Below are 288358 nucleotides of genomic sequence, written 5' to 3'. Positions count from 1 at the left end.
ACCTATTCCAGGGGGGTTGCTATCCTTATAAATAAACGGTTGATGTTCCAAAAGATGGGAGTTCGGATAGACGGTGAGGGGAGATATGTGATTCTGTGGGGACGGCTGGGTACCGATGTGATAATGCTGGTGAACTGTTACGCGCCTAACGTCAACACACCGGGATTTTTCTTAACACTCTGGGGTCACATGCTAGAGGTCGAGGCCACACACATAGTCTGGGGGGGGGATTTCAATCTCTCACTGCACCCGGGGATGGACAGGTCGGACGGGAGTGGACAATATAACACGAAGGCCAGAGACGCTTTGCAGGGAATACTCACGGAGGCGGGTCTACTAGACAGCTGGAGGCACTTACACCCGGGTACTAGAGAGGGTACACACTTTACCGCATACGCGCGCTCCTGGGCAAGGATTGACTACTGTCTTATCTCTCATGGCCTAGCTGGAGGTCTCGTCCAGGTGAAACACCTGCCTCGTACATACTCGGACCATTGCCCTGTGCTGGCCGTCATGGGGATGCCTGGATATGCGAGGATGCGACCTCCATGGAGGCTCTTCCCGTCGGCCCTACTTGATCCTGTCTTTAAGCAGGAACTCGGCGAGGAGATTGAGGCCTTCTTCCCTAGGAACAAGGGGTCTGTAGACAAGGTTGAGACGATATGGGAGGCCTTTAATGTCACAGTGAGAGGTGTCACGATATCCAAGAGCTGTGGCATTCTGCGGGGGATTGTGCGTACCTTGACTACCCTTGAAGCGGAACCTAAGGCTCTAGAGGCGGAGATGGTCCGCGATCCCTGCCCTGACCTGGAGAAGGCATTTAGAACCAAACTGTCGGCCTATGAGGACGAAGCAGCCAGAGAAGTGAAGTTCCGGGGCAAATACTGGACAGCCAGACGGTACTGCGAGGGGGATAGGCCGGGGAAAGTCCTGGCAGCCCTTACCAGACATCAACGATTTGCCACGCATATTTTGGAAATCTCTGATGGGAAGGGCGGGTGTCACAAGGACACTAAAGGGATACAGGATACCTTCCTTCAGCATTATCGACGTTTATACACTACCCAACAGACTGGGGAGGTGGACTTTGGCACATTCCTGGATGATATAGCACTCTGTTGGCTAAGCGACAGTGACCGAGCATTCTTAGGGTGTCCCTTCGAGCTGGATGAAGTTCGTGAGGCGATCATGTCGCTCAGTAATGGTAAAGCTGCTGGGCTTGACGGCCTACCGGCTGAATTTTATAAGTGCTATATAGACATCATGGCACCAGTACTAAAGGAGGTTTTCGAAGAGTCCCTAGAGGACGGAATACTACCAGGCTCCATGAGGGAGGTTGCGATCACCTCGTCACTGAAACCAGGGAAGGATCCAGTGGATACTGATGCTTATAGGCCCCTATCACTCTTAAATTGCGATGCGAAGATCTTGGCGAAAGTGCTTGCGACCAGGCTGTCCCTCCTCATGAACACTTTGGTGCTGCCTGATCAGTCGGGATTTATCTCGGGGAGGGCCACTTCCCATAACCTCCGTACGCTATTCTCCCTCGTGCCCACCATATCGCCCGAGCTCCCGGTCGCGGCAGTGTTTCTGGACGCCACCAAGGCTTTCGATTCAGTGGAATGGGGGTATCTTTTGGCCATATTGGGCAGGATGGGATTCCCCCGGATATTCATAGCCTGGGTGACGCTACTATACACCTCTCCAGTTGCCAGAGTCATCGTTAACGGTGTGCTGTCGGCACAGATGCCGATCACGAGGGGGACTAGGCAGGGATGCCCCCTGTCGCCTCTGCTTTTCGCCCTGTCCATCGAACCATTTCATTTCATTTCATTAATCTTTATTTCGATCACAGATCATAAAAGATAAAAAAACAGTACATACATTTAAAAACTTATTAAACATAGTGTGATCCAGATTTCTAAAAGTAGTAAAAATATAAATAAGACATGGGTGGCTGGCGCTGGTAATGTCCGATTATGGTAGGCATTTCATCATTCGGCTACGGGTAAACCACAGGGAGGTTAAAAATTTTGACAGTGCAAAGACAATAGGGGGGGAGAGATCAGATTTTAGCACTCTATAGGCAATTTGATGGGATCTAAAACCCAAGTTCCTAAGCATCGGGACAAGCCAATATTTTCTGCTCCGCTCGTAGCCTTTGCAGAAAAGGACCGCGTGCATGTCGTCCTCTTTGGGGTGTGCACACATTGGGCAAATTGATGTAGTGGAGCAGACTGACCAAGATGCTGTAAACGAAGCTAGAGGAAGGCATCCATAACGCCATTGTAAAAACAGTTTCCTGGTTAGTGCAGGGGAAATCTCATCTAGTGTTTTTTCAAGGGAATAAGTATCTTTTATTTTCAAAAATGAATTTGTCAGAGACCCCTCGCGAATGTCATTAGAGGCTCTGGTGAGCATCATGGCGTAGTAGGTGTCCGCAAGTGTCTTTTTTGGGATCTTGGTGCAGGAATTTAAAGGATCAATCCATAGTTCCGGGAATCCCATTTCCTCGCACATTCCCTTGACGTAAATCAACCAAGGAATCCGTTTTATACTTCGTAGTTCCAGGAATTCTTGTAGTTCATCTCTATAGTTTACAAGATCTGGGCTGGACCACAAACGCCTCCAGAATTTTAGGGGTTTTAGTCCTAGCTCCTCTGTAATGGGTCTAATTCCCAGGTCCAACCTGAGTGGTAGTAGGGGAGTGCTCTGGGGGAGGGCAGCTACCTGTCTCAGGAACTTGTTCTCCGTGATCTGTAACTTAGGGTACTGGGTGTGTCCCCACATCTCTCCCCCGTAGGTGACCCCTGCCCTGGCTTGTGTTTTGTATATGTGAATGACTGGGGTTAGAGGTCGGAAACTAGATTTGTTAGCCAGGCGCAAAGTGCCACCCGCCAACTGTGCCAGTTTGATGGTCACTTTGGCCTGGTGAGCCGACCAAGTTAGGTGTTCATTTATAGTAATCCCCAGGTATTCAATGCTGTGCACTCGTTCTAATGTAACCATGCCTAGCTTGGGGGGGGTTCTATTCCGGGTGTTGGGATTTAAAATCATGAATTTTGTTTTTTGGGGATTGACTTCCAGTCCCCGATCGGAGCAGAAGTTAAGGAAGCCGTCCAGAATGCGCTGAATCCCCATAGGGGATTTAGACAGCAACAGGGTGTCGTCTGCAAACATAATTGCAGGCACCCTGTTGCCGGTCAACTTGGGGGCGTCTATGTTGGCGATCCTGTTAAGGTGGGCAATTACCCCGTTCACGAAGATGCAAAACAGGGTAGGTGCAAGTACACAACCCTGTCTTACACCTCCGCGAACGGGGAACCGCTCAGATAGTTTCCCACCTTGGCCACACCTAACGCGGGCATAATTGTTAGTATGGAGTCTTATCAGGATCGCCAAAATATCGGCGGGGACATCGAGTTCTTTCATGACATTCCACAGCCTGGCTCTGGGCACCAAATCGAAGGCGGCACGTAGGTCTACAAAGATGGTATAGAGACTACCGCCTTCGATTATCGCTGTTCTCCAGTAGAGCAGGTGTAACCTAAATATTTGGTCTATGGTGGATACTCCCTCCCGGAATCCTGCCTGGTATGGGGACAGAATCTCCCTTTCTTGAATCCATGCTTGCAGACGATTTAGGATCAATCTGCCAAAAAGTTTTTGGGAGATGTCTATCAGACTGATTGGCCGATAGTTGGACGGGAGCAGGGGGGATCCCTTTTTAAAGATTGGGACTACCTCTGCTCCCGTCCAAGTATCGGGCACTGTCATACCCTCCTGGATGGCGTTAAATATTAGTGTGAGGTAGGGTGCCCAAATCCCTGGTTCTTGTTTGAACAGGTCCCCCGGGACCCCATCCAATCCCGGGGCTTTACCGGCAGCTAGACCATTGATGGCCTCCCTCACCTCCTTCTCAGTGAACGCAGCCCCCGAGGGGGTGGGTGCGGGCAAGAGACTCGTAATACTAGAATCCTGACTTCTCTCTGCATAAAGTGCTTCAAAGTGGGCCTGCCACACTGAGGCGGCTATATTGGGTTCTATTGCCGATGGTAACTCACCCGTGCCATTAGCTACTACCCGCCAAAATTTACGTGAGTCTCTGGTTGATAGAGCCTTCACGAGATTCTCCCAATAGTCGTGGTCCCATTCCGCCTTGGCATTCACTAGGAGGGATTTGTATTTGTTTCTTCTCTCGCGAATTTCTTTGCTGCTAAGGCGTCCCTTTATTGCAGAAAGCAAGTGAGCCTTTGCCCTCCTACATGTAGCGTTATACCACGAGGTCTTTGGCTTAAAGCCCTTCCTTTTCATAGAAGTTGTGAACAGATCTTGTTCCAGGGAATCAGTGATAGTTTTGTGAATTTTTGCCAGCTCCCCTTTGGTGTCTTCGTCTGGGTATTTAGTGCCCAGATCAAAGGCACTCTCTAGTAAGGGGACTAGCCTTTCATAGAGGCGGGGAAGTTTGTCCGTGCTAGTGACTAGCTTCTCCCACTTCACTTTCCTACGGTTGGTTTCGAGTAGGAGACCAGATTTTTCCCTCCCAGATCCCTGTGATATATCCTTACAGCCGGGAAGGCAGTAAGTTAGTTCCAAGGAGTTATGGTCACTATCGTTTCTTGGGCACACTTTAAAATCAACTATTGCTGGCCACATAGAAGTTTTGACCATAATGTAGTCAAGTCTAGATTCACTGCCAGGTTTGTTGTAGGTCGGGTTGCAGGGTATGTCCGAGGTACAACGGCCATTGCATGCCCTAAAACCGAAATTAAGGGTAAGGGCATTTATTTGTAGGGCAAGGGGAGTCCAAGCCCTAGGTGGTGGCGCCGCCGTCTCGGGTATGAGCCAGCAGGAATCCTCATCTAGGGAGGGACCGTCGCGTAGTCCGGGCAGGGGTTCATAATGGGAGTTAAAATCGCCCCCGACCAGACAGGCGAGATCACACGGCACGCCCTCTAGGAATCTAGCTAGCTCTTCTATGGTAGGCGACTCTTTTTGCATTTGGGTCGGCCTAGAGTAGATGTTAATGATTAGTAATTTTGTTGTGTCCGGCCACTCTAGTAGAACAGCCAACAGATCATCGGAAGCAGTCTCTATATCAGAGGCTTGGCAACCTAGGTCCGTTGCTACCCCTATCATTAGTCCCCCAGATGGTCTCCCCTTTCCCCCCCACCTGGCTATTTTGGAAAAGGAAGCAAAGCCAGTTAAATCTATTGCTTCTCGCGCCCAGGTTTCTTGCAGGAGTATTAAGTTCTTAGATCTGATGTAGGAAGCCCATTCTAGACAATCTAATTTACTAGCGAGCCCTGCTACATTCCACGAAAGTGCTGTTATGTGTGATGCTTGGGTTCGCAACGGACTCACAACAATATCAATTGGGTCAGAGTGAGCCCTTTGGCTCGAAGATGAATGTGTGAAGTCCAGTGAACAAATGGCAATGGGTGAGGGAGGGTTCACCATAGTTTGCGTCTGGGTCAATTCACCCAGACTTGTTGTTAATGAGCCCGTCCAAGTATGTGAATTTGTATCACATAAGGAAACTACGGGTGTATTGGTGGTAATAGGGGAGGTTGGAGAAGCAGCATTCCCCTCTCCCGCCCTCTGTCAATCTACCATATCTAAGTGGCTGTATCGATTCTTGGTTGGTAGATAGGCAGGGTAGTGCGTTCTATATGGTCCAGGTATTCCCCTCCTATGACCTCTTCCCCCCCTCCTCCTCCTGGTGACAGTTTCCCACCCCTCCTCATCCCCGTAGCCAGAGATATACTCAGTAGGTCTCCCCCTATATGGAGGATAGGTGTTAATATCTCTGTGACAAGTTTCCCAACCCTCCAGTAACTCTTGGTGGTGCCCCCACCTATGATCCTCAGAGTCATAAAGATTGGAGGGGTAGAAAAATGAAAGGGGAAGTGTTTGGATGGTATTACCGAAGTCCTCATCAGTAACACAGGAGCAAATATATGCAGCTGTGTTAGGGTCTCTAAAAGAGACCAAGATACAATCTCCTCTGATAGACTTCCTGGTATGCCCCACCCATGCCACTCTCTTTGTCGTGGATATGTCACTCACAGTGCCTCTCGGTAGTGGTCTGTTAACCGAGAGCCAGTTTATTACTTTATTCTTGAGTGAAGTATAAGATTCAAATGTGGGTGGGTCAAGTTCAGGTACCCCAGCCAAAACTACAGTGTAGGGGGCGGCTTCTGGTGGGAGGTTTACAAACTGTAGTTTTCTTTTAATGTGTGGCTTCTCTCCCTCAAGTGGGGGGTTGTCCTTGGTCTTGTTCAGGGGAGTTGGGACCGATTTTGATGTAGAGGTCGGTTTGGGAGTAGTAGAATTAGACTGCTGTGAGGGTGTCGGGACAGTAAGTGTGACAGTAGGTTTTAATACACTGTTTTTTGCGGGTTGTGTGGGTCTAATTTTTGGGTCTAATGGTTTGGGGTTTGATGCAACCTGCAAGTTATTGTTTTTAGCCGAATTAGAGCCTGTGCCCTCCGTTAATGACTTAGTGGTATTGCTGTCGGTTTTCCTGGCATCAGCGAGTTGCACCGTTGCCTTTTCAATGCTCACTAGTCTTGCTTCGATCTTTATCAGTCTTGCCTCTAGTGGGCTTAGTAAGGACCTGAGCAATGAGCCTATATCCTCCAGAGTAATGTCATCCGAGGAGGTGTCTAATGGGGGCTTATCACTAGGTTGTAGGGGTGGGATTGATGTGGGTGGTCTGGGAGTGGTTGAAATTCCGGGCCTAACCCCCGTTGCGGGTAGGGCATTTGATTTCCTCCCCTTTCCTCTAGATTGTTTAGATTTGGGGGTTTTAGACCTAGGTTCTTCTTGGTTTTGTGGCCCTTGCTTTTTCTTGGGGATTGCTCCCTCTCTGGCTCCCTTGTTGTTAACACTATTGGAATCTGCGGTTAGAGCTATCTCGGTGTTCTGTGGTGGTATAGGTTGTATATTGGGAAGCACCATTAGGCTCATGTCCTCTAAGTCACTTGGAACATCAATGGTGATTTCTGGGCTATTTATTGGTGTATCCGTAGGGTGGAATGATGTTTGATCGGAGCTTATCAAGGTGGGCCTGTCTGCACTATTTTCAGGTGTTTTAGCTAGTGCCATTGGGCCCATGGACGATCTCCTTACCCAGTCAATTTCTTGGGAAATTCTTCGCTCCAGAACTTGGATCTCCTCAATCAGGAGCGAACCAGCCTTGGCGAAGTAAGTGTCGATTGGGCCTTTGGTCACTCCAGCTGCAGCAAGGGAAGATGTTTTACTTCTTGTTTCCCGTGTGCACATTGTTCAGGGTGTCCGAGGTCTTGGTGGGACAGGCAAAGAGCGGGGGCCCGGACCGGACTCTCCCGACCTCGAACGGCCTCAAACGGCCCGCTCTTTGCCCGGTCTTCGCCCCGAGCTCCGCCCCGCGCGCGTCCCGCGTCGCGGTTAAGCTTGGGTGGATTAAATGAACCAAGGCAGGGGGCGTGGCCGCCGGGGGAAGAGGCACCAGCTGACTCAGCTAGGGCTGCTGGTCCTCGCAGTCCTCCGGTCGGCTCCAGGCACAAACCAACGCACTATGCCACACCCAGGAGCGTGTTGGCTCTTCACCGAATGTGAAGCCGCTCCCACTAGGCAGACACGGCAAGTATACAAATGAGCGGCACCCGCGAAGCGGGTGTCGCGAAAGGTAGCACTGGTCTTGGTTCCAGGAATGTCTCAGCGCCTATTTCACTCCACAAGGGCAGCAGCGCCAGAAGCACCCACTCGATGTTTCAGCACAGGTGTTCTTATGTCCGTGAGGGAGGGGGCGTGGCCGCCGGGGGAAGAGGCACCAGCTGACTCAGCTAGGGCTGCTGGTCCTCGCAGTCCTCCGGTCGGCTCCAGGCACAAACCAACGCACTATGCCACACCCAGGAGCGTGTTGGCTCTTCACCGAATGTGAAGCCGCTCCCACTAGGCAGACACGGCAAGTATACAAATGAGCGGCACCCGCGAAGCGGGTGTCGCGAAAGGTAGCACTGGTCTTGGTTCCAGGAATGTCTCAGCGCCTATTTCACTCCACAAGGGCAGCAGCGCCAGAAGCACCCACTCGATGTTTCAGCACAGGTGTTCTTATGTCCGTGAGGGAGGGGGCGTGGCCGCCGGGGGAAGAGGCACCAGCTGACTCAGCTAGGGCTGCTGGTCCTCGCAGTCCTCCGGTCGGCTCCAGGCACAAACCAACGCACTATGCCACACCCAGGAGCGTGTTGGCTCTTCACCGAATGTGAAGCCGCTCCCACTAGGCAGACACGGCAAGTATACAAATGAGCGGCACCCGCGAAGCGGGTGTCGCGAAAGGTAGCACTGGTCTTGGTTCCAGGAATGTCTCAGCGCCTATTTCACTCCACAAGGGCAGCAGCGCCAGAAGCACCCCATCGAACCACTGGCCTGCAGAATCCGGCAATTACATAAAGCTAGCGCCTTTAATTGCAACCAACGCCAGATTGGCATATCCCTCTATGCGGACGATGTCACCTTGTATGTGCGGCACCCGCAGCTCCATCTCAATGCCCTGCTGAGAGAATTTGTTTTATTTGGTGGCATCTCTGGGGTGCACATCAATTGGAAAAAGTCGCAATTCTATCCCCTCACAGCATCAGTGACCGCTTTCCGCTGGATTACCCCTTGGAATGGTGCGACTCGGACCTAAAGTACTTGGGAATTGGAGTGTCCCTCAACAAAGAAGACACGCTTCGTATGAACTATGGGGTGGCTCGCAATTGACCGACAATGTGACTCGCTGGATGGCCCTGCCACTGTCGATGGCAGGCAGAGCCTCCCTGATCAAAATGGTTGTCCTTCCGCGGTTTCTATACCTCTTCCAGAATATACCTTACTACCCAGGGGCCTACTTCTTTAAAAGACTTCGATCAGAATTGCTGCGCCTTTTTTGGGGAGGCAAGCAGTCGCGCCTTAGCTGGAAGCTCCTCACACAGCCGTACAGCAGGGGGGGTTTCGACGTGCCTGACCTGGAGGTGTACTACCTCAGCGCTCAGGCTCAGCATGCCTACTATTGGGTGAACCCCGCTCCTTTCATGCCACAGGTCGCGGCGGAGGACTGGGTTGTTCACCCTCTGCCGCTCAGGGGCATGCTGATGGGATCGACGGGAGATATCGAAACGCCAGCTACCACTGTCACCTGTACTATAGACACGTGGCGGAGGGTGACGAAACTACTGGACGCTCCTATGCTATACTCGCCGGCCATGCCCCTTGCATACCACCCAAAACTGTCGCTCTTGACGGAACGCGGATTCCGATCTATGTGCACCCACTTACACGTTAATGTCTGGGGCGATCTCTTCCAGGATGGTCAGTTTCGCACCAAGGACCAGTTATTTCAGGGCACCCAGCCAACGACAATGGAAGTGTTCTATTATATCCGGCTTCGCCAGGGTATGAGGGACATACTCCCGTGCTTCCCGGAGGAACCGGGCACAGTTCTGCCTCTGCATGTACTGCTGTTGTCAGACGGCAGACACTTGGTATCGAAATTATACGCTGCCATTCGGGAGCAGCGTCCCCTTGTTACGGTTAAGGCGCGAGCTGCCTGGGATTCTGAGCTCCCTACTGCCCTCACTGATGAGCAGTGGGCGTATAGCTGCTCGGTCACTGCCAAAATCTCCCCCAGCTGCCGACTGAAAATTGTTCATTAAAAGTTCGTGCAGAGATATTATTATACTCCAGTTCGCAAGCTGCATTTTCGACTATCGGAGGATGATAGATGTGCGAGATGCCGGGCGGAGGGTGCGGATTTCCTCCACTTGGCCTGGGAGTGTGGAGCGATCCAAGAATACTGGGAGCAGGTACACGCTGCGCTCCAGGTAATGATAGCTGGCCCTCTCCCCATGGACCCAGTGGTGATGCTGTTGGGCTACACCAGGAATGTGCCCAAGACCGACCGCCGATATGTGGATGTCGCCTTGCTACTTGCTAAGAGGAGGATTGCCTGCAGATGGGGGAGGGGAAGGGCGCCAAAATTTAAGGAGTGGTTGGATGATCTTAAGTACTGCCAGGATCAGCATGGCGTTTATGCAGAACTGATGCCGGCCCGTAGTAAACCCTGTGACTTCTGGTCCCCCTTACAAGTGTACTGGCTATCTCAGACGACTCACAGCGACCCCTCTGGAGATGACGGGTCTGAGCCGGGCCCATGAGCGGGTGCTGCAGCCCTACACCACACGCACCGCACTACTTTTCACACGTAGGAATGTGCACGACCTGCCCAGCCCGGGGAGGGATGGGGCGAACACAGTGGGGGTGACACTGGGAAATCCGGAGGGAACACGATACGCATTGCATTGCTCACATGGTTGGCCTCTCCGCACCTCCTGCAGCTTTAGCACGTGGGCCAATGGAAGTGGTTGGGCGCATTCGCCCTGCGGATGCCGGTCGATATAGACGGCTGCTGTACTAAAGAGTGTAGGTCCCTGCTCTGGGATGCGCCCTATCCTGGTTACTCTCCCACTGACTGCCATCCCCTTATGGGACGAAGTTGCCCGCACTTGCTGCACGTGCCGCACTGTTTTGTCCAGGATGGGGTTGGATGGTTGCTAATTGGTGCCTGCAAATGCACGGCTATGGGTGCCGGGGTGACAGCACACGCTATCTGCCAAGATGCCTTTATGTAATGGAATGTACCACTGTCCTGGATGCTCCCGCCCTTAACTGGGCAGAGGGGGGGCCCCTGTGGGGTGAGGCCCCTCAGTCTAAAATGTTATACGAGATGTATGCACTGTGCCAGCCCTTAAGTGGAAGAGCTATTTACATTGTTTGCACCATGAACAGTACTGAATTGTATTATTATTGCTTTGACTTTCATGCCTCTATGTTGAATGCCACTGATAAATGACAAATAAAGGTTTAAAAAAAAAATAAAAAAATTTTTAACTGTGATAGTGATAATATTACAGGGCTTTCATACAAATGACTGCCCACCCTGCAACGAAAAGCCCACATTAAACTTTACGCACATTACATTGTGTACTTACCTGCAATAATCCATATGCCAGTGTTTACGTCCCTCCACCCTGCCCCTCCCCCTCCATGCCTACCTGCCCCACCGTAACTCCCTCCACGACCGCGGCTGCTGTTTTGCAACATGTTGCATCTTGTAAATCTCTCCTGCATTATAAAAGTGACGCAACAGCAACACAAAAGAGGCACACAACCATCATAAATCTTTCCCTAAAACTTTAAGAGACAGATGTAGGTCGGTCGGTATCGGCCGAAAAACTGTATTTTCGTCCGTTACCGACCAGTTTACAAAATTTGTTATGTAGGGGGCAATATATTACAGAATCGGTAAAATTACCGAATCGGTAATTTTACCGATTCGTTAAAATAAAACATCGGTAAATATACCGATTTCCTGCCACCCATATGTAGGTGGGACTCTTCAAAGTGCCAGGAGCCTTTACGAATCGGTATTTTACCATGAAAAACAATATCACTGATTCAGTAAATGTAGATTTCCCTACATGTGGCCTTGGATTTAGGCCCCTACATGCCGATTGGCCATTTACCGGTCGGAAACGGCCGAAATCGGACGTAACCGGTCAGTAAATGGCCTGAAACGACCACCTACATCAGGCCATAAGTGTGCATGCATTTAATTTCAAAAAAAGTTTTTAAACCTTTTATGTAAAACAATTAAACACCTACATTCATGAGGAACTGACTTAAAAAGCCCTAATACACATGAAAACGTTTTTTTAAGATACTTGCACCTTTTTTACAATAACTTTTAACATGGCTATGTAACTCAAACAATCAAAATAAAAATTTTACAGGCACACAGGGAAAGTGACTTCAAATGACCAGACACACATGGGCACGTATTTACAAGGCCCTTGAACCCGGGGGAAGTGACTTGAAATTGCTAAGCACACATAGGAGGGTATTTACAATGCCCGTGCAACACTTATGCATCATTTTCTTTTAACATGGCTATGTAACTCAAACAATCAATCATTCCTATGGGCTTTGAAGCCCATAGGAATGAATAGGCATTACCGATTCGGAATTTTCCGAATCGGTAATTAAAGAATTCACAAGGGTGCAGGGGGTGTCACTTTCACACCCTCTGGCACCCTCAAAACAGACACAGGTGCCATGTGGCAGGCATACCTGCCCTAAGGGCAGGTCTGCCTTTCACATGACATAGGTGTGCATGCACACATGTGCATGCAAACCGGAATCGGTATTTTACCATGAAGTTGGATTTCATGTTAAAATACTGATTCGTTAAAGCCTTTGGGACTCAGAAGAGTCCCACCTACATAGGAAATTTACCGAATCGGTAAAATTACCGATTCGGTATTTTACCGGATCGGTAATTTTACCGATTCTGTAAATGTAGATTTACCTACATGTGGCCTTGGATTTAGGCCCCTACATACCGATTGGCCATTTACTGATCGGAAACGGCCGAAATCGGCCGTAACCGGTCGGTAAATGGCCTGGAACAACCACCTACATCGGGCCCTAAGTGTGCATGCATTTGATTTCCAAAAAAGTTTTTAAACCTTTTATGTAAAACAATTATACACCTACATTCATGGGGAACTGACTTAAAATGCCCTAATACACATGACAACGTTTTTTTAAGGTACTTGCACCTTTTTTTCAAAAACTTTTTACATGGCTATGTAACTCAAACAATCAAAAACAAAATTTTTCAAGCACACATCGGGGCGTATTTACAAGGGCCTTGCACCACGGGGAAAGTGACTACAAATGACCAGACACACATGGGGACGTATTTACAAGGCCCTTGAACCAGGGGGAGTGACTTGAAATGGCTAAGGACACATAGGAGAGTATTTACAATGCCCGTGCAACACTTATGCATCATTTTTTACATATACACTGTACAACAGCATGGGGCAATAACAACACAGATGCATCATGCATCTTTTCTGCAAAAGCGACGCATTGCAGGAATCACATCACATTCTGATCATAATTTCAAAAAACACAGCACAGCTCCTATGTACATACACACCTTATCAGTACTAATACTTTACATTATCTACAATTACAATTGGTAAAAGAATGCAAAATCGCCTTTGAAAGCATAATGCAAACACTTGACGCAAAACATCATTTTAAATACACAGCTGACTTTCTTATGTACGCAAAAAAGCATACTAGTCTTTATCTAAAATATAGAAACGATAACTCACCTTTACAAATTCTTTTTGAATTTCAAAACAGTCTCAGAAACACACCAATTATTCTTAAGCAGAATTAAAGGTATGCACTCCAGAGGCTGGAACCAACAAAGGCACTGAAACGCTGATATTCATCACACATATCTCTCATGCCAGCCAATCAAAACTCTTCCCTCACTATTTTCAAATCAACACCCTTCCCCCCTCTGCCCTTTCAACCTTTTTTCCATAGCAAATACCACCTGCCAGACCTCTCATGTTCACAAGTTCACACAACAACGTTTCAAATGAACTCTAAACTCTCAGTACACCTGCTAATCCACTGCAATGTTTCATAACAACATTTTTAAATAACCATTCAAAATACATATTTCAAAGAACACATCCATGCACCCTAACTTTCTGTTTTCAGCAATGGAAATACACCAATCACTGCTAATGAATCATTTGCACTTAAACTCCACATTTTTTTTCATTACAAACTTCACTATTTCAACTGCCATTTCATTCCCACACTTAATCTGACTGCAGCAAAAACTCCTCTAGCCATGTTTTCAGTCTGGATTCTTGGACATAGCTACATCCACTGGGCTCACAGGTATGCTGATAACAGAAATTTACACAACCTCAATTTACAAAATGTGGAAATCAAATGGATTGGTCGAAGAGGATTGGAATGTCACCAATTGATACCATTGGTGAAAACCTTTTTGCATTTGCCAAACCTTGACCTCATAATAGTGCACTGTGGAGGAAACGATTTGGGCACTTTGACTGGGGTAGGTCTGGAAATGCTCCTAAAAGACACCTTTCAGCAATTGATGACACTTTTTCCTCAAACTGCCTTCGTATATTCCAATATATGCCAAAGACAAAAATGGAGGTGGTCCAATCAATTTTGTCCACAAATTGAGAAATCGAGGAAGCATGTAAATAAGTCTGTTTCAGCTTCCATGAGAGACCATGGAGTGGGCTGCATCTACAAAAATAACTTGCGTTACTATATGCAAGATATCTACAGAGGAGATGGCGTGCATTTCTCAGATGAGGGGAACAGAGTTTTCATACTAAATTAAAGAATGTGTATTGGTTCCTACTTATAAGTTTCTAGAACTTACACAGAACCCAAAAGCTCTTTTCAGAGCTACCTTAACTTAAATTACTCATTTGAAATTTCGAATGTACCTTTTTTCACTTATTTTCACTTATATTCGCTTCCCGGTTCGCTACCCAGTTCGCGTACCGGCAGCTAACCACGCGAAAAATTCAATTTTTTTTCTCCACATATATGAGCCTCCTCAGCCACCCTCAGAAAACTTAGGGGGACAGGATACGTCTAAAGTACCCCAATCTACCCATTCTGAACATTATTTACCCTCCATCTTGTATCTCAATTCTACCGAAACACAAAATGGAGGACTCCCGTAACGCTACAGGTTCGTGTACCGGGACACGCACTGACAAGCACTCGCTCAAAAAAGGTGGGAAGTAATTTACAGAAAAACCACTGGAGACACTTTCACCAATTAAACATTAACTCATACTACATACCAATCCCTAACATTTTCACAAATTTCGTTGGAATACCATTCAGCCACTTAGCATGTAGAACTCTCTAAAATCCCTGAGGTAAATTACTTCACAAAACATATCGGAAGTGTTGGAAATGACAACCAATTAAAATATTATTTTGAATTTCTACTATTATATCATGACATTTGATTGGTTATGTACCTGAATATATATAAACAAAGAGAGAGACACACAGCCATTTTGACTACTACTTTGTGAAGTGCATATCCACTAAAAATCAACTGATAACTTCAAGTTATATTTAAAAGGTAAGATATTATTTTTAAAACTGAAGTATGTTCTGTACTGTAAGCTAATTAGAAAAACATTTTCTGACAGTTATATTCTATCACTCTGTAATACTTATAGAATAAAATAGACTTCTCTGTTTTAGTTATGGCAGGGCCGATCCTAGGATTTGCGAGGCTAAAAGGGAACGTGCGTGAGGCCCCCTCCAATTTACTTAAGTGGCCCCTTGCAAGGATAACATTCACAGACACTGTGGGGGCCCCATTGTCTAGCATTTTGACGCCCCCACAGTTTGAACTTTTACTCCACATGCATTTCTCACACCTTCATAGGTGTGAGAATTGATTGTGGTATAAAAGTTAAAACTGTGGGTGCGCCAAAATGCTGGACAATGGGCCCCCCACAGTGTCTGTGAATGGCCTCCTTGCAATTGAGGGAGCGTCTCCTTCTCCCTCCCCTATGCCTCCTGACACCATCCATGAGAGGCCCAGGGAGGGGCCCCCCTCCAATGGACCTTAATTGCAGGCGACCCCTTTTTTGTGATAGATCTCCAGGAAAACAAAAGGACACATCACCAGTGCGTGGCCCCATGCTGGTGGGCTGAGTGCGAGACCATGAGCGGAAGCCCACGCTGCCCATGCCTAGCGCCGGCCCTGAGTTATGGATGAAGATAGACTTGTCTAGTATAATTCAGAATTGACTAAGAGTTTATTTGATAATGTTCTTCATATTTCTACTTCCAATTTGATACCATACACTGCCCAAAGAAAAAAACACTGTTTAAATAACCAAACTGCCTGTCTGTACTGAAACCCAACAGTGCCCTATCTGTACTGATATATTTTTTAAAAATTCATTTTTCAGAATACAAAATGGAAGGACAACAAGAAAATAACTTGCAAATTGAAGCAGGAACACAAAACAAGACGGAAATTGACCATGATTTCTATGACGATTCAATAAACACTGAACTTCTGCAATCTGTGGATGCAGTAGATTTTCTACTGAAAAATGAGGAAAAAATGATCATGATTTTTTAGAATTTCTTTTAAATTTTGAGAAACAATCATAATAATAAATTAATATTTCTTAATTCAAAAATTGCTTGACACATTATTCATTTTTATATGTATATTGTAAACTAGTAGCAAATTGATTATAACGTGAAGTCAGACTTTAAATATACTGTGCAACTTTTTTGTGTTACATACTAACTTTGCTCATAGTTACTTCCTTTCTTCCACTATATAATCTCCAATGTGTATTTAACATCTCTTTATCATCTCCTGCCTCCATGTTGTTTCGGCTTTCCTGACAGACTATGGTATGAATTCCATATACCACAATAACTTCTCTAACAACAGGCAAGATATTTACAAAGGAGACGGCGTTTATTGATTTGTAGACTCTGCATTGGTACCTACATGTTGCTACGTAAATTAAAAGTAAACAAAAAAAACAACAAAACAAACAATCAATAAACGTACAATAAGTTAAAAGTCAATCATTCTTGTTTCCTTGTAGTACGCTCCCCAGACCGCTTTCCAGTTCGCGTACCGGGCGCACCCCACGAAAAAAAAAATTTTTTGCCCGGCGGGGCCCTTTTAAAGCCTCCACATCAAACCTAGTGGGTCAGGCAGGATCTACTACGCCCCCTTATCGTCATTTGCCCCTTCGTTTTGGCCTCCTCTTGTCTCTCGATTCTACCGAGAGACAAGATGGCAGCCGCTACGGACAGTTTAGAATGTTGACAGACACCGGAGAGCCAACCAGCTTCGCTTCGCAAAGCTCCGTTACGCGAAAAGTACGCGAACTGGTGCGATATCCGGGACGCTGTCACAGATATATCTGTTTTTTAAAACGTTAATTTCTCAAAATCCACTGGAGCACATATATTGAGACCCAGCAAAGGCACATCGGGCTAACAGTCCCTACAATTTTGCCAAGTTTCGTGCAAATCCATTCAGCGAGGCCAAACGCCCTATGGAAAAATTAATGGGAAAAACGCGTTTTGAGACCCCTCTTTTTTCTCGGCCCCCCCTTGACGAAACGCCCCCAAATTTTAAGGGGCTGCTCAGGAACTAAATGTGCCATTTTCCTGAAAATTTCAGCCGATTCCGTCCACAAACGCCAAAGTTATTAGACATAGAATTTTCAATAGTCCCATAGAGGAAAAATCCTAACTACATATACCTACTGGCGATATATATATATATATTTCAAAGGAAATCCTCAAACCTCCACACCGCACGGCGGGACGAAAGAAGGAGACAGACCCCATGGCTTCAGGCAAAATTTTTCATTTTTATTTGTAACCTTTCTGGCGTCGCTTTTCGAGTAACGTGTACTCTTGATCACACACCGGTTAATCGGTCAGCCTATTATTTTTAAATGGTATGATTCCCTGACCCCTCCTATGGGCCACACCTCTTAACGTGCAGCATATGACCTTTGACCATGTGCATAGAAAAGGTACAAATTGCAAATGGAATACAAAAACAGACGATATTTCACATTGTGTTCAGTTGAAAAAGGACTTTTTGCCTGAAAGCAATGCAAGTTATGAAACAAATCAATCTTGTTTTCAAAACTACAATCTGTCTTGTAATTTTATAATGAATGAAATTACATCAAAAAAAAATATTTCCATTTAAAAGATTGCGTAAATCTCATTGACTTCCTCAACAATTATCATAACTGCATGAATGCAGATACCCATAAGGCTAATAAAGTGACTAGTGTTTTATCTTTGCTGCATAAATGCTATATACCGTTCGGTATATAAAGTGACTAGTGCTGGTTGATATGGAGTAACAATCAGATTAAAAGTGTTCCGTTCCAGCCCTGGACCGCTCAAATCATGTGACATTTAATATATGTGTGGTGGCATTCCACCCTGATACCCACAAGCTCATGACCTAAATATTTATTGCAAATTAAAAATTCATGAATTATATACATCATAAATACTAAGACCTAATTACAATTTATATACTTAAAAACCAAAGTATATGTGCTTTTCTGTACATGTGCATACTAATGAGTGAGAAAACGAAAAAGGGAAAACACAGTGAAAAATAAAAGCTGATGCAAAGTATATGTTTTACGAACTATGTACAAAATTTACAAAAAGAGAGATCCAATGAAACATACAGTACTTAATCAGGTGTATTGGTTTCATAATACACCCTCCATATGTACCTATGTGATGCTTTATGGGTTGTTAGTAATAAGCACAGATTAACAATTTGGCTCTAAAATACAAATCAGGTATACCAGGACTTATAAAAATTGATATAAACCAACTGTGAACTACAAGTTGACAAATAAAGGGATATTTTCAGAAAGTTGTGGAGATCTTCAGTCGCATTCAGCCCATAAGGCTGTTTGCTGTCCAACACGATGATATACTGAGTTTCTAATGTTCTCAACATTTTGTCCCTATCTCCACCCCTTCTTTTTAAGGGCACTGCATCTATGGTCCCTGTCGTGCATTGAATTAAAATGCCGTGCCACAGGGTAGGATGGGTCGTGATTTACAACTGCCCGGAGATGCTGCAGTATCCTCACATGCACCTGCGACCTTGTGCTTCCCACATAGCACAAGCCGCAGGTGCACATGAGGACATACACGCAAACTCCGTACAGCAGCAGAAATTGCCCTTAATTGCAATTTTTGTGCAAGAAAAAGGACTGACAAAGTGCGTGGTGTTTTGCCGAAACTTGCATGCACAGCAAGAACTGCATTTATAAAAGCCTTTCCTGTTGAGACAGTCACTGCCATTGACCAGCTCTGGACTCGGCTTCACCAGTTTGCTATGCATGCTAAAGGCTCTTCTGAAGGTGATGATTGGTCTGTCTGGAACTCTCGAGCACAATACACTGTCTGTTTTGAGAATGGACCAGTGTCTATTAATAATGGATTTGATCTGGCGTTGTTGCTGACTGAAAGTGATGATCAGCCTAGGGGATTGGTCACCAATGTCGGCTTCAGCGGGCTTGGGCATGAAGAGAGATTCTCTTGATCTTTCCTTAGTTTTAATTATTGCTTTGGAAAGAGTTGACTCGCTGTATCCCCTGGCCCTCAAACGCTTCTACATCAAGGTTGCTCCCTCATCAAATTTTACAGTACTACTGCAGATTCTTTTCAACCGCAAAGGTTCCCCAGAAGTATACTTTTGATTACATGTCAGGGTGTCCACTGCTAGTGTGCAATATACTATTGCCGGCCGTGGGTTTACAATATAATGATGCCATGATGTTGACTCCTTCAATATCGATTTGGACATCTAGAAATTGGGCTGATTGGCTGCTTATATTGGATGTAAAAAATAAATTACTGTTATTGGTGTTGAGAGCTTTGACAAACTGATGTGCGCTGGAGATATCACCCTCCCATATACAGAAAATGTCATCGATAAATCGCATCCAATGTTTGACATTGCTGAAACCCGGTGTTGCGATGAGATCCCGCTCCTCCCACCAGCCTACGTGTAAACACGCATAGCTGGGGGAGAAGCAGGATCCCATCGCCACACCCCTGATTTGTTTCCAGACATCCTTGCCGTACATAGAAAAGTTGTTATTAAGGCACCACATCACTAGATCACACAGTGTTTGATTGTGGCCATAGTATTCACAAGATTTGTGTCCTAAGTAGTGTCTAATGGCTTCAATACCCTTACAGTGTTCGATACAGGTACACAATGATTTGATATCTAGTGTTATTATACACCAGTTAGTCTGCCATTATATTGTGGAAAGTTTGGACAGAAAATCACTGGTGAGAGTTCTTGATAAGATATGGTTATTTCCAGTTTTTGTAACACAAATGAATGCATGGCTAATTTAAAATGTGGTCAATGTGAATATTTGGCGATATGTTGGTTGGTGTTTCTATTCTGAGGCATTCAGCCTCTGATATTTCTTATGTTAATATGTATATATATTTGAGAATTTTCAAATTGGACATCACCTATTTTTACCGCTTGTACATTTGAATAGTGTTTATGCATGTTTATTTAACTGTAAAGAATTTTATAAATATTTTTATAAATATATTTATAATTGTATACACATATAATCCCTTTTATATCTATGTACCACGTTTACGCCAGATATTATGCATTTTAAGCAATTATTTATTAGTTCTTTTATAACTATTTATACATGAATTTAAATGTGATATTATTGAGCATTCAAGCCGATATTACACATGTATAGTCTGTTTTCCATTACAATCATGGCACAGCACAGCTGAATGTAATTTCAGTTGCACTAGCACTTTAAAAGTTCTTTTCACCACACGTAACGCGTCATGTGATCAAAGTCCAGGTGGGACCGAAACGCGTCATGGCGGCATTGATGCAGGGTGTTTTGAAATAAACGGCAAGAAGAACTTTGGGTCTGCGTGTTCATCCTTTTTCTAACTGCATGAGAAAAGTTTGGGTGGAGAACGACAATATATATATATATATATATATATATATATATATTCACTGAAAAAACCATAGGTTTGACACATGTTATAGTTAGCTGGAAATTTTACTGACATAAAACCAATGAAATTCCATGTTATAGTTAGTTGGACTCACTATAACTTGCGCGTGCAATGCACTGCTGATGACGTCACATATTACATCACTCATGACATGGTCAGTGACATCACTCATGACATCACTGATGACACCATCCAGTGAATATGTGTCTTTCTGAAAAATAAATATTAGTGAGTAATGTTTAAATATTTAAATATATATATTAGTGTTTCACTTTGTGTATAAGTGGCTACATGTGTTGGTAAGTAGCTACATGCGTATGTATATGGGTTATTAGATGTTTCTCTTAGTATCAGTATGAGTGTCTATATGGTTTGGTGGGGGTATTACTTAGCACATAGATGCATGAGTGACTGACTCTCTGTTTGTATGTGTTTTGAAGACAGCATATGTGCAGGACTGTATGGGTGGATGAGTGTGTATATGTGTTTGTTAGTGAATGAATGACTGTATCACTAGTGTCTTTATCAGTAACGACATATGTTTTAATCTAGTATATGTGAATATTGATGTATATAAGTGAGTATATGTGAGAGTAAGAGATTGAAAGAGTTCCTGTTTAAATAAGTATGTGTTTCTATAAGTGATTGTTTAAGAGAATAAATATGTGTAATTTTCAATAGAAGTAAGGTGGAAGTGTGTGTATAACTCTATATTCAAATAAATGGATGTTCAATAGTTTATTTGCACGTGTGAGTATGTCTGTGAGTAACTTTTCGATGATTGTCGGTGTGTAACAGGATGTATAGGTGTATCATTTCATATGATGAGTGAGTATATGTATGAGTGGATGTGTATATAGATGGTTGAATTACTGAATTACTTGTTGCAACTGATATGGGTATCTGCATTTTTTTTTAAATTTCAGTTTCTATTTTTGAATATGTGTTTCAAGGGTTACATTACAGTGAAAGGAGGTCTGTCACTATGTCACAAGGATGGTGTCATCAGTGATGTCACTGACCATGTCATGAGTGATGTAATATGTGACGTCATCAGCAGTGCATTGCACGCGCAAGTTATAGTGAGTCCAACTAACTATAACGTGGAATTTCATTGGTTTTATGTCAGTAAAATTTCCAGCTAACTATAACATGTGTCAAACCTATGGTTTTTTCAGTGAATTTCATAGGTTTTTTAAATGCTAATTCAGAAAAATGTCGTGTATGCAACCTATACTTTTGGCAATAAAGTTCTGGCAATATTTTTTTCGAAAACAAGCCGTTTTCTTCACTGTTGAAGTTGCATAGAGACTCCTTGTAAAGCAATACAGAATTCGAAAGTCTGTACCTTGCCTTTTTTTAAACACATTAAAATTTGTCTGTAAATAAAAATAGCCTTACTAAACTTTCGTGCGCGACCCGGTGTGCGCACTCTCGGCAACAGTTGTCAATAAAATGGATATCGCATTTCCAATGGATGCGCGCACAGGCCTATATATTTCGTAAAAACCTTGCAATTTGAACTTATTGAATTTCTTCATACACCCCTCAAAGAACTTATAGTACGTCAAAGAGACTGTACCTAGACTTCTTTTTTATTCTTATGAAACTTTTCAGTAAATGGAGCCGAATGTCTTTTTAAACTTTCGTGCGTTACCGGATGTACACACCTTGGTATTTTTTTTAGAAATATAAAGCGTTTCATACTTTAACAATTGTGTGCTTAAATCCAGCTCAGAAGATATACAAAATCATGATGGTAGTTGGTTCAACCCGGACCGTTTATTAGAGGTAGATCGTCCAACTCCACCGGAAGACACCCCTAATAAAAAGGACATATATATAAAATGCGGACTAGCCGCTGTATCGTGCTAGCAAACTATAACATATAAATCGTTAGAAAAAACAAAAGGAATCGAGCAAAATCAGTAGGCCACTGATGAGATCTTTTTTTGACCTCGCTAAAATAGAAAAATTAGGAACAACCCCTCATGAGAAATATGAAACTAGTGAGAGAAACCGAGCTCGACGCCATGATGGCTGCAAGACAGCTCGGCTCCGCCGCCCACCCCACCCAAAATAACGACAAATATTATAAACATACACAACACACCAGCAAAGTAACAGGGTAAAACGTTTTATTAAATAACTATTTACATGGCAGCCTACTGCAACATGAAAACAACACTTTCAATTGGTTCTTAATAGTTTCAATTCTGTAATTTACACGCAGCACTCCACCCACTTCCCTCACTATCTTTTCTACTCTCAAGAGACAACAATGTCCTACATCTTTCGGAAGACTTTGGTGAAATGGCTACCGTATCTCATTCATCTTCCGAATCTGACCAAAATGATCGACTACCTTTAATAAGAAAAAATAAATCTTTCATCTGGCAATTTTTTACTTATCCTGAAGATCAAAAGAAAGTGAATGCACCAAAAGTAACCTGCACGATATGTGACTTGGTTCTCTCAAGAAGAAATCCAGCAAAAAAATATTCCTTTTCCATACATACCATGGTGCGGCATGTCAAACAAGTGCACCCTCTGCAATTTGCAGAGGCAACGACAAGAGCCCTGAAAGAAGTCGCCGAATGGATGAAACACAGCCGTCTGAAACTGAACTCAGATAAAACAGAAGTCCTCATCTTAGGTTCATCCCCCTCTGCATGGGACGACTCTTGGTGGCCAGAGGCCCTTGGAAAAGCACCCATCCCGACAGACCACGCACGTAACCTAGGCGTTATCCTGGATTCTTCACTCTCAATGAACAGACAAGTCAACGCCGTATCCTCATCCTGCTTCAACATTCTCCGCATGCTCAAAAAAACATTTCGCTGGATCCCCGCCGAAACCAGAAAAACAGTCACCCATGCTCTGGTCACGAGCCGACTGGACTACGGAAACACCCTCTACGCAGGCACCACCGCTAAACTCCAGAAAAAACTCCAACGAATCCAAAATGCCTCAGCCAGGATCATATTAGACATCCCGCGCAACGAACACATCTCTGGTCACCTGAAAGACCTCCACTGGCTACCCGTCAATAAGAGGATCACTTTCCGACTGCTAACCCACGCACACAAATCACTCTACGACATCGGACCAGAATGCCTCAACTCACGACTGTCCTTTTACACCCCCTCCCGCCAACTACGTTCTTCCAGCCAAGCCCTCGCCACTGTACCCCGCATCAACAAGACCACCATGGGAGGCAGATCCTTTTCATACCTGGCTGCTAAAACATGGAACTCACTCCCCACTTACCTTCGCCTTACCCAGAACCACCTAGCATTCAGAAAGCAACTTAAAACGTGGATATTTAACAAGTAATCCTCCTCCCCTCCCTAAGCGCCTTGAGACCCTCTGGGTATGTAGTGCGCTATATAAATTCCTTGACTTGACTTGACTTGACTTGGCCACGCTATTACCATTAGAGGTGGCCAGCACATCTTCTGATCGACGACCTGTATCTCCATGGAGTGCAGAGATGGACTTCAGATATTTAACTATATATGGTCTATAACCTATGGTTTTTTCAGTGATTTTCTTTGGTTTTTTAATAGCAAATATCAAAAGCTTTTTTGTTGAAAATGACTAAAATTAGGTATACATAAGCGGCGTTCATTTATGTTCACCACAGCCATTTTTAAAAGTAAAGTGAAAGTCGCGAAACAGCGGCCACGCCATCTAGTCCCTTTTAGGCCCCATCATGCACGTAAGTAACAGCCATTTTCTGTGTCATGGCCTCTCTGCCCACTGCCAATAGCCTATGATTGTTCGAAATTGGTTCAGTTCAGTTCAGTTCAGTTTATAACTTTATTCGAATGTTTAAAAAACATCATAAAAGTATACAGTTTAAAAACATTACATATACATGATTCACAAAATGATAAACAGGGATAACCTTGTCACATGGTGTGGGGGTCGCTGCACATAGATTTACGGGAAAACCATACTAAGTCTAGCTCTAACAGATTTCAAAATAAAAGTGGCAGTAAAAAAACATATATCAGGGCTTGAAAGTGAAAAAAGAAGCCTCATGGCGTTACCGGTGGTATACATGGAATATTTAAGGAACATAGGCTTGAGGTAACAAATGCGTTGCGCTTTATACAAAGGACAGAGTAGTAAAAAGTGCGATGTGCTTTGTTTGGTAAAACCGTCACACGGACAAGGAGTAACTGGGTGAGATTTCATTGTTGGGAAGGCAACCAGGTTATGTACTATACCTAATCTCAGTCTTGAGAGAACAAACTGGTGAGACTGTCTGTGGATGACATTAAGGTACATAGGAATACCACGGCTATCATCTTTCAATGACAAGTGAAAAATATGTGTGGAATATTCTCTAGTAGCATAACTTCGCACATCCGATTTCGCCCTAAAATAGTCATTTTTTAGTTCCTGTTTGCTTAGAGAATTCAAACAGGTGGGGTTGTTACATAAATCCATGTCAAACAGGTCCTTGGCTGTCGAAGCTACATATTTTAACCATGGGATACTTAAAACTTTATCCAAGAGTAAGCAGTCCTTGATGATATCTTTGGTAAATGCAGTTTCCATCTTGGTGAAAATGGATTTCCATACCAGCAATGGCCTTAGTCCGGTAAGATCGGACAGGTAATCCAAATCTAGTTCCAAGTGAGTTAAAACAGTAGATGCCGTGGAGGGAAGACAAAGCAGCCGTTTGATGAACTTGTTTTCTTCAATTTGCAGGGCCCTGGCATTGCAGTGTCCCCACACCCCCGAACCATACAATGCTATTGAGGTACATCTGTGTTTGTATATAGTCAGCATATCAACAATACGGCGGCTTCCTACTTTGGAGGCAAAGCGGAAGACGCCTGAGGATGCTTTCCCCATTCTGGCTTTGACATTAGTCTCCTCTGGAGCCCACGATCCTCTGTCATTAAAGGTAACACCCAAATAACAAAAATTGGTAACAGTTGCAATATGGTTTTCCTTAAAACAGAAGGGTTTAAAAAGTTTCATCTTTTTCCCACACACCATGACAAACGTTTTGGAGTTATTGATTTTAAGTTTCCTTCTCTGTATAAAATCATAGAACCCGTCCATCAGTTTTTGAAGGCTTATAGGGGTCCTGGAAAGTAGGACCGTATCGTCGGCATAGAGTAATACCGGTATGGGGTTGCCTCCTGCTTGGGGGGCATCAGCATGGATTTGCTTTAATTCTTGCTCAACCGAGTTAATGAAGAGCGAAAAAAGCAACAGGGCTAATACACAACCCTGTCGAATGCCATATCTTACTCTAATCTTTCGTGTGCACTCCCCCTCTGGACCATAGCGGATTTGGGCAGATAGGTTTGAGTAAAGTGTGGCTAAAAAATGGATAATATCAGGGGGGGCTCCCATACCCAGTAAAGTTGTCCATAACAGGGCATGGTCGACCAGATCAAATGCGCTTGAAAGATCTGCGAAACACAAAAATAGTGATCCCGGCTTGGCCTTGGTATACTTCCCTATCAAAAGGTTCAAGTTGATACATTGTTCGATCGTACCAAGGCCCTTCCTAAAGCCATATTGGGATGGGGCAAGAATATGATTATCTAGGGCCCAATCTTCCAAACGTGCTAACAGGACCCTACTCAAGATTTTTAGTGAGGAATCCAGAAGGGAGATAGGGCGGTAGTTCTTAGCCTCTCCTCTATCCCCCTTCTTATAGATTGGGATAATAATGGATTCACCCCAGGTAGAGGGAGTCCTGTTATCCATAGCAGCGTTAAAAGCTATGGTCAATAATGGGCTCCAGAGGGCTGGATCGAATTTGTATAGGTCGATTGGTACCCCATCTGGGCCAGGTGCCTTTCCCCCTTTACTATTCATTATTGCCATATCCACCTCATGGATCGTGATTCTCGGAGTTTCAACTGGGGTAATGCAGATAGAATTAAAATTGGCGATGGACTCTCCAATAGGATCAAAGATCCCTGAGAAGTGGGACACCCAGCCATCTTCACTAACTTGGGCAGTGAGAACAGGGAATTCCTCTTTTTGCAGGAATGGGCTATTGATGGTACTCCAGAATAATTTGCTGTCCCGGAGAGCTGCAGCTTTGCTCAGATCTTCCCAGGCTATTTCTCTTAGTTCTTGTTTCCTGAGTTTGAGCTCATTTTTGTAATTGGCCCTCAGAGATGTGACCGCTTCCCTGTCTCTCGGGGTTGTGGAGAGGGCAAGTTTAAGGGCTTTTAATGCCCTTGTACATGCTTGGTTAAACCAACCCTGTATATCCCGTCTAGTTTTAGCCTTCTTTGTGGTGAGGGTTTGCTCAATTATGGTACCCAACTTCTCAAAGTTATTTACAGGTTGTTCTGGGGGGGCTTCCGTATCAAGGCAACTGAGTATCGTATTTAGGCCAGCTTTCACCACCCTACAATGTAAATTCTCTGATTTTTCCCCACACCACTTGATGCGAGTCCCATTTGGTCTACATGGGATAATGTCGTCAACAACCCTACCGGAGAATACATCCCTATGGAGCTCACAGTATATGATCATAGTAAGAGCATTGTGGTCACTCAGACCGAGGTCTAAGATCTGTGGGACCGAACAATGGGGAGCTACCCGGTTGGAGATGATCAGGAAATCAATGATGGAGGTAGTGTTTCTCCCCGTGAAGGTGGGCGCCAGGTTACCCTCATTATCAGGAGCATGTTGGTGGATGGATACATCGGATTTTAACATCAGGTTGTTAAGGGAAGTGCCATATGGAGAGTGTAAAAAGTGTAGTAGATTTTCCCCATTTTCCCCATCGTATCCACATGTAGTTGAATATGAGAGAGGGCAAGTTCTGATGTTAAAATCTCCCCCCCAAACAATATCATAGGATACAGTCGAGTTGCAGAGAATGGAATCCAAGACAGATTCGAGTTCGTCTACTACAGTGGTACTGGAAGGGTCAAAGATGTTATTGTAATGATTAATCAGCAATAGATTTCTGTCCCTGCCTACTGATATTTCCAAAATTTGCGAATGGGACCCCACTATATGGCTTTTCCTTACATGTATAGGGAGGTGTACAGACAATAAAATCAGCAATCCCCCTTTGGCCCTCCCCATTGCAGATTCTACCGCATTACAGTTGTATGAAACAAAACCATTGAAGACAATATCTTCCACTGACCACGTTTCTTGCAGACATAGAATGTCAAAGTCCACAATGAGTTCCCTCCAACCCAGGGCTGAAACTTTTTGCCGCCACCCAGCAATGTTCCAGCTCACCAATGAATATCCCTTAAGCCTTGGGTCCTGTACTGTATTAGTGTGGGTAGTTGAGATAGAAGGTGTAGTATGGGTCATATCTGGAGGGATCAGGTCCGGTTCAGTAGGAGTAGCTGGGGTAGGAGTGATGGGAATGGTTTCCGAGCATTGTGTTTTACGGATCATAACGGGTGAAATCTGGACCGGTTTGGTGGGGGTAGCTGGGATAAGGGTAGGTAAATGAACCATGGGTAAGGCATCAGAATTAGCTAGGACATGGGTCGGCTCCAAGGAGGAAGAGACGGGGTGTAGTCAGTCTACTCCCTCTAGGTCATCTAAGCAACCAAAGCGGTTATGATCCATGAAGGGGTGGAATTGAGGTGCGTATTGAGGTTGTCTAGGTGGTCTGGCATCATACGCTCATTGCCTACCCCTCCGTTCCACAACGGTCCAGTCCCCTCTTCTCGGCTGGTAGCGAGTGTTGGTTGGTGGAAAGAAATAGGAAACAGGGAGGGTCTGGATGGTTGAATCAAAGGATCTATTGAAGCCTGCACATATATGAGATACTGTGCGGGGGTCTCTGAAACTAACGGTTAGGCAGTCCCCATTGATGTTTTTAGGGGTCTTGCCTATCCAAGGAACCCTCCTGACCATAATAATTTCGTTGTGTAAGTGGCCCGGGAGTGGTCTGTTCCAGTTGAGCCATTTTATTACTTTATTTTTCAGGGAGCTAAAGGTTTCTGATTCCCCTGTTTTGAGTGGTGGTACTCCGGCTAAGATGACAGTAAACCGATTGGCCCCCGGCGGAAGATCAGGCCGTCTAGGTCTAGGGGTATTGTGTACCTCACTCGGTGCTCCCTGATTTCCCTCAACCGTATGAGCTGGTGGGTTAGATTGGCTTGGTTGTTGACTCACCACATTATCGGCTGTTGGATTATTGGGCTGAGGGGGGTATGGGTTGGTATGCAGGTATTTGGTGGGGGGATATTTAGTTGATTCGGATGCGGGTTGGGAGGAGCGGGGATCAGAGGGGTTGTGATAGTCGGAGGGGTATGTTGGCTCTGGGGGTTACCAAGGGTGGCTAAAATGGAGGCAGATGTTTTCTCAACATTGGATATTCTGGAGCATAGCCTATCCAGTTTAGCCTCTAATGGGGATATGATTGATTTAAGTAAGGCCACGGCCCATTCCATGGATATTTCTCTATTCGGGAGGTGGACAACAGGGGGATTAGTGGTGGTCTGGGGTGGTACCTCCCGCACCTTAGCAGATTTTACAGCCCTTCCCGTTTTAGTTTCTTTCTTGTTATACACTCTTTTCCGTTTCCTAACTGCACCCTCTCTTTCTCCTTGGCTCTTATTCTCTGTAGTACTCATGTCAAGGTGGGATGAGAGGGAGACATTATTGCTTACAGGGACACAGTTAGGGTCAGCCACAATGTCAGTTGTGGTAACCAGGGTAGCCAAGGGGCCCGGATCTTCTCTAGGCGGGGATATTGTCTCCGTAATAGCAGAATGATCGCTGTTTCTATTGGGCGTTTTAGCGTTAGCAAGGGGTCCAATGGATGAGCGTTTAAGGGAGATGAGTTCAGTTGACAAACGCTTTTCCAGTATGACTATCTCCTTGTCTATAATATTATTGGCCCTTATGAGGAATTTCTCCATACCTCTGGCGGTTGACAGGCTACCAGTTAAGGAGGATTTGATCCTATTGTCTCTGCCAGCCATAGTCCTTAGAAATGGAGATTCACACAGGTTAGAGGGGTGGCCCGGTCCGGTCACTCCGGGTCACGAACGGCCACAAACGGTCCCGCCCTTGTCCCGGGCTTCTCCCGGCGCCCTCCCGCGCGCTCCCGCACAGCGAGAACACGGTGCGCTAATATAGAGGAGAAGGTGGGGTAGGGGGCGTGGCGGTCAGGGAGAGCGACCCAGGTGTAGAGGGTTGACCGCGCGCAGGGACTCCTGGAAGTTAGAGTCCCTGCGGGTCCGCTCGCAGCCCTGAGCCTGCCTGTTCTTTCTCCCCAGTGCAGGAAATCCAGTTACAGGAAACGGCGCCCCTCTCTGTTCAAAGCGCCTCGCACCACACGGCGAGGAGCTGCGCTGGCAAGGAAGGAAGGGTCCAGGCGTGAAGGAAAGACCACGGCAACAACCGGTCCAGCAAGCTATCCCACGACGATCTACTCGGAGGCTGCTTTCACTGCTGGGGCAGGGGGCGTGGCGGTCAGGGAGAGCGACCCAGGTGTAGAGGGTTGACCGCGCGCAGGGACTCCTGGAAGTTAGAGTCCCTGCGGGTCCGCTCGCAGCCCTGAGCCTGCCTGTCCCTTCTCCCCAGTGCAGGAAATCCAGTTACAGGAAACGGCGCCCCTCTCTGTTCAAAGCGCCTCGCACCACACGGCGAGGAGCTGCGCTGGCAAGGAAGGAAGGGTCCAGGCGTGAAGGAAAGACCACGGCAACAACCTGTCCAGCAAGGTATCCCCGAAATTGGTTCTCTTTGGGTCATTCTCTGTTCACAAATAAGCATAAAGTCGCAATACTCTATTTAGTTTTTGCAGATAGTGAAGGATAGGTAGTGCACACTTTTGTCCCCTTTGTAACCCGTCATGCCTATCTCTGCCCCGTTTGTTGGTAGTTGGTTCAACCCGGACCGTTTATTAGAGGTAGATCGTCCGACTCCACCGGAGGACCCCCCTAATAAAAAGGACATATATATAAAATGCCTACTAAAAGCTGTATCGTGCTAGCAAACTATAACATATAAATCGTTAGAAAAAACATGAAACTAGAGAGAGGAACCGAGCTCGACGCCATGATGGCTGCAAGACAGCTCGGCTCCACCACCCACCCCGCCCAAAATAACGACAAACACTATGCAAATATTATAAATATATACAACACACCAGCAAAGTAACAGGATAAAACGTTTTATTAAATAACTATTTACATGGCAGCCTACTGCAACATGAAAACAACACTTCTAATTGCTTCTTAGTAGTTTCAATTCTGAAATTGAACACCCAGTACATCCAGAGGTCATGTCGGACAAGTTGTGTGGGGGGATGCCTTGCTAATGCCGCCACCCCCACCACCTTCTGTAGGAAGGACTCTGGATATCCTTGGTCCCTGAGAGGCTTCGATGTCCCTGCCTTGCACAAATGTCATAAGTTCTGGATGTTGAGAGCCATACTTCAGGGTCCGACAAGTTGTGTGGGGGGATGCCTTGCTAATGCCGCCACCCCCACCACCTTCTGTAGGAAGGACTCTGGATATACTTGGTCCCTGAGAGGCTTCGATGTCCCTGCCTTGCACAAATGTCATAAGTTCTGAATGTTGAGTGCCATACTTCAGGGTCCAAGAAACGCGGACTCGGAGGGGGCGCTTGGCTCCTGCCCCCTCCCCAAGTCTTGTTCCCCTGGTATGGCCTGAGATCGCCCCCGACATAGGCGGCCGGCTCCCGGGGTCAGGCGGAACTTCTTGCCTTTTGATGCCTCTTCCATTCTGGACCTTGTCCCACAATCCGTTTGACCTGAAGACACGTCCTGCGGTGCCCTGGTCCGACCATCACATTTACACCGTCTCACCCGCCATCCGGCTGAATTGCACCCACTCTTCCGATACAGCGACAGGCGGCTGCCACGGAGCTCAGGAAATGGCGGTCGGCTCCACAGACTTGGGCCTGGCCTGCAAGGATGGCTCTGGGCAACCCTGGAACTCGGACGCTTGACTGCTAGGGCATGAGCCCCATTCCCAAAAGCGTCCCCTCAGCCTTGAAGATTCTACAAGAGTCACCGAGGCCCCCGACTCCTGCAGACTTCCGGTGGGGAGCGACTGCCATGAATGCTCGCGGAATGGCCACGACGTAGCCACGGGGTGCTCTCATGCTGACGCCAGCTTCAGTCTGAAACATCCAGAAACACTGTAGACTACCAATTCGATCAGTTCCGGTGGAGCCCCAACGACGTATCGCGTTCTTGCGTAATCCGTCATATGACGCGCCGCGTTAGCGCACCCGGAAGTGCTCCGGTGCGCGAGGCGCGAAGCGCAGCTTCCCGGAAGCAATGCGGAGCGCGTAACGTAAGCATTTACATTTCAGTTAGTTCTCCCTCACAATATTTTCAATGTCACATAAAAGTCACCCATCACCCACTGCCATCTCTGGCTGTTTCCATGGTAACACCTCATTCTGCACCTGGCTGAAGGCACAGGTCAAAAGTTCATATCTCAACGTTCTACAGCAAAGTAACAACACTGTTTTCCCTCCAGAAACACCTGCCAATCCACACCTCTGTTACATGTCTTTTTTTTCACACCCAATAGTACTTTTCGTTTAACATAAACATTAACATGCAACGTACTGTTCAATCTCCACTTCTTACAATCAACCAATCATTTTTATTTTTTAAACCACACCCAGCCTCTTCCTTTTTCTTTATTTAGAATTTCAACTTCTAACTACCATTCCACTTCCAGAACCGATCGGAGGACGACTACAAATCCCTTGAAAATTAAGGTCTGGCTAATAGGACACAGTTATATTCACTGGAGTGAAAAATATGCAGTAAGCAGACGAATTTTCAACCTCAGCTTACCAAATGTACACATAACATGGATTTCCAAAAGAGGATTGAAATGTCACCAATTGATTCCATTGGTGAAAACTTTTATGCATCTCCCAGAACCAGACCTTATAATTGTGCACTGTGGTGGGAACGATCTAGGCACAATCACTGGGGTAGGTCTGGAAATGCTTCTAAAAGACACCTTTCGACAATTGATGACACTTTTTCCTCGATCTGCCTTGGTATATTCCAATATATGCCAAAGACAGAAATGGAATTGGTCCAATCACCATTGTGCACAATTTGAGAAAGCAAGGAGACATGTAAATAAATCTGTTTCTGCGTTCCTCAGAGATTATAGCATGGGTTCTATTTACCACAACAACTTGCGATACCACATGCAAGACGTCTATAGGAGAGACGGTGTTCATTTCACGAATGAGGGAAACAGAATCTTCCTCTGCAACATCAGGCTCTGCATCGGTACTTACTTATAAATGCAGAAAACACTCAATTAACACAATGGCCCTTTTCAGAGCCACCTTATATCTAAGCACTCAAACTTCTGATTTATCTCCATTTTCACACTCTTGTTAAAAGGTGTGCGCGACCGAGTGCGCGCACCACGCAACTTTAAAAAAAAAATATATATATATATTTTCGCCTTTAAGGGCCTTACTGCACACCCTGAGAAAACCTATGCAGCAAAACAATCTCTACCTTCTCCCCTTTCCATGTTCCAACGCTTTGAAATCAACAATATATTTACTCGCAATGACAAAATGGCGGTCAACACTTCCTGATTTCCTTCGAATCGAACGTTAACAGACGTCACGCAGCAAAATTCCGCTCGCGCGCGCAGCCATTTGGATGCGCGCACGTGTGCGCGCGTATAGATATATAATTGACTTTAACTTTAATTTCCTCAGCAACTACTGAACGGATTTACACCATTCCAAAAAAAGCGTAATCTGCGAGCCGGACTGTACAGTTTTGCCAAATTTCTTATAAATCCATTCACCCGTTTGACCTGTAGCCGAGTCTAAAGGTCCTATGGAAAATAACATGGAGAAAACACGTTTTGGGTCCCCCCTTTTATCTCAGCCCTCACTTGACCAATCCCCCCCAAACTTTTAGGGAAGGAGCGCAGCGGACCGAGCCATCTTCTTTGAGAAATTCGCTAAGATTCTTCAACCAGGGCCAAAGTTATTCCAAATAGAATGTTGAGGATTTCCTATGGGAAACCGTCCTAACTATAACTACCTACTGGCGACCACCAGTAGGTAATATATATTACCTACTGGCGGTCGCCAGTAGGTAGTTATAGTTAGGATTTTTTTCAATGCAAAATCTCAAAATTCTATTTGGAATAACTTTGGTGCCGGTTGACGAATCTGCTTGAAAATTTCCTCAAATTTGCCTCGCGGAGCTCCGGTCCTTCCCCGAAAGTTTGGAGGGGATTTGTCAAGCGGGGTCCGAGATAAAAGGGGGGTCCCAAAACATGTTTTCCCCATGTTAATTTCCATAGGGCGGTCAAACTCACTTTTAGCCCAAACGGCTGAATGGATTTCCACCAAACTTGGCAAAATTGTAGGGACTGGTAGCCCAATGTGTCTTTGCTATGTCTCAAGATATGTACTCCAGTGGATTTTGAGTAATTTAAGTTCAAAAAAATATATCTATAAGCGCGCCCCGGTACGCGCACCGGGGCGCGTACCGGGCGCGGTACGCGACTTGCGTGCGGAAAGCTGATTGGCTCTCGGGTGTCTGTAAACATTCGAAACATTCCGGAGTGGCCGCCATCTTGTGTCTTGGTAGGATCGAGGCACAAGAGGTGGCCAAAACAAAGGGGGAAAGGACCATAAGGGGGCAGGGATAGACCCCCCCTGACCCCTAGGTTTGATGTGGGGGCTATAAAAGGGCCCCGCGGGGCAAAAAAAATATTTTTTGTTTTTTCGTTTTGGGCGGGGGGAGCGCCCGGTACACGCACCGGGGATTGGACTGGGGAGCGTACCGGGGAGCGTACGATGGGGAAAAAAGAATGACAGACTTTTCAAAAATTGTATGTTTATTATTTGTTCTTTTTGTTGTTTTTTTATTTTTTTATTAAGTACTAGATTTGCCCCAAGAGTGAATGCTAGAGCCTCACTGAAGGAAAATAGGTCTTGCTGTTCTTGGTGGTGGTTTTAGAGGAATGATCCCCTACAGATTCAGCCAACTAATCTCTGTTGAGGGGACTGATATATCCACAGCTTCAAAGCAGCTTGACGTAACAACAGGTGTCCCCAGGGTTTACAGGGCCTCCCTTTCTGTGAAGGAGCATGGGGTAGTGTTGAAGATCTATATAAAGGGGTAGATGAATCTCTAATAGCCATAAATATCTACACTTAAACCCATCCTGCACCAGCCAATTATGGAAGCAGAAAAATAGAATATTTTTCTCCATAAGCTCAATGCACTCCCTATGCAGTTAGTAGTTTTGCTCCTTAAGACGCCAATTGTTGCTTCAAGGAACACTATTACCTGACCCATCTGGACTTCATGTCTGGGGACGCTCCATGTTATTGTTTCCCATAGTTCCATATTGACGTTGGGCATCAGTGGCCACACTCAGCTGTCTCAATGTTGGACTACTCCTTCGCACACTACGCTGTGGCCTTTGAACAGTGTTGTTATGTTATGTTATGATAGGGTAGTGGGTGATGGTCCTACAATGTAAAGGATAATAATATTTACTGTCACATCTTGCTCTCCTATGCCTAATGACATTACAAAAATCAGTTACATGTTCCTAAGTGAGAGATTAATAAGCACATTTTCCCCCTTACAGAACCACTTCGTTAGTGTGACTGAGATGAGGTCCCCCAACACAAACAGTATATAAATAACATGAAGTAAGATGCAAAGGATGGATAGATGTTAAACTAGTAATTCATGATGCAAAATGGGTCGAATAAGTCAAGATGAGTAAATTGAATTAATTGGTTTTACATATGTGTCTTCATTATTGTCCAACACAACACTCAGATTTATAGATTGAGTGACACGTTATTCTATTATTTAAACCAATACTTCTGAACCTAGGATTTGCTCATGTTTTCGGTGAACGACCTTTACAATGCCGTTGTTACACTGTGACACATTTACATTGTGATCATTACTAGGCAAGTTATAACAACAACTTGGGCTGATGGCGCTCTATACTAAGGAGAAGTATGATTTACTATTCCATCACCTTCGCTACTGTTACACTCACTGGAGTTGGAATAGTAAATCATACTATTCTTAAGTCCAGCACCTCTGGCGTTGTAATACCCATGATGTACAGTACTGCAATGTAAATGATCGCATTGCAACATCATATATTTATTGGATTCACATACAATTGTATATATTTAGCATACTCCTAAAATGGCAGAAATATGTGGACCATACTACATATATCCATTTCCATTGCAACGTGTTTCATCAGTAGTTTCACTTACTCGTACAAAGTAATGCTGATGTTAACAAATGTTCAATAAGAATGTGCATGCAAGTAGCATAACAGTAATTACATCCATCAATATTTTATTTAATTTAGTAATTTCTTAAAACTGCAAAAAAAGACTATTCAGGAAATCTTGAAAACACAATAATAAACATCATGAATCAGTTAGTTCTTTTTACACTGTATTAAAATGCTAATCAAGGACGATGATAAATTGTATTTCTGGCATACAGAAATAGCCTAGCGAATCTCAGTGATTGTAAATAAAAATAAGCTGGACAAAATTGCATAATAGGAAGCAGTCATATAACAGGTAAAATTTAATAATTTCTTAAATTACTATAATATTTACATACAAGACTACGGGCCAGATGTAGGTAATTCCGATTTACCAACTCTAAAATACCGACTCATACCGAATCGGTATTTAAGAGTCGGTAAATTGGAAGGAGGCAGATGTAGGTAAAAAATGACCGATTCTGTAAGAGTCGGTATTTACTGATTATGTAAATACCGAATCTGTATTTCCCATTGATTCCTATGGGCCTTGAAGCCCATAGGAATCAATGTGAAATACAGATTCGGTATTTACAGAATCGGTAAATGCCGAATCCTGGCAGGGGGAACGAGGTGCCACTTTGACACCCTGTAGCACCGCAAATGCAGGCTTGTGTGCCATGTGGCACACATACATGCCCTAAGGGCATGTCTGTGTGTCACACGGCATAGGTGTACATGCACAGATGTGCATGTACACTGGAATTCGGTATTTTACCACCCAATAGGATTGGGTGGTAAAATAAGAAATCCTAAGGGCCTGTGGCACTGGAATCTGTGCCACCTACATATGAATTTACAGAATCAGTATATTTACCGATTCGGTAAAATACCAAAGTGGTAAATTTACGGAATCGGTAAATATACAGATTCTGTAAATTCTGACCCACCTACATCTCAAAAGCCAAATACCGGTCGGTAACGGCTGACATCGGCCATTACCGACCGGTATTTGGCTACCTACATCTGGCCGTACATGTTTGGAATTCTGTGCTATCAGGAATCACAAGGATAGGATGTTAATATTGTAGACCAAAGGTTCATTTCAGGAAACCGACTCAGGCCATGAAAAATGTCCAGTCTTAAGCGGGTCAGAACAAATCTATGGCGGGGATTTAAAACGAATATTAGAAAAGGTCACATTTCATGCAAGGTTAGGGCTAATTTTTCAAAACACTAGACTTTAAAATGTCAGTGGTCAATCTCAGGTTATTAGGATGAAGCATACTTAATTTTTTTCAGATCCTTCCTACTGATAGATTCCAGAGATTGTGGCTTCTCAAAGTAATCTGGGCGACCTAAGTCACACAACAAAATTGAATCTATGTCAACCAAGGCATACGATAAGACAAACTCACCTTGAAGCAATCTCTGATGATGGCACAATTTAAGCGAATGCATTGTGAGGTCCAGATCTTATGCCATAATAGTATGGGCTGCAGCATTATTAAATCTGCTAGGAACAGAACCCCCAATTCCGTGTGGCAAACATATAAGGGATGGCAAGAAGGTAGCTTAAGGACTTGATTCTACCATTTGCAATGACATACATTCGGTGTGTTGCCATACTCCCATCTAGTATAGTGCCACACTCAGGATTTGTAAATCTTCATCATCTAATAACGGGGTTTGTGCCCAATCATCTGGCAAAGTTTCGTAAAGCTGTACATGCTTTTCTTAAATTTAGTTTTCTAGTGGATATAGCAGGAAACCATGAGCCTTCCTTATTAGAAAAATCTACCTAAATATGAAAAAAAACTATTTGTAAAACCAATACTAATGCACTTGAGTTTTATATCTCAACAAATAGCTGTTCTCCTCTCACATTTCATAATTAATGTTTTAAAACGGTCCTGCATATACTCAACAACGTTTTTAAGTAATCTGTGTAGGCTAAGGGAGGTCAGGCCATGAGAATGGTGTCATCGACATAGAATAGGGCCAGGACAGGACGATATCCCACCTGTAGAAGATCTTTAAATTGACTAGCTAACACAGCACCAACATTATTTATATATGGTGAGAAAAGTAGAGATGCTAGGACACAGCCCTGTCAAACCCCTCTTGAAAGGTTACGTACATTCACCCCTGATTCGATATCTAACCCTGACTCTACATCCCAAATACAGGTCTCCTCCACCCCCAAGTCTCTCATAATTATCAACAACTTATCCTAAATGACAGCATTGAAGGGCAATGACAAATCAACAGATGTTCCGCTCTTTCAGATTTGATTACTTTCTATTTAGAATACTCGGTTCAAGCCCTTCTCTTTTGTCCCAATCCAAGGGCAGATCCTGTATTGCGGGTCTGAGAGGATATCATAATATTCCGCCCAGTCTTGTAATCAATTCAGAATAAGACAGCATGCTATTTTGCTAGAGAATCGAGAAGGAAGATTGGTCTATAACAAGCAGGGATAAGATGATCTCCCGTCTTATAGATCAGGATAGTAGCTGATTTTGCCCACGTGGGTAAAGACCTCTATTACAGCATTCCCCCAGTACCAAGGTCAGAAGAGGCTCCCATAGAGCTACATTGGCCTTATAGATATCCAGGGGAAAAGCATCAGGGCCAGGAGCGTTCCAGCCCTTTCTTGAATGTATTACTTTATTATTCCTCCAAAAGAAAGAGGGTAATAGTAGAGACTTTTGAGGGAGCATTAACATAATTGTGATTATTTTCCTGATCTTGTTCTGATGTACCAAGAGGAAGATAGAAAATAAAAGTAAAATGTTTTATCCATTCTGCTTCCAAGATCGCAACCTTAAACTTAGGGCATTCATCCGCTCTCAATGGTGATGCATTAATTACCCGCCAGAAAGCGTTATTATCTATATTAGTGCCGATCTCATGTAAAGCTTACCAGACTTTCGCCCATTGAGGGGTTTCCTTTGGTTCACCACCCATGTATAATCTATTCTACGTGCCTGTACGTCGTATTTGCATCTAGGAGTTTTATATATTGTCTAGGATTTTTAAATAACACCTCCTTTATTCTTGTATGGGCCTTGGAACATTCAGAATCAAACCATACTTTTCTCACTTGACTATGGTTTTCTCTGGCAACAAAACAGCTCTCTTTTACCCCTTGTGTAATCATTAAAAAAGCCTTAAAGCACTTGGGTTGGTTGTGTCTTCTATACAGATCACAAAGGCTTCTTTTTGTCTGTTGATTAGTTGTTTTAAAAACCTCTCAGGGCACCTCTGACCAACGAGGGTATATCCATTTAGAGTTGCCAGCTCAATATCTTAAGCCTGTATGATAGTTTGATTACACTGCCAATTATAAAATAACGCATGAGAGAGTTGGATACTCTAGGGAAAATCATCACTTAGTGAAATGGAGTGTGCCAAAATTAAATCATTTAGCAGCATAGTTATTAGACATTAAAACATAATTAATAGTGCTATGCACATTCCTCCTGTTAAAAGTACACTTAAATGGAGCATATGGGGAGATTATTAGAACAGGCCAGGTCAAATTTAAATATGAATTTGTTCATCATATCACAATATTCGTTATGATTAAAATGGGATTGGCCGACATTTTCTAGATTTCAGTCTGCATATTTTTTTGCAAGGACATCTTGCACAGTTTTATCCAATTTTCATAAAATACCTGTTACTTCTCATGTGGAAGCATTATTGTAATAATTCATCACTGCTAACCGTTTGTGTCCCAGGGCTTCACAAATAAATATTTCATAGTTTGTCTTTATTGCTGAATTGCAAACTATTAAAAACGTAGGTGCATAGTCTTTACTTTGATCTGACATAGTTTGTAGGGATAACTGGAATGTGGTACTTTCTGAACCCATTTATATGTGTAGTCTCAATCCACCTGGTCTCTTGTAAGTAAATTATTTGGCAATTGTGAGATGTCAATACATTACTGAATAGATGTGTTTCATAGGATGACTGCAGGCACTAAAAAGGTGTAGGTGGCTAGGGTGGCAGTGGGTAAAAAGGTTATGCATTCAGAGAAAGAGAAGGGTGCTGGAAAGAATAAAGTAGGATGGAATGTCCTTGATTGATTTATTAAACAAATATTTAAATTTAAAATGAGGCTGCAGAACCGGATGGTGCATAATACCGAAGGACATCATTAGAATTAAGTGTTACCTTGTTCAGTGCGTTGCAGAATTATCCGTGGAGCAGTTGACTTTGACCCTTCTTTCTTGGTTAATGACTATCTTCGGTGATACTCAAACAAGCCACGCCCCTTTGATGGCATCTAAGTGCTGTACTACTAAACGCTCCACCTACTGGGCTTTGTGGGACATGGGCAGAATTTTTCATTGCTTTGTAGTGACTAAGAGCAAACTCGGGGGCAATCTTACTGTGGCAGCTTCTGCACTCTTCAGGACTATTCCAGAGATCACTGATAACATTCATGTGAGCACAACAGGGCCCATATTTCAGGAAGATGTCTTCACTTAACAATTGGAACGGTCATCTTGCAGGTACTGGAACCATTCCTTGTTTGACAATCCTTCATTGGCCTCTGGGCCAAGGCCAGCACTCTCCCCAGTATCCTGTCCCTGTGCCTCTGGTCTGCTTAAGCACCTCCAGTATTTACTCTGTGTTCCACTTTTGCTCCCTGTGATTCTCACATTTTTCTCATTACTGACTGCTTTAGTGTTGCTTTGCCCGCACTATTCTGTCCATCATTGCTTCCTTTTTCCCCGCTGTTCCTGCCACTGCTGTTCCTGCGGCCCGCCCTCTGACTCTGCTGCTACCACCTCCCTGCCTCTGCTCCCACCACCTCTCCTTCATACGGCGACCGCTGCGTGAAACCTTGACCTCTGGGCCAAGGTCAGCACTCTCCCCAGCAGCTCCGACTGACTGCCGACCACACTTGCACCGAGCCCCTCTGCTGACAGCGTTCAAGCCAGCAGCCCATCCCTGCACCTCTGGTCCACTTAGGCAGCTCCAGTATTTATTCTGCAGGATTATTCCAGAGATCACTGATAACTTACGCAAGCAACGCACATTCATGTGGTTCTTGCATTTTTCTCATTGTTGACTGTTATAGTGTTGCTTTGCCCATGCTATTCTGTCCATAATTGTTTCCTTTTTTACCCTTGTTCCTGCTGCTGCTGCTCCTGCGGCCTGCCCTTGACTGAGCCGCTTCGGCTTCCCTGACTCTGCTCCCAACCCCTCACCTTCATATGGCAACCGTGTGCAGAGGGTGTGCCAAAGGCATTCCCGTCTGCGCCTAGACTGTACCTGGACTATGCCCAGCACCAGAACCCCTAGCCCCTGTGAGCACACGATTCCGATGTGACGACAACGTCCTCCACAAACGCAATGCCAACTGATCATCCACCTGCTTCCAGGCTGCCCGAAGCTCACCCACGGAGCCTACTCCTGCTGAAGCTGCAGCTTCACCAGCCACCGAACATCAGCAAGTCCTGCCCCCCCACCAAGCCAGGTCACAACCATCTCAGATGCATACTACTCAAAACCCTCTCCACCTACAAGCACGCCATCGAACTCTGGGACCTGCGCGACTCATCATCCCCGGACATCATCTTCCTTACGGAGACCTGGATGAACCCCTCCATCAGCACGAAGACATACTCAGCAATGACTTGAGAAGAAGTGGCACCATGACCAGACACCGGACACCCATGCAGCCCTCAAGAACGCCAGCCACAAACACCACCAACTCATTCAAACTGCTAAAAAGGATCTCCTTCAAGGTACGCTTTGACAACAATGCGGACAACAGCAAAGAGCTCTTCAACATCATGAAAGAACTGTCCAACTCCAGCACCTGCTCCAATGACATCCCACCTTCGCAAGACCTCTGCAACTCCGTAGCCACCTCCTTCCACCGCAAGATCACAGAAATCCAAAACAGCTTCAACACCCAGACCCCCCCAACAGCTGCCAACACTTTAGATTCACTGACCCCCAACCACACCGGCCTCCTGCTCTCTTGGAACCACATCAACAACAACAACATCATCAAAATCATGAACAACAGCCACTCTGGCTCGCCATTCGATCCCTGCCCTTACCACATCTTCAACAAAGGGAGCTCCGTCATCACACCACAACTCTAGAAGATCATCAACAGCTCCTTCGAGACTGCTACCTTCTCAGATAGCTGGATACATTCTGAGATCAATGCACTACTCAAGAAACCCAAGGCGGAGCCAAAGGACCTCAAGAACTTCTGTCTTATCTCTCTGCTCCCGTTACCGGCAAAAGTCATTGAGAAGACTGTCAACAGGCAACTGACCTGCTTCCTTGAGGAGAACAACTTCCTGGACTCATCACAATCCGGATTCAGCAGCAACAAAAGCACCGAAACTGCCCTCATCACCACCACTAACGACATCAGGACCCTGCTGGACAATGGCGAGACCATGGCCCTTATCGTCCTGGACCTCTCGGCCCCCTTTGACTCCATCTCCCACCACACCCTACGCATACGCCTCCATGACACAGGGATCTGCATCAAAACCCTGGACTGGATTACCTCCTTCTTCACTGGCAAAACCCAGAGAGTCAGCCTACCCCTTTTTGATCCTAAGCCACCAAGATCACCTGCAGCATACCCCAAGGATTATCCCTCAGCCAAACCCTTTTTAACATATACATGGCACCGCTCACCAACATCGTCCGATTGCACAACCTCAACATCCTCTCATATGCCAACGACACCCAGCTGATCCTTTCCCTCACCAAGGAAACTTCCACCGCCAAAACAAACCTCCACAGAGAAATAAAGGCAGTCGCAGAATGGATGAAACTTAACTCTGACAATATGGAGGTCCTCATCCTCGGCTCTACCCCCCCGCCCCCCGCCTGGGATGACTCCTGGTGGGCGACCAAGCTGTGAGCTGCACTGACACCTACCAACCATGCACGCAGCCTGGGGTTCATCCTGGACTCAACACTATCAATAACCCAGCAAGTCAACACTGTCTCTTTCTCCTGCTTCAACACCCTATGCATGCTTCACAAGATCTACAGATGAATCATCACCACAACCAGAAGGACGGCCACCCAAGCCTTCGTCAGCAGCAGGCTAGACTACAGCAATTTCCTCAACTCGGAAACCATGGCCAAAGTCTGGAGACGACTTTAATGCATACAGAAGGTCTCCGCGTGCCTCATCCTAGACATACCCTGCCACAGCCACATCACTGCCCACCCGAGAGACCTGCACTGGCTCCCCATCAACCTTCAAGCTCCTCACCCATGCTCACAAAGCACTCCACAACACCGGACCAACATACCTCAACAAACAACTTACATTCTACACCCGGAACTGCCAGCTTCGCACTCCTGACCTCACCCTCGCCAACGTTTCTCGCATCCACCGAAAAACCACCAGAGGCAGATAATTTTCCCACCTCATCGCCAAGACATGGAACACCCTCCCCATCCACCTGCCAATAGTCCCAGGACATGCTGACCTTCAGGAGACTTCTCAAGACCTGGTAGCTGCACTCCCTCCCCCCAGCACCTTAAGTCCCTCACGGATGAGTAGTGTCCTCTACAAATGATTTATTGATTGATTGATTGATTGATCCAGCTTAGAGGACGATCAATCGGTTACACTAGGTGCACAGTAGACATAAAGCCCCTAAAGCAATATGATTAGAATTACAACTGGACTGGGCATCAGGTCAGGAGCACAGGGTACACTTCTATTGAGAGATGTGAAGTTAACTGAAATATGTGACATTAGGCGTGTTGCAAAGTAATTGTTTTTTACACATATGGGTAGATGCATCAATGTTGTCATTTGCGATTCCTTATTTGCGAAAAATAAGGAATCGCAAATAAAGAATTGCAAATGGCAATGCATCATTTATTTCGCAATTTTATTGAGATTCGGTAAAAATCGAAATTTTTACCGAATCGCAATAAAATTGCGAGTTTCAAATAGCGAATTCGCAATTCCCATTCATTCCTATGGGCTGAAATGCCCATAGGAATGAATGGGAATTGCGAATTCGCAATTTGAAAATCGGAATTCATCAAAGCATTTCAAGGGTGGAGAGGGGAATCCAAAGGACCCCCCCCTGCACCCATGAAATGCACTTTTACATGTAAGTTACATACACACATGTCCTAAGGACATGTGTGTCTGTAACTTAACAGTTTAAAAAATGCATTTTTGTGCTTTTTTAAACAATTTTGCAAATTACCACGAGGTTCAAACTCGTGGTAATTTGCACTTGCAATTTAAAAATTCGCTAATTTTTTAACAATGATGCATTCCATTTAAGGAATCGCACAAGTGCGATTCCTTAAATGCAATCGCATTTAAGACATTCGCAAAATTAGCGAATTTGAACAAAAACTAATGATGCATATCAAAAAGCATTTTTGGAGTCGCAAACAGACGATTTTAAGGAATCGCACCATTTGCGACTCCAAAAATGCTTGATGCATCTGGGCAATAGTGCTTTACCTAACCAGTAAGATAGGCCCAAAGATTCATTTTTCATGGGAGGTAACATCTAGTTAATTGGCAAAATTGTCAATAATTTCGAATAATTGACATAACATATTGGTAATATTGTTTTTGCATTTTTGCACACTCCTGATCTACACACACATCACCACCCAGAGACGAACTGTATATTACAATCTGAAGCAGAACATCATTGTGAGGTTGAGTTGAGCACTGAAGTGGCCCTTGTTAGTTTTGGCCTAGAGTGCATGTGAAGCACAGGGAATGTTAGAAGCCTGCAGCTAATTAAATAGACAGGTGACTGAAAATGTCGCATTAATCAGGCACATGAGCTGGAATAACTCAGGGACAGATTTGTACATCTCTGACAACACTCAATAGACTTCATTGCCTCACAAATAAAAACACAATTAGAGGAATATCTCAATTAATCTCAGAGCTTTGCGATCAATCCTGCATTTTTGACCCATCTTGTCCCTATACATATACATCAACCATAAGCAAATTTGTCTTTTCCTCCTCTAGTAGGAAAAGAAAGGGATTTAATCAATCAAAGATGTCCTGCTGAAGTCGGAATAAACAGGAATTTAAGAAATCCAAGATGTCCTCTTCTAATAGGATAAATCAGTATTATAAACAATCAAAGGTATCCTCATCGAACAGCAGCAGCCAGAATTATAAGCAACCCAAGATGTATTGATTGAACAGGAACAAACAGGAATATATACAAATCAAGATGTCCCGATCGACCAAGAACTATCAGGAATATCAGCAACCTAATATGTTTTGCTGTAAGAGGAACAGACAGGAATACACGCAATCCAAAATTCTCCCTTCAATACTGGTGGACAACTCAAGGCAGTCTTTTTTTAATTAATTTATGTTGGACCAGCTTGAAAGTATCTCTTTGGACTTGTTCCTGATGTTCCCTGTCCTTTTCCTGCTTTTTCTGAAATAATGTAATATGTGGGCCTGTATTTCCCACCAAGGTTTAGTGTCTAATCCTACTACGCTATCTAGACCACTCTGTACTTCTGTGGGCAGTCACCTTTTTGAGGATATTGAAGACAAATGCAACCTAGGGGCCCATATCGGACGATGGCTGTTTGTCTCCTGCTGGGACCTGACTGTGCCTGTCATTGCTTCAAATCGCTCTTCTTGTGCTATTGTGTATGGTTTCCCACAAGTGGGGGTTCCTTCTGTAAAAACGCAGTCCTTACGTTGGGTAGAAAGCAAGCTACAGGGGAATCAGTAATAGACACAACAGAAACACAGCAAACCTGGAAAAATGTGACTGTCATGAAATATGGGGTAAATGATGTAGTTGAAGAATTAACTAGAGGGGAATGTTAATATTGGAAAGTACGGAACCAATGTGTTAATATCGGTGAAAGCGCTGTCAGTGTATACCATGATATCTGCATGTACAACAGCATCAATACCAATAAATGCCATGTCGATGTACTCCATAAACTGTGCATGCATAACAATGCCAATATCAGTGAAAGCAATGTTGAGATATGCTATGACAACTGTAAGCATAATAATGAGAATGTTGGTAACTATGATTTCAATGACCGCCATGTTCTATGTATACACAATAACCAACATGATCAGACAGATCGAAATCCAGGCCTACTGATTGATAGATCACAGGTGGGGTTATACTCAGCTCGAAGATGAATGCTTAACCAGGGAAAACTCTGATCAATCTTATAGATAGGCAGTTACACAACAAACAGGTCCTAGGAAATCGGCCCAAAAACACATTTGGCCAAAGGAACATGTTCCCTAATACCGCAAATGTAAATACCACATATAGTCAGGAACAATCAGCCAATCAGTACACATCGTGAACAACACACGTAGTAATCAAGCAGAATGTTTTGTACCTTCCAAACAACTTTGCTCATGTTTTGACAGAATCACTGGGTGAGTTGGGATTGTGAATCTGACAATTTAGATATGTTTCTGGTACAGACAGAAAAGAGGACACAGCTAAATTTAGGGTTAGATAAGGAGAGACTATCGAAGTCAGTCAATTCTCACTGGCTTACTTCTCACAATAGCCCAGGTTAGAGTTGTTCATTCAGTGTCAGTGGAGGAGCAACCCCAACAGGTGCTAAGTAAGAGTGTGTTTCCAGACACCCCCACCTCAGCCTTCACCTAAGCTACTGGTGGCGTTTGGCCTGGGAGATTGAGGCAGATACTTACATGAGATGGAACTGACAGTGTGGTGTGCCTCTCCATGGACAAGCAGTCCTAGAGGATATCAAACCCCTTAAGCCTTGAACAATAGGTGGTACTTCAAACACGTGTTGCCTGTGTGGCAGTATTTTGACGCAAAGTTCTTTTTTAGACTGAAATATTGAATAAAGAAAAAACAGTATGAAAGCATTTGAGTGCATAATGATTGAGAAATTATATTTTTTGTTAATAACTGATGAGTACTCTCCTGTTGAGGCAAATCTAATCTAGGCTGCACAAGTGAGTCTAAGGTGCTGAAGGAGGGTAGTTCTCTCCTGATCATCTTTATCTTTGAAAATCACTTCTCACCCTTACTGCATGTATATAAGTTCTCTCTGTAGGGAATTGTGTTTTTGCAGAATGTTTTTCCTCGTCTTTCTATTCATGTCCGAGAAGCCATATGTCATGGTAATTACAGTTTATATGGAGAGAACATAAAAATAAACAAAGATGTGCAACCTAATTCCACAGCAGAGTCTTGCAGTAGGGTCTGGTGTTTCCCAAGTGGTATGGGATGACAGCAGCCATGCATGTACATGCATGCATAACATTTTGGTTACACATACTGCTCTGATTATTTGCCTCTCTCAACCAAAAAGCAAATTAGATACCAGGCCATGAATTCCGATTTGATAAGTGCTGCCTTATCTTCATCCACAACTATTAAAATGAGTGAAGGGCGGCACAGATTTCCTCAGATTCATAAGCAGGTGAGGGGAAGAGAGAAGGATAGAGACTGGAAGGGACAGGTAGATGCCAAGACCAATTCTGCATGGGAATTTCTCCTGATTTTTATACAAAACGCATGTATTGTTTTAAAGTACTGTTGTTTTGAAGCACTTTGATAGATCGGACAATCCATTTCCCTTACCGATAGCTTCATTAGGGTAAATACAGTGCCCTGCCTCCAACAGCACACTTCAAAGAGTAGCACCTGGCTGTAGTTCCCTGCTGGCAGACTGTCACCTAGATCTCAAAGTCCTTGGCTAGGGAAGTTCCTTTGAAGTGCACTGTCATGGGTCAGTCACTTTAATTAGGTTAATGTGAATATTTTTGATTTAATTACAATGTCTCTTCACTGACAGAGCTGGTCTCCACCACAAAAACCACATTCCTTCTATTCATCAATTGCGGTAATGAGAAATAATTTTTTTTGTGTCAGTTTTCCTCAATTCCTCACTTTCTCCAATCTGCTGGAGGCAGATGTGACAGCAGTGAATGTTTGCAATTGGTTAACTTTTGATTTTGACTTTTGATTTTGATCTTCCTGGTGTAGGATCCTGGGATGAGCAACTTGGGGTAAGCAACCAGTCTGCACTCCAGAGTGCTAGAAAGCCTACTTAGGATACTTAGCTTACTGCCCCTACAAATAGTGATGATATGTCCCACTTGCATTGTAGGTAGCATTTTAGAAGAATGACCAAACAATAAGTGACCCTGTGGACCGGCAACTTGCTAGAGAACAGGTAAATTTATGCGACAATAAACAAATCAAGGGAGAGCTAGGAGGAAGGATAGATAACTAAAACAAAGTTGTTTTTTATGTATATTTCACAGACAAACACAAAAAGACAGAGCCCTGAAGAGAACCCGAAAATTGATGTCATTGGGTTTGAAACGCGTCGGCATATTAAAAGAGACTGAGACTAAATGTCTTGTAGACCAATTAATTTACTTGTGGTCCTTTGAAATCTTTTTTTCCAATCTCTTTTTTTGCATTAATTTGCTGTTGATTGAATATCTAGTCCAACGTGACATAGCCCTGTTGTTGGTGTCATTAAATAACACCTCACAGAAGTAATGTTTGTTGATGAATATTAGATACAAATACTATATTGTATATATGGATTGTGGAATTGTATTGTTTCTATGCTGATTTGTATTGTATGTATGTATAAAGTGTATAGTGTTTTTCTCATAGATTGAAAAAATCAAAATAACTAAAAATAACAAAATAAAGAGGTATGAATAAAGGGTATCTAACAAACTAAATTGATACAAGTTTGTTTTGCTCAATTTTTGAGGTAAAAAGAAATGTGTAGTTTGTAACTTTGTATATGATTGAGATGTTGATGGTCCAACCAACTGCATGTCCCAGGACCTAACTCCTTAATTTAACAAAGAAAGCCTGGCAATGGCAAAGCTGATGGGGAAGGGAGGATCTGATCAGATGCCAGGAAGTGGAAAGCAGACCGTTCATCAATGTTTGTATGATGGTATTTTTAGCCCCCTGAGGGCATATTCGAAGCTCAAGCTGCTTTGTCATGAGGTCAGATAATACTGGTTGCACCAGAGTACTTATTAGGGTCAGTGAGAAACCTCATGGCATTTATTTTTCATCTCTGGTGTGAAATAGTGATATTTGACCCTGGAACAGGAATGTAATCATAAATACACTTTACATATAATGACAGCATTGTTAACAGTGCCAAAGTGCTCCTTCAACCTACCTGTACAAATGTTATCATCCCTCATTGTTAGAAAATGGGTTTCTGGTTAGCAAGGGTTTTCATACTGTCCCAACAGGAGCCACAATCCTAGTCAGGGTAAGTCAGATACATACCCTAAATTAACCTGTGCTCTCCTTCTTGCAGCTTGGCACAGAGCAGTCAGGCTTTATTTAAGAAGCAATGGGAAAGTATTTGTGCAACACTTCAAAGAGTAAAACAGGGAAATACCACACAAAAGATACCACGCCTGAGTAGAACAATGGAGCTTAATCTAATGAACAAAGCAAAACCTAAAACAACAGATATCCAATAAGTATAGCTGGAGGTATGAATTTTAAAAGAGTATCTTGAGATTTATAGTGCTGAAAAGAATAAAGAGCCAACCTTGGGAAATTTGGTTGCAATTGTCCAAGACAAATCCAAAAGTTCAGGCCAACTGTGCTGTAGTTTGGGTTCGATATAGGGACCAGCCTTGGTCCAATGCAACGTACCTTAGTTGTATCAAAAACAGAGCACACTTCCCAGTTCCACATGTGTACTGACGTGGTAGGGTCAGAAGTGCAGTTCTGATACCCAGTGGTGCCTTTGAAGTTGGAGAGCCTTTAAAGAGGGGCGTTGAAGTGCACAGAGATATCACCTTTGTATTGTGACTCCAGACAGGAGGTTAAGCAGTCCTTCATGTTGGGACAGGACACAGCCTCTTCAGGTCTATGTGTGAGGCTGTGCCCAAATCCTCCCTCCCGTCCTGCCCAGAAGGCCCATCAGGATGTGGCTGGCCCATCAGTCACATCTAAGGTCCCTTTCTGTGTGGCTGTCTAGGGGGAGTGCACACGGCCCAGCTGTCACCCACCTTGGACGTTTATTGGAGACAGGCATCAGGCATATAGGGCTAAAAGCAAAAATCGCAAGAAACACCACAGGGTTTAGGCTCCCAACAGCAAGGCCAAGCCTACATATACTAAATAACCAAATGATTGCCAATACTGCAAACTCTGTTCTATCTAAATGACGTTTATGGTGTGGACAGGCGCTCAAGAAAATCTGCTAATGTTCCATCAATGGTTAAACAGCCTAACACAAGAGATACAATTCACTCTTTAATTTTTCCAAAAGTAAAATGCCTTTTTTGGACATGGAAGTGTACCCATCGGATGGTGGACTGGTTACCACGTTATTCAAAAAGAAGACAGATCAGAACAAGGCATTGCATTTTTCAAGCAATCACCCGCGGAGTCTGAAAGAAAACCTTCCCTTCGGACAATTTCTCAGAATAAGACGTAACTGTCATTTTAAAGATTAATATTTTCTACATGCAAGAGAACTTACAAAAAATCTACAGGAACGGGGTTACCCAAAGAAATTGCTAAAGAAAGCCATGAAACGTGCATAGTGGACCCCGCATGAACATCTGCTTGAAAAGACTACTAAAAAGGAAACAGACAGGATTGTCTGTGTGTCAACTTTCGGCCCAAACTCAAATATGCTGAAGAAAGTAATAATGCAAAACAGGCACCTGATAAAAAATCTGGACCCAACATTGAATACTGCACCTTTGTTCGCCTTCAAAAAAGACTGCAGCATAGCCAATCATCTAGTAAGAGCTGCCCTACCAGATACTAAACCCATGACAGTTAGATCTTACGTTGGACTTCCACCCATCCAAGGCCACCGAAAATGTGGCACTTGTTCATGTTGTTCCTCCACTAAAGAAGGAAATATTTTTGAATACCGGAACATCTACTGGAAACATGACATGTTCACAAACTGTAAATCGTGGAACGTAATATATGGAATCGTATGCCCATGTAATCTCCTGTATATAGGAAAAACAAACCAAGAAATCTGGACACACATAACACAACACAAGTCAAGGATCAAAAGCAATGTACAGTCTGCACCTCTTGTAAACCATTGGCGCCTACAAGACCATAAAGAAAATGATCTCTCTTGGACGGTCACTTAGAGCAGAAGTTAGCAAGGAGAGAAGCCTTGCTAATTGTCAAATACAACACAGCAAATGTGGGCCTGAATGAGTTATCTGAAATGTATAACCTCACGTGAAACAGAATCTCCTGGAAGATGATTGCCAAGCAGCTCAAAGCTACATTAAGAGAGAAGACCCTATTCCCCGGAAGGAACCCAACATGTTTTGGACACATTGAGGATTCTATAGGCTCTTCGACACATTCATTTTTAATTCAGCTTTATCAAAGATCGGATACCATCAGGTCCCTCCCCAAAAAAGAGGAAATAAGACGAACAAGCACGGACTATTAGAACACTTAAAAGATGAGAAGGATGGCATAGCGGACTTCCTACCAATAGGTATTATTAAAGCTATCCACAGAACATCTTGGCGTTTTAAAAAAAAAATGGCGGGTAACCTTCCCCACCTCAGTTCGAACCACCATTATGTACTCATTCAGAATACCCAAATAATTTTTTCCACATAAATAATGCAATCGCATAAATCTTAAACAGACCAATAGCACATTTATACCAGCAAATCCTCGAAAGAACTACGAAGTCAGGACAGAAAAAGCTCATCCAAAAACGCTTGAATAGAAATAAAAACATCTCTTCCCATGATCCTTTACAAAAGAACTACAAATCCCGAGAGCCTCTGCGACGCCATCCCGTGCTCACATATAAAACCGGCAACAAACATTCATCAATACTGACACAAGAATGAAAGAGCCTCGAGGAAGAGACGGCGATTTCAACTAAAACGAAGGTATGTGCCCACCGCGAGTGACTGACAACAAAACCCTGCCCTTGCAGCACTCCGTGCCAAATTTACCTGATACTGATTTTTCAAACCAATTTTTTCAGAACGCCGAATTGGATGCAGCTTAACTTTTGAGAAGCTAGCCACAGAAAAAACCTCGAGTAAGTTTCTCACTGTTTTTGAAGCAAGTCCACCAAGCCTATGTCAAAAAAACGAGTTCCTAGCCTTGTGTTTTTTACCTTCCAGGAAGCCACAACTGCAATTATCTCGCTCCACTACTCGAATAAGGGGTAGGGTGTTAAAATATCGATAACAAAAATATAGCTGACATAAATATCGTTGCAAAAATATCGTTTACAAAAATATCGACACCCTATACTTAAACAGGTAAGTACATAAATATCGACTCCAAAATATCGTTGTAATTAATATAGATGTAAAAAATATCGACTTTTTAAAATAATTAAAATTACATTAAATAATAAATACATATAAGTACTATTAACAAAATACATTACATTACTTTTATTTTATAACTATTTCAAACAAATTTACTACACTTTTTAATTATAAACTTAATAAATGTGGACATATAAATTAATTTTACACATTACTTTATATAACAACAATAATACATATATATAATTAAAATACCCCTTTACCCAAAAACCCAAAACTGACCCTGAACCCTAAAAATACCCCTTTACCCAAAAACTAAAAACTGACCCTGAACCCTAAAAATACCCCTTTACCCAAAAACCCAAAACTGACCCTGAACCCTAAAAATACCCCTTTACCCAAAAACTAAAAACTGACCCTGAACCCTAAAAATACTCCTTTACCCAAAAACTAAAAACTGACCCTGAACCCTAAAAATACCCCTTTACCCAAAAACTGAAAACTGACCCTGAACCCTAAAAATACCCCTTTACCCAAAAACTGAAAACTGACCCTGAACCCTAAAAATACCCCTTTACCCAAAAACTGAAAACTGACCCTGAACCCTAAAAATACCCCTTTACCCAAAAACTGAAAGCTGACCCTGAACCCTAAAAATACCCCTTTACCCAAAAACTGAAAACTGACCCTGAAGCCTAAAAATACCCCTTTACCCAAAAACTGAAAACTGACCCTGAACCCTAAAAATACCCCTTTACCCAAAAACATTTTCACTAAAAAAATCCTGTACACACACCTAAAAATAATTAAAAAATTAACATAATTAATTACATATTTATTATTCAATTAACTAATTGAAATTAATTAACTATTATTTATTACACTATTTATATTCATTTAAAACATTAATTAATGTATTATTTCATTATATTTAAATTACTTCCCACCCTACTCCCCTATAAACCCACAACCCGCTACGGAACTATTAATACTAAATTCAACTGAAAATACATTATTAAATAATAATATACTACTAAAAATACTACTTTGACTAAAAATAATCATTAAAAACACTACATTACTTATAATTATTTAAAAAACGATATTATTGTAAACTATGTTTTTGTAAACGATATTTATTACAACTATATTAATGTTAACGATATTACTTACCTGTCTGTCGATATTTTGGTCAGACGATATTTTTGTCATCGATATTTCTTCCTGTAGATATTTTTGCGGCGATATTTATGTCAGGCGATATTTTTGCGGCGATATTCCTGCTCTGTACCCGAATAAGGCACAGCTCAATCCCCAAACCCCAAGTAAGCAAATAATGAACCAGGATGAATGATTGGTGCAAGGTTGTTGATTCTTTAGTGTAGAGCGTTAAACCCAGGTTTGCTATTCATATACAGCATCTTTGCATTAGTTGTTTCATAAAAAAAGCCAGGTAACAGAAATTCCTGACGCAGAGAGAGGGTAGGCAGGCAGCTTTGAGAATCTTGACTAATTAGGTGATTATTTTCCTTTACCAACAGCTTACCTTAATGGTCCTGATGAGAACTCAATAACTTAGTTAGAGTTCGAAACGCGTAGACCAATCTTCAAGCCATAAGACAGTTTGACCTTAAAAGCTAAAGTTTAAAATTTAAAAATTAATTTGTTTGATTCTATATTCTATGGCTTTGTAAAAATAACATTGTAAAAAGTCTTTCTGAACATTGTAAATATATGGTGTATTGTTTTGCGGTGAATGTATGGAGTGGGAGTGACTGAGAGTGTAACAAAATGTTGAGAGTGGTTGTGCTTGTGAGTGTATTGTATATTGATGCAAATTGTTTTGTACATACATGTTTATTTTTATTGTTGCAATTTCAGAATTTTTTTGAAAAGTAACAAAAATTCGAAAGAAAAAGATGATGTTGAATAAACAAGAATCCTAAGTTGACTAATTCAGACTGGAAAAGAGGTTTTCCACTTTTTGTTTGGCGTCAATCAGTGGGTAGTCATTTAGATAGATTAGAGTTCGCAGTATTGGCAATCATTTAGTTATTTATTATCTTTCTAAAAATGGCATTTTAAAAGTTGTAATAGTAAATTTGACTTTACCATTAAAAAGGATTTATCATTACAATTCCAAAGGTATTAAACATGAATGTGTACCTCCTACAATTTGGGAATTACACTTGCTTACACTGACTCGAGACAAATGATTTCCTGTTGGAGGAGAAATGCAAGCTGCAGAGCACAAGGCAGTGGAGTTTCCAAACTGGTCTGTAAATGCAAAATGACAGTTTAGGATAGCACAGGCTCACCCCCACATCCTTCACCCCCAGCCGGAGAGAAGGCCAAGTAATTCAAATAGTGAAAAGAGAGGAAGGGGAGTGGTAGGGAATCTCAGCCACACCAGTGGGTGTCTATGTCAGATCTAATCCTCCAGGAGAGAGCTTCTCTTTTTTGAAAGAATACTGCTGTATGGGACAAGAATACTCCATACTTTGAAGAAAGTGCTCACACCGGAGAGTGGCACCCAGCACACCAATGGTAAGAGGTGGCCACCTGCCTGACATTCAGGAACACTAGATATAAATCAGGGGGAGATGTTTGGCAAATGAGATCTATTGTTTGAAACAAGAAGAAGCAGAAGGACTGCCCTGCTGGATCCCCGTTATGCACTACAGCCCAAAGGACTCTGCCTGGCTTCACAAGTATTAAGGAGTGGACTTCCTAAAATGTAAAGATTACCAGGGCCCAGCTGCATCTTCTCCACCAAGACGTTCCTATCCTGGAGTGTGTCCAGTGGCCGTTTAAGGTTCTGGCCAAGTGCATTGTGGGAACTGTAGCTTCAACATCTCAAAGACCATATCAGAGCTTCTAGAACCTTGGATTGGTGTTTTGGACACTTTAAACCTACAAGAGGAACTTCAGGAGGAAGTTCCAGAAGTTTGGAACAACTTGGGAAAAAACACAATAACGTGGCTGACTCAGTTACAAGAGTTAAGCTTCCACCGTCTAATGGCCACCTGGCTTGGATTTCAGGTTCATGTTGCTGAAAGCTCCCGAGGTTCAGCCAACAATTAGACTATCAGGAGTTGGTGCGGGGTCTTGTGCAGAATCAAGCTGACAACATCAACTTGGATCTGGCTCGAAAAATAGCCTTGCTCAGCAACAAGAGAAAATTCTTCTGAAACGTTTTGAAGTACGAAGGATACATTTTAACTGAGGCCTCCTGCTTAGTGTATCTGACCAGGGCTCCATTGCGGTTAGTCTCACTTTGACTTTGTACCGGTCAAGCATGACCAAATGTCCTAAGTTGACACTATTGCTTTTAAGCACTAGTCAAGTCAAGTCAAAAACCACTTTATTCGATTTTGTTAAAAATCATAAAAGCATACTACAACAATTAAAAGACAATCCAGGTACATGTTAAAAAATTTCATACAATGCAATATATAAAAACAGTAAAAGAGTCAGATTAAAAAGATCATCGTGTGCAAAAAGCGAGGTATACCACATTCATCACAGTCCCCAATGTTAGACTTGTAATTTCCTCTTCCTAATCCGAACAGCAGCAACAAGGTAATTTGCCACACTGAACATCACCAAGGGCGATTCAAGCATTTGTAAGAACAGAAGAGCTGGTTTTGCTTGTGTGAAAGCTTTCCCCTTCAACAAAGGTACCAAATACTTCTGCCTTGGAACATTATAAAAGGGGCAGAACAAAATAAGGTGCATATTGTCTTGAATGGAGAAGTTATCACATTTGCATACAGGTGCGTCCTCAGGCTTGAACCAACCCTGTCTATCACAGAGTACAAAATAAATCTGGTTAAATCGAAACTTAATCAGAAGCCACCTGGGAAACGGAATATTAACTAGGGCAAGGTACGGTTGGATGGCTATGCAGGTAATTGTCATATAATGTGCTCTAACCGTGGGTTTAGCTAGCTGGAGTTGCTCTCTCTCCAAGGTCTTAAGTTTGTAGAAGTTTTCCTTGACCCAGGCTAGGTCTGCTTTTTTCAGGTCAAACGGAGAGGAGAAAATCTCCGGGCGTCCGAGTTCTACTGAGCACTTATAAATATATGACAGCCAAGCAATGTCTTTATATTTGTCAAGTTTTAAATAATCCATCAGAATTGTGTGGTTAAGACCTAAGTTGTTATTGATCCAGACCCTAATCCACAAAAGGATGGGTGCCATAGAGAGGATGTCAGTAATGTACCCTACTCCAAGCTCCTGGTGGACAGGGAAGGTGGCTGTCGACAAGGGGAGTCCTAACATAGAACAGAAAAACTTGTTAACCTCTGTTTGAATTGTTTCAGTTTTTACTTGGCCCCCAGTCCAGCTCCGTACTTAGCTATAGCCAATGATTTCGCCCTGTACAAAGCTAATAATGCACCACTTGGTTTCCCCCGAGTCTCCTTGAGAAGCTCAGGATGGCGTTAACAGAGCTCCTCACTGCTTTAGTTTTTGCTGTTATCTGAGGAGTCCAACCGCCCTTGGTGTCAAAAATGACACCGAGGTAAGTGAAAGCTTTGACATTAGTAATCACTTCCCCTTACAGTAAAAAGATTTAATATTATTTTTAGCAGCCCCAAAAACCATGACGTGAGATTTAGAATTATTAACCACAAAGTCAAGAGAAGACATAAAGTCACTGAATGCATTTAAGAGTCTCTGGAGGCCAAGATGTGTCCTAGCTATTAAGGCGGCATCATCCGCGTACAGGAGCACTGGAATATGAGTGTCTCCTGCACGCGGTGTGTCCACAGAAGCAGCCAAAAGATTTTTTTCCAGAGAATTTATGTATAAAGTGAACAGCATGGGGGCAAGGATGCAGCCTTGCCGCACACCCCTGCCTGATTTAAACCATGCTGTACGATGTCCCTCTTGATCCATTCTAATGGAAGCCTTTAAATCCTTGTGGAGTTCAGCTAAAAAGTGGACCAGAGGAGGATCCAATCCCATTTTTAACAACATGTCCCACAGCTTTGCTCTGTTTACTAAATCAAATGCTGTGGATAGATCCATGTAAGCAACAAAGATTGCCCCCCTTTTTGCCTTTGTGTATTTAGAAATTATCATGTGCAAATTTAAGCACTAGAAAGTGTGTATTATTTAAACATTCATATCTCTGGTTTTCTACAATGCATGTTCATTTATTTAGGTGTCTATTTGTTTAAAAAATATTTTTTTAATTGCTGTTAGATTTTTATTGTGGGACGTGTCTTACTTATTTGATGTATTGATGGTTTTAAATGCTTTACACATGTCTCCTAAATGAATCCTTTATGCTCGTTGACAGCTATCCAAGGGTTGAGAAAGGGAATAATTTATTGTGACATTGACTGAACAAGTTATTGTGTTTGTGACATTATTACTAGGGGTAGGTGGTAACTTATCACTACTAATAACCCACTTTCCAACAATATATAACATATACAAAGAAAATATGAATTAAAACACAGAAAGATAGTTCAACATGATATGTTATAAAACTATATTATTGAAAACGATATTAAACATAGATATTCTTGAAAACGATTTTATTTACATGAAACAATTATATTTTGTCAATTATATTTCTGTATCACGATATTTATGTGTCACAATAATAAAAGCTCAATAAGTTTGTAGTGCAATATTTAAAGTCATATAGTTTGTCCAAATACCACAGGTTTTAAGGGCTCATTAAGTGAGTCTGCAATCAGTGCTGCAGGCCCCTTAGTAGCAATTCATTTACGAGGGACTTAAAAGTAAATAAAATATAGCAATTGTGGATAAACCAATGTTACCACGTTTAGGGGAGTGAGCACATGCACTTTAGCACACGAATTCAGAAAAAAGTGAGGCAAGCAGGCATAAAGTTTGGGGGAAGACCAACCTAAGATGGATACATCTAACCCTTGTCCTAGTGGTGAGATCTTTTTATGTGTGGACCATCCTGCACAAGTGTAGAGACTCCAGAGTTGTAAAGATTCTTCTTGTGAATGGGAAAAAAATCTAAACTTACACAAACGATTAAGTGTACCTTTGTAAATCTGGCCCTAAGAATCCAACTGACTCTAGAACCAACAGCAAGAGGACCTCACTGTTTGCTTTTCAACACTTCAGAACTGATGACCCAGCTAAGGTTCAGCGGTAAAGCAGATCTTGGTACACTTGATGATGACACGTGGAGAGAAGCCCAAATAATCACTTGTTCAGTGGACATATCCTCTCACTTCAGGCACATTCTTTTGCACAGAAGAATCCATTATACTTCTGAGAAGTTATCCAATATGAAGGCAGGGATATACTCAAGCTGCATTTGATTTTACAGGGTGAGGGAAACATTGATACCTTTGATCTGGGACTGTCCCAATGTAGACTCATACTGGACACAAATTCAACAATATCTTCCTGACAATATTGGACAAACCATCATGTTAACACCTGAGGTTGCCCTATTGGAGCTTGTGGATGAAATAGGTAGCATGGTATGGTCACTCATTGGATTGGGGTTTCTGGATTCTAAAAGGGCACAGAAAAGATATAGAGGGTAATGACCCTTACTACAATGTAAAACATGGTTTAGACTCATGTTTATGGAATTTCGAGAAGATATGGGGAGATGACTGGAGATGATGTGAAGCACTGTAAGAAAGGTATTCCGGGATGGGGACAATGTTTGTCTAGGTGCATTGTGGAATTTCAGAATTCTCCACTTTTATTTGATAAATGGACGTAATCTGTATATTTTAAAGGTCATAGAAATGTACATTGTCTTGTCAAAGTGTGAAGTATCCCTCTTTGTGTCAAATGATAGATTTGCATTCAATGGACAGAGTAGAGTGCAAGAGCCGCCCGTACAACTCAAATAGGCCAAAATTAATCCTAATCCAGAGCATGCAGGCATGAGCACTCTGTCTATTATAACTTGAAATATGGATGGTCTCTGGGTGGGCTGTTCCCATTGGAGCAGGATCAAGACTGAGTTGCATATGGGTGAGCTGAAACTGAGGTGGCATGATGGGTAAACATCGTGGCTTGTGATGTGGCCCAAGTGATTGTCAGTGGCTAAGATTAATTTAAGCATTCCACCCATCACCTAGTTGTTGATTCCCTAAGTGTGATGAGTATGCTCAGGTTCACCCCCACATTCTGCACCCCCAGCCATACATTAGCCTGAATAAGAAGTGATTAGAAGGGGAGTGTTTGAGAATTGTAGCTATATCAGTGGGTTGGCTTAGCCATATCTAACCCCCCATGGGGGAGTGTCTCCATTTTATATTTTGAAAGAATCATGCTTTCTGGGACAAGAATATACCACACTTTGGAGGAAATTGTCACACCTGAGAGTGGCAGTCTGCACTCCACTGGTCATGGGTGCCCCCCTGATTGGCACCCAGGAACACTGAATAACTATGGAAGAGTTGCCAAGCAACTCAGATCTACTTACTGAAATAACAAGGAAAAGAAGGACCGCCCTGTTGGAACCCTGATCTAAACTCAACGGACTGCACTCTGAAGTGTTGCATCTGCTTCACAAGTATTCTGAATTGGATTTCCTGAAAGCTACAGGTTATGGAGCCCATCTGCTTCCTCTCTACCAAGTAGTCCCCATATTGGAGTGCGTCCAATGGACCTTTAAGAATTTGGCCAAGTGCATTGTGGGGTTGTAGTTTAAATATCCTAAGCAGGATCTCAGAGCTAGTATACCCCTATATTGGTGTATTGTACACTTTAAGCCCACAAGAGGAATTTCAGGGAGAAGTTCCAAAAGTGTTGAGAAGTTTGTGGAAAAAGCTCAATAAGGTTACTGACTCATCGACGAGAGTTAAGCAGCCAATGTCAAACCACTAACAGGCCTAGATTTCAGGTTCATACCACTGAAAGGAACACCTTCCTGTACAAAAACAATCCCCTGACACATTTTTCTATTTCTATGCGTGCTGCGCTGAAAAATGCAGGACACATAAAAAGAGAAAAAAAACAAATAGAAATACAGATATTTCTCCTCGTTATTCAGCCATTTTGAAGCATTTCCAGGTCTAGCAGAATGGTAAATCTGCTGAGAGTGTACCAAATTCCATGGGTGGTGGTGGGAAAATCCGCTCTCTACCAATTTCTCTCTGGGGCAGAGTACAGCAATACAGCGGTTTGCGCTGAATTGCATCATTCTAGATATATCAACCCATGCAAGGTGGCCCTGCATGGCTTGATAACTCTAACTTAACAGTTGCATCGCTCGTGTTCCATCGTGCATTGTGCAAGGGCGATGCCACTGTTTAATAATAATAATTTTGTATTTGACCACAGGATAAACTACACAGTAATCCCACACATAAACTCAGTGTGGCTTACCAGTGGCCATGTTGAATGATGTTAGTAAGAGGGTGAACCTACTGGTCTGGGGTAACATACCAGGAAAAATGAAAAGAAAAAAGAAAAATGACTGAAGTTCTGTAAGATAAATGTTTACCCAGATAGGACTGACAGCTGTTATTCCTTGTGGCAAACCCTGAGCACATGATTAACTCACCCCATCAAGAAACATATCTTCTCTAACCTGCACACTTTCCAATTTAAATTATGAAGGCCATATTTATGTATATGTAATGCAGCACAGAGTTGCACAGAAAGTCAATTTACTATGCTGCACTGCATTACAGGGAAAGAGCAGGAATGCACCCTATTTTACACAATATGGTGCATTCAAGTCATTTCCCCAGCACTGGCACAGACAATCGGCTGCCTATCAAGGGCACCAATGTTGCGTGTATGATAGTTCTTGTGCACCTACCTGTACAAAAACAATCCCTGGAGGCACTCCCATATATCTTTGTGTGCTATATAATGCAGCACACATAGAAAGAGGAAGTAGCAAAGAGAAATGAAGATATTTCTCCTTGTTACACTTCACCTGGCACATTTCCAGGTATTCCACAATTAGGAGCATGAGAGGGAATTACCAATCAGGTCACCCTCCAATCATAACACCAATATATATAAAAGAACTGATTGTACTAGGACACAAAAACTTTTTCAAGGATCCTAGGGACAATAATAATACCTCTGTCCAAACGCTGGCTTCTGAGAAATGCCAATAGCGGCCGGACGGGGGTGTCCAATTTTCAATGTTTGTCAGTCTACCACCCCCGTATTCCCTCATGTATGCATCACCAAGGGAGCTGCTGGTAGGTTCTCACCAGGTTTCTCACGTTTTTCATCATTAGTGACTTTCATGACTATGAAGAAATTAAATTAGTGTCAAACCTATGCTTGAGAGGTGAAGAAAAAGAGAACATCAAAAATGATATGGGAAAGGATGCACAAAGAGTGCTTGTGTCATTTTATACCAACTGAACCCCTAGCAAATAAGCATACTTCATTGGATGCTGCGAGCACACTCAGGTTAAAAAAGAACAGTATGTTTCAGACCATTTCAAGTAGGAAAGGCCAACATGTTTCATTTCCAATATCTTGCCGCTATTTCATCTGGGTTTGGGGCCAGGCTTCACTTCACTGGTACTTCAAACTGAGCCTATGGTGATTGAAAAACAGCAAACATAAGAAAGATGTCAACCTGTGGGTATATACACACATGTGGGTCAATATGTTAGTATACTCTTTTACATATTCTCCTTCATATGTGGAACTGTGTGCCTACCCTCCATTAATTTATTCTGCTCGGTACTTTAGTATTTACACCAACTAACATACTGGCATATCTGTATTATGCTCTTATTTATAAATTATTTGGTGACCACCATTGGACATTTCAAGGACTCACACCTCATGTCACCCAATTAGTGGTGCTTCGACTCTGTAAAAAAGTGTAGTTGCTCCAATCCATGGGTCACTGAAGACTCAATGCCCCGCATCTACAATACCGCATCTAGTGAGTGTCAAAGCTGCCGGGCTCTATCACCGCCCTTTAGCACACACACATACTCTTACCACATAGCAGCGCAAGACTAACTTGCACTCCACTCAGTCAACCATTGCGTTCATGTGTTCCTTCAAGAGAGTGAACTGGAAGGGCCTACAAGACTCTGCCTAGTGACCTCAAAACAACACCATCCATTCCGTGAGTCATTAGTCAGAGCCATGTTGGAATGGTATCGTTCATGTGCATTTGAATGTAGAAATTGTCTTTATAGTTATTTTCGACAAATAAAATACTTATGACCATTCTGTGGAAAATCATTAACGTCAATGCCTCAAGTGTCCTGATCATAAAGTACCATCATATTGGGAACATTGTCAATCAAATGTAAAGAGTATATGCATAGTATTATCACAATGATTCTTCCTAATGGGATCCTCAAATAAGAAACTTATGAAATGTCTGTGGGAAGACCCTACCATCAATGCATCAATCATCTTGAAAATACCATCCTAGAGCTCTTACCCTCAGTAAGAAGTCTACAAACTGCCTGGAAGGCCAAATGATGGACACCCAGCGGGAGCAACGGAGAAGGAAGAATCTAACAGTATTGGGTGTACTTGAAGGAGTCGAGGGGGGACCCACCAAAGTTTGTTATTGAGCTGTGTTAAGGGCCTGGCATTGGGAGAATTACATATAGAGCCTGCAGGCTTCTGTTTAAGCAACAACCTCGTCATTTGCAGGAAGGGGGCAAACCAAGGGCTATGTTGCTGTTCTTCGGGAGCTTGGGTTGGGTTGATCGGGAGATATTGGGCCCTAATTCAGAGTCCAGCAAACAGAATCTTGTATCATTTACGGAGTCGTTAAGATCCTTGTTTTCAATGGTACTTCTAAGGTGGAGTTTTACAGGAATCTTGCTGAATAATGAAATGGCAGATTCAAAAAGATGGAGTCTCAGAGGGCTCAAAGTTTCAAGTAAGGCTATGCTGGGTAGAAATGTATTCATTCGATATGGGGATGATAAGGTATCAAAAGCCTCACTCAGTATATGTAGGAAGAATAATAGAGCCAAGAGGCATCGAGTGGCATCAGTATTGAGGCTGTGGAAGTTTGATCACAATGAGATCCTCAGTCCTGGATGGCAGGAGAAATGTATTTTTAGACATTGGACTGGACCTCCATGGTGCACACAACAAGGGGTAGCTTCTAGAAGGGTAGATATACTTGGCAGCCAGTCCAGTTGTACGGTATTTAGGACATTTTCAGATAAAATGGGTAGGTGAGTAATTATAGATATTGAGATTGGAGGTGGTTTGTTTTGTGTTCTATCTATGAAGCTGAAACGGATGAGGATGACAAGTTGGATTATTTGAATGTCGAACTCTGAAAATGGCTGACTTTATTAATAATGTGTGATGAGTTTAACGCACTTAGAGGTAGATAAAATATTGGACCCCACCCAGGAAGAAAGGCTAGGTTATTTAAGGCACATAGTTGGCTGGTTGAAAATCATGGGGTCGATGATATGTGGGAGAAATGTATGGCCCCCGTGCCAGGATATACTTTTTTTTTACCTGCATAGCAAATTAGTTAGACTAGATTATTTTTTTTATATGCAAGGCACTTAGCAGCCAAACTACAATTGAGGAACACCCAAGGGTACCCTCTGATCACAACCCTTTGATCATAAAGGTCCCGCTGAAGGGGGTGTACAATCCAAGAGCCAAATGTACTTTCGACAGGAAACTCTTGAGTAATGAGGAATATGTAGAACACACGCGACATTTGGTGACTCAATTCTTGGAGCGTAACTGGAGTTCAACTAAAGACACAGTTGTCTGGGACACAATAAGAGCAATATAAGGAGGACTCAAGACTCTCTTAAAGAGTTATCTTTTCTTGAAGAGTTCCAGAAGCATGCAATATCTCATAATACTTGCAATCCTGAAATCCAGCGGAAAAAGTAGTAAAATAATACAGTTTTTGAGCCAGCAAACTGCTGCTAAATTTCATACATGAAAAATAAAGTGCTTCGAATATGTGGAGAATGTGGGTCGCCTCTTGGTCTTTTCAACAAGGCAAAGGGAGGTGGCCAAAGGTTCGAGACGCTCAAGGATGAGGATGGTGTGAAACATGTAATACTATCTGAAATAGTAAAAATCTTTTAAAACTTTTTTGAGAAACTATATACAGAGGATGGGCTTTGATCGGGAATTATGCTGAGATAGTATGCTCACTCAAAGGGGTCAGGCTTAATTCTGAAGATCAGGCTATTCTAGAGCAACCCATCTCTTCAGAAGAAGTGGCCATAGCAATAGCAATAGGCTCATTAGTACAATACACCAATAAAGGGGTATACTAGCTCTGAGATCCTGCTTAGGATATTTAAACTACAACCCCACAATGCACTTGGCCAAATTCTTAAAGGTCCATTGGACGCACTCCAATATGGGGACTTCTTGGTAGAGAGGAAGCAGATGGGCTCCATAACCTGTAGCTTTCAGGGAGTCCAATTCAGAATACTTGTGAAGCAGCTGCACCGGGAAGGCTACGGGGCCAGATATTTTCCCCTGGAGATATATAACTCATTACTAAAATAACTTATTGAGGATGTGTTGGTGGAGTTTCAAAAAGCACAGGTAGGGGAGACACCATTGACATGGAGGGATCACACATAGTTGTTTAAAAAAAAATAATAACCCCCATTACATCCAGGATCTTACAGGCCGATAAAACTAATGAATTGTGATGCTAAGCTCTATTATGTAATTCTAGCAAATCATTAAGGCAAGGTAGATGCTAAATTAGTTTCCCTCAGTCAGCATGGGTCATGGTACAGTAGATCATATTAAAAGAGAGATTAAACTGCTTCACATTACCAAAGCCACCTGTGGAAAAATTAATTTGATTTTATTGGACACCAAAAATGCATTTGATCCGGTGTCCTATCTTTTTGTATGGGCAGTGTTATAAAAATATGGTTTTGGCCCAGGATACATCAGAGCCATCAAATCATTGTAGTATGGGGTTAAATCCAAATAAATTACTATTTCCAGGGGAGCAAGGCAAGGCTGTCCATATTCACCACTACTCTTTGCATTGTACATCAACCCCTTGAATTTGGTGTAGTAGGGCAAGCGGACATAAAGTATTAGCATACGCAGATGATATAGTGATAGTTACAACAAACCCACAACAGGCATTGGTTTAGAATGAGGGAACAACAAGGACATCAGGCTCTCCTCTGGTATAAGTTAAATAGGAGGAAAGCACAAGTAGTCTGTACTAGTAATATTGGGGACTTTGACCCACGGGTAGTGAACGAGGCAAATTACTTGCGAAATAATATCTCTTCAGCATTGGGAGATATAGTATAAACAAAATTTGAAACCTCTGTTACATTCATAAGAACAATATCTTAGAAGACTCAATGACCTCTTACTGTCACTGGAGGGAAGGGGGAACATAATAAAAATAACTGTCCAGCCTAAATTGCTATATTTATTTATTTATTCAATCAATCAATCAATCATGGCATTTGTAAAGCACACTACATAGCAGCGAGGGTCTTAAAGCACTACGGGGGATCTGCTACTGTTTGAAGAGCCAGGTCTTTAGAGCTATTCTGTTGGAATTCAATCATAGGTGATTAATAAGTTAGAAGGTTTATATTATGGCTTTCTTTGGAGATTTAAAAAGATAAGAAGAGCTTCTAAATTCATGACTCCACCCAAGAATTGGGGTAGCTGAGGGGTCCCAAATATACAATGTACTATTGAACATGTATATTACAAAATATGTGAATTTTGATTACTGGAAATACACACTTGCACAGCGCAGCAGAATCGCATTTGATTTATGAACTTATAGCGGAGAAGGGTGCTAAAGGTCTATTGCTGAAAAATTTGGAAACAAGCTGTTACAAAAAAAGCTAAATTTGAGATCCTGCTAGGGGCTTTCAGACTATGGAGACTATGTAAAAAGAAAATAAAACTATCCAAATATAATTACTACGCGCCACTTTGGAAGACACTCACCATACCAGCAATATTCCATGACCCAATAGTAAGGAATTGGTGGCTAAAAGGAATACCGTGCTTTGGAGGTCTCTTCCCTGGAGAAAATACGAGTTCATTTTGTGGATCTTCAAGAGAAATTTGGGATCACCACTCAATACTTTTTAAAATATTTTCAGATTTAGGACTTCTTGAGTAGGCAGGGGAAGACCTCCGGACCAATGATTTAGATATCTATATTTGAGGCAATTGGTAAAAGAGCTAAGATTGTATCTATTTATGATGTATTGATGCAAAACCGGACGACCAAGAATCTCGGAATGATAAATAAGGAGGTAGGTTGGTGACAGAGGACCCATTATTGCAAGAATCCTTAGACTTTGGTGACAAGGTATTATTAAAAGCCGGTCTAAAGAACCAACATGTTAAAACTTTGTTTGATCTGTATTTTACACCAGAATATTTTTTTCAGTAGGGCAGGAGAGTTTACAATCAATGTTCTCGATCTATCCATGAAGGCAGGCAAGAATAGCAGATTATGCTATTACTAGAAAGTTTGCCTCATTGTTCAAGACATGTGTGAGGGTGTTTGGTGCAAATAATATGTCAGTTTGCGAAATATGGAAATGGTGGCAGACATGCAAGTAAGGGGGCCCTGACAGGGCGAGTTTGCACATGGTGGTGCGTGGGGGAGACAGAGATTACTAAATTAGAAGGAATAGATGATATGCAGAGTACACTTCACTATTACAATTAGATTATTGTTTTCTTTAGGTAAAAATGCACCTTCAAAAATAAAAACTTGACAAATTATTATACATATAGATGTATGAACACATGAGGTAAGAATTGCTGAATGACATACAGTCATTTTACAATCTCAAATCAACCAGGGATTCCCGCAAAACCTTCAATGAAGAAGATTCAAAGCCAGGGAGTGCGTGAATTCTCCCTTGCGGATTCCCTCTGTGAGTGCCTGTTGTTAGAAACAGCATTCACACTTATGACAACTCTCTCTCACATGTGCCTTTTATCTGTAAAAGTTGTACAAGGGCACCAATTGTAGGTCCTCTAGCATAACAGTTAGTAATGTATCATAATATCTGGGTCTCCTTTATTTGGACATGGGGTAGATAAAAATATAATTTTACAAATATCTAGATTAGTGGAAAGAACCAGGAAAACAATAAAGTAGCAGTACAAGGCAAAAAATACACCCTATTCCTTGCAGCTTACAAAAGAGAAAGGTACAAGTTAATGGTATGAAAGGAGGTGTGATTTATAGTGTGGTCTGCTGGTGTGATTACTTTGTCCATTTATCTCAAGTGTGTGAATTACATGTCCATTTGAAGGCGCGTGGATTGAACCCTCCATCAGAGAGGATGGATGGGCTAAATGCCAAAATAGAAGTCAGGCCCATAGACCCCCCACTAATAGGCCATTGTAAAATGTCTCAACAATACATACGATGTCTGCAGGGAATAAAAGGAGCAGGGTGGGGGGATGGGTAAAAAGGGTGGTTGTACAGAGGAAAGGAAGGGTGAGAGGAGGGAATACAGGTAGATTGATTGTCCTTGCTGTTGCAGTTGTTTTGTTGATAGACACTCTTAAATATGTATTAAAAATATCTAATCTTAAAATGAGTCTGCAGAAGTGGATTTATTCCACACCATTACTTAGTGTACTACAAACTAATGAAACACATGAATAGAATCACTATTATTACTCATTTCAATAGTGCGTTTTAAAGCTACATTTAAATATAACATGTGCATTTGGAATTCATAGATAGTGGAAAGAATGCTATATCCTTTCCTCCAATGGTAAAATATCCATTGGATAGCTGAACCATCTATTTATGAGAATTAATGGACACACACACATTCAGAGCTATAGCATTGTAGAACAAAACATCCAATATTTTATTGTAGGATTTAAATAATATTTTCTGCTACAAAATGGAATCAAATGCAAGATCAAATCATCAGTCTTTCCAGTTGTTATTGATTGAAGCACAATCCATTTTACTTTGCAGTAAAGATCAAGGGGATATTGACTGAAACAGAACCTGGCAGAGCCAAGGGAAAGTGGTCCCATCAAAAGCAGTGAGGAGAGGCAGAGAGCAGAGCACCACTGGTGTCAGAAGCATTAGGGTCAAGAAAGGAGCAAACAGAAGAAACTTGATTCAGGTGAGGAACAAACTATTCATTTCCTCTTTGTAGACATTATTTCTATCAATTATGTTTCATATGTACAATAAACAGGTATTTCTTTTCGAGCATGAACAAGTATTACACCACTGTAATCTATCACATCATACAATTGATTAACCCTCCGATGAAACACCTGCAGCTTCTCAATGACATAGTGAGCATCATCCAGCGCTTTTCTTACAAAACTCTCATCGATACATAGATGAGGAAACTTAAAGCTCCCAATCATGTAAAAAGTGGTATCGAGGGCCGCTATCATGATTAAATGCCCTCCATTTTTTAACAGTGATGAGGCATTTCTTAAAGCACTGCAGAACCCCTCTTTATTTATCACGTGGGTCTCCAAACAATTAGGCAAAATCAAGCAGTCAGCCTGAGGCAGAGTGGTGGGAGACAAGGGGTTAATTGTGCTGATGTCATATTTAAGAATGTGCTGGATTTTTCTTTGTAGCACATTTTGCTTCTCAGGCCAAGTATCCCTAAAAAAGAAAAAATAATATTTTGATGTATTATTGATAAAAAATGTTCTTTTCTCACAAGTTATACAAGGAAACGTGTTTTTACTGTATTGTCCTTTATATAGACATGTGTATTGCATGAAGAGATTAAATACAGTTCAACTGACATGGATGGAATTTGAAAAGGTTATAAATTACGGTTTGTGGATTATTCTTTTGAGTAGTAGAGGTAAGTAGGATAAGTATTTTCAAACTTATAAGTCATTTGAAATTAGTGATATCTGTGGCTGCATCAAATTTTTAGGCTGTTGTCTGATTTACGGGTCTAGATATAGATAAGGTTTTATATTTTTTTCCAACCTTTTACTTTATTAAAGTGTTAATAGGTAAGGACAATTATTTAACAATTCTTTATATTTTCTATATATTTTTTAATAAATTGCTACCTAGGACATATTAAAAATTAAATATGTAGACATTTAAACAAAAAAACAATATAACACTCTAACATATTGTACTACAATGTACTTTCAGTTTGTACATATTCAATCCTCCACAATATATTTTGTGCAGAGTACCATGGAAATACCAAGATGTTTATGAGCTATTTAAAATTAATTAAAAATGTATATTAGTAAAAATACAAAGTACTTCCAACGTTCTAGAGCTGTACTCTGTAAACCTTTTTAAAAGTATTCAGAAAAATATAAATGCATTTCCCTACCTATTACCACTTTAATCAAGTGGCAATAGGTAGGGACAACATAAAAGCAAACTGACCTATATTTTTGGTGTAACCCAGAACACAGCTAAAGTGTAGTAAAAATAATACGGATGCCTTTAATTTTGCAAAGGCAGTCATTATCTGTTCACATAAGCACGTGGGTGGAGCTTGCAGACTTTCACTCTGCATATTTCCATGTAGTTAAAGAAGAACTCTGCAAGATTCCGCTGAGTTCTGCAAATGGGTGGAAATATGCATGTCGCACTGTTCCTGCTAGAATTTAGTGCCAGTTGTGTGAACCCATCCGTTCCAGTTTATTTGGCTGCCGCTCAAGTACAAAATCTTTTTGCACATGCAAATTTACTCATAAGGCATCCCTTTGGCAGCCACTAGGGGATGGAAAATCTAATTCTTATTTCTGGAACCTTACGGGAAAAATTTCTGCCATGCAGCGGTTGAAAGAATTTGACCAGACCTCTGTCTACAAATGCGCAAGTTGCCAAATTCTGCCATTTCCGCAGATGAAAGGAAGCATTCCATTGGCATGTACCACAGTTTACCACAAAGTCACTGTGGTGCACCCTGCAGAATACATCACACAATACCAAGCAATGCAAGACCACCATGTGTCACCCTGGGTTGCTTGGTAAATCTGGAGAAACACAATTCAGCGCATGGCACCGCCTGGCATTACTCTGCACACCATATTCTACATATCTGCAAAATGTCATGTACATCCATTCAACCATTTTCACACTACGTCTTTTTAAACTAAAATCTATGACATGCCACCCCATTCCACTGTACAACACCACACTCCACTGTATGACACACCGCTCTACTCCACTCCATGGCAAGTCACTTTACTCTAATAATAATTCCAATTTGTAATGCGCAAACAAATCACCCATTAAGGGTTTGAAGGAGCTGTGGGACATCGGGGAGGTGAAATAAGCTATTGCCCAGAGTCATGTGATGCAAATCTGAGCTGCCGCTGGTGCTGAGGATTGAACCATGAGCCTCACACTCTGCAGTCAGCCACTCTGGCCACACCACCACACCTCCCCCTCAAACAAACTCTACATCACACTATTTCAATCTACTCTCTGCCATTCCACTGTATGCTATTCAAAACTATGCCACTGCAATCTGTAGCGTGTCACTCTTATCTGTTCCACTCAATACTAATCCACTAGACTGTACACCACTCTGCTACTCTACTATAAGCCTGTCCACTCTATGCAAATCCACCACATGCTGTTTCACTCTATGCCACTCCAATGTATGCCAGTCCACTCCACTCTACCCTATTGCATTGTGTGGTGCTCCACTCTATGGCACTCTACTCCAGTACAATATTGCACCCTATGCCACCCTACTCCACTCCAATGTATGCCACTGCTATTTCACTACACTCTAAGCCACTCTATTCTAAGTAAATGAAAGACACAATACCCTACACCAACACACTCTAAGCCACTCTACTGTATGACACAGCAATGTATTCTACAACATGACACTGTACAATACAATACGTTACTGTATGTATGTCTCTGAACTCTACATAACTCAAGTCTATGCCACTGCAGTCTACTGTGTTCGACAATGCTATACTCCACTCTATGACACTTTACACCTCTCCAGTCTACCGAACTCTACTCCACTCTAGGCCAATCCACTGTGCTACACTGTTCTACAGTCTATGTCACTATTTAACACTATATTACACTCTATGGCACAATGCACCCCTCAACGACACTCTGAGCAACTCCAACTATACAACTCCACCCTAGTCCACTCCACTCTACCCTATGACACAATTCTCCAGTCTAATCAACTGCTCTCCACTACTATACTCTACACCACTCCACTCAATGCCACTCCATGCCACTCAACTCTACAACACTCCATGACAGTTTCTGACACTCAAGACACTCCATGCCAAATCACTCTATGACACACCACTTAATTCTATGAAACTTTAGTCCACTCGGTACTATGCCACTCAACTCTACTCCACTCCACAGCACTCTACTTTACAACACAGCACCCCACTCTACGACAATTTACTTTGCTCTATGCTATGCCATATGTTATGCTATGGTACACTGTATGATACATATAAGAAGGGTCCCAGTGCACGAAACTGAAAAGTCTATAGAAACATACAAAGAACTCAACACAAAGTTGCTTGAAAATTTTCACCACACTTGTTTTACTCACCGTGTGTATATAAAGCAAAAAATAAAAAATAACAGAAGCATTCAATCATCATCATAAAAAGGGTGTGCCCAGGTCATGGAAGGAGGGCATGGATAGTGGAGTGTGAGAATAAATAGTGACAAAACTATGTACAATCTTTAGTATAGTAGTAAATTCATCAATCTATGAAGAAGTATATAAATCACCCTGGCTTCAACTATGAGCCAACTACAACAGAGGACATAGAATGTTCATAGCATATTTAGTGCAACAACATGCTAAATGCACTGGTACATATATCCGATTCATTCTCAGCGCAAGCTGTTAGTAAGGAGGAAACAAATTTGACTTTTCAACCCTAATACAAAGATAGGCAACAGTTCAGCCTTAAAGCGGGGTCTTCATCAGGATGTGAAGGGGTGTGACGGGGCAGGTAAATCTAAGAAAAAATGAAGGGTAAAATGCACTACTCAGATACAAAAGAAAATACCTTAATCGCATATTAGTTGAAAAACGGGGGGGGGGCCGAGGGCATTTACCATGGGTAGGACATCAGGAGGTTTTGGGCCAGGAGGCTCCAAATCCGAAGAAAGCACAAAATAATCTAAAGAGACAAGGATACTATTAGTATCTCAAGGTATCATTGGGGTGCACAAATGCCAACATAAACAAAGTCATTGAAGCATGTTCTCACTCCAATACACCAAACTGTATCACCAAAGGACATAAATTACTAAGGTGCGATCGTCATATTGATGAAAATTCTATGGGAAACGGTGAAATAAATAAAACCAGGTACTATATGTGAAAAAGTGCTGGGGCTACAACTAGTGTGCTGACAGTCAAATAGCCTCCAGATACTTACATTGTTGTACGAAAAGTTAGGTTAGATAAACGCGAGCCGCTCCAATAGTCGGCAGCAACTGAAAGACAAAATTAAAATAGCTGCAGCCACCACTCGGCCATAGACCAAAAACACTTTATGACACTTTACTCTACTCTGAGCCACTCTACAAGACTCTACTCTATGCCGCTCCACTTTATAACATCCTACTCTACTCTGTGCAACTCCACACAATAAAACTCTACTGAACTCTAAACCACTGTGAGACACTCTATGATAATATGCCCCTACATACCACTGTCCAACACAGTATGCCACTCTATGCCACTCTAGGAGATGATACGCAACTCATTCTATGCCACTAATCCCTTAGTTAATCCACTCTCCCTTATGACAAACTACTGTACTCCACTATACTCCACTACTCTACTGTTTGCCACGCCACTGTATGCCACTTTATGCCACTCAACTCTATGACACTATATACCACTCCACTCTATGAACTACAACACTTTCCAGCACTCTACAACCTGCTACTCAACTCTAGGGCACTCCATTCCATGTTATTCCACTGTACGCCATTCCACTCTGCACCACTTCACTCTTTGCCATTGCACTCAGCGCTATTCCACTGTAAGTCATCCACTCTACCTAACTCCACTCCACTCCCCTTTATCCCACTCTATGACACTCTACTCCACTTAACAACACTCTAAGCCAATTCACTCTACTACACATTACTCCAATCTATAGCACTCCCCTTTCACACATTTGAAATAACGAGTTTGACCCTTTGCATTGCATGATACCGCAGTAAGTAGGTGCTGTCCGTGGTTTGGTGTAGGATAAACAGGAGAAAACCCATAGACCGAGTTGGGATGGGTATATACTGTGAATAAGAACAATTCCCAACAGGTATCAATTGGAAGGCAGTTTCAACAAATGTACGCAATATGCATTACAAAGGAAAGAAATAAGGAGTCACAGCAGTTTTAGAAAAAGGCGGGTATTATTCACCACTTTGAAGAGCATGGCGGGTCTGTTGCAAAGTTATACAGTTATACAGCACTGTACACAACAAATGGGGTGACAACCCGATGGCACTTGGTGAAGGTGATATATACAAAAATATATACAGTGAATAGTGGTGAAAGTGCAAGTGCTGGGGTGAAACAGCGTGGTCGGCGCGTAGTGACAATAGGTAAAATATACAAAGTAATGGCTCCAGGGATCAAGTTGTAATCACTTAAAACAAGAATGAGTTAATTTCCTGGGAGTACAAAACAAGAAGGGCGCCATAAAATTAAGCTGTGTGGTCGACGGCGTTTCGATCCCCGTCAGTCGGGATCATCATCAGGACTGGGTTGTCAAGGGAGCAGTGCTGTGGGGGTAAGAAAAAGGCTAATCAGAGGGGGGGTGGGGAGGCCATATTTAATTAGGGGCGCGCTAGTGGCTCGCAGGAAGAGCAAGCAGAAATGGGCGAGGGTGGGAGCTAGTGGCTAGTGATAAAGGCGCATATAGGTAAAGGACCAGTAACTGTGGAGTTATGTCTAGGGGAGCAGGTAGTAGACTAGCAATTAAGTAGATGGCAGACGGCTTGAGTTACAGGCCGGGCCTGGCGCAGGTGGACAGGCGCAGGGACTCAGTGTGAGTGGGGGCATATGGCAGACGCAAGAGTAGACCACATTTAGCAAGTAAACTTACATGTCCGCCAAAGGCAATTTCATGCGGTATGAGGGGCTGGTATTCGTGATCCAATGCTGCACAAAGAGGGAGGCATGCATTAGAAAAAACGGGGGGCAAGGGAGTGAAAAAACATGTCCCAAGGGTTAGCAAATAATTTACCTGAATGGCGATTTGGAGGGCTTGAGGCAGCGGGGGTGATCGGCGTCTGAGAGAGGGTGAGAAGGGAGCAAGAGTCAATGAACTGCCGGCGGGTTGTCCGAGGCAGCGAGGGATCGCACACGTAGTACGAGTGGCTCACCTGAGTGAATCAGGACGTCGGATCGGCTGTTGCAAGGGGCGGCTTCTGGCAATGAAGGCCGGAGCTGAGCGCGGTCCGAAGACAGCGTTTAAGAAAAGGACGCCGGTAGAAGGGGGCGGGGCTGGGCGACGGGGCACTGCGCGCGCATAGTGGGAAGGGGCGGGATGGGGCGGGATGTGAGGAGTGACTCGTGGTTGCGGTAGCAACCTGCGTAAACAGGAAATGGTGCGCGTCATCTGAACAAAGTCGGGACAGGGGGTGTGTGTGGCTGTCAGTTGAGATAGCAAACACACGGGCAGACCAGGGGGTGTAAATGCCGGGTTGGTGTGCTAATGGACACGAGTTGGGGCAGGTCAAGGTCACAGGCAAGGCACCAGGGTAAACTGGATGTAATGGTAATTCGACAACCTCGAACACAGAGGTAATGGTACAGAAATACAATAAATTGAAGGTAAACCAGACATTACTATTAATGTACATCAGACAAGGTGCATTAATGATTCACAATGGAACGTAGTGTTCAGCAATATAAGAGAGGGTACAATTGTGCCTAAGTCTGAACAGTGAAGGGATATAAGGTCAGCAATGGTATCACACCTAGATTGGAATCGACAGGGGTAGGCTGCAAGATTACCATTGGTATGGAAGACTTTTAGAATGCCCTTTCAGAGGCGGAAAAAGCTATAGCAGGGCAGATAGAAGTAGACAAATGGGTCCTTCAGACTGTGATGGTGTTGTTCCACTCATCAAAGGTGTTTAGCCCATGGTTGACTGAGTCTACTCGTGAGATCCATTTGCATTCTGCTCTATTGAGGAGGGCGGTCATGTTACCACCTCTGATAGGTAGTGTTGGTTTTTCAATGACCATCCATCTTAAATCAGTGTCTGCATGTGATTTGTCCAGAAAATGTGCAACTAGGGGAGCTGTTAGTACCTTGCAATTTATCCTGCTTTTATGTTGGATTATGCGTTGCTTGACCATTTGGGTGGTTTGGCCAATGTAGAGGAGATCGCATGGACAACGGATGGCATAAATGACATTCTGGGTTTTGCAATTAGAGTGGTGTGTGAGTTGATGGGATTGCCCATTAAAGAGGAATTCTTTTGTATTTGTGGTTAACTCACATACGCTGCAGGATTGGCATTTGAAATGTCCAAGAACTGGGTCCATACCCCAAGCCGCAGTGATGGTGTTTCTTTGGGTTGAGTTGGATGGCCAGGTAATTGCTCGTACCAGGTGATTGGCGATGTTGTTGCCCCTCTGGTAGGAAAAAAGGGGTGGGTCCTGAAATAGTTCTTCAGAGCGTAAGATGGGCCAATTTTTCTTGATTATTTTAGACACTTTGTTGCTGTCCGGGCTGTATACTGATACGAAGGGAATCCGGGTCATGGTCTTCTTGTCGGTGTTGGGAACCAATAGATCCTCGCGATGATTGTACCAGGCTCGTTTCTTGGCTTTGGTGACAAGGCGTCTGGGGTAACCTCTGCTAGTTAATTTGATAACCAGTATGTCTGCCTCCCTGAAGTAGTCTTTACGCCATTTGCAGTTGCGGCGAATCCTTAGGAACTGGCCATAAGGTAGGCCATCTCGCAGGCTTCTAGGGTGGTTGCTTGAGTAGTGTAGAAGGGTATTACGTTCCGTGGTTTTTCGAAAGAGCAGTGTACCCAAGACGCCGTCTTCCGCATGAATAGTGACATCAAGGAACGGTAGGTCATTTTTGGTCCATTCACTGGTGAATTTTAAATGTTCCTGTGCGGTATTCAACCAGTCAACAAAAAGTACAAGAGAGTCTGATGTTCCGTTCCAAATTAATAGAATATCATCTATGTACCGGCGCCACAGATGGATTTGGGGCCGGTATGGATTGATGGAATTAAGGATCAAAGTTTTTTCCATCTCGTGAACAAACAAAATAGCAAAGTTTGGCGCGAAGCAGGCGCCCATAGACACTCCTTTCACTTGCAGGTAGAAGTTGTTCTTGTACATAAAATAATTGTTCTGTAGGGCAACTCGTAGGAGATCCATAATAAAGTCAGAGGGGATCTGAGTGGGTTGTGGTCTGGAAGTGAGAAGCTTTTTTATGACCTCGAGTCCTTCTTGATGGGGAATGTTAGTATAAAGGGACTCGATGTCCAAACTGGCTAGTATCTGGGACTCTCGATCAAAAGGTTGGTCTTCTATGGTGTTGATAAGGTCCATCGTGTCACGTATGTATGTGTCTGTGACAGGTACGAATTCCTTAATGATCGAATCCAGGTATTTGCCAAGGGGTTCCAGCACTGATCCGCAGCCAGATACAATGGGGCGTCCGGGGGGATTCCTGGCGTCCTTATGTATTTTGGGGAGAACATACAGGACAGGAGTTCTGGGGTGTGGATTATTGAGGTATTCAAATTCCTTCTTTGTTATGATGTTCCGGTCCTTGGCTGTGGTCGTGATGGATAGGATCTTTTGTTTTATGTCTGTTAATGGGTCTTTAGATAGGATACGGTAATGTTCAATGTTGGTGAGTTGACGTTCAATCTCTTGGTCATATTGGGTGTTATTTAACACGACGATGCCTCCACCCTTGTCTGCAGGCTTTATGACAATCTCACTGTTGTTTTTAAGAGACATGAGCGCTTCCTTCTCTGTTAAAGGAAGATTGTACGGGATGAACCGAGGTGTTGCTTTAAGGTCCATGACTTCTTTCATAACTAGTCTTTCAAAAGCCAATATTTCGGGTGGCATCTGGTTGGATGGAGGATTGAAGGTGGAGGGCAGCCGGAAGGGTGAGATGGGACCCGTGCCGGAGTCTGGTTTGTCGGCAAAAAATTGTTTCAGCCGGATTCTTCTGAAGAATTTGAGGAGATTGGATTGCAACTCCAGGAAATTGGTTCTTACAGTAGGTACAAAAGATAATCCACGGGACAATCTTCCTTTAACAGAGAAGGAAGCGCTCATGTCTCTTAAAAACAACAGTGAGATTGTCATAAAGCCTGCAGACAAGGGTGGAGGCATCGTCGTGTTAAATAACACCCAATATGACCAAGAGATTGAACGTCAACTCACCAACATTGAACATTACCGTATCCTATCTAAAGACCCATTAACAGACATAAAACAAAAGATCCTATCCATCACGACCACAGCCAAGGACCGGAACATCATAACAAAGAAGGAATTTGAATACCTCAATAATCCACACCCCAGAACTCCTGTCCTGTATGTTCTCCCCAAAATACATAAGGACGCCAGGAATCCCCCCGGACGCCCCATTGTATCTGGCTGCGGATCAGTGCTGGAACCCCTTGGCAAATACCTGGATTCGATCATTAAGGAATTCGTACCTGTCACAGACACATACATACGTGACACGATGGACCTTATCAACACCATAGAAGACCAACCTTTTGATCGAGAGTCCCAGATACTAGCCAGTTTGGACATCGAGTCCCTTTATACTAACATTCCCCATCAAGAAGGACTCGAGGTCATAAAAAAGCTTCTCACTTCCAGACCACAACCCACTCAGATCCCCTCTGACTTTATTATGGATCTCCTACGAGTTGCCCTACAGAACAATTATTTTATGTACAAGAACAACTTCTACCTGCAAGTGAAAGGAGTGTCTATGGGCGCCTGCTTCGCGCCAAACTTTGCTATTTTGTTTGTTCACGAGATGGAAAAAACTTTGATCCTTAATTCCATCAATCCATACCGGCCCCAAATCCATCTGTGGCGCCGGTACATAGACACATACATACGTGACACGATGGACCTTATCAACACCATAGAAGACCAACCTTTTGATCGAGAGTCCCAGATACTAGCCAGTTTGGACATCGAGTCCCTTTATACTAACATTCCCCATCAAGAAGGACTCGAGGTCATAAAAAAGCTTCTCACTTCCAGACCACAACCCACTCAGATCCCCTCTGACTTTATTATGGATCTCCTACGAGTTGCCCTACAGAACAATTATTTTATGTACAAGAACAACTTCTACCTGCAAGTGAAAGGAGTGTCTATGGGCGCCTGCTTCGCGCCAAACTTTGCTATTTTGTTTGTTCACGAGATGGAAAAAACTTTGATCCTTAATTCCATCAATCCATACCGGCCCCAAATCCATCTGTGGCGCCGGTACATAGATGATATTCTATTAATTTGGAACGGAACATCAGACTCTCTTGTACTTTTTGTTGACTGGTTGAATACCGCACAGGAACATTTAAAATTCACCAGTGAATGGACCAAAAATGACCTACCGTTCCTTGATGTCACTATTCATGCGGAAGACGGCGTCTTGGGTACACTGCTCTTTCGAAAAACCACGGAACGTAATACCCTTCTACACTACTCAAGCAACCACCCTAGAAGCCTGCGAGATGGCCTACCTTATGGCCAGTTCCTAAGGATTCGCCGCAACTGCAAATGGCGTAAAGACTACTTCAGGGAGGCAGACATACTGGTTATCAAATTAACTAGCAGAGGTTACCCCAGACGCCTTGTCACCAAAGCCAAGAAACGAGCCTGGTACAATCATCGCGAGGATCTATTGGTTCCCAACACCGACAAGAAGACCATGACCCGGATTCCCTTCGTATCAGTATACAGCCCGGACAGCAACAAAGTGTCTAAAATAATCAAGAAAAATTGGCCCATCTTACGCTCTGAAGAACTATTTCAGGACCCACCCCTTTTTTCCTACCAGAGGGGCAACAACATCGCCAATCACCTGGTACGAGCAATTACCTGGCCATCCAACTCAACCCAAAGAAACACCATCACTGCGGCTTGGGGTATGGACCCAGTTCTTGGACATTTCAAATGCCAATCCTGCAGCGTATGTGAGTTAACCACAAATACAAAAGAATTCCTCTTTAATGGGCAATCCCATCAACTCACACACCACTCTAATTGCAAAACCCAGAATGTCATTTATGCCATCCGTTGTCCATGCGATCTCCTCTACATTGGCCAAACCACCCAAATGGTCAAGCAACGCATAATCCAACATAAAAGCAGGATAAATTGCAAGGTACTAACAGCTCCCCTAGTTGCACATTTTCTGGACAAATCACATGCAGACACTGATTTAAGATGGATGGTCATTGAAAAACCAACACTACCTATCAGAGGTGGTAACATGACCGCCCTCCTCAATAGAGCAGAATGCAAATGGATCTCACGAGTAGACTCAGTCAACCATGGGCTAAACACCTTTGATGAGTGGAACAACACCATCACAGTCTGAAGGACCCATTTGTCTACTTCTATCTGCCCTGCTATAGCTTTTTCCGCCTCTGAAAGGGCATTCTAAAAGTCTTCCATACCAATGGTAATCTTGCAGCCTACCCCTGTCGATTCCAATCTAGGTGTGATACCATTGCTGACCTTATCTCCCTTCACTGTTCAGACTTAGGCACAATTGTACCCTCTCTTATATTGCTGAACACTACGTTCCATTGTGAATCATTAATGCACCTTGTCTGATGTACATTAATAGTAATGTCTGGTTTACCTTCAATTTATTGTATTTCTGTACCATTACCTCTGTGTTCGAGGTTGTCGAATTACCATTACATCCAGTTTACCCTGGTGCCTTGCCTGTGACCTTGACCTGCCCCAACTCGTGTCCATTAGCACACCAACCCGGCATTTACACCCCCTGGTCTGCCCGTGTGTTTGCTATCTCAACTGACAGCCACACACACCCCCTGTCCCGACTTTGTTCAGATGACGCGCACCATTTCCTGTTTACGCAGGTTGCTACCGCAACCACGAGTCACTCCTCACATCCCGCCCCATCCCGCCCCTTCCCACTATGCGCGCGCAGTGCCCCGTCGCCCAGCCCCGCCCCCTTCTACCGGCGTCCTTTTCTTAAACGCTGTCTTCGGACCGCGCTCAGCTCCGGCCTTCATTGCCAGAAGCCGCCCCTTGCAACAGCCGATCCGACGTCCTGATTCACTCAGGTGAGCCACTCGTACTACGTGTGCGATCCCTCGCTGCCTCGGACAACCCGCCGGCAGTTCATTGACTCTTGCTCCCTTCTCACCCTCTCTCAGACGCCGATCACCCCCGCTGCCTCAAGCCCTCCAAATCGCCATTCAGGTAAATTATTTGCTAACCCTTGGGACATGTTTTTTCACTCCCTTGCCCCCCGTTTTTTCTAATGCATGCCTCCCTCTTTGTGCAGCATTGGATCACGAATACCAGCCCCTCATACCGCATGAAATTGCCTTTGGCGGACATGTAAGTTTACTTGCTAAATGTGGTCTACTCTTGCGTCTGCCATATGCCCCCACTCACACTGAGTCCCTGCGCCTGTCCACCTGCGCCAGGCCCGGCCTGTAACTCAAGCCGTCTACTTAATTGCTAGTCTACTACCTGCTCCCCTAGACATAACTCCACAGTTACTGGTCCTTTACCTATATGCGCCTTTATCACTAGCCACTAGCTCCCACCCTCGCCCATTTCTGCTTGCTCTTCCTGCGAGCCACTAGCGCGCCCCTAATTAAATATGGCCTCCCCACCCCCCCTCTGATTAGCCTTTTTCTTACCCCCACAGCACTGCTCCCTTGACAACCCAGTCCTGATGATGATCCCGACTGACGGGGATCGAAACGCCGTCGACCACACAGCTTAATTTTATGGCGCCCTTCTTGTTTTGTACTCCCAGGAAATTAACTCATTCTTGTTTTAAGTGATTACAACTTGATCCCTGGAGCCACTACTTTGTATATTTTACCTATTGTCACTACGCGCCGACCACGCTGTTTCACCCCAGCACTTGCACTTTCACCACTATTCACTGTATATATTTTTGTATATATCACCTTCACCAAGTGCCATCGGGTTGTCACCCCATTTGTTGTGTACAGTGCTGTATAACTGTATAACTTTGCAACAGACCCGCCATGCTCTTCAAAGTGGTGAATAATACCCGCCTTTTTCTAAAACTGCTGTGACTCCTTATTTCTTTCCTTTGTAATGCATATTGCGTACATTTGTTGAAACTGCCTTCCAATTGATACCTGTTGGGAATTGTCCGTGGTTTGGTGGCATGGCTGCATCAGGCAAGCAAAGGTTTCTCAGGACACCAAAGACTTGGCACTCAGCAAAGATCAGAACACCATATCTCTGAAGTATGGTGTCAGGCAAGTGTGATAAGGCAGGAAGGAAATATAAAGGAAGATCAAGTGTAGGGAATGTAGCCCACCAAGAATACAATAATACAAAGAAAAATTAAAAAAATCAAACATCAGGTCCAGTGCTCAGGGAATGGACAAATACTCTATTTTAATCTGTATTTTATCCCCTTTTATAACTTCACTATTCCACACACTAAACAATCTCGTAGAGATGTAAAGTGACAGGATAAGGAGACAGAATCCATCCAAACCTTGAGAGACTTCTCAATGAGCATTATGATGGAAGCTGAGGGTCATAGAATAAGATTGAATAATATGAAACCGTCAAACCAACATAGACTCCGACTAGAAATAAACACCTACCAGGTGTTCTGGAACATCAAGCTTGTAGAGGACGTCATTACAGCAAGATTATAATTGGTGCAAAAGGCTATGGCGGTGTCTAGAGGATGCAGTATTTAAACCAGTGGGGCTATGTTCAGTTAACAACCCTCGTCATGGGTTGGTTGACGCTAGTTAAAAGTAGGATAGCTACAGCCCATGCTTTCAAAGGACATCTCAACTCGGCTCTGTCTTTTCTTAATAGTTTGCCTTCAGGCCTTTACCTCTTTTCCTACCAGTTGTGACAGATTCTAGAGAGGTCTCCAAATTTCTCAGTTTCACAGTATTCCTTATTTTTCCCTTCTACGATAACCAGCATGGATGCAGGCTCCAGCTCTGGTGGATCTCAGTACGCTCACATCCCGGACACTGATGAATCCTTTATTCAAACGGGAGGTAATCCCTGCACTGTCATGGAGACAGAGGGCAATGGAACTGCACCAGGGCAGACCGAGAATGACACAAACAGACTGTTTAACCCTTCGAGGAGGAGGTGATTCCACACTAGAAGTCCTGGCTTGACAGGCACCTATTCTGTGTCAGGTTACAGACCCTCGGCTGAGTGGCCAGTATCAGAATATGTCCCCTGGACTTGTGGAAAGGAGAGTGGAAATAAGTACCTAACACCCTGATCTGAGTGCCCCCACTCTAAGTAGCCTCAGATGCCTGGAAAATATCAGAAACTATTAGTAAACTCCCATCCATGAGTCCTATCCAACCCCTCACTGGCAGTGGATGGCACGGGCCTGGCCTTTGATGCTGACAGATGTTAGGGGCCCCGGCTGGTTGCTGCTCTTCAGTGGGGGACAGATGTCTGATCTACTTTGTTGGCCATGATGAGACTGTCTGCCTACTGGGATATATCTGTGAGCAAAGTAACATGCTTCTTGAAGAGGTCCATAGGAGAGGAAAATGGTGAAGTTATCTTAAGTTATGTTAAGTTATGTTAAGTTATGTTAAGTTATGTTAAGTTATGTTAAGTTAAGTTAAGTTATGTTATTGTATCTTATCCTCTGGTTACGGTTTGCCATGTACTAAACACACTTTGTAACTTGGTAAAAACTCATTCTGAATCACAAATAGGACCCTTCATGTAAGGGGCAACACCCCTTTCTTATCATTATCAATGAAAAGTATGACTGGTTTATGGCCACAATTCTGGAATCAACATTTAGAAAAGTTACCTAATCTTTCATGAAGGTGATAAGGCATAAAACAGTGGAATGTTGTTCCATTCGATAGCTTTCCATTTAAAAAAATGTGGTGAAGTGCCCGTTCCTGTAAAGATTCTGCTAAATAAGATGTTGTTTTCCACCAGCAGCACTGGTTCCTGTAAGCAAAGTGGACTACTTCAGAAAGCATCTGCATTTGAAAATTCAAATACAGGGATTTTAAACAATCATCCTCATTTTTGGAGCCTGCACCGAGAGTCGCAAAAGGTACACTGCCTATATCATCATCATCAAAGTTTCTTGATTCGATTCAAATAATCATGAAAGCATTTCAGACAAATCTTTAAAAACATTACAGTATAAATCTCATCAAGTATAAACATTAGGTGCAATTTTCGCTAAGGAATAATGTCCAAAAAATCATACAAATTAAGATTCCCATTTTGGCACGGTCCTATGAAGCGTTGTTCAGCCTAAAATAATGTGCAAATGCCTACTCAGTTAACCAGTACTGACATTAAAATGAGTTAAAATCATGCTAAAAATAATTAAAACCTTCACTAATAAGCAACAAAAGTATCCTTACTAAATTGCCTTTGAATGAGCTGACCTAGACCAATAATTCACAGTTAAAATTAAAAAGACAAGCAGTAAGACAAATCTAGTATATTTACATAAAAATGTTAGCGGTCTCTTTTTCCTTATATATCTGGAACCAATACAAATGCACTAATATCTAATTCGATGGGCTGTGACCTATCTGGTTTTAGAATTCTCAGCATCTCTATGTGACTCCTGATATTCAAACTTTTACATAGCTGCTTAATCCATTTTCTTCTAGGCATTACATGTGCTGTACAGAAAAATAAAACTTGTGCAATATTTTTGTTTGGCCCTTATAGACATAAGGTACACTTGGAGTCCCTTTCCTTAGTTTGAGACATCACCGATATAGCTGTAAAGGCATTTATCTGAAGTATCTTATATCTAAATTGCAGATAGAGTATATATATTTTTTTATTTTATAACGTTTTATATAGCGCAACATTTAGAATCATTACATTAAAAGTTACTTCAGTTACAAGAGCATAGAAAGGTACAGTACACAAAACTACTGTTGCAAATATTCGTAGGAGGGGGAGGGAAGGAGTCAGTATCAGGCAGACAAGGAAGAAGTGTGTCCAAAATCAGGCTAGGTAAGTGATGGTCAGGGGGAAACCAGGGCCAATTTCTTCAATACCTGTCTAGAAGCGAATATGGGAAATCAGTTTTGAGTTTATTTGATTTGAAAAGTTTATATAGCGCTGGCTGGACCCGGGGTATCAGAGTGATTTATCAGAGGAAATTTGCATTACAAGCTATATCAGTTACCATAGCGTAGTGACATAGTAAGGTACAGTAAACAAACAATGAGTTTGACAGTATTCAGAAGAAAGGAGGGGAGAAATGAGCCATAGCAAGGAGACGAGGAAGAACTGTGCCCAATGTCCGGCTAGGAAGGTGACAGTCGAGGGGAAACCAGGACCAATCTCCTCATTAGCTGTCTAGCAGCTCCACCAGGCATCAGCCATGTTGCTCAGGTCTCAAAAATCAGGATTAAAATAGCTTATACCCAAAGGTATCAAATCGCTTTACATGACATCCTTTTTGTTCTAAAATTACATCAGTTGTAGGTTACCTACTTTGCAGGGAGAACATTTAGAGATCTTTGAGGACGAGGTCAGAGGAAATGTAGAGGGGTAAGGGGTAGGGTTACAGGTTTGGGGCGAGATACAACAGAGAGATGAAGGGAACAATCTGCCGGAAGTATATTCCTCTTACTCTTCAATTAACAATAAATTAGCCACAACAAAAATGATGCCAGCTATTGAGGAGAATTTTGTGCTTTTTGGAAATCTCTGATTTAATTCCTGTATTTTGTCTTAATTGTGTTTCTTTTGCCTTTCTGCCCCCTGATTTAGTTCCTGTATTTTGTCTTATTGTGTTTCTTTTACCGTTCTGCTTCTGTCTGCATTCCAGTTATTTACTGTTAATTTTGCCTATTTTTACCCCTTTTACCTTCTGTACCCCGCCCGCTCAGTTTTCCCGCCGCTCAGTCCCCCTGCTCTCACATTCGGCTCCCTATTCACAATTCCCAGCTGCTCCTCCCTCCCACCTCCCCTATATGGCAGCCGAAGGTGCACCAAAGGCAAGCCCATCTGCGCCTGTCCACACCTGGATCGTCCCCAGCTCCAGAACACCTGGCCCCCACGCATTCCATGACACCAGATGCAGCTACGATGTCAGCACCCTCCATGCACTCAACACTGGAAGATAACACACCTGCGTCCTGGTGGCCCCGAAAGCTACACAAGGACCCTTCGCCTGTCGGAACTGCAACTTTACCAGCACCTGAGCCGCTAATCCATCCTCCGGGAAAGAACCCAACTACCTAAGATGCATCCTCCTCAACACCCGGTCCGCCAGCAAACACGCCATTGAACTCTGGGGCCTACTCTACTCAACCTCCCCAGACGTTGCCTTCCTGATGGAGACCAGGCTGAACTGCACCCAACATATCCCCCACCGCTGCTGGGGCAAAGTCACTGAAGACCAGCTAACCACCATCCTTGGCCAGAGCCCACCTGCTGACCCCACAGACCCGACACTGCCACTCGTAACCCCAGACAATGGATCGATGATTGCGCCAACACCCTCAACCCGATCAAGAAACCCTCCAACAGACACACCAGCAAGAAAGAAAGCAGGTTCACTGAAGACCTCCATGCCTACAAGTAAACCCGCTGTAAGCTAGAGAAGAAATGGCACCGTGAACAGACACCGGACAGCTACATAGCCCACAAGAACACCACCTACAGACATCATCACCTCATTAGATATGCCAAAAAAGCCCTCTTCAAAGACCGCCTAGACAACAACGCACACAACAGCGAAGAGCTCTTCAACATCAAGAAAGAACTCTCCAACCCCAGCTCCAACACCAACGACATCCCACCCTTGCAAGACCTGTGCAACTCCCTTGCGACATTCTTTCACAGTAAGATCACAGACATCCATGACACCTTCAATGCCACGACCACCCCAACAACCACTGAGACCCCTGTCCCCATGGCCAACATCCGCACCAACCCACTGCTCTCCTGGACCAACATAAACAACAACGACACCATCCAAATCATAAACACCATCCACTCCAGATCTTCGTCAGACCCATGCCCACACCACATCTTCAACACAGCCAGCACCATCATCGCACCCCATCTCCGGAAAGCCATCAACATCTGCTTCGAGACAGCAACCTTCCAGAAGAGCTAGAAGCACGCCAAGATCAACGCGCTACTCAAAAAACCCAAGGTCGACCCCAAGGACCTCAAGAACTTCCAGCCCATCTCCCTGCTCCGGTTCCCAGTGAAGATTATCGAGAAAACTGTCAACAGACAAGTGACCCACTACCTCGAGTAGGACAGAATCCCAGACCCATCCTAGTCTGGGTTCCGCAGCAACCACAGCACCTAAACTGCCCTCATGGCTGCCACCAATGACCTCAGGGCCCTGCTGGACAATGAATAAACCACGGCCCTCATCCTCCTGGACCTGTCAGCTGCCTTTGACATCGTCTGCCACCGCTCCCTACGCACACGCCTCCGCGATGCTGGGGTTTGAGACAAGGCTCTGGACTGGACCACCTCCTTCCTCACCAGCAGAACCCAGAGAGTCTGCCTCCCACCTTTCTGCTCCATGCCCACCAAGATCATTTGAGGTATACCCCAGGGATCATCACTCAGCCCGACACTGTTCAATATCTACATAGCCCTGCTCGCCCACGTCACCCGACTGCATGACTTCAACATCATCACCTATGCCGACAACACCCAGCTGATCCTCTCCCACACCAAGGACCCCCTCACCCCCAAAACCAACCTCCACAAAGGAATGAATGCCGTTGCCGAGTGGATGAATAACGGCCAACTGAAGCTAAACTCAGACAAGACAGAACTCCTCATCATGGGCTCCAATCCCTCGGCCTGGGATGACTCCTGGTGGCCAACCGCAGTGGGAACAGCTCCAATACCCACCGACCATGCACGCAACCTAGGGTTCATCCTCAACTCTACCCTCTTCCAGACAAAGCAGGTCAATGCCATCTCGTTCTCCTGCTTCAACACCCTCAGCATGCTCCGCAGGTTCTACAGGTGGATCCCCACCAAAACAAGAAAAACATTCACTCAGGCCCTCGTCGCAGTAGGCGGGACTATGGATAAAATCCTCTATGCAGGAGCCTCGGCCAAACTCCTGAAACAACTGCAACGCATATAGAATGCCTTTGCTCACCTGATATTCTACACCCCTGGCCGGTGCCACATCATACCCCACCTGAGAGACCTGAACTGGCTCCCCGTCAACATGAGGATCACCTTCAAGCTTCTCAACCACGCACACAAGGCACTCCACAACACCGGACCAGCATAGCACAACGGACGACTCAGCTTCTAGACCCCCAACCACCAACTCCGCTCCACCGACCTCTTCATGGTCCCCAGCATCCGAAGAGTAACCTCCGGTGGCAGATCTTTCTCCTACCTGACCCCCAAGACCTGGAACACTATCCCCTTCCTCCTACGTCAGACCAAGAACCTGCCTACCTTTGTAACACTCCTCAAGATCTGGCTATTTGAGCAGTATTAGCATTCCCCCTCCCAGTGCCTTGAGACCCTCACGGGTAACTAGTGCGCTTTACAAATGTTCTGATTGATTAACACAGCAATCTTCATGATGCTAAATGTTCCAGTCTTTTTATACCAAAATTGTATTTTAGGGGTATTTTGGGGGGGAAATGTAAACATTCTCAGAATTGTATTTTTCCCAAACAATAACAGCTGTAAAATGTCACTTTCCTTTAACTCTGATTCATAAAGGGCGACGGCTTGGGCTCTAAATTTATGTACTTCCAGAGTGGGGGTAATAGCCTTTGACACTATTGCATATTGTTTCTTTATAATGGGTATAGAGTTTTGCATTAAGATTGTCTAAGATGTATGTATTTGTGGATTCCATGACATTTTTGAGTTGAGCATCACCCCCAGATATACAACGTTGGAAAGACACTCCAAGGGCACCTCATTCAAAGCTATTTTGTTTATGAAGCTTTTATGTGGTCTGACATTTTGTAGCCCTCTTGGTGTTTGGGACAATAAGATTCTATCATCCGCAAATGTTATGGCACAGATATGGGTACCTCTGAGCTTAGGTGAATCATGGGTAGATGTTTGCAGATACTGAACCAAATCATTCACAAATAGTAAAAACAGAGTTGGTGCCAGGAAACAACGCTGTAACGTTTACATACTTTTTTGTCCAAATGATCAACCCCCCGAACATCTCCCTTTTTTATGGTAAAGCCTCTATAGTAAATTGTATATAGCCTAATTTGTGTAGAGGCCCTCTTGCCCACGTCTCCTGGAAGAGACATAGGTCAAAGTTACCAATATACTCATGCCAATTTGGCTCTAAAAGTTGTTGATTGAGCCCAGCTATGTTCCAAGATACCATTTTCAAGGATTCTGGAGCTAAGTCAACAAGGGTATCAGAACGCAATCACACTTGTGGGTATAGATTACCTGGGTTTCATGTAAGTGTTTCTTATGTGGGTGAGCATCATGAGTAACTTGGGGATCGGATTTTAGTAGGAGGGACACCATGTCTATTTAACTATGTGTGCTTTTGGTAGTTAGATTCTCAATACCCTGCTCATTCAGTCAATCTACAAGGTCTAAGTTGTTCATCCCCTCTTGGTCGTGCAAAACGATATTTTTTTCATCTGCAGGAGTTTTGTTCTGTCTAAAACTAATTAAAGATGAAAAGAAATTGTGAGTTGTAGATTCATGGCTTTCATAATATCTGCAATAAACTTAAAATAAAAGGTCAACAATAAGTCATCCATGTTGCCTGATTCTTGCTGGAGATGTTCGGCTTTTATAATGTCAGATCATGCTATGGAAAGGCATTGGCGTTTACTTCTTATCCAATGTGTCACTTTATTTATTAATGAACCTCATCCTCGCTGGTTACCTATTTTAATCTAGGAACATTTGTCATGAAGACATTATAAGTTTTCATTTTGGGGTTCTTCAGATGTTGGGGTGCTGGATGAAAGTTTTGCAAATGATGGATAGCTGTATCCCGCCAGGCCTGGGCGCTAAATTCTGCTCTGCTCACAGACATGATGACATGTCATCAGTCATGTCATCAGGGATGTCACTGAAATTGTCATGAATGATGTAATATGTGACATCATCAGCAGTGCATTGCAGGGGGGTGAGTTATAGTTAGCTCAACTAACTATAACGGCTGAGTTACTCTGGTTTTGTTCGATTTACTGTCCAACTAATTATAAAGACCCTGAAACCTGTGTGACTTTCTTCTTTCTTCCAGCAGTGGCATTTCCTTGAAGTTTACCATTGAGAACTACAATAGTTCCCGACACCTCTTCAGGCCTATGCAATCGGCTTCCCTGGGAGAGGTCCCTCTGGTACTACAGTATCATACCTTCTAAGTTCCAAAGGGTTTCTTTGTAATCCACTGGGAAGGGTCCTTAAACATTAACACTGCCACTGCGACTATCCCATAGAGTTGTACAGGGCATGCAGTTGTGTTCTCACTCTGAAACCCTGGGAGCCCTTTGTACTCACCTTGGGTGGTTCCTTGGTGTCCCAGCGATTCTACATCTCCTAGACATTGTATTGACTCAAGTTGTGGTTCTTATACCAGTATTTCAGTAAATGGTTTGGTCCCCCCTGGGGCCCTATGTGTATTATTGCTACTTATGATTTATTCTGAGATAAAAGTATTGTGTATTGTGTGTTATCTCAGTGGCGGAGATACTGTGATATGCTAGACAGTATTATATTAATACATCAATATTTGTGTAACTACTGTGTGGTTTCCCTTTCATTTAACTAATATTGTAAGATTGCATTATGGTAAAAGTAGTTGCTTGACAGTCCTTCAAGACTGAGCCTGAAGGCTGCTCTCCACAGCTACAACTGGGATGCTTCCTAAAGGTTATCTTTAACCTGATCACCATAAGGTTTGTTTGGACTGGTGCAAGGTGCCCACTTTAATTAGTGGACAGGGTATCTCAGGCCAACTTCTCAAAGTTAAGATTATGTTTCTTTAAGAGAGAAAGAGCTGAGGCTACTTTGCAGGAGATAGGAAAATCCCCGGTGTGGATAAGATAGTAGATAAATGACATGCTATGATTTCTGGGACTAGGAGGACTTAGGAGGGCATGGGTCATAGGGAGAACCTGATTTATTCAAGTTCAGCAATATGTGCCACTGAGGGAAACATGAATTGTCCGAAGCTAACTGACTTGGAGCTTAAACCAACAGATGTATTTGTGGAGCCATTGCTGATGAAATTTTTTTAAAATATGCAAAACTTTTTCCTGAGAGGAACAAGCTAGATAGTCACAGAGTTCTTGAATAATGATTGCTAGATCAGAACCCATTGGCATGATCAATTTTTATATAGTTTGGAAAAGAGTTTTAGGAGCATTGGTAGCTGAACTCATTTGTGATGTATAATATATAGGTTTGACAGAAAAAATGAGTGTCTTATAGTTACCTAGACAGGATTTATACTTTTCCCGCTCCGCTAGGGCTATTACATTCTCGCTGTTGTACCGCCTGTTCTTCCTTATTCCATCCCCTTGGCAGCTGTTCTATTAGCCTCTGTCCTTCCTCCCCATTGCCTACTGTATCTCATAATACTGGGTTTCTATTAAATGCGCGCTCGCTAATTAAACACAATCTTGCCTTCCTCGATTTTGTGGATGAAAGGCAGCCGGACTGGGTATTCATCACAGAGACCTGGGCCACTGACTCCTCTGGTCATGACCTTCTTCTCGCCATCCCTGAGGGCTATTCTCTTCAAAAGCTTGACAGACCTAAACGGAGAGGAGGAGGTATTGCCATTCTTTTTAAATCCTCCTTTTTATGTTCGGTTAACCCAAGATCGCTTTGAAGCCTTATACTTCTGTATTACTTGTGCCCCTTCAGTCTCTTTCACGGGTATATTGATTTATAGGCCGCCTGGTTCCAGAGCTAATTTCGTTTCGGACATTCTGAGAATCCTTGAACCCTATTTTGGAAAGCCTTCTATCACCATTTTAGGTGACCTTAATTTCCATCTTGACGAGCTTCACTCCAAGGACACTCAATCATTGGTTGATTCTCTTGGAGCCTGTGATCTTAGTCAGCTTGTCACTAGTGTTACCCACTCAGCAGGTCACATCCTTGACGGGGTTTTTTCTAATGATCCAAGACTTTCCAGCGGCACACCTCTACCATTGGTGTGGACCGATCATTTTGCGGTTCCTCTTCATCTAGCCTTCTCCACTTCCAAATCCACTAAGAAGGGGACTACCTCTTTTATTTCTAGGAGAAATCTTAGAAATCTTACCAATGACGCTTTTGCCCCTTTCGTCCCTATACCTGAGGCTCTCTCCCTAAAAGACGCGGATGAGGCAGCACAAGTTCTGCAGGATTCCATCATTAATGCAGTAGAAAAACTTGCCCCTGCTTCCCTGCGGTATGTAGCCCGGAGGAAACCATCAGCTCCATGGTTCTCGGACCATCTTAGATTATTAAGACAGGGTTGCAGAAGCAGTGAGAAGAGGTGGAGGAAATCGTGGGATCCTACGGATAGGGAGGCTCATAAGTCTGCTCTACGGGAGTATAAGCAGAAAGTGATATTGGAGAAGCAGGAATACTTTTCCAACCTCACTAGTTCACTCACTTCCTCTAGGGAGCTTTTTAAAATTGCAGACTCGCTATGCTCCCTCCAACTTCCAGATCCCGTAGTCAGCTCTCAACGTCTTTGTGACGATATTGCAGACTTTTTTCATAAAAAAATCTTTGATATTCATACTTCCTTAGAAGCACAACGTTTCTCCTTGACTGAAAATAATTCCCCAGGCATAAGCTTTTTGGAGTAACTGGATATAGCCCCTTCCAGCCTTCTTTCCGATTTTCCGCCTATGTCTCTGGAGGGGTTGAATCTTCTTTTAGACAAGACCAAATCCTCCTCCCCACTTGACCCACTGCCTCTTAAAAAGTTAAAAGAGTGTAGGAACAGCCTCCTTCCCCTCTTACTTGAGGTGATGAATAAGGTAATTGCCCAAGGCACTTTTCCATCAATATGGAAGAAGGCCATTGTGAAGCCGCTCCTCAAGAAGCCTTCACTCGATCCCGGCCTATTGAAAAATTTCAGACCCATTTCCCTGCTCCCTGCACCTGCTAAAATCTTAGAAGCACACTTGAATCGCCATTTATCTTCTTTCCTCGAAACCTCAGAGTACCTGGACATTACCCAGCATGGATTCCGAAAACATCACAGCACAGAATCTGCCCTCACCTTTGTAGTCGATAACATCCGACGCAAGGTTGATGCTGGACAAACAACTGTTCTTGTGCTATTGGACCTCACGGCCGCATTTGACACCCTGTCTCCTGCCATTTTAACATCTCGGCTTAGGGAGGCAGGTGTCACTGGTTCGGCCCTGAGTCTCCTCAACTCCTTTCTCCTAGATAGGGAACAGAGAGTGATGCTCGGCAACCACCTCTCCCCAGCAAAGTCTTTGCAATGTGGGGTGCCACAGGGGTCGGCATTAAGTCCGACCCTATTCAACATCTACGTGGCCCACCTCGCTAGGCTTGTAAGATCGCTGGGGATGGAGGTGGTATCATACGCCGACGACACCGAGATCATGATTTCACTCACTCAGTCCTCTGTCATAACATCTGCCTCCAGCTTCAGGTCCTGTATGCAACATGTTGCAGATTGGATGGTTACCAACTCCCTGAAGCTAAATGGCGACAAGACTGAGGTCCTGGTCTTCGGGAAGGACCAAGATATCTGGTCGAGTGAGTGGTGGCCTTCCTCTCTTGGTACTTGCCCCACTCCCTCTCAATCCGCCAAAAATCTGTGTGTGGTGTTCGATACTTCACTCTCGATGTCTCTACAGGTGAATTGGACTGTTGCGACCTGCTGGGGCGTGATCAGGACACTCAATAGAATTCGCAGCTACTTGTCTCTTCAAGCACGGAAGCAGATTGCAGTCGCCCTTGTTGGTTCCAGGTTAGATTATTGCAACTCTCTCTACATTGAATCCAACAAGGGCCTCATACATCGACTGCAAGTAGTGCAGAACGCTGCTGCACGTTTTGTCCTGGATCTTCCCAGGTCTTCCTCCGCTACTGCTGCGAGGAGAGACCTTCACTGGCTGCCTATCCAGCACAGAATTCACTTTAAAATTCTGTGTCTGACTTACAGAGCTCTCGAGGATGGACCTAAAGGCGCTATCAGCTCCCTGCTTACCCGCTATCACCCTACAAGGTGTTTGCGCTCTTCGGGACAATTCCAACTCGTCGTCCCTCGCTTTAAGTTCACCAGATGGGGAGCTAGGGCCTTCTCCGTCGTTGCCCCACAGCTCTGGAACATCCTGCTGATGGAGATGAAGACGCTACCCTCTCTGGCGCTGTTTAAAAAGGCCCTAAAAACGTGGTGCTTCTCTAGAGCCTACACAGGCTGAGCTGCAGAGTTCTTTGTTATGAGCTGGATTTGGAATTAGGCGCCTTGATGCCCACTGGGCTAAGTCTGCGCATGATAAGATCCCCTTTATTATTATTCTCTCTCATAACCTGAGCACCATTTGCGCTTTTGTCTTTAACATTCCTGTTTGACGCCTTTAAGAGAGTCATGAAACCAGGGTTGAGACATCTTTGTATTATTCATATTATCTCTCCTGAAAGGAGTAACCTCATTGAGAGCTGATCTGATCCAGTTATGGTATCCCTCTCCCAACCGATCAGAGGTCTGAATTTTGTGCTATGCACGGTTTGCCTGGTGTAGTTTATAACCCCTGGGAAAAGAGCTGCTTTGTGATTTTAGGGTCCACATTATTGGAAATGATATGTCCAAATTAACGGTGAAGCATGGGTGAATTTGTCTTTGAGGTTATTAGTGAAAATCCCATCTAGCAGATGATCCACCTGATGATTTACCAGAAGTAAATTAAAATCCTCACTGTAAATCCATTTTTAAAAGAAGGGCTTCGAGTAATTGTCATTTTTTTCCTACAACAATTGTACTTTGCCCCGGTGGGCGACAGATAAGCAGGCCATTTAGTGATTGGGTTTAGGTAATTTCAATATTATAGCTTTATAGCCCGCCGTAGAGGGCTATACCGGCTATTAAAGGCCCTCTCCAGCGTTAAAGGCCCTGAGTCGAAGGCGAGGGCCTTTAACAAGGGAGAGGGACTTTAATAGCGGTATAGCCCATCTACGATGGGCTATGAGGCTATTAGAACATTCTATTTACAACAAGGGGTGGTGAATGACAGAGTCTCTGAATTAAGCAGAAAGCTCTCACCCAGTCAAGAGATCAGGGCTAGATCCAACACCGTTTTTTAGCTCACTGCACCATCCCAGTTTCAGAACCTGGCTGTATGCAAATTAGTCTGTTCCTGTCCCAGTGCATGATGGGAACAGGGCAAACCAAACTACAAAAGCCAATTCTTACACTGGGAAGGAAACAAGCTCCCGGGGACCGGTTTCTGGCATTACAGCCGTCTTCGGCCCGGTTTGCTTGAATCCTGATGGTGCAATGAGCAAGGGTCTCACATCTGAGAATACCCTTCCACGCTTAGGGTGGACAAAAATATTTACAACAAGGGGTCGTGAGGGACAGAGTCAACTGAATTAAGCAGAAAGCTCTCACCCAGTCAAGAGATCAGGGCTAGATCCAACACCGTTTTTTAGCTCACTGCACCATCCCAGTTTCAGAACCTGGCTGTATACAAATTAGTCTGTTCCTGTCCCAGTGCATGATGGGAACAGGGCAAACCAAACTACAAAAGCCAATTCTTACACTGGGAAGGAAACAAGCTCCCGGGGACCGGTTTCTGGCATTACAGCCATCACCACTCCCTTTTCTGAATCATTAGAACATTCTGTCACTAGAGGACAGAATGTTCTAACAAAAAAAACAAAGCCTTTTTGGAGGCGCGAGGGGATGTGAATCCCCTCAGGTTCCCTGAAGCCTTTGTTCACAGCCAGAGCTGTGAGCAAAGAAACATTGGAATGTTGGAGCTCCAGGCCTATACCAGCCATTATAAGCCCGGAGCACTCCATTGTTTTCAATGGAGCTCCCAACATTCCAATGTTCTAATAAAAATTACTGCCCCCACCCCTTTAACAAAAACAGGGTTAAAAGCAGCTTGCACATTTTCTTTGAAAGGGTCTGTCAATCAGCAGGGTCTGAAGAAAAATCTGCCCATGTTTCTGTCATAAATACTATATCTAGGTGTTGGATGAGGATAAAAACAAAAACCTCCATATGGTGTTTTAGCAGTGATCTTATAGTGTAGTTACTATATTCCCAATAGCCTCTGCGCATTGGAATACAACTAGAAACTTTCTCGAATACACAAGAAGGGATTAGTTTCTGACAACCATATAACATGACAACTTTGTTCCAAAATCAATCAATCAATCAATCATGACACTTGTATAGCGCGCTACTCACCCGGATGGGTCTTAAGGCGCTGGTGGGAGGGGTATGTTACTGCTCGAAAAGCCATGTCTTGAGTTGCTTCCTGAAGGAGAGATGGTCCTGGGTTATCCGGAGGTGGATGGGAATGGAGTTCCATGTCTTGGCTGCCAGGTAGGAGAAGGATCTTCCGCCGGCGGTGGCTCTGCGGATGCGTGGAACGCCGGCGAGGGCAAGGCTGATCAACTGTAGCTGGCAGGTGGGCCTGTAGAAGGTCAGGCGGTTGTTGAGGTACTTGAGGCCCAGGTCGTGGAGAGCCTTGTGCGCATGGGTGAGGAGTCTGATCGTGATCCTCTTGCTGACGGGGAGCCAGTGCAGGTCTCTCAGGTGGCCGGAGATGTGGCTGTGTCGGGGGATGTCCAGGACGAGTCGTGCTGAGGCGTTCTGGATACATTGGAGTCTTTTCTGAAGTTTAGCTGTGGTTCCGGCGTAGAGGGTGTTTCCATAGTCCAGTCGGCTGGTGACGAGCGTTTGGGTGACCGTCTTCCTGGTTTCGGTGGGGATCCATCGGAAGATCTTTAGGAGCATGTGCAGGGTGTTGAAGCACGATGATGAGACGGGGTAGACTTGTCGGGTCATCAAGAGGGAGGAGTCTAGGATGAAGCCCAGGTTACGTGCGTGGTCCGTTGGCTTGGGAGTGGTGCCCAGGGCAGGGGGCCACCAGGAGTTGTCCCAGGCGGAGGGAGATGATCCTAGAATGAGAACTTCCGTCTTGTCTGAGTTCAGTTTCAGGTGGCTGTTCTTTATCCACTCGGCGACGTCTTTCATCCCTTTGTGTAGGCTGGCTCTGGCGATGGCTGGGTCTGTGGTGAGGGAGAGGATCAGCTGTGTGTCATCAGCGTTGGAGATGATGTTGAGGTTGTGTTTGCGTGGGATGGCTGTGAGGGGGCTCATGTAGACGTTGAAGAGGGTGGGGCTGAGTGAAGATCCCTGTGTTATGCCTCAGATGACTTTGTTGGCCTTGGATCCGAATGGGTCGAGTCGGACTCTCTGGGTTCTTCCGGCGAGGAACAAGATGATCCACTCCACTGCCTTCTCTTGGATATCAATGTTGCTGAGGCATTGCACTAGGGTGCGGTGGCAGACAGTGTCGAACGCTGCGGAGAGGTCCAGGACGATGAGGGCCACTGTTTCCCAGTTGTCGAGCAGGGATCTGATGTCGTCAGTGGCTGCGATGAGGGCAGTCTCGGTGCTGTGGTTGGCGCAGAAGCCGGATTGCGAGTGGTCGAGGGATCCGTTCGTCTCAAGGAAGGCGGCAAGCTGTCTGTTGACTGTCTTCTCGATGACTTTGGCAGGAAAAGGGAGGAGCAAGATGGGGCGGAAGTTCTTGAGGTTGGTGGGGTCCGCTTTGGTTTCTTCAGGAGGGCGCAGCGCTTGGCGTGCTTCCAGCTTTACGGGAAGGTGGCGTTGATGATGTCCCGGAGTTGGGGTGCGATGATGGAGTCGGCCTTGTTGAAGAAGTGGTGGGGGCAAGGGTTGGTTGGGGATCCAGAGTGGATGGTGTTCATCGTGCGGGTGGTGTCGTCAGTACAAACTGGAGTCCAGGCGCAGAGGGTGGCGGTGGGCGGCGTAGGTTCGGTGGTTGGGTGCGTGGTTGTTGCGCTGAAGCTGTTGTGTATTTTAGCGATCTTGCGGTGGAAGAACGAGGCGAGAGAGTCGCAGAAGTCTTGGGAGGGAGTGATGTCATTGTTTCTGGCACTGGGGTTGGAGAGCTCTTTGACGATGCTGAATAGTTCCTTGCTGTTGTAGGCGTTGTTGTCCAGTCATTCTTTGAATGCTGTCTTCTTGGTGGTGCGGATCATTTGGTGGTGTTTGCGGCAGGCATGCTTGAGGGCAGTCATGTTTCCTATGGTCCGGTTCTTGCGCCAGGCTTTCTTGAGGGTGCAGCAGTTCTTCTTGGAGTTCTTAAGTTCTTCGGTGAACCAAGAGGCTTTCTTGCTGCTGTGTCTGCTGGGAGGGGTCTTCAGTGGTGCGAGGTCGTCTGCGCAGTTGGTGATCCACTGTGTAAGGTTGCTGGCTGCTTTGTTGGGGTCCGTTGTGCTGGTGGGAGGGTTCTGGCTGAGGGAGGTGGTGAGCTGGTTGGTGGTGATCTTATTCCAGTTCCTGCGAGGAGCCTGTTTGCTGGTGGTGGTGGGTCATTGTTTTTCTGAAGCTGAAGTGGACGCAGCTGTGGTTAGTTAAATGAAGTCCAGCGGAGTGGCGGAAGGAGATGTACTTGCTGGAGGAGAAGACTAGGTCCAGCGTGTGCCCAGCGTAGTGGGTGGGGGTGTTCACCAGTTGCTGGAAACCGAGGTTGGCGAGGTTGTCCAGCAGGGTGGGGGTGTTGCTGTCCTTGTTGCTCTCCAGGTGGAAGTTAAGGTCCCCTAGGAGGATGTAGTCAGCGGAGGGGAGGGCGTGTGGTCTGATGAAGTCTGTGATGTATTCGCTGAATTGTGTGCATGGTCCCGGGGATCTGTAGATGAGAGTGCCTCTGAGTGTGGTCTTGGGGTCGGTGTGTATCTGGAAGTGGAGGTGTTCGGCAGCGGTGAAGGTGTCGTCGGAGCTGGTCGTGATGCGGATGGTATTCTTGTGTATGGTGGCAATGCCTCCTACAGTCTGGTTGACGCGGTCCCTCCGGGTGATCTTGTATCCATCCGGGATGGCGATGGCGATGTCGGGCACTGAGGAGGCGTTCATCCAGGTTTGCTTGAGGAAGGCGACGTCTGGTGATGTTGTGTCAAGCAGGTTCCAGATTTAGATGGCGTGTCTGTGGACGGAGGGGTGTTGAGCAGGATGCACTTGAGGCGGTTGCTGCTGGTGCTCGTCTTGGTGGGTGCTGTGCAGGTCCGGAGGCAGGAGTATTTGCAGGCTTGGCAGGCAAAGGGTCCGTGGGTGCGCCTCGGGGTGGCTTGGTAGCAGGCGGGGGTTCAGCTGGCGTTGAGTTTATTGAGGGTGGCGGCGTCGTAGGTCCTTCGTGTACCCTGGTGTCGGCGGGGGCCAGGGGTCATGGCGCTGGGCACGGTCCAGGTAGGGACGGGCGTAGACAGGCTTACCTTTGGCACGCCTTCGGCGCACCATCGGCGCGCCCGCTGCACAGGCGCGCGGACTCTGCCATAAATGGCGAAGTGGGAGGGTTGGAGTGGGAGGGAGGAGCAGCTCGGAGGCAGGAGCGGGGTGGCGTGGGGAGGGTATCGGGGTACAGAAGGCAAAAGGGGGGCTGGGCCATAGGGGAGCAGCGGCAGGGAGCGGGGAGGGCGAGAAAAGACAGTGAGAACTAAACAAAAACAAGCACTGGTAGCGTGCAGGTAGAGGCAGGTAGGGAGAACGGGCACACTCACGGAGAGCCGCGCGGGGGGTGGAGCAACCGTCACCGACCAGGGTCAGGTCAGGTCACATCTCCCCATCACGCTGGAACACCTCAAGTATCCGGAGGGAGGGAGGAGCAGCTGGGAGGCGGGAGCGGGGTGGCACGGGGAGGGGATCGGGTACAGAAGGCAAAAGGGGGGGCGGGGCCACAGGGGAGCAGCGGCAGGGAGGGAGAGAAAAGACGGCGAGAACGAAACAAAAACAAGCACTGGTAGCGAGCAGGTAGAGGCAGGTAGGGAGACTGAGCACACTCACGGAGAGCCGCCCGGCGGGAGATGCGACCGTCACCGACCATGGTCAGGTCAGGTCACCTGAATATATCTCCAGAGTTGCGGAAACAATAGATGGCTATTTCAAACGTGCGTGCTTCGTTTCACCAGAACTGCATAGAAATAGAGAGACGGTCGTTTAAAAAAAAAAGTTTTTTTATTGAGCAGTCTTCTTTCTAAATAAAGAGAAGTGAATTGCTACAATAGTAATAATTGCTATGAAGTAAAGTGCGTACAGTAAAAGGATTATTATGAAATAATACTGTAAAAGCATTTATAGGGTTTCTAAGCCATGAGATACATAAAATAGATAACATACATAAAATGATAAATAATGACTAAAAGTACTCATCTGGTGCATCTAAAATGCACCTACCCGGGTGTACCTAACCTTAGTCTAGTACAAGGGAAGAAGTAAGTGAGGCGTAGCTTGAGTTAAATAGTTTCTGCCAAGAATCTATCCAAGAATTCTCTAAGGGTCTAATCAGCTCCGTACCTTGGTTATAGAATGAAGGAGGTCTTGTATTTCTCTGTCAGGACTCGAGCTCCCAGTACCCGCAAGGGTAGCAGGGAAACACTGGAGCTAGATGTTTCATCAGGTGAAAAGAAAGCGTCTCTCTCAGTGCGTCAGCAGGGAGGGTCGGCTTCCTTCAGCACTCGCATACAGCAGGGTGTTGGGCAAGTAGTTAGTCGATCTGCACCAAAACCACAGTTTGTTTGTTAGGGCAGTTGTGGGCATATTTATACCTGGAAGGTGCCGAGTTTGACGTAAGGGTGGACATAATAACGTCACTAAGAAGTCAAAGTTCTTTACACACTCCAGGAGTTCTGGGACAAATCAATACGAAAGCAGGGGGAATTCCCTGGTTGTCTTCAAGAACTCGTTGTACTCTGGGAGCTTAGTGGAAGTAGCCATGCCGTATTTGGACTGCATTGGCTGTGTCTAAATATGGTTATGATTCTTATGCCTATATAAGGATATGATAAGTTATATCAAGTCAAGTCATGAGTTATATCTATATAAGGGCATTAATCGGGAAAATTAAACTAGAGCTCTAGATACGTTACAACAATCTTTAATTGATAAGGGCACAAAAAATGGATGGATGATTAGCTGACAGCTCCAGACTATAAGCAGGGGTTTTACAGATAGCGCCCTCCACCGATGTGTGCAGCTTTAAAATAATTCTGTTGCAGGTAGTGCAGGTATTGCATATGGATCTCATCATGTCTGATAAATTAATGGAGGACAGGGAACTGAATTACTTCTGATACTTAAGTTGATTAAACCTTCCTGCATATAGCTAAGCTGTTGGTAAGGGTCTAAAGGGGAACAACCATGAGAACCAGCACTAGACGCGGTCCAGGTGTAGAAGGGCATAGACGACTTGCCTTTGGTATGCCTTCAGCACCATCCTCTGCTTTTATCCTGGAGGAATTGGGTAGAGCAAGCAACTAGATTGCCACCTGCCCAAAATGACATCATGTTTGAGATCCGCAAAAAGCATGCTGCGGTGAACAGGGGAGAAATGAAAAAAAAGACTAAATGTTGAAAAGTCGCTAGCAAGAACAGCAGTCAAAGCCGGTAAGCAAATAAATTCCTGAAAATGTCACTCAAAAGTATAATAATTTTGCACAGTATTTTTCTTATTATTCACGTTTTGAAACATCAGGCCCAGCCTCATATTACTAAAGGCTTGTACACGTGCAAAGAATAAAAGGCTGACAAACACTATGCTGATATATTCTGCTTCCTTTATTTCCCAACTGTCCAGATAGTGTTTCTACTTTTGGAAAGACGTGATAGACACAAAATCTATCTGGGGACAAAAGATTGGCAGGTTCAGGGGAATGAGGCATTATTTAGAGTATGCCTCATACCACATCAAATGATTTTCCTGAACAAGACAGTGCAACAAGCTTCATGTCTGGGAATAGCAAACACAAAAGATTAAAACAGACCACATATTCCAGCATTCTCCCGTTTCGAAAATTGGCAGCACTTTACACACTTTAGTGAGGATACTCTGATCACCATCATATGTGATGGTTCTTTCATTTCATCAGACCCCCATTGGAAGGGTTTCTTGTTTTCCCTCATCCATCCCTCGTCCATCGTATCTTTAGCATGTCCGATGCAAAAGGAATAGTGCACTTTTTTAAATGTATCAGCTCTGATTTGGTTAGTACCTTTCAATGATATATGGAGTTCTACCATCTTTCATTCACACATTGTTGGGAAGCATTTTTTTGAGGGCTTGTCCTGCTACTTTAGTGGGAATACAGATTTTATTCTATCTGCTCTGTAATGGACGTCCCAGTCCAGATGAGAATCGAGACACCACTGCAAGTGCTGCGTTGCTGTGAACACAGGATACACTGCTTCAGCACACCTCAGCTTCAAGAACTACATGAGCACTGGTTCTTGTCATGGAGGCCGGTCGGACTTGACTGCATAGTCATACAGCCCGTCTTCTGCTACCTGCTTAACACCGACAAATGCATCCTTGACATATGTCTCAGATGATAATTTGTTGCACCACCAGACATTACAGTACTGATGGACCGCTTAAAGACCCATTAGTATTGCTGTCCCTAGCGTATTCCAATGCTGATGAATGCATTCTAAGAGTCGCTCTGGGATGCTTCAGCTCCTAGTGATGTGAACAGCGGCTCTGCAGACAACCTGTGGGACGCAACACCTCCCTCAGCGGCTGCTGTGGAAACTGGATGGAATCACCGTTGCTCCGTAAACATGCTATACGGTGTGCCTCTGGGAATGTCTGCAAAAGTGGGGACCAGCAACACTGCATCTACCACTCGGAACAAATAAACAATTGGCCCCTTTCCATGTGAGAACAATTTTGTCTCTTTTTAAACAAAATGTACCAAAACCGCTTTTTCTTTTTCTAGGCATGATGGGTTTCTGAGTGCTTGGGATATCAAATAATATAATGACAATTAATACCTTTTTATACATATTTTATTAGGAAGCCAGCTTTTAGATGCCTTTAAAGAGTAGTTTTTGTATGTGTTTAAAATTGTCTGCCTGCTTTATAGACAGCTTTTAAGATATTGACCCTTAGAATGAGGAGTCGGTGTTATATTCCCGAGTTAGGCCCACGTAGCAAAGCAGCTCATTTCTTACATTGTCCTCATATATAACATTTCGAGCTGTGATCTTTGGTACACATTTACACACACAACAATGTTGGATTAGTTTCTCTGAAACGAAACTTTTTTTACATCTAGCTTTGCACAACATTAGAACAATGCCCTGAGCATAATGTACAAGGTCTTGTTTAACACTACGTACACATGTCATCCCTATCTTCATCCACATGGTGACTGGGCTATCAATCTATGGGCTAACATCACTAATATGTGTGTACATTGCAAGGCTGCTTCGTATTATAAAAATTTGCATCCTGATAGATTAGTAGAGGAGGTACTTCCACTGATCTTGAGGCTCCTTGCATGCTGAGTAATCACCACGCATCGGTCTGATCCAATGAGGCTGTGTGAATCCCACTCCAGGTTTTAGTAAACACCAGCAATGCATTATGGGAGATGTAGTGTAACATGAATGATGACAGTCTTCACACTGAACACCAAGGCATGTGACACACATCAGTGATAAGAAAGCAGAGGACATTAAGATAGTGTGCCAGAAATAAAAAATGTATTACTGCTATGCAGTGCTGCCGGACTACTAAGGTAATGTACAATTTGTGTCCACAGGCGAGACATCACGTAGGTCTAGACAAGACAAGGCAGGAAGGGCACCCCAGAAGGAAAGATCAGAGAAGGTCAGTGCAAGTGGTGGAGGCAAATATGGTCAAGGTGCAGCGCCTGCAAGAGAAGGCAATACAGTCCGTACAGCGCCAAATAAAAACACCTGAACAACAACATGGTGAACATTGGGAAGGGCATCAGCACTATGACCTCCATGCTGGCTGAGGGCATGAAGGAGATGGCTGAGGGCATGAGGGACATGTCCCAGTCAGTGATGCTGCTCTGCAGCAAACTTGATGAGGACAGGATGGCACGGCGCAGGGAGAGGCAGAAGATGGAAAACCATACAAAGGCAGTGAACCGCCTCTCAACTGCCACTTCTCTGCTCTGCAGGCACTCCGTGGCCATGCAGGAAAAGATGGCACACTGCAGCTGTGATGCCTCTAGGGGGCTGTCAAGATAACAACTGCACTCGAAGTGCTGCTAAGAACTCAGGCTGCCAATACTGGTGCTGTGGATGTGGGGGACAGTGAGTAGATGACCAGTCGCAGCAGCATAACACCCCCTGCAACTGAGACCCGGAGGAGCAGCAGACGGCATGGGGCTGGCAGCAGTGAAAACAGTCTGCTGATGGCATCCAGCAGTGTTGTGCATGGCCGCAGATGCTAATGCAGCCCACACTTTGTGTACTTAATTGGGTGAAGTAACCCATGACAGCCTCTTAGGCTTGTCACAAATTGGACTGGTAAGTTGAGGCCTTTTTGAAGTGGCGTAGTGGCCAAATATTAAAACTATGTCATTTACATACAACTGGCTGTGACTACTTACATATTCAAAAATAGTTGCGTGTGATCTCTGTCTGTCCTATTCTCCCATCTGTGCTGGCGCCACTCCTGCTACGTTGGTCTCTGGCTGTGCAAGTTCATCATCATCATCCTCAGAGTCTGTTAATTCAACTTCTGTACCTTTCTTAGTGGAAAGGTTGTACAGCATAGCACAAGTTGCAATGATTTTGCAGTAGATGATGGGTGTGTACTGCCGTGTGCCTCTGATTTTGTGGAGGCAGCGGAACGTGCTTTTCAATAGTCTAAACGTGCGCTCCACAACGTTGTGTGTTGATTTGTGTGTCACATTGTATCGTCTCTCACTCTGGGTTGATGGGTTTTGGTAGGGAGTGAGGATGAATGACCACACAGCATAGGCACTCAATCAATCAATCAATACATTTGAATAGCGCGCTACTTATCCGTAGGGGTCTCAAGGTGCTGAGGGAGGGTGGGGAGTGCTGTTACTTCTCGAAGAGCCAGGTCTTGAGGTGTTTCCTGAACGTGAGGTGGTCCTGGAGCAGTCGTAGGTGGGTGGAGAGGGAGTTCCAGGTGGGCAGGGAGGGAGTTCCACGTCTTGGCCACCAGGTAGGTGAATGATCTTCCTCCGGCGGTGGTTCTGCGGATCTGTGGGATGGTGGGGAGGGCGAGGCTGGCGGAGCAGAGTTTGCGTGTTGGAGTTTAGAGCATGAGGCGGTTGTGGAGGTATTCTGGCCTATGTCTTGGGGCGCTTTGTGTGCATGGGTGAGGAGTCTGAACGTTATCCTTTTTTTGATGGGGAGCCAGTGCAGGTCTCTCAGGTGGGCTTATATGTAGCTGTGGCAAGGGATGTGGAGAATGAGTCATGCGGATGCGTTCTGTATGCGTTGGAGTCGTTTCTGGAGTTTGGCTGTGGCTCCTGCTTATAGGGCGTTTCCATTGTCTAGTTGGCTGGTGATGAGGGCCTGGGTGACCATCATTCTAGTTCCGGTAGGGATTCACCGGAAGATCTTGCGGAGCATGCGCAGGGTGTTGAAGCATTAGGATGAGATGGTGTTGACTGGCTTGGTCATCATGAGAGAGGAGTCCTGGGTGAATCCCAGGTTGTCAGTGTGGTCAGTGGGTATCAGTGCGGTGCCCAGTGCTGTAGGTCACCAGGAATCATCCCAGGTGGACGGGGATGATCCGAGGATGATGATCTCCGTCTTGTCTAAGTCCATGTTTCAGACGGCTGAGTTTCATCTATTCAGAGACGTTTTTCATTCCTTCCTGGAGGTTGAGTTTGGCGGTGGCTGGGTCTTTGGTGAGGGAGAGTATCAGATGGGTGTCGTCGGCGTATGAGATGATGTTGAGGTTTTGTTTGCGTGCGACGGTGGCGAAGGGGCTCATATAGATATTGAAGAGGGTTGGGCTGAGCGATGAGCCTTGGGCTACGCCACAGATGATCTCAGTGGCCATGGAGTGGAAGGGATGGAGGCGGACTCTCTAAGTTCTGTCGGAGAGTAACAAGGTGATCCAGTCCAGAGCTTTGCTTTGAATCCCGACGATGAGGAGGCGGGATATTAGGGTACAATGGCAGACTGTATCAAAGGCAGCTGAGAGGTCTAGGAGGATGAGGGCGGTTGTTTCCCCGTTGTCAAGTATGGTCCCGATGTCATCGGTGGCTGCAATGAGGGCGGTCTCAGTGCTGTGGTTGGCTCAAAATCTGGACTGGGATGGGTCGAGGGATCTATTGGCCTCAAGGAATGCGGTCAGCTGTTTATTGACGATCGTCTCAATGACTTTTGCAGGGAAGGGAAGAAGAGAGATGGGGCGGAAGTTTTTGACCTAGGTGAAGTTTTCTCACCTAGGTGAGAAAGAGAGTGCCATTAATTACATACACCAACACATTCATTTGCAGTATCCATCAGGGTAGATGTATGAGTCATGAGTGCCCCCTGGAAATTTGACCACGATGTCTGTGATTATGTTGGCAACATCGCAGATTACCTGCACATTCATGGAGTCGGTGGAATTTATGTGTATACTCAGTGGCTGCAGGTGGGCAGATTGGAATGTGTGTCCCATTAATGGACCCTATGACATGCAGGAACTGTGCCATTTGGTAAAAGTCTGTCTTGGTTTTCAGCAATTCCACCTGTATGTTTGGGAAGCTTATGTAGTGATGCATTCTCTGCATTATGGCATTCAGGAACTTCTTACAGAAATGAGACGGGCAACTCTGTGACACCCCAACTACCACAACTATCACCCCCTGGTAACTGCCAGATGCAAGCATGTATAGGCTACAGGGCACCTGCACATGTGGTGGTATGGCATGCGCCCTTGGTGTTGGATGCTCCAGGAGTGGATGCAGGTCCCTTATCAGGTCCAGGATGGTGTGGGGGTATAGCCTGTACTTTTCCTGGATCTCACCCTCAGTCAGTTGATAGAGTATGATGCACTGTCTGTAAATGCGCTCCTCCCGTCTCCAGATCCACACTCCTGCTGCCTGTAGCCGTAGCCGCCTTGCAATTACATAGAAGGCCACCATAGTGATCACACTGTTGCATTTTTGGACTGCTTATATACACTGCAGCTGATTAGCACCTGCTTTCAGCCACTGTTAATTACTGACTCCAAAACACCGAATTTTATGAAATTCGTTATTACCGAACTTTCCTACATCTCTGTTCTCGTTTTTACAGTTTCTTATTTACCAATTTGGTATTTGGGTGTTTGGTAATTCTGAATCGGTAAATTAGAAATCGGTAATAAGGAATTGGTATTTACCAATTCCTTATTACCGATTTCTTCCCTACATTGCGTATGCCTATATACCAGTCAGTAACAATGAGATTTACTGATTTTCACCATTACCAAACCTGTATTTGGGCCAACTACATATGGAACCTCCGGTGGAAAACTCCACTAGTATACCAAGCGCGCTCCCAAGTATTAAAAGTATGACAATTATCAACAATTTACGCCTGAGTATTACAATTAATCACACAACAAGAACGGTTTCTTCTTCAAAGATCAAGAATTTTTATGTAATCATTTACTTGTAAATCTCATTTTCCAACAAGTCAGTGATAGATTCAATTAATGCAAAGTTAATGAAAGAAATGACAAAAATAACTCAACAACACTAGAATGCTGTGTTTCTGCGGTTAACACTCTGCTGAAACAGAGACACCACCAAATTCTTGCAAACTATGGTTCCTAGTGGGCTTAATGACAGGATTGAATTGCAATGCTTTTTATAGTTGGATATTCATAACTACCTGCTTTGTTAATTGCACTGAGGAAATAATGCTACACATGTCAATTAGTCTTTCTGCTATGTAAATTGTTCTGAACAAATCAAATAATTCAAATGTCGTCATTATAATTGTTTAAGCAATTTTGCACTATTGTTAAGCAACATCCAACAACTCATATGTTTAAACGACATTTGGTTTCAAGCAATTAATAATTTACATGGTGACTCGTTTTGTTTTGTTTTCACTTCATGAACTCTTATCCAGGCTTAGCGCTACTGTAAGGAATCACACAGACTTGGCTGACTGGAGGTCACATTTATGATTCACGGTATCTCTCTTGTTTTGATAGCAGCTGGTTTATTTTTTATTCGAATAGCATCCCAATTCACTTCATTTTATTAACAATTTTGTTCAGGACAGAAATATATAGGAAAAACCAAGCGTTCTATGCACTCTCGGCACACTAATATTGAGTAGTCACACACAGTGGACCTATTGTGTTTAGTGTTGGTGATTTTCATTTAGTTTAGTTTTTGCATTACTCGCAGTAGCAGATGAGATAGACACTACATCTAGCTATATCTAAACATGGATGGAAATTTCAAGCTTTGCGATTGCACCACATGATATATCAGTGTGAGATATCATACAATCTCAGCGTTTCGGTCATTGTTGTTCACAGGGTCGCTACACAGTTGGGTGCTTCCTACTATTTATCTGTTTAGATGAATGATTAACTGTCCGTTTCTTCACTTTGTTTAGAGTGAGAACGAGGGTTCATATCAAAGCAACATATTAAGTGAAGGCAACAGTGTAGGACGCATTTCGTTTCTCTGCACCACTCTAAGATGGCCGAACATAACTGAGTCCTTTTGCTCTGTCGATGGTGGTCACATGGGCGCTTAGTAATGAATGCTACAATGTAGTCTCATTTCGGTTTCTAATTTTCTCGGGTATATAACAATGTAGCACACCATTAACAGGTTAATCCATGGTGGAGTGCGTTAGAGGACGACCGGGAACTGTCAGAAGTTAAGGTGAGTTGCAGTTGGCGGTGGTATTGTTAGTCTCGAGTTAGCAGATTTTAACCTGTTTAAAATAGACTCGCTTACTCTTTTCAGACTCAAAGAGAGAAGCTGATTGGTAATTTGGTGAGGAAGTGTACTACTGGGGTGAGTGTGAAACTATGAAAAGCAGAGCTTAATTGGTTAGCGAGCATGAACATGGTGTTTAGATGTGTACATTATAAAGCGCTGCATTTCGGAAACATGCCAATCACTATAACGTGAAGAGTAACAGTAAATCGGTTTCGCCGAGGGGTAACGATGTGCATTGGTTTGGCAGGCAAACGGTTATAAGTGCGCATTTGATGTTTAGAAATGCACGGTTTCATCTAGTGTTCTATTACGTAACTAGCCAAGCGTGATTTAACGTGAAGATTAACAGTTTACCAGTTTCGGTAAGGGGAAACGATGCGCGGCATTAGGCTGTTTAAATTAGCTTGCTCTCACATTAATGCCAAGAGCTTTGACATCTAGGGAAGATTTTAAATGATCGGCTCAGCTTGTCTTGTCATTTGGAAACTAAAAATGATGGTGTTAACATGCGTGTATTAGAACTTCACCGTGTAGATGTTTCAGAATGATTCTTAGTTTTTTACTTCAGGGTGTTTTCTGCAACTTTCAATAAATAAAGGAGAGTCTTATTTCTCTTTGCTTATTGCACCACAGAAAAAGAGAGTATCGAGAATTTTCTGCAATGGTTGAATGCCGCTTAGTGCAGACGGACTAGGTGCTCACATACTTTAGACTACATCCAGCATTGACTACCCTCGCGGAATCCAATCTACTTATCAGCTACAGTTTGCAAAGACATTGAGTAAGTTGTGATCTATATGAATAGCAAACCTGGTTGGTCAGTGGTCACTTAGATAACAAGTGGTTGATAAACATACATTTTGTTGTTTTCTGTCCTCAGTTTATAGGATCGTATTCGAAATTTCCACATGGTAGAAACATCCCTTAATCCATTATGTGACTCAGAATAGTTGAGATGTGAGTATATGAGTTACTTGATATTCACACTTATAATAACATGACGTTTTGTATTAGGAATGTTGCCACTTGTACAGAATAACCTTGTTCATTACAGTGTCTGTATCTAGTCACTGCAATACAGTCTTCGCACTTTTTCTTTAGTAATTGGGGTTCTCCGTTGACCTGGATAAGATGTTCATGGTGCATAATCTATACAACATGATGTAGTAATTTTCACGTTTATATCCATTCATGTATTATCAACTGTTTGCCATGAACTGCCTCCGCATCGTAAATAATTCACTGTTGTACCCTTAGGTTTACCAAAAAAAATGTAAATATGAATGACTTATACATTGTTTTATTTTTGCAGTGCCCCTGAAGAAGGGAATCCCCCCGAAATGCATTGGGCCTACTTCTCAACTATGTTCTCTAATGTATCAGTATATTTTTCAGCAGAGTGTTAACCGCAGAAACACAGCATTCTAGTGTTGTTGAGTTATTTTTGTCATTTCTTTCATTAACTTTGCATTAATTGAATCTATCACTGACTTGTTGGAAAATGAGATTTACAAGTAAATGATTACATAAAAATTCTTGATCTTTGAAGAAGAAACCGTTCTTGTTGTGTGATTAATTGTAATACTCAGGCGTAAATTGTTGATAATTGTCATACTTTTAATACTTGGGAGCGCGCTTGGTATACTAGTGGAGTTTTCCACCGGAGGTTCTTTTGTTACTTTGGGCTGGCTGCCCTATCACCAAGCAGCACACATATCTTTTGTAAATTGTACACAAAAAATTTTTTGAGCAATATTGATATCAAATCAGGGAGTGCGCAGATAAGAAAAATTTTTTCCCAACTACATATGGCCCTAAGTCACTGATACACTCACTCACTCACTCACTTACCCATGCAGTCATTCAAACACCCACTAACTCACCCATACAGATACACAAACACCCACTGACTCAGCCATACTCCTATTAATACAACCTCCCATTAACCATTTCCAACCACTCAAAAATCAGCTTACTCACCCTTAAAGCCATCGTCACACCCATTGATACACCCATACACCCACTCACACACACCCAGTTACTCATCCATAGAAGCTCCCCTGTACATACTCACTTACCCATGCAGAAGTAACACACTCACTCACTCAAACACCTGCACACCTACTTACTCACACATTCACTCACTCACTAACGAAGAAACTCATTTTCTTTGTTACTAATGTTCTTTCTTATTCTTTCTTATACATACACATCAATACAGTTTATCTTTTTTTTAAACTATGTAAGATGGTTCTAACGATACCCTTTGTTTTCTTGTGATTGTTCATTTAAAAAAATCAAAGCTGAGGATATAAGTGTTACTCAGCAAAAAAAAAATGAACACGTATGATATTGTTTTGCCTCTATAACTGCAGTAATCAATTGTTCCTCTACAGCGCAGACGTTTTTGCAGTCCAAAGAAAATGTCCTGATTCTTTGGAGCTCCTGGGACTTCTTAGGGGATGTTGCTAGACCTCACTAGTTCAGGGTCCCCTGGTGCAATGGGTGTTGTTAGAGTAGGTCCATTGCTGCACGTATGATGTCATGTATAAGTTAGCAGTCACTGTGCCATTTTCTTTTGGCTTCCATTTTGTGTGTTGATCAAAACTAATCCTTCTTATATTCCGAGAAATGCCCATTATTAAGTTTTGTTTCTTCAATAATGAACAGTTAGTACCAGCACATAGCTTTCTTGCAAGATAGAGGCCCTCTCCCACCTATCCAGTACTTTGATCATAGCTCAGGGGGAAACAGCCTTGGACTGGGCTGGGTTGTGCAAGATACAGGAGCAAAAACATTTCTTTATCTGTCTTTCACTGTTTAGCTGCACTAGCCTGGAACATTCCACTGTGGGCATGTCTTTGACTAACCATTTAATGTATAATGTATCCATGCTTGTGATTGTTAAGTTCCCTCTGTAGCACTCTTTCGAGACTGGACAGATGTGACCATGCTCTAAACGCACATGAATAAACAGTTATTGGTATGTATATTCTCCACTGTCTCTACGAGTCTACATTTGGTAAGAAAGAATGAGAGGTGGTCATGAGTAACCCGAGTGACCCTTTCTGGCCACTTCCTTCAGTGTCACACCTGACGTTGATGCATCTGCTACACTGCACTCCCTCTGGGCTTTTGCCAAGTGGTTGGAGGGGTACATCTTCAGGGGGATCCACATACTTGTTGGGCCTCATGAATATTTCATTGAAATACCCCTGGAGAGGGTCTTGTCACACAAAGAACAATTCACATCTCATTCTCCCAGAGGGGATGGCAAAATATTCCCACAAGATTGATTGGCACTTCAGCGGGTGTTTCTCCTCTAAAGAACTGTCTTCATCAGGGAGTGGCTGCTCATCTTCACCTGAAGGATAATGGACTTGGGTGGAGGGTGTGGCACCGTGCTAAGGATAAGAAAGGGATACACACATGGGTCTCAGTCAGAAGCCCAAGTGTGAGGTGGATGGTAAGCAGGCTATTACATGAATGCGCACAATGTAAGGATTCACATGTGTGGAAGATGGCACAATCAAAGCGCTATAAAGATGGGTCGAGTTCTGATTCTGAGCTGGGACCGATGTGAGTATCCCTGTTTTATCCTAAGCACTGTGCCACACCCTCCACAGGATCCGGTCCATTACCCTTCAGGCGTTCTTACGATGATAGGTCTTGAAGAGACCCTACATTGCACACAGGGTTGAAACGCTGTTGACAATCTTTCTTGCATATTATGCCACAACTTTTTGCTGAATGGCTGATGTACTTTTACTGAGTGTGCCCTGGGTTCCTGCCAACCAGGTACCCATGGCCTGTGTTCCTTCCCTAAAACTGTGTTGAAATCTAAACCCAATTGGCATCTCTGGCCACAGGTCAGTCCCTGGTAACAGGTACCCTAGGTGCCCAGGGCACTGTGACCAGAGAAGAACCCTAAGGGCTGCAGCACTTATTGTGCCACCTTTAGGGGACCTGTACCTTGAGACCCACACACTGCCTTGGCAGGCTGAGTGACTTAGTGCAGAACTAAACAGTGAGTCGACATGGCACACATTCCTGTGTGCCAGGGCCACAAATCCACTGCTCTGGCATGCCTCCGTCACCCCTCTCACTGGGTGCATTATGCCAGTGGTGTGGGCACAGGTGCATGGACCATGTGCCCCTACAATACTCATGGGCATTCCTGGACACTGTAAGTGTAGTGATGCCATTAAGAGTATATGGTGCTGGGAAGTTGTCATTACGAACTCCACAGCACCACAATGGCTACACAGAAGACTGACAAGTTTGATATCAAACTTCTCAGCACATTACACCCACACTGATGCCAGTGTTGGATTTAATGTAAAATGCACTACAGAGGGCATCTTAGAGATGCCCCTGAAACCTAACCTACAAACCACATCTGGGCTGAGAGGCTGCCTAGGCTGCCACACAGCAGACATGTTGCTGGACTCCTGGGTGGAGAGCCATTCGCTCTGCTGGGCCTGCAACAATGCCCATCCTGGGCAAGATGCTAGGTCTCCTCCCGCAGGATGGGCAAGGTAATCTTTAAAGGCATGCCAACTTTATGAGCTTCTCCAGGCCACTTGCTGGACTGGCCCCCACTGGTTCTGACCCCCACTCTGACGGGAAGATTGGTGGGAAACCCTACGTGAGGAAAGGGGGTGTGCCAGCCTGAGTCAAATCCACCCCTCAGGTGGGAGAGGCAAGTTGAAGCACAACTCTGGGCTCTGGCCATCTCGAGTATGGGGAGCCCTTCCCAATCATAGATAGACTCCTACCCAAATCAAACAGGATATGAGCAGGATAGGGGTGCACTCACCCCAGGACAGGGACCCATTGGTTCCCGCCCTTATCTTACCTGTAACGCCCTTAAATTTAGTATTTAGGGGCACTCTGAACCTTCCTTCCTCAGATCCCAATTTGAAAACAAGAAAGAATATCAAGAAGAAAAAGACCTGCTGTGCAGCTGCTAACAAAAGGCCCACACCAACTGACTTGTCCCCAGCCTTACAGGCTTGTTGATCCATGAACCTGCTCCTGCTAAATACCAGGTGCCTCCTGCATCCAGCAACCTTGAAAACTCCAGAGGACCTGTCTACCTTGAACCTCTTAAAGACTGGGACTCCCATGAGCAGTGGTTCTGCTCAAAGAGCAATACCCATTGTGCCAGAAAGGAAACGCAAATCCATCACACTCTGCACACGCCGAGCCCGGCCTGTGCCTGAGTGGACAAAGACCCTAAGGATGTCCCCTTTGTGATTCTTACCTGGAATCAAGTGCCCAAGTACCCTCCTCAATGACCCCGACTACATCTGCAGCCTCACAGCATGAGACCCCTCCAACTGTGATCAGCAGAGGGTAAGATTTCCCAACAATAAAACACACCCCTGCACCCAGCGCCCCACTGTGCCCAACTCCTGGGTGCCTACCTATCCTCCACGATTCCAACTTACCCCTCAAAATATGGGTTGCCCCTGAAGAGTCTCCGTCCCCGAGCCTGTACCCTTTGTTTACCTTCCAAGATCTCTATTGAATAACATTGAGATCCTGATGGCTCAAAAGCACCCTGCACCCAGCTGCCAGAGTGCCCCTGGCAGTGCAACCTTGGTCCTAACCTACTTTCCCATTTGCCCTGAGCAAGTGACCAGGAGCTCAGCTCCCACAGCCGGGTGGTCTGCTTGCTAGCAACCACCAATCAAAGGCCCCCTGCTTCTCATTGGATAACAATGGGGATAACTACTTCTGCACTCAGCTGCCCCTGTGCTGCTGAGGGTCTACCAACTGTACCTACCTGACTCTGGGACACCACTGAGTCTATGCCCAGAACCTTTACTCTGCCAGCCGAGTACTTATCCAAAAGCTGATAACTCACTTTTCTTCCACAGGGTAACATTGCCTGGTTTCTCTTGGAAATTCTTCTAAGTGTGGAGTTTTGGAACTTTAAAATAGTCACCTAAAATCAGCTGAACAACGAATTCCAAATCACTCACCTGTTATCAGGAGAGAAGCTAGTGCTGCACCTTTTAGTAGATTTTCACAAACTACAAATATTCCTTAAAAATCGCCTGTATGACTTAAACGCATTCTTTCAACTGTTTACAGGAGATGCACCAGTGCTGGATCCAGGATCCAAAACTGAGTAAGAAAAAGTAACAATAGCACTACTTACCTGCTAAGTGAAAAAGGTTTGAAGTGTAATTTTTTAAAATACAAAAATATTCCTTAAAAATCACTAATGTAACCAAAACGCTTTTACTTAACTGTTTGCAGGAAATGTCCCAAGACTGAATCTAGGATCCAGTCCTCTGGTTATAAAAGTAATCTACAAAATACCTAATTGCATTTAACTAGATATTCTCATTTAGCTCAATGTTGCATTGTGTTTGAAATGGTCTTGCCTTTTGCAACAACTGTAACTATTGTAATCAAAAAGTCTATTGCCTATTTGAAAAGTATTTAACTAAAGTAACTCATTCAGAAAATGTATATTTTGATACCTAGTTGGTTCTAAAAATAAAACAACTATATATTTTGATACAAAACAATTGGCCTACAGTTCAGTTCTTGAGTGTGTGAGACCATTTGCTGACTAAGTGTGTACAAGAAATGCTTTACACTTTCCTCTGATACTGGCTACTGCTCGACCAAGCCACCACTTAATAGAGCAAGGGTATTTCTAACTTTAGTCTCTGTAATTCCTCTGGGGACTGTGGACTATGTGCACACTGTACCTTACTTTGGTCCAGTATATACAGAGCCACTTTCTTACAGTCACTTACCCGTAGACCCATTCACACGAACACTCAGTCACCTTTACTGTCCCTCACACACAAACTTACCCAACCATATAGCTACTCACCCAGCTACTCAGTCACCAATATAGCAACTTACACACACACACTCGCCCATCCATAAAGCCACTCACAGCAAGAACCCTGTACCTCTCACCACCAAACAATATACCACCAAGGAACTCCTGGACCCCAGATGCCAAAAGAACAGCTGTGTCTCTTCTTCCTCAAGATCTACCAAAGGACCCCCCACCTGCTGACACTTCCTCTTCTCTTGCAACACAACCTACAAAAGACACTGCATCATCCCTGCCCACAAAGCCAAAGACACCACGCAACCATTCAGTTATATCCTGCCCAAGGCCAGCTCACTCTGCAAATGCACCATGGAAATCTGGGGCATCAGCTCCAACCTCTCCACCGATAATTCCTTCATCACCAAAATGTGTCTCAACCCCTCCTTGAACCACATCACCAACCGCCCATCCCGAAGGATACAAGCTGATACACCATGAAAGTGTCAACAAACAAGGTGGATTCATCACCATCACTTTCAAGAAAACCATCAGATTCACCATCACCAATGACCACACACCTCTCATGGAACACCTGAACTTCCTACTGCAAACCAATACAAATACCACAAATTAGAGGCACCAGCAACTACAGACCCCTGGTACCCCAAGCAACTGTCTGCGACATCATCCCTAACCTCATCGCACCCCTCACAATCAACTTTCACCACTGTGTCCTGCTTGGAGACCTCCACCTCAATGACACCAACTCCATTTCCTTCCTGGAGAACCCAAGCGACATCAGCCTCACCCAATTGGTCAAGAAACCCATGCACAAATACAGGCATACCCTTGACCCTATCTTCACCTCCAGTCACAGAATCAAATTCAGCCATACCATACAATTCTCCTGGATTAACCAGCTCCAAGAACTCTATCCCCAGATGCCATATCTCCTTCTACCACAGCTAGAGCACATCAATAAACTTAGTTGTCACAGGCCCTCCTCACCTTCAATCCTGAGGCCTCAACAGACCTCAATCAGGCTGTGTAAACGTCCATGCCTGGAACACCAACAGAGCCGACAGAGTTGCCCCACTGAAACCTACAAAATCCAACAAGATCCATAAACATGACAACTGGTATACACCAGAACTCAGGACCACCAAGGGCAACTGCCACAAACTGGAGAAATTATGTTGTGCCACCAAGGACCCTCCGCCAGACCAGTTCACAACACAGTCCTCAGGATCTATCACTGGAATATCAAAGAAGACAAAAAAGCAGCCACCACCACCCTCATCGACTCTGCAGCCAACCACACAATGTAACTCTTCAAAACTGTCAAAGAAATCTCCAACCTGACACCATTCACCTCTCCCACGATCTCTGCAACACCATTTCAGACTTCTTCCACAACAAAATCACCAACATCTACAACAGCTTCCACACCACCCTTGATTCCAGCAACCTTAGGTAGCCAGCAAACCCCAGCCAAACCATCACTACCTGGTCACCACTCACTGCTTTGACCACCTCAGCCATCATGTCTTCTATCCACTCCAGGGATACCACCAACCACTGCCACACCACTTCTACAAACTTGCAGTAAACCCATTCAGCAGGCAACTCAGCACCATCCTCTATACCTCCATCTCCACAGAGAGCTTCCCGGCCAGATGGAAACATACACAAGTCAAACCCCTCCTAAAGAAAGGGTCTGCTGTCCCCAAAAACTCACAAAATGCTGTCCAATCTCCCTGCTCACCTACCCAGACAAAGTTCTAGCGAAAGCCATCAACAAGCAGCTCAACAAATTCCTGGAACAAAAGCACCTGGGCGAACCATAGCACTGAGACCTGTCTGATTGGCTCAAAGATAATATCAGACCACTCCTCACCCGTGGGGACACTATGGCACTGATCCTCCTTGATTTTTTTGGGGTGTTTGACTCAGTCTCCTCAACAGACTCCACAACATAGGCATGCTATCAAGTAGGTTGCCTCCTTCCTGACAGGACGCACACACAGAATCTTACTGCCTCCCTTCACCTCTGCACCCAAAGACATCATATGTGTCGTACCTAAGCAAGTTCGCAAGGATTTCTGCCAGTTCGCGAGGGTTTTGTACAAGTTCGCAATTGCGAACTTACATGTCGGCTCGCAACGGTCACTATTATGTTGTTTCTACGTCTGGTTCATCATCACAGGTTCCCAGCACCCTCTGTTTCACCCCTGCCACCCTCTGTTTTCCCCATGCCACCCTCTGGTACATCAATGCCACCCTCTGGTTCATCATCACTGTAGATTATGGGGGGGAAAAGCAAGCACACCTGCCTGCTTCAACTGACATGAATTAATTTGGGGTTGATTTATTAATGTGTCACTGTTTTAAAATTCCAGTCTGGCACCTGCTTCCTTATCTGTAATTTGCTTTCTGTTGCAGTGCAATTATTTCTTCCAGGACCTTTGTGGCCTACTTGTAGCTATTCTATGAGCCTGCTGTGAGGGTCAGAGCAGGGTCATACAATTGTTGCAACTAGCAACTGAACTCTGGAGGGTCCCTTGTCAGGAACCACTAAAAGAAATGGTTACTAATGATGAGTTTGAACTTTTGAACCTGCTGAATGCTTTTTTTGTGTTTGCAAGGAATTCTGCCAGTTCGCAAGGATTTCTGCCAGTTCGCGAGGGTTTTGTACCAGTTCGCAATTGCGAACTTACACCGCACGCCGCAAAATTGTATCACCAAGAAAAAAAATCTGCTGCGTGCGAATTTGCGAATTTACCAAATATCCGCAAAATCCGCGAGCGTAACGGATTTTCCGCCCATGCTTAGTCGTACCACAAGGATCATCACTCAGCCCCACCCTGTTCAACCTGTACATGACCCCTCTCACAGACATCACCAGATCCCATGGACTTAACATAATCTCCTACAGAGATCACTCCCATCTGATCCTCTCACTCACTGAGGACCCTTCCAACGCCAACACCAACTTCTGCAACGCAATCACCAACATAGCCAAATGAATGTGACACAACTGTCTTTAGCTCAAGTCCGACACAACCGAAGTACTGATATTAGGAAATAACATCTCTACCTGGGACCACAGCTAGTGGCCTGCAGAACTCAGACCCACAACAACACCGACCAACCACGCACACAACCTCAGCTTCAGCCTTGTAGCCAACGGACCATGAAAAGACCAGTGAATGTAGTCACCACCTCCTACTTCCACGCACTCTAGATTGCACCACAGAATCTTCAGATGGATTCCAACCAACACCAGAAAGACTTTCAGTTAGGCCCTCGTCACCAGCTACCTCCACGACGGCAACACCCTCTACACCAGCATCTCCACCCAGCTCCTCAGAGGAATCATCCTGGACATCCCCAAAAGAATCCACATTACTCCCCGCCTGAGAGACCTCCACTAGCTCCCCATCTAGAAATGATGCCAGTTCAAGTTCTTCATGCATGCCTATAAAGCCTTCCACAACCTAGGACCTGTCTACCTCAACTATTGCCTGCACTTCTACCAACCCACTAGACACCTGTGCTCCACTTCACTCACACTCACACACCCCCCAAATCCATCCCAGCCACAGCAGTGGCCACTTTGTCTCCTAAATCGCTGCCAAGACCTGGAACCACCTTCCTTTCAATCTGCTACAGTCCCCTCGCTGGCAGTCTTCATAAAGAAAGCTCTACAATCTGTCTTGCTCTCCAACCCTGGTGGAAACTCACTAATTTTCTCATGAGGGGGGATTTTACTCACTCGTTATTGCTGGCCTGAATTTATATACTCCATGTCCTCTCATGTAAGGGTTACACAAAACCTGGGAATGGACCTTCATGAAAATCTCTCAACAAAAATGCAAGAAGCACGGGGCAGCAATGAAGCAATGATATTTTATTCAATGCAGGACCTTAGGCAACCTCTCCCCTCCATTGATAGAAGCCGGCATAACCCTCGGTAAATCTCTCATTTCAGTTTAGGCTGAATTATGCAAGTGACGTTAACTTGGCTAATCGATGGCATCAATAAGTTTCAGGCTTTTTAATGAACAATATATTTTCACCATCAATAAGATTTCTTCATTGGCTGCCGTCTGCTTCAGAGTATATTTTAAAGTCCAGACATTTGTCTACCACATTTCACATCAATGCAGTTCCTGACATCCAAGTCCGTACCCTATACTCTTAAAAGGTACTTGTGCTCAGCCAACCTGTTCTTGCTTACTTGCCTTGAGCATAAAACAGATACTTATGGATGCCGATCTTTTTCTATTTCTGCAGAAAAAATGTGAGATTCTCTCCTATTGACCCTCAGTGCAGAACCTCACTTAGCCATCTTTAGGAAAGCAATTCAAACTTTGCCCTGATTTAGATTCCAATGGACAGTCCATTTTCCTGCCAGGATGACGGAGTAAGCTACTCCTTTGCCTTAGTGGAGGTACCACCCTCCAGATTCATAAATGCCCACCGAGCAGGTGCTCATTTATAAAGCGTTGGCAGAAACCACCATCTCAGCAGTTTCTGTCAATGTATTTTGATATTTGGTGCAGGACTCTGACACCAAAGAGTTGTATTCTCCATTTAATAAACAAATCTTCCCTTGCCACATGAGTCATTTCCCATGTGGAAGGGATCATTATTTATTTTCTACAGTCCATCACCACCACGGTGTGCCTGGAAGTGACTGACAGTATAAAACAGCTATATGTCCACCCACCCTAATTGGGTAGATGGACATATAGCCAATTCTCCACCAGCACGTTTGCCTTTGGCCCATTGGAGAAGTTTGTTCATGGTGATGATGATGTACTCACTGCTGTGGCAAAACATAATGTCTACCCGCATTTAACTCAGGTGGGTGGATCAGTATGTTGACAGGGGGAACTATGTCACCAACATATGAATCAGGCCCCTGCCTTTGTAATCAGTTATTCTTCTAAATCTACCCCTGATTTGTTATGTATCATTCTTATCAATGTGTTAGTGCAATCTGAAAATAACATAACATGATACTATATCACGTGATATGTTAATGCAATATCAAGCCCAAGTTATCCAAATTTCTATATTTAATGTTAAGAATACGATACCGTTGCTGGCTTCATTCACTCGAAAATGGAGCTAGGAAAGGACGCTAACAAAATGTTATCCACATTATGAAACAACTGAAGAAACTGAGGTCCTCCTTGTATTCATTTGTCCAGCATATTGTTTGTAGAAGAAATGTGAGTTTCTAAAATTATAGGGTGCTTTTTAGGTTGAGCCTAGAGTCAGAGCAAGTGCTGCTCTTGTGAAGATCTGCAGTAGTTCAGTAGGTGAGTGTAACAACCGGATTCTAGGACCAGATGGGATCAGCTCATCAGAGCACCTCCAACCCAGTCGGAACGTAATCACCTCCCTCCTTAGAACGTATTTACAATAGGTATATATATATATATATATATATATATATATATATCTTGTACCTAAGGATGAGGAAATAGCAATATACATGCATAGGTTTTCTACAATATCCCACTCATAGCAGTTAGTCTCACGGCAACTTAGGCCCAGACTAGTCTACCCTAGGGCAGTTCTGCTTAGTTACCATTACACACTGACCACAGTCAGTGCTCACTCGGCAAGTCGCAATCCTGCGTGCCTACACACTAGTCTGCAGTCCTAGTGCTCTCTTCCTCACAGCCCGGTCCACAATCTGGCGGACCTAAGCACTAGTGTCCCCCCTAGTGTTCTCTCACTCACAGCCCGATCCGCAATCCGGCGGATCTACACACCAGTGTCCCACCTGGTGTTCTCATTAACGCTGCTTACCAATGACGATCACTCTCCTATGAATACCTTTGGAAGGAATCTCTAATTGGCTGCTCGGGATATGATACTACAATAACAGGAATTACCATCACTTGCCAAATTAAAGCATGTACCATCTATTCTCCACATCAAGGTGTCCCTCTCTCCCTCATTGCTCAGTCACCTCTTACCTGACCGGGAATTACATCCGTTCATGAAAACAATGCCTGACTAAAAGACCAGGTTACCCTGATTGAACAAGAATACGAGGCACATGTTGGTTCACTAAGAACTGGGGTATTTTATTACAATGATCATAAAAACACAATACTATACTATAACATATATCCTGCAAAGAAAAGTGAAAGGTTAGAATGTGCACACTATAGGTTATGGACAGACATCACCTTATGGACACAAAGTCGGGGTTCGGCAGTCATCTAGGTTCCCTTCTCGTCTGTGCCTTGGCTCGTCTTAGAATCACACCTCAGCAGTCACGAGTACATGTCTGCACCGCTATGCTCTGTCTTCTCTGCTTTCCTCCAAGTCACTGGAACCTTCCTTTTATTAGCTGCTGTCTCTCTCTCTCTCTGGCCTTTCTGCACTACTTCTCTTTCCTCTTCAATCTTTCTCAGAGAGTATCAGCTTCATGATCTTTTTCGGACTTCAAAATGGCAACTGTCTGCCTGGAAATAATTAATGGCATTGATGCTAACGGCTAGCTGCCGTCTACAGACTGACTCACTGCCTCATACTTTCGCTAATATGGAAGCTTGTCCTTTCAAGGAACGTTACGGCCAGTAACCTGCCACCCACCAAATTCTTGTACCTCCCCGTACCAAGGACACGCTCTCAGTCGGCCGATGTGATGTTGTGTCTTCGGAGTGGAGAAAAATACAGTCTTTCAATAAGGGCCAGCCTGAGCCGGTTCTCTCCAAGCGAACAACACTTCGAAACTAAAACATTACACTTGACCTAGAAGCATCTAAAGCTGCCGGGGCAGAAAGCAAGATGGAGTCTCTCCCGTTTGAGGCCTACAAGGCCCGAAATAAGCATAACTCCATAGAAGGTATACTAACACTCTTGCAAAAGGACGGATTATCACTGATACTAATGAATCTATCCCCTGCCATAAGTTTATAAGCCCTGATCTAAGAAAAAGGGTACGAAAGTGCATTACTGTGCCTTATGAATAGGCCCTGTCTATAGTTCTAATCCTTGCACTAGAATGATAATAGACTAGAGTCACATCCAATCATCCTCCCTCAAAGGAGGGCCGAAAAAGTCGGTCAGAACAGTGAGGGAAGCCCTGCCTACTCCTTCACCCATATTTTAATTGGCTTGTGTCTTTGTCCTTCGTAAATGCTGCCTTCGGATTCATTTATAAGCCTGTTAGTCCATCCTTATTAATGCAATGTCGTCATCTATATCCTCCCATGGCTACTGGCCCCTTTACTTGCTTGTTACCCAGTATGTGAACTTTTTCTTTATTGAGCCTGGAGACTGGCGGCTGCATGTTTGCTAAGCACACAGCTGGTTTTTGCATGCTGTGGGTAAGGTGAGTTGCAGGACAGCCTCAGCAGTGCACCCCAGGACGGCGGAGAGGCTGGCTCCTGTTCCTGCTTTAGGAAGGGCCCGCCGCCCAGGAGAGCGCCCATCCGCCTTCACCGGGGAGTATATGGTGAACCAGCAGAGAAGCTGGAGGCCATCATCAGGGACCCCAAGGCTCCCATCAATGTGGAGAGCCTGCTGGTAAGTGCTGCACCCCAGTGCAAATATTTTCTTTTTGTAGGAGCATGAACCAAAGGGAGCGCGACCCCTATGTCCATGTAGTTAGCCACATGGGTGGGGTTGCAAAGGTCTACACTCCCACCTTCTACTGTGATCTCATCTTTTCAGTGGTGAGATTCAGCCACCAAGGAGAAGGAGTAGCTGACGTGCATCCTGTAATCACCAGGAAACTGTAAAGGTTTCCATCTGGGATGAGCAGCAATATCACTCTTCAGAAATGAGGCAAAATTTTCCAGAACTATAGACACATAAATCTGCTAGGTGGGGCACTGCACATTTTCAGAAAAAGAGTGTTTTCTTCTTGTTGTTTTTAGTAGTTTGATGTTGTCTGTAGCTAGATGGTGCCCCGCCTTTATCTCTTCTTCCCCTGCCCTCTTTATGTCTTTTTCTGTTTATCTCTATCATTATTCTTCCCTTTCTTGCCTTCTCCTTCTCTTTTGCCAGCGCTCTCTATGTCTCTCTCTCATGCTCTGGCTCTCTCTCCACCCCTATTCCTCTCTCTATCTCTCTCTCCTTACCTCTCTCTCTACCCCTCTCTTTGCACCCTCCCTCTGCCTCTTTCTAGCCATCTTTCCCTTCTTATCTCACACTTTTCCTCTATATCCCATCCCTGTCTTTCTCTGTCTTCATCACTATTTCAACACCCTCTCCCTCTCTTGTCTCCCCATCTTCGTCTTTCTTTTTCTCTATGTTGCTCTCTCTACCTCTCTTTTCCCATCTCCGACATCTTTCTCTGCCTCTCACTCTCATACTCTCAAACTCTCTTGGCCCAATTCACAGAACTAACTTAAGACAAAATCCTAAACGCACTACTTTTGTCTTAAGTTTGACTTAAGACACACTTAAGACACACTTAAGACAAACTTAAGACAAACTTAAGACAGACTAAGGACAAACTTAAGACAGACTTAAGCTAGGATTTTGTCTTAAGTTTCTCTTAAGTTTGTCTTAAGTCTGTCTTAAGTGTGTCTTAAGTCAAACTTAAGACACAATCTTAACTTTACTACTACTAAATGCCTTCTGTGTATTGCATATCCAATATGTCCGGTATTCTAGTCTTGACTGTCTCTCTCTTCTAGCAATTACAATGTTTAATACGACATTATATCGATTGACATTGGATACCAAGGGCCTGATTTAGAGTCTGTTAGATTGTATACTCTGCCTGCCGTATTACAAGTGACACAGGACGTACTGCACTCATGATCTGGCGAACAGGATACTCTGTCATACTTGTGAAAGAATATCCATCTGCCAAAGTCTAAATTAGCCTCTAAATCATAAAATTGTTCCCAAGAACTGATTATATATCCCATACACAAGCCTGACATCCCTTTCTTTATAACTATTTATTTAATTTTATTTAATGATATTTTCCATGGGGTTTTATTTTAAGTCACTATCTCCATTATTTTCTATGTGATGGTGTTACATTATCAGTGGTTATCCATGTGTGGTGCTGGGCTTACACCACCTCTGCTGTGGAGAACATATCAGTTCAGTTCAGTAAATCTTTATTTCGATGACCAAAAGTCACCATAAAAATACATTATACAAAATACATAGATTACATTTCTGAACCGAGCAACTTTAAACACAATTTAAAATATTAAAAACATATCACATTTCATGCGTCATTACTCAGTCTGTAGTTTTTCTAAGTCTTGCTGTTACTTTCAAAAAGAGTAGAGTACATATTGTTTTGGTTACGGTAACTTTTGGAGTGTAGTTTGTGTAAAGTAATGGTGATACTCTTTTGTAGGTTAGTGAACATCCCTATCTAAAACCCTATCTAACCGTCCTCTAACTCTTCCATACACCTCACTTTTCCCTTCCCTTTAGCAGCTAGTATTCACCGTTTATGGCAGCTCCTCCTTGTCATTCCCATATTTGCAACTCAAATGTGTGTGGAAACTCCATAGCAGGGGGGAGATCTCTCCAAAAACAAAGATACTACGGAATCATTTGTGAATATGCATCTGATGTTTTACTTAGATTTGGTATCTTATAAATCCACCTTTAATTTGATATGGCTGCTATTTTACAATGATAAAATAGGCGAAACATGTCCTTAGTTGTTCCATTTTGTAATATTCTCTTACTATTTTAAATGCTAAAAGGTTGACATTTCATGTTCTATATGTCCTAATAAGCTAAGGGCATGGTATACAAACAGATCAGTCACAAATAGTGGTCAGGATCTGTGCGCCAAGTTCTTTTAAAATATCTGCAATACACCATATGTCATATAGAGCTGCATTGCAAAATTTCAAGTTACATTGGGTGTCAAAGAAGCTGGCGTAATGTATATTAAATAGGTAGGGCACTTTTTGTGACTCCCAGTTACTGGCTCTAAACACGAGCCTAAAGGTTTACAGGGAGCAGTCCACATATTTGAATTCCAAAATGGATTTTCATTTTCAAAGCAGTCCATGTTCCTTCCCGGAAACTGTTCTACTGCTACAAACAAAATCCCATTTTCGAAAATCATTTACGGGAGCAGCCACCCCAACACTATTCCTAAAAGGAAATCTGTCCAATGGAACAGCATTCCTCTTCTCAATGTGTTATCACCTCTCCCCAGGATTGAGTAACTTTCAAACATTTCATTATCACAATTGCAGTTACAAATCAGTGCTACATCTCAATGCTAATCGTAAACAAAGAAGCAATGCACCCTTCATGGCTTCTATTTGTGATTAAGAATGAGTTAGTAAAACTTTTTGCTAAACAAAAAGTCTTTTAGCGAATCACAAAGTGTGTTTAGTACATACCAAACCACCAGTTTTATGACAAGAAAATTATTTTGTGCATCATTTGATGTGATGCATTTCAAGAAATTGCAAGGGACAGTGTTTTCATGTTTGCTCACATACAGGTTCAAAGATGGAAAAAAGTTTGACAAACACCCCACAAATCTCTAGTACCAACAATGAAAAAGTGGCATGAAGCTGCTGCTCACCTCTGGAAACTTTGAAATTGCTTTCATGAAAGTAATACTGCTGCTCTCGGCACAACATATGCTGGCAAGGTAAACCAAGGTAGGCATTTGCAATACATCATCAGGTGCAGAATCCATACCTGTTTCCCTGAAGCTCACAAACCGCCTTTGCTACATGACTCCAGTCCAGAGCTCCAGGTTCATTTCTCCACCACTTCTCCATCACTTGAACACACTGATCAGTGGAGGCGCCAAGAACGATGTCTGAAAAATAGTCACAGGCTGGAATAACCCATTGCAAGTAAGGACCACAAGAAAGATTGATCAGCAGCTCCCCTTTCACACCACCTGGTAAGAAAAAGGTACAGAAATGGATTACTGATTACATATTTTGAAGTCAATAAATTAAATTAAATTGACCTCTGGTCACCCCTTGGTAGTTTGGCACAGAGCAGTCCGGCTTAACTTCAGAGGCAATGAGTAAAGCTTTATTGCAACACTTCTTACAGTGAAACGGGGAAAACACACAAAAAAGATAGCACACCTGGTTCGAAAAATATAGTTGAATTTAATGAACAAAACAAGACCAAAACTACAGAATACAATAAGTAAAAATTGAGTTCTGAATTTTAAAAGCATAAACTGAAATGTAGTACTTAAAAGCATAAAGTGCCAACTAGGGCTAGCTGGTCATGCTTGGCCAGGGCACATCCTTAAAGTTCAGCCAAACCACTGTCATGCGTGGACCTGATATAGGACTAGGCTAGTTCTTCTGAAAATTACCTTAGCTGTGTCATCAATGGAGCCAAGATGCAAGAATCAAAGGGCGATGTGTTATCGTCGACCACAGGATGAAGGTGATCCTACAGCTTTGAGCCACGCAAAGTTGAAGATGCATCCAAAATGGAGTATCTGTGCAGAGCAGTCAGTGATGCATCGCCCTCAATCCTCTCAATGCTGGTGATACTTCTGATATTAAAGAGATGCACTAGTTACAAGCTGCAGAGTTGACAGCGATGCATGGTTTCTGCTGGAGCAGCACTTCAGACCGACTTCCAAGAGTCCAGGACTGGGTTAGCACCACTTGGCAGGGAATACTCACCAAAAGACGTTGATGTTCCTGAACCAGGAGGCAAGCCGCCAGCAAGCTCTAGGAGCCACTTGGGTTCTGGATGCAAAAGAAGTGGGTCCAATCCTTGCAAGGAAGATGGCAGGCAACAGGTCAGCACAGCAGAGTGAAAGCCCATCAGCAGCACATCAGTCCTTCTAACCTGGCAGAGTATCCACAGATCCAGTACTGTACTGAGTTGGGAGGGTCAAAAGTCCAGTCCTTATTCCCACTGGTGCCTGTGAAGTGGGGGAGACGTCAAAGAGGGGCTTTGAAGTGTTCAGAAGAAGTCCCTTATCATCATGGCTCCAGACTCAGTACCGTGGGCTAAGCAGATTATGCAAGTTTAAATATGAGGCTATGAGCAGTCCTTTCCACCCATCCTGCTAAGGAGGGCCCATCAGCATTCAGCTGGCCCTTCAAATCACACCTAAACTCCCTTTGTGTGTGGTTGTCTAGAGGGAATGCACAAAGCCCAGCTGTCATTCACCCCATATGTGTTTTTGGAGATAACGCATCCACACCACAGGGGATTTGCATCTCACATTTTGGAGGAGAACTGGGTACCCTTTCTAAGGGATCACTTGAACCACCAAACCAGGCAAATTGTGATAGATCAGACAGCCAGCAAAATACCAAAGTATCCCACCACAGGAGCATCACTAAAGATGGACAATGTCACACCACCGCCGGAATCAGTTAACACACATGAGCACGAATCTAGGGCCTCAACCATACACCTGATAGGGCAGCACATTGCAAAATGAATACAAGAAGGGGCCCCAGGGCCTAATTGCATTCCTCTAGCAGTCTTAAAGGGTAGAAGACTGTGCAGGAATTTTGGACCCTCTTTTTCTTGAAATCATATCCCTTGGTATAATCCCAGCTTCATGGAAAGGCTCAACAATCTCCCCAATGCAAACATGTGGACACAGTTTGCTACTGCTTGGTCGCCCTGATCGACAAGGAGGTAAACTGTTTAGCAGCAAGAGTGGTAGTAGATCTCACATCTTGGGCAGAGTAGAATGCAATCATTCCACTCAACCAGACGGGTTTCTGTAAAACTTCAGGCATGACAATAAACATCTTGACTATTTCACTACTCACGGACATGGCAAAGGCCTCCAATCTGCTACTATACCTGAGCTTCATCAACTATAGCACAGTCTTTGACCATTTAGATAGGGCAAGGCTGTGGAGGAAGCTGGCCCACTGGAATATTCCCCATGCTCTACTAAACATGCTGATACTTCTCCACATGTACACATGGATACAGGTGAAACTAAAAGCAGGTATGCACCTTTCCAGGTGAGTACCAAAAACCTAATGCCTGAAGGAAGGGTGTGTTCTACCTTGTTCAAAATCTTTGTGGCTGACTTGATGCAAGAACTCAACAGAAGCAATTGCCATGCCTGTGAGGAAATACCTTAATCAGCTTCCTGATGATGTAGTCCTGGTCACCAACACCCAGGTTGGCCTGCAACATCTCCTTAACACAATGCTTGATTATGCCACAGAGAATGGTCTGAAGGTCAATTTTGAGAAAATACGAAAAATATCTATCAACAACAATAGAAAAAGCAATGGACCTGGCACCTGAGCAACACACAAATACAGTTGGCAGATGATTAGATGATTATAAGTACATAGGCAATATTATTGATATAGAAGATGTATCTGAAGTGTTTTTGATAACTCAGGAATTAAAGGTGCACTGCTATATCAACGGTTTGTGTATACTGATAATGAGTGTACAGTGCCACCTGCTAAGGGGATATTTCCCTAAAACCCCTAAATGTATGTACGTAAGCCCTACACAAAGTAAATACAAAGTAAGTCCAGGGCACACTTGAACAACGTGTCAATCAAATGATAGCTTTTAAAGTTCCAAAAAGTCTCAATGTTCAATCTTCAATATATTCATTCTTGTTTTATTATTCAATGAAACACACGAAAACCAGCCGATACGTGTTTCGGTGCCAATGGGAGTTATCCTGCGACTTCCACAGGGCTGGGAAAGCTACAAATAATACTATCAATGTATGAAAACAGTAACAGCGTGTGTGTTCGTGGTAAATTAAGTGTCTCGAGAAAAGTGTCTTTCACCTTAAAGTAAAAACCCTAATTCGACATTCGGCCAAAAACAACAACATCTGTGGATATAACAAAGTGAGAATGTGTAAAGGGAAAGCTGTGCATCATGATTTTATGAAAAAAGGTTCCCTTAGGGCAAGCCTGAAGAGCACTAAAATGTAAAAGAAATGAAAGCATTATGTGAATGACAGAAAAACTGGCCAACTCTATTGAAGCACAAAATACCTTTGGAAAGTGGTGACAGTCTTGGTATGAACTGTGGCAGCAAAATAAATATAACATATATATATATTCACAGAAAAAACATAGGTTTTAGGGGTGTTATAGCTGGTTGGACATTTCACTCGTACAAAACAATTGAAATTCCTGCGTTAAAGTTAGTTGAACTAACTATAACTCATGCGCCCACAATCCTCTGCTGATGATCTCACATATTACATCATTCATGACATAGTTTATTTCCACAGTCCCAAAACCAGCACTTCTACGACTAGTCCTGAAACTCCCAAAGTAAGATTCATAACAAAGTATTGCAGCCAGTCCAACCAAATACGGAAAATACTGAAAAATAGATGGGATATATTAAGGCAAGATCCCATCTTGAGAAATGTCGTCAGTACCACTCTGGGCATTTCGTACAGATGAGGACAGTTTGTGAAAGACTGTCTAGTACAGAGTAATTTATCCACAAAAGAAACTGACTGGTTAAAAACTACGAAAGGGTTCAGGAAATGAGGGAATTGCAAGGCATGCAAGCACAGTCAGAACTGTAACAAGATCTTCCTACCTAAAACGAAAATTGAAATGGAAGATTAATACCCTAATCACGTGCACTACGGAGTTTGTGGTATACCTTATTCGCTGCCCTTGTAACTTATGGTACATAGGGTCAACCACAGCATCTGTAAAAAAATGCATTCTAGAACATTGGCGTGCGATTACCAATCAGGACTTCTCATACAGCACTGGGAGACATTTTAGCCAAATCCACCAGAATGACGTATCAAAAGCAAGTTATATGGGGATTGCCACGATTAAAAGTAATATCGGAGGTGGAGACAGATTGGGAGCACAACGGAAATTCGAGTCACGGTTGATTCGATTGGCAGGCACCCGCTTTCCCAATGGTTTAAATATGGATGAGAAGTTACATTCCCACCTTTAAAAATGTATAACCTAAGTAGACAGTGGAATTGTTAGTAGGAGAGCTGAATTCTCACTATATACATTTAACTTTTAAACTTCCCCTTCCTGCACACCCTCACACCTTTGTTACTTATACCAGCTAGATTAACTATAGAAAATATTATGTAAGGATGCTCGTGTCCTTTGGTCCTCGAAGTATCAATATGGGTATCAGAGACTAACTTAATGCTTATTTTTTCATAGTAAACCAATACTTTTTCCTTTTTCTTTTCCTTTTCTAGATTTGGAATAGGCGATAGCCTATCAATCTTCAGCTGTACTTGTTCACACAATTAGCTAATTCATAATTTTTTCTTGTTACTGTACCAATATTGTCTTAATGTAAATGTACACATATGTATATATTGGTTTGTTTAAGCTGGATATATGGTACTCTACCGTAATTTTCTTTGAGCTCTGATAGCTAAATCCATATTTTTGCATTGGTCCTAAACCATAATCTTGGACCAATTAATGAATTTTGCAATACTTGAATTGTATTAAAATAATAAGCTGGAGTTTTATATTCTCACTTATGAAATAATGTATTCACACACAAAATCACAATGGACAGAATTGTTTCACTGGATTTCAGTGACAGTAACTGATATTAGAATTATTGTCTATCAAGAATTATTAGGCATATAGGAAAAGATGTTTTCTATTTCTATGTATTTGTGTGGTTATGAGACGAACGCGGGTCATGTGAACAAGAACAACTTTCTGGTCGAAACGCGTTATCCCTCGACTTTTGGATATGCCGAATAAATATTACTTCCTCCCTCGACTTTTGGATTTGCTGAATAAATATTACTTTGGAAGAACTACGGGCTCGTCTGGATTCTCTGACCTGAATTCTGCTTTTGCATGTATATATATATATTCAAGGAACTCCACCCATATGGAAGAAAGAGGCCGCAGACGGGGAGACTTGGAGGCTGAAAGACATTTATTCGGCAGACACAGCATAGCATATGCATTTCGGCAGGTATTCGAGCCATCTTCAGTGCTGAAGGTGTTGCGTGGATGCTGGCACACTGTAGCGTCTTTAAGTATCCCGCCAACATCCTATTACCAGGTTTGTCGCTCCGCCCCTAAATGTCATCATAGGTGCAGCGTGGGCTAACACGCCTACAGGTTCCAGAATGCAATGTTCTGGCACAGTATGGAAGCTGGGGGGGATGGGCTGCCTGGAAAGTTTTCAACCCTCAAGCTGTGTCCGTATTACGAAAGTCCGAGCCTCCTCGGGTCCCCTGGCCCGCATCCCCATCCGCAGCAAGCAGGATCATAACGGCGGGGGTAAGGTAAGCCTCACCCAACGTGCCATCGATGACAACATCACCGCTCCAAATCTTTCACTTGCCTGGATGGGGGCCACAGAAAATCCAGTACCCTGGAAAACGAAGAAATCTGCATGAGCAGAAAACCAGCAAATCTGTAGCCCAATTTTTAGATGCGGTGGCCTCTTGTACGTGATGCTAGTGGTCACGTTGCAAATGTTCAAGGAACTCCACCCATAGGGAAGAAAGAGGCCGCAGACGGGGAGACTTGGAGGCTGAAAGACATTTATTCGGCAGACACAGCATAGCATATGCATTTCGGCAGGTATTCGAGCCATCTTCAGTGCTGGAGGTGTTGCGTGGATGCTGGCACACTGTAGCGAACTGCGGTATCGTTGTGTGTTCTTACCCTTATTGAAGACCTGCAGCGTGCCCTGCCTGCCGCTTTTGCTAAGATTTCACTGATATCGCGCCTGCTTGCCGCTTTGTTAGAATTTATTTGGTAACGCGCCTGCTTGCCGCTTTGTGAACATTTTACTTGTAGGGCGCTCGCTTCCGCTTTGTAGAAACTTCTTTTGTGAGGCGCCTGATTGCCGCTTTGTAACGTTTCTCTTGTAGCGCGCATTTGTCACTGTTTGGAAGCATTTCCATTGCACCAGCGCATTTCGCCCCAAGCGCTCCGCTCCGCTGTCCCCTACGCAGCCATTTTAGCTGTTGTTGTCCTCCTTCATGACCCGCCCCGCCTCCCAGCTGAGACGCCCTCGCCCCTCCCCCTCCACCATCCATATATGACAGGAGTTCCCGCGCGCAGCGTTTACGCGCAGCGATCGCGCCCAATCCGCGCCGAAGGTGCGCCAAAGGTAAGCCCGTCTACGCCCGTCCGCGCCTGGACCGCGCCCAGCGCCAGACCCCCTGCCCCGCGCGCTACCCAGCCCTCTCGCATTACCTACGATGCCGCCACCCTCCTAGCCCTTAACCCCGGTCGCGCCCCCAACTGCGTCCAAGCCGCTCCGGAGTATATTTTTAATGTTACACATAATTGTAAAAACTTTGATGTACAAAGAGGCATCCCTGGAATCTTCCGCTTCAGGCTCGGTCCCACACACCCTCACAGTAAGAATCCCCTCCCCAAGCACAAAACAGGATGGTTATCAGATAGTAGGAACCCATATGGTGTGACGGATCTCATCGGGTGGGGGCCTTGATCTACTGTAACTCCTTTGAACAGGGGTGATTCTCTACAGCTGGAGCCATAAACTACATCGGCAGGGCTAAGTGATAGCCTAGGACCGGCCTGGACAATCGGACACAGAGGAAGAGGAGTGTCAGAGGGTGCGGTAGTGAATAGGGTGAAAGGGAGGTGTCGGACGGGCACAGGGTGTGATTCTCAGGGAAGAGCAGCGCAAATGGGGGGAGGTTTATGGCCCATGCATAAGACAGAGAGCGGGGGTGACCAGTGCGTGGGGGAGATGCTTGCAAGGGTGGGGAGCCATGCTGAGGATCAGCAGCGTGCAGAGAGTGGGTCTGGTCAAAGCATCTAAAATGGCTGCCGTGCACGACAAAAGTGTGGCATTGGAAAAAAAGCAAGATGGTGCACACAATGTTTATCAATACGGATTAATTTATAACAATTATTTTTAACAATATATTTACTCGCAGTGTCAAAATGGCGGTCAACACTTCCTGATTTCCTTCGAATCGAACGTCAACAGACGTCACGCAGCAAAAAAATAGAAAAAAACACTCACGCTCAGCCGCTGGAAGACAAGTATCAACATATATGAGCCTCCTCAACCACCCTCAGAAAACATAGGGGGTCAGGATACGTCTCTCGTACCCCCTTACCCGTTATACCCATTTCTCACATTGTTTTACCTCCATCTTGTAATTTAATTAAATCGAAACACAAAATGGGGAATTCCCGTTTCGCTACCAGTTTGCGAGCCGGTTCGCGAACCGGGAAGCGCTTCTACCACGAAAAATTATTTTTTTTTTATTTGCCCCACGGGACCCTTTAATAACCCCAACATCATTCCTAGGGGGTCAAGAGGGGTCTACCTTGCCCCCTTTCATTAAATTCCCCCTTCATTTTTCTCCTCCTCTTTTCTCTCGATCCTACCGAGAGACAAGATGGCGGCTGCACCGGACTGTTTAGAATGTTGACAGACACCGGAGAGCCAATCAGCTTCGCTTCGCAAAGCTCCGTTACGCAAAAAGTACGCGATCTGGAGCTCTATCCGGGACGCAGTAACAGATATATATTTTTTTTTTTTTAAACGTTAATTTCTCGAATTCCACTGGAGCACATATATTGAGACCCAGCAAAGGCACATCGGGCTAACAGTCCCTACAATTTTGCCAAGTTTCGTGTAAATCCATTCAGCCGTTCGAGCTAAAAGTGAGGCCAAATGCCCTATGGAAAAATAAATGGGAAAAACGTGTTTTAAGACCCCCCCTTTTTTCTCGGCCCCCCCTTGACGAAACCCCCCCAAATTTTTAGGGGCTGCTCAGAATCAAAATGTGCCATTTTCCTGAAAATTTCAGCCGATTCCGTCCACAAACGCCAAAGTTATTAGACATAGAATTTTCAAAAGTTCCATGGAGAAAAAATCCTAACTATATATACCTACTGGCGACCGCCAGTAGGTAATATATATATATATATATATATATATATATTCACTGAAAAAACCATTGGTTATAGACCATATATAGTTAGGGATTAGCATTTAAAAAAACAATATTTTACTTGCACAAAACCATAGAAATTCGCATATATAGTTAGTTGCAATAACTATATATCGCGCACCCGCAATCCACTGCTGATGATGTCACATATTACATCATTCATGACATGGTCACTGACATCACTGATGACTTCACGGATGACATCTCAAATGACATCACTGATGACATCACTGATGACATCTCAAATGACATCACTGATTACATCACTAATGACATCTCAAATGACATCACTGATACTCCTAGATTTGGCATAGAGACTTGCTGAAGATAACCGGTCAGAACATTCGTATGCTCCGATTTCTCGATGAGACAACATCTTCAGACTGAAACTGTACAACTTCTTACTGAGGCTCTTTTCATGGGAAATATCCTCCCACATATCCTTCAGTTCTGTCTTTTCTTTTTTGGTGATGTAAGACGTCACATACCGAGCCACAGCCATACAGTTGTCAGCCACAAACTGTATATCCATGTTAGCATTCCACATGGACAAAATCACTGGGTTGTAGTCGTTGATGTACTTGGACTCTTCGTTTCTTTTCAAATTGTATGTGTTTTTGGGTGATTTCCTCGTCACATTATGTCGCAGCGATGACATCAAATTGTTAACTCTTCCTTTTGATAACACCGACCGTGGAAATGCAAAACGACATTTGGTGTAGTATTTGTCCTTGTTTCTGAATTTACGACGACAGTACTTTCCACAACGATGGCTTTGAAACCGTAAAACTTGTTCTCTTAGACTTTTGTCTTCGTTGTCTTTGGAACAGCACATGTAGCATACTGTTCTATGAAACTCATTACTAAGTCATCCGGATCTGTTCCAAATGTGGGTGCATCTTTGATCCATAGCAGCATATGTATATGAGGAGCACCTCTTGCTTGATACTCCTTTCTCCAGAAGAAATCCAACACCTCTCTAAGAGGTGGATTTTTCTTGTTCGTGATGAAAGACATCATAGCTTCAAATCTATGATTGAAGTACCTGCATACATTCACAGGATCCAAAGAGCACAGTTCTCCGGGTGTCTTGAATTCAATATTTTCAATGTTTCCATTTACCTCTCGTAGAAATTCAAGTAAGTCTTCCCAGCCATACTCAGCACAGCTGAGAGTGAGGAACCATGTGGGAGTTCCTAAGTTCCTCAGCATACATTTTAAGTCACCATGACGGCGGTACCAATACTCATTAGTACCACGCTGACAAGCCATGAGATTAATCAGGTGAGAATCCAAAATACTGTCTTGTACATTGACTTTATCCATAAAGTCCCTTGCCGAGATATTTCGCAGTTGTACACCACTTTTCAAGATGTGGTTCACTGCATAAGACAATCCAGAGAGATCACTTTCAAGGAATAGATGAAATAAATAGGGAATGCATTGTCGAAACCTAGGATCTTCTGTATACAATCGTAAAGTCTTGTATTCTGAAGCAGGAATTTGAACAGGTCGCTCATCATATCGTCCTCCTCGACCTGTGGGAAATAACTGTGGGAAACACCGAGCTTCCAAACTTTCCTCCCAAACACTAATGGGACTTCCTTTAGGCTTGTTTCATTTGAAACAACTCAATAGCATTCCCCATGACTTCCTTGGAATGCAAAGGATGAACACTATAATGTTCATATATTTCTTCCTTTTTAGAGGCTTCTACTTTCTCAATTTGACCAAGACACAAATTGCTGTCCTCTTCTTCACTTACTTCCTCTTCTGCAACACATACATTCTTGTAGAACTTATTTTTTTTTATAAAATACAATGTTGCCTTTTTGACTTTCCTAACATCCACTAAATCTTGCCAGATTTTCTTACTCTTTGTCGGAACACTATTAACAATAATAACCAGAGGTTCCTCTTCCACTTTCTCTACTCCAATTGTATTAATGTTTTTCTTCAAATCCAAAGGCAAATAAACAACCCTTCCCTTTAATCCTCTCTGTAAATCTGATGGAGGCAACTTCCCTGTCTTTGGCTCCATTCGTACAATAGCCTGGAAGGGATGGATACTTTGAATCAAAATAGATTCATAAGTATTTAAATCCTTCAATTCATAAGGAATGTCATCTAATTCCAGATTATTATAAACCGCTCTAGCAAGCATCTGGTTTTGGTTTAATTTGTTATAGCAATAAGTACACATATGTTGGTCCGCTCCCAAATCAAAACAATTTTCTACCATCAAGTATGTGGCAAAATCCTTTCATTCACTATTGTTTTCCATATCACTCTTTGCATATATATTCACTAACTTAGTCTGATTCTTATAATAAGTCCGTCGACAACACACACAAGTGAAATTAGGCCTCTCACTTGATTTCACCATAAACGTGAAAATTTTCTTGTGAAACTTATCTGTACTGAAAATCTGTTCACAGTCTTCCACATGACCTTCTTCTAGTGGTTCAATATCAACATTGTTCTCTTTACCAGCAAAGTAACAGAACTCAATTTCTTGACAAATATTCTTCACATCTACTTCAGAACCATGCAAAAGAGCTCTGCTTAATTTTTTAAGCATAATTGCTGGACTCTTAGCATAATACAACATTCTAACTAATTTCCTCACTTTATTATGATGCACTGCTAGCATCCTGAAATGATGAAATACACTCTGGCATACTCTCCTAGAAAGACAAGCCAGTGAATGACCACGCAAACCTGTCACTTGTCTCACTCTGCAAGGATCTAATTATTTTTTGCTGTACACTTTTCTTATGAAATGTCCGTATAAAATCACAAAGCAAATTGATGGAATCCTGTCGCACACTGCAAATAGAACTACACTTCCAGGTGTACACTCGTCTCTTAGGACGTCTCCCTAAAACCTCATCACTTAGCGCCTCTTCTGCATCTGCAGACACAAGTATTTCTTTTTCAACCGGATGACCATCTTTTACCTCATATGCTCGACCACTGCTGTCAACTGCATGCACCAAATCATTGTCCTGAAAATAACTCTCCTCATTAAAAAATGCCTCACTATTTGAACTATGCATCCATTCTCCTGAGAAAACTTCACACAAATTACTTCGATTAACTACTCTCTTCCATCTACTATTTGATTTGAAAACATAAATTACCTTGTTTAGTTTCCTAATTCTATTAATTACCAAAATAAATAACTTTCGCTTAATTTCGAAAGCCTGATCAATAATTTTCACTACATTTTTCTTTTTCTTAAAAAATGCCACTTTCTGTTGGCCTTTCTTAAATTATTTTAGCAAATTGACAATTACCCTGTTGCGGAACATTCGACTACGAATGTCCCTGAATGTATTTTCCCTTCTACTGCCATGCACAGAGTTATCTGCTGCTCAAGCAGAAACTTTTTTGACGGGCCTTTCCTTTCCATTTAAATTGGCTCTCTTTTTCTGGACTAAAACTTGTTCTGTAGTTATACTTTTGTTTCTACAAATTTTTCTAAGGAATGATTTCGTTCTCTTACCCGGAGCTTTCTTCGTGCGTTGACGTGATTTTAATGTAGACGACTGCTGCAAGCATTTAGTAATCTGCTGTCTTTGACGTTTCGTAGCCTTTCGGATTTTATCCTTAGATGGCATTGTCTAATTTCTTAATAATCTGCAGTTGAATCTGTGGTAAAATATAATAAAAATTTTTATTAACCACTATTACCAAACAGTAAATCAATAACAGTAAGGATTTGATTCAGCAATGCCATAAAGATGATTCAGTGAAATCTTCTTAATTTTACTGTGATAGTTTTACAGGGCTTTCATGCAAATGACTGCCCACCCTGCAACAAAAAGCCCACATGAAACTTGACGCACATTAAATTGTGTACTTACCTGCAATAATCCATATGCCAGTGTTTAGGTCCCTCCACCGTGCACCTCCCCCTCCCCACTTCCCTGCCCCACCGTAACTCCCTCCACGACCCGCGGCTGCTATCTTGCAACATGGTGCATCTTGAAAATCTCTCCTGCATTATAAAAGTGACGCAACAGCAGCACAAAATAGGCGCACAGCCATCATAAATCTGCCCCTAACACTTTAAATGATTCATTCAGGATGACGATAAGGTGTGGACTATCTAGAAGTTTGTTTGAGGTGAGGCCTACTCAGGGTTGCAGATGAAATTTAGGCTTGTTGAAGAGTACAGAGGTGATAATACATGTACAGGCCTACCAATGAAGTGAATCATGTCCACTGCACTCTTGAACAAAGGCCAGACCTCCTCTATCTCCCTGAACACGCCTAGACCTCATCTGCACAATGTGATTCGTAATGTTAGGAAACACAAGTGATATAATTGAAAACCGTGCAAATATTTTTGCACATTTAACAATCACATCACCTGTATTTCTTCAGCTTAGTTATCTCATTGTACAGATGTAGTCTACGTCCTATGTAGAAGCACACCCTATCAATACTTAAATTACCCAAGCACACATGGGAGCGTATTTACAAGGACCTTGCTCCAGGGGAAATGTCTTATATTAAAATTGGAAACATTACATCAAAAGGACTCTTTTATATTAAAATTGGAAACATTACATCAAAGGGACTCAAAGGCCTTGTAAATATGCCCCACACAACCTATGAAACACTAGCAGTACATATCAAGAAACCTAATTGATTTCAAAAAACGTTTTTAAACCTTTTACGAAAAAAAAAATTATACCTACATTCAAAATGCCCTAATACACATGAAAACGTTTGTTTAAGGTCCTTGCACCTTTTTTTCAATCACTTTTAACATGGCTATGTAACTCAAACAATCAAAATCAAAATTTACCTAGCACACATGGGGGTGTATTTACAAGGACCTTGCACCACGGGGAAAGTGACTACAAATGACCAAACACACATGGGGACGTATTTACAAGGCCCTTGAACCAGGGGGAAGTGACTTGAAATGGCTAAGTACACATAGGGGTGTATTTACAATGCCCTTGCACCACTTATGCATCACTTTTAACATGTAGCTTCACAAGTTGACCTCGCACACCAAAAACAGTATAATGAACACGATATTAGTGCTTGTTAAACATTGGTTTTGTGACAAAGATGGAATCCAACAGTTCTCCCAAGAAAATTTCAAGTCAGTTTTCTTCGTTTTATTCTTTCTTTTATTATTCAAAACTTGCAGATAAAAATAGCCAACGCGTTTCGTCCGAAACAGGACTTCTTCAGGGCTTTACGCAGTGTATTTTATGCTACACGTCCCATCCGTCTTGGTAGGTATCTGCACAATGGGATTTATAATTGTATAGTTGGCAGATCTAATAATCATCCATTCGTTAAGATCCAGAGGAGTAAGAGAAGAATAAGGTATATGCCATATATTCGGCGTCGTCGTCGCGTACGTCTGCGGTCGTCTGGTCTGCCGGTTAACATGTACACTGTAGAGCAGCATGGGGCAATAACAACACAGATGCATCATGCATCTGTTCCACAAAAGCAACGCATTGCAGGAGTCACATCGCAAGTGAATAAATTCTCATAATTTTTAAAAGCATTCCTTTTCCTTAAAAACGATTTTCTGATCATAATTTGAAAACACAGCACAGCTCCTATGTACAACCACACCTTGTCAGTACTAATACTTTACATTATCTGCAATTACAATTGGTAAAAGAATGCAAAATCTTCTTTGAAAACATAATGCAAACACTTGACTCAAAACATCATTTTAAATGCACAGCTGGCATTCTTATTTTCTCAAAAAAGCATACTAGTCTCTATCTAAAATAAAGCAACGATAACTCACCTTAACAAATGCTTTTTGAATTTCAAAACAGTCTCAGAAACACACCAATTTTTCTTTAGCAGAACAAAAGGTATGCACTCCAGAGGCTGGAACCAACAAAGGCACTGAAATGATGATATTCATCACACATATCTCTCATGTCAGCCAATCAAAACTCTTCCCTCACTATTTTCAAATCAACACCCTTCCCCCCTCTGCCCTTTCTGGCCTTTTTCCATAGCAACTACCACCTGCCAGACCTCTCATGTTTACAAGTTCACACAACAATGTTTCAAATGAACTCTGAACTCTCAGTACACCTGCTAATCCACTGCAATCTTTCATAACATCAATTTTTATTAACCATTCAAATTACATCTTTCAAAGAACACATCCATGCACCCTAACCTTCTGTTTTCAGCAATGGAAATCCACCAAACACTGCTAATGAATCATTAGCACTCAAACTCCACAGTTTTTTTTCTTTACAAACTCCACTGTTTCAACTGCCATTTCATTCCCATACTTCATCTGACTGCAGCAGAACCTCCTCTCGCCATGTTTTCTGTCTGGATTCTAGGACATAGCTACATCCACTGGGCTCACAGGTATACTGATAACAGAAATTTACACAACCTCAATTTACAAAATGTGGAAATCAAATGGATTGGCCAAAGAGGATTGAAATGTCACCAATTGATACCATTGGTGAAAACCTTTTTGCATTTGCCAAACCCTGACCTCATAATAGTGCACTGTGGAGGAAATGATTAGGGCACTTTGACTGGGGTAGGTGTGGAAATGCTCTTAAAAGACACCTTTGAGCAATTGATGGCACTTTTTTCTCAAACTGCCTTGGTATATTCCAATTTATGCCAAAGACAAAAATGGAGGTGGTCCAATCAATTTTGTCCACAAATTGAGAAATCGAGGAAGCATGTAAATAAGTCTGTTTCAGCTTACATGAGAGACCATGGAATGGGCTCCATCTACAACAATAACTTGCGTTATTACATGCAAGATATCTACAGAGGAGATGGTGTGCACTTCTCAGAGGATGGGAACGGAGTTTTCATACAAAATTTAAGACTGTGTATTGGTACCTATTTATAAGTACCTAGAACTTACACAGAACCCAAAAGCTCTTTTCAGAGCTACCTTAACTTTAATTACTCTTTTGAAATTTCGAATGTACCTTTTTTCACTAATTTTCACTTATGCTCGCTTCCCGGTTCGCTACCCGGTTCGCGTACCGGCAGCTAACAGCGCGAAAAATTCAATTTTTTTTTAGACATATATGAGCCTCCTCAGCCACCCTCAGAAAACCTAGGGGGTCAGGATACGTCTACCGTGCCCCCTTCTACCCATTCTGAACATTATTTACCCTCCATCTTGTATCTCAATTCTACAGAAACACAAAATGGAGGACTCCCGTAACGCTGCAGGTTCGCGTACCGGGACACGCACTGACAAGCACTCGCTCAAAAAAGGTGGGAAAGTAATTTACAGAAAAACCACTGGAGACACTTTCACCAATTATACATTAGCTCATACTACATACAAATCCCTACCATTTTCACAAATTTGGTTGGAATTCCATTTAGCTATTTAGCATGTAGACCTCTCTAAATTCCCTGAGGTAAATTACTTCACAAAACACATATGAAGTGTTGGAATTGACAACCAATTAAAATGTTACTTTCATTTTCTACTATTATATCATGACATTTGATTGGTTATGTACCTGAATATATATAAAGAAAGAGAGAGAAACACAGCCATTTTGACTACTACTTCCTGAAGTACATTTCAAGAGCATTTTCACTGACAAATTAAACTTCTTTTTGAAAGGTAAGAAGTTATTTTAAAAATTTGAAATGAGAACTATGTTATGGTAATTTGTGAAAACGTTTTCAGATAGTTATATACTGTCCCTCTGTAAGAGTTAGAGATTGAGATAGGCTTCTCTGTTATAATTATGGATTGAGTTAGGCCTCTATGGTATAATTATGAATTTACTTAGTCTTCATCACAGGCACTTTGTAATAGTTCTACTTCCTGCCTGAATCCATACAGTGCCCAAAGATAACTTCCCTGTTAAAAACTCACAAGTACCTGCCTAAACTTTAACCCAACAGTAGCCTATCTCTACTCATATATTTTTATTTTTTATGCAATTTACAGCAAGAAAATGGAAGCACAACAGAAAGAAAATAATATTTCCTTTCAAATAAATATTGAAAACAATCCAAATGAAGAAAAGGATGAAAATGACTTTTTGGATGACACATTAGACGAAGAATTAATTGAATGTGTAGAAGAATATGAATCATGGAATGAAAAGGAGGACATACCTGATGAATTGATGTTACAAATTCTTTTAGATTTTGAAAAATCTGAACAATACATTTAAATGTTAAAATTAAAAATTGTTTGAGACATTATTCTTTTTTATATGTAAATTATGAAATAGTACCAAAAATAGATATAATATAAAGTGAGACTTAAAATATACTGTACAACTTTTTTGTGTTACATAGTAAGTTTGCTCATAGTTACTTCCTTTCTCCAACTATATTATCTCCAATGTGTATTTAACATCTCTTTATCATCTACTGCCTCCATATTGTTTCGGCTTTCCAGACAGACTATGGTATGAATTCCATATACCACAATAACTAAAAAAAATAAATAAAAAAAATAACAAAACGAACAATCAATAAACATACAATATTTAAAAAGTCTATTATTCTTGTTTCCTTATAGTACGCTCCCCGGACCGCTTTCCGGTGCGCGTACCGGGCGCACCCCACGCAAAAAAAACATTTTTTTTTTTTGTTTTGCCCCGTGGGGCCCTTTTAAAGCCTCCACATCAACCTAGGGGGTCAGGGAGGATCTACTATGCCCCCTTATGGTCATTTGCCCCTTCGTTTTGGCCTCCTCTTTTCTCTCGATCCTAGCGAGAGACAAGATGGCGGCCGCTCCGGACTGTTTAGAATGTTGACAGACACCGGAGAGCCAATCAGCTTCGCTTCGCAAAGTTCCGTTACACGAAAAGTACGCGAACCGGAGCGCTACCCGGGACTCTGTCACAGATATATCTGTTTTTTAAAACGTTAATTTTTATCCACTGGAGCACATATATTGAGACCCAGCAAAGGCACATCGGGCTAACAGTCCCTACAATTTTGCCAAGTTTCGTGCAAATCCATTCAGCCGTTCAAGCTAAAAGTGAGGCCAAACGCCCTATGGAAAAATGAATTGGAAAAACGCGTTTTGGTACCCCCCTTTTTTCTCGGCCCCCCCTTGATGAAACCCCCCCAAATTTTCAGGGGCTCCTCAGAAACAATATGTGCCATTTTCCTGAAAATTGCAGCCGATTCCGTCCACAAACGCCAAAGTTATTAGACATAGAATTTTCAAAAGTCCCATAGAGAAAAAATCCTAACTATATATACCTACTGGCGACCGCCAGTAGGTAATATATATATATATATATATATATATATATATATATATATTCACTGAAAAAAACATAGGTTTCACACCAGTTATAGTTAGCTGGAAATTTTACTGATATAAAACCATTGAAATTCCCACGTTATAGTTAGTCGGACTCACTATAACTTGCGCGTGCAATGCACTGCTGATGACATCACATATTACATCACTCATGACATGGTCAGTGACATCACTCATGACACCATCCTTGTGACATAGTGACAAACCTCCTTTCACTATAATGTAACCCTTGAGACACATATTCAAAAATAGAAACTGAAATTTTTAAAAAAATGGAGATACCTATATCAGTTACAACAAGCAATTCAGTAATTCCACTATGTATATACACATCCACTCTTTCACCAACAGTTCTATATAGTCACTCATACATATACTCACTCATCATATGAAGTGATACACCTATACATCCTGTTACACACCGACATTCATCCGAAAGTTACTCACACACATATTCACACGTGCAAATAAACTATTGAACATCCATTTATTTGAATATAGAGTTATACACACACTTCCACCTTACTTCTATTTAAAATTACACATATTTATTCTCTTAAACAATCACTTATAGAAACACATACTTATTTAAACAGGAACTCTTACAATCTCTTACTCTCACATATACTCACTTATATACATCAATATTCATATATACTAGATTAAAACATATGTAGGTACTGATAAAGACACTAGTGAGACAGTCATTCACTCACTAACAAACACATATAGACACTCATCCACCCATACAGTCCTGTACATATGCTGTCTTCAAAACACATACAAACAAAGAGTCAGTCACTCATGCATCTATGTGCTAAGTAATACCCCCACTAAACCATATAGACAGTCATACTGATACTAATAAAAATATCTAATAACCCATATACATACGCATGTAGCTACTTACCAACACATGTAGCCACTTATACACAAAGTGAAACACTAATATATATATTTAAATTTTTAAACATAACTCACTAATATTTATTTTTCAGAAAGACACATATTCACTGGATGGTGTCATCAGTGATGTCATGAGTGATGTCACTGACCATGTCATGAGTGATGTAATATGTGATGTCATCAGCAGTGCATTGCACGCGCAAGTTATAGTGAGTCCGACTAACTATAACGTGGGAATTTCAATGGTTTTATATCAGTAAAATTTCCAGCTAACTATAACTGGTGTGAAACCTATGTTTTTTTCAGTGAATTTAATAGGTTTTTTAAATGCTAATTCCTAACTATAACTGGTGTGAAACCTATGGTTTTTTCAGTGAATTTCAAAGGTTTTTTTAATGCTAATTCCTAACTATAAGTTTCACTTTATAAATAAGACTGTTAGCACTCTAGTTGTTCTTTAGAACACTCTGGTACATTCTGTCATTGGGCTACAGTTGGGCTACATCTAGTTGAATTTTGGGCTACATTTTCAATTTTTGATCTCTGGTGGCCATCTTTGGGCTACATTGGGCTACTTTGGGCTACATTTGGGCTACATTTTGGCTCTAACATATATTAAGCCCAATGTAGCACAATACATATTTTTCTAAAGTTAATGTTTTTTACAAACCACTTCAGAATAGAGCTACCTGTCCCTACAATTTTCCCAAATTTTTTTTTTTAAATTATTTTGGGGAGCGCTCCCGGAGCGCGCCCCGGGGAGCGCCCCGAAAAGCGTATTTTTAAAAAGCGCCCCGGGGCGCGCTCCGGGGAGCGTCCCGTGAGCGCCAATATCGCAAACGAAAACATGATCGTGACGTATCGCGTAGCCGCGACCGCGTGATACGCACGGCGTAAGCGCACCCGGAAGTACTCGAGCGAATACGATCGCACAACGTAAACTTCCGACGCGCTTACGCTGCGTAAGCGCGTCGGGTCATGTGAGCAGAAAATAACACTTTTCATTGGTTCATAACAGTTTTGGTTTCATAATGATGAAGCCCCTGGTCTTGTGACCTGAAAATAACACTTCTCATTGGTTCAGGACAGTTTTTTTTTCTAAATGATGAAAGACCCCACCTTTTTTCCTTATTCTGACTTTGTCCTTTGACTGAGGAAGACCTGTTTGTTGCTCTGTCTACTTTTTTGCTCTTTGAGTAATATTTTGTACTATAAAATGGCTTCATTAGTAGCATCAGCTGGTGCATCTGCCCCACCACCACCACCACAACCACCAAGAGGACCAGCTCCAAATTATGTTGGTGGTCAAGAACAGGAGGAGGAAGAGGAAGAGGAACAGGAGGAGGGGAGAAGAAGATGGCTGCCTGAAGAAAACACACCTTATAAACCCAAACCACACTTCATTTGGGAGTTTTTTTCAATTCCAGAGGGGAAAAAAAAGGTGAATGCGCCAAAAGTCACTTGCCTCATCTGCAATGATGAACTTTCACGGGGCAACCCAAATAAGAAATATTCTTTTGGTAACTATACCATGATTCGGCACATGACAAGAAAGCATCCAAACAACTACTCTCGTGCAGAGTTCCGGGAACTGGCCAGTAACCTCCCCCATTCATCAAGGACCCCCTCCCAAAGAAACCAACCCACTTCCTCGCAACCAGAAACATCTGAGGTGATGCCTTGCATTCAGCCGAGGTTTGCTGATTTTAAAATTACTTGCAAAGCTTGTGGCAAACTTATCTCCTATGGGGAACAAAGTGTGAAACTCATCGTCCTTGCAGGTGATAATCACAAGTGCCCCAAAAAGAAGTAATTTTTTGGGTTTTTTGTTTTTTTGCTCCAGTTGAGCCAGTTTCAATTCCCTTTTTTTGTTTCTCCCCAAAAAAATACAAAAAAATATATAAAACTGTTTTGAAAAGCCAAAAAAAGTACAAAAAGTTCAAAAAACACAAAAAAAATATAAAACAACAAAAAGAAGAAAAAAAAAAGTTCTTTTTAGAACTACCTCCAATTTCTAAATCAAAACTTCATTTTTTAAACACTCTGTCACCTTTTTTCATCATAGTGCGCTCCCAGGGCCGCTCCCCGGTGCATGCACCGTGCGCTTCCCCCGCGCAAAACGAAAAAAAAAAAAATATTTTAAATGCCCCGCGGGGCCCTTTTATAGCCCCCACATCAAACCTAGGGGGTCAAAGGGGTCTATCCCTGACGCCTTATGGTCAGTTCCCACTTTGTTTTAGCCACCTCTTATGTCTCGATTTTACCGAGACACAAGATGGCGACCGCTCTGGACTGTTTCGAATGTTTACAGACACCCGAGAGCCAATCAGCTTTCCATGCGCACCTCGCGTGGCGCGCCTGGAGCGCTCCCCGGTGCGCGCACCGGTGCGCTGCTATAGATATATATATTTTTTTGAACCTAAATTACTCAAAATCCACTGGAGCACATATCTTGAGACATAGCAAAGGCACATCGGGCTACCAGTCCCTACAATTTTGCCAAGTTTGGTGGAAATCCATTCAGCCGTTCGGGCTAAAAGTGAAATCGACCGCCCTATGGAAATTAACATGGGGAAAACGCGTTTTGGGACCCCCCTTTTATCTCGGCCCCCGCTTGACAAATCCCCCCCAAACATTCAGGGAAGGACCGGAACGCCGCGAGGCCATTTTCAGGAAATTTTCAGGCAGATTCGTCAACCGGCGCAAAAGTTATTCCAAATAGAATTTTGAGATTTAACATTGAAAAAAATCCTAACTATAACTACCTACTGGCGACCGCCAGTAGGTAATATATATATATATATATATATATATTTTTTTTTTTTTTCACTGAAAAATCAGTGATGTCATTTGAGATGTCATGAGTGATGTCATGAGTGATGTCACTGACCATGTCATGAGTGATGTAATATGTGACGTCATCAGCAGTGCATTGAAGGCGCGCAAGTTATAGTTAGCTGAACTAATTATAACAGGGGAATTGCAATGGTTTTATATGAGTGAATTGTCCAGCTAACTACAACATGTGTCAAACCTACGGTTTTTTCAGTGAATTTCAAAGGTTTTTTAAATGCTACTTCCTACCAATAACGTGTGTAAAACCTACGTTTTTTTCAGTGAATTTGCAAGTTTTTTTTAAATGCTAATTCCTAACTATAACATGTGTTAAACATATGGTTTTTTCAGTGAATTTCAAAGGTTTTTTTAAATGCTTATTCCTAACTATAACGTGGCTGTAACCTATGTTTTTTTAAGTGAATTTCAAAGGTTTTTTAAATGGTAATTCCTAACTATACCGTGGCTGAAACCTATGGTTTTTTCTGTGAATTTCAATGCGTTTGTAAATGAAAATTTTTTAATGTAATAATTGTTATATTTTTTATACTGATTTACTACATTATTATACATTTTTTATTTTTAGATATATTATTTTTTAAATTACATTACATATTTTTAATATAAATTGATAAAACAATGCAATCTCCCAGGGATGTCATCCAATTAGAGACTGCCTCCATACAAGCTCTAAACTTGGAGGTGATCTCACAGACTAGCTGGGTGATGGATACCAAGATCTGTGTGTCGTCAGCATATGACAGCACGTCCAGGCCAAAGGATCTTACCACCTGTGCAAGGATGGTAACATAGATGTTACACAGTAAAGGGTTCAATGAAGAGCCCTGGGAAACCCCACATTGCACCTTTTGGGGATCAGAGAGGAAGTTGTCCATGTTTACTCTCTGCTCCCTGTGATGGAGAAAGGAGGAGGGCAAACTGAGGGCAGAGCCTCCTAATCCAATATCCTTGAGCCTGGAGATCAGTATTGACGGGGACAAGGTGTCAAAAGCTTCTGTGAGATCTAACAACACAAGTAGTGAAGGATGTCCCTTGTCAACCTCAGATCGAATTTTGTTTGTCACAACAGTGAGGGCAGACTCAGTGCTGTGAGCTGATCGAAAGCCGTGCTGCGAGCTATTAAGCATGTAGGAATTTTCAATATAAGTGGACAGATGTTGATTTATGTGAGATTCCAGAATCTTGGCTGGGGCCGGGAGTAAGGAAATAGGACGGTAATTCTTCAGGATCCCAGGGTCTAAGGAGGGTTTTTTAAGCAGAGGCCTAACAATAGCGGTTTTCCAGGAAGAGGGAAAGATACCCTCCTGGATCGCCTAGTTCATAACTTCCTGTAGCGGGGAAGCACCGACCCTCTGCAAGTTTTTAAGATTTTTAGCGGGCAGGGGTCAAGAGGCGAGCAGGACTTTGTGGCATCAAGTAAAAGATTGAGATCTTCTATAGATAAAGAGGGAAAACATATAAGTGAAGGTTTCAGCAAAACATCAGTCTTTCCGTTTCTATCAGGGATGGAGAGGGAGGATTCTGATGCCTTAGCGTTAAGCTCTTGGTTTCTAATTTTGAGCACACACTATAGATATCCGCAATCTTATCATGGAAAAGACTTGCTACGCTGTTACAGAGTTCCTGAGTTTCGATGGTAGGGTCAGCCGGTCTGGGTGCCGAGTGAGTGTTGATAATGTTAAAAAGGTATCTAGGGGATTTTAGGGATGTAGTCAGGTTAGTGAAATAGTGCCTTTTTTCTTCCATTATCGCTTTTTTCTAATCTCTAAGAAGGGATTTATGCAGGGCTTCCCCCTGTGGATCAGGATGAGCAATCCAGGACCTTTCTTGATGCCGGCATTTCTGACACATGGTTTTTAGGCGGTCAGAAAACCAAGGTTGAGAGGGGTTCTTTCGGGCTGAGTAATGTCGTTTGGTCGGGGCAAGAGAGTCCATAGCAATAGTTAGGGCATTAAAAAGATCAGAGGCAGCCCTATTTGGATCCTTCAGAGAAGGACACCTAAGATTGTTCATAGAAGGTGAAAGAGTATTATCATTTATAGTTTTATAGTTCCTTCTAGTGGACCAAACATCAGTCTTTGGTTGGTTGCCTGGGTTGGAGTTTACTTTAAGAAAAAAGGGAACTGCCAGATGGTCGGACCAAGAGAGGGGAATAGGGGTGTCAGTCCTAAGTCTGGCATCATTAGAAAAAATGCCGTCAAGCGTATGAGAGGCCAGATGTGTGGGGCCATTGACCAATTGGTGCAGTCCACATGCAGCTAGACCATCTATAAGTCCAAGAGGTGAAAATAAAAAGGGGGAAATGATTATAAGGGGGCGGGGTAGACCCTCCCTGATCCCCTATATTTTCTGAGGGGGCCTAGAAGGTCCCTGAAGGGCAAAACAACTATTTTTTCTTTTTTTAAGTTTTCACGGGGTAAGCACTCATGGCGTTTCCATGTGCGCTTCCAGGTACGCGCACCCAGAGCGTACCACAGGGAAAAACAGTGAAATAAAATAGTGTAAAATAAGAATTTGGTTTGCTTAGAGGTAGGGTAGCTCTAAAAAGAGCTGTTGTGTTATGAGGGTGTTTGTTGTACCTACAAGAAGGTACCAATGCAGAGTCTAAAATTCAAGAGAAAGACTCTGTTTCCCTCATCTGAGAAATGTACACCGTCTCCTCTATAGATATCTTGCATGTTGTAATGCAAGTTATTGTGGTATATGGAACTCATATCATAGTCTCTCAGGAAAGCAGAAACAGATCCTTTTGGGACCCCCTGAGAAGGTCTAGGGGGAGAGGGGCACTCTACCCTGTCCCCTTTTCATGTTCTGAACTATTATATTTCACTCTCTTCTGTAACTACACAAAATGGCGGCAATAGGGTGCATCAGAGACAGAGAGAGAAAGGAGGCAGGAGATGAAGAAGAGATATCAAATACACATTGGAGAAAATATAGTGGGAAAGGGGAAGTAAATATAAGTAATCTTCTATGTAACATAAATATATTGCACGCTATACTATAAGTCTCACATTATACTACAATCACTTCGTTACTACCTCATAAATTAGAAATAAAAATGAATAATATGTCAACTAATTTTTGATTTGTCAATATTAATTTATTGTTCAGAATTTTCATAATTTAATAGAACTTGCAACATGTCCTCATCTGGAATTTCCTTTTTAATCAAATCATCAGGAATCTCCTCATGAAAAGTCTGCAATGATGATTGTTGGAATTCAATTGTATCCAAACATTCAACAAATTCTTCGTCACGAGATTCATCCAAAAAAATCATTTATGTCATCTCCTCCTTGTCATAAAATTAAATTATTGGTGCTGTCAATATCTGTGACATTTTGATTTTTAATAAATGTAGTTGAAAATTCAAAACAAATTTCCTTGATCTCCTCATTCTGATCAATTTTTATTTTAAATTTCTTGCTGTAAATTGCAGAAAAAACTAATCACTTTCATTTATCATTTTTAGTAATACATAATATATAACAAGCTTAAACAAGTTTTAAGTTCTTTAAAATTAATTGGGCAGTGTATAGTATCAGGCAGGAGCTAGAAATATAAAGCACTGCATGTGATGAAGCCTATCTTAATCCATATTTATAACAGAATGACTGTGAATAACTAACAGAAAATATTTTTCAAATTATTTTAACGTGTACGACATAGTTCCCCTTACAAATTAAAAACACACCTTTTTGAAAGTAGGAGAAGAGTTAGTACTGTGTAATTCAAACACCAGAAATTGAGCACTAAAAATTCCTTTCAAATGTACCTCAGACAGGAGTATCACAAAATGGCCGTGTTTTCCTCCTATTTAAGATATATACATAACCAATCATACTTCATCACACACAAATTGAAAACGAAAGTAACATTTTGATTGGTTCTAAATTTCAATACTTTCAAATGAGTTTTCCCCATTCAATTTTCCATAGAACATTTAGACATTGCTACAGCCTGAACGGCTGAATGGAATTATACCAAACTTGGCAAAATGGTAGGGACTGGTATGTAGTAGGGCCTTTTCCATATTTGTAAAAAATTGCTCCGGTGGTTTTTTTGATAAGCAACTTCAAAAACACATATATATCAATTAGCGCGCTTCGAGCACTTACCAGTATGCGTACCGGGGATCGCACCCGGCGCGGCACGGAAGTGCGCGAGCGGAAAGCTGATTGGCACTCGGGTGTTTGTCAACATTCTAAACAGTCCGGAGAGTCTGCCATCTTGTGTCTCTGTAAAATCGAGACACAAGAGGTATAAAAAAAAAGGAGAAATGATTAAAAGGGGGCAGGGTAGACACCCCCTGACCGCATAGGTTTTCTGAGGGGGGCTTAGAAGTACCCTGAAGGGCAAAAACACATTTTGGTTTTTTTTGCAATTTTCGTGGGGTGAGCGTTGGGTGCGTTCCCATGTACGCTCACCAGTACGCGCACCCTGAGCGCACCAGGGGAAAAACAGTGTAAAAAATGAGAGTAAAAAAAAATATTTAGAGTGCTTAGAGGTAGGGTAACTTTGAAAAGAGCTGTTGTGTTATGTGGGTGTTTTTTGCACCTACAAGTAGGTACCAATGCAGAGTCTCAAATTCAAAGGAAGACTCTATTCCCTTCATCTGTAAAATGTACACCATCTCTCCTATAGATGCCTTGCATGTTGTAATGCAAGTTGTTGTGGTAAATGAAACCCATACCATAGTCTCTGAGGAAAACAGAAACAGATTTATTGACATGTTTCCTTGCTTTCTCAATCTGTGGACAAAATTGGTTGGACCAGTTCCATTTTTGCCTTTGGCATATATTAGAAAATACCAAGGCAGTGTTTGGAAAAAGTGATATCAATTGCCCATAAAGCATTTCCAGACCTACCCCAGTCAAAGTGCCCAGGTCATTGCCACCACAGTGCACAATTATGAGGTCAGGGTGTGGTAGATGCATAAAGGATTTTATCAATGGTATCAATTGGTGACTTCTTAATCAAGTCAAGTCAAGTCAAGATTTGTATAGGAGACTACTCACCCAGAGGGTCTCAAGGCACTTGGGCGAGGGGGGTGTCGTTATTTATCAAACAGCCAGGCTTTGAGTTGTTTTCTGAAGGAAAGGTGGTTCTGTGTAAGGCGGAGGTGGGTGGGAAGAGATTTCCAGGTTTTGGCCGCTAAGTAGGAGAATGATGTTCCTCTCATGGTGGCTTTTCGGATTTGTGGGATCGTGGCGAGGGCTTGATTGGATGATCGTAGTTGGTGGGTGGGGGTGTAAAAGGTCAGGAGCGTGTTGAGGAAACTGGGTCCTAGGTCGTAGAGGGCCCTGTGTGCGTGGGTGAGGAGACAGAATTTGATTCTCTTGTTGACGGGGAGTCAGTGAAGGTCTCTCAGGTGACCAGAGATGTGATTGTGGCGGGGTATGTCTAGGATGAGTCGGGCGGATGCGTTCTGAATGCGTTGGAGTTTTTTCTGCAGTTTGATTGTGGTTCCGGCGTAAAGGGTGTTTCCGTAGTCCAGTCGGCTTGTGACAAGTGCCTGGGTGACCTCCTTTCTTGTTTCGGTGGGGATCCATCGAAAGATTTTTCGGAGCATGCGTAAAATGTTGAAGCATGATGACGAGATGGCGTTGACTTGTCTGGTCATTGAGAGGGAGGAGTCTAGGATGAATCCCAGGTTGCGAGCATGGTCCGATGGTTTGGGAACGCTGCCAAGGGCTGGTGGCCACCATGAGTCGTCCCATGCAGAGGGGGATGATCCTAGGATGAGGACTCCCATCTTGTCAGAATTCAGTTTTAGGCGGCTCTTCTTCATCCACTCGGCTACGTCTTTCATCCCTTCATGTAGGTTGGTTTTAGCAGTGTTTGGGTCTTTTGTGAGGGAGAGGATCAGCTGTGTGTCGTCAGCGTAGGAAATTATGTTAAGGTTGTGCTGGCGTGCGATGGAAGTGAGGGGGTTTATGTAGACGTTGAAGAGGGTGGGGCTCAGGGATGATCCTTGTGGTACTCCACAGATGACTTTGGTGGCCTCTGATCTGAAGGGGGGGAGGCGGACTCTCTGGGTTCTTCCGGTGAAGAACGAGATGATCCAGTCCAGTGCTTTTTCTTGTATTCCGACGTTGCTGAGGCGTGGTACAAGGGTGCTATGGCAGACTGTGTCAACTGCTGCGGAGAGGTCCAGGAGGATGAGGGCAGCTGTTTTCCCGTTGTCAAGTAGTGTTCGGAGGTCATCTGTGGCTGCGATGAGGGCAGTCTCAGTGCTGTGTTTGGCTCGGATGCCTGATTGTACGGGGTCGAGGGAGCTGTTAGACTTGAGGAAGGTGGCGAGCTGGTTGTTGACAGTCTTCTCTATGACTTTCGCAGGGAATGGGAGGAGCAAGATGGGGCGGCAGTTCTTAAGTTCGGTGGGGTCTGCTGTAGGTTTCTTCAGGAGGGCATTGAGTTCGGCATGTTTCCAGCTTTCCCGGAAGGTAGCGTTGTAGAGGGAGCAGTTGATGATATCTCGGAGTTGGGGTGCGATGATGGAGTCGGCCTTGTTGAAGATGTGGTGGGGGCATGGGTCGGTTGGTGATCCGGAGTGGATGGAGTTCATCAAGCGCATGGTGTCTTCGGTGCTGATCGGGGACCAGGCACAGAGGGTGGTGATGTGGGTCTTCAGTTCGGATGGTGACGGGAGTGAGTTGTTTGCCGAAGCTGTTATGTTTGTCAGCGATCTTGCTGTGGAAGAACGAGGCTAGAGAGTCGCAGAGGTCTTGAGAGGGAGTGATGTTGTTGGTGCCTGCGCTGGGGTTGATAAGCTCTTTGACAATGCCGAAGAGTTCCTTGCTGTTGTGGGCATTGTTGTCGAGTCGATCCTTGAATGCTGATTTCTTGGTGGATCTGATCAGTTGGTGGTGTTTGCGGGTGGCGTCCTTGAGAGCGGTCATGTTGTCTGTGGTAGGGTTATTTCGCCAGGTTTTCTCGAGGGTGCAGCATTTTTTGGGGGGAGTTTTTGAGGTTGTCATTAAACCAGTTGGCTCTTTTGCTTCCTGGTTTGTTGTGATGGTTTTTCAAGGGTGCTAATTCATCCGCGCAGCTGGTGAGCCATTGTGCAAAATTGGTGGCTGCATGGTTTGGGTCCGATACTCTGGCGGGGAGGTTTTGGTTTAGCGATGTGGTTAGCTGGTTGGTGGTAATTTTCTGCGGGGGACTTGTTGTGGGTGGTGGTTTGTCGTGGTTTTCTGAAGTTGAAGTGGACGCAGCTGTGGTCCATCCAGTGGAGTCCTGTGGTGTGATTGAAGGAGATGTGCTTGCTGGAGGAGAAGATTGCGTCGAGCATGTGTCCGGCGTAATGGTTGGAGGTGTTTACTAGTTGTTTGAGTCCGAGATTGGAGAGGTTGTCCAGAAGGGTGGTGGTATTGCTATCGTTGTTCTTTTCCAAGTGGAAGTTGAGGTCCCCAAGGAGAATGTAGTCCTCGGAAGTGAGTGCGTGTGGGCTGATAAAGTCAGTGATGTCTTCGCAGAATTGTGTGCGGGGTCCTGGGGGTCTGCAGATGAGGGTACCTCTAAGTGTTTTCTTGGGGTCGGTGTGAATCTGGAAGTGAAGATGTTCGGTGGATGTGAGGGTGTCGTCGGCGCTGGTCGTGATGCGGATGGAGTTCTTGTGGGTGATGGCGATGCCTCCTCCTGTTTGGTTGATGCGGTCCCTTCGGATGATCTTGTAACCGTCCGGGATGGCTATGGCGATGTCTGGCGCTGATGAGGCGTTCATCCAGGTTTCTGTAAGAAAGGCGACGTCCGGCGATGTGGTATCGAGAAGGTTCAATAGTTCAATGGCGTGTCTGTGGACCGAGCGGGTGTTGAGCAGGATGCACTTCAGGTGGTTGTTGTTTGGGCTCTGTTTGGTGTTTGTGGTTGCAGTGTGGCTTCTGATGCAGCTGAACTTGCAGGATTGGCAGGTGAAGGGTCCATGGCCGCGTCCTGGGGCAGCTTGGTGGCAGTCGGGGAGTCGGCCGGTGTTGAGTGCAGTGAGGGTTGCGGCGTCATATGTTAGGCGGGTGGAGTGGTTATTGCGGGGGACAGGGGATCTCGCGCTGGGCGCGGTCCAGGCACGGAAGGGCGTAGACGGGCTTACCTTTGGCGTGCCTTCGGCGCGCATAGGGTAAGCCCGCTGCGTGTGAACTCTGTGCGTTTGCCACTTTGCCATAAGTGGAGCATGGTGGGGGGCGGAGCGAGGGAGGAGCAGCTGGGAGGCGGGAGCGGGGTGGGTAGGAGCGGTGATGCAGGAGGGGACAGGGGTTGGCTTGAGCAGCGGCAGGGAGCGGGGAGGAGGGGCACAACAAATGGTGTCAGAGGAAGAAAACAAAACTGACCAGAGAGTCACAGCGACTAGCGGTGGCGGCAGCAAATAGGGTACACAACTATATTAAAGCAGAGCACACTATATTAAAGCAGGCACAACAGTCAAAATTGGCGCAATACTGAAAATAGATGAAATGTGATTTTTAAAAGAAATAATTGCACAAGACCGGATCCTTGGGGCACAGCAGCTCTGGGGCACACAGCGTCACAGCAGCTCAGGGGCACACCAGAGACACAGCGGCAGGGGTCAGGCACGAGGTGGGTGGAGCGACCAGCTCTGACCAGGTCAGGTCCAATCCACACAATGTCCACATTTGGTAAATCAAGGTTGTAAATACCTCTGTTACTTGCAAATGTTTCACTCCAGTATACAAAGCTATGACCCACCCAACCAGACTTTTGGTATCTTGAAGGTAGATGTGCTTGTATTCAGATGAGTTGTGGAAATGATATGGCAGTTTGAAAGTAGGAATTATGAAAAAAAGTCTTTGAGATTCAGTGCACTTTAAAAACAAGAAATGATTGGTGCTTTCTTAAAATTCACCACTGAAAAGTAGAGTGCATGCTTTTTTTTTTAAAGAAGTCATTTTAATGGTTGAGAAAAGGTCATTTAAAGAAACATTGCACATGATTAGCTAGTACATTGAGAGGCCAAATACCCTTGCTGGATTCTTTTGCAACATAGTATGATGAACTTTTCAAATGTGTGCTGGGTTAGGTGGGAGTTACCATGGTAACAGGGTGAATGAGCACTGGGGGGATGGGTGAATATTATGTGAATTTCAAAGTGTTGAAATGTACAACCAATTAAAATGTGCAGTTTGGTTTTGAATGTGTGTGGGGAGAATTTTCAATGGTAATGTACAAGAATATGGGTCTGAAATGTGAGGTAATCCGTGCCATTATTCTGATGCTGCAGACACAGAAGCATTATTCAGAGATTCTGCTTAAGAAAATCTGGTGTGTGTGACGGACACTGTTCTACATCTTCCAAAGCATTTTTAATGGTGAGTAATGATTCTTTGAATAAAGATAGACTGCTGTATGCACTATGGGGAAGATTAAGACGCATATCGTGCTTCTTTATTCTTGCATTGTGTGTCATGTTATTTTGTAATGCTGTTAAAAAATTTAATGGGGCATATTTGAAATGTATTCTGCCTTATTTTGTAGTGGTCATTCAAATGGGCTGTGCTCTGTGTCATTGCTGTTTTCTTAAAGTCAGTTAGGCTTTAGCATATGTACTAGTAGGGAATCTAAGGCAGCATGTATGTTAGGCCTCTTACTTTACAAATAGGCTCTGAGCTGTGCAATCAAGATCCAGGGTGTGCTGTTGAAATGAAAAAGGAATGGTATGCCTTTTTTTTTTATCCTCATTTGCCACCTCGCCACCCATAACTTCTATCTTAGTCCACCATTGGGCTTTTTATCTCATAAGCTGGTTTAGAGTAATGGGGCGTAGACATCACCTATTCTTGAGTCTGGCCTTTCGCTGGACTGCCCCTCTTGGCCACCTGACTCAACAAGTGTGTCTTCCTCCAACTCTATTTTTCGTCCTGGAGTACCATATACCAGTGAGATAGGCATGGGCTTAATCATCGGAATTCAACACAAAATTGTTCAACCAAAACATAAAAGGAAGGGAATCCAAAATCCTCGATTTCTCTTAGAATGGTCTAAAATATCAAGGAACGTTATGTCTTGTTTATATATATGTGGTGTGTTTTCTAGTAGAGATTGTGAAATAATATGAGCAGAGACACACATATTGCATGCCGAGACAGACATGGTGGATTAAATGTAACATTCTGGGCTTGTGCCTAAGATCACACTGTGAGTCAAGCTTGATTTTAAATGGATCTGGGTGAATAATTTGCTTAGTTGATGTGTTTAAAAATATGGAAATACATGTTTTCTTAAAGTCAGTTAGGCTTTAGCATATGTACTAGTAGGGAATCTAAGGCAGCATGTCTGTTAGGCCTCTTACTTCACAAATAGGCTCTAAGCTGTGCAATGAAAATCCAGGGTGTGCCGTTGAAATGAAAAAGGAATGTTATGTCTTGCTTATATATATGTGGTCTGTTTCTTGTAAGTAGAGATTGAGAAATAGTATGAGAAGAGACACACATATTGCATGCAGACACAGACATGGTAGATTACATGTAACATCCTGGTCATGTGCCTAAGATCACACTTTGAGTGAAGCTCCATTTTAAATGTATCTGGCTGAATAATTTGCTTAGTTCAAGATTCAAGATTCAAAAATACTTTATTCGGTTAAAAAAGAAGAATAACCATAAAAGTAGCATGAAAGGTACAATTTACAAGGGGTCAAGTAAACATTTTTTTAAAATCACAAAGAAGAAAGAGAAAAAAAAAAACACCAACATTACATACAAATATATAACATAAAAAAAAAAAATAATCCATTTGAATTGATTTACGACACTTAAAAACTGATTTAAAAAATTTGGCAAGTGAGGCTACCATAAACACAGTTTCCATTTTCTGGCACTCTAAAAACGCTAGGCGACATCTGTATACATTTAAATCTTTAAGAATAGGGATGATGAGTTTCCTTCGGAAAAAGGTATAAAATTTACAAAAGAATAATATATGTATGTCAGATTGTGGGGACACATCATCACATGGGCAAAAACATAAATCTTTCGACCAACAATTCATCACAGGAAAAGATAATGTCCTAAAAACAATATTAAGTCTAAACCGGGTCAAAAGGAAGCGTTCATGGTTGGACATATACAATGATAAATATGGCTGTAATTTCTCTCCACATAAAATATCCTGATGGGCAGAAACAGTCTTTTTTCTCGCCTCCTCTATATGTCTTTTTTCCCTGAGGTGCGACATACATACATTTTTCAGATCTCTTCTAGATATGTATGCCATTGATAATGGGTCCTCAAAGTATTGGGGGCAGCTTAATTCTTCGAGAAAGTTTCTGACATAGCATATCCATTTAAAATCATTAATGTTGTCCAGTGCTAAAATGTCCATTAAGATAGCCCGGTTAACCACACATTCATCATTTGTCCAAACCCTGTGCCAGAGAAGAATTGGCTGAATCTTAATAGTTTCAGTAACATAAGGTACTCCCAATTCAGCGTGGCATATCATCGTCGCAGTACTTTCGGGCACGGACAATGTGTGACGTAGAAACTTATTTTCCATAGTTTGAATTGAACTGATATTAGAGTAACCCCACAATCCTGATCCATAGGTAACTACAGATAAACAAGTCGCATTGTAAATGGTTAAAATCTCCTTTATGCGTTTTTTTCCTAATTTTTTCATAAAACATTTTAGGGCCATAATAGTTTTGGAAAATAACAAAGATCTAGCATGAATTGCAGTAGTCCATGAGCCACTTTCATGAAACAGTATCCCCAGATATGGGACGGTGGGGGTCCTTTCTAAGGGATTGGAATTTATAAAAATTGGCTTCAGATGCTTGCTTGTTCTTGACCCACAATACATAGACAAAGTTTTAGAACAATTAATTTTCAGATCTAAGCCAAGCATAAAACTGTTAAAAGATGTAACCAAAGTTTGTAAAGCCATTGGGGTGCGTGCCATCAAAACGGCATCGTCAGCGTACATCAGGGCAGGGACAGGCCTTCCACCCACCATAGGCATGTCCCTACCCTCCTGCACGAGGTGCTTCTCCATTCCATTTATGTATAACAAAAATAAAAAGGGGGCTAAAACGCACCCTTGGCGGACACCCTGACCAATCCCGAATTGTCTACTGCATTCACCATTTTTCCCATATCGGACACTTGCGGTGGCCCCGGAGTATAGATCTCTCAGAAAGCATATAATAGCATTGTCTACCCCCAGTTCAGCCATAATTGACCACAATTTGTTATGTGACACACAGTCAAAAGCTGATGATAAATCAACAAATGTGAGGTAAAGACGTTGTTTTTTAACCTTTATATACTTCTGTTGCAAGGTAAACAGATTCAATCCTTGCTCTATAGTCCCTAAGCCCTTTTGGAACCCAAATTGAAAATCACTTAACACCCCATTATCTTCAGCCCAGGTTTGCAATTTAACTAAAACCACTCTCCCCAGAATTTTTATGGAAGAGTCCAATAAAGAAATTGGCCTATAGCACGTGCAATCTAGCCTGTCCCCTTTCTTAAAGATTGGGACTATGACCGATGTAAACCAAGTAGGAATTAGACTATTTGCCAAAGCAACATTAAAAAGCTGGACTAGCAGTGGCCCCCATAATTCGATGTTAGCCTTATAGAGGTCAGCTGGTATACCGTCTGGTCCAGCCGCCTTACCCCCCTTAGTCGCCTTCAGGCTCGCAAGAACTTCAGGAAGGGTTACAACCAGGACTTTAGATGTATCTAAATTTAACAGCGTAGAGTCCTGGCCTGTGTCAGGGACTGGTTCCGCAGCCCTATAAAGGGAGGAAAAGTGGGCCACCCACTCGTCTTCTGAAACGGCGATTTCCATGCGTGCCTTTTGTTCGTATAGGAGGGGGGTGTTAATACCCTTCCAAAAAGCAGCCGGATCCTTTGATTGTGACGCCGCACATAAGTTGTCCCATGCCTCCCTTTTTATCGAGGCCTTCTTGTCCTTCAAAACTATGTTATAGTCCCTCCTTGAGTTTCTAATTAGGGTTACATCCCGTGGTCTTTTATGGATCGCATATCTAAGCTTTGTTAAGGCTTTAGTGCACTTTTTATCGAACCATTTCCTATTTGGCTTTAGGGAGTTTTTCCTTGCGACCCACAGTGCTTCCTTAATTGTGGTAGAGATGATATTAAAATGAGTTATAATTTCGCTACTCTCGGCATATTCATCTAAACAGATCAAAAAACTACTGATGCACTTATTCAGTAATTTAGACAAGAAATCAACCGGGACCACTCTACTCCATTTAAGGTTATAACCATTTTGGGTACCCAACTTCACATCCTGCACCATTTGGTTGGGACATACTCTATTATCGGGTACAGCAAATAGGTTCTCCATTTTTAATACCTGTGGGAGGTGGTCACTCAGTGGTAAGTCCATGATACTTGAGCTGATCAATCTAACCGCAGAGCTATTCGTACACAAACTAAAATCAATAATAGATGAGGCCCCCCGCCCAACAAAAGTTGGAACAAAAGACATTGTGTGATGGGCTAGCATGTCTGATCGGCCTCTCACTTCACAAATAGGCTCTAAGCTGTGCAATCAAGATCCAGGGTGTGCAGTTGAAAGGAAAAAGGAATGTTATGTCTTGCTTATATATATGTGGTCTGTTTTTTGCCAGCAGAGATTGTGAAATAGTATGAGCAGAGACACACATATTGCATGCATACACAGACATGATAGATTACATGTAACATCCTGGTCATGTGCCTAAGATCACACTGTGAGTCAAGCTTGATTTTAAATGGATCTGGGTGAATAATTTGCTTAGTTGATGTGTTTAAAAATATGTAAATACATATTTTCTTAAAGTCAGTTAGGCTTTAGCATATGTACTAGTAGGGAATGGATCTGGGTGAATAATTTGAGTTAGAGGGATGGAAACTGTGAGGAGACACAGGTGACATTATTGAAAAATGTGAAAATATAATTCCTTATTTCATACAGACACTCAGTGTGATACTTGTCAAAAATGTTAAAGCCATACTTTTTACCATGAAACATTTACCAGAGTGAGATAAGACACATACAAACAAACAAATGACATACAGAAAGAGAGAGAGATGAGGAGGCACAGAGTGAGATGAGACACAGGAACAGAGTGAGGTGAGACACAGGCACAGAGTACCCTTTTAGTTTAGAGATGCAAACTATGAGCAGACACAGGTGACATTATTGAAAAAATGTGTAAATATAATTCCTTATTTTATATAGAGACTCAGTGTGAACCTTGTCAAAAATGTAAAAGCTATACTTTTTACCATAACATATTTACCAGAATGAGATGAGACACACGCAAACAGACAAATGACACACAGAAAGAGAGAGAGATGGGGCAAGCACATAGTGAGATGAGACACAAGCACAGACTGAGATGAGACACAGTCACAGAGTGCCATAAGACACAGGCACAGAATGAGATGGTGCTGGCAGAAAGTAAGATAAATAATGAAACTTTGCTGCACTGTTACTGTGACACAGTTGCTATGGTATAAAGTAACTTATGTTGTAAATTAGTGTTTATATCGTTTACTTATTGTAATTGCTATGTAGTATGTTTGTAGTGCTCTGTAATATGTTATTTTTTCTTTACCACAGAGTATAATCATCTATAGAAAGATAAAAGAATATGCCGTCAAAGGAAAGACGTCAAAAGAAATATAAACAAGATTTGCGGTCCAAGAAAACAGAAAAACAAGACTCATCCAAAACACAATCTTCAGTGAAAAAAAGAATGCTCTTGGTAAGCAAACTAAGTAATTTTTAAGGAATTGATTGGAATGTAAAAAAAAAAGATGTTGTTTCGAAGAAGAATAAGGCATCTCTAAGTAGAAAGAAAAAACTCTGCCCCTCCAAAAATGTTAGACCTATAGAAGGAGATGATATTGTCTCTAGCAATAGAAGGAGATATCAATTTATTGAAATTCGTAGACAAATGTTTTATAACAGAAAAGTTACAAATGTATTAAAAATGTAAAGCTGTAAGAAAAAAAAGCATAGTGAAGATTGTGGATGAAGCATTTAAAGTGAAAAATAAATTATTTTGTTTAGTAATCAATAGAATTTGTACACTAGATAAGGTAATCAATGTGTTCAAATCAAAATGTAAGTAGAAAAGAGAATTTAATCAGACTAATTTTTGTGATGTTTTTTTCGTGGGAATGGAAGCATAGTTCAAGTTGTGAGATATTTTTCAATGAAGAAAGTTACTTTCAGGATAATGATTTGGTGCATGCAGTTGACACCAGTGGTCGAGCATATGAGGTGAAGGACGGTTGTCCGGTTGAAAAAGAAAAGATTGTGCCTAGAAATAAAGAAGAGGTGTTAGCTGATGAAGTTTTAGATAGATGTCGTAAGGCTCCGGTGTATACTTGGAATTGTAGTAGTATTTGTTATGTGCAACAGGATTCAGTTGATTTGTTTCTTAGTTTCTTACGGACATATACTAAGAAAAGTCTAAAACAAAAAATGAACATTTTACAAGAGTTAGATCCTTGTAGAGCCAAGGTCTTCAAACTTTTTGATGCCGAGACCCCCTTGTAAAACCTTTTTAGGGGTAAGGACCCCCTTCCGACAAAAGTTTCTAGAAACTGGTACTCCTCATCATCAACTTTTGACAATCATAAATGCGCCTGTTAGACCTCATCACATCCATCCATCATTCATTCACCCACACTTTCACACATCCATCCATCCTTTCATCCTTCCATCCATCCATACATCCTTCATCCATCCACCCTTTCATCTTTCCATCCATACATCCATCCTTTACCCATCCACCCTTCCATCCATCCACCCATCATTCATCTACCCACCTTTTCACACATCCATCCATCATTCATCCATGCAACCTTTTATCGATCTATACATCCATCCACCTTTCCTCCGCCCATCCATACAGCCATCCTTCATCCATCCGCCCTTTCATCCATACATCCATCCACCCACCCTTTCATCCATCCACCAATCATTCACCCCCCATCTTTTCACACATCCATCATTCATCCATGCAATCTTTCATCCATCCATACATTCATCCACCCTTTCATCCATCCATTCACCCATCATTCATCCACCCATCTTTTCACACAGCCATCCATCCATCATTCATCCATTCAACCTTTTATACATCCATACATCCTTCATCCATCTACGCTTTCATTCTTCCATCCACCCTTTCATTCATCAATTCATCATTCATCCACCCACCTTTTCACACATCCATCTATCCTTCATCCATCCACCCTTTCATCCTTCCGTCCATACATCAATCCTTTACCCATCCACCCTTACATCCATCCACCCATCCTTCATCCACCCACCTTTTCACACATCCATCCATCCATCCATCCATCATTCATCCATCCATGCAAACTTTTATTCATCCATCCATACATCCACCCTTTCATCCTCCCATTCATACATCTAACCAGCATCCATCCACCCTTTCATCCATCCACCCAACTACCCTTTCATCCATACATCCACCCATCATTCATCCCCCCACCTTTACACACATCCATCCATCCATACATCCATCCTTCATCCATCCACCCTTTCATCCTTCAATCCATCCTTTATCTGTCCACCCTCTCATCAATCCACCCACCCATCATTCATCCCCCCACCTTTTCACACATCCATCATTCATCCATGCAACCTTTTATCCATCCAAACATCCATCCACCCTTTCATCCATCTATTCATCATTCATCCACCCACCTTTTCACACATCCATCCATCCTTCATCTTTACATCAATCCATCCACCCATCATTCATCCACCCACCTTTTCTTTCCCTCTCTCATGGGGTGGTGAGGGGGGTCAGTATCTCTTTGCGTCTTCTTCCTTCTTTCCAGACCATGGGAGGGCATCTCTGTGCCTCCCTGCTGGGGGCAGGGGACGTGTCATGGGACCCACAGCTCCAGGCGCGCAATATCCATTGACCTCAAAGGGCTACACTACAGCCTGCTCCTCCAGCCCCCCTCACCCCCCACACTTCCCCTCCTCCCCCAGCTCGAAACGGCTTCAGGGACACACACACAGCCACAAAGTACTTGATAGGTCTTTAAAAGACCTTTTACTTGCTAATGAGGCTTTGATGTTTTTCACACCTCGGTGTGAATTAGGCTTCCGCCTGAGCACCCTCGATCAGCCCAAGCCAGGAACTGCACTCTGACAGAATCTGCGACCCCTTCCAAGGACTTCACGACCCCCCTGGGGGTCGCGCCCCACAGATTGAAGACCTCTGTTGTAGAGTAAGAGAAAAAACAGGTTTGCATGGACATTCACTGGCCTGTCTTTCAAGAAAAGTATGTCAGAGTGTTTTTCACCATTTTAGGATGTTAGCAGTGCATCATAATAAAGTGAGGAAATTAGTGAGAAGTTTGTATTATGCAAAAAGTCCAGCAGTTAAGCTAAAACAGTTAAACAGTGCTTTTTTGCATGGAACTGAATTAGATGTGAAAAACATTTGTAAAGAAATTGAGTTTTGTTACTTTGATAAAAAAAAGAGGACAGTGCAGAAACGGATACAGTAATAGAAGGTAATGTGGAAGAGAATGTGGAGATTTCAAGTACGGAAACATTTGACCATGAAATTACAAAGTTTAAGGTCAATTCAAGTGAAAGGCCTAATTTTACTTGTGTGTGTTGTCGACGAACTCATTATAAGAATCAGACTAGGTTAGTTCATTTATATGTAAAAAGTGAAATGGAAAATAATAATGAGTGGAAGGATTTTGCAACTTATTTATTGGTAGAAAGTTGTTTTGATTTGGGTTCTGATCAACATATTTGTAAATATTGTTACAATAAATTAAATGAAAACAGAATGCCTGCTAGAGCTGTTCATAATAATTTGGAGTTGGTAGACATTCCTTTTGAATTGATGGATTTAAATACCTTTGAGTGTATTCTGATTCAATGTGTGCATCCTTTTCAGGCTATTTTTCGCATGGAGCCTAAGACAGGGAAATTGCCTCCTTCAGATTTACAGAGAGGATTAAAAGGAAGGGTTGTTTATTTGCCTCTAGATTTTAAGAAAAATATTGATACAATTGGTGTAGAAAAAGTAGAAGATGAACCTCTGGTTATTCTAGTTAATGGCGTTCCTACAATGAGTAAGAAAATCTGGCAAGAATTAGTGGATGTTAGGAAAGTCAAAAAGACAACGTTGTATTTGGTAAAAAATAATCACTACTACAAAAATGTATATGTAGGAGAAGAGGAAACACTGTAGAAGAGGACAGTGATTTCTCAGCTGGACAAATAGAAAAAGTAGATGTCTCTAGAAGTGAAGAAATTTATGAACATTATAGTGTTCATCCTTTGCATTCCAAAGAAGTAATGGGGAATGCTATTGACTTGTTTCAAATGAAAGAAGCAAAAGGAACTCCCATTAGTGTAGGGAAAGAAAGTTTGGAAGCTCGTTGTTTTCCACAGTTATTTCCAACAGGTCAAGGTGGACGATATGACGATCGACCTGTTCAAATTCATGCATCTGAATACCGGACGTCAAGATTATATGCAGAAGATCCAAGGTAGTGTCAATGTATTCCATATTTGTTCCATCTACTGTTTGAGAGTGACTTGTCTGGACTTTCTTATGCAGTGAACGATATAGTGAAAAGTGGAGTAAATCTACAAAATTTTTCGGCAAAGGACTTTATGGATAAAGTAAAAATGCAAGACAGTGTTTTGGAATCTCAGCTAATTAATCTCATGGCATGTCAGCGTGGTACTAACGAGTATTGGTACCGTCGTCATGGGGAATTGAAATGTATGCTAAGAACCTTAGGAACTCCTACATGGTTCCTCACTCTTAGCTGTGCTGAGTATGCTTGGGAAGACTTACTTCTACGAGAGGCAAATACAAACATTGAAAATATTGAATACAAGACACCTGGAGAACTGTGCTCTTTGGATCCAGGTAAAGTATGCAGGTATTTCAATCATAGGTTTGAAGCTATGATGTCTTTTATTACAAACAAAAAAATCCTCCGCTTGGAGAGGTTTTGGATTTCTTTTGGAGAAAGGAGTATCAAGCAAGAGGTGCTCCTCACATACATATGCTGATATGGATTAAAGATGCACCAACATTTGGAACAGATTCAGATGAGAAAGTTTTATTGAGCAGTATTCCACATGTGCTGTTCCGAAAAGTACAGAAGAAAACAATTTAAGACATCAAGTTTTACGCTTTACCCATCGTTGTGGAAAATACTGTTGTCGAAAATACAAATCCAAGGACAAGTTCTACACAAAATGTTGTTTTGCATTTCCACGTCTAGTATCATCGAAAGGAAGAGTGAACAATTTTATGTCTTCTCTGCGACATACTGTGACAAGAAAAACACCTAAAAATACATACAACCTAAGAAGTAATGAGGAATGGAAATACATAAATGACTACAACCCAGTCATTTTGTCCATGTGGAATGCTAACATGTATATTCAATATTTTGCTGACAACTCTATTGATGTGGCTCGATATGTGACGTCTTACATCACAAAATCAGAAAAGACGGAACGGAAGGAAATGTGGGAGTATATTTCACATGAAAAGAGTCTAAGCAAGAAATTATGCAGTTACAGTCTGAAGATGTTGTCGCTTCGAAAAATTGGAGCTTATGAGTGTACAGTACAGATATTTTGAAGACAAACATGTTGGATACATACTATCCAAATAGAAGTAGTCATCTTGAGAACATTTGTCTGTATGAAGTTCTGCAAACCTATACTTTTAAGAAGAACGTCACAGAAGATATCAATAAAGGTGTATATGCTATAATTGGATGTGAAGGCTGTCTGGTGAAACAAAGAAAAGGCCATTTGATTAATCATCGAAAATTGAGTTGTGAATCTCCAGACAAAAGGGAATTTTATTACTTAGCTCTTTTGCAACTCTTTAAGCCTTGGCGTACAAAAGAGGAACTACTTGGAGATTTTCTTACTTATGAAGATTCGTTCAATGCAACCAAGGATACAATAGGATGTCCTGTTTTTTCAAATTATCTGCAAATGTTGAACGAGTAAATGCAGCAAGAAGCTACAATTGCAACAGAGATTACTAGAGACAGTTCTCAAGACAGTCAGAGTTCTACTTCATTGAGTCAGGATCCACTAGGAGGACCACTTATCCAAAATGAAGCTGCCACTGCCATGGATGAAGTTGAAAGAGCAATGGAACAAGCTCAGGAGGATGTAGTTAACTTACAAGATTTGGAAAAATAACTAAACGTTGAGCAGAGACAAATATATGACAAAGTCACAGAACAGATTGAGCATGGTTTATCTCATGAGAAAAAAGAGTGCCGCTCGAGGCTACTGACTCGCTGCAATTGTCCTGGTGCCGCATTTGGGAGCTGAAAGGACCAACGTGATTCGGGGCAGAAGTCTGGACTGCACAGCGGGAATGCGAGGGCCAGGTTGCTTTGTGGCGAGAGACTGGCCGCACCTGGCTCCCCTTCCCGCCCGCCTCTATTCACTTCTTAGCGCCTCGTGGCCCCCGCTTCCCAGCAGCCGCTCAAGGCTACTGACTCGCTGCAATTGTCCTGGTGCCGCATTTGGGACCTGAAAGGACCTACGCGATTCGGGGGCAGAAGTCTGGACTGCACAGCGGGACTGCGAGGGCCAGGTTGTTTTGCGGCGAGAGACCGGCCGCACCTGGCTCCTCTTCCTGCCCCGCCTCTATTCACTTCTTAGCGCCTTGCGGCCCCCGCTTTGCGGGAGCCGCTCGAGGCTGCTGACTCGCTGTAATTGTCCTGGTGCTGCATTTGGGAGCTGAAAGGACCAACGTAATTCAGGGGCAGAAGTCTGGACTGCACAGCGGGACTGCGAGGGCCAGGTTGCTTTGCGGCGAGAGACCGGCCGCACATGGCTCCTCTTCCCGCCCCGCCTCTATTCACTTCTTAGCACCTCGCGGCCCCCGCTTCACGGGAGCCGCTCGAGGCTACTGACTCGCTGCAATTGTCCTGGTGCTGCATTTCGGACCTGAAAGGACCAACGTGATTCGGGGGCAGAAGTCTGGACTGCACAGCGGGACTGCGAGGGCCAGGTTGCTTTGCGGCGAGAGACCAGCCGCACCTGGCTCCTCTTCCCGCCCGCCTCTTCCTACCTCAACCTCCCTACTTTAGTCACACCCACCCACGCGCACGCGGGACGCGTGCGGGTGTGCGCCCGGCGAAGCCTGGGCCAAAGGCCGGCCTGTTTGTGCCCGTTCGTGACCGGTCTTGACCGGACCAGGCCCCCTCTCTTGCACTTGTTCCAACCCCCTGCAAGCTTCACCGGGCTCATATGGCTAGACGCGAAACAAGGAGCAAGTCTTTTGCTTGGAATTTTTTTTCATTAGAGCGAATACCATCATAGATACTGAAATTAATGTCCTTGAGAATTGCTTGTCCAAAGAACTGTTGGCTATCAAGAGATCCTCCCTGGGAATAATAGCTAATGCTAAAACACCTGAAAGGCCCGTCGATATTGTTACCACCGATGGGGCTGGCCAAGCACTCATATCTGAAGCTGACAAATAGGCTTCAATGGACCTGGACATGTTGGTTAATGAAATACTTCCCGAAATTGATTTAGTTCTTGATAATAATAATGTATCCATTTCTTCCGAACTTGATAATACCATTAATATTACTTTGTCACAGGGGGTTAAGGAAGGGGCTACCTCAAAACGCAAGAGGTCTTATAACAAGAAAGCTGGTAGAAAATCCAAATCAGCAAAGTTACAACATGACCCCATCCCCCCTCCCACGAATTCAACTCAAACCTTGGCTAGTAGCGAGGTATGTATCGAAAGATCGGGTGCCCTATTTAAATTGATCCTATTCCCTCTAGAGGCCAAAATGAAGAGCTCAGACTGTCAAATATAGAGAAAGCCACAGCTACTATATTAGCCAATTCTAACAAAACCAGTAACCCGACTACCCTGCCAACTACCCTTACCATCCCTGGTCCCCCACTAGTTAAAGAGGCCTTACATCTAACCCGTCCTCCCGTATTCCTTCCCTTAGCCCACCAGGATTCCAACCAGGCCAATAATGTACCCTCGCAACACATATCTGGGCCGCAATCATGTAATACTAATACAAACTGGTTAACGGTTGATTGCCAAAAAGGTTCCCCAGCTAAATAACATAGAGCCCCTAGACCACGTTTGCCAGACCTTCACCTGAATCAAACCGCTTTATGGTAGTTTTAGCAGGAGCCCCCACCTTGGAGGCAGGAGAAACAGAAACCTTTAGCTCCCTGAAAAGTAAAGCCGTTAGGTGGCTCAACTGGAATAGACCACTCCCGGCCCACCTTCACAACAAAATCATTATGGTAAGAAGGGTGCCCTGGCTAGGTAAGACGGTTAAGACCATAAACGGGGATTGTATAACGGGCAGTTTCAGAGACCCTAGAACTGTCTCACATATTTGTGCAGGTTTCAATAGGTCCTTCGACTCCACCATCCAGACACTCCCAGTGTCCTTTTTCTTTCCACCTAACTATATGAACCATGGTAGAGGTAGAGACGACTGGACAAGGGTCGAGCAGTGGGGCAGGCAAAGAAGATATGATGTAAGACCGGTTATGCTGCCCCAGTATGCTCCCTTCTGTGATATTAATTGGTTCAGTTGTCTAGACGGTCTAGAGGGAGTTGACTGACTATCCCCTGCACATGATTTAGGATTTGTTCCCCTAGACATTGTTAACGGTTTATTTGATGGAGAGGTTGAGACAAATGTAATGTCCCCAGCAAAGTGCTTGCTAACTACTGTAACCCCTAAAAGGTTGCACTTGGAGCCATCCCTGCAAGTTTACATAGCGGACATCCACCACCCCATAATCACTTTGGATATGCCAGAGGAGCCGTTACCAACCCCAGTGCTCCTAAGTAACCATGTGTTAGCAGAGCCTGTATCTAGTCCCCCTGGTTTTAAAATCGCGTGCTGGAATATTGCCGATTGGCGATGTAGGATGGCATCACTGGGCTGGAGGGAATTCATCTCCAGGTTTGACATCTTCTGTTTACAGGAGACATGGCCTACGATAGATATCCATTATGATGGCTGTTTATCATATAATTGTCTAGCACAGAATCCCAAATGGGTCGGGCAAAAGGTGGGCTGGTAATTTTACTGCCTGTGCACTTCCCAATACGTGTGAGATCCCATACCACCATAGGTTCCCATTCGCAAATTCTTAGGCTGGAACAAAGAGGGGGCCGGGATACTTTGTTAATCAATCACTACAACAATATGTTTGACCCTACGAGTACCTGTGTTGTAGATGACCTAGAGTTAGCTGTAAATAAAATCCGTAGAGATATCCACAAGCCATGTGACATCATCTGGGGAGGGGATTTTAATATACGAACCTGTCCCTATTCATATACTAATGTATGTGGGTTTGACGGGGATAATGGGGAGAATCGGGCCCATTTTACCCACACTCTATATGGTGACTCCCTTAACAGCCTCCTGTTAAACTTTGACCTGGTCATCCACCAACCAGCAGCGGATAAAGAGGGTAATATTGCCCCAACGTTCAATGGAAGGAACTCAGCCTCCGTCATTGACCATTTGTTGATATCGGTACACATTGCCCCACTTTGTACAGTCCCCATCATTGTGGATTTTGGAATTAGTGATCATAATGCCATTACTATGTCAACTTCCATCTGGGGGTCTATGTCCTGCTTAGGATTGTTTATGAGATTAACCCTTGCAGGCAAAATGGCATTCGGATTAAATGGTGTGGGGACAACTCTGATAAACTGTTGTGGAAAATCGTGGGGGCAGGCTCGGAAGTGTTACTCCGCTGTCTTGACGATGATGCCGCCCCCTGGTGCATTATTGCCGATTTTGAGAAACTCGGCGATATAATCAAAAAGTCCCTCTCTATCACTAAGGGTATATCCAAGCGGGCCACGTTAGGTTGGTTTGACAGAGCCTGTACGTCTTCGTTATAAGATCTTAAGAGGGAACTGTCTAGCCACCCTAGAGATAGGGATGCTGTTACACTCCTCAGGGCGACATGTATAAACTACAGTTGACCCATAGGAAACAGGAGCTTAGGAAACAAGCCTGGGATAACTTGACCAAGGCGGCAGAGCTGCGTGAGAGTACGGTATTTTGGAGTACTGTCAACAGTCCTTTCCTCCAAAAGGAGGAATTCCCAGTTTTAACTGCCCGGGTTAGTGAGGATAGCTGGGTCCAATATTTTACAGGAATCTTTGATCCAGCCAGAGAGGTTCGGTATAGTTTTTGTGCTGATACTTTAAGATTTATTCAACCCCTGGGGATTACACATCAAGAAGTAGATAATGCTATCCATAACAGCAAGGGGGGGAAGGCTCCTGGACCGTACGGAGTACCGGTCGACCTGTACAAAACTGACCTGGCCCTCTGGAGCCCCCTCCTGACCCAGGTGTTTAATGCCACTGTCAACGATACTACTCCCTCTACCTGGAGTTAATCTATAATCCTGCCAATTTATAAGAAGGGAGATAGAGGAGAGGCCAAGAACTCAGCCCTATCTCCCTCCTGGATTCCTCGTTAAAAATCATGAGCAGGGTTCTATTGCTACGTCTGGAGGAATGGGCTGAAGCCAATAATATCCTTGCGGCCACCCAATATGGTTTCCGGAAGGGCCTCGGCACTATTGAGCAGTGTATCAATTTAGATCTTATTATAGGAAAATACACCAAAGCTAAACAGGGCTCCTTATTTCTTTGTTTTGCAGACCTCTCTAGTGCCTTCGATCTGGTGGATCATACTCTGTTTAGGTCTACCTTACTAGAAATGGGAGCACCGGCAGCGATAATTTACTTCTTGGCTAGACTTTACAGCAAGCTGTCTGCTCAGATTCGCTTTGGGCAAGCGGGGGAATGCACAAAGAAGATCAGGGTTAAATCTGGCATTAGGCAAGGTTGTGTCTTGGCCCGCTACTCTCCTCCCTTTTTATAAATTCCATGGAGTCTGACCTGAAGAGTGTCCAAGCTGACGCTCCCCAAGTCGAGGGGCAACCAGTCCCGGTACTGCTTTATGCAGACGGCACTGTCTTACTTTCAAGAACTCCTATAGGTCTTCAAAAACTCATGAACCATTTTTATGATTATATTCAGGGAAAGAAATTAAAAATCAATAATTCTAAAGCTTTTATCATGGCTTGCGGAAAGAAGGTGAACCAACTTAAATCATTTCAGTTCAAGGAAAATCGAATTTAGGTTGTGAAATTTTTTTTTATCTGGGTATAACTTTTAGTAATAGTGGGTCTTGGGCCCCGGAACTAATCAATGTAAATGCTAAGATGGGCAAGGGATCCTCAGGTGTATTTCATGTTGCTGCTAAACTAGGCAGTGTTGCATCCCTGATATGCTGAATGTCTATCGGCACAGGTGTGCTTCAATTGCCCTTTATGGCTCAGGGGTTTGGGGACACTGGAACCAAGGGGATCTGCAAGTTGCTGAAAATGTATTTCTTAAGAGACTCCTTTGCCTCCCTCCTTCGGCATCCACCGAACTGATCCATAACGAGGTAGGGCTGGACTACTTGACCGACCTAACAGGATTGAGACCCCTTAAGGCATGGAGGTCACTTTGGGCCAAAGACGAAACTGGATTTACCAGACGAATAATTCAAGACTGTCTTCGCCTGGACAAACCCACCAGATCCTGTGGTTAAACTATGTTCTAACATCCTTTAAGGATTTTTTTTGACCTGGATGTCCACAGGGACCCTTTATGTGCCATTAATATATCGAAACAGGAGGTCAAAAGAGTTTTCCTGGGGCATAAATTTAATAGGAGTAAAGATCAATGTAGCCGCTATTCAACCCATGTTTTCTATTTTTCCAACAAGGAAGAAGGTTTTGGCATGCCTCAGTATTTAAAAGTTATCAACAGCCAGTCTCATTAGTATGTTCTTACAAGGCTGAGATTAGGCATTCTCCATAACCTGATGGCATTCCCAAGGACGAAAATCTATACTTCCACTCCGTGCCCGTGTGATGGCACCACCAAACAGAGCACATTGCACTTTATGCTAATCTGCCCACTGTATAAGTACCTTCGTACTTGTTATCTCAAACCACTGTTTCAGAAATGCTCTGTGTTTACAACAGCCAACGCCTTGAGATTACTTTTTGCACTTGCTACCCCAGATATCTGTTTTTTTTACTGCAAGCTTCCTTTTAAAATCAGTGTCCAGCAGAAAAAGTATGTTTTTTTAATAATGTGCCTGTTTAATCTAGTTGCTGCTATGTCCATGGTATTGCCCCTACCCGAGTTGTCCCAATTCTTGTATTGTAATTCTTTTATTCTGTAACAATTTTTATGTGTCTTTTTTTTAATCTGTATGCTTTTATGATTGTCTTTTTGAATAATCGAATAAAGCTTATGAACTGAACTGAGTGCTCATGTACATCATTTATACCTGTCCGACTGTACGTGAGTGGAGAAGCAGGAACTGGAACAAGTTTTCTGATTAAAGCAATTGTAAGTTATCTGCAGAAAAGAACGGAGTCATCGCTGTCTTGTGTTGTTACCACTCCAACTGGGTTGGCAGCACATAACATTAAAGGAATTACTTTACATCGGTTATTGATGCTGCCTGCATGATAATAAATTACAATACTACAAGCTATCTGGAGAAGCTTGTTGTGAAGTTTCCCGAGTCTTGAAGAAAATGAAACTTCTTATCATTGATGAGGTAAACATGGTATCAAATGTAATGCTTGCTTTTGTGCATTTAAGAATGCAAGACATTCTTAAAACAGAGTATGATGTGTTATTTGGAGGAAAACACATCATTGTTTTTGGAGATCTACTGCAGCTAACTCGAGTGAAAGGACAACCAGTGTTTAAAATGCTTACACATAAAGATACAAGGAAGTGCCTAGGAAGTATTGGAAATTATAACATATGGTTACATTTCAAATATGCAGAACTGCTACAAAATATCCGACAGGCAAAGGATGAAGATTATAAAAATATTCTACAAGATGTAAGAATTGGAAAAGTAAGTGAGCATGGGAAAGCAGCTTTACATGCACAATTAATTTCAGATGTGTTTCCAAACTAAAAGCATTCTCCCAGAGAATATTTTTAAGAAAATTCCTGAAAACAAATCTGTCATATGCTTGATGCCAAATCTGCAAGAATGTTCAATCTTCAACAACAAAATGTTAAAGATGGAAAATCAAGAGATTGTGAAACTGGAAGCTATTGATAAAATAGAACATGAAGGGGCAACCATTATTTTGTCAGAAAAGTTGAAATCAAAATTGGATTCTTTAGAGAAGACAATAACTAAAACTGCTGGTTTGGAAAAGAGTCTGTATGCATCTTTAAATTGTCATATAATTTTACGACGTAATTTACATGTGGAAAGAGGTTTAGTAAATGGAGCAATGGGTCATGTTGTTGATTTTGTGAATTACCGAAATAGAGATGGGATTGAATTTATAAAAATTAAATTAAATTTGATGATATTGAAGAAGTACAACAAATCAGTCGTTCTTGTGCCCGATTTTTGCTTGTGAAAGAATTATATGTCCGCAGATTCTTTGGCATATGCGGTGGCTATTCATAAATCTCAAGGTTTAAGTGTAGATAGTGCTTTAGTGAATATTGGAAGTTCTGTGTTCGAGGAGGGTATGGCATATGTTGCTTTATCTCGAGTCAGATTGGATTGGATTGTACTTGATTGATTTTGACAAGACAAAGATTAATGCAGATCTAAATTGTGTAAAAGAATTTAATAGGTTAAGAAGAGAGTATGCTCCAAATTTACCTCAATATCCTCTATTTGAAAAGTGTGTGGTAGGGCGAAAAAGAAGAAATGAGAAAAATTGTAGTGAAGTTGTAGCAAAAAGAAAAAAAAGTAGTGAACCAGTAATTGTAAGCAGAAAGTAAAAGAATTCAGTTAAAGATGTTGTTGGATTTCAGTTTGAAAACAGTTCTGGTGTCAAATGCTATGCTAATGTAGTGGTTAATGTTTTTTTTCTCCAAACTGTACAAGAACAGATTGCTGAAAATCAGGATCAAAGAGTTTGTTGTTTTTTGAATTCTGTCTCTGAGAAATGTAACAGTGATTGAACAAAAATACAAAGTGTTTTTGAAATTCGAAATGTTTTAGACATATGTTCTGGTCTAAATCAATTTTCACAGAATATTCAGCAAGATTGTCAGAAATTTCTAATGTTTATGCTTGTTGTATTGCAATATGAAGGTTTAGATGTAGAAAATCTTTTTGGCCTTTCTTATACATGGCAGCATGACTGCGACAATTGTTCCTTTTCAAGTAGTACTACAATAGACACTGAACGATTTATAGATTTGACTTTACCAGACTGCAAATCAGTGTCTTTTAATAATCTAGTTAGAGAAGCAAATCAAAACATGGTCTGTACTCAATGTAAATCTGCAATGCTATCAACATTATTTATAAAAAGATATGGACAGTATATAATTTTAATGTTCCAACGATGTAGACCTGATGGAACTAAATTGACAACTTTAATAAAAAAAATTGTGGCTTCTCAATTATCAATTTCAGGAAGAACCTTTGCAACTGCAGCAATTATTTACCATGATGGTCCTTCAACAACATCAGGACATTACACAGCTTATTTAAAATGTCAAAAAGGCTGGAAACACTGTAATGATACTCAATTGACGTTCAAACAATGTTTGCCTTCTCACTTACAAAATTCTTACCTAGTGTTCTTACATCCGAAATTTTAGGGAGGGTAATTGGCCTTTGAAAATTGCAGTAGTTAATAAAATTTAGATTGCTGTTCAAAATTACTTTCTGAGTGAGAGTGATCAAGATAATAAAAAACATGTAGTTCTCATAGAGGTAGTATAAGTGTATCACGTATTGTGTAATGTGAGTATTATAGGAAATATTAATAAAAAGTAAGCTAGAGGTGGAAATAAAACTATTGTTTCATAATGTAAAAGATGTTGGAGCTTTTCTTTCAGAAACTCGGGTAAATGAGAGATTAAGAATACTCTTGACTAATTTCCAAAGAATAGGACTTTCCATATACTATTTGGCCTCATGGAAAAGTAAGTGGATCAAAAGTGAGTTAAGATATGATTTTTCTAAATTTTACATTATTTATTGAAATGTTGTAAGGGTTTTTTAAACACAATCATTTTGATTGTGTTATTTTATGCCCGCTGTCATATGATGAGTAGTATTGAAGGCACTGTTTTAAGTGAAATTCAATATATTCTGAGAACAGCAAAAATAAACCATATAAAATGTTGTACAAATTATTTCGTTATTTTGTATCAAATTGTAAGGGTTGCTGTTGCTAGGGCAGCGAGCAAAGAGGCAAAGTCACAAAGTAGAGATACTGGGGGTTTATTGAATTTACAACGGTATCAAGGACTGTAGGCCGACGTATAGGTCTTTCTTCTGTTCTACCAGGACTCCCCAGTTGGACGCCAGGCGGAAGATCTTCTCACTCGCAAAGGGGCGTTGTGCGGAAATGAAAAGAAAGAAATAATACGCCACATTACTGGACTGCACTAATTATCTGACACGGGTGAGGGGCGGGGAAAGGACGTGAGGGGGATCACCAGGGACCTTCACCGGTTGTTGTGTTTCCTTAATGGGGGCGACACTCTAAGCGCACCCGTCCCTTATCCACCCAGCCGCCCTCTACCCGTTCCCTCCCTCTGACTGAAAGAGCCCCCGTATACGAGCCCGTACCTTGCGGTGCCACACTTCTCCAGGTGAAGTGTGGCTGGGCGGAGCGTGGTTCCGTTGGCCTCCTGGCTGTACTGCTGGCGGTCTTTCCTCGTCTTCTGCTTCGGTCTCCCTCAGCAATCCGGTTCCGGGTTCCTTCCGTCCAGCGGCGAAGACGTCCGATGCTTCCTGTGCTGCTCCGGCGTTCGCGCCCTTCTGTTCGAAATCTCGCGTTATCAGCGCCGTCGAAAGCGATGATTAGACATCAGGGGATGACGTCACTGATGAAGGCCCCGCCTCCGGGTAAGCCCAGGCGGCCGTGGAAGGTGTACGAACATCCTGTGTGTGCCGAGGCGGAAACGAAGAGGGACAAACATCAGTAGCAGAGTCGTGGCAGGTAGGAACCCCCTGACACATCCCCCCCCAGGATTTCCCCGATCGGGGGAAAGAGGAAACCGGGATAGGAAGTCAGCATTGCCCTGGTCAAGACCCTTGCGATGTCGGACTTCTATCTGGAAGGGCTGGAGAGCAAGAAACCAGCGAAGGATGTGGTCATTGTGGCCACAGTTGCGTTGCAGCCACGTTAAAGGGGCATGGTCTGTTTACAGGACAAAAGGACGACCCTCCAGATAATACCGGAGTTTTTCCACACTCCAGCAGACAGCCAAACATTCTTTCTCAATTGTGGAGTAAGCCTGTTCTCTGGGGAAGAGTTTGCGACTGATATAAAGAACCGGCTTTTCCGATCCATCAGAGTCTTCCTGGGAAAGGACCGCCCCAATACCCACCCCAGAGGCATCAGTCTGGAGAATTAAAGGTTTCCTATAGTTCGGTGAAACCAGAACAGGCTAAGTGGTAAGGATAGTCTGCAACGCCTGGAAAGCTTTGATTTCTTTAGGACCAGGGGCTGGTAATCTAGGGGACGACTGTGATTTCTTCAACAAGTCCGTGAGAGGACTGGCTATTTCTGCAAACTGTGGAATAAACCTTCTGTAGTACCCCACTAATCCTAAGAAAGCCCGCAACTCCCTTTTGGTTTTGGGATAGGGAAGTTCTAGGATAGCCTTCACTTTCTCTGTCTGGGGTTCGATCAGTCCATTTCCCAAAACGTACCCTAGGTACTTAACCTTTTTGAAGGCCACTCTGGTTTTCTTAGCATTAATGTGGAAACCTGTGGTGCATAGACTACAGAGGATTTTCTCGAGATGCACTTTGTGGTCTTCCCACGTTTTACTAAAGACGACAATGTCGTCCAAGTAAGCGGAAGAATACTGCTGGTGGGAGGACAGGACTGTATCCATTGCTCTCTGGAACGTGGCCGGAGCTCCATGCAGGCCAAAAGGAAGAACAGTAAATTGAAAATGGTCTGAGGGGGTGGAGAAAGCTGTTTTCTCTTGGTCTGCTGGGTGTAGGGGAATCTGCCAATACCCCTTGGTGAGGTCAATAGTCGTAATATATTGTGCCTCACCAAGACGCTCCAGTAGTTCGTCCACGCGAGGCAGTGGATAAGCATCCTGTTTTGAGACCCTATTGACAGCTCTAAAGTCAATGCAAAACCGGATACTGCCATCTGGTTTGGGAACAAGTACAACCGGAGAACGCCAGTTACTTTTAGATGGTACAATCACTCCAGAACGTAACATCTGGTTGATTTCTTTCTGAAAGGCTTGTCTTCTGGCCTCAGGGATCCTATAAGGTTTTTGTTTTACTACAGTACCGTGTGGAGTGGGAATGGTGTGAACCGCTATGTTGGTTTTTCCGGGCTGGTCAGAAAAAACATCCTTACGGAGAAGTAGGGTCAGAATCTCTTCTCGTTGAGCTTCCGTTATTTCTGGGTTGATAGGAGTGTTGTGCACCGTATGAGGTATGGTTTCGGCTGTTTGCACCGATTGGGGAGGTTTTCCCAGCCACTTTTTAAGCAGGTTAATGTGATACATTTGAGTCTTGTTCCCTTTCACACGTAGTACATAGGTGGTCTTTCCTATCTTCCGGAGAACCTCAAAAGGCCCTTGCCATTCTTTCCTGAGCTTGTGTGTAGAGGATGGCAATAACACTAAGCCCAGTCGCCCACATCCAATTCCCTCCATTTTTTTCCTTTGTTGTAAAATGTCTTTTGTTTCTTCTGGGCTACAGCGAGATGCTCATGGGCCAGCGTCCTTAGTTTATGGAGCCTAGTCTGAAGTTGTCGTGTATAGTCCAAGAGAGCCTCTGCCTCTTGGGCTCCCTCCTTTTCCCAACTGTCCTTCGTAATCTCTAGTAATGTCCTGGGAGCACGACCAAACAGCAGTTCGAAAGGAGAGGTACCCAGACTAGCTTGTTTTTGACTTCGGAGGACAGAAAGGGCCAAAGGCAACAACTGGTCCCAATTTTTGCCATCCCCGGACAAAAGTTTCTTCAGGGTGAGTTTTAGGCTACCATTATACCTCTCAACTAGGCCATCTGTCTGGGGATGGTATACAGAGGTTTTAATGTGCTTGACTCCTAGTTGTTTACAGACTTGGGCCATTAAATGTGATACAAATGGGGTTCCTTGATCTGTAATAATTTCGCGAGGAAAGCCCATTCGGGAAGACGACTGTCTTTCTACACCCCCTCCCGCCAGCTACGATCCTCCAACCAAGCCCTTGCCACTGTACCTCGCATCAACAAAACCACCATGGGAGGTAGATCCTTCTCCTACCTGGCAGCTAAACCCTGGAACTCACTTCCCACTCACCTTCGCCTTACTCAGAACCACCTAGCATTCAGAAAGCAACTTAAAACGTGGATATTTGACAAGTAATTCCCCACCCTTCTTCAAGCGCCTTGAGACCCTCTGGGTATGTAGCGCGCTAAATAAATTTATTGACTTGACTTGACTTCAGTAACTCCTTCTCTCACTCCCTCTGTCCTCTTACTTACTCACTCCCCTTCCCTCACTCTCTCTCTCTTACCACCATTATGTCCATCCTCTTAGTCTGTCACTCCTCTTCTGTTACGCTCACTCCCTATAACTTAGCCACACTCCCTCACTTATCTTTCTCTGCTCCCTCACTCAGCCCCTTTCTGTCAGTCTTTACTTCAGTACCTCTATCCCCTCACTTCCTCACTCCCTTTGTCTTACCCTCACTCATTTTTATCCACCCTCTTTCATCCCTCTTTACTCATGCTCTCTGCTGCCATTCTTTCACTCCCGTTCTCTTAGTCTGGTTCCCTCACTACTCCTCATTCCATATCTTTCTCTCCTTTTCCCTTTACTTTCACCCCCTCTTACCTTCTCAGTACCAATGCTTCAGTCCTCTTCCCCTCTCTTCCCTTCCTTCGCTCACTCACTCTTTCCCCTTACCTTGCTCACCTTGCTCACCTTACTCCAATTCACTCACTCTTTTATCAATACCTCTATCCTGTCATATCCTCATTCTCCTTCCCTCACTCCCTCTCTCTTAGCTACACTACCTACATCCCCTCACTCTCTTACTCCTCTTCCATCACTCTTACTCCCTATAACTCACCTACACTCCCTCACTCAGTCATCTTCTCTCACTCTTTCCTTCACTCCCTCTGTCTCCTCACTCCCTCACTCCCCATGTCTCACGCTCACTTGCCTTTATCCACTCTCTATCACCACTCTTTCCTCAACCTCTCTGCTCTTCTCTTACCCTTCCTCACCCCCGTTTCCTTACTCCGCTTTCCTCACTTATCGTTCACTCCCCTTCCCCTCACTCACCTCCCACACTCACCTTATTTCAATCCACCTACTTCACTTCCCATCCCCTCTCGTACCTTTCTTTGCTCCTTCACTCATTTTCCTTTCCTCTCTCACTGTACTCCACTTCACTCACTCATTTATAATATATAAAGAATATAGGTATTTTTGGAGAATTGGAGGTAATTCTAAAAAGAACAGTTTTTTTTCTTCTTTTTTATTTTTTTTTTATTTTTTTACTTTTTCCGAATGTAATTTTTTTTTTTTTTCAGAACAAAAAAAAACTAGGGAATGCCAAACTGCTCAACAGGAGCAAAAAAAAGGGGAAACATTAGGGCTGGGGAGGGCACCGGTGTTCTTCTCTTTTTCGAACAATTAGTAGGATACTCTGCTCCCCATAACAAAGCAGTTAAAACAGGCTGAATGTTTGGTATCAGTTGGACTGCTCTGCCTCTCCCCAATGATGTTGCTCCTCCGGTGGAAGTCGAGGCGCCATCTCTGGGTGGATTCCGTGCCAGGTCCCTGACACTCTCCCGGGCATAGTTCTGGGGGTGCCTTCTTTGCACATGCCTGATCATGGTGGAGTTCCCAAAGCAGTATTTTTTTCTGGGGTCACAACATGACAGAATAGTGTGGCAGATCTTACATTCCACCTTAGGAGCATTTACCTTCTTCTCCCCTTCTGGAATGCTAAAAAACTACCAGATGAGGTGCTGCTTCACTTTTGGCTGAGGAGGTTCCTCCTGGAGAAACTCATCAGAGTCATCACTGCTGCTTGGTGCAGCCATTCTTTGCAAAGAATTGAAGAGAAGAAGGGGATAGGTCATGCTTTCTCCAAAGTGAAAGAGGTAGTGAAGGAAATGGGTGGGGTTTTCATTAGTTGTAAACAAACTGTTAACAACCAATGAAAAGTGTTATTTAAAGGTCACATGACTTGACACGCTACGCGCTCCGGAGCGCTTACGCAGCACGTACGTTGGCGCTTCCGGGGGCACTTACGCGGCACGTACGTAGGCACTTCCGGGGGTGCTTACGCGGCGCACCTGAATGACGTTTTGTTAGATTTTAGGAAATGCATTTAAAGGTGAAATTCTTTTATTAAATATGGAAATTAGTGCTTTTATGAGTATGCCAATGAATGTCTTGCATTATTATTTACTTTAAATACATAATTATATTTTTTTTCGCACGCGGGAATAGCTCTCCCGCTACGTGTACGGGTGCGTTTACGGGTGCGCGCACCCAGAGCGCTCCGAGGTAAAATGGTAAAAAAAAAACAGGAAAAATACATTGAAAAATTTATTTTAGAAAAAAATAAATAATAATAATTTTATAAAAAATATTATAATTAATAGTTATAAAAAACAACTATTAAAAAAATGAATAATTCACTTTAAAAATCGTAGGTTACAAACTCATTATAGTAAGGAATTAGCTTTTAATAAACCTTTGAAATTCACTGAAAAAAACATAGGTTTCACACCAGTTATACTTAGCTGGACATTTTACTCATACAAAACCATTGAAATTCCCACGTTATAGTTAGTTGAACTCACTATAACTCTCGCGCCCGCAATCCAATGCTGATGATGTCACATATTACATCATTTATGACATGGTCAGTGACATCACTGATGACATCACTGATGACATCTCAGATGACATCACTGATGACATCTCAAATTGTAGTGTAGTTCCTAGTTTCCCACTAGGCCCTGCGCATTGGAATAACATAAACAGTAGTATCGACGTGGAACTGCGGATATTCCAGGCCTCCACTGACTATGCTAAACTTAATTGGGTGTGTTACCAACTAGCTCAGAGGTCACTGGAAACTTTCTTCTCTGCATGGGAAGTGATCACCTTCGCTGGCACAGACAAGAAGGGATTCAGCTTTCCAACAACCGTGCAACATGACAACTTTGCTCCTCAGATTAAGAGTCAATCTCTAGGGTCGTGTGAAACAATAGACATGTATTTCACTCAGTCAGGTTAGTGCAGTTTACTTTCACAATAAGTAGAGAATAGAGAGACGGGCGTTTTTCAATAAAAGTTAACATTTATTGAACAGTCTTTCTTCTCGTACAAGAGAAATGTATTGCCACAATTGCAAGACTTGTTATTATAAAAAGTACGTACAGTAAGATAAGGATTGCGAAATAATACTGTAAAAGCATTGATATGGTTTCTTAGCCATACAATGATTTAAAAGTAATAAAATATATATACAGTCATAAATACGTTAGGCTAAAATACTCAACTAGTGCTTCTAACTACGCCTACCCCAGTGTGCCTGACCTAAGCCTAACACGTGGAAGGGGAGTAAGTAAGTAGCTTTAAGTTAAGTTGGTTTTGCCAAGGTTTGCTTCAAGAATTCTCACTAAGGGTTTAGTCAACACCATACCTCTGAATAGAATGATGGAAGTCTGGTATTTCCTTCAGGAGGCACTCCGTATCCCAGTTACCCGCGAGGGCAGACTGGAAACGCTGGAGCTGGATTTCTCAGCAGAAGAAATGCAGCGTGTCTCTTCAGTGCATCGAGGAAGGAGGGGGGACAGCGTCCGCGGGCAGCTTGGCATCTGCTGGGCTCTTCGCAGAGGGACGGCTGTTCAGCTCCTAAGCTCACCACACCATCGTTCGCGCTTTAGCAGTGATAATGGTATCAGTAGCTTCACCAACAGCAGCGGGGCAGCAGGCTGCAGCGACAGGGTGCTAGCTTCACCAACACGGGGTCTTGCAGACAGCTAGCAACAGGCAGGCGACAACAGCAATTGCTTAAGGCAACGTTGGTAATATTTATACCTGACAGGTGCCTGGTTTGACGCAAGTTTGTTGGACATAAGAAGTCAATTAAAGATGTCACTAGGAAGTGATAGCTATCAGTTGCTCATTAGAGTTCCATTACTAATCAAAACAGCAAGCGGGGATTTCCAGGTTCGCTGAGTTTTTATCTTGTTGAAGAACTCGGAGTGTTAATCTAGGAATATCAGATAGTGACTTCTGCTCTGTTATTGCACTAATTGGTTGCAAAGGAAGTGGCAGAGAGCTATGCTAGAATGTGGCTCTGTTCGTGTGAGGCCAGAGATGACTTTCTGAATATCGCACTTGAACGGTTATGCCAATATAGGGAATAAATGGATTTATAGCCGAATAGGGGCATAAGGTCGCAGTATCGATCAGGAACCTAGATAAACACGCAACAAAATGACATCACTGATGACATCACTGATGACGTCATTCATGTGATAATACGATTTACCTCCTCACACTCTAATCTAACCTTTAATATCCAGTGTTAAAAACAGACTACCATTCCAGAAACCATTGACACACCAATACCAGTTACTACATACACACTCACTGATTCCTAAGTCTACACACACATCCACTCATTCACCCATACAATCACTCATACATACAGTCACTCATCAATACAGCACTATCATATGCACTCATACACCTATACAGACACTCACACACTGCCACTCATCCATGAAGTTACTCACACACCTAGTCTGTCATGCAAAGAATCAATCACACTCCCATTTCCTCATCTATACAGTTATACACACATAACCTTACTTACTCAAACATATACTAACACATACTGATTCTCTTTTACAATCAGTGATACAAGTACACATTGATCCATACAGTCACTTACGCAATCACAGGCTCTCATGTATAGTCATCGATATATGCCAACTCTCACATGCACCGTGTTTTACATACGTGCTTACTTGGACATGTAGCACTGAGATATCCATTCACTCACCAACACACCCATGCACACAGTCAACCGCCCATACAGCTGTTTCCACATGCACTCTTGAACCCATACACCAAGTGAATCAACTGCTCATACATCTATGCACAGAGTCACACACCTCCCAGCCACCCCACACACACTCACCCTCACAAACAAATACTTGGGCAACCAATCAATAACCCATATAGCCACTCATATAGCTACTAATCAACACATGCAGCAGCTTACACAACAACAGACATAATGATATACACATTCAGACAGTTTAGTCACTAACCCATGCATTCAGTAAGACACATTTAATCACTCACTCATACAGTCAGTCACGCACCTACGAAATCCTTCATCCACACACTCATGCATACACTCATTCTTCAATATGTAAAACATATTTCAATTTTACAGAAACACACATTCACAGGATGATGTCATCAGTGATGTCATTTGAGATGTCATCAGTGATGTCATCAGTGATGTCAATTGAGATGTCATCAGTGATGTCATCAGTGATGTCATTGACCATGTCATGAATGATGTAATATGTGACAGCATCAGCAGTGGATCAACGTATAGGTACTTATTGTTTTAACAAATTAAATCAAAACCGGATGCCTGCTAGAGCGGTTCATAATAATCTGGAATTTGTTGACATTCCTTCTGAACTGAAGGATTTAAATACTTATGAATCTATTTTGATTCAAAGTGTTCATCCTTTTCAGGCTATTGTTCGAATGGAGCCTAAGACAGGGAAATTGCCTCCTTCAGATTTACCGAGAGGATTAAAGGGAAGAGTTCTTTATTTGCCTCTGGATTTGAAGAAAAATATTGATACAATTGGGTAGACAAAGTGGAAGAGGAACCTCTGGTTATCCTAGTTAATGGGGTTCCTACAAAGAGTAAGAAAATCTGGCAAGATTTAGTGGATGTTAGGAAAGTCAAAAAAGCAACGTTGTATTTGATGTAAAACAATGAGTACTTCAAGAATGTATGTGTTGCAGAAGATGAAGTAAGTGAAGAATAAGACAGCGATTTGTGTACTGGACAAATAGAGAAAGTAGATGCCTCTAAAAATGAAGAAATATATGAACATTATAGTAGTCATCCTTTGCATTCTAAAGAAGTCATGGGGAATGCTATTGAGTTGTTTCAAATGAAACAAGTCAAAGGGAGTCCCATTAGTGTTTGGGAGGAAAGTTTGGAAGCTCGGTGTTTCCCACAGTTATTTCCAACAGGTCGAGGAGGAAGATATGATGAGCGAACTGATCAAATTCCTGCTTCTGAATACCGGACTTTAGGATTGTATGCAGAAGATCCTAGGTTTCATCAATACATTCCCTATTTGTTTCATATACTGTATGAAAGTGATCTGTCTGGACTGTCTTATGCAGTGAACCACATCCTGAAAAGTGGTGTACAGTTGCAAAATATCTCGGCAAGGGAGTTTATGGATAAAGTTAATGTGCAAGACAGTATTTTGGATTCTCACCTGATTAATCTCATGGCATGTCAGTGTGGTACTAATGAGTATTGGTACCGTCGTCATGGTGACTTAAAATGTATGCTGAGGAACTTAGGAACTCCCACATGGTTCCTCACTCTCAGCTGTGCCGAGTATGGCTGGGAAGACTTACTTGAATTTCAACGAGAGGCAAATGGAAACATTGAAAATATTGAATTCAAGACACCCGGAGAACTGTGCTCTTTGGATCCTGTCAATGTTTGCAGGTACTTCAATCATAGATTTGAAGCTATGATGTCTTTCATTACGAACAAAAAGAATCCACCTCTTGGAGAGGTGTTGGATTTCTTCTGGAGAAAGGAGTATCAAGCAAGAGGTACTCCTCACATACATATGCTGCTATGGATCAAAGATGCACCCACATTTGGAACAGATCCGGATGACTTAGTGATGAGTTTCATAGAACAGTATTCTACATGTGCTGTTCCAAAGACAAAGGAAGACAAAAGTTTAAGAGAACAAGTTTTACGCTTTCAAAACCATTGTTGTAGAAAGTACTGTCGTCGTAAATTTAGAAACAAGAACAAGTTCTATACAAAATGTCGTTTTGGGTTTCCACGATCAGTGATATCTGAAGGAAGAGTGAACAATTTGATGTTTTCACTGCGACATAATGTGACGAGGAAATCACCCAAAAATACATACAATTTAAAAAGAAACGAAGAGTCCAAATACATCAACAACTACAACCCAGTGATTTTGTCCATGTGGAATGCCAACATGGATATACAGTTTGTGGCTGACAACTGCATGGCTGTGGCTCGGTATGTGACGTCCTATATCACAAAAAAAGAAAAGACAGAACTGAAGGATATGTGGGATGACATTTCACATGAAAAGAGCCTCAGTAAGAAGTTGTACAGTTTCAGTCTAAAGATGTTGTCGCATTGAGAAATCGGAGCATACGAATGTTCTGATCGGTTATCTTCAGCAAGTCCAAATCTCGGAGAATAATTTGGGTGAGTCTTGGTCTTGCTGCAACATGTAATCGAGTTCTGAAACCTGTACGGGAAATTGAGTATTTGGCGGAGAAGGAGCCAAACAGTACAGATATTTTGAAGACCAACATGTTGGATACATATTATCCAAATAGAAGCAGTCATATCGAGAATGTTTGTCTGTATGAGGTTCTAAAAAATTACATATTCAAGAGGAACATCAAAGAAGATATTGATAAACGAGTGTATGCTGTAATTGGAAGTGAGGGATGTCTGGTCAAGCAAAGAAAATGCCAATTGGTTAATCATCGAAAATTGAATTGCGAATCTCCTGAAAGAAAAGAGTTTTTCTATTTAGCTCTTTTGCAACTTTTCAAGCCTTGGCGTGCAGAAGAGGAACTGCTTGGAGATTTCCTCTGTTATGAAGATTCTTTCAATGCAGCCAAGGAGTCCATAGAATGTCCTGTTTTTCCAAAATATCTAGAAATGTTGAATGCAGAAATCGAGCAGGAAGCAACAATTGCAGCCGTGATTGCTAGAGACAGTTCTCAGGACAGTCAGAGTTCCACTTCATTGAGTCAGGATCCACTAGGAGGACCAGTTATCGAAAATGAAGCTGCCACTGCCATGATTGAAGTGGAAAGAGCCATGGCACATGCTCAGGAAGATGCGGTTAACTTAGAAGATTTGGAAAGACAACTTAACGTTGAGCTGAAGAAAATATATGACGAAGTTACCAACCAAATTGATCATTGATTAAGTCATGAGAAGAAACAGTGCTCATGTACGTCGTTGAAGCCTGTCCGACTGTACGTGAATGGAGAAGCAGGAACTGGAAAAAGTTTCCTCATTAAAGCAATTTCATGTTATTTGCAGAAAAGGATTGAGTCATCGCTGTCTTGTGTTGTCACCGCTCCAACTGGTCTGGCAGCACATAACATTAAAGGTATTACTTTGCATCGTCCACTGATGCTGCCAATGAAGCATGACAACAAATTACAATACCACAAGTTATCTGGAGATGCTTGTTGTGAAGTTTCAAGAGTCCTAAAGAAGATGAAACTTCTTATCATTGACAAAGTAAGCATGGTTTCTAATGTCATGCTTGCCTTTGTGCATTTGAGAATGCAAGAAGTTCTTAAAACAGAGTATGATGTGTTATTTGGTAGCAAACACATCATTGTTTTTGGTGATCTTCTGCAGCTGACACCAGTGAAAGGACAACCAGTGTTTTAACTACTGAGGCATGAAGATACCAGGAAGTGCCTAGGGAGCATTGGCAACATTAATATATGGTTAATCTTCAATTATGCTGAACTGCGTGAAAATATGCATCAGGCGACGGATGAAGATTATAAGAATATTCTACAAGATGTTAGAATAGGAAAAGTGACTGAGCATGGGAAGGAAGCTTTACATGCACGATTATTGTCAAATTTGTATCCAGATGAAGACGTTCTGCCAGAGAATATTGGCAGAATTGAGCATATGGGAGCAACAATTATTCTGTCTGAAAATTTGAAATCTAAATTGGATTCATTAGAGAAGACTATATCTAAAACTGCGGGTTTTGAAAAGACTCTGAATGTGTGCTTAAATTGCCGTACCATTTTGAGAATGAATTTAAATGTTGAAAGAGGTCTGGTAAATGGATCAATGGGTAATGTTGTTGATTTTGAGAAATACAGAAATAGAGATGGAATTGAATTTATAAAAATTAAATTTGATGGCATTGAGGATGTACAGAAAATTGGTTGTTGCTCTGCTAGGTTTTTGCTTGTTAAAGACTTATATGTTTGCCGTCAGCAGTTTCCTGTTTGCTTGGTATATCCGGTGACAATTCAGAAATCACAAGGTTTAAGTGTAGACAGTGCTTTGGTGAATATTGGTAGTTCTGTGTTCAAGGAGGGTATGGCTTATGTGGCATTATCACGAGTTAGAACTTTATCTGGATTGTACTTGATTGAGTGTGATGAGACAAATATTTGTGCAGATCTAGATTGTGTTAAGGAATACAATAGGTTAAGAAGAGAGTATGCGCCACATTTGCCTCAATATCCTTTGTTTGAAAAACGTGTGGCAGGCCAAAAACGAACTAATGTGACCAATAGTAGGGAGGTTCTAGCAAAAACACGAAAAGTCGATGAACCCGAAATTGTAAGCAAAAAGAAAATGGATGCTGTTCAAGATATTGTTGGTTTTTAATTTGAAAATAGTTCTTGTCTCAACTGCTATGCTAATGTAGTGGTTACCCCTTCCATGCTGGGCCGATTCTGCTCGTGTGCTAGGCTTTTAAAGAACGAATGGCTTTATGACGGCCCCAGCCGTCATGAGCACACGAGCACCGTGATGCATGATGGATGGGGGCCGTCATTAGCATGGAAGGGGTTAATGTTGTCTTTTCCCTAGAAACATTAAAAGAACAGATTGTGGTCAATTCAGATCAAAGATTTTGCTGTTTGTTAAATTCTGTGTTAGAGAAATGTAGCACTGCTAGAAGAAAAATAGAAAGTGTATCTGAAATTTGAAATCTCTTAGACAAATGTTCAGGTCAAACGCAATTCTCTCAAAATATTCAACAGGATTGTCAGGAGTTTTTAATGTATATGCTTGATGTTTTGCAAGATGAAGGTGTAGATGTAGATTATCTGTTTGGCCTTTCTTATCAATGCAGCATGACTGCGAGAACTGTAGGCTATCAAGTGCTACTAGTGCAGACTCAGAAAGATTTATATATTTAACTTTGCCTGACAGTGAATCAGTATCCTTTAATAAGCTAGTAAAAGCAGCCGATCAAAACATGGAGTGTAGCCAATGTAAGTCCGCAATGCTGTCCACATTATTTATACAAAGTTATGGCCAGTATGTCATTTTAATGTTCCAACGATCTAGGTCTGATGGAACTAAATTGACAACTTTAATTAAAAATGTTGTGGCTTCGCAGTTGTCAATATCAGGAAGGACTTTTGTAACTGCAGCAATTATATATCATGACGGTCCTTCAACAACTTCAGGACATTACACAGCTTATTTAAAATCTGGAAACGGCTGGTCATTCTGCAATGATTCTGTTTTAACTTTCAAAAAACGTTTACCGTTTGACTTAAAAAATTCTTACCTAGTGTTTTTAAAACCAAAATTTTAGGGAAGGAAAGTGGCCTACGAAGATTGGAGCAGTTGATACATTTTAGTTTGCTGTTTTAAATTGCTTTGTGAATTAGAGTGATCATAATAAATAAAAATGTAAAGTAGTCATAGAGATACATAACTGGTCTATAATGATTCAAAGAGTTGAAATGATTTACTCTGTTGTTTAAAATTGCTTTGTTAGTAACTGAGATCAAGAGAATGAAAAAATTGGAAAAGTCATAGAGGTAGTGTAAGTGTGCCTCATAGTAAGTGGTATCAATGTTATAGGAAATGTGAAACATGAGTAAACTAGAAGGGGAGATATTATTAGTACAAGATTGTGAAAGTGATTTTGGACGTTTTGTTTCTGAAAGTCGGGGAAAAAGAAAATGACGGTATTTGCTTTGAGGGATTCGAAGAGATTAAATTGGCTCTTACACGATTTGGCCGTGAGGAGAAGTGTGGTAGAGAGCAAAAAGTCATTTATTGTTTCTAACATATTACTCAGAAAGAAAGAGCTTTTCTTTCAGAAAGTGTCGGGCACAGATTTTTTAGAGCACAACAGAGTATAAGCTGTTCATCGCATATCATTCGACGTCATGGAAAGTAAGTGTACTTTTGATGAGTTCTGATTTCTGATTTGTTATATTACATGGGTTTTTGTAAATTAATTTTGATTGTGTTTTTCTTTTTCCCCGCTGTTATATGATGAATACCTTCAACTCACTGTTTAGTGAAATTTGATATATTCTGAGAACAGCAAAAATAAACCATTTAACATGTATAATTAATTCTATATTTTGTATTGTGATTTTAAATTTGTACTCATCTTGTCTCATGCTCACTTGTCTTTTACTACCTTATTTAATATTTAATATTTTTCAATTTTTTGTTCTTTCTTTCACAGATTGAAAGTAAAAAAATTATAAGTGATGGAGTTAACAACAACTATAAAGTAAGTATTTAGTACTTTTTCCCTTACATCTCTATCACATTGAACTTCTATTACTTTCACTGCTTTATTTCCTCAACCCTCAGTTTCCTTCCTTTGCTTTTTCCCTCATTCCTTTTCAATTACTTACTTACTCTACTCCTTCCACTTCTTTTGTCAGTCCCTCTGTTCTCACAGTTCCTCACTCCTTTTCACTCAGTCCGTTTTTCTAACACAAACTGTCACTGTCTCTTCACTCTTTTACAAGTTGTTCTTTATGCTTTCTCTCTGTATTTCATGCACACTATCTTATTTTCATTTTTTTGCTGCTTCAAATATTCTTTTTCTATCACTTCTTCTTTTCTTCTTTCTGTTTTTTCTCTCTGTCATTCCACATGTTTTAATCTTATTCACTATGATACACCTTGTTTTAATCCTATTTACTTTCACTCTCTTTTTTTTTAACACCTTCCCTCAGGATTGTTGTTTTAGTCCGGTTCTATCCCTACTTCTTATTCCATATCCTTTATGCTCTCTCTTTTTAATTTGAAGATTCATTCACATTCTCCAAGTAACTCTTGTTTATTATTCTTCTACACTCTTTTTTTCTTGCACTTTCACTTCCTTTTCTATTTTCTTTTTCTCAATTTTTCCCTCTTACAACTTTTCTTTGTATAATTATCTATTATACAGTATCTCTGTGTTACTCCCTCTAGCTGTCTTTCTATTAACATTATTCTCTCTGTCTCCTTCCCTTATATACACTATTTTTTTTTCTTTTTTTGGGGGGTTTGCTTCTGGTTCGCGTACCGGGGCACGAAACAGGAAGCGAATCAAAAAAAAAGAGAATGCAAGAGTGCTAAACATTTTAGCAATTTTTTATGAATCGGAGGTAGTTCGGAAAAGAACTTTTTTTTATTGTTTTTGTTGTTTTATATTTATTTTATTATTTTTCTGAACATTTCTTTTTTAACAATTGTAAAAATTTTTGGTTTTTTTTGAGGGGGAAGAACGAAAAACAGGCATTAGAAACGGCTCAACAGGAGCAAAAAAAAAAAACACTTTTTGGGGCGTTTTGAGCACTTGTGATTTTCATATGCTCTGTTCATTAAATTTATACTCATTTCGCTGTAACAAAGTAATCCCCCACAATATATACACACTAGCTTGATGTGTGCAATATTTGTCTGGATACTGGGGACCGTCTCCCTTGCCTCTGGTCCCGAAAGACTTTCCTGTGTTCAGGTGGTGGCCACAGGAGGGTTTTCAAGGAGGTTACGAACCTCAGCCACACTGTAATTTATTGGATGCCACCTTTGCATGTGGCGATGCATAGTATAGTTCCCGAAGCTTTACTTTTTATCTGTGCCTCGGGACAGAACTTCTTTACAGAGCAGGCATGTTACATGACGGGCATTGACCTTTTTTTGGCCTTGAGGAAATGTAAAAAACTGCCAAATGAAATTGTCCTTGTGGTGGGATTTCCAGGGCTGTTCTGGCAAGAATACTCTCTCATGTACATCCTGTTCCTCTTCTTTCTCCTCTTCCTCAGGGTTGGGAATGAACTGGGGAGGTGGTCCTTCCTTCCTAGGAGGTGGTGGTGGTGGTGGGGGTCCACCAGCCGCAGCTACTATTGAAGCCATCTTTCAATAATCAAAATAGGTCTTCCTCTCACAAAGTTGAAAGTCAGAGTGAGAAAAAAAGGTGGGGGCTTTCATCATTTGGGAAAAAAATGTTCTAAACCAATGAAAAGTGTTATTTTTAGGTCACATGACCTAGCCTTACATCATTAGGAAACCAAAAGTGAAATGAACCAATAAAAAGTGTTATTTTCAAGTCACATAACCTGTTACGCTTATGTTACGCGTCCCGCTACGCACCCGGAGCGCTTCCGGGGTGCTGCGCTTCGCACCTCGGTTCGCGTTCCGGAAGTAAGTACATATGTAAAACACAGTACATGTGAGAGTTGACATATATAAATTACTGTGTTTAAGAGCCAGTGAATGTGTGAGTGGCTGCATGGATCATTGAAAACTTGTATCAGTGATTGTATAAGAGAGTAAATATGTTTTAGAATATGTTTCAATAAGTAAGGTGTGTATAACTGTATAGTTGAGGAAATGGAGGTGTGATTGATTCTTTGCATGACTGACTAGGTGTATGAGTAACTCCATGGATGAATGACAATCTGTGAGTGTCTGTTTACACTGAGTGTATCTAAGGTTATATCAGAGTCTGTAGAGGTTCATCGTATTAACACATGAATGATGTCATCAGTGATGTTGTCAGTGATGTCATTTGAGTTGTCATCAGTGATGTCATCAGTGATGTCACTGACCTTGTCATGAATGATGTAATATGTGACATCATCAGCAGTGGATTGCGGGTGCGCGATATATAGTTAGTGCAACTAACTATATATGCGAATTTCAATGGTTTTGTGTGAGTAAAATAAGGTTTTTTAAATGCTAATCCCTAACTGTATATTGTCTATAACCTATGTTTTTTCAGTGAATATATATATATATATATAACTCTCCAAAGTGATCCTCTCGACTCCGAGCGCTCTATTGTGGGTGCTCTGCAAGGGGGCTAGATCCTGGCCCGAATTTCAATTTTCTCACAAGGAATGCGGCACACAAAGTTCTGGATTGTTCACGAGGGTTTATTACTCCAGCTCAGACCAACGTGTTTCAGCCTGGGAACAGGCTTTGTTCACGGTAAGTGAGCAGTTAACTATGTTTACTATTTATCCCACCTGGCTATCAAGGTGCATTGTTGGACTAGTGGTACAATTATAAAACAAATGATTTCACATGATTCTGACATACAGCGTTTTAAACACATAATTATCGACATTAAGTACTGTGGCGGTGCATTAGTATTAAACGTTCAACTTGTGATAATCACAATATTTGTGCATGATTCTTATCTGCCGCACATAAGCACTGATGAATTCTATTGTGGTATAGTACCTTAATTCACCATCATTCCTGTGTGTGTTTACATTCATTGGTATACTACCCAATTTAAGCAGTTCAATGTATTTACATTTAACCTTAGCAGTTCATATAACAGTTCTCTGTTGTCATTCCAAATGTACATAAAGTTCTTCGTCAAAGTTCATCCCTCTGGGCATTTTAGTTTTAAGTCTGGTTATAAACTTTGATTCAATCTGTCGCAGTTTGCGCTTTCTATTGCCCCCACGTTCGTCCACATCAATCATATGTATCCCATAATCGGACATAGCCCTCCAATCACTTTTTTGACAGGTTGCCATGTGTTTTGCTGTGGCGTATGACATGTCTTTGTTTTTAACTGCTCTAATGTGCTCTAAAATGCGTTTTTTTTAGAGTGCAAGTTGTACTTCCTATGTAATTAGATCCACATTTACATTGTATGACGTATACTACATGTGTGAAAGAACAGTTTATTTTTTCAGAGATCGGGATGCTTCTACCATCAGCTTCTTCGAAGGTTGTTTTATTTTGGCCAATTTTGCATGCTTTGCAAGCGTTACATTTTTTGAACCCATTTATTTGGTCTGTGAGCCAATTGCTTTTGATTTTGGTTTTTATCTCTATAAAGTGGCTATGCACTAGTTTGTCTTTAGGAGAACAGGTTTTTTTGTAGGTTATCGTTGGTTCAGTTCCCACTATCTTTCCGATATCAGGGTCCCCTGATATCAAGTGCCAGTATTTTTTGATTTTACTTTTGATGATTCCGCTTTCTTTGTTATATGTTGTTACAAAGCGCGGAGGTCCTTGGGAGTCATTGGATTTTAATTTAGGAATGAGTATTGTTGTTCTGTTTTGTTTAGCAGCTTTCTTTTTGCATTTTTCCAAAGTTCGTTGACTGTATCCACATGTTTTCAGCCTTTCAACAGTTTCCTCAATTTTGATTTCTGCATCTCTTTCATCTGAACAGTTTCTTTTCATGAGAATGAATTCGCCATATGGGATGCTCGCAAGTCGCGGTTGAGGATGAAAGCTGGTCCCATGTAGGATACTGTTAGTGGAGGTTTTTTTCCGGAATAGAGTGGTTTATCCGGTCATGCTCTACATAAACTTTCAGATCCAGGAAGTCTATTTCTTTGTCACTGATGGTATATGTGAATTCTAATCCAATGTTGTTGTTGCAAAGTTTGGAATAGTAGAGGTCAAATTCAGTTTTAGTGCCATTCCATATTAAAAACAAATTGTCTATATAAAAGGACCCATAAGATCAGTTTCTCCAGGTCTGCTTGGTTTATGGGATCCCATGCTATGGTTTTTTCCCACCAACCCATGGTGGTATTAGCATAATTAGGTGAAAATGAGATTCCCATGGATGTCCCGCACTCTTTTCTGTAGAGTTTAGGTTGAACAAGAATACATTATTCTTGAGACACAGATTGATCATTGTCATTAGCATTTCTGTATGTTTGAGATTGCTGACATTCCTTTGTTTCAAAAAGTAGTGACAGGCATTTAATCCTACTTCGTGTTTTATAAACGCATACAGGGAGACTGCATCAATTGTCACCATTAGATAATTTTCATTCCACAACATATTCTCTAATATTCGTAGGAAGTCCCCAGTGTCTTTAATGTATGAGCTTTGGCTTTTCGCAATGGGGGCTAAAAATAAGTCTACATATTGTGAAACATTTTCATATAGACTTGAACACAATGAGACAATTGGTCTCCCTGGTGGATCGATCAATGTCTTATGTACTTTTGGCAAAAAGTAGATTGTTGGGATTACTGGGAATTCATTCATGAGGAACTTCTTTTCATCTTCAGTCAGTAATCCACTTTTTTGCCAGTTCTCTAGTAGTCCATTCAAGCGTAGTGTCATCTCATTCATTGGATTCTTTTTCAATTTGCTGTAATTGGTCGGGTTATTTAGTTGTCTGTTAGCCTCTTTAATATAGTTTTGTGTTTCCATTAATACGATATTCCCGCCTTTGTCTGCTGGATTTATTGTCAGGCAGGGGTCGTCATTCAATGTTTTTATGGCATTCCTTTCTTTGCTTGTTAGATTTTCTCTGTTATTTTTCTTCCTTAGATTTGAGAGTTTATCTATCTCTTCTAAAACTGCTTCAGAGAACATATCTATTCTGTTACCAGGTGATAATATCAGACATAATTTAGATTTCATTTTTAAGCCACTATTGATCCTCTGATCAGTTCTTATGTGGATCCAGATATAAATGGGGTTTCCTCCTCATAAAGCAATCCAAAAATATTCTGCAGATCAGGGATCTCTTGGATCTGCCAAATTGATTCATCATCCGGTGTTGTTATTATTTCAACATTTGCAGTTTGTTTTGGTCGTCATGCGTGTATTTTAGCTAATTTCAGTTTGTGGACATATTTATAGAAATCAATTCTTGTTTCAACAAGATTGAAGTGTTTTTCTGGACAAAAGGAGAGTCCTTTATTTAGTAGAGAGCTCTCTTCATCTGTAAGTTCGTGTTTTGATAGATTTATTATTAAATTCTCTATTTCCGATTTCATAGAGGGTACGTTTTTCTTTCTTTTGGCTCTTCAGGTTTTCCCTGTTTTCCGGCAGCGGTGTTTGACCCCCTTCCTCTGCCTCGGGATGTTCCTCTTCCGCGGCTCCCTCCTCGGGACAGCGATTTGTCCTGATTCCAGAGCCGCACGTCTTCTAAAAAATCATAACCAGTGTCACTTGTTTCACTCTCAATTTCATCACTTGTTTCTGATCCACTGGTACTTAGTGGTGTGGTTCCTTTTGGAAAATTATTTTTTAGATGGTCAAATCTTCAAGCAAAGGTCAATATTCTCCCCGAGATGTAATCTTTCTCAACCCTTTTGAATTTACGTTCCTTGCGTTACTCTATTTCGGTCTCATATTTCTCTAATCTTTCGTCCATTTCTTTCCTCAGTTTTGTTGTCTCTTCTTTGTTAGGATGTTGTTTAATTTTGTCTTCAATTTCATTGATTTTCGTAGTAATATCAATTATGTCAATGTTAGCATGTTTTATTAATATACACATCATGTTGAGTGAACACACTGTATTATTGAGTATCCATTCTTCAATTAATTCTTTTTTGGTTTCCGGATGCGTTCAGTAAGCATGGGCGAATTTTGCGGATCTCGCGTTCGCGAATTTTGCGGATTTGCGGATTCGCAATCCGCAAAATCCGCGAATTCCCGCGAATTTGCGGATTTTTTTTTTTTTTGTGTTCGCCCGTGTTTCTGCCAGTTCGCGAGGGTTTTTACAATTTCGCAATTTGCGAACTTACCTGTCGGGTCGCAAGTTTTGCGAACTTGTTGTTTCTACGTGTCCAGCCTGTTTGGGACACTCTTCTTCATCACTGCCACTCTCTGTCACCACTGCCACTCTCTGACTACTCATGCCACCCTCTGGCCCACCCATGCCACCCTCTGTTTCATCACCACACCCTCTGGTTGTCCAGTGTACATTATTTTCGGCAAAGCAAAGCACACCTTCCCTGCCTCAAGTGACCTGAATTAATTTGGGGCTGATTAATGTGTCACAGAATATTTTTTTAGCTGGCACCTGCTTCTTTAGTGCGCCCTGATTAGTGATCTTTTGCACTTGCTAAGTGCTTTCATTGTTGCAAAATTAGTTACAACACCTGCCCTGCCCCAACTGACAATAATGAATTAGGGGCTGATTAATGGATTTTAACTTCCAGCCTGGCTCCTGCTTGTCTCCCTTAGCTGTAATTCAGGACCTTTGTGGCATATGTGTAACTATTCTGAGGTTCAGAGCAGGGTCACATAATAGTTTCAACTGGCAACTGAACTCTGGAGGGGCCCCTCAGGAAGCACTACAGGAAATGGCTACTAATGATGAGCCTGAACTTTTGAACCTGGTAAGTAGTTACTTTCAGTTTTGCTAAAATCGTATTTCTGCAATTTTGCACTTATTCGTGGGGCGCGAACTCACGCGAACTCACGCGAACAGTGCGAGCAAAATCCGCTGCTCGCGGATTTGCGGATTTTGCGGGAGAATCGCAAATCTCGCGGATTGCGAATTTCCCGAAAATCCGCAAAATCCGCGAGCGGAACGGATTTTCCGCCCATGCTTTGGCATTCTCAATCCTCGCGGTATTCTTTTTACTTCAATATATTTTTCTATAGCAATTACTTCCCAGCTTTTGTTTATTTCTTTCTTATACAGTTTTTCCACTTGATTGTACATTTGTTTCAAAGCATTTGCTTGCGGTGCATTAGCATTACTGGCACTGGGAGTTTCTTTATCTTTGTCCAAGTTTGCGATGGTTTTAAACATATTGTTTGCTTTATCAGCGCGTTTGGCAGCTCGCGCTTCCATTTTGAAGGCTGTTTGTTTATTTCAAGGTACGTGCTATTCTCGATACTTATGTCAGTTCCACTCCCACAATTCTGAGCTACAACAGAGTTTAATCCTTCTTCCTATCTGTCAGAGCTTTTTCCCCGATGGCCTCATGAAACCTCCGTATTGTATACGGTAACGATTTCCCTGGTGGGCATCACAGAGAACACAGTGCTCGTTTGTTATATATATATATATGTAAGAAAACACCCCTCCAGTGAGAGAAGGTAAGAGGCCACGTAGGGGAACATGGAAATCTTTAATGAAATAATGCAGCATGGGCATGATGCATTTCGGCATGTAGTAGCCTTCCTCAGATGCCGCTGCTCACCAGTTCCTTTTCAACCCCCCCCTTTAAATGTCCTGTATTACCCCCATTGGAGAGGGAATAATACCTGCAGGTCACATGGTCGCACAAATACTGCAGACCAAGTTCGCCTACAGTTCGCAGAAGTCTTTGTTTCTGGTTGCGTGGAAACGGCAACAGGAAAAAGGCGCGTTGTAGTAAGAAGGATAATCCCCAGGTGAATGTGATGTTCTCTGGTCCCCGGAACATTCCAAGCCTCCAGTGCAGATTCCAGCCGGGCTGTGAGACGTAGTGGCAGTGCACACTTCTGCCCGCGAAGTCTACTGGCTGTATGAAGTTAGCCTGGCATATGATGTCCATTATTCTAGTGGGCACCTTGCACCAGTCTAAACGACCCTTATTGGTGGTGGTTGTAAAGTCAACCTTATAGGCAAGCTATCCTAGTGGTAGCATGGACCAGCAGTCTTAGGATAAAACTTCAGAGAGCATGTGAAGCCAGCTGTTTTACCATATATAACCCCTTGAATACCAAATGAAAGGACAGCACACAAGGTATATATCACATATATAGGTATTTATTTCTAACACAACTCCTCTAGAATCTTTATGAGGTCAGAGAATGAGATATATCAGAAGTTACTCATTAATCACAAGTTACTCATTACTCATAAGTTGCACAAATACAAGTCTGCCCTAGGGGCCTCACGAACCATATACTAAGTAAGTGCTAAAAGAACCACTTCAAGAATAGTGAACACGCCTAGAGCCTAGGGAATCGCTGGGGCTACACTGGACAACCAAAGGATTGGAAGTAGGAGGCCCACGGGAGACGCGTGCAGTGTCTAAACACAGTTGCGAGTTACCATGGAGTTATAATGGGAACGTAAAAATTAGAAAGTAGTTGATTAAGGACACTTCCAGATGGACTATGGAAAAACCCTTTGAAACTTTGATACTTCGAGAGTCAACACCCACGGGAGCACTGGCATATTTAAGTTACCTCACCCAGTGTAGCCGGGTGCATAGGAGTCTTTTCGTGTCGGGTTTTGTCGCTGTTTCCTAAAGAGAGCTGCAAAGAAGTGCTGCAGGTGACCAGGAGAAAAGTGTCCGGGTGGATCCAAGGGTAGATCGAAGATGTGAACAACCTGAAAGCAGAGGGGACAGAGTCTGGGTCACTAGCCAGTGACCAGGAAGGAACCTGGTGATGTCGAGTGTTTCAGGTGAAGAAGGTGAAGCTTGTCTCTGCAGCCACGAGGACCAGGAGGCACTGACGATGACCAGTGCTGGATTCAAGCTGTACCACAAAGGATCTAGTTGACTGCAGTGTTGGTATCCGGATTGGACCCAACAAGCCTTGGCAAACACAACCCATGCAGGAAGGGAAGATTGGCTTCAAGCAAGGTCTTCTGAGCTTCTCCATTGCAGGAAAGCTGAGGCGAGCATGGAGCAACCAGGCCAGTGGTGTAGATTCAAAGAAAAGTCTTCTGGGGGATAACTAGCCAATGGGCTAACAACCTGGAAGACGCATCGAGCTGAAATGCAACAGCAGGCCCCACGGGGGAACTCGTGGAGTGTGGAGGGCTGAGCTATGGAGCAAATGGCCCTCGGGTCTGGGGCTTCTAAAGCCCCATTGCACAACTGCAAGCGTGCCTCGGTAGTTGTACTGGTAGGTAAATGCAGGATGTCCAGGCTGTCCGGTCCCACGTCTCTCGCGTCTGCCACGGGTCTAAGCTTTGCTGTGGATGTGGGTCAGAGTCAGAAAAGTCTGTGTTTTTGTGTCACTGAGTCTTTGGGTTCTGTCAGGAACATCGACAAAACAGACCAGCAAGTTACTGGTGGTGCCTGTTTGCACAGGGTGATAACTCCTTGGCCACAAGGGAGATGTCTTCAGTCTTCTAGTCGATATAGAACCTCGAAGGTCCAAGAGTTTCATTTCAGAGTTTCGGTCCAGGATAATCTAAAGTCTCTAGACACAGGTCCTATCTTTATGCAGATTTTAGTGGCTGGATTACCTGCTAAGTCCCTCCTATGGGTGTACCTGGGAAGGGGGTGGTTACACCCATTTCCCTTTGTCCAGTTTTGTGCCAGAGTGGGGCTGGAGTGCCCCAGCAACTGGTTTGAACCGGTCTATGCATGGAGCACCTTGTGTGCCCCAGGCAGTGTCTGGAAAAGCATCTTTCCATTCAACCCACCCTGCCCCAATACACTACAGGCTAGCACCTCCCTCGATAGGAAACCTATTGTCCAGGCCTCCCTTGCTGGAGTTTCCCCCAGCTGCAGGAGGTCAGACTTGTGTCTGTGGCAGCAGCATCGATTTTGTGTTGCTGAGGCTCTGGTTAACTTTAACCAGGTATAGCAGTAACTACATGTCTTATCCCTCTAGAAGGGTGGAATGCTACCCCCGCCACAAGGACTGGCAGGGGGTAGTATTCCAAAGTGTTTGACACCTTACACAACATGTTTAGATAAAGCCAAACCGAAGTTAACATTAACCGCGAGGATTATAATGCACTTAAGAGTATATGGTATGGCTACATCATAGAACAGCTATTAGGAGATGGTTTTGAAAGCTGCAGAGGGGCTCAGCTCATGCCATAGCACCCTCTCACATAAAATCAAGCACTCTGCCTCCAGGATTGTCGAGGCCTACCAGAGGAGTCACTTATAGGTGCATATGTGTCTATATGTAAGGTAGATATAGATATACTATATCTAAGTAAGGGGTGATTACACCACCTTACCCAAGCTGAGTGATCAGCCTGTGGTGTCAGTTCGGATGGCCAGCCAGGGGTGGCATAATACATGCTGCAGCCCCTACTACGCCTTGGATGCACCTATGCCCTGGGTACCTAGGGTACACTATATAGGGGCTCACAAAGGTGACCCAATTCCCAATTAGGTATGTACCTAAAGTACATGGTATTAATTTAGAGAGAGAACAACTGGGTTGTGGGTCTGATTGGCAGGCCCACAGCCACACTAAAGTTGAAAAACCAGAAAATCACAGCAAAAAGTTGAAGTGACCATAGGAAGCAGACCGTACTCTCCTACACTGGCGCCAGTAGGTAGTTATAGTTAGGACCTATTATCCGTAGGAAATCCGCAACATTCTATTTGAAATAACTTTGGTGCAGGTTGACGAATCTGCACACAATTTTCCAAACTTTTGGCCAGCTCCGGTCTGCTCCTATCTCGAAAGGTTCACGATGATTCATCAAGTGGGGGCCGGGAAAAAAGGGGGCTCCCAAAATGCATTTTCCCCATGCAATTTCCCATAGGACCTTTGGCCGCAGCTACAGCCTGAACTGCTGAACGGAATAACACAAAATTTGGCAAAGAGGTGGTCTTTGGTTCAGACACTTATTTGGTGTAAATCCATTCAGTAGTTCCTGATAAAATGACAGTTAAAGTCATTTACATATCTTTGGGTGCGGTGGATCCGCGTACCTATCCGCGTACCCTAAGCGCAGCCTACGCACACCCTGCTGTTCTGTATTTTAATTAGCTGTCAACACTCCAAATCAGGAAGTGTTACCAGCCATCTTGTGCCTCGGTGACACAGAGGAACAAGAAACCGAAAACAAACATTGACAAATGCGCAAAGGGTGCAGGGTAGACACACCCTCCCCCCTCCTAGGCCTGCTCAGGGGGTCACACAATAACCCCCTGATCTGTGCATCCTACAGGTATAAAAAAAGAAATGCAGTCTCCTGTACTAAATATGGTAATTTGCCCCTGGGGGGCCAAATCCTGGGGGCATTATTAAAAAAATAGTGTGGTGGTCCCAACCTCCCCACACTGCCCCGGGGACAGCCGCCTCTGGGCTCTTACTTAATATATGTGTGGGGCTCACAGGGCCCCCTCACAGCCCCAGGGACCGCCACCCCTGGAGTTTGTTTAAAATGGGTGCAGGACTCTCAGGCCCCCTGCCACGGGGACCGCCAACCCCCGGGGCAACTTCAAATTAGTTGTGGGGGCCTCTGAGGCCCCCCCAGCCTCGGGGACCACCATCCCCCGGGGCTTCTTACAAATGTGGGAGGGGGGTTGTGCAGCCCCCCTCCTGGAGCCTTGTACAGGCCCTAGGGACCGCCACCCCCCATGGCTGGCTCCTGCAGTATCTGGGGTGCCCACCCCCGGGACACTGTTGTTTGCAATGACTCCCACCATGTCATTGGAAACTGCTTTTTTATTTGGAAGAGAGAGCAGGAACCCTGCTCTCTCTTCCAAATAGGAAACAGATTGCTTTTCCTCAGGGGGAGCAGCATGTTAGCTGCTCCCCATGTGGCAAAGCAATGCCAGCTCCTGCAGTATGCGGGGAGTTGGCTGGGAACGTAGGGGCATTGGCATACCCCCACCGGTCCCCAATGTTTGATATAAGCCCTAGGGGATGGGGTCCCCAGGGGATCATATAAAATGGTAAGGGGGGCTATTTTTTAACGGTAAAATGAGCAGTAGTGCACCCAGCGCAGTGCTCAGTGCAGCCCCTGGTGTGCTCGAGTTGGATGCACAGCTTCTAATCCATAGGCGCATATGGTGCACGACTTGTGCACATTGGCTGCACAACTTTGGTGCGTTGGGTGACCAACTCCAAGCCAAAAAGCAAATAATATTTTTCAGATACACATCAAGCTATATATTTAGTTCTAAGGTAGCTCTAAAAAGAGCTCTTGTGTTTATTGAGAAATGTTAGTACCTATGAGTAAGTACCGATGCAGAGTCTAAACTTCAAGAGGAAGACTCTGTTCCCCTCATCTGTAAAATGTTCACCATCTCTCCTATAGATGCCATGCATATTGAAAAGCAGATTGTTGTGTGAGCCTGTTCTATAGTCTCGGAGAAAAGCAGAAACAGATTTATTCACATGTTTCCTAGCTTTCTCAATCCGAGGACAAAATTGATTGGACCAGTTCTATTTCTGTATTTGGCATATGTTAGAATAGACAAAGACAGTTTGGGGGAAAAGTGACACCAGTTCTGTAAAGGTGTCCTTCATAAACATTTCCAGACCTACCCCAGTCACGGGAGACGCTTCGAGCACCAGTGGGGGCATTTCTGTTGGACTGCACACCCTAGAAGACAGCGGGGCAGCTAGCCGTCACACAGCCCCTCCCTCACCACCACCGGCAGCATATAAATACCTCGCTACTCCCGCCCCACGGGACACGCCCGGGTGCCCGCCGGGTGGTGATCGGGCTAAGGGCGGGCCCATCCTAGCCCGTCATCACCAGGAAGAGGCAGGGTAGGGCCCCCTCCTTTACAACGAGGACACGGGACACAAGGTACTGTCTTTGATTCCATCACTGTATGACCCTTCTTGAACATCTTTGGCAGCTTGCTACCCTGCTGCCAACTTCGGTGAAAAAATAAAAAAACACTGATTGGACAAGGCCACCAAAGCCCTATTTGGACATTCACTGCTATTTAATGGGCAAGAGTAGGGCTATTATGCAGGAAATAAAAATTGTTAAAAGGTCAATTGTATTTTAGATAGAATTGATAGTATAGTAAACGAGTGTGTAGAAATCCTAGGAGGTAATAATGTAGCCGTTAATGAGGGTGGTGAACAGCAGGAGGTGGGGCAGGGTATTAATCCTCAAAGGTTTAAAGAAAAGTCAACCCAACAGTTCAACCCTATTTGTCCTAGCCCATTGTTGGAGGGTATTGGGGTGTCTTCCACATCTATTCCCCTAGCGCCACCTTTGAACCTAACCAACATATGGGGATCAAGTGACAAGAGAATCGCTGATGAGCCCTCTCCACCAATCCCCTATTTTAATCGATTCACAGTGCTTGATTGTTTGGAAGAGGGAATTGTAACTCAAGCTGGGAGGGATGGAAGTGTTACTAGTGCAGTGGCCCCAGTGAGTCCATGTACATGTAGAGACGCCCTTGAGGGACTACTGCAGAAAGTAGAAGCTCTCCAAAGAGAGGTAGACTCCCCGTGGAAAACTGTTGATGCCCTAAATCCTAGGGCTAACTGCTCCCCTCCGTCTCACGCTTTGCTGCCTAAACCTACCTTTACCACAGCAGTCTGAAATAGGTCTAGCCTCCGACTGGTTCTCCCCTTAAGGGGGATAACGGGGGTCCTCCTGGGTTGCAAGACCAATGAATTCTCTCCACCTGCATGGCCCCTCCCTTCAGCTCTAAGAAGACTTATGTTGAGACATTGAGAGCCCCTAGGGTTTGTGGCACCATTCCTAACATCAGGGGGCCACAGGGTCATCACGGCGGGGTTTGTAATGATACTTTCAACATCAGTGGGCTACAGGTACATCACCCCATAGGCACGACGACAAACACTAAGGCCACAGTTTATATGGTGAAAGTCCCAAAAGGTTCTTCTAGCCAGGGGTATGAAAGTGGTGAATCCCTCCGTAACAAGGCCATACACTGGCTGCGCCATGTCAGGAGATGCAGATCTATACTTCGGGAAGACATTGTGAGAGTAAGGAGGACTGTATCATATAATTCTGAGCTAAACTGCATTGAGTTACAGCTAGCCAATTCCTTTCTTGCAGAGAATTTATTGGCCCTGGAATTTCGCACCTCTTCCCCAGAGCATTTTTCTATCCAGATTAAGCGTTCACCCCTTTGGTCACCAATGGGGGTTAGAGGTCATGAAATGCCGGGGAGATCTGGAGGGGGGTCGGGCCTGAATAGGGTAGATTGATAAATCCCAGGTTCAATTGAAAATTATAATATCTCTATACCAGCATCCAGCTGCAGTGAGACTAACGTCCCAGTTGATCCTTGTTTTCTAGGACCTTCAAAGGCCCAGGGTCAGAAGGTCGAAGGAGGTTGGGCATCTTGTGATGACTTAGTTGACACAGTTGTAGTTGCCACAACTAATATGAACACCCTCAACCTCCTTTCTTGGAATGTAGCGGGGCTAGAGAAGAAACTACTGCTCCCTGAATGGAATAGTTTTGTCGAAAAGTTTGAGATATGTCTATTCCAGGAGACCTGGAGTCTAACCCCCATTCACACATCAGGCTACATTACCTACTTCATTCCGGCAATTAGTTCAGGCAAGGGCCGCCCCTCTGGGGGGCTAAAAATTTGGGTCAGCATTACCTTGAACGGGACATCCTGCATCTAACTGTTAGAGGTGCACTCAACAGCACAGCATTAGAACTATTTAACATCTATGCAAGAGGTTCTGCAGGTGCTCAGCTATCCCCGACAGTTATAGCTTTGGAAAGCATGCTACCCTGCACCCCGCCTCATTCCAATATCATTGTAGCGGGGGACTTTAATTGAACCTTCGAACTGCTGAGTGCTGAGGATTTCCTGGGTATTGCTGAAGAGGATGTAAAATGGGAATATTCCTATTCTAAACCTAGACCCTATCAAGAAGTAAAATAATAATATGGGTCCCATTGGGGCCCCAAGCCCCAGGGACCACCACCCCCAGGGCTTTTAAATGTTGGGAAGAGGGCCATGCGGCCCCCCTCCTGGAGCCTTGTGGTGGTCCTGGGGACCTCCACCCCCAGGGCTGGTCCTGCAGTGTCCCGGGGCGCCCACCCCAGATTACAGCTGTTTGCAATGACAGGGCCGGAGTCTTGTGGCTCCCACCCTGTCATTGCGAACTGCTTTCCTATTTGGAAGAGAGAGCAGGTTAACCTGCTCTCTCTTCCAAATAGGAAAGCAGATTGCTTTTCCTCCGGGGGAGCAGCATGTTACCTGCACAATGCCAGCTTCCAAAGGACACGGGGAGCCGGCTGGGACCGTGGGGGCATTGGGGCTCCCCCCACGGTTCCCAATGTCTTATATGAGCCCCTTGGGATGGGGTCCCCGGGGATAATAAAAATGAGTTATAGGGGCTATTTTTTTCTGGATAAATGAGGGTATGCGTACCAAGTGCTGCTGTACCACGTATGCTGCGAGGTTTATAAAACGTCCTGTACGCATACCTTAGAAAAAAAAATATATATATGTATATATATATATATTTTTCAGATACCTATCAAGCTTATGTGTTTAGATGTTGGTTGGTTCTAACAAGAGCCTTTCTCTTTATTGGTACTTATATGTAAATTCTTATGCAGAGTCTTAACTTGTGGAGGAGGAGTGTTTTACAGTGTGCTGAACTTTTGACCTCTGTGGTCAGTTGAGTTTTGCATGATCTGTTATTATGGTAACAGCAGACAGCAAATTTGGGGTAGGGTTCAAAGTTATGTCAGTTGGAAAGGGTTCAAATGTTCAACCAATAGAAATGTGTGTTTGCTTTTGAATTCATGTGGGAAGCAATTTGATTTCTTATTCACATGTATATATGTGTATATTGAGAGGGAAAGTTTGCCATTTTCAGTTTTGATAAGAACAGTGAAGTAGAGAGATTCTGTATAAGATTATCTGCTGTGTGATTGCCATTCTTTTGAATCTACAAATCAATTTTAAAGGTGAGTTGTTAACCTGTAACGGGATGTATGTGGTGCATTTTATTTTTAGTAAGAGTAATGTGTTTATCCTTCTAAAGTGCAAGGAGTAGTTTAGTTGTGTTGAATCACATTCTGAGTTTGTCTGCATTTGGATAACTATTGTGATAAAAGCATTTGGTAAGTTAATGTGTTTGCTGAGTCAGCTTTGTGCAGTAACGTGCAGTACTAAAAAATGTAGAATGTGTGCAGTCACTTTTTCAGTTCAGAGTAGTTATTAGTGTTGCTTGTTTAGAATTAGGCTTGTGTTTCAAATTTACAATTTTCCTGTCAGTATACATACACTACTGCAAACTCTCTGGGGCAGATTTACAAGCCTCTAGCGCCTCTTTGTGCTGCCATTGTGTCACTTTTTTGATGTTATTTTTGTGCCAATAATGCATCAGATTGCTTATGTATTTGCTAAATGAGTCAGGATCGTATAGTAAAATGCAGCAGTAATATATATATAGAATGTGTTTAGTCACCTTACCGTTTATAGACTAGTACATGTTTTTTGGGTAAAATGCATTTTAGGAATTATTCTGATAGAAGCTTTTTTGTACATTTTGTGTTTGCAGACATATAAGTGCTTAAAAACCCATCCTTTTATCAAGTTGTGATTGAATTTGAAACCAGATATTACTTTCGCCTTTGCAAAATGACTCATGGTTGTACAGTAAAATGCAGTAGCTATATTTCTGTAATGTGTGCAGTCATATAAGTCTTTTAAGAGTAATTAATAGTATTGCTTGTTTAGAATCAGACTTGTGTATCAAATCTACAATATACCAGTCAGTATACGTACACTGCTGCATACACTCTAGGGCAGATTTACAAGCCCCTTGTACCTCTTTGTTTTTTTATTGTGTCACTTTTTTGATGTTATATTGGTGCCAATTATACAGCAGAATATAAAATAAAAACCATTCAGATCTTTCTAACCTTCGTCCCATATCTCTGCTCCCAGTTCTTGATAAAATTACCGAGTACTTGGTCCATCAAGAACTGTCAAACTTTGTGGAAACTCACAATATCTCACACTCTCATCAATCAGGCTTTCTCCCAAAGCACTCCATGGAGACGGCCCTTATGGAACTAACGGATGCCATTAAAAATGTACAGGATGAAGGGAAGAACGCCGTCCAGATTCTTCTTGATGTATACGTGGCCTTTGATGCCATCTCCCATGAAATCCTCCTCGATAGACTAAGTGGAATAACAGATGGGGCTCTAAACTGGATAAGATCTTTCCTGTCAGAGAGAACCCAAACGATTGCCTTGGGGCCTTTCCGCTCAAAGGAGAAGAGTGTCACCTCAGGAGTTCCTCAGTGCTCCATCCTGAGTCCCCTACTCTTTAATATTTATATGGCGCCCCTCATCTATTTAATTGAATCCTATGGGATAATGATAACATCATATGCTGATGATACTCAACTGATTGTATCCCTGGACAAAAAGTCCAGATTGGCCGAACAAAATTTCCAGTATTGTCTTACGGATGTCTTCCAATGGATGAATGACAAATGCCTTAAATGCAACTCTGGAAAAAACGGAAATATTGCCCATTGGGGAAAACGTGATGGATTAAACCCAGATCTTTTGACTGGGTGTGAGTGTTTGATTGATTCAGATGCTCCGTACATCACCACCCCCTTTTGTACCGCTTTTAGCCGCCATAAGTGTGGCAGGGTATGCTCAGACGTGAGTCCCTTGATCACTTTGCCACTGGATTCAAGCAAGCCGGGCTGAAGACGGCTGGAATGCCAGAAACCGGTCCTCGGAAGCTTGTTTCCGGTCCAGGGAAGACATGGCTTGGCAGTTCGGGCTGGACTGTTCCCATGAGGCACAGGGTCAGACTGATTTGCATATAGCCATGTCTAAACTGGGGTGGCAGAGTGGGCTAAATAATGGTGATGGATTAAACCCAGATCTTTTGACTGGGTGTGAGTGTTTGATTGATTCAGATGCTCCGTCCTTCACCACCCCCTTTTGTACCGCTTTTAGCCGCCATAAGTGTGGCAGGGTATGCTCAGACGTGAGTCCCTTGATCACTTTGCCACTGGATTCAAGCAAGACGGGCTGAAGACGGCTGGAATGCCAGAAACCGGTCCTTGGAAGCTTGTTTCCGGTCCAGGGAAGACATGGCTTGGCAGTTCGGGCTGGACTGTTCCCATGAGGCACAGGGTCAGACTGATTTGCATATAGCCATGTCTAAACTGGGGTGGCAGAGTGGGCTAAAGAATGGTGATGGATTAAACCCAGATCTTTTGACTGGGTGTGAGTGTTTGATTGATTCAGATGCTCCGTCCATCACCACCCCCTTTTGTACCACCAAAGGGAGCCACCACGCCTCCAAGTTTGTTTGAAACGGCCAGGAATCTGGGCATTCTTTTTAATTCGTTGCTATCTTTTGAACACCAAGTAAGGAGTTTAGCAGGTAGTTGTTTTAATATCATCAAATCATTGAAAAAATTCTTTGATTTTCTTCCCATTGAGTCAAGAAAGTCTGTGGCTGTGGACCTCATACTTTCCCGCCTTGACTATTGTAATGGTCTAATGGCTGGAGTAAAAAAACTGACATAAAAAAAACTACAAAGTGTCCAACACGCAGCGGCCCGCCTGGTACTGAAACTGCCCAGAAAATCCTCTGCTTCTGTGGCCCTCAGGAAACTACACTGGGTCCCCTCCATAAAAGGATTCTTTTCAAAATCATGTTGACCTCTTTCAGAGCATTAAACAACATCGGCCCTAAGTATCTCTCAAAAAGATACTCATGCTACTGTCACACCAGAGTTCTGAGATCAGCAGGCTGTAACATAGCTAACATCCCCACCTTTCACTACAGAACTAAAGGGGGTAAAATCCTTACCGTCCTGGCTTTCAAGGCTTGGAATGGGATGCCAATGGAGTTAAGGCTACTAGATCGAGAAGTTTCTTTCTGTAATCAACTTAAAACGTGGGTTTTTAATCTGTCAGATGCTTATGTATTGGCTGCCATCTAGCTCTCACTTCCTCTCCCCATAGCGCCTGTATGCTCCTTTCAGAGCGGCAGGTCACGCTCTACAAATTCCAAAATAACATTAACATGCATTTGCAAAATGAGTCAGGATTCTATAGTAAAATGCAGCAGTCATATATATAGAATGTTTTTAGTCACCTAACTTTTTCTAGACTAGTAAATGTTTTTTAGAAAAATGCAAGGTTTAATATTTTTTGTCTAGAATAACATTGCGAGTCTGTGTGCATCTAAGAATCATTCTGAGAGAAGCATTTTTGCAATATACAAGTAGTAGTGTAACCAAATTCATGCTTGTGTTTCAGGCCTACATTTTCCCAGTCAGTATCTATACACTCCATTTATAAGAAATACTGATATTTGTCTAGAATCACACTATGAATCAGTGTCTATTTGGGAAAATTGAGAAAGAATGATGTGGTTGCTTGCTGTGTTTGCATACATATAAATACATGTGCCTTAAACTTTTATGTGCTATGCAAGTAGAAGTGTAATTACCATTGCACTTGTGTTTTGGGCCTACATTTCCCCAGTCAGTATCTATACACTCCATTAATAAGAAATACTTGTATTTGTCGAGAATCACACTCTGAGTCAGTTGGGTTGAACCATTCAGCAGTATGTTATTATCCATTCACTTCAGTAAAACTCAAGCACTTATAAATTCAGTCAGGCACTGTCCTTGCAGAACTGTAATCATTCAGTCAGTACCCAAGTACTCTTGCAGAGAAGTAGGCCTTAGGAAATGAACTGCTTCAAAGCGCTATGCACTATGCTAGTAGTTTTCTATCCACCTGCACACTTGTCTTTTATACCTTCAATTCCCCAGTCTGTATCCTTACATTTCCACCAAGCACTCTGTCACTGCTGTTTCACTGTTGTAGTGACCTATTCAGCACTATGTACTAATTCATTTACTGCAGAAAAACTCAAGCACTTATGTATTCACTTAGACACTCTCCTTACAGTACTCTGATCATTCAGTCAGTACCCAAGTACTCATGCAGCGAAGTAGGCCTTGGGGCATTCACTGTTTCAAACCCCTATGCTCTATCTGTATCCTTACACTTCCATCAAACACTCTGTCACTGCTGTTGCACTATTGTAGTGACCCATTCATCAGTACATGCTAATCCATTCACAGCACTTAAACTAAAGCACTTATGAATTCAGCAAGGCAAAACTGTATTCATTCAGTCAGTAACCAAGTACTCATGTAGCGAAGTCGGCCTTACGGCATGAACTGCTTGAAATTCCTATGCACTATGGGGCATATTATCAAGCCCCTTATCGTTGCGTTATCAGCACTTTTCTGCTGATATCGCATCAATATTTGCATCAACCTATTATCAAGACAGCGTTAAGTCAATGATTAATTGACTTAACGTTGCCTTGGTAATAGGGCCCCTTTCACTATAAACTCATCGTGAAAAGCGGTGTATAGTGGGTGTTGTGGGCAATCCAGCGCAACAACCATTCAATTCAATGCTGGCACCTATTATCAAGAGAGGTGATAATATGTGGCAGCGCCAAATTTAAAAACTGTTTTTAAGGTGGCAAAACAAGGAAAAATGCTTAGTTTTTCCTCGTTTTTGCTTTTTCCATGTGTGCTGCCATGTGCAGCACTCATGGAAAAAGCAAAATGCCAAGGTTTCTTTATGTACAGGAAGGTGTTAACAATTTTTGTTGTGAATTTCTATGAGTGTGACTCTGTGTGTTTGTTTGCTATCTGCTTCAAATTCATCCCTCCAGCTATTTGATAAGTTTCTTTGCTATTTTTAAAACTAATTTAATGTACTAATAAGTGTTTATTCTCTCTGAGGGCAGTTAGGCAAGTGAAAATGCGTAATTACTTCAGCCCTGTACTTTCAAATTGTTTCTTCGTAGTTAATAAGTTGTAGTAAGTACTACTTTTCAGTAATCTAACCATCCATTTAGCAAACAACTTCATTCATGCAGCAGTGCACTTCCTTTATGTCCTTTAAAAGATTTATGGATATATTTGTACCCAAAGATTTGTTTTTCTTCATTTGTTTTTTGTACATGCTGTGTTTTTTTCCTCTCTCCACAAAATTTTCCAAAAACCCGCATTTCCATCTAATTTTCAAACCCTAACCCTCTTCCCCCGGGTTGTGTGGTTTTCATTGAGGTGTGACTAAATGTCAACAATAATTCCACACACTTGCTGGGGAGGATAAGGTCAAAGCAACAGAAAATCGATTTCAAGGCTGGTGAAGGAATCCGAAGACATATTTTTATTCTTATTCTGCTTGACACACACCCATGAGTAACTATTTGCAAATCAAATCTGAATGGCTCTAACATTAGTGGGAGTTTCAGGAATTCTACTAGCACTATATGGAGTCACTACATTAGACTCAGACAGTACATTAGTCTTCTTCTTCTTTCTTGTTTAGCGAAATTGGTACGTAAACTTGTGGTAGCCGGCATAATGCCAGCGCAGTCAACTTGCACCCGAGAAAAACAGACGCAAGCCATGATAACACAGACTTGCGTTACTGTTACCAGTCCAGTACATGCAGGTGGCGAAGCTCTTGCGGGTGGCACTGGCCATGCTCTGTAACAAGGGCTACTGCTCAATTAATTTAGCGTACACCCTGGCCTACCCCTGACTACTACAAAAGGAAAATGAAGAAGATAATATGATCATCTAACGCTTCACAGGATATTTGCTTACATATGGGATGACTTTAGGTGCTTTGTTTTTGATTGACTGAACACCGATAGACCACACATCAATGTGAAGGACAGAGTTGTAAAAATATTATTAACAGAGGTAGTGAGTGGTCCCGGACTCTCCGTAATCGCCAGATATATGCTGTGCTTGCAAACTACTGTTACTAGTCATGGTAGTATTCTGAAAAATTACAACTTCTTTCCTCGGCTTTGCTGCTCTGGCACAGAGGTGCGGAGTTACATGCTCTTCAAAGTAACACTCTTCATCTAGTGACCGTCTACTCTGTCTACATACACCTATGCTATCTATGAGGAAGATACCATCCCGGCATCCATCCATTCAAAGTAAATGTCAATCACTCTTCATAATGTCTCAACTGGACAAACCTTCCTTTTTCTCACCGAAAAACAACCTTTTTATTTTATTTTGTAAACCGCCAGCCATGCATCCGCGCTTGACTTGCATTTGAATTTGAACCAAAGGATATATTGCGCACACATACGGTTTCTGTTTTACCCACCCAGGCAGTCCTCTTTTCTTTCTCCTTCCACCCATCCTTGCTTCAGCCTTCAACCGGCCATGCATCAGATTCCCAGCAACCTCGGGCAGCATTCAAAATTTTAACTCACTCCTCCTTCCTTACACCCTTTTTTCCCTTTTCGTTCATCCCATCCATCAAGTTCATCTCTGATCTGACTTGGCTCCTCGACAGTTGAGTTGAAGTCAAATTTAGAGGAGGCCATTGGTTACTGGTCAACTCCCGTCGCTAATGCTATTGCTAATGAGAAGTCAAGGGTGAATGTCTTCTACCTGCTTGACAACAACTCAGTTCTAAATGTTTAAGTCTTCTTAACAGTAAAGTGTACTTGTACTGTGCAACATATACACCCCTGCAGAGAGCCCACTCTGCAATCTCAATAAGTAAGGAATATAATAGCTTACCACTGCCCGTCACTACCGTGGCATACCCCACATCAGTTCCTGCTGGCTGTGGCACTGCATCCACCCCTGGAGAACCCACCTTTGCGCTGGCCCCGGCACTAGTGGATGGCTGTGCCGATGGTGTTATGCCTAGAAAATACATTTATTATTTTTAGATGCCATGTACACCACTCCCTATTTTGTCTAGGAATAAAAAAATGTTAATAGTACTATATAAACACATTTAATAACTTGTGACTCTCTAGTCTAAACTAAAAAAAAATCCCTTTCTTCAGGGAAGGGTGTTTTTTATTTATGCTTAGACATAACATGTGATGCTACACTTTGTGGCACAACTAATGAATGCTCCATTTTTCTCATAACAGACAGAAGTTTTCCGTTCTATGAACAAGAGCAAGATCATCATCATATCTTAGGTGGAGTCCTCAATGATTCATCCCCACCAAGACTTTAAGTTCCAACCAGGTGAGGGCTGTCCCACAATTAATGTGAATTAGCCACTTATCAATCGATCACCGTTTGTTATATGACATTGATTTAAAAAAAAAAGTGTTTTTATATCATGCACAATTTTAGTTTTTATTTTTACACACAGAGCTAGTTGTTTTACTTTTAGTAAAGCTTTAAAACTTACATAGACTCTGTGATTTTTGGTCATGAGTGAGTGAGCGAAAGGTCAAACATGAGTATGTGACTCTGAGAGGTCAGGACTCTGACTCCACAGTCGTATGTTCTGGGTTGTATAAATGTCGAGGATCATCTCTGCATTCGGGAGCTAAATAATGACTCTGACACACTAGGTAGTCAGTAAGGAGATTGGGGGTTCAACTTCTGTTATGACTGAGGTATGTGGAAAGTCTAACTGTGCCTATTATAATTTATAACCAATGCCCTATGTATTGTCCATAATTCTGTATGTGCAGAATAGTCCCTGCAACAGTAGTAGTATGTCCTCCTATCCAATCAAAAAGTAAACTAGTATCCTATTCTTGGTGGCCATTAACATTTTATTGTTGGAATTGTCAAAGCATAAACATTTAGAAGACTTCAATAGACATTATGGACAACCCAGACGACTGCACTCAGTGCCTAGAGCTATTGCTGAATAGGAGTTTTGTTTAACAGTACAGCTTTTGCCAACTGTTCAAGCTTAGCTAGCTACACAGACAGACTAATAATAATCTAGTAGTAGCACAGAGAGTTATACTAGAGGCAGGATAAGAATTTAGAAACAGTCTATGAGAAGAACAAAGACAATTTAGGAAAAATTAGAATTATGAGGAGCGTTTGGAATAAATAGGTGCTATAAAAGATAGGGAAGTATAATAATATTATAAACAGGAAAACTTACTGGGGCCAGCAGAGGAGCCCTCAGCGGACCTATACTGGCCTTCCTGTTGTTTTTCCTGCTCCACTGGCGCCACCACCGCCAACTCTGTCCTCTTTCCCCTTGTGAGGAGCTGATGTACATGAAAGAAAGGCACAAACATGGATGATTGTTGTCAACCAAATCAAATATTTCATAAAAGCAATAACACATTATTTCGGGGAAATAGACAACAATTGCACTAAGTAAATGTATTGACCTATCTGATGTGGTCTACTAGGATATTAGTATTGCTGGATTCACGGACCGTCTACTTGGAAAGTTAGGTAACTCACTAAACCAACTACAAAAAGGTTCTACTAGGACTGGCAGCTAGCACTCTGCAGCACGCAAAGTGACAGACACAGTCCATCATGATTGCAGACCACTAAAGTTTTCTACTAAATAACCAGTCATAATATACTCAAACTATCAATCCACCACCACTATCTCTTCTTAGTGGCAGCAGTACAAAGGAAGGACTGGACTTGAGTCTAATCTCTAGTGTGTACCATTACACAGTTCTGTACAGTACTCTCAGACAAAATCACTCAGGCCAAATGAGCACAAAATTGAAAACAAGTAAGCATAGTAGCACCACCAGTGAGCAGGCGAGCACCTGCAATCACAGAAGCGTTTGAAACATAATTTATCTGCAATCTAATCTCTAGTGTCTAGCATTACACACTTCTGTAAACAGTGTAAAGTACACTCATACATAATCACCCAGGCCAAATGAGCACAACAATGATAACAAGTAACCATAGTAGAACCGCCAGTGAGAAGGCCAGAACCTGCAATCACAGAAGCTTTTGAAACTTACTTTACCTGCAATGTAATCGGCAGCATTCTTGCTCTTCGGAAAAAACAAATATTTGCAATATCATAATAACACAGAGCAGGAGAAAACAAAGTAGTGATTAAATAGCTATTTCTACCCACTAAGCCCAGGGATCTCCACGCCAAGCAGGTCGAGCAGGTCGTGTTCCCGGTCGAGGATGTTCGACCACCGGTCCGTCGCCTGGTTGTAGGTGCGCTGGACCCCAGACTCCCGATACATGGCCCGGCACACCTTCACCCATAGCTGGCAATGCCCCCGGAGCCCTTACCCAGTACCGGGCCTGCCGCCTGCCGTGACGATCTGGGGGGGTGCGCTGGACGAAGAAAACCAATGCGGCCACCTCCACCACGCTAAAGATCTCCCAGGAAGTTACTTCATCCCCCCTTAAGCGCCCGTAAGGGAGCCAGCTACAGGGTGCAGGACCCTTCCCCTTAGAATTGCCGGCTCCCTTTGCCATGGTCCTGGGTGAAAAGAAGAAAAGAATATGGAAAAAAAGTAAATAAAAGAAAAGAGAGAGCTAAACAAAAAAGTAGTTATTAAAGTAACAAAAAGTTGAAAAAAACACAAAATATAGATGTAAAAAAATAGAGGGATATATAATGAAAAAAAGATCAAAAAAAGATCAAACAAACAAACGATTGCAAACATGAAAGCAAGAAAAAAAAAAACATGCCCAAAACCATAGCAATGAATGAAAAACAAGATGGCCATTCCCATTGCGACCACGTGGGTAAGTTAGCGTGATATTTTCCCTGCGAGCACACAAAAACAGACGAGAACACGCAATTGTGGCCCACACGTAGGAAATGCACAACGCGAACATGCAACTAGCACCCAGAAACAGAAATACGCAACGCCAACACTGAAAACAAGATGGCCGTACCCATGTATGACCTCACGAGTAACTTGCGGTCGCCACGCTGAAAAAAAATGCAAACTCGCAAAGCACCCCGCGAACACGCAAAAATTAAAAAATCCGCAAATTTGCTGGTTTTGTGGACCGCAAATTTGCTTTCGCGCAAATTCGCTTATTGCGTATTCGCAAATTTCCCCCATACTTAGACACAATGTTAATTACATGCCTAAAACATGCCACAGTCAAAGCCGTATATCCGCATGTAAAAAATGTGTACAGAGGTGGGCTTATTAAAATATGGTCACAATTTAGCTGTGCATCGGCGTATCACCAATATTCCCTTAAAGCTGAGCCTGATATGTTCTCAAATGGGTTCCTCCACTGTTTGGTGTATTACCACGTGACTCAGCAGCGCAAATCGGCACAGCCTATTGGTAGATAACAACCTCCCCCTAAATGCATACAAATCCATTTGTATTAATAACTCTGGATATAACCAGTCTTTACACGTTAATCGACCACAGACAAGGCATTGATGCTTTAAGTTATTTTCTGAAGAAAAGGCCATGTTTACTGAATTTTGCTTGTCACATAACATTTCTTTGCTTCAGGAACAACTGTACAGACAGACCTCCGGTACAGCGATGGGCACCTGCTTCGCCCCCAGCTATGCAAACTTCTTCATAGGCTGGTGGGAGTCATTTGAGATGTGATCAGTGATGTCATCACTGATATCACTGACCCCATGTCATGAATGATGTAATATGTGACATCATCACCAGTGGATTGCGGGCACGAGAGTTACAGTTAGTACAACTAACTATAAGGAAGGAATGTCAATGGTTTTGTATGAGTAAAATGTCCAGCTAACTATAACAACCCTGTTTTTTTCAGTGAATTTCTATAGTTTTTTTAAATGATAATCCCTAACTATAACAAGCCTCAAACCTATGTTTTTTCAGTGAATTTCAAAGGTTTTTTAATGATTATTTTTAAATATATATCTTGTTCTATTTTTGTATATTCGTTAACTACGTTTTTTTATCTACTCATTTATCGATATATTTTTTTAAATTACTCTACACATATTTAAAAAAATACTTTTTTAAAATAAATATATCATTTTATATTCTTTTAAATATACTGTTTGAGAGTCGCGCACCTAATGCACATCCTTCTCATTCACTGTGCGGAACGTGTCTGCCATTTTAGGATTGTTGTGTAGGATCCGTGTACGGTGTGCGATGAGTACAACTTTGCAAACGCTGTGCTATGCGACTGGTACGCAACTTATGCTCCATACACGAGATGTATGTATTATGCAACGTGACTTTGCATGGTTGCATGTGACGTCATACGCGGGGGACGAGCTGAGTGCCAGCTACGTGTGCGTACCGTGCGCAGACACCATGTGACTAAACAAAAAGAGATTTGATTGGTTCATTACACTTCCTATTGTAAGTATTGAAGTACGAGACCCATTTCAATCACTCTTGTTAGACCTTCCTGAGATGTGCTCATTTTTCATTTTGCACACCTGTTTCTCAGAAAGTTGGAGAAATGGCTACTGACAAAGCATCTTCTGATTCAGAACACTCTGGAAATTAAGAATTTGTGCATGAACCTCCCCCTCCAGAGAAGTATACATCAATTGTCTGGAAGTTTTTTTAATTTTCCTCCGATGCAGAAGAAGGTTGATGCACCCAAAGTCATTTTCAAAATCCCCAAGGCGATGCTGTTCAAGGGTGAAAGTACAAAAAAATACTCTTTTGGACAGGAAGTATGTGGAGACATCTTTAGACAAAACATCCGGTAAACTACGCAATGAAGGAAATAAGGAGACTAAAAGACTACTGCTTTCGATCTACCTTAAGATCAGTAGAGTTTACAACTTGATACCAGTGGTGCAGAAGCACTACAGACAGCATTCAATTCACGCTCGATTTATTTAAGGAAGCGACAATTGTTCTATGTTGTCATATTTTGTTAAAGCATGAACAGTCGGAAATTCAGCCTTGGTTTATTTAAGGCAGAGCCATTTGAACTATATGTCTTCAGATTTTGTTTAAATAAGTGACAAAAAGCATTCCTCAATGTCTGTGTCAACTACTGCCTTCGATCCACACTGTGCACAGCAGGGTTCACAACTTGAATTCAGCTTTCCATCTACGCTACGGACAGCATTGAAGTTAGCCTTGATTTATGTAAGGCAGAGACAATTTTGTTAAATAATGCAACAAAAAACATTACTGAATGAGCGCACTGAGTACTGTTTTCAAATGTACACTGCATTCAACAGAGTTTACGACTCGATACTAGTGCCGTATCAGCACTACAGACAACATTAATTTCAGTTTTGATTTGTTTAAGGCAGAGACAATTTTACTGTGACCTCAGATTTTGTTAAAGTATGTGACAAAAAAAGCATTCCTTGATGTCTGTGTCAACTACTGCTTTCAATGTACACTGCCAACAACAGGGTTCACAACTTGAAGTCAACTTTGCATGTGTACTATGGACAGTAGGGAATTCAACCTTGATTTATTTAATGCAGAGACATTCATACTTTATGTGTTCTCATTTTGTTAAAATAAGTGACAAAAATCATTCATCGATATTTCTGCTGACTACTGTGCGGACAGCAGGGTTCACATTTTGAATTCAACTTTGAATCTATACTACGAACAGCAAGAAATTTAGACTTGTTTTTTTAAGGTAGAGTTAATTGTACTTTATGTCCTCAGATTTTGTTAAAGATACAACAAAAAGAATTTCTTGATGTCAATGATAACTACTCCCTTCAATCTACATTGTGAGGGCTCACCAGTTAGGTAGAAATGCGATTGTACATGAGGAATTCTAGCAGACAAGAGATATTATACCACTGCAACCCCCCCAGAACCACAAATCATCGCAGGGTACGCACACACTGAGTTCTTTCTGTACCACTTACAGCACCACAAATGATCTCCCCGTAGCCTTATTGAAGTAGAATTCACTAGGAAAAAGGAATTGCTCCCATTGCAGCCTCCCTGCACTACACATTATTACAGGATATGTACAAGCTCAGCGCCAAATATACTACTAACTCAGTTCACCATAAATCATCGAAAAAAGAGTGAACAAATTTATGTCACAGTGAGACATACTGTCCCTTTTATATGGAATTCATGCAAAATTCAATCAACTAAACACATTAATCCTATTACTATACCCCCGACCACTCATCATCGCAGGATACGTACATGCTAAGTGTTAGGATTCGGTCCTCAGTCCTCTTTTGCTGACCATGTCCTAGCCGTCACATGACACGCCAGTTGCATAAAAGAGAGTCCTACTATTATGTTGATGCTTGTTATTGCTAACCTGTGGGTTCTTGCATCCTGGCTCCTGTGTATCCTGTTGGCTGTTGCTGTCTTTCACGGGCTCGTGAAGAGACATTGGAGTTTCCCTTTCCATTTTTTCCTTTTTGCCTATTCCCGTGTCCTGGAGCTCCGTTATTGTATTTGTCCTTAACCCCCCTTCCCTTCACTTGGAATCTGTCCCTTGTAGGTTGTAGGTAGTTAGTTAGCGTGCCTTCGTTTTTTGTCCCGTTCCCCCTTTGCCCTTTATTTTGCATTCAACAACATCCAGGGGCTCCTGTGGTGTTCGTTGCCCTTTCCGCGTCTTATTTTTATGTTGACAGAGACGCTGAGAGACTAGCTGTGTACGCGCGGTTTTGCGCGGTACATTTGGTTAGATTGTAACCTGTCCGCCTCGTTTTGAGCGGAAGTGACGATTTGGGCCATTCCGCGAGTGGTAACCCGGCTGGGTATTGCCATTCGAGTATTGCGGAAAGAGAGTCATTACGTTCCCTGGATTCTCTCGGACCCTATATTTGTTACAAGAAGGACAGGGGTTTTTTGTTCATGCCAGCAAATCCGGCGTGTTTTTTACCCTGCATTTCTTACTCGCCCAAACCAAGCACCCAAAAGACCAGTCCTCCTTTTTTATTAAACCCAAGAGAAGTTATCTTGGGATATCGTTAATCTGGACTAGAACCTCCCCGAAGCAAACCCTGCATTCGCTTCTGGTAAGTGTATCTGTGGTTGTTGTTTCTGGATAAGGTCATATTGTGCAAAGGTAGGATTGGGGACTGAGGGATTATAATAAGGTGTACTTTTGTCTCACTGTTTGTGCAGGTGCAGAAGGAGGAGGAGGGTGTTCATCGTACTGTACTTCACAGGGGTGGAAGGTTTGGTGCCTGTGTATATTCCACCCCCTTCTCTGGGTCATCAGCTTACTCATGTGCACCATCCAGTGAGTGGCTGGTGAGTCGGGGAAGAGGACTGGCACATTCCTCGTTCCTGCAGTGTGTGGGTTGGGCAGGAGCCTAACACTAAGCGCCAAAGGAACTAGTAACTCAGTGCACCAAAAATCATGATCACTTTTCCTTACTAAGACAGAATTTACGAGACAAAAAACATTAGTATCAGTATGACCTGCCCGTGCTACACATCAATGCAGGGTCCACATAACCTTGTTGTTCCAGATACCACTAACTCAGTGTAAACCAAACTAAGTATAGCTCCTATCAAACCCTACACAATATATCTTTAGTATGCTTCCTTCAAAATCTTCTTTCATATCACTTATATATTCAGTTGAATTATATGCATATATGTTCTATCTTCCACTTCAATCATGATTACAGATAATGCAGTCCACCCTAAGATCTACACTGCGGACAACAGGGTTCACAACTTCAATTCAGCTTTTCATCTACCCTATAGCCAGTAGGGAATTCAGCTTGATTTATATAATGCAGAGTCAATTATACTGTATGTGTTGAGATTTTGTTAAAATAAGTGGAAAAAAAGCCTTTCTATATAACTGTGCTGAATAGTAGTTTTGATGTACAGTGAGGATAGTAGGATTCACAACTTGAATTCAGCTTTGTATCTACTCTGCAGACAGTAGGGTATTTAGCCTTGATGTATGTAAGGCACAGACAAAAAATACTCCTGTGGCACTGCTAGTATGCACAAGGACCTTGAATCCCTACATCCTGTGAACAATGTTTACAAAGAAAGTGGTACACCGCGCCCAAATGTACTGGGACCACCAAAAATAACAAGTTCCTCTGGAATTTCACCTTCAACATCGCAACCAGACGTACGTCCCCATTTTGAAAAAATTAGAAAGCACTGCTTGGAATGCAATTGTTTAATTTGTTATGTGGAGCAATCAGTAGACCTAGGTTGCAGAGCAATTGATAACCATTGATGGTTGTTTTTTTTTTACCTCAAAATTCATGCAGACCAGTATGCAACACTCAATATTTTGAGTATAGACCGCTCCAACCACCAATCATTTCATAGTGAGCACACGCTGAGCACCACACATACTGAGGTAATTTGAATTTTTATGGTCAAGAAATGTCCCCTAACGTGTACCCCACCGTCTCCATGTACGTGCTTAAAGTGCATGTAACTTCCCTCCTCGACCAGCTATGAAGACGCAAATACATTTGCGTCCAACGTTAACATGTCCTCTTTCAGATCCACCCTGAATGGATTGATAATTCAGTTCCTAAGTATGCCTTGCCACCGTCTTTTCATGGTGCACTTTCACGTTTTCCTAGCCCTGCAGAGCTAGGCCCTGATTTCTGCCATCGAGCCCTTTCTGCTCTCTGCCTCCTGAAAGCTGCAACGTGGGATACATCCCTGACCTCTGTCCTACTCCCTGCGTGGCGAGCGGTGCCCGGCTCGGCCTGCTTGCCTGCCAAAGACAGTATTTTGCCTTCAAGTTATCAGTATAGCCGAGCTCAGCTCCTCGAAAACACATTCCAGTCTAGCAGAATAGATAAACAATTCCCTGGCTGCAGAGCAAAGGGCCTGCCTTTCTGTCTCCATGCAAGTAATTCATTGCTCCCGTTACCATGGTAGGCCCATGGCCCCTCGCATTAAACGCAGACACGTAGTCACATATGCACGCATTATTAGTCAGTATAGAGTAGCCTCTGCCCAAGAGACCTTTTCCTTCCAGATAATATAGTTCCCCAAACACAAGATATCAGATATGATTTAGGAACGAGTCGATCTGACATGCCAGACTTCTGTCTCTTCCTCTAGTGCTAAATGTCAAGTCCCCTGCACCCTCCAGCCTCACGTCAGTCACACGTCATGCCGCTGCGCGCGCATCCTTGCTACAGATTTCTGCTGACATTGCAAGATTCCACTATGTATCCACCCACCTGTGACACTTTCATGTGACGTTTCTAGCACACACCTCTGTGTACGCCCTCGTGCACGCCTTCTGTTACGCACATGTGTTCTTATCTCGTTTCTCTCAGCTGTTACGCCTTCTGTATCCATCACCACTATATGCATTGACTATATATATTGTACTCTGTTAATAAAGTATTGTCTATCCCTTCCTGAACCTTAGCGGTGAAAGGAACATGATACCATGGTTCGAACCATTCCATTTTATGGAATAAAACCCTTATAACTCAGATACCACGGACTCTGCCTCTCATTTCCGAGTGAGTTATTTTGTTGAACTTTACCGCATAGAAATTCCGATGGTAAATATTTATTTACCACATTAATTTGGCGCCCGAATAGGGACCCCTCCCCCACCCCACGCGCCGGTAGGTGCGTCGCAGGCTTTGCCCCCTGCCACAGCCGTGACGGACAATTACGCGTACCCGCAGGATTTCCTGTATCTCCCTCAGGCCTACGGAGGTGACGGAGACTGCGATCAGCATCCAGACGAGGCGGTGAGGAGTGCGGAGGATCCCGACCAGAGCCCAGCCGAGAGAGCAAGGTCCGAGGTGTCTAGAGGCCCACCAGTTCCGACGTACCTGTGACGTCACATGTCGAGTCGATTCCAGTCCGGTCCAGTCCAGACGAGTTTCCGAGGCCTTCCGTTCCGTGCTTCCCGGTGAGTACCGTTGCTGGGGACGCATCTAGACGGGTGCATTACTATGTATCCGGTCAAGACGGGTTTGGGTACACAGACCCGGTCTGCACTGTTTTAGCAGTGTATCTGTACTGTTTAGCAGTATATCAAGTAATTCGTGTCTTCAACGGTTCGATTTTGTTTTCGTTATAGAATTCATGTATAGTCAATATGTGTTCAAAATGTTTCTATGTGATTACTGTTGTGGTATGAGTGACTGTTTAATCTACATTACTGTGTTTCTGTGTAAAAATTGTGTTCAAGTTTGAGTAAGTGTCAAGTGCCAAAGTATCAAGATGCCATTGTTCTCAAAGTTAAGACAGTTAGGAACTAGGAAAGGGATACTAGAAGAAGCGATTCCTGTTCCACCTAGGAACACTCCTGGAAATTTTATGTATCACAAACACGGCTTAGATGCCATATTATATCTAGATTTATGGGTCGATTATACTAAGAACCTAGACGAGAAATATAGATGGCCCGTTACAGGGACATGGGATGCAGATTGCATCATGAGAGTAGAAGAAGCGCTATGGAAAAAGAAAGCCAGACAATCTCAGAAAGACGCCATAGAATTGTGGCGTAAAGAATCGCATACACGTACCGAGAAAGAATTCAGAAAAGCAGAAAAACGTAGAGAAGATTCAGATAAAGCTCGAGAAAACGAACTAGTTGAAGAAGGAATACGAGTTAAAGCAGAACAAGTAGACCGACAATGAAACACTCTTGTGAATGGTATGTATCCTCTTTTGGCCGAGGGTTTACCTAAGGCCACTCCGGAAATACCAAAAGATCTGCCCGCTCCATTGGTTCCGACTAAATTACGTCACAAGACCGCAGCAGACATTTTTATTTCGTCCTACTTGGATGATGTAGCTCCCGCATATGCCAATGTACCTGCCCGTGTACCACCTGCTGACGGTAACCCGCCCCTGTTCATCAGCCCCCAGGTCCGCAACAGCAGATCCCTCCAGGTTCGCTACCCGCACCCGCTCCCGTTGTTCCCCCTGGTATTCAACAACTACATCCATCTAATCCTTTTGGGACTGGCGTGGTCCAGGATCCAACCCAGCTACAGCAGGTACCGACCCTACAGCCAGGTTATGCTCAAGCCTCCGCTTCAGGAGGTGCTACAGGAGGTTATCAAACACCCCCACCGTTACACCGAGTGACAATGAGAGACTTAGCAAAGGCTCGGACACCTAAAGGTGCACCAGCCGAACAACTTAGAAGAGAACTTACAGACTGCAGATATGACACAGTGCCTGGTACGACAGGACCCATGTTGTTAGCGTCCCTACGTTTGAGACGCGTTACAGATTATTTGATGTTACTACCAGAAATGCCAGAACATCTAGACAAATTGTATTATTTTATTAAAACAGGAGAAGGACCGGAGTGTGTTGCTGAAGCCATGTCACGTCAGAAAGTTGAGAACAAAGGTTTAATAATGCGATTTTTGGTTAATTGTTTAATAAGAGATCAAGATCAGGCAGGTTTTCCACAAAGTGAGATGAATAGACTGAATAGATGGAGCCAGAATATTGCGGATGGTAAACATGATAAGGAGAACAGTGTACATACTATGGTTAGAAAGATCCGTAAAGAAATAATAGAAATACATGCCCGCCGAGCATCTGAAGAGCAACTAGAGTCAGATGACGGGAAAACCTCAGAGGAGGAAGAACAACCAGAGACCACAGCAGAAACGTCGCAATTAGCAACTAGAGACATGATTGCATATGTAGGCAAGGGGAGATCCCTTAAGAAAACAACACGTCCAGAAAGCAAAAGACTTTTTCTCTCTGTTATATCAAATCCGAGTTCTCCTGAACATATGTTTCAGGCTACCGATAAAATACTTCAAGATCGAATGGGGTACCATTTACTCAATTCCATGGATAACAAGAACTAGCCCGGTCCGCAGTACAATGGGCTGACAATTCTAGTACATATAATGATGATGCAGTAGCACAGACATTTTTGAACCTCTCCCCTGATGAACAGAAATTAGCTGGTATATACATGATTCAGCATCTCATTACGTTGTTCAAAAGCCAACATTCGGATCCAGGTCCCTTGCCGGATATATTAATAGAACTGCTCTCGAATAGATGGAGAGGCCTAGGTACTGATTAAATTAAAGAAATTCTAGAACATCGACACAAATATAGTGCCTTCCTGAAACCACAGTTTATTTCAGCTCCACCACCCCCAGAAAGAAAAATGTTTCACTTCGACAGACAGAACCCTTTACGAGAAGTACATCCAGTCAGGAATGCTGATGATACCCTTACATGTGTGTATGTATACACACCCATAACTAAAATGGAATTATTGGAAATGAAGAAAATAGTGCCCAGTCATGATAAAGACCCTGCAGGTTTTCACCGAGAAATTAAAGATATGTTACTCATGGGCGATTACACGTATTCGGATATTATGAAAATGTTAAAAGTACTGTTGCCTGCAGGAATTTACGAGAAACTAAAGGAGAAAGAATGGGAGGTGGGAGACAAAAAGATTGATTGGGCTGCATTAGAAGTCGAAGAAAATGGTCGTACCCCAGGGTTAGGCCTTGGGGATAAAGCTAAAGCATTACCAGGTTTATTAGTACAGGTCTTGCCTAGACTGTTAGCGACTAAAAAGGAAGACTGGGATGCAATCTCAGCCTGTAAGCAGAAACACGATGAAGACACTAGTGATTTTTATTCTAGATTCGAGAAATGTTTTATTATTAACAGTGGCCTGAAAACAAGTAGCGAGTCATACCCACACCTCTTTGTATCAAAATTAGTCGAGAATTCCCTGCCTCAAGTTAAGAACCGTGTTTCGAAAGTCGAAAGCACATGGCAAGCAAATACGCCTTCCCAAATGTTACAAATGTTACAGTATCACCAGAATAGAATTAGGGAAGAACAAGATCACGAAAAGAGACGTATGAAAGATACGAAAATGAAAATGTTAGTTGCTCAGTCAGTTCCAGCTGACGGTCAGAAAAGGGGTATGACACAGTCTAATAATACGGCGGCTCCCGTTAAAGGGACATGCAACTATTGTAAACAGCCAGGTCACTATGTGAATGAATGTACAGTTCTGAAACACAATATAGCAACAGGCAAAACTAAAGAGAGACCACGTCAGCCTAGACAGGATCAGGTCCAACATCAGGTCCAGTAACATATTCCACAGAACGTACAGCCCATGCCTGCTCCACAACAGACAGTACAGACAGTAGCGGTACCACATCCACAGCCCATTGCCGCGACACAGCAAGTTTCACAGCAGATGTACCAGTATGCACAGTCTGATTACCCCGATTATCAGCGATACTCATGAAATAGCCTAGAGAGGGAGGTTGGCTTGCCTCTCATTGAAGTTCCTGTAGATCAAGAGGGTCCTTATGTACATAGTCAAGTATTAGGAAAAGATAGAAAGTTTTTGATTGACACAGGGGCAAGTCGAACAACAATAAGTCATGACGAGGTTCCAGGGGCACCCCTCTCAGGCTCACAGAATGTTTCCCTTGGATTTTCAGGACAGCCTATTGTTAATGAAGTATCGAAACCGGTTCCCCTAGCAGTTGGTCCATTGTCACGTACTACAGACTTATTGCTCACGAAATCATGTCCAGAAAACTTGCTGGGTATCAAGACACTAAAAGCTCTAGGAGCAGTGATATGTTGTTCTCCGGAAGGAGTTAGACTGTTTTTGCGTGACTTTAAGGGTCACTATGTATTACGAGATTTTGATGTCAGATTGAAAAATGTACCAGAACATTTGTGGGCGCAAGGCCCAACTGATGTAGGTTGTATGCACATTACGCCATACCGAGTTACACTCAAGCCAGGAGTTGTATTACCCCGAATCCGACAATACAAGTTACCACCTGATGCTGTAGTGGCTTTACTGGAAATCATTGAAGAGCTCATTGCACAAGGAGTGGTTGTAGAAACTGACTCAAATGACTGTAATTCCCCTATCATCCCGATTCTTAAACGTACTGACCCGAATGCACCTCCAGTTTATCGGTTGGTGATTGATTTACGAGAATTAAATAACTGCATCGTACCACAGTATCCTGTGGTCCCAGACATCTCATCATTATTGACTGCTATTGATTCAGAGGCGACGTTCTTTACTGTAATTGATCTCAAGAACGCCTTCTTTAGTGTCCCCATTGATCCGGAAAGCCAATTTCTTTTCGGATTCTGTTTAAATGGCCGTAGCTTCAAATTTGCACGCGCACCTCAAGGATTCACAGAAAGCCCCAGCATCTACAGCCAAGCTTTGAAAAGACAACTTGACAGTATTCACATGCCAGTTAACACTGCCCTACTCCAGTACGTCGATGATCTGTTGATCACCGCCCGGAGTGAACCAGAATGTGTGCAAGCATCACTGACAGTTTTGTATTTTCTGGCTGACAAGGGACACAAGGTGTCCCCTTCAAAGCTACAATTCTGTGTTCAGCAAGTGGTGTACCTTGGGCACTTGCTGTCCAAGAGGGGGAGACAGCTAACACCTGACCGCATTCAGTTAATTGCACACTTACCGTAACCCAAGACACAAAAGGAAGCCCAAGACACAAAAGGAAGTGCGGGCCTTCATTGGCCTCACCTCTTACTGCAGACAATGGATTCCCCAGTACGCATTTCTAGCCAAGCCACTTATACAGTTGACAACACAGGAGGCAGCGACTTCGACTGTCCTCCCTTGGACTCAGGAACACACACAGGCTTTTGATGAATTAAAGAAAGCATTATGTCAAGCACCAGTTTTAGCAACACCATGTTACAGCAAACCTTTTACACTTTTCGTTACAGAACGTGATGGCACAGCATTATCTGTCCTCACACAAGACCAAGCAGGTTCACATAAGCCGTGTGCTTATTTTTCGAGTACATTAGACCCAGTAGCCCAGGCTTTGCCTGCGTGCTTAAAATCAGTTGCAGCGACAGCCCTAGCAATCCGACAAAGTGATTCCATAGTGTTAGGACACCAATTGACAGTACAAGTTCCACACTCTGTGGAAGTTCTTTTAAACAGAACACAGACTCAACACTTGACTATAGCACGACTGACAGGTTATGAATTGACATTGTTCCAGCCACACATAGAAATCAGACGCTGCAATATACTCAATCCTGCCACATTGTTACCCTCGAACACAACAGATCCAGCTCCACATGACTGTATAGAGATCATTAATGCAGTAACAAAGCCCCGACGAGACTTGACAGATGTTGCACTGACTAACCCAGACCTGACACTTTACGTGGATGGTTCATGTATGAGAACAAGCACAGGAGAATTAGTGGCCGCATATGCAGTGACCACTGAAACTGAAGTCAAAGAAACACACCGTATTGATACACTGTCTGCTCAAGCTGCAGAGCTCATTGCTCTGACTCGAGCCTGTATAGTAGCCAAGAACAGGAACGTTAACATATACACAGATTCACGTTATGCATTTGGAGTCGTACACGACTTCGGTGTACTCTGGCAAGAAAGAGGTTTCTTGACCTCTCACGGAGCCAAGATCCAGCATGGTCCCCTCATTCAAGCATTGTTAGAAGCAATACATTTGCCATCAGCCATAGCTATCATGAAGTGCAAAGCACATACTAAAGTTACAGATATTATTTCCCAGGGTAACGACCTGGCCGATCGAACCGCGAAACACACAGCTCTGACTCACACACATGCAGCTGATATGACAAAGACAATAGTTCCGACACTGACACATTGCATGACAGTTAAGGATCCCGCACTAGATGTAATTGACATACAGACACATGCAACTCCAGACGAAATAAAGAAATGGACTGAACTAGGAGGGATCCAGACAGACCAGGGTTGGATGACGAAGGGAAAAGCCACATGGTTTCTCCCCGACTCTATGGTTCCAGTTATGATTAACACCGCACACAGTCTAGCACACTTAGGAGAAAAAGCCATGTTAGACAGTTTACAGAATCTCTGGTACAATAAACATTTACGAGCAGCAGCAAAACAGAAAGTGCGTACTTGCATGATCTGTTGTCAGTTCAACCCAGGCAAAAGCATTCCTGTAGAGCAAGGTGGATTTCATCCTCCTGATCACCCTTTAGAAGTCCTCCAGATGGATTATATCCAGATGGAATGATGTCGAGGATTCAATTATGTCCTCGTAGTTGTATGTGCACTTTCCCGTTGGACAGAAGCATATCCAGTCCCAGATTACACTGCTCTGACCACTGCCAAACAGTTGGTTCGTGAATTCTTCCCACGGTACGGTTTGCCTCGTGTCGTGTACTCAGATAACGGTCAGCCATTCTCGTCCGAGCTAATGAAGCAGGTATCACTCCTGCTAGGATATCAGTGGAAGTTCCACTGCGTCTGACATCCTGAGGCAGCAGGTCTCGTAGAGAGACACAATCAGACACTGAAAACACGTCTTGCTAAGATTTGTGCCGAGAAAGGGGTTGACTGGATAGTCGCCTTGCCAGTCGCATTGTTTTATATGAGAATGGTTGCACACTCTAGAACAGGGCTATCCCCGTATGAGGTGGTCTTTGGTAGGCCACCGAATATGTGGGGGACGCCTTTGCAGAGGAAAATAACCGATGTTGATAGTACTATGTTGACAGATTACCTTGCCTCCTTGATGTCTGCACTACAATCTTGTCGTTCACAGGTAGCTGCAGCCTTTCCCGACAACACCGAGGTGAAGCCACACGAGATCGTCCCTGGAGATCTGGTCTTTATTCGGAATTTCGACAGGAGGAGTCCGCTGGAGCCCCGCTGGCAGGAGCCAAAGCTTGTTTTATTAACCACAAGGACAGCAGTGAAGGTGGAGGGCCGCAAGGGCTGGCTCCACTCGAGTCACATCAAGAAATGCCATGGACTGCCGCCAAAAACAGACTCCCAGCCCTGCCCCGTTTCAGAGACTGATACCAAACTCCCCCTGATAGAGAAAACTGAATCACACCAATGGCACAAGGTGAGCAAATAAGCTTGTTTCCGAAGCAACAACAAGTCATCTGTGGGCAGAGAGAGTGGGTAGTGTGCAGCAGCTTGAATGCATAGAAATGTACAATTACCTCCAGTCTTAGGGTCAGATTTACAAACCCTTTGCACCAATTTTGTGTCACTTTTAACATGGGAAAAGTGGTGCAAGGAGCTTGTAAATCTGCCTCTGAGTTCACAAGAAAAAGCCCTCACCTCCGGACTCTGAGAGTCAATGGGGTGCAAAAGTCTAGGTACGCAGTATTGAGAACTTACCGCTATGCATAGGGATTGCATGGGATATACTATTTTGGAAGAAAAACAGCACACAGACACCTCCTTACATTGGAAGTTGATGAAATACATTATCCTGAGTGTACAAAGAAATAAAGCAAAAATATACTTCTGCAGTTGTATGTACTGTGCTATTACTAACTCTATATACTATTTTTCAGATCACTAAACTGGAGGGTGCACTATGAACCAGCACATGCTTGGACACACAACAGAGGCAAAAGGTGAGCTACGAAGATTTTCTCCAGTATTAACTGCTGAGTGAAGTAGTGTGGCTCACTGGTTAGAGGCGGCAGACCCGAGAGCAGAGGACGGCCCGGGACCAGGGTTCGATTCCCGGCGCGGCAGGTTTCTGGACCAGGGTCAGCGGACTCAATAATTCTCTCGCCTCGGTGCCCACTCTGATCAGCGATCACACTCGGCAACTCTGGGCATTAGCTTGCCTCATCTTCACTAACGGCCCCACCAGACCGCCGGGGATGCCTGGTCTCACCCTGGAGATACCCATTAAGGGAAACCAGGAAGGGTTTCGCAGCGGTCAAAGCGCCTTGGGACCCTACGGGTAAGTAGTGGGCTATATAAATGCCTATACATACATACAACTGCTCCAGCTGTAACTTTCTCTCTCTCACAGTTTAAATGTTGTTTTTTCTCTCTTTCTCTATCTTACTCTCTCTCTTTTAAAGTTATGGACGCTGCTGTCCACTCTGCCGTCTACAACCACAGCTGAGTTCAAGATGTGAACTCTGTTGGTCACAGTGTTTACACAAGGTAAGCAGAGAGGCCTAGATATACAATGCCTCCGATTAAATGCATTATAGATAAAGGGGCTTATTTACAAGCCCCTTGCGCCACTTTTGCATCACTTTTAACATGGGAAAAGTAACGCAAAAGTGGCGCAAGAGGCTTGTAAATAAGCCCCAAAGATTATTGTCCTGCATAATGACTTGATCTCTCACCTAATTCTATCTCATCTCTGAATCATTTTAAAAACCTGTTGGTTGATACTGTAAATCTGACGCAGTGGGCATTTCCGTACAGACACCTTTTGAATGCAGGCCTATAAGAGAGGTGGAATATATCAGGCACTCTGCAGACGTGCAAATTAAAAAATATTCCCAAGTATGACCTTAACTTGTAATAATTGTAACACTTATTTTAATTTTGCTTTGCAGATTACCTAACCTACTTCTATTGGAGTCCATATCACATTTTGTTTATTGTATTGTTTTGTTAAAGTTATGTTTCTAGTTATTTATTATATTGGTATCTTTAAGTTACGTTTCCAGTTATTTTTTGTTGTTTCAAATTTAGAGAACATTTATAAATTGAAATGATATTTATAAGTAGAAGTATAATACTGAGGCTAACTCTTTACCAGCTCTTTACCACAGTCTATAGCTACCAGGAGAGTGGCCACATAGCTCCCCTCCCACAATACATAAAGCCCGGAGGTGGTGGTACCCGGGGCTTTTGGAACCTTGTAGCCCTGTGGTTGAAAGTTCCCGGGGCTGGGGGCCCCTGAGGGCCCCCCAAAAAATGTATTGATTTTGCCCCCCCCCCCGGGAGCTAATAATGAAAAAGCTCTGTTTTATTTACTTATTTTTACGGTAGAGTCCGTGCCCGCTACGCTACTTGCCTTTTTTTCCCTATGCGTTTTTTGATTGAAACACCCTCACCCCCTAGGTTAGGGGGTCTCTCAAGGACTGCCAAGCTCCAAAAAAGCATTTTTTTAAATCTGCGTGATGCGCACAGGTGCGCGGATTCAGTCACAAAAATTTTAAAAAATGAAGCGCAGGCTCTTGCGCTTCGTTTAAATCAAGCATCTCGGTGGTCCAGGTCTCAGGGAGGACAACAAAAGTGTGGGAGGGCCGATCCCACCACACTGCTCTCCCCAGGGCTTTGTTTTATATATTTTCAATGGGTCACACGGCCCCCTGTAGCCCCAGGGACCTCTACTCCGGGGGCTGCTTAATTATTGTGAGGTGGTCGCGCAGCCCCCCTCCTGGAGCCCTCGATGTCCCGGGGGCCGGCACCCTCCAGGGCCGGCTCCTGCAGTGTCCCGGGGTGCCTACCCCCAGGACACTGCTGTTTGCTATGGAAGGGCAAGCGCCTTGCGGCTCCCGCTGTCTCAATGTAAATTCTGCTTTGGTATTTGAAAGAGACAGCATCATGCTTACACTTTTTAAAAATAGTTCACACAGGATAGCATGTGCTGCAGAACTGTAATGCACTTCATGTCCTTCCACATTGTTTGAACCAGAAGACACTCTGCCCGGTAGTTACTGCTCAACAAGACAATGATCATGCATGAGTTAAAAAGGCACTTTGCAATGCTTATGTAGGCAGAACATTATTTTCTCAGACACAAACATACCTAAACAAGACACCTTGTCCAATATCACAGTTCTCCACCTGTGCAATACAAACATTATCACCATTCCAGCTAATCCTTTTTTCTAACTTTTCACAATCGTTATTTCCTGTGTTTTCAAAAACTGAATAAGACCCCTTTTTTTTACATGGTAGATCTTCTGTTTCCCTTTATCTTTCTCCAGAAAAATTCCACACTCTCATTGAGTGCATTTTATCACAAACAAATTAAAGTCAGTTATCAGACCTAATTCATTAAAAGTTTATAAAGTAACACATTCCTCTTAGAGACTCCATCTGACTTGATGTTTCACTATAGAAATACCTATATCTAAGGTGTACGTAGAATGAGGTTCAAAACCAGAGATTGTATTGACACATTCCACATTCTTTGTTTTATTATTGAAGAAACACTGCCTCCTTTACTTACAAGTACATACAGTTGGAATACTTCATTTTTCAACACAATCTGCTACACTTGCTGATATTTCTACATTCCAGTCTCTACCTGGCAAAAGCTATATTAAGAGAACTACAACTCACCAAACAGTTTTTTACTCGGTAAACATGCTGTAGAATATGGTTACCAACATTAGCATACTTACTGACACTTCACAACAAAATGTATGCATGTACTTGGAGTTCTTTCTTTAATGCAGCTGAAGACACCAGTCTCTTCACTTCTACTGAGCACAGCTCAAACAGACTTCTGTCTTCTCCAAAGTATCAAGAAGAAATTGAGCTATCTCTGGTTCTTCACCCAATCACATCACATCATCTTTGAGCCATGTAATAAGAATGGTAACTATTGGTTGAGTTTTGTACCTTTTTTTTACTTCTCTCCATACAAATTTGTGAGACTCTTGTATGATCGTAAAATTCATTGTGGCAGGCCCAGTATTTTCCATGCACATCTTGCGAGTGTCTTGAACACAGGCAAACTGTGGCTGTGGCCCAGAATTTGTTGCAGCCTCTCCCACCCTGGATATGGTATCGATCGGTGAGACAAGCAACTAAGAGAGGGCAGGGGGCTTGCTGTCATTTCTGTGACTATTTCAAAATAACTTTTGAGGCAGCAACCACCCCTGCTTTGAGGCTCTAACCTTCTCAATGTAGCTACCGGACTCACAGCCTTTTAGGGAATGCTAATCTACCATCCACCAGGAACCAGAAGTGGTTATACTGATGAGATTAACATGATTCTTGAAATATCTATTCTTATTGAGAATTTCTCAGTGTTAGGTGATTTTAACTTCCTTCCGAAAAATGAAACTGATAAGACTCCCTAACACTTATTGATGGAATGAATGCACTTGGATTATCTTTAATCTCCAAAGACCCAATCCATACATCTCCAAAGACCCAACCCATAAGGCTGGACACATGCTTGATGGGATCTTATCCAGCTTTCTAGAGATTAAACCTACTACCCTCATTTCCTCTCATTTGGTTAGACCTTTGGGAAGTCAACTGATAGATAAAGTTTTAGGAAACTTCCAGGCACAGAGACACAATTTAACTAAACCCTAGTACAGCCTGGCACAAGATACAGCTGGTCGAACTGAGATACTCCCTTACCTCCATACCCTGGCAACCTGCTGATAATCTGGAACAGAGCTTTGAAAGGTTTTAACACTGGATAAACTCTAATTTAGACATTATTGTGCTGGTCAAACAAACAAAACATGGCTAAGAAAGTATCCCAGGCATGGTACAATGAAATCCTTAGTATATCAAGGTAGGATTGTTGTAGGCGGGAATAGAAATGGAAAAAAAATGAGGATGAGGAGAAAATTATCTACAAACACAAATTAGCAAAAGACAAAAACATATCAAAGCTGCTTAAACTTCTTCTTCTCTGAGCAGATAACATCAGCTTATGATGCCAACAAAACTCCTTTTCTAATTATAAATAAAATTGGTAGTACTAGCTAGCCCCAACACTGAGTAATACATCAAAGGTTGTGTGATGCTCTGGTCAACTTCCTTCTAGAAACATTTCCCAACATCTTCAAGAAATACACTGCAGGTAAGATAGCCATTCAACTGGATGGGTAATTTCCAATAGCCACATCTGGTCAAACCAGTCTTTCCTCAGTTAAGGTTCCTTCGGAGGAAACACTTATAAATTAATTCAATCAATTAAATCTGGTGCCCAACAAGACCACTGTCCTGCAAAAATATTTCACCTTAAAACTATTTCCTAACGATAACGTCCTGTAACCTTTGCTTTTTTCAGTGAATTTCTAATTTTTTCCATAGTACAGAAATATTTAAATACCAAACATTAATCCGACATTGTGCAAAGCCTCCTGTTTTGAGATGCATTAGGTTGACCGTAGAGACAGGCATATGGCCAGGCCCTGCGGCCAAGTGGCCTTTGGCCGTGTGCAATCTGTGGTTGGGCACAAGGCCAGGCCTATGGTCATGCACTGTGGCCAACCTACCACATACAACTAACCCTAACAGTCTTTGGCAAAGTTGTTGGGGATAGGTTACTCACAAGGCCTGGTCGGCGACCAGTCTCTTTTGCCAACTCGCTAAAGGCAGCCAAACCACGCATCCCCCCGTGCCAATTTTGGCCCTGGGCACCCCGCCACCATATTTAATGGGTAAAGGGAAAAGAAAACCCTCCCGTCATGCGATTTTATCCCCAGGGACCCCATGCACCAGGGTCTGACCTCACATGTGAAGAGAAGGGGGGCACACAGCTTATTCTCATGCAAATTTTATGATTTTCTTTACACACTCACAGATTTATCCTTGTTACTTCCTCTTTCTATGTGTGCTGCACTCGGAGGATATGCCACTCTTGATTGATTTTGTGCAAGAAAGTGTCCCTTCCTTCACAAATCAATCCTTCGTGCAACACAGTCATCCTTGCACCATGGTGAAAGGGTGCCTGTGTTGGTGCTAGGCAGCCACAATGACACCAGCACAGCGACAATAGCAGAAATTATTTTAAATATGGCACATTCCTGCCTTTTCCCTATCCTGCAAGCCAGCAAATTGCCTCGCTGCACTACATGCATTTGTTTATAAATATGCCCCTTAGTGGTTAAGGGGCCATTGCTCACTGAGCCCCTGGAACCAACCTACACATGGATGATGAGGCCCAACACATCTAAAACACTTCTTAAGTGGCACATATTTCATTTCAGAGAAGACCTGTCTGGGCAATTCAGGCTGGACCTTTCATATTGAAGCTCCACCAAGACTAATTTGCATATGGCTGGGAATGGACTGATCTGAGGTGGCATGGTTGGCAAACTAACAATGGGTCAGAATACTACCATGAGCGAATGCCAGTGGTTAGACAAACTGCAAGGATTCCTCTCATATTGTTTGGGTGTTTTTGTGTTTGCTGTCATTATAGCACCGGCAACCTTTTAGGAGAGCTTCGTACATTGCTCAGTGCCCACAGATGCCCATGCATTTCAGAATCTACAGAGCGTCACACACACTGGTGTCCGTGGAGTATAACAAATCAAAAAAATATTTAAACCTGCATTCAGGGCGTATTTTCACTGGGTGTGAGGTCACTATTTGTCCCCATCAACAGGTTTTACCTGACAATGGGAAACAGAAAATGGACATTGTACATCCCTCCAGCAGTGGTAACTTTCCATCTGTTTCAGGCGGTGTAGAAAAGTTAATCCAAATGTTTGAGCACCTTTATACTGCTTCTTTATACCTAAAGTAGTAAAATACCGAACATTGTAGGAGTACATTCTACTAGTAGTACATTTACGTTTGTGAACAGTGCCACAGTATCCAAATATAACAAAAAATTGAAATATTTAAAATGTAAATATGCGACAATAGAAATTCCACTGCCATCTACTGAAATGTGAGGCACACAGTACTTTTGAATAAAGCCCACGCACTATTCATTCCTGGGACAAGCTAATGGGTATAGGGGCTACGTTTTGCGTCTAATGTGAGGTTGATTTTAGTTTACATCATCTATGGTAGAATATCTGCAGCTGTATTATCATGGAGCAGTGAGATATAAAAGATTCATAAAAAGAACTAGGGCAATATATTTGTATATTCCATTCATGAAGCTGCATGCTTTTATCGTCACAGGATTTTATTGGAACCAGATCTGTAACATAATTTTTCCATCTCGGCCTCTAGTGCCTCCTATATACTGAGTTGCAGAAACAGCCTCCTGTGTTTTATTCCACTTTTCTAGTTTTGAAATGTACATTATTGGTGCAACGTCAGTAAAAATAAAAACCATTATTGACATTCATCTTGCTTTTCAATGCACATTGTACATGACGTTATGGATAGATTGTAAATACAAAATGTACATTACAATGTACTTTTCATCATCGATGTGCTTTTGACGAGATTTTACATTTTATCATTCTGTCAACTATCTATTCCTGCTTTTGATTTCACTAGCAACACAAATTTGAAATACATTTATTATTCATTCTTGTCTTTAAATAACCAGAACACATGAAACAATTAATGCACCAAAAGCAAAGAAGCACTCACAATATTTTTCAGAATTCTATGAATAAACATCTTCAGCTCAGATAACAGGAGTAATAAGAAACATACCTGAGGTGAATATTGAGTGGAAAGAAGGTAACATCTGAATTACTGCATCATCAAAGAAGGCAGAATCCTTTGCAGTAAATATTTCCAGCGCCATAGGTGCATCCAAGTATTGTTCATGGAGCTCTTTCAGCTCAGAAAATGATGCCATTTTCAATTATTCAAAGTTTCAAACTCGACTCCTTTTGTGTGTACACCTATTTTTATATTAATTCATCTAAATTACAAATGATTGATGAACAGAATTCAGTTTGATTTGAATGTGCTCCAAACCTCATCCAAATTCTATTCTTCTTTGATGTCAGCCGAGTGAAGCTTAGAAATATTTAGCACCCTGTTTGCAAAGTATAATGCTGTGAGTTGTGCCTCATGTCCCATCATCTTAATGTAAACAGATACAGCAATGCCTTTTCTGCCACTGTAATGAATCCTTCATAATATGCACTTGGTATTCATTCTTTGAACAGGCTTGGTTTTGGGCTCTTTTGTTTTTAGTCTTTTTTTACACAAATACTAAAAACTTAAAGCATAGCCATGTGTCCCATCAATTTCATTCAAAATCTGTTGAACGTTCCAGTATAGGAAATCACCACATTGTGAATATTTCTTTAAAACATTGAGTTACTAATTGGAAGGGGGTGATCACACCAACTAAAAAAATAACAATTTGGTTATATAAATCAATGTTCTGAGAGCATCTCCAATAAACCCCTGGTAGCAGTATTACAAGACACTAGCAGGATCCAAACACATGTGTACTATGTTGGAGCAGCACCAACAATTTTTAAGTTAAAAACAAAACTAAGAAAACATCCCAGTCAACCCTTTGACCTTCTAACAAGGTCCGAGTAATGTCTCTCAAAGTCTTATGTAGCATCCCCAAGCAGTGCAGAATCAGCTGATTTTGTCAGTAACTGGACTCAGTGGAACAAACCTGAATTTGCAGTGCTGGAGAGTGGTTCTCCAGACAGAAAGATGTATTGCCTTGCCCTGGCTCAAGGTTTTTGGAAGCGGCAATCATCTGGCAGGGCAAGGCTGAGCAGGGCTCCACAATGCTGCATACCTTTGACGCGATGTCCCACTGAAACTGTTTTTAACAGAGCAAAAAGATCTAAGCAGGATAAAACAGGATGTTTTGCCCACCTACAGTGGGATCTCTGTTGGTACACTTCAGCAATTTCCTCTACCCTTCAGAAATTAAAACAATGACTTAAAGGCCCTGAATTAAATGTTACCCGACGTGTTACCCTAACACAAATGTGACACCTATCCCGTGCACCTTAATACAGGTGCCACATTGTATATTGACCTAGTAATAAAGCAAATAGGATATTTCCCATGATTGTGACAGAGTATTCCATTCAACAAGTCCACAAGATAGCTGCACCTTTGCTCTAAAAATAATATCCTGCATGTATCTTGCACATCGGGGCACGAAACACTATGATTACCAACATGGAGTGTTCGGAGATGCCTGCAGACTGATCTGTGAGAAATTTGGTCCCCAATCTGCTGGTAAATCACCATAGCTGTTGAGGATGAGCCGCCCCTCTTGCAGAGGACTGATAGGGATAGATTCACAGCCCGGTGATATAGAAGCTGAGACTGCAGTGGAATATAAAATCAATGGTGTTCAAAGCTAACACATTGCCAAAAACAATGAGCAAGGTTTACCCGAGAAGACATGGGCAATCACCTGCCATTAACTACTGGCAGAGCCAATAGCCCACCTGGAGTCCTCTGGATGCTGTTAGGAAATGGCAGAGGCCCCATAAAGATAACTCTAGGAATATAAAGGTGAGCGACTCGAAGAGCCTGTCACCCTGGGCATACCACACAGGGCTTTGACTGTTGACCCAGAGGACCATTGGCTCAAAACATAATCAATGCCTGCACAGCATCCAGATTACAGCACGCTTGCAATTCCTCTGGAGTGGCGTAAGGCCTAAGGTGGCAAGGGTGGACTGTGCGTATCTGGCAGAGGCGGCTCAAGATTAAAGCAGACACTACCGGTATACCAATGGGGCCAGCTGCCGGTGGTGTTGAAAACCCCATAAACCTTCAGGCCGGTCTGCGTTGTGACCTGCTGGATCCTTTCTGCAGCCACCTTTTTTTATCGGGTGTAGTGGGGGATTGGTGCGGTGGGCCTGGATGTGACCACCTTATCTGATACAGTGGGCTGGATGCCCTGCAACCATGCTATAAACATAAAGCCCCATTGGCGTGGCTACCTTCCCATTCACCACGACCAGCTGTCTCTACCAATTGAGGCACTGTGACTGCAGAACACCCCTACCAGGCATTCAGACCAACTCCTTATAATTTTGCACTGTGCCAACATAAGGAGATAGGAGACTCATACTGTGTAAAGGGTAACAAAAACAGATCAGACCCTGCACATTCAGAAAGTAACGCTGGACCAATTTTACTCTGACTCTAACCCCAATTTTTCTGTGGAGTTTCGCATGGATCCTCTCTGAGCTCCACGGTATTTAATATATATATTTCTCTGTTATATAATCTGGTTAGATCCTTTGGGCTGGAGGTCGAATACTATGCTGATGATACACAAATAATTGTGTCTAACACAAAGAATATAGAGGGCTCCGCCACCAATTTCAACAACTGCATGCAGGCTGTGGCACCTTGGATGGTAAATAACTACTTTTGTCGTAATGACGACAACACTGAGCGTCTGGTCTTTAGTAGCCAGCAAACTATATAGACCCACTCATTGTGGCCGGCAATGCTTAGACTATATCTGTGTCCTGCTGCTTCCGGAAAGAATCTTGGTGTCATTTTGGACAACAAGCTGTCTTTTGATCTCCAAATTAATGGGACTGTTTCATCCTGTTTTTCTGTTATACAGACCTTTAGTAAGATTTTTCTTTTTATCTCTCTCTTTTGCAGTGGTGGCCTCTAAAGGTTGGAATGCTCTCCCTATATTGATCTCCTGTCTTGAGTCATACTTCTCCTAATGTAAGACTTTAAAGACCTGGCTTTTTACCCTTTAATTGTTTTCTTAGAGGGTTGATGCACCCATCTTCTGACAGTGGAACCGCTTTAGCCCCTTGACACTTTTGGGCAATTGTTTGTGCTTTAGGTGTTGGTCATTCATTCATTCATTCATTGACTGAAGCTGGAAAGGGCGACTGAGCCCCCGGGGCTGTGACATCCTGCTACATATCTGAGATAGTGAGTCCGGCACTTCCATACCTCATCCTCTATCAGACTCTCTCTCTGCTCAGTCACTACTATATGCCTGTGTTAGGCTAGGCAAGGCACCCAGCTGTTAACAAAAACCTCATTAAAGTGCTGAGGGCAGAAACCCACAGGGCCTTCACCACCACATAGCTGTGCAGGGACTACACAGTACAAGTAAAAGAGTTGATAACCGATCCCTTTCATACCAGTTTACATTGCCTGAGAGATACGAGTACAATCGCAAGCCCCTAAAGGAATGCTAGGGGGTTAATTTACAATGAATGATGATACCAAGAACCATGTGAAATACTGACCGAAGTCAGCCCTGGCTGACTTTTGAAACAAGAAAAATTGGTGAAAATGTACATGCCCTGTCGATGAGTCCAATTTGGCCCCCCAAAAAATGTCAATGCTGGAAGTCACGCTATTTGCTCTGCAACAAAGCATGGACTCCCTTGACTGGAACATAGATAGCTGAATCTCCAGATGGATCATCTTAAACACACAACATGCCTCAATGAAGCTGAACAGCAAATCTTTAAGAGCAAAGGTGAGTTGTTCTCCATGAGTACCAAGTGCCTCATCATGGAATTTTATTAGCGATTATTCAAGTACAGAACGAGTTTCTGAAAAATCCCTCATGACAGTATAATGTGTGCATTACAGCTATCCCGGAGTCAACAAATAGAGGAAGAATGGAGACTTACGTTGAAAAAACTATTGAAGGAGGATTTTGGAGCTGAAAACCTCTCTTCCCTGTTAGTTATCGAAGAAGCACCCAGATCACTAATACCAGACTGCTCCCTGGGACTCCCCCTCACCCATAGTCTCAAAACTGCTAAGTTACAAAGACCATGCCATGGTATTGCTCATGGCAAGAGGCAAACAGACTACCAGGTCTAGTCCTGAGGCTACTGTTTGACAGAACACAGGTGAGGTAACACTTAACCAGCAGAACAAATGTGCAAACAGGAAAAACCTAGATTAATCCCACAGATAGATAGCAACACCACAATTGTGTGGGAGATTGCCCTCCATAAAGCGCAAATGGGCAGAGGAGTGCAGCGTTCCCAAATCACCATAAGGTTAGATGCCATATTAAGTTAGAAACACTCAATCAATTAGGAACTAGCAGGCACAGCACATGCAGTGATCACACGCTCACCATGCCAGACATGCTAACCACCGACCCTCATTGTGTCCACGCGAGGCTGAGATCCAACTGCATTTGTTATTAGCAATTTATATCTCCATGAGTAGGCCCTCATTCTTCTTCCTAAAAGGAATCTATGAATTGTTTAATGATGCTCCAGGAAATGTGCATAATTTTGTACTCTGAGACCGTCCTAAGACCCTCTTCTGTAACTGTGCTCCCTTCCTAAGTGTCCTGTTTTGCCAAACTCCTCTTGCCTTTGTTTTTTCAATTCACGCTTGAGCAACACGGCTCTGTGGTAGACACAACATTTAATGCTTGGGCTCCTACCAGTAGGCTCATACAAGGGAAATCTTTTTTTATTTAAACAAATATTCATAATTGTGATCTTGACAGTCCAGGTCTCATTATACACAATGTAGCTGACATATTTATGCATTTGCACATAGCAGGTAAAATTCATAATAAGACAACAAGTTGTGTGCCTTCTACACCATCTCGTAGTGCTGTGCAACTGAGAGCTGCACAGCCCCTACACAGCCAATCTAGTTTCATGGTGTAAATGTGGCTGCAGTAAAAGCTGCATTGTGTATGTGAATGAAGGACTATATCTATCACCTATTAGCAAAAGGTGCTCCATATACCTAAATGTGTGTGTGTAGGTGGACATTTCAAAAAATATTTATATACCCGCCATATATATGTTCCTACTCTTGACAACTGAGTATGTGGGAGCCAAGAAGAATTGGTAAGAATGTGTCACAAGACCTTCATACATTGGGATGATCGAACTTTTACCTGGGTGTTTGCATGGGAAAATCCATATGGCAGGCATTTGTCTATAAGGTCTGCTGTGTGAGGCTAGGTTGTGATTTGTGCAGCATAACATAACTGAGTTTATTCAATGACTCGGAGGTATTGAAGGGGAATTTGTTTGTGATATTCTTCATCAACATCAAAATCTTTCTTCAAATATTAAAAACAGCCATAAAAGCACAGACAATATAATACATATTTAAAGATACATACATTGGTGTCATCCATTACTAGTTTATAACACAATACTTTCCCTTGCAATAATTGGTTTTAAAATAATCAGGGCAGTGCTATAATATGTTATAGGATCCTCTAAGCTTACAAGGAATCAAATGCAAATTTGTGGGACCTGATTCCACGGTTAAAAAACAGGGGCTTCTGATAAAAATTCCTAAAATTACAATGAAATTTGCAGAACAATAGAAGTGCAGCGGCCTTTGTTTACTCTTATTATCACCCAGGCAGGGTACTTTATCTGAAGGGTGTGGTTTTGTTTTTGGGAAAGCAACACAATAGTGTACAATACCACATATCAGCCTCAGTAAAACAAACCGATGCTGTGCATTAGTCACATGCAACAGATAATCATTAATTCCGACTTCTAGCACATATGTTTTATATAGAGTCACAGTTGGTGTACTCAGTTCCATTTTTGCTCTATGGTTTTGTCTAAATGACAAACAAGAGGCCTTAGTGTCTTTCTTTTAAATAGTTATTATTTTTTCAGGGTCCGACCATGTAGACATATTTAACAAATTCCCCAGTGTTGTGTTCACATAAGACAACCATGGAATTTTCGGTGCATCATCCATGCTTAAGCAATCTAAAATGATGGATCTGGTAAAAGCAGATACATCACGTCTCCAGATTTTTGCCCATAATAATAAGGGTCGTGCCTTCAAGATGTCCTCTAAAAATTGTAACCCCACCTCATGATGTGCTATGGTATTCAAATCAGAAGATAGTAAAGACAACAGCGTTCCATAAAAAAAATGTTCAGTTTGTAATGTAACACTATTTGTGTAGCCCAAAAGTACTGCCCCATATATAGCAGTACTTACTCCTTCAGCTTTATAAATGTTGAGCATCTCCTTGATTGATTGTTTGCCCAATTTTGTCGCAAAGGTAAAAATCCTTTGGTTGGCGTTCCTCATTCAAACTTTTGTATTTATGATGTGTTTTGACCATGTACCATTGTCTGAGAACAGTATACCAAGGTACGTGAAGGAGTTTACTGTACAAATTGGGGTACCATCTATGAGAAATGTTCTACAGGGTTTCTTTTTAGACCCATATATCATGATGAACATTTCTGATTTGTTGATCACCATCCTCCATTGTTCCATATCACCTAAGAAGCCATACATCTGTCTCTGGAGGCTTACTGGGGTCCATGCCAACAGTACTACATTGTACGCATATAATAATACAGGTACCCTGGGTCCATCAGCTTGAATATTTTGTAAATAAGTATCAACCTCATTCATAAAAAGGGAAAATAAAATTGGGGCTAGCACGCATTCTTGTCGGATACCATGTCCTACTTTAGATTTTGGTGTACACTCTCCGTGAGGACTAAAACGAACAACACTAGTTAGTTTTTCATAAAAGCGTGTAAAGAAGTTAATAATTGCCCAAGGGGCTCCCAAGTTGATCAAGGTTTGCCAAAGTACGGTAAGGGAAATGAAACAGAAAGGGACTACTCAATTCAGCAAAGCATAGATAAAGGGAGCCAGTTGTTGCCTTAGTTTATTTGCCGATGAGTAGTTCCAAATTAAGACTATGTTTAGTTGTCTCCAGACATTTCCTGAGCCCATACTGCACAGGCATTAAGATAAGATGCTCTTCAGCCCCTTCCTCCACAGATCTAGCGTGCTGTTGTTTACCCCTGAGGCGGATGCCGGGGGCTGTTTAGGCTTGTAGGAAATTATTTTAAAACTGTACCCCTTTCGTAAAATTTGCGCTCTTGCACTTTATTGCTTTTAAAAATAATTGTGTGTACTGTATTGCTCGTTCTAGAAAGCGGAAACTTGCATTTTAATCCCTACCTTGCTAACGCCGCCTCTGAACCCTACTCCCTGCACAGCCGATTAGGTGCTGATGCGAGAGAGGGGAGGACGCCATCTTGAGGAGTCACGGCAGGGGTAGCGCTCTAGTCGCTGACTGACTCCCACCCTCCCCCTTTCCTCTCCTATAAAATGACCACCACTCCCCGACCGCGCAGCGGGCGGGCGCAGCGGGCACGCCGACGGCGAGCCCGTCTGCACCCGTCCGCGACCAGCAGGGACCAGGGGCCTTGCCCCATGCAGCTTTTCCCCAACAAAAGAGGTATTACAGTTTGGAATTCCTAATTAGTATGAGGGCCACTAAGATCCAGGTTGCATGCATATATATCCTGCTCTAGAGTTGCCTATGGTATGCCCCTGTTGCAAATACAAGTTGAATATAATTGAACATCAGGATGGGAAGCGGGATTTTAACATGCTCCTTTTAAACTGTAGGTCCTTACCCAGGCACAAGACTGAAATTGCCCTTATGTTGGAGGACTATATGCCAGATGCAGTCTTTTTAACAGAGACCTGGCTGACACCAGACTCTGAACCAGACGTAGTTCTAGCACTGCCCCCGGGCTCCAAGATTATGCGGAAAGACCGACCCTTAGGGAGAGGAGGGGGTGTAGCTATTATTTATAAAGAGCAGTATCTATGTCGATGTTTCCCTGATTCTATTCCAGACTGCGAAAGCCTGGCATTCTGTATTGAATTTTCCCCCAATAACTGCTTCTCAGACACACTCATATATCGGCCCCCAGGTCCCTCAAAACAGTTCCATAAGGTCCTCCACCCGCTTATTGCCGATCTAGTCACAGTTCCCTCAAACTATACGTTGTTAGGTGACCTTAACTTTCATTTTGACTCTGTCTCCGACCGCATTGCCACAAAGTTGGCGGATGATCTGGCTGCCTTACAACTGGAACAACTGGTCTACTTGCCCACCCATATTAAGGGCCATCTCTTGGACCCAGTCTTTAGTAACTGCACGGATTTGAAGGTGGCATTCCATCTGCCTCCCTTGGCCTGACCATTCACTTATTCCCCTTACATGGTCCACATGGGAGGCCCTGCCCCTGCCTCCCACTGTGAGGAACTCCAGGAATTGGTCCAGACTCCCAGTTCAACAACGGTCCAACAGCCTTATGTCCTCCATACCCCCTCCTAACGGGGATCCTCTTGTAGCCAACGAGGAATTCGAGGGGTGGATTTTGCACTCTCTTGAGACCATACTTCCTGTTGGCAAAACTACTATGAAGCGATCCCAGAAAACTGCTCCCTGGTACTCTGGGGAACTTAGGAAAAAAAAAGCGGCATTGCAGAAAACTGGAAAGAAGCTGGCGCCTGGAATACACCCCTGCTAATAAAACCCTATATATAGAGTCCATCAGAGCCTATAAAGAAGTGATAAAACATGCTCAATCATCCTATTTCTCAAAGCAAATTATTTCGGTGTAATCAAAACCCAAAGACATTTTCCAGATTGTAAAAAAGCTTACCAAACTCTCCCTCCCTTCCACACCCAGCTGCAAAACGACGGCCTATTGTAATGATCTGGCAGACTTTTTTTATCAAAAAGTGCATCAAATTTATATTTCATTCCCTGCCAAGGGCCTAACCTCTTGCACTCAGGTAGGGCCAAGGCTGTCTGACGCTTCCACTCGAACCCCTGCAAAGCTGGATCACTTCCCGTTGTTAGAACGGGAGGCTTTGGAATCATTGACACAACAAGTAAAATCAGGCTCGCCAAATGACCCAGCCCCACCAAACATACTGGTCTCAGTAAGCCATATGGTTCTCCCCACCATTAACAACCTCCTTAATGCCTCCATCTCCTTGGGTATAGCTCTGTCTCCTTGGAAGCAAGCCATGGTGCGTGCACTTCTGAAGAAGCCAAACCTAGACCCAGGTAATTTTAATAACTACCGCCCCATTTCCCTGCTCCCCTGGGTGAGCAAACATCTGGAGAAACATATCAACCCGCATCTTATGGACTTTCTTGAAAGCAATCAGTTGCTTGACGCCACCCAGATGGGTTTCCACCCAAAACACGGCACAGAGACTGCCTTATTGGCAGTTTCAGAGGAAGCCAGAAGGATTTTGGATCGAGGGGGATCTGTGGCAGCGGTCCTCCTCGATTTGAGTGCAGCGTTTGATACGGTCAATCATGACACGCTGCTGTGCCGCCTTGCCGAGCTGGGAATTTCAGGGAGAGCTATGGTCTGGCTTAAATCCTTCTTGAGCAATAGGACCTTTCAGGTCTTTGAGGGTGGCATTGTGTCCTCTAGTAAACCTTTGAGCTGTGGGGTACTGCAGGGCTCATCTTTGAGCCCTGCGCTATTCAATGTCTACATGGAACCACTGGCTGATTTCGTTCGCCCCTTTGGTATTAAGATCATTTCATATGCGAACGACACGCAGCTAGTGGTCTCCCTCGACCAGGAAGATGGCCAATCCAAACAGTCAGGGTTAATGCAATGTCTGGAGGAGGTAAAAAGCTGGATGTCAACATCTTGCCTTAAACTCAACGGGGACAAAACCGAGCTGATGCTCCTGGGTCCCCCTGCTGCAACTAATATTGACTCCCTATGGCCTTTAAGTCTGGGCACTCCTCCTATGTCCAAGGATAACATTAAAAGTCTGGTGGTGTGGCTGGACAGAGCCCTCACCTTTAACATCCAGGACACCAAGCTATCTGCAACTTGTTTCGGACTCCCTAGGATGCTGAAGAAAATCCTCCCTCTTCTTCCTATGGAAGCTAAGCAGATAGCGGTGTAAGCCTTGATCCAGTCTCGACTGGATTTCAGTAACTCGCTGTACCTGGGGGCTCTGGGCTACACACTGCAGAAATTACAGATTATACAGAACTACCCGGCGCGCACTCTTCTCCAGCTACCACATAGAATGTCAGCTAAACCCGGGCTGAGGAGCCTACACTGGCTCTCGGTGCGGGAAAGAATCTCCTTCAAGGCGATGTGTATAGCTCATCAATCTTTGAGTAAAAAGGGCCCGGAGATTGGTCGTGAGCTAATCACCCCGTATCTTCCCAGCAAACACCTCCGCTCTAGTCAGGCCTTTTTGACGATAGTCCCCAGAATCAAGAGGTCCAGAGCCGGCGGCAGGATGTTTTCCTACAATGCTGCCAAGCTGTGGAACACGCTACCCCTTCAGCTTACGGCCAACCCTAATCTGTTCTCCTTCTGTAAGGAATTAAAGACTTTCCTCTTAAAAGCCTACAACTAGTCCTTCCATCTGTCTTCCTTCGACGAGTGGCACCTCGGTCTTGCAGCGAGTGGACGCCCCAGGGCAGCAATCGCTTCATTTCATTTCCTCCAACCTTTTAACTAAAACCCTACTCATGACTTTTAGAGAAGTATCCAAAAGGGAAATTGGGCAATATTTGTTTTATATATCGGGACAATAATAGACTTGTCCCATGTTTGTGGTGTTTTTCCTTTGCAGCTGAATTGAACACTCTATGTAAAAATAGGTCCCCATAGTTCAGGTTCAGATTTATAGACAACAACTGGGACTCCTTCCGGACCTGGTGCCCACCCCCCAAGCACTCTCCTTGATTGCCAGGAGTACCTCTGCACATGTGATGTCTAAGATTCCCTATCTAATCCCCCCAACTATCTCCTCGTTGTTGTTGAAGATTCCACAGAAGTGTGCCACCCATTTTCTTGCCGGGATAAATGAACAAAACTCTGTTTCATCATAATTTTTTTTAAAAGGGGCAGTTACAGTGTCCCAGAAGAGTTTGGTGTTCCTTGTTTCTGTTGCAGTAATCAGGGATTTCATCACCAAAGTATCTCACAGTGTTTCGGACAGTGCATATTTAAGCACCTGGGGTGCTTTGGTGTAGTTTATTGTCAAACCACCCTTTCTTATTTCTGGCTGCATTACCGGTCTGCCTAGTTAAAAGTCTTTTAATATACATGGTAATGCAGATAAAATTACTAAATAGTACGATTGGGGAAATATTGTCCTGTAGGTAATAGGTTATTTCACCCTGATTGTGTGTTAAATATTTGCTAGTGTCCTACTAGGATCAACGCTCGTCCACATTATTCTAGTTCTGTTATTCATAATTGGGGTAATATTATCCGCTATAGAAAAAAACGACACCCTTAGTGCCCCAAAAAACAAAGATAAGGCCAGTAAATTGTTCTCACTCAAAATGGAGAGAACAGTGATGGGGTTTCCACACATTAATGTATTCGGGGTAAACACTAGTATGTGGTCAATAGCAAAGTATACATTTCTACCTATAAAGGTTGGGAATGGGACCCCATCTTGGCCACTGCCTTCCCTAAGTAAGAGGAGATTGTATTTGGTTAGCATCTGGTTTAAAGCTTCCCCATACTCATTATGGCAAAAGTGGTCAGTTGTGTCCCTCTCAGCACAAATAGGGCAACATATCTGGGGTTTGAGACATTACATGACTGCATATTAAAGTTTAAAGTATCCTGCCCATAGTACGACATAATCTGTACTAATTAGTGCTAAACAGGTTTCTAGTTGTCAATCAAGTGCTGTTACCACATTTATACGTTTAGAGTTGAAAATATTATTGTAAAAGTTTACTAGAACAAGATCTTTACCTCCCTTCTTGCTTAGCCATAAAATCTGGACATGAGGGTCCACTGATTCAACTTTTTTAAACCATCATAAGAATTTGATTGGAAACGAGTATCTGCAGCCCCACCTTTGCTCAACCTGATTGCAAGCCTGAATGTTGGACGGAAATGGGAAGAAAAACCATCAATATGCACTGGATTCACACACCAGGTTTCCTGAAAACATACAATATTTTAACAGGAAATAAAATTAACCCAGTCAGTGTTCTCAATATTATTTTTCAGCCCGTTCACATTCCAGGTGCTAGAACAAACCTTCCCATGGTGTTGACCAAATAACCCGATGCATAGCTCCGACTTCTTCCATGAATAAATTTCAAAAATCTTCATCAACCTTACCAGTCTGCTAACCTCATCAACCAAATACTTCAAACTGACAGCATGGAAACCCTCAATCCATTGAGTACACTGCAGCAATAATGAAGACAGTCTACTCAGTGGTTCCCACAGATTCCGTACTGATGATATTGACAACCTGGTAAAAGCCATGATAAGTGCGCACTCACTGATCCAACCCTGAAGTACTCAGCAACGGCCGGCCATTCTATATGTTCCTCTTCCCAGCAAAAGCCATTGAGAGGGCCATCATCAGACAACTCAGACAGTATTCCGAGACAGCCACAGCACAGGAACAGCACTCATCATTGGCACAGATCAAATGTGTACCATCCTCAACCATGGACATACTTCTGCCTTTTTCCTTCTTAGCCTCTCTTCTGCTTTTGACTTACTCTGGGCAAAGTTTGTAGGATTGCACTACGCAGAACTTTGTGAAGTGCAAAAAAATCAGTTTTTTATTTCTGCCACTCAAGTAGATTTTTACTTGAGAGGCAGCTTTCTCAGTGGGCAGTTACAATTAATAGCAATGAGAAACCTTACCCCAGCGTCGAAAAATCTCACCAGGAGGTTGATTTTCCTTGCTCGTGTTTGCCACCTTGATGTTGACAATCGCAAATGAGAAAAAATCTTACTGGCAGGTTGATTTTCCTCGCTTGGGCAAAGCAAAGTTTTTCGGAACCGCGCAAACTCCACTTAACGTTGGGTGCGGATAACTCCCTAAACTCCACAAGCGGAGCGGAGTTCACCACCCCGGGTTACTTTTGACAGTGTTTCCTACTACGCACTCATCTCCAGACTACACACAGGTGGATTATAAGAACCAGCACTCAAATAATAGGTTCCTTCCTCTTTAGAAGAACACAACAACTCAGGCTCTCGCCATTCACTTCAGAACGCAAATACTTCTTCCCAAGAGACCCACAGGGAACCACAGACTCAGCCGGACAATTTTTAACATATCCAACATATACATGACTCCTCTGGAAAACTTTATCAGATCCCATGGAATCACCATCATCTCCTATACTGATGACAACCAGCTATTTTTTTCCCTCGCAGACGGTATTGTAACCACAAAGGAAAACAATGCATGACCAGTGTGTCCAATTGGATGAAAGAAAGTTACCTAAGGTGCAACACTAACAAAACTAAAGTATTGATCTTCAGGAATAAGTGATCATAGTGGGACTCCACCCGGTGGCCTGCCGATCCTGGACTCACACCCTCCTTAACTGACCATGCTAGGAACCTAGCCTCATCCTAGACACTATCCTCACCATATTTTTTTTGTACATTTGTTTTCTAGATTTATATAGCACTCCTTTTCACCCATTAGGGTATCCCGGCTCTGTCCATTGGGCATTGGGAGATTAAGGGGCAGATTTATAAGCCCTTTGCGCCTCTTTTATGCCGCCGTTGCGTCATTTTTGTGATTCAGTGGCGGCGCAAGAGATGCACCATGCTGCAGGATATTTGCAACGTGATGCGTCTGCGAGATGTGCCACGTTGTAAAACCCTGCACCAGAAGGAGGCGTTCCTGCACAGGGGGGGGAGTTTCGGTGCAGGAACACCTCCTAAAAGTGGCTGAGTGAAATCTACAATATTTCACTCAATCACTTTTGAGCCCATGCTTCGTCAAAACCCTGTGCCTGCTTGAAGCAGGAGTAAGGATTGACGCAGCATTGTAAAAATAGGCCCCCCCAGATCTCTCCTGCAATGCGCCGCCTTTACGGCACAGATGCATCATGCATCTGTGCCGTTTTTGTCCAATGGTGCGCCACATTGTAAATGGTGGGAAAAGTTTCAAGTACCAACCACATGCTTTTTTCAATCCTTACATTTAAGGAAAAACAAACCAGTATTACTCCTAGGTTTGTTGGGTATATCTTGTTCGTACTTTTTTTAATTTCTATTTTCTCATTTTCTTCAGAATTTTTCATGTATGAAAAAGAACACAATACATTTTTACCATTTACACATAAACACAAAACAATATTCACATATATATACACAATGTACCATTTTTCACTTCATATACACAAATCCTTTTTCTATCTATACTTGACTAAGTAACTCTCAATACCAAATTCAATAGACCGCATATAAATGCTGACAATAAAAACTTATTTTCAAGAATAGACCACACATGAATTAATTGGTCTATAAACCAGTTAATGTCTATTTTATATGCCGGCGCGTTTCGAACCAGCTGACTTCAGTTTGTGGGTTCTCTTCAGGGCTCTGTCTTTAGTAATTATCTAAAAAATCTGTACAAAGCAAAAGTTTGTTTTAATTCACTATTTTTAATCACTTGTCTTCTCCATCTAATCTGACTGTCGCTATTTGTACCTGTTTATCCAGCAGCCGCCGGTCTACAGGTTTCACTTCAATCCACCCAATTCTCGTGATCTTGGTCCTGCACCCAAAGTGAAAAAAAATCATCAATATTCGTGCATAATATCACAGCTCAACTGTGTCAAACCTCGTCTCTCCCAGAGCATACCTTTCTATATCTTTAGAAACTCCGGCATCTTTTCCGAATATCTTTGTGCAAAGGTGCTTATTCTTTGCCTTGGAGGCCAATCTCGACCTAGAATTCAAACAGGCGCCCTGTCATATTTCAAAAAGAAGGGTTCTTTTCACCTTTTCTTCGCATTTATAATCTCTAAAGCATACCTGTTGAAATAGTTGTCCACGGTCTGCGCCCCCGTTTTCTTAATTTTTATACGCTTTCTTTCTTTACTCACTTTCGAACTCGGGAAGGCATACCTGTATGATTTGGGCAACCCTCCGTGTATTTTTCTCCCTGGAGCAGCAGTGCATTTTTGCGGGCTGTCGTGATGTCTTTGCCTGTTTTTGGAGACTTGGGATTAGTTTACAAGATCTAACAATCCTTTCCAAATCTTATAGTTTCCTACGCACCCCTTACCTGTGCTTGTGGCGATCCGGTGACTGCAGCTTCAATCTGTGGACACTGCCGCCATCTTGGAACAGGTTAATATAGATTAACTGTGTGTTATGTGTCGGCCATCTTTCATCAGAGGTAAACATTTTGTGTCTAATACTAACGAACACTGATGACAATTCAGAAGTAGTGTCTATATTTCATGTCTATATCTTTTGCTCTAGTAAATGGGTATTATCGTTGTTGTTAGAGGCCCGGGCTCCACCAGCGTTCTTTATTCATCTAATACATGTAGGATCGTTCTTCCCACATCTGCGGTCGACATGTTAAGATGGGCTTTTTTGTTAGTTCACAGATGTTATAATTCAATTTCCGAGTCGCAACTGCATATATTCCTGACAGACTGATGCTCAAATGTTTTCAAAGTCGTGACACTTTGGACAATGAATTCAACCTAGAGAGCGCACTATTAAATTTAAATATTAGGTACGCCTCTTTTTGCAAACAAATTCTTTCAGGGTCCACTGAAGGTTTTTTCTTTTGGACACTGAACAAAATGGACCATCTGAAATCATTTTCACTGTGATGATTTTCTACAAAGTGTTCTACCATTGGGGCAGTTAGGACTTTATTTTTTATTCTTGATCTATGTTGAGTCATGCGTGTATTCACTTGTTGGCTGTTTTTTAAGATATAGATTTTAGAACAAGGGCACACAATTACATATATAACATTGCAAGTTTTGCAATTTGTAAAGCATGCATGCATCCATTTAACATTGCCATGTATGAACTCCTCTCCTTCCATTGTGTTGGCACACGCCACGCAGTTACCACATCTATGATGTCCTGCGATGGGTTTCTAGCCCTACTTTGACAAAAGATCATTCTTGGGCTTTGGTAAAGCTATGTCTGCCCGTACAATCATTTGTCCAATGCTTCTATTCTTCCTGTATGCAAAAAGCGGGCGGGGGAAAGGACAATCTAGGTTCTCCAGTAGGTGCCAGTTTTTTAAAACTGCTTGTCTGATCTTACTGGTATCAGGACCAAATGTGGTCACACATACCAGTCGATCTAATTCTGGTTTGTTTTTAGTCTCCAAGAGGCATTCTCTCGGTGTAAAACGCGCCCTCTTGTGCGAGTGTTTCAATAATTTTCGAGGATACCCTCTGTGTTTCATTTCCTCACAAAGTATTTTGGCGTGTTGTTCATAATCCGATACATCCATACCATTTCTTCGTATACGGAGTAGTTGTCCATAAGGCAAATTATCCTTCAAATTTCTTGGATGGGCACTCTGGTGGTGCAGCATTGTGTTCTTATCCGTTTTTTTCTTGTACAGTGAAGATTTTAATTTTCCTTCTCTACATTTTATCTCCACATCAAGGAAAGTAATCTTTGTGGCACTAGATTCTATCGAGAATTTCATATCTTGATGTTTAGTATTGAGCCACATATGGAACTCCATCAACTCGGTATGGCTCCCCTGCCACAGGAGCCATACATCGTCGATATAGCGGTACCACTGTTTTATATGTGCACTATATGGATTGTCATTATCAATGTACTTCCTTTCATATTCTGCCAGATACAGTATGGCCATTTCCGGGGCATAAGGACAACCCATAGCAGTTCCTTTCGTTTGCATAAAAAAACTGCTCATTGAATCTAAAATAATTCTTTCTCAAGCAACCTCAGCTAGTCGTGGAATAAATGCAGTTGGTACTTTGTGTGGTCTCAACCAGGCCTCTAGGTACAATTCCATCACCTCCAGTGCTTCATCCTGAAGAATCTGAGTATATACGGATGTAACGTCCATTGTTAGTAGCAGTTGTAGGGTCGAATCAAACTCAGTTCCTTCCACTTTGACTAAAAAAACCATAGTGTCTTTCAAATAGGACTTCACTTCAGAGACAAAATGTTTTAGAAAGAAATCAAAATATTTGGCAAGAGGCTCTAAACAAGAATCGCACCCTGACACAATTGGGCGACCTGGGGGTTCGTTAAAGTTTTTATGGATTTTAGGGAGAAAATATAGGATCGGGGTTCTTGGAAATTTCTTAATCAAAAAGTGTCCTTCCTTAGGGCCCACAAATCCGCTTTCCATCCCTTGCTTGATTATATCAGATATCATTCCCTGTATGCTTTTAACAGGATCTTCCTCAAGCATCCTTTACCACACTCTGTTTTTCGACCTGTGACCGGGCTTCTGCTTTATATTTATCCCTTGGCCAAACCACAACAGCACCGCATTTGTCAGCCTGTTTGATCACAATCGAGTTGTCTTCCTTAAGATTTTTCAGAGCAACTCTTTGGCCTTTGCTTATATTATGTTTGATGTACCCTTTATTCCTTTCCAATTTGTCTATAGATGATAACAATATCTGCTCAAAGGCATAAACTTGCTTAGGGATTTTTTGGCTCGGTACAAAAGTGGATTTATTACCTAGTCCCGTGGTTTCCTTTTCTACTAAAGATGGTTGATTCGCAAAAAAGGCTCTAAGCCTAATCGTCCGACAAAACTCTAGTGTCACAAGTTTAATTTTGGCAAAGTCAGTTTGTAGCCGGGGCAAGACTTTCAGTCCCAGATTTTGGACCGATTCTTCGTCCTTCGTCCTTTTGAAAATGGTGGCAGAGGCGAGGCGCACAGATACTGGCGCATCCCTGCTGATATGCAGGGATGCACTAGTTGTTGTAAATCTGCCCCAAAGTGATTTGCCCACATTCACAGGATGATGCACTGACAACGAGACTCAAACCCAGATCCCCAGTTCCTGAGTAGGCAGCTCTGGCCCCTACTCCACATGCTCTCCATCCATGAATTCCCAGGGAAATGCTGTCACCTCCTTATGTCTCCACTTAATCCAATCTTACATAACATCTTTAAGTGGCTCCCATTGGACACTAGACATATCATCATGCAAGCCCTAATCACAAGCAGATTGGACACTGTTCACTGGTATTCTAACTCATCAACTCAAATTTAAAGTATCCAAAGACCACCACCAGAATCGTCCTCAAACTCCAGTACCAAACCAACACCACACCAGTCCTCTGAGAGTTTCACTGGCTCCCCAACCAGAGGCACAGCTAGCTCAAACTACCCATACATGCATTCAAATCCCTACATAACATGGGACCTGCATACCTCAATCACCTGCATAATTTCTACCAACCCACCAGAAAACTTTGCTCAGCAAAACTCTCACTCGTACACACACTTCACATCCACAGAAGCAGAATAGGAGGTCGATCATTCTCCAACTAAGCTGCCAAGTATTGGAACCCTTCCCAAACACATCAGAGCCTCCTCCTCACTTCTTCAATTCCACAAGAAACGGTACACCTAACAATTCAATTGCTAATCTTGCAGGACTATCATGGCTGCCTGTATTCATGTCCAGCCTTAACACACACCTACACTTATCTACTCAGCACCTGGTAACGCTCACAAGTGAGAAGAAGCACTCTACAAACCACCTTACATGTTTGGCTCATGACCAATAATCTTTAAGGTAGTCCACCTCCTTGTGGAAACTTTGTACTTCGGGCAGGCTCAAGCATCACTTTGAGGAATATATGAGTAATATCTTCATTGCCCTTCATTTAGTCCTCTTCTCACATGTAAGAAATATGACTTACGCTGCTCTCCGCATATAAAATGTATTTTGTAGGCCCCCATTTATTTTATTTTTATCAAGAGACAGCCCCACAAGAGGTGTTTGGACTGTGTTTCTCTTAGCGTGGGCCACCAACGACATGAGAAACTCAGTGGATGCAGAAAATGTTGTCCTCTTGGTCTATATTATGGGTGGCTCGAGAGCACATACATGCATACAACATCCCATGGCCAACATGTCTGCACTGATATATGTTTTGATACTTCATAGTACTGGTATGACCGTGTAAGTTCCATGTATATAGCCTACCTATATACATGGTTCTCTGGTACTTGCAAGTAGACATGTACTGCCATTGTCATCATGTAATCTTGTAATGTTACTGACATATTTAAACAAAGATTAGTATAACTAATCTATCAACTTGTATATTTTCTTTTGTGTAGCCGCTATGAATGTTGAGAAAATGAAAATATCTGCTTCCGTCAAAATGTGATATGGAAACTTCAGAAGGTAGCAAGGGGCTTTAAAAAGATGTGAAAAACTATAATAATAAAAAGAGGTCCTCAGGGCAGATGGGCATCATTTGCAGAACCACACCTGTCTACAACATCAACTGGAGCAGCCACACCCCATGGCCATCTCCCAACCTCAACATGCACCAGACAAAAATTCTGGACAGTAGAAAAACCCACACAAAGTTGGCCAAGAAGAGGCACTCACAATTGGCCGTTATTAGGAAGCACCAACGCAGTTTGAATACCATCACTGCCCAGATTAACATTTTCAATCGCCTTATGCTGTACACAAATAGAGTAATTCATGGAAGCCAGCATGATCTGTTCATGATTGCATAGAAGTAGTTACCCTCTACTTGCTTTCCCTCCCCTTAGGTATGTGGATAACCTTTTATATTTCACACTTTAGAGTATATTTGCAAGACTTTTTGCTCCGCTGCCTTGCCGCAGCAGAGCATCAAAACATTCACCTCTGCCATACAACACTTCCTAAGGCCACACTACTGTCCTATTTACAATATAGCGCTATATTGCATTCGGGTGGATTAGCAATTGAAAAAAAGTATGTTAACATCAGTGTCAAATTTTTAAAAAATCACACTACGGTACAAAAGTTACATTTGGCCAGTTAGTGTCTCGAAAATACATGCTAGCCATCTAGAAAATACATGCTAGCCAGCCTAACATTACTTTTCAGCATCTAGCGTGAACAAAAATGCACTAAGAAAAAAAAAGTTACACACATCCAGATCCAAACCAGCACCAACTCCACGCTCCGTGGAACCCTCGTCTACAGACCCCCAGCTCCCTTTTGTCTCAACTCTCACCGACCTCAATGTACCCCAAGCCATGGTCAAAATGAATTACATACTCATCAGAGACCTGCACTTCCACCCCAATGCCAGTGACCCCAACTCCAACATCAATCATGACAACCTCACCAACATCGGACTCATACAACTCATCACTACACCTAATTACAGGGTAGGACACACCCTCCACCCCATCTTCGAAGCAGATAACAGCATTCAATTCAGCCACACAATGCAACCCCATGGACTGACCACTACTGCTTACATTTCACTGTTGACAATCCCAGGGCACCCAGACCAGCCCCACGCCCACCATGAAGGAACCTGACCAAGGTCAGCGACAGCCAACTCAACTCCGCCCTTACCCAGAACAACAACACTTCGGCATCCAATGCCAACATTGCAGCCAGAAAACTCCACACCTGGATTTCCGAATGCATGGACAAGCTCGCTCGCTAAGCAACCAAGACGAACAGCACCCCAGGAAATCCGCCTGCTACACAGTCGATCTCCAAGAATTCAGAAGCACCTGCAGATGCCTGGAGAAGAACTGGAGAAACACCAAGACACCTGAAAACCAAGCAACCTACAAAGATGCCATGACAGACTACCACAACCAAATCAGAACCACCAAGAGGACCGTCATCCACACCAACATCCTCGCCAACTCCACTAACTCCAAAGAACTCTTCACTGTCATCCAGGAATCCACCAACCCTTGTGGCGTGGCCACAAATATCAACCCTTCTCAAGACCTCTGTGACAAGCTTGGAACCTACTTCCACCTCAAGATCAAACACCTCTACGACAACTTTGTTGAACTTCCAATGGGTGCCACTGCTAGCCCGCGGCCTACCATCTCCCCCTGGATGCCGATCACATCCAAAGTCACCACCTCAACCATGATCGGCATCCACTTAGGGTCCCCCACCAACCCCTGCCCCCACACACTACCACAGAGACGCCACCACCATCACACCTGAACTACAGTGCACCATCATCACCACCCTTGAAACAGGCAACTTCCCAGATGACTGGAAACAAGCATAAGTCAGACCCATGCTCAATATGCTGACAGCTAACCCCACCGACCTCAAGAACTTCTGCTTCATCATGCTCCTCCCCTTTGTGGCCAAGTTGAGAAAACAGTCAACAGAGAACAGACACGATTCATCAAAGAAAATGCCATCCTCAACCCATCCCAATCGGGATTCCGATCAACCAGAGCACTCGCATGACATCTGCACCCTCCTGGACAAAGGCCACTCCACAGTCCTCATCATACTCAACCTATAAGCAGCCTTCGACACTGTATCCCACCGCACACTTTTCACCAGTCTACACAACGCCGGCATACTAGGATTAGCCCTAGAGTGGATTAGCCTTGTAAATCTGTCCCTGAATGAATTGAATTTTGCAGTGTAGCTGCATATGATAACTGAGGCCCGTTTAGTGGATTCAGCATCAGGTACAATTGCTGGATAATTGCATTTTAAAGGGGTACATGATTTAAGTTTGATCTCCAATATGTTCTATAATTTATAAAGAACACTACATATATCTTCTGTATGCACCCTAGAAAACAAATAATTTTCAGGAAATGTTGATTGCTTTACATCTCTCAACCAGTCCCGAAATTATGATGCAAGTGAGGCCTTCCAAGACATGACTATATGGTGCTTCACCAATACTAGTGCTCAGTCCACAAAAGCAGACACATGGTTAGTCTTTTATGTGCGTGTAGATAGACCTAGTAAGTATTGTGTTGTCTCCTTGGAACCAGCCTACGAGTTAACTGGGATAAGTATAATTACATTGGGTGTGTTTCTGCCTGGTATTTTTACAGACACCACCCAGAGACAACTCCAGCATTTGAATCATTTGTCTTCTGAAAGTTTATTATTTAAACAAGAGGCATATTCGGCCTTATATCTCAGATTTATAAGCACCAAGGGGTGAGCCGCATACATTTCCAAAAAAGACAGATTATGCCTCTTGTTTGATCTAAGGGCGTAGCCTAGCGGCGATGTATCCCAATTGACAACCGCCATTTAGGGTCTCCCTGATTGCTCGAATTGTGGAGGGGGATTAAGAGGGTCATGAATTGTCGGTGATGGGGCTCACAACACTGGTAAATATGATATCAGATAATGAAAATAAAATGCAAAAAAAAGAAGTGTAGATCAGAAGAAAAAAGAAAAGAAAAGAAAACAGGAAAAGGAAAGAAATGTGCCAAAAATGTAACCACATCGCTGCTAGACCTATTTTTCTCCTGTGCTGGGGTACAATATGAACGGGTGTGGTCATAACGAGCTCAGCTCGTCATGAACACACGAGCACCTTGCCTCATGACGAGCTGAGCTCGTCATGAGCATGGAAGGGGTTAAACTATTAGCATATTGTGGGATTCGCAAAATGTTTGATTGCACAGGATATACAGCTAGGGGAAAAGCACCAAAAAAGTCACATAATATGAATAATCAATGTTCCTTAAAAATGTGTCTTTTAACATATGTGGCCTAAATGAAGCCTTGATATGGCAGAAAGTAGCTCAGGGTCACTTATTAATCTCATTGGGGTATAGGTTTATAGGGGGAACCTCCCAGGGGGCAAAGACGAGAGGAGTTGGAGTGCTGGGTAAATAAATACTTCCATTGACTTCCAACAGGGTAAAATCTCATCCTCTGGGTAGGTGGGGTATCGCAGAATGTCATCTACCCCATAACTTGGCCTTTACACTAAGCTCCATATAAGGGAGTAACACTGATAACCCTGGGGTCATTAACTGGATTTAGGGCGAACTTGCCCACTGCCCTTTACAACTGAATATTATTTTAGCCAGCGACTCAAAGGCAACGATCAAAATCTATCAGGCCCTACTTAATCTAATACAAACACACGGGCTTAGTGACATCTGGGCCAACCTAAAACCCACTCATCCGGGGTACACATTTTTCTCAGCCCCACACCTCTCACTTGCTAGATTAGATTATTTTCTTGTGTCTACATCAGTACTTCAAAACTGCTCTATTGAGATGGCCCCATGATTTATGTCGGACCACAACCCCCTTCTTTTGAATATTAGTGGGTTAAGGCTAAGGAGAGAAACCTCGAATAGGAGTTTTGAAAGAGCTCTGTTGTATAATGAGGGTTACCGCTCACACATGCTGGGGTGGATTAAAGAGTTTTTAGAAATTAATATGGCATCAGCTGCAAGAGTACCATATGGGACGCAATGAAGGTGGGCATTCGAGTCGAGACCCTGTGGTATTCCATCAGAAAGAACAAAAACGATAAAGTACAGCTAACAAGGGCTCATGACGAAAATGAAAAAAGCAGAGGGAAAACTAATCTTAGCAGTTAATCTAGGGGCTTAAATTGAAAATGCTCATTTGCAAGTAATAGCTAGTAATCTGCGGAAAGAAATGCTAATAAATGGGCTTCTGCCAGGGAAAAAATATACAATAACATAGGCCACCAACTTACTCTCAGAATAAGACAACAGCTGTCTGCAAGTGAAATTCAGTCTATTCAGCTTAGCACTGGAGAGATCATAAAAGATGCAAGTAAGATCTGTAATGCATTTTGTGATTTTTACCAGAATCTTTATTCCGAAGATAACATAGGGACATCAAAACTGAGAGAAGAGGAAAGTCAGGCCTATTTGGCTCAGATTACCCTGGAAGTACTTAACCCTGAGGATTATGACCAACTTGAGAAAACCCCGGATGGGAAGAGATAGCCAAAGCCTTAGGGAGCCTTCTGGAAGGGAAAGCGACAGGAGCAGACCACATACCGGTGGAGTTTTATAAAATGTTTGTCCCCCAGATTAAAAACATCATGATTATACTGGTTGAATCTATCTTCAGTGGAGCACCTCCTCCGGAATCTTGGTCTAATGCTAAGATAGTGATATTTTCAAAAAAAGACAAATTTCCTCTAGAAATGGTATTGTATTGACCAATTACCCTAATTATCTGTGACTCTGCGATATATGCCAAGGTATTTGCTGCAAGAATCCCATTAAGAATAGAGTTTCAGGTTTTGTAATGGCAACATGAGTTTATCCCCAAATAAAGTACAGCCGGTCACATCCGTAGAGCTATCACACTATTGGATGCAGCTCAAGTAATGGGAGACCTGATCTCACTATTTCTACTTGAAGCTGAGAAAGCATTTGATTGGGTCTCCTGGGCATTACTTTGGGCTGTTATGAAGAAAATGGATATGAACCAAAAGCAATACAAGCCATACAAGCTCTTTATAGCAATCCCACTGCTAACGTATTAGTTAATCAACCCTCAACGGAGTAGATCTAAATATCACAAGGGACCCGTCAAGGGTGTCCATGTTCACCTCTGCTATTTGCTCTTTATATATAGACCCTTTTATAAAGTCTTTAAAAAACAGTCAAATTATACAAGTGGTGAGTGTCATGGTTGTGCTCCGCAGGATTCGATTGATGCAATATGGGTTCCACCTCCAGACCGCACCAACACCCCTAGTATATCACAGGTAAGGGAAAATATGAACAAAATAACAAACAGGAGGGGAAGGAAGGGAACAGCTGGGAAGGGATAGCTGAAACAAGAGACACACACAGGATTACAACTCATTCAATAATCCTACTCTCATTTCATTCTCACTACCCTCTCTTGTGTAAATAGTCACCTGTGCCCTTTGAAGCCACCGCTCTTCTCTTATTTTAGCACACAGTACTATCATGTAACATCACCTCCCTATGTAAAACAAAGACACACGTTAGAATCATAGGAATATTCCAGTTGGCTGATGCAATAGTATTAACCACTCTTGATTAGACCAAACAAGTTTCCCATGAACGAATCGTTCCAACAAAAGCAAAAGTTTCACCACTGTATAATCCACAAAAGAAAGGTTTCTTGCACAGTATAAGGTAGGTTTCCACCACATTTATCTGCGCTATCCTTTGTTCACTGTTGTATTGTATTGTATTGTATATTGGATTTATATAGCGCTTATCACCCAGGGGTCTCTAAGCGCTTGCCTTGGGAACCCGTCCTGGCTTTTCCCTGTGAGAAAGGTGAAAGCCAGGCATCCCGCCATGGGGGGCCGTTGTGGAGATTAAGCAAGCTTAATGCCCAGAGTTGCAGAGTGTGAACCCTTTGTCTTGGTTGATGCTACGAAAATCTCTCTCCTTTTAATGAGGGAAACAAATAGAATCTCAGTATGCTCAAATACGTCTTTGAAGCCATACTTATCAGGCTGTATCCAAACAGATATTTAGTCAACCTTATGAAAAGCACGTTAGCACAGATTCTTCTCTGTTCTAAAGTTTATGTGCTCGCACTATAACGCGCTTGCCAGGAAATACCAGTGCGTGCAGGAAATAACAGATTAACCACAACGAGCCCGCTGTAGCCTTTTTCCTACCACAATGAAAGGCAAAAGGACGACCTTCGGCTTGGCACGCCCTGTTGCTGTCAAGATTCCACCCGTGATGGATTACTCACGCGGCAGCTTCCACGCTTCCTGAAGAAACAATGACCCGGTTTCTTCTACCAAGATATGACAGTTGCGCTGGAACCAGCGACCTGATCTCTTCCGTGAAACAATCCAGAATAACAAATTACACACGATGTCCCTAGGCCACGCCCCCTTATTTATGCTCCCACAGCCAGCAAGGTATTCTGGGAGTTGTAGTATGGTGACTAGGCAGGCGCGCTGTAGGTATCAAATCCTGACAGTATGTCCCCGTTCCTAGCGCCTCCTAGGACCAGGCTTATCCGGGCAATGCATATGAAAAGATCTCACCGCTTTAGGGGCATGCACATTGGACCAGGGTTCCCAGAAATCATCCTCTGCGGAATATCCCTTCCAAGACACCAGGTACCAGAGCACTCCTCTGCGTAGCTTGGAATCACGAATACTCCTGACCTCATATTCAACACCTCCACCACTGATCACCGGAGGAGGCACCGCCCTTCTAGAGGACAAAGCAAGTTTCAACAGTTGTACATGAAACACAGGATGTATTCGCAGGGATCCGGGCAACTTCAGTTTGTAGGCAACAGGATTGATTTTCTTAACAATCGAATAAGGACCAATGAATCGAGGGTGGAACACACTGCGCAGTTTAAAATGGATGTTTTTTGTTAATAGCCAAACTCTATCACCCACCCGGTACTGACGACCCTCCACTCGATGTTTGTCCTCCCATTTCTTGTAAGCTTCTTTAGCTTTCACTAGATGTGCCTGCACCTCCTTATGCACCCTCCTCAGTAATTTCACCTGCTCTCTCACAGCAGGCTGATTCTGAACCTCATCTGGGATGTCCACTGGCAAGGTGTGTGCATCATACCCATAATTAGCTTTAAAAGGGAACATACCAGTCGAGCTGTGCCATGCATTATTGTACGCCAGCTCCGCCATCCACAACAGCGCTACCCAGGATTCATGGGCCTGTTTGGAGTAGCATCACAGATATTTTTTCAATGTTTGATTAAGTCTCTCAGTCTGTCCATCCGTCTGAGGATGGAAGCTTGTAGACAAGGATACATCGATGTTTAGCGCATGACACCACATCCGCCAAAAACGGGCTATAAATTGTGGCCCCCTATCCCTGAAAATCACCTTGGGTAATCCATGTAATCTAATGACATGGCTGGCCAACAACTGCACCATCTGACTGGCGGTAGGCAGGTTTTTACAAGGGATAAAATGTCCCATTTTAGTAAGGCTGTCCACAACAACCAAAATGGCATTGAATCCTTGGTCCATAGGAAGACCAGACACAAAATCCAAACTAATGTTCAACCATGGACGCTTGGGAGTAGGCATCGGAATAAGCTTCCTGGCCTTCTTTGCATTCACCCCCTTGGCTTGAGCACAAACATCACATTGCGTTACCCACAACGTTATGTCCTTTACAAGAGATAACCACCAGAAATGTCTTTGGACCATGACTATTGTCTTGCGAATGCCCGGGTGACCTGCCATCGGTGCTTCATGGCACCATCGAAAGGCCTTTCTTTGCAAAGGAATGGTGGGCAAATACAAACGCCTTTGTTGAAAAGGCAATCCCTGTTTCACCATTCTTGCTGGATTACCTTCGGCCCAAACATTCCATCCCCCAGGGTATTGATGTGCTTTCACCTCATCCAAAAAGGTCTCAGCCCTCACTACACACACCACTTTGGCCGCTGGTATATTAGCCTGTACCTCTTCCTCTTTAGGCACAACTGGTAGAGTCTGCCTAGATAACGCATCAGCTTTGCAGTTCTCAGAGCCCGGTCTGAAAGTAACCACAAAATTGTATTCCGCAAAAAAGAGCATCCAACGCCTCTGTCGTTGCCTCAAGTGTCTCGCAGACAGATATATTGTAGGTTTCGATGGTCAGTGTACACAGTGATGACATGACGGGCCCCCCACTAATACTGCCTCCACTCCTGAAATGCCCTTTTTATTGACAGCAGTTCTTTTTCGGCTATTGTATAGTTGAGTTCAGCCGAACTCAACTTCTTTGATAGATACGCCACAGGGTGTAGCTGCCCCGTATGTTTATCTCTCTGGGACAACACTGCTCCCATGGCTTCATCAGAGGCATCGGCCTCCACCACAAATGGATGTTCTAAATTCGGATGGGCTAACACAGGAGCCGTGATAAACGCTGACTTCAGACTCTCAAAGGCCTCCCCTGCTTCGCTTGTCCATGTAAAGGTGACTCCTTTCCTTACCAGTCTTGTGATGGGTACCGCTATTTGCGAGAATTGCACAATAAACCTACGATAGTAGTTAGCGAAGCCCAGAAAACTCTGGACCTCCCTCACGTTCTTAGGAACAGGCCAATCCTGTACCGCTTGTACCTTACGTACTGACATCTGTAGTCCTCTAGGACTAAGCATTACCCCTAAGAATTCAACATTGTGCACACCAAATTCACATTTGCTCAATTTGACATAGAGACTGTGCTCTCTTAATTTCTCCAAGACCATACACACATGTTCGGTGTGCCTGGAAGTGTCCATAGAATACACCAAGATGTCGTCGATATATACTACCACAAACAAATCAATATACTCCTTTAGTACATCATTAATGAAGAACTGAAATGCCGCAGGGGCATTACATAGCCCAAACGGCATAACCAGATATTCGTACAAACCGTACCACGTCTTGAAAGCCATTTTCCACTCATCCCCCTCCCGAACCCCGACCAAGTGATAAGCGCCCGCAAATCCAATCGGGTAAAGATTCTTGCTTCCCTCCCCTGGTCAATCAGAACTGTAATGAGGGGGAGAGGGTATCAGTTCCGTATGGTGATTTTATTCAAGACGCGGTAGTCCACACACGCTCGTAGATCGCCATTTGCTTTTGCTATGAAGAACAGAGGCGAGGCTGCGGGGGATCTTGAAGGTCTAATAAACCCCAACCTCTCATAATGCTCCAGGTACTCTTTCAAGTGTGTGGTCTCAGGGACCGATAGCGCATAGACCCGACAGGTAGGAATAGTAGCCCCTTCTACCAAGTCTATGCGGCAATCATAATCCCTGTTTGGGGGCAAGGATTCCGCTTGGACTTCACTGAACACATCTTGGTACGACGTGTATTCTACTGGCAACTTAACATCCTTTTCAGCTGCAGTAGCTACCATAAATGAACTAGCCAACACTGCTACATGCGAGCACACACAGGAAACAAATTGATCTTGGTAGATTTCAGACAAAAACTGTATCGTTCTGGTTTTCCAATTGATTAACGGGTTATGATATATCAACCAGGGCATACCCAAAATGATCTCGTATTGAGGGGCATCTATGATATTCAATTCCAACATCTCAGAGTGTCTCCCCTCTTCCACCTCTATGGATACCCTCATTTCAGCTGTTTTCTCCGTGATGAGTCCTGACTTAATAGGCTGCCCATCCACCGCGAGTAACCAACCCATTATCTATAAAGTTGCCCGTGGCTCCGCAGTCCAACATTACTAGGACATTATGTGTTTTGCTTTCGCATTCAACCAACATATTAAGAACCAAATGAGACTCTGTTTCTCCTATTACATTAGTCGACAATGAAGTAAGCTTCCACGGAGGGGGTTCTTCTTCCTTCGACTGTGGTGTCTCCCTTTCCTCCTGCATCTTTACGGTAGAAGAGGCCGCCACTTTCCTATTCTTATCCCAGGTATTAGCTCCCTGTTTTTTAACTGGAAACTCTCTGACATAATGTCCTTTCCGGCCACAATACATACACAGGCCCTGAACCCTCCTACTCCCTCTTTCCTCTTTGGACAAAGGGGCCCGTATGGCACCTATTTCCATGGGTTCTGGTCCAGGGTCAGAGGCACTCGCCGCCTTGCGGGGAAACCTGTCATAACTATATCTCCCCTTCTCCCATCGCTTCCTATCTCCTCCTCTTTCTGACATCCTGCTATCCAGTCTCAAGGCCAGGTTTATCATATCCACACATGTAGTGGGCTGAGGGTCTATCTGAGCGATGACATCTTTAATCTCATCTCTAAGCCCTTGATAGAAGAGGGACATACGTTTGCCTTCCGGCCACTCAGAGTCTGCCACCAGCCGGTTGAATGATGTCATATAGGTGATAAGTTCTCCCCTCCCTTGTTTCAACTCCATCAGTTCTTTATCTGCGCTAAAAGTATTAGCCCTTCTGTCAAAAACCTTTTCAAATTCAGCTCTAAAAGCTGACCAGTCAGAGAGGATTGCATCATCATTTTTAACCAATGGAACTGCCCAGTTAGCTGTTCGCCCACCAAATACGAGATAGCGAACGCCACCCTGGAATGATTACTCAGAAAAGCAGCGGGTTTACAAGAAAAGTGAAGTAACACTTGAGTGAGTAACACCTGGATCTTACGGGGATCCCCTGCATACCGTTCAGGATTAACCAAGGGAATGGGGGGAGGCACAGTAACCTGTATCTGAGAAGGACCAGAGGAAAAAGGTTTTTTTGACAGTTGCTCTACCCTATCCTTCAACGCAATGGCCTCAGCCTTGGATGCTGCCAATTCCTGCTGCACCAACACCAGTGCACGTAGTACATCCTCCAAGATGGCCATATCTACAACAACCGAATCAGGCGGAGCGTTATTCTTGGGTGTGTAATTCTGTCAGGGTTGTGCTCCGCAGGATTCGATTGATGCAATATGGGTGCCACCTCCAGACCGCACCAACACCCCTAGTATATCACAGGGTGTTCGAGTGATCAGGTAAGGGAAAATATGAACAAAATAACAAACAGGAGGGGAAGGAAGGGAACAGCTAGGAAGGGATAGCTGAAACGAGAGAACACACACAGGATTACAACTCATTCAATAATCCTACTCTCATTTCATTCTCACTACCCTCTCTTGTGTAAATAGTCACCTGTGCCCTTTGAAGCCACCGCACTTCTCTTATTTTAGCACAGAGTACTATCATGTAACATCACCTCCCTATGTAAAACAAAGACACACGTTAGAATCATAGGAATATTCCACTTGGCTGATGCAATAGTATTAACCACTCTTGATTAGAACATACCCTCCTGATTTGTTGTAAATAAATGTAGTGTTTTCCCTTTAAAGACATCCACTTGGAAATAAGTCTTTCTCCATTGGATCAAACAAGTTTCCCATGAACGAATCGTTCCAACTAAAGCAAAAGTTTCACCACAGTGTATAATCCGCAAAAGAAAGGTTTCTTGCACGGTATAAGGTAGCTTTCCACCACTTTTATCCGCGCTATCCTTTGTTCACTGTTCATTAACATCAAATGAAATCCAGCCTCCAGACACGGTAGAATGTAGGGAGCTACCCCACTACCCTCCGCTCAGGCAAGGAATTATGGTTTCCTTTCTCTTGGTTGATGCTACGAAAATCCCTCTCCTCTTATTGAGGGAAACAAATAGAATCTCAGTATGCTCAAATACGTCTTTGAAGCCACACTTATCAGGCTGTATCCAAACAGATATTTAGTCAACCTTATGAAAAGTACGTTAGCACAGATTCTTCTCTGTTCTCAAGTTTATGTGCTCGCGCTATAACGCGCTTGCCAGGAAATACCAGTGTGTGCAGGAAATAACAGATTAACCACAATGAGCCCGCTGTAGCCTTTTTCCTACAGCAATGAAAGGCAAAACGCCGACCTGCGGCTTGGCACGCCCTGTTGCTGTCAGGATTCCGCCAGTGATGGATTACTCACGCGGCAGCTTCCACGCTTCCTGAAGAAACACCAACCCGGTTTCTTCTACCAAGATATGACGGTTGCGCTGGAACCAGCGACCTGATCTCTTCCGTGAAACAATCCAGAATAACAAATTACACATGATGTCCCTAGGCCTTGCCCCCTCATTTATGCTCCCACTGCCAGCAAGGAATTCTGGGAGTTGTAGTCTGGTGACTAGGCAGGCGCAATGTAGGTATCAAATCCTGACAGTGAGCTTGTGCCGATGATCCTGCAGTGATCACCCCTGATCCAGTGTCCGCCATTAGCGCTCTAGAACTGGAGGCCAAACATTTTTTGAAAGCCTCCAGATACACCCTTAACCAAGGTAAAATCCAGATTATCACTAATATTCAAAAATCTGGGTGGCACTTTAATGGCTGATACTGACTTAATTGTAGAAAACAATCTGACCCCGCTAGCTATTGAAACCAAGCGGGCACTTAAACAACTAAAAAACTTGCATCTTACCATTGTAGGGAGATGCAATGTCATTAAGTTGACTTACTTTCCAAAAGTGCTCTACTTTTTCAGATGCATTCCCTTGGAGATGAGCAAAGTATTGGTACGGAAATGTGATCATATTTTTTTTTACAATTTGTCTGGGCATACTACCGACCAAGGCGAGCTTTCAAACTCCTAGAGAGGGGGGGGGGGCTGGACATTACCCAATCTGAGATTCTACTATTGGGCAGCAGCTATACAGTACAGTGCAGAATTGCTCCAAGAACATCCACATACCCCAGAGTTAGGTCTACCATCACCCTAACAAATTATTTTGGGGGAAGAGACCCGTGGATGCCTTTGGAGGCAGCTCTCCTATTGCTATTACACGTGGGTGAGATTTAGGACTTTAATCAATGCCTTCAAAGTCTTTTCCAATATACTGACCTAAGGGACAAAGGTAGAAAAAAATAAATCAACAAGGGAGCTTTTCTATAGGCAAAGTTTAAATGTCTCCTGCTTGCACCTTTTCTATTAAAAGCCAACAGTTTTAATGAGACCTCCTCCAACAGCTATCAGACAGAACATTTTTACCTCATTCCAAAATCTAAGGGCAGAGGTAAATCATCTAACACCCCTAACAATGCTGTATCTGACTCACATTCCATTACAGTCAGCCTAAACATGAGAGTAGGTAAGCTCAATCAGATCACCACACCTAATTCCTTTTGGCAATAATCAAAATATAGCAACTCTGATCTTGAATGTTCATTAAAGGATTTAGTTCTTTTGTGGTTTTGATGAGTACAGGCCTCAGCAAGGCCTGTGAGTGCAAAGGGTTTGCCCTTCAGTGCACGGAGTCCTCAGACTACACAAAGAATTTGGCACGGAAACTGAAAATACAAAGACATAGTTTATTAAACCTTTAAAGGTGGTACTACATCCCACACAACACTCTACAGTATTGTACAAGGTAGCAAAAAGAACTTGAGCACACAGTCACCTTTTATACACAAAGGGGCTCATAAGTAGGCGGATACAACTTAAGACATGATTTACAACCATATATGGACATTTTCTTGAACCTGATCAATACATGGGTGAGGTTAACGGTTCTTGAGACCCGCGGAAATATACATTCCTATCTACACATATCAAAGACAGATGTGACTCCTACTGAGCATGTGCTAGACGCACAAAGGACTATTTATAGCTTGTTGCTGGGCAAACTTCAGGGGTAACTAGCAAAGAGGTAGGACTTGCCACATGTCGGGCACATGGCAATATGTAGCAGACAAGATGGAGGCAAGAAAACAAAATGGAGTCTGGCCGGTTTTTGGAATACAAGCAAGAAACAGACAAACAGACACAATATCATGTCTTTAGCTAATGCTTAACATTATCGCTGTTTTATTACAACAGTTTGATCGTATATATTCAAATGTTTTCTATTTTTCTAAATCTGTGTTTTATTTCTACTTTATTATTGTTTTGGTATTGTTAAAATACTTGACACATTCCCTCTAAGTTAACCCTATATCCTCATTCTCATAGCTAAAAGAGAATAACCCCAGGCTTATTTTGTGAATCATTCACTAACACATCGCAATGCTGCAAGTATCAAGAAATGATTGTAGTGTTCCAAGTACTCTCTGAATATATTTCAATAAGCGAGCATGTTGCCCAACATACAAAGAATTTGGAGGTTTCACCTGAGAAATGCCACTCAATCTGGTTGTTATAAGTGCATAAATGTTGTTAATATTTTGGAATACATACTAACCAATCATAGGACCATTTGTGAAGGAATCTAGCAGTAGTTGAAAATGTAATCCAACATAAGGAAAGGGCATTGAAAAGTTTGCTCTAACAAGGCCCCCAGAATCCAAAAAGGCAATAAATCTTACATACAAATAAAACATGAAATTAAAGAAATAAAGAAGAACTATAATGTTGCTCAAATGTATTACCTTAAATAAATGAAAAGTTGTGTTTGTCAAAAACAGGACACAGATTTTATTTCTGAAGAAAGACTGAAATTACATTTTAGCTGCACATATATTCATTTTGTGGGTAGAATTTAAAAAGCATCATAGTCATAAATAGAATAAATACCATCAGATAAAGGTGGTACAGATAGCCGGTGACTTTAAGGAGAGCTAATGTGGGCCAGTGTGTGCATTTCCAGATGTTCGGTGTGGTGAGTGTTTGATCACCTCATATGGTGTGCATGTTGTGTCCTGAATGTCTGAGTGTTCCTAACTACATATGGCATTGAATGTTCATAACTACATGTAACATCGAACTTTTGTGGTATTTTAGGAATGCAAACCTCTCAATGTGTTTTATTAGGGCCAGTCTCCTAGGGCCTGTTTGTGGCTTGATTACCTATCATTGGGTTTGATCGGGTTTTCCATGGGTGCACATTTGCCTTTGGGATAAGTGTAATCCCACCTGCGAACTGTCCATTGATAGGTTTGGGTTTGTGTCGCAGGACCTGTCTGACAACGCAACTCTGATTTGGGGTTGATGTGGAGGTCATCTCGGAAAAGTCCAACAGCAATGAAACAAGAGTGTTAGCAAGTGTAACATGGCAGTCATTGATATCATATTTACTGGTATTTTCATTTATCCATGTGCAGTTGTTACATCGTACATCAACATTGCATTCACTGGAATTCATGTCATTATTTGGGCATAAGGTACGGTGTGCATTAATATTGGATTTACTGATATTGACATCACTGTGCATGCATAGGTTACAGCATACATTGATCATCAATTTATTGGTGCTGCCTCTGCTATGCATGCATACATTAGGGTGTACATTGCTAGCATATGTATCAATCTCAACAATAGAAAGGCAGTGTTGGACGAAATGAAATTGGAAGATGAAAGGCAATGGGATTAAATATTAGGGGCTGCATACTAGCGGCACATTTTTTGTCATTTCTCTGGGTTCACATTTTAAAAGGTGCACCCGCTGTAATGAAGGAAAACACAGCGTATTATGGTGAATGCGCTGCCCTCAGGTCAGCCGTAAACTTGTGCTACCCTGAGAGCAGTGCAATCATGTGAAAAACAGAGTGGCTGCTTTGAAGCTGCACTGTGTTTCCATGGTGCAGGTGGCAACCCACCTGCACGTTTAAAGAGAATTAGAGGTCCCTGTTCAGGCGGCTGCAGTCACTGACTGCACTCACCTGCAAGGGATTATCTGGTTGGTCCAAAGGACCCTCTTTCACCCTTCCAGAGGACTACTATCAGGGGCCCATTGACAGCGCATCACATTTTAGGTAATGCATTACCAGTGTGACTCATGAGAGCTTCTTCACCTGTGGCTGCAATAGAGCGTGTACGCAGAAGCAAAGGGATTCCCTCATTTGCATGGGACGCGACTCAATGTAAATGAGAAAATGACCCATGAAGATACCACTAGCACTATCAGTATTACAGAATAGGCCGCACACGTGTCTGTGGCCCCTTCTGTAATACCAAATTGGTCAAGGACACACAAAGTGGGCACAAATGCCCATTGTACCCTGAGGGCACTTTGTGTAATACAGCCCTGGAAGTGGTACAATCCACAGACTGCAAAAGGTTAGGTTTATGGTGAATGAAGTGGCAACAGAGAAACCTTATTCATATTTCACAAACATTGCACCAGGTAACTGGATAAGACATATTAAAAAATGATGGGCATTATATATATTGGCAGTAAGCATACTCCATTGCAATATCGACAAAGTATGCATAAAGTCTAAATAATGGTCCTCTTGTGTAATCTATTACCCTGACATAGCCCCGCACGGTTTGATTCCCAACAATGAATGACCTAGGTGAACTTACATTAATGCATTGAATGTGCACAACAGGTAAATGTAGTCCCACATAACTCCACTCAATGACTAGTTGAAATGAAATGATTGGATTTGGTTTACTAACAGTTACCAAAAACGTACAGCAGGGTGAACCTGGGATTTCTTACTATAACTAAAATATTCACACAGGGTATCATAAAACAGCACACATCGACTAAAAAATGAACATTTCCAACCTGGTTAAAATGGCATCTAAAGTTCTAGCACCCAAAACCTACTTTTATGCGCTACTCTAGGAGAGCATGTAGAAGAACAACTTGTGAACCAGTGTTTCTTGTGAAGAATCAGAACACTGCTTACCTAGTTGACAGCTTGACCTGTTGGGAGCCGATGAGCCATGAAGGAAGTGTTCTCTCCATAAGGCAAACACATGCTGCAGTAGCAGCGATCCTTGGCACTTCTCAACTACAGGCATGAGGCATCTGCTTCTCTAGAAGCTAGAAATAACCAAGATTGGCTTTGGAAGGTATCTTAAAGGATAATCTGGGATACAGGACCATTCTTCCTATGAGGTCAAACAGTGGTGCTTGAATACTAAAACATTATCAGTGAACAAGACCTTCGAAATAGTTTTAGAAATATAGTGTGCAGGTGCCATCAACAGGGTCCTAGACATATCTTCAAGAAAATGAGTGTTACTTGGTTACAAATTTGGCCCAAATAAATGAAAATACCAGAGGCCTTTGGCAAAACAGGAACTAGTTGGTTCAATTAAATGCTGCAGCCGGGAGAGGCTGAACAGAATGTGTCTGCTCAGAATTACTTGATGTACAAAGTTGATGCCATCAATGTATCCAGTTCATGAAGTACAAAAAAATGTTCTCTACATTCCAAATTGCAAGTTAGTCATAAATCAATCAATACGTTGAAGTATGTGCACAGCTAGTTGTATATCAGTTTACATGAAAAATGTTTCACATTTAATCTGTGTATTTTGTGCTCTAGGGGTGTCGCAAGCCGTACCAGAGCATATACAAAAACAGAAAATCAATAGCACCTCCTAGAATTAGGGAGTGTCCCCCTAGGCACAAAGCAACAATCCTTTACCGTGATCAAGGATGTTTTGAAAAACTACAGTATTCCAAATTACACATTTGTTACTTCTTAGATTTATTCTCCAAGAAAATGAAGTGATTTTTAAGTCAAGTCATGGTATTTAACTAGACGGCTTCAATGTCCAGAATGCATTGCAACATGATCTTCTGTTTCAAGCATGAATTAAAGATCCCTATGCATTTTGGGAATTCCGCCGCTCATCAGGGGATCAATCTGTAATAGGAAATTAAATTCAGTGAGGAAACCTATACAAAGTTATTTGAAGGAATGAGTAATGAACTTGACTTAGGCAGATACCGGTGCCAGTGAATAAAAAAGAATAGTAATTCAAGGGTGAGTGTGGGTTAAATGTGAGCTGGTAGCTTCTACATAGTGTTGAATAAACCAGAGCGCTCAGCTGTATACTTAAAGAATGTGGACGAAAGAAAAACGAAAGTCATGAGCCTGATGTTGCGAGTAGCATACTTTGTATTCGAGTTGAGATAGAAAATGTGTTCATTCACTCAAATGTACACCTAACAAGAAAAACATTGGTGTGATTAAAGTGTGTATCTTTATATATTTGTGCGGTGAGATCTAAAAGTGCTGGAATGTCCCCAAAACCAAGCCGTAATAAAGTTCACTGCACATTAGAGCTTCAGTATCAAGTATACTCACTCGAAACATCGTGATGATTAGTTTGGATGCTAAAGGTGTGCTTGTAACTTTGTATGTGTCGATGAGGAGAATCTAAACATGCATGTATGTTAGTCTCTTATTGCGAATAACCCGGAAATGAGAATAAAGATAGGACTAAGTGTGAAGTGTAAAGAGTTACTCAGGTGTCTGTAGATAAAAGCGTCCATCATTAAATGTATCAATGTTCTGATAAACCCATTGAAAAATCTCTTGTATTATCTTTGTGAAAAAAGTGTAAATCAAGTAAACTGATGTACATTAAACAACCATGAACATTACAAACATGACCATATAGATGGATATAAATGGATATAAAGTTAACCAAAATTGTAATCACAGTTAAATGTTTGAAAAGTGTGATGAACATGTTAGGAACCAGCTCTCTTTTAAAGATAAGGCAGGAATTCCATTCTATCATTCAATTCTGATGGCTTGAGTGCATCCAGATGTCTGATACAAAGGTTTTTGGGTTGTAACAAGTAGTTATGATGTTGTCTTCCTTCTATCTTCTCGACTATTTCCAGAATATGAAATTTTATTTGGCTGGTTTTGTGCGTAGCTTCCGTGAAATGACAAGCAACCGTCAATTTTAACTGATGAGTTCTTATGTTGCTTTTGTGCTCATTTATCCTGACCTTTATCTCCCTTTGAGTCTTTCCAATATAGATCTTACCACATGGACACTTTAATAAGTAAACACATTAGCAGCATCACATGCTGACTTTACTTTCAGTTATTTTCAGTTTGATCTTGTGACGCTTCATGGGGTGTGTGACGTAGGCTCCTAGTATTATACTATGACAATGACTGCCATTCCCGCAGGGTGTGGTCCCTTTGTATTGTTGTTGATCAATATGTGTCAATGGAGTTGTAAGTATTCTAATCTCAAGATAGACCAATGTCATTTGATTTTCCTTTTATATGAACTTCTAAGAATTGAAAATGTGGATACTACAGCCATGCGGTTGACGGAAGATACCTCTTTGGTGGTTAGTAATTCCTCTTCTGTCTTATGTTGACATCGTATTCTTGCTTGATCAAGTATGCGTTATGGGTAACCATGTTCTTTAAATCTGATTAGCATTTCTTCGTTTCGTTCAATGGATGTTTCCGTATTGGATACAATCCTCCTTACTCTAATTAAGTGTGAATATGGAAGGTGTGTTTTAAAGATTGTTGGTGGAAACTGCTGAAGAGAAGCAAATTACTTCTATCAGTTTTCTTTCTATAGATATCTGTTTCTAATCCTCTCTTGTGTAACTTCAATCCTGTTATGCGCCTGATTGAGATTCAACAAAGCAGCAGATATTTCTGATTGGGTACCGTTCCACGGGGGAAAATATTGTTGATGTAATGTACAAATAATTGAGGTTGGAGTTTCCATGTGGGTGTTGATAAGATATGTTCTTCCTCGAATCTACTCATAAAGATATTTTGTTGTATAGTCCTTTCTTAGTGTTCCTACCATGCAGTCCAAACACAAAACTATGCAGGTACTCACTGTACACGCCATTAACTTGCAACCAATCATACAAAAAAAACACACACTCTTCCCTGAAACATACACTCACCAACCACCACTTTCAGAAAGCACCAGACAAACACTACAAATGACCAGCAAAAGTAATGTTAGATAAAGTCCCATGCTCCGGTGAGCGGTCTCTCACCCGAGTTCTCCTTGTAGTTCTCTTCAGTAGCAGGAAACGCTGTAAATATGGCAAGATTCGCGACGTCTTCCACAAAAACAGCATTCCAATAGCACTTCCCTCATAGTCAGGGCTTAACTCCCATGCCACATCCAGAATAAAATCGACCATCAAGAGTTCTTTCTATTCTCCTGAAAAGTAGTTGCACACAAGTAAGGTCTCGCTGCTTCATCCCAGAAGTAAAATTTTCATGTGATGTGACACCCACAGCCATGTAAACCAAAATGTAAATCAGCAATAGTTTCTCTTCATGTGGTGAAAAATCTCGGTAGTCCCATGGGTCGTTTCCATGGTGACGCTCGGTGTATTCCTCTAAAGAAATGGAGGCACGCATTTCACGCAGCGCTGGGTGGCTCTGGGCACGCCTCTGCTGCCTAACGTGCAAGTGCATAACAAAGGGATCACGTCACAGGGAGCTGAAGAGAGAAGGTAGGCTTCAAGCGTCCCTCGTGCTTCTTTTAAAAATGACAGTTATGCATTCCAGACTGCGCAGTTTTGTTCATGACATTACAACCATAAAAAAAAAACTACAGTCAAAGTATCTGTGGCGCATTTCCCATCAGTATGACCTCGCACATATTTCAAATGCAGCCATCTCCTGTTGCGCCTTTCACATTGTGCAGTTCGAGTATTGTTGAAGAAAAAGAAAAAAAACATTCCCAAACATTTCCAATGACTCAGCTCAGTTGATAAACACAAGCGCGTGTTCTTCTTTGAAATGTTCCAGGCACACAATGTGACAGCTCAAATTGCTTAAAGATACATCAGCTGCGTGTAATTCTTTCAAGTCAGTCTGTTTAAAAAAAAAAAAAAATACATCTGCTGCCTTTTAACTCTTTCTACACAGGATGTGATTCCTTCAGACCCACAATGTGAAATTGACATCTTTCCCATGACAGTTTTATAAACACACTCGACTGCTGGTCTTCTGGCATACTTAGACGGTGCCTTGTTCTTTTAAATTCAGTGTCAGCCACTCGATGACAGTCAATAATTATAGCTCTCTACAACACACTTGACGAATTAAGCTTGCTGAATTAAGTTAAACAACAGCCTTCCAATTTCGATATGTAGTTAAAGGTTGATTACTGCTTTTCACCCATTAGTGAACATCACAAAGTCTCACACAATATTATGCAGAATTACACCCTAGGTTTGCAGGCCGTCCGATTACACAGGACACTGGTGGGACTTACCAGGGTGCATGTCTTGTCTTCTGCTTCAAACTTTCTTTAATTTAAAAGTTCTTTAATTTAAAAGTTCTTGAAAAGTTCCTTAATACTTGCTTTTGCTTTGCGCTGAGGGTTCTTTTCTTCTTGTTCCCGTTGTCTGCACCTTGTAAATACGCTCCAAAATTTCTCAAAGTCGCCAAAAATGTTGTAAATAGATGCTGGAGCCTGGTATCATGTAGGTTACTTTTTACAACATTTTTGGCGACTTTGAGACGTTTTGGAGCGTATTTACAAGGTACAGACAACGGGAACAAGAAGTAAAGAACCCTCAACGTAAAGCAACAGCAAGTATAAAGGAACTGTTCAAGATAATAGAGCCTGTGTGTTGAAAGAACTTTTTAAATTAAAGGGAGTTTGAAGCAGAAAAAGATATCCACCCTGGTAAGTCCCACCAGTGTCCTGTGCAATCGGACGGCCTTCAAACCGAGGGTGTAATTCTGCATTATGTTGTGTGAGACTTGCTGAAGTTCACTAGTGTGTGGAAAAGCAGTTATCAACATTATCATTGGCCTTTAAAACTAGAATAAGGCACTGAATGTCAGAACAACCTCTCCATGAAGAAAACAAAAGGAGAACAGACCCATGAAACTGGATGAAGAGGGAATCGCTCATACAATCAGAAGTAAACACTAATATGAGACTGGTTCAAAGTTCGTTATAAATAGCTCTATGTGGCTCCATGAAGGTTGTCCTCTACTATTGTCCTCTACTATTAACAACAAGTCAACCCAAACATTGACACAAGCATCGTGACCTGCAGCAGGCAAGACCAATCAAGTCTCATAAGTAACTTTGAAACTGCCATCGTGTACCTGGTGTTGATCTAGTACGAGCACTCTCATACCTCATTCATGCACCATTTACCAACGCATTTAGTGACTCAATCACCTATAATACAACCAAACAGGGGTGGCCATAAACATGTGTTGCGGGGCAAATCCAAGTCCTGTTTCCTCTCGGAACCTTTCTGTCACAACTCTCTGTCGTGAATCTAGGACCTTAGACCTGGTACTTCTGTAAGCCCCACTGTCACAAATTTCCTCAAGGTTCCGGGACTCAAAACTTTCTTCTTAATTCAACTGGAAATTTCTCAGTCACAATCGCTCAGACGCTCAAACCTCTCCTAGACTCCTTGACTTGCTTCAGGACTCACTGTCCCATTTCAGATCTTTTCCTTTAAGCAAAAGAAGTCTAGTCTGACAGAAGTAAATACAAAAAAAAGAAGTACTGTGTGTCCAGGAACAACAAAGAGAAGCACGAATCAGTTAAGGAGCAGAGGCTGTTCAGAGGATCTAGAACAGTAATAAAGTTCTACACAATTAGAAGCTGGTCAAAGAGCCTGAAAAAAAAACAGAGCATGGACAGTGGTCTTGCAAGCAGAGTCAAGTTTGCAAAATGAACAAAATGTTCACAACCGGGACAAAGGTCCCAGGTGAGAGTCTCGACGGAAAGTCTACATCGGGGACAGAGGTCCCAAGTGAGACTCTGGATAGTAAGTTCTAACGGGGACAAAGGTCCTGGTCCCATGGGAGTCTTTGGACGGTAAGTCCACAACGGGGACAGAGGTTCCAGGTGAGACTCGGGACGGTGAGTTCACAAAGAGGAGAGAGGATCCACGTGTGACTCTGGACGGTAAGTCCACAACGGGGACAAAAGTTCCAAGTGAGTGTTTGGACTGAAAGTCCATGACGGGAACTGTCAGAGTTTGGACAAGAAGTCCACAACGGAAGCAAAGTCTGAAAGCCTGTATTTGGGACAAAGGTTCCAAGATTTACAGCAAGGATGGACGAATCCATCTTTTGAAGTGAAAGTTTCTCAAATGACAAAAATTGTAGCATCTTAACAAGAGAGGGCAAACGATGTCAAGGAGAAGTGAAGGAGTCCGGAATAGTGGCGTGGGGTCTAGAGACTCCGAAACAGGCACAGTGAGTTCTAGACTGTGTCGGTGAATAAAGTAGTGTCTAAAACCTGTGCGCAGGACTGAGAACGTACACGATAATTGCTGTAAGTGTGGTGACTTCAAAGCTTAAAGAAAAAGAGCTGAAATAGGACAGTGAGTCCTGAAGCAAGTCAAGGAGTCTAGGAGAGGTTTGAGCGTCTGAGCGATTGTGACTGAGAAATTTCCAGTTGAATTAAGAAGAAAGTTTTGAATCCCGGAACCTTGAGGAAATTTGTGACAGTGGGGCTTACAGAAGTACCAGGTCTAAGGTCCTAGATTCACGACAGAGAGTTGTGACAGAAAGGTTCCGAGAGGAAACAGGACTTTAGTTTGCCCCGCAACACATGTTTATGGCCACCCCTGTTTGGTTGTATTATAGGTGATTGAGTCACTAAATGCGTTGGTAAATGGTGCATGAATGAGGTATGAGAGTGCTCGTACTAGATCAACACCAGGTACACGATGGCAGTTTCAAAGTTACTTATGAGACTTGATTGGTCTTGCCTGCTGCAGGTCACGATGCTTGTGTCAATGTTTGGGTTGACTTGTTGTTAATAGTAGAGGACAATAGTAGAGGACAACCTTCATGGAGCCACATAGAGCTATTTATAACGAACTTTGAACCAGTCTCATATTAGTGTTTACTTCTGATTGTATGAGCGATTCCCTCTTCATCCAGTTTCATGGGTCTGTTCTCCTTTTGTTTTCTTCATGGAGAGGTTGTTCTGACATTCAGTGCCTTATTCTAGTTTTAAAGGCCAATACCCCTGATGTACTCTATCTAGGAGATCCTATATAATCTTACCTGGGGTGTTTAACCTATTGTGTGTTTTGGGTGTCATTATGGAAAGCGTAAGAAGAGCTGTTGTGGCTGTGCTTTCCTAGGGCGGTGTTTTTACCCAATGGTGTACCCTTCTTTGAGGAGGGTGTGGGACATGTTGATACCCATGGTATACCCAATGTAGGGTATGTTATAGTTTGTGTGTTTTGGGGGTCGTTGCGGAAAGTGTAAGAAGAGTTTTTGTGGCTGTACTTTCCTAGTGTGGTGTTCTTACCCAATGGTGTACCCTTCTTTGAGGAGGGTGTGGGGCCTGTCGGTACCCATGGTTTACCCTATGTAGGGTATGTTGTAGTTTTAGTTAGTTTTAGTTCCAGGGTGTGAACTTGTGTGTTTTGGGGGTCATTGTGGAAAGTGTAAGAAGAGCTGTTGTGGCTGTACTTTCATAAGGCGGTGTCTTTTACCCAAAGTTGTACCCTTCTTTGGGTATGGTGTGTTTCTCTCAAGGGTTTATGTCTACACCTACCTGTGTGTTTTGGGTGTCATTGTGGAAAGTGTAAGAAGAGCGGTTGTGGCTGTACTTTCCTAGGGCGGTGTTTTTACCCAATGGTGTACCCTTCTTTCGGGAGGGTGTGGGGCCAGTCAGTGCCCATGGTTTACTCTTTGTTGTACTGACGTTCAGTGCCTCATTCTTGTTTTAAGGGTCAATACCCCTGATGTACTCTATCTAAGTGAGCTCGTACAATTTTACCTGGTTTGTTTAACTTATTGTGAGTTTTGGGGGGTCAGTGTGGAAAGCGTACCTACCCTATGGTGTACCTGTGTTTGGGGAGGTTGTGGGCGTGAACTCCTTTCCTTGTTGAATTGATTTTCATTCATCCAAACCATGTTTTTGGTTTAACCAAGGGAGAGGGATGGAGTGTGTTGTACAAATATCTACTATCTTATTGTATTTCTGTTCATAGTGTTCTTCATCTTATTTCTTGAGTCTTTCATTTGTGTTTTGTTTGTAAGGGAAGGAGATGTGTTGTATAGTCCTTTCTTAGTGTTCCTACCCTCTCTATCTCCCATGTCACCTGTCTGTGTTCTATTTGTGGTGTTGTGGATTCCAGCCCTGGCAGTTGGTCTGGTCAGCTGTGGGGTTTCTCTGCTCTGTGTCTTAACTTATCTTGTAACTTAATAAATACATCTAACTGCAAGAAGACGTGTCCTGCTGCTTACTTAATCTTATTTACAACATATTTGCATATGCTGGAGCTGCACAGCTTCCCATGGAAGTCCCAGTTTATTGTGCAAACCATTCATCCTTCCACCTGAAGTTGCTTTGATTCAATCTGAATTGCAAAAGTTCCCGGAGGAAGCTGTTAAGGTCATGATCCAGATCGGTTAGCAACAATGTTTCTTCCAACATAACAGGTGTATTTGTAAAGCACACGTTCACCCCAGCAACGTGGTATCTTGGCGCTGAAATAACAGATGTATATTGTTACCCAACTCAATGGTACTCATTTTATCGACCTCAAATGGATGCAGAACCGTACCTAGTTGGTGTGGAATTGAGGTTATTAGCGACCTCACATCGATGGTTCATAACAAGATTCATTCTCCTTCAATGATGTTAACTTGTCACGCTTGGTTGTAGATAGTGGTCTAGGAACTTCCCCATAGATTCATGTAGGCTACTTTTCGTCGTAACTATTGGACAAAAAGTTGGATTGAACGCTTCCTTGTGTATTTTTGGGAGCGTGTATATATTACTGGACTCCTTGATGTTTGTATGTATCAGAAACCTTTTGACTTTCTCATTAATCACACCGTGGTCTATGGCTTTATTCACAATGGACTCAAGTATGTTCAGGAATTGATCTGTGTGATTGGTGTCAAGTTTAGCATAAGTTTGTTCATCTGCTAAATCAGCTTCCACACTTGATTCATAATACGTTGTGTTCATCACAACGAGGGCACCTCCCTTGTCTGCCCTTTGACTTTTGAGAGCTGGATTTATTGCTAGATTTAAGAGAATTCCATATTCCTTTTGGGTGAGGTTTCTCATTTTTTAAGTTCAGTTTCAGTATGTCCTGTTTCACTGGAGATTCAAATACATTGAAACTTTTGTGACTGACTGGTGTGATGTACAAACTCAATGGTTTTTAATCTTTGACGCCAGACATCACTTCCTGTTTGGCATGGTGGATATGTGTATTTTATACATTAATTTTGTGTATCATGGCTCTAGCAGTCAGACCTAATATCCTGAGGGTGCATCACAAACATAAAAATGATCAAACACAGCAAGTTGTAACGAGGCAAACATATTAAGTATGATTGTTTTATGATGAGTCTTGAAATTTGCCGGTTAGGTGGAGAGAGTTAGCTTTATGTTATCCAGAGAGTGTTGATGTCTGAGGCTGTGTAAGACTGTCCAAATCTTGATACACAAACAGGATCCAAGAAGATATTTTAAGACCCTAACAAAAATCCAATGATCTTTCTGGGGCAGGTAGTCTCCCAGGCCTGAGCAGGTAGACCACAAGTTGCAGTGTGTAGATATTGTTTGAGCATGTTTTATGCCTAGATGTGTAATCTTCTTGTGCAATATAATCTGTGACAGTAGTAAATGATAGACCAGAAATTGCAGTCTTCATTCAGGTGGTGGGTGCCAACAGGTGTGAGCCGAAAAGGGAATTTGTGTCTTTATGAAGTAGTTTTGTGAACAAGCACAAACCCACCTTCAAATCAATTGAGCAACTAACATTGTTCCAATGGTCTGCTTACTCTATGTTTCAGTGTCATTTGGAATTTTCAAGTATGGCACAACGATGGACGAGTAGGGCAAATTTTTTAGTTTGTTGTTGTTTTGTGACTTATAAAGCGGCTACAGCTGCCCCAGTAAAGGGGCGCCCCGATGTGTTCCGGCGCTGGAATAGGGGATTTACCTTTTGAAAGGGAATGCAGCGTGCATTCAGAGTCCTATTGATACCACGAGAAGAAGCAATGCAAGTAATCAACATGGTGATACATGTTGAAGTCCACAGGTTTGTTCCCAGTAGAAATTTCATGAGTGGTAGATCTACAAGAACTGAGCATCTCTGCTTATTAGCTGAAATGTGTCAGTTCATTTGTGTCCTGTAAAAACACCCTTGCACCACCATGGATGTGTCACACATACAATGCAGCCCACCATGGCTCAATGATCGACAGATGTGTGATGCATCTTTTGGCAAACAAACAGTGCATTGCTGGAGTCATGTCGCAAGCTCGACTCAACTCTAGCAATGGTTAGGAATGTCTATTTCTGACATGCTGCGTCATTTCTTATTCCTGCTTTAAGCAAGTAAGGTTTTGACTCAGGGGTGTTGTAAAAGTGACTTAGGAATAATGTAGTGCGTGCTTCACATCTCCCTAGATGCATCATGTTGAAATATGTTGCAACGCACTGCAGGCCAGTGGGAGCATAGAGGCAAGTTGGTGGTCATGCCAGTGACTGAGTGAGACAGGCTGTGTATGCTCTCTGCTGTTTAACCTCCTGGCGGCTATCAAAAGCAAAGAACACCGTTGGAACGCCTGTCAGTGCATTGGGGAATGCGTTGGTTCTTACTTCACCTGTATCAGAAAGGATTCCTGCAGTCTCCGCGCGCTGTACTTCTCTGCGGGTGTTGGTCACGCTTTGGATTGCTTGATTTTTGGCGGCGAGAGGCGGAGGTTGTGGTCGAAGCTGCGGTTCAGGAAGATGGTCTATTGGAAAACCCGGGCTAGAACATGCAGCCAGTAATGTCACCCAAGAGCACTAAGAGCCCGGGAGGCTGCAGCAGCCATATCGACGCCCCCTTTACATGTCTCGGCCTCTGCTAGTAACATATGCACCGGTGCTGCTGGAGTCTGGCAGGAAAGGCTACCTCTCGTTTGGGTGCCAACCGGTCTGTAGATGGTGCTGCTGTAAATTTAAAAATTCCCGGGATCTTTACAAATCTGCAAATGAAAGGAAAGAGCCTGGAAACAGTGTCAACAGGAGGGATAGAAAGCTCTCCATTTGCTGACAAAGTAGCGAATGCACCTGCATTATCAACAGACATATCCGTGCCGAGTACAAATCAGAATTCTCCCCTACAGCAAGGGGCAACGGGGTTAACAGTGAATGCAGAGACTTTAAGTGTGCCAGATTCAGGATGCAGTAATGAAGGAGCTGGATTAGACATTTGACCCAAATAGAAGATCCCCAGCTGGGAATCACAATCACAATATAGATAAGGATACGGATAATGAGTCAGAAATGGCGGATCTTTTTCAGCTGACACCAGAGTTTGTTTTGTCAATAAGACCTGCACAGAGATGTCTGCTAGGATCGGGGCAGCAGAGGCAAGAATTTTTATAATCGAGGACGAGATTGTGCAGCGCAAAGCGGATGTAACTTCTCAACATTCTTTGAGGGTTGATATCAATTGGAAGCTCATCGACCTGGTGAACCATTCTAGAAGGAACAATTTACTGGTACTTGTTGTTCCGGAGGAAAAAGAGGCAAAGATTTTCGACAATTTGTCATTGACTTATTTTCAGAAGCCTTCCCTGAATTGACTCAATGGAAGCGGGAATTTGAGCTGCAGAGAGAGTACATATATTCCCTTGTCATGTGCTGGGAGGCGCAAGGGGGCCAGATAGTAAACCTAGGGCTATTCTGATTTGCTTGAATAACTTTCTGCTCTGAGAGTCTTTGTAGGATTTAGCAAAGCTGGATCATAAGAGAAGGGGAAAGGGTTGCAAATTCTTAGTGTGACCAGATTTTTGTCAGGCCACAGTTCAGCAGAGGTGGCATTTGCGCCAGCTGATTCCTTTATTTCAAGCTAAAGGGGCACAGTCCTACCTAACCATTGAAACTTAAAATTATTCACAAAGACAAAATGCTGTTCTTAATTTCCGAGATAGCTGCAAGGGAATTTCTGGGTACAATATAGAGGGAAAGCTGTGGTATAGTCAGTCTTTATGCTTTTTTTCAAGCTAGGAGGTAGGGGGGTCAGTGGAGTGTACACAATCCTTATTCTCCATCACCAATAGGGAATATTCAGTCCTTATGTCTCATTTGGATGGGTGTGGGGGAGGGGGGCCCTCTTGGGGTGGTAAGGGTGGTGAGGGTGGTGGGGCAAGTAATCGTACACAATGGCTATGGAATAGATGCAGCAGTAAGGGTATGGTGAATAAACTTTTCAAAATCATGTTTCATTTTATTGGACAACATTCTAGAGTTGGAGCAAAGCAAGAAAGGTATTTTTAAAGACATTTATAATAATGATGGTTACATTTTCCATGTGTTAATTGAATGTTTGTGACCTGAACGATAGAAAAAGGGATCATGGCCCAGATTCTTACTTGAATGAAGGTGGATCTGCTCTGTGTACAAGAGACTCATATTGGATTGAACAACAGGAGGAGGCTGAAGGATTTGTGCATGGAGCTCTTGGGTTGTACTTGGAAAGGCTCAACGATGAGAGGGCTAGCAATCCTGAAAAGATTTGGGTGGGGGAGTGTAAACACGTTAAGGAAGATCTTTGTGGGGGGTGGGTGATCATTGAATTATGGATAGAGGGTGTCCCAATGATGATTTGTTCAATATATGGTACCAATCTGGATGATCCAGATAGGATAAACGGTTTGAGCATTGAGCTAGTGGCATGGCTAACTCCACTGATCCTCTGCGGAGACTTTCATCTCCTTTTGGCGGGTGGTTTTGATATAACAAGCAAGCATTCTTATGATGAGAAGAAAAATATGTTTTTTAAAGCCATCAGAGGGCTCGTTAAAGAATTTAGGTTGGTGGATGTATGGTGAGCGAAATGTAAGGGAGCTTCGGGGGGATACCTTTTATTCTGTATCCGACAGTAAAATATATCCTAAGATTATAGCGATGCGCCTAGCTGGTGTCCTCTCTGTACTGGTTTAAAATTTCTAACACACAATTATCGCTGCCAGGGATACAGCAGACCATGTGAGGTGTGTGATATCTTTTGTGGATGGGGCACAAGCAACCAATTCCACAATGGGGGTAATCCTATTGGATGCTGAGAAGGCATTCAACAGGGTTTTCTGGCCATATATGTGGGCGGTTTTAAGACTGAAGGGATTTGGCTCTACAAACAGGCAAGCACTGAAGACATTATATATGACTCCAGAAGCCAGCATACAAATTTCTGGTCAAGAGTCGGGCCTGTTTACGATTGGTCGAGGTACACAGCAAGGATGCCTGTAGGAGAGTAGGGTCTGCTATCCTATGGTCACCCCAAATTTTTGCTTTTTGCTTCACTGGTTTATGACTTAATGTGGCTGTGGGCCTGCTAATCAGACCCACAGCCTGCTGTTCTCTCTCTAAATAACTGCCAATTCACTCTAGGTGCATTACGAATTGGAACTGGTTCACCTTATAGGCCCCTGTAACAGTGTACCCTAGGTACCCAGGGCACAGGTGTAGCCAAGGCCTACCAGGGGCTGCAGCATGTATTGTGCCACCCCTGGCCTGGCCTCCATATTTTGACATAACTGGCTGATCACTCAGCTAGGGTAAGTTGGTGTAATCACCTCTTGTTTAGCCATAGTATCCCTATATCTAACCTTAACTGGACACATGTTACACTATAAGCCATTCCTATGGAAGGCCCCTGCAATCCTGGGGGCAGAGTGCGTGGTTTCATGTGAGATGATGCTATAGCATGAGCTGAGCCTGTCTGCAGCTGTCGGGAACAACTCCCTTAGCTGTTCCGGGATACTGCCATACCATATACTCTTAAGTGCATTATAATCCTCGCGGTTATTTGCTAACTTTGGTTTGGCTTTATCAAAACATGTCGAGTAAGGTGTCATACGATTTGGAATACTATCCCCTCGACAGTTCAGTTGACAGGGATAGCATTCCACCCTTCTAGAGGGACACGTCATGTACATAGCCTTAACCCCGGTTAAAGTCAACCAGAGCCTCAGCATCACAAAATGGATGCTGCCACCACAGACATGCCCGGGGCACACAAGGTGTCCCCGTGCATAAGCCAGTCCAAACCGGTCCTGGGACTTTCCAGACCCAGGCCTCGCGTAACCGCCCTCCTTCCTGGTCCCACCCAGAGGAGGGACCTAGCAGGTGATCCACCCCTCAGATTGGGAATAAGAGTGGGGGCAGTGCCATAGCACCTCAGATCATCCTGAAATCAACTTAAAACTAAGAAGATGCCAGACTTCGACATTCTGCTGCACAGAAGACTGAAGAGCATCTCCCTTGTGGCCTAGGAGTGGCCACCCTGTGAACACATGCACCATCCAGCAACTCAACGTCTGCTTTGCCGCCGCCTCCTGCCAGACCCCGAGCCCAGAGCTTGACGAGACCAAGACTCCCAGACTTCTCACCGCCCGATTCACAGTTCTTGCAAAGAAGGGACCCGTGGAGGTACCGAGAGAAACATGGGACCGGACATCTTGGAAGACCCCCGAAAAGCTGACTGCGCAGCATCCGAGGCACCCTCGATGCTGTGCTTTGGGGATTGAGAATACTCCCAACCGAGCAGCCTTTGCACTGAAGATCAGCCCCCCAGCATCTCCACGATCTGGGTGGGGCCCTTTTGCATTGTGCCACTTGACGTGCCACCCGTCTTCTTGCCACGTGGTCAGCGGCCATCTTGGCGATGAAACCTACAATCTACACTGCGGGTCTGGTTGCTTTAGACCTGCCCTCACTTCTGTAAAAAGGAGCACCCGCTCTGACCTTGCTGCTCCGAGTGATGAGCCTTTTTCACTTCCTGCGTGGCTTGCATTAGCCAAGGC

At 43.0% G+C, this 288358-nt stretch overlaps 1 protein-coding gene across 1 annotated transcript; it reads right to left on the bottom strand.

Annotated features, from left to right (window-relative positions):
• Positions 1-67898: 67898 nt before the first annotated feature.
• Positions 67899-237760, bottom strand: LOC147718257 (nicotinamide N-methyltransferase-like). Its single transcript, XM_086966663.1, has 3 exons — positions 237599-237760; positions 125707-125914; positions 67899-68695 (listed from the first exon to the last, which is right to left on the bottom strand). The coding sequence occupies exons 1-3, from the start codon at positions 237744-237746 to the stop codon at positions 68242-68244; spliced, it is 810 nt and encodes a 269-aa protein (XP_086822789.1). The 5' UTR covers positions 237747-237760; the 3' UTR covers positions 67899-68241.
• Between the last annotated feature and the right edge of the window lie 50598 nt (positions 237761-288358).

The sequence above is a fragment of the Lissotriton vulgaris genome, chromosome 4_1, assembly GCF_964263255.1.
Source record: "Lissotriton vulgaris chromosome 4_1, aLisVul1.2, whole genome shotgun sequence".
NCBI lineage: Eukaryota > Metazoa > Chordata > Amphibia > Caudata > Salamandridae > Lissotriton > Lissotriton vulgaris.
The sequence above is the reverse complement of the archived record's forward strand: the minus strand, read 5'-3'. Positions and strand labels throughout refer to the sequence as shown.

What these genes read in the sequence shown, in the direction of transcription:
- LOC147718257 (XM_086966663.1), bottom strand. Translation starts at nt 237,746, where the DNA reads ATGGCATCATTTTCTGAGCTGAAAGAGCTCCATGAACAATACTTGGAT. An exon ending in CCACTCAATATTCACCTCAG is followed by an intron (nt 125,915 to 237,598) that starts GTATGTTTCTTA and finishes TTTTCTTACCAG; the next exon opens with GTGGTGTGAAAGGGGAGCTG. An exon ending in TGTGAGCTTCAGGGAAACAG is followed by an intron (nt 68,696 to 125,706) that starts GTATGGATTCTG and finishes TTTCTTTTTTAG; the next exon opens with GGATACTTGGCCTGAGAAGC.